Source organism: Mercenaria mercenaria, chromosome 15 (assembly GCF_021730395.1).
Source record: "Mercenaria mercenaria strain notata chromosome 15, MADL_Memer_1, whole genome shotgun sequence".
Classification (NCBI taxonomy): Eukaryota; Metazoa; Mollusca; class Bivalvia; order Venerida; family Veneridae; genus Mercenaria; species Mercenaria mercenaria.
Genome location: NC_069375.1, coordinates 38,730,108 through 38,990,650, shown reverse-complemented (window position 1 = coordinate 38,990,650; position 260,543 = coordinate 38,730,108). Strand labels below are relative to the sequence as shown.

The window sequence follows — 260,543 nt, the reverse complement described above, 5'->3', positions numbered from 1 at the left end:
CTCAAATGTGTTCTGTTATCAAAGTGCTCTTAACAGGACTCGCATTTTTGGGACCTAAAATCAGATAGTAGGGACATCACATTTCTAGTTTGAAGCAAACGTACGAGTATCTTGTGGAAAATAGGTTTATAATTGCGAAAATCTACGAAGTATACCAATATGGATGAAGTGTGAAACAAATATGAGCCGTGCCATGAGAAAACCAACATAGTGGGTTTGCGACCAGCATGGATCCAGACCAGCCTGCGCATCTGCGCAGTCTGGTCATGATCCATGCTGTTCGCTTTAAAGCCTACTGCAATTAGAGAAACCGTTAGGTAACAGCATGGATCCTGACCAGACTGTGCGGATGCGCAGGCTGGTCTGGATCCATGCTGGTCGCAAAGCCACTATGCTGGTTTTCCCATGGCACGGCTCATATCAGCTTTTAGCCTTCTAAAGTTGCATACAGTAGTATTCTCCGTACTGAACTGTTCCGTTTTTTAAATCACCGTAAACACGTGATTCTGTGGTCAATTTCCGTAAAGGTTAACTTTTTTAGTATAAAAAGGCTGAAGTAAAAAATAATAAAATATCATAAATGAATTCCGAAAGGATATACAACTTATGTTGAATCTATGTGTAAAGATGGTACCTAAAAAAATAAAATTCGTCTTTACTGGTTTTTTCTCGGATTATAACTGCTGCCTAAAATAATACCTCCAGGATGAGACCCTAGAAAATCACCTTTGGCCTTTAATTTTGCCAGTATGACATTAGACCCAACAGCAAGAACTAACACGAGACAGCACATTCGACTATTTCGAAGCTGAATAGTGATATTGGGCACATCAGAGTAAGCTAGAGCTCTCACTGGAGTGTGCAATGATTACTATGACGTTGAAGAAAACAGTTTAAGCCTCTGTCAGTTGTATTAAGTAATAACAAAGATAAAGTGTACCAAAACGTTAACTAAGTATAAAAAGTGGCATAATTCATGGAAATTTCTGCAAGAGTAATGCACCATTTGTTATATCACATGGCTAATGTGGAACACCTATTTTGAGTCTGAATCAAATCTATTTAGTAATACCTGAGATAGAGCAAAAGTGCATCTCAATTTGAACCTGAAATTCATATTTTAAGTAACAAGAGGGCCATGATGGCCCTAGGTCGCCCACCAGAGTAACACACCATAACAAACATGTTTGACCTAGTGACCCAGTTTTTGAAACCACATGACCCAGTTTCCAACTCGTCTGAGTTTTCAAGGAGATAAAAATTCTGACGAAGTTTCATGAAGATTCGAGCAAAAATGTGCCCTCTAGTGTTTTTTCTTGGATTTGGCCTAGTGACCTAGTTTTTTACCCAACTGCACCCAATTTTCAACCCGTCCGAAATTTCATGAAGAAAAATATTCTGACCAATTTTCATTAAGACTGGAACAAAAATGTGGCCCGAGTGTAAACAACCATTTTCTTTGATTTGACCTAGTGGCCTAGTTTTTGACCCCACATGACCCAGATTAGAACTCATCTATGATTTCATGAAAACAAACATTCTGACAAAGTTTCGTAAAGATTGGAGCAAAAAAGTGGCCTCTAGAATGTAAACAAACTTTTTTCTTTAATTTTATCAAGTGACCTTGTTTTTGACCCTACATGACCCAGAGTCAAAATCATATAAGACTTCATGATACCAAACATTCTGACCAAGTTTCATGAAGATTGAATCAAAAATGTTGCCCTAGAGTGTAAACAAGCTTTTTCTTTCATTTGACCTGGTGACTAGTTTTTGACCCCATGTGACCCAGATAAAAACTCATTCAAGAATTCATGGAGACAAACATTCTGACCAAGCTTCACGTACATCAGATGAAAAATGCAGCCCCTATTGCATACACAAGGTTTGTCTTTGATTTGACCAGGTGACCTACTTTTTGACCCCAGATGACCCATATTCGAACCTGACCTAGATTTCATCATAAAGATCATTCTGATCAAATTTCATGAGCATCCATTTAAAAATGCAGCCCATTTTACCTACAGAGTCTTTCTTTGATTTGACCGGGTGACTACTTTTTGACCCCAGATGACCAAGATTCCAATTTTATCTAGATGTCATCAAGACAAACATTCTGATCAATTATCACGAGTTTCAAACTTAAAATCTGGTCTCTAGAGTGTAAACAAGCTTTTCCTTTGATTTGACCTGGTGACCTAGTTTTTGATACCAGATGACCCAATATCGAATTCGTCCAAGATTTTATTGAGAGTAACATTCTGACCAAGTTTCATTAAGATTGGGCCAAAATTGTGACCTCTAGAGTGTTAACAAGCTTTTCCTTTGATTTGACCTGGTGACCTAACTTTTGACCCCAGATGACCCAATATCGAACTCGTCCAAGATTTTATTGAGGGTAACATTCTGACGAAGTTTCATTAAGACTAGGCCAAAATTGTGACCTCTAGAGCGTTAACAAGCTTTTCCTTTGATTTGACCTGGTGACCTAGTTTTTGACCCCAGATGACCCAATACCAAACTCGTCCCAAGATTTTATTGAGGGTAACATTCTGACCAAGTTTCATTAAGACTGGGCCAAAATTGTGACATCTAGAGTGTTAACAGTCAAACTGTTGACGACGGACGACGGACATAGGGCTATCACAAAAGCTCACCTTTGAGCACTTCCTGGTGAGCTAAAAAGGGCGCAGAGTGCCACAATTATAAACTTTGCACAATATGATGTGCGTGATGAACTGGAACAAATATTTTCAGTTTAAATCAAATCCATTAAGTAATAACAGGGATAGACTGAAAGTGTACTGAAAGTGTACCAAAACTTAAACTGAAAATTCTAAGTATAAAGGGGGATAATTCAAGAAATATTAGTGCCAGAGTTATGGCCCTTGAGATATATGATGTAAGTGATGATGAGGAATAAAATTTTGAAGTTTGAAGCAAATCTATCAAGTAATTACAGATATAAACAGAAAATATATCAAAACTTTGACCAAGGCGTGGATGTGGAGTGGACACTGATGCAGGAGCTACCTCTAGCTACCGATACTGTGGCCTTGGCTAGATCGACTTTTGTCCTACCAAATCTATCTACTTACCACAAACAATCAACTTTATGAAGTTTGACCACTGCTAGACAAAGATTTCTTTAGTCATTGGTAGGTTTTCAAGTGACTGTTGATGAAAAAGTAGGAGAAAAGTAGGAACCTCTGATATAAAGAAGTAGGAGAAAAGTAGGAAAAAAGTAGGAATCTGATGATAAATAGTAGGAACTTATGAGAACAAACTTGCCAGATTTAGAATAAAAGCATCACTGGTGCGCCTCACCTGCGAAGTGCATTATAGCACCAAGAGGGGGTAGGTATGGGAAGGAGGGCCCCTGACCAAGTTGGGGGAGGGATGAATGGGGTCTCTCCTTAAATGTTTTTGATTTGATATGATGTCTAGTTTCTGAAGTACTGGAGGGGTACTCCCCTCCTTTTAGGGGAAAGGGATCAGAGGGCTGGCCACTGGAAAAAATTGAAATACAGGTATGAAATGGTAGGGCTCTGGTGCATTATTTTGTCTAAATTTTTTAGGTATGGGAGGAGGTGTCCCAGTCGTTTTTGGGGGGGTCAGGGGGCTCTCCCCCAGGAAAATTTTGAAACACAGGTATGAAATGGTGGGCTCTGGGTGCATTTTTTGGTCTGAATTCTGAAATAAGGGAAGAGGTATCCCAGCCATTTTAGGGGATCAGGGGGCTCTACCCCTGGAAAAATGGTGGGCTCTGGTGCATATTTAGGTCTTAATTTCTAGGTATGGGAAGAGGTATTTTTGTCTAAATTTTGAGGTACAGAAGGAGGTTACCAGTCATTTTAATGGGGTTCAGGGTGCTCTTCCCCTGGAAAATTTTGAAATACAAGTACAAAATGGTGGGTTCTGGGGCATTTTTTGGTCTAAATTTTGAGGAACTGCGAGGGTTACTTTCCTATTTTTCGTGGGGTGGGGGCAGTGTGTTCTCCCCATGGAAAATATTGAAATATAGGTATGAGATGGAGGCCTCTGGTGCATTTGTTGGTCTGAATTTTGAGGTAAGGGAAGAGGTTTAATTTTAGGAGATCAGGGGGCTCTCCCCTTGGAAAATTTTGAAATACAGGTATGAAATGGTGGGCTCTAGTGCATCTTTAGGTCTTAATTTCTAGGTATGGGAAGAGGTATCCCAGACATTTTAGGGGGGTCAAAGGGCTGCCCCCATCCCCTGAAATTTTTAAAATACAGGTACAAAATGGTGGGCTCTGGTGCATTCTTCTGGTCAAAATTTTGAGGTATGGAAGGAGGTATGCCAGTCATTTTAAGGGGGTTCAGGGTGCTCTTTCACTGAAAAATTTTGAAATACAAGTATGAAATGGTGGGTTCTGGTGCATTTTTTGGTCTTAATTTTGAGGTACTGGGATGGGTACTTTCCTATTTTTTGGGGGGTGGGAGCAGTGTGTTCTCCCCCTGGAAAATATTGAAATATAGGTATGAAATGGAGGTCTCTGGTGCACTTTTGAGTCTAAATTTTGAGAAAATATTAATCCTTAGCCAAAATAGTTGGGTGCAACTTTGATGACTATAGGTCACTTCTCAGCAAACTGGGGAGGTGGGGGTGCATGGGCACCCTCTTCCCAGCTCTGGATCTGGGCCTGAATCTTGTACATTTACTAACAATTACATAGCAGCACAATATATTAGGTCTTTCTATTTTCTTGATGCTTTGAGGTCCCAATTATACATAGCTACCTGCAACCTCTTACGCTCCAATATCAACGTCAATATTCAACTCATATAATGAAGAGGTCATCAGCAGCATATTAAAAATATCTCTAGAGCCTCACCAGTACACCATCAGTCCTTACATTATGTAACAAAATTCATTATACAAATAGACTAACAACATTTTGTTAACATATTTTTTCTTCTTTAGATAAAAAAGTAGGAATAGTAAGAGTTTTTTCAAAAAAAGTAGGAAAAAAGTAGGAACAGACTTAAAAAGTAGGAAAAGTAGGAAAAAGTACGACTACTTGAAAGCCTGCATTGGCCATAAAAATGTCTATAGTCCAACTGACCTACCTAGCACAACAATATACCTCTCTTCTTTGAGGGGTCAATATCATACACTTATTGAATGCTCACCCATCAACAGTCAAAATTTGTGCCCAATGTCAAAGTTAATCAAGGCCAATAGTTCTGATAGCTGACTGGCAAGCCATCCACTGTTTTATAACATGATATAAGAAATTAATTTTCAGATTCATTTCTATTTTTCCACTTACCAGCCCAGTAAACAATGCTGAATATAGACCAGTCATACAATGTATATATAGTGCAAACTATGGACTGGCGACTTACATAAGGTGTCATGTAATAGTTTTTAATATCAAAAGTAACATTTAAAAACTCTATCATGAAATAGGTGTATCAAACAATTGGCACCTTTATTAAATAACAATATATCCAGTGTGGATTTATAATAAAATCTTTATACACAAATAATGCATACACCTGACAGGTGTCTTTCTATAAAATCCTTTTTTTTTATGAAAACCTTTGAAATAACACTGATCAAAATTTATCTTTTAAACAGTGATAACGTTTTCTTCAATACCAAACACTGGAAACAAATCATGAAAAACAATTCACATAACACATACATTTCAGTTTAAACCTAGAAGGTAACAGAAAGTCACCTAGTGACCAGTCTATTAATGCAGCCTTGCCATTGGTCAATTTCAAGTCTACGCTCAGAAGCAACCAATCAAATCCTGCAACTTTTAAAAACACATCTCCAAAATGAACTGCCTGAGGTCATGCTGCAGAACAAAGACTGAAGCTGTCTGACTTGAGAGTATACAAATATCTCCAGAATATACATCTTTTTGATTTTATAAATCAAGTGACTGACGATGACGCAGTCTGTGTTATCACTTCCGACCCCCTGCAAAGCATAATCTTTTTTAAGTCCTCCTTCAGTATATCTGTAATTTCAAGATCTTTGATACGGTCCTTTGGTACAAGTTTTCGCAACTTCAGTAGACAACATTCCTGAAGACTGTATACTGAAATGAAGAGAAAGCGGGTTGTAGCTACAAAGTATGGTATTAAACAGTACATTGTATTCGAATATCACAAAATTACTGCTTTGAGCAAAATAATTAGTATGCTCAGACCCAAGATTATAAAGTCACAGAATTAATGATAAAACATGGCACTGATTAACCAGTTGTGCGTAAAGAATCTTCTAACCTGGTCAATTAAGTTGATGTTTATTAAATTTCCATGAGGGAATGTTTATTATTTATCATTTATGTTCAGTGTACTGTTGAATGAGACGATACATTACTGAAGCTTTACAATTTAGTTAATGTGTTAATCCGTTACAATACTTTTGTAAATCTTGATCAGTCATAAAAACAAAGCAAGCTGGATTTAATAATTAAACAACTATTACCATTTTGGTTAGTCTAATAAATTTATCACATAACACTGATAACATTATCAATCATTTTCTATTTTTAGTAACAGTGACCTTGATGTAATAGAGACCCTGACCCTAGTGGCCACAAAACAATCACCCAACCAGTCTGTCCTGTTAAGTTACCAGCATACCAAGATCCATCATAATATCTCATTCATAATTGGTTATTATTTTTCTCTTTTCAGTATGTTCAGTGACAAAGTTCAAAGCTATTTCTTGTGGTGACAGTTATGTCAATTCTAACCAAAGTTATAAAGATGCCAGCTAAATAAATATCTTTTTTGTAATTGTGACATATACTTTGACCCTATTTCATCTAAATGACTCTCAAGTTTCAAAGCTTGCTTGAACAGTTTTGATAAAGTCACGCAAAGAAAATATCTGTGAAATTATTTTGAAACAAGCAAATTTGATGAATTGGTATCCCCCGCCGAAAGGGTTTGTGGTGAGGAATGGCAAAAAAATATATCCGGCAAAAAGTTAAGGATGTTAATAAGAAGCAAATAATTTCATTAGTCAAAATCAATTTAACAGAAAACAAATGTTTAATTAAAGAGTACATAATAAATGTATGATACTTTGATCCTGACTAAAGAATTTATTTTGAATGGGATATGCTTACTGTAATAAGCTTAGCTTTTAAAATTAAATGCAGTTAATTGAAATATGAGCTTGAAGTTTAACTGGAACGAAATATTGTCTTTGAGTGGTTTGGCACCAGGTGTTGTTGTTTAACATGTACATTTGAACTTAAAAAAACAGATGTCCTTATGAGAACACTGGTAAGATATCTTGAACATGACTGAGGACAAGGCTTGTGCAGTCACAACTTAACATTTTGAAGATTTGAACATTTAAAAAGAAAAGAAAAAAAAAGAAATGTAAATATATATATGTATATATATTTATTTTTTAAGGGTGTGGGGGTGCGGGGGAACTGGAGAGGAAACAAAATTTCATATGTTGATTATAAATATTGTAGGAAAATTAAAAATGAAAAACAAGAGGGTCATGATGACCCTGGATCGCTCACCAAGTAATATGAGCTACATGTTTCAGCTATGTTTGATTTTTAGAAATTTTTTTGAAGATTTTCCATGTAAATCAAGTGAACCCCTGGGGCGGGGCCAATTTACCCCGGGGTCATGATTTGAACAAATTTTGTAGAGGTCCACTAGGCAATGCTACATGTGAAATATCTAAGCTCTAGGCCTTCTGGTTTATTTTGAGAAAATTTTTGAAGATTTTCCTATGTAAAATCAAGTGACCCCTGAGGCGGGTCAATTTTGACCGGGGTCATGATTTGAACAAATTTTGTAGGGTCACTAGGAATGCTCATGTTGAAATATCTAAGCTCTAGGCCTTCTGTTTATTTTAGAAAATTTTGAAGATTTTTCTATGTAAAATAGTACCAGGTCATTTTGACCCGGTCTGATTTAAATTTTGTGTCTAGGCAATGCTACAGTCAAATATCTAAGTCTAGGCTTCTGGTTTATTAGAAAAATTTTTAAGATTTTCCTATGTAAAATCAAGTGACCCCTGGGGCGGGGTCAATTTTGACCCCGAGGTCATGTTGAATTTAAGGTATATGCCAGAACTAGCTAGGCCTTTGGTGGAATAAATTTCCTATGTATTACCCTAAGGTCAATGTTGACCAGGTATGATTGAACAATAGGTACGAATCTAAGTGAAATATCTGCCAATGGCTTATGTTTATTTGCTTAAGGCAAATCTGATTAAGAATCCTATTTTTAAAATAAGTGCCTATCGGTCATATTACGGTCAAATATTAAAGTTAGATGCAGAAATTGCCAATTTATAGTACCCTATATAGTTAACACTAGAAACTTCTAAGGGCCATAACTCTGGTGTTACTTGGGCAATCTGACTGAAACTTGACGGGCCGCAAGAACTCATAGTGGTGAACAGGTATATGAAGTTTTAAATAAATATTCCCAACCATTTCCTAGATATGGCTCCGGACGGACAGACGGACGGAAGGACGGACGGAAAGACGGACAGAAGGACGGACAACGCCAAAACTATATCCCTCCGACTTTCGTCGGGGGATAATAAGGCATGAAGATTTTTCCTCTTAATAAATATAGATGAGTAATGATATTATATTTGTATGTGACTGTGTGTTCATGTATGATGACACAGGAATCTACATGTAGTCGTATAGCCAAAACATCATAAAATTTTACAAATAAGGGGCCGTAACTACGCTGAAAATCACTGAACCAGACTATGTCCATGATATGCAGAACTAAACTCGACACTGATCTCTTTTATGAAGTAAGGTGTTAATTTCCCAGGTGGTATCGGAGCAGTTGTGCAGACAAGGTAAACTTGAATCAACAGCATTTTGTATTTGGCCAAATATGATATATGGTCAAAACATAATAAAATTTGACAAATCAAGGGACGTAACACCAACGAAAAACCCCACACTGGAACATGCTGACAAAAGGCACTACAAAGCATGCATGTAGGAGTGATCACTTCTGTGAAGTTTGGTGTAAATCTGCCCAGTGACATCACAGGAGTATGTTGCTTGGTAAAATTTTTGTGGCATACCGACGGACAATGCTAAATTAACATTTCTCCCCCAGCATACTTGAGTCATAACTATACAGTACATAATTAATGCATACCTGGAATTGTGATATTAACCACTTTTCTCTGTGGCGGCCAGTTATTTCCTTCTGAGTTCCAGGCAACAGGTTCAAACACTTCCTTCAACTGTACCACCATCTTATCCCCTGTCTCAGAGTCAAAGAATATCCATGGATGACCGGCAAATGTGTTTATATCCAGGAACTGGTCAGGATTCAGTGTTTTATACCTTACACGAGCACCTTCATAGTTTACCCATACCACATCAACCTTTCTTTTTGTCTTGTTCAAAAACCTTAAAAATGAGTAATGAATGGATTTCTTTGACTTCAATAGCGGCTCCCCATTTTCGTTCTGTTCCGCTTCTCCCATGTCAGCATTACCAAAAAAACACCTGGAACACAGAATAAACATGTAAACTACAGATAGTCAGATTTGATATCAATTGTTTGTTTGTATATAAGTTTATCTATAGTTGCAATCGGAAACCTATATGGGCGACTCCTCCAGAAGACTGTTAGTTATCTAAGTGGGAGGATAGTGCAAGATCCAGAAAACACTCCAATTCCAGAAGCTTCCCTGGTTCTTTAGTGTGCTAGGTGTAAAGCACCCATACACTGGACTCTCATCCCGATGTTAGTAATTTTTAGTTGGAGAAGCGGGGCCTCGAACTCACAACCCCTAGTTTCGTAGTCAGACAGTGTTACCACTGGACCACTGCATCCGTTCTATTAAATGTTAAAACTGCACAACATGCTGAGATGAATTTGAATGAACTGTCATCAGATCTACACTTCGACAAATTTCTAATTGGCCACCTAGTTTTTATCATATTACAGGAAAAGTATTCGGAGAAAAATACAAATAACCAAATATAAGTTTAATACAATTTATTCCTAATATATAAAACAAAAATCATTGAAATTCGATCACGGGGAAAAAAACTTAACAGAGGGTTAACATGGACACCCTGAAAACAAAAACTGCAAAACCAAAATCACGTCGTATTTGATTTCGTTTTAATACTTTGTATGTCCATAAGCTGCAGCAGTTACAGCACGGCACCTTGTCCTCATTGATATAATGTATCTGTGAAGAAAACTGGGCGTGCAATTCGCGCTTCAACAGGTCCCACACATGCTCAGATTTAAATACGGGCTTTTTGCAGGCCATTGGAGTGTCCCAAGCATAACTTGTGTGCCTCTAGCCACGTCACATGGTGCGTTATCCAGTGCCAACATTATATCGCGATTGGCACGGATATGAGGTAGAAGAATCGGCCAAATTACGCCATTCCACTTTAACAGATTGATAGGAAAACATGTTTCTGTCAGTATTTTGCACTAAATAACAAATAATAAAACATATTACAACTTTTATAACGACGCGTAACATACTTGTCTGATGGGGTGCCGGCACGAATCTTTTCAGACGGCTTGAGCGTGTGCTACATTGTTCATTCTCGCCATATGTTATGTTTTTAATAAATGGCAATCCACGAAGAATACATTCCTACAAAATACGACAGCCTACCAAGCCGTGCACGAGGACCGCAAGCATATACTAGGCTATTTTCGCACCTACCGTTCGGCATGGATGATTTTGTACATGAATACGTATTTTCTTTCTGTAAATCGATAGATTAATTTAGTGTGTATAATACCAAAATAACCAGACCTTACATTTATTGATTAAATATGTTGCATAATATCATATTTTATAGGGTGGCCAATTAGAAATTCGTCGAAGTGTACAGGGCTGAAAAGGAAGATGTAAAACACGTAGAACTTTAGTCAGATTGAGCGAAAGACTATATAGCACCTTCTGCTGTAATTTTTAAATCTGAGTAATTTGAGGTAATAAAATCTGTAGATTAATGTAGGGATAACGCATGTTTTTTCGTGTTATAACATCTGCAGAATCCCGAGGGATTGGTTAGAGCCTGAGCCCGTTAGGGCGAGGGTACCAACATATCCTGAGGGATTCTGCAGATGTTATAACACGAAATCAACATGCGCTAACGCTATTCTAGCATAAAACGCGTAAAAAACTGATAAATGAACACATTGTCACTCAATGTCATTAAATTCCGACGAAATGCGCGGGAATGTCTGAGTTGTTTTTTACGTTGACGTCATTTCGTTTTGAATTATCCGTTTTGGGGCCGAATGGCGTTTACGCTTTGCCACGGAATGCGCATATATAAAAAGGTGTTATAACAGCACGCGAGCGCGAGAATCTCCTTGTTAACACACGTTTTCTCTCCTGTTAAAACACCCCCGAAAAGTGACAATAACAGCAGTTTTATGCTAGAATTAACAGATAAGCATACATAAGTCAACTAAAACAAACAGTTAAACTTCTTTTGAGGTTTGTTCCACCTCCTTTATCTCTGTTACTCATATTCTCAGGGTTTCTCATATTCTTGTTTTTTGCCTTAATTTGTCAAATGATATAATGTTTGTTATTTTCTTGACAGGAATGGTACAAAACCGATACACTGAGAATTTCAAGTGATCTGAATGCAAATTGATAAACTATTGGCATTTTACTGAATTTTCAAACAAATCCTTATTTTTTTCTGGTGGTGTTAGCAAATTTGCCATAAATTATTCAATATGCAATTAACTGTCATATTTCTTGATGTATTTACTACAGAATATATCATTTTATTACACAATGGTAATTCAAATGTTTTAAATTCTACAAGTACAAGCATGACAAGTTGTTTGTGATGAAGAGTCAAATCTAAATCCACTGAAATACGAGAAACTCTGTCCATTTCTGTGGTTGAAGGTGGTATCAGCACAGGCGCTTGAAGCTCTATCAATAAATATATGCAATACCATATCCCACCCACCTAATATACTATGAGATCTAACCTGCTTATATTTCATTCATATTCAACAGTCAGGGGTGTAACTGTTTCAAGTTATTGCAGTTTATAACCCATTTGAGTTATTGGTTAAACTTTCATAACTTGTTTCAGTTATCATAAAATATTACAAAGCCCTCCTGTGCCAATTCCTCATTTTGAATGTGACTAATGCAATTATTTCCTGAATACTTGACCTTTTATCTTTCCAGCTATGCAGTAAAAATTTTTACGCAAGGCTGATAAAGTTTTACGCAGAAGCTTTAAAGCTATAAAACTCTTAATATCTCATTATTATCCCATTATGCTTATCAGGTCATGCTCAGACTAAAAGAGAATTTGATTAGCCTCAGTTTGCTACTAATTTCACTTTAAAGGTCACTTTGTGAGAACAGCAAAAAGACTTTTTTGAATAACTTACCTGAGTTAACTATATTTTATAACTAATACAGGTTATAAAATGCTTGAAGAAGTAACTGAAATAGGTTACGTAACTTAAAACAGTTACACCCCTGACTGTTCAAACACCTGTGGTATCAGATACTGTAACAAACTGAATTAAATGGGATAATTTCTGTAACATCTCATAGCTCCATCTGAAAGACAAGTGAATTTTCTACAAAATAACACCCAAATACTGTTTATAAAATGGTTAATCTGTTACTGGCAATAAAACAAACCCTTAGGCCTGAGAATAGAAGAAAACAGGATATTTGTGTCACTTGGCCAAGTTAAGTGTGGACGTTTCTCCAACTAAGCCATAGTGCCAATTCACCCGTGTCTTTATTTTCAAATACTTATAATTTGAAACTACATTATATTACTGGATGAATCTGTTATATTTGCTCTTTAATGAAAAAAGATATGCTTACGTGATAAATAACCTATTTCTCTGCAAATGGTGTTAATTAAACTAAGGGGCATAATCAACTATCGACTCCTTCTAAAGCTTTGTAAATAACATAATTTGCTTATTCTTACGCGCGCAAGTTTACTTCCGTATCCAGCGATGCGGAACAAATGTCAAAATTTTTCTTCACGTGTTTCTACTATATTATTGACTGTTAACGTTATCATCTGTGTACAAGATAAAGTAAACTGTTTAACAAGTATTTCTTCTTCAAAATCAAACAATGGTTTCCCAATGACATCGTGTAAATCTGACAAAAACATGTTAGAAAGCGAGTGTGACAGGAATTTAGAAATTGACAGTGTGCATTCCAACCATGTTGAAGAGGTCCATGATGTTCCAATTAATGTTCTGATCAGACCAATCCCATCTATTCTAGATGAGAATAAAGTAAAATCACTGATGGAAACTATAAAGGTCTGTTTTTGATTTATTTTTCAGTGTATATTCTCCTAGAAATGTAGGCTGCACGTTTAGAACAGTTTGGGATGTAACAGAAGTCGGTATATATGCAGAGTATTCCTAGACTCTGTACAAATCTTCATTTTTTACAGTTTTCTTTCGTGTAACTGATAACTTCCTAATATCATTCAGAACTTTCTCTAATATTGATTGTCAGCTGTCAAGCTGCCTCTAAGAAAGACATACAGGCACATGGCAGCTTCATTTGTTGTTGTGTGTATTATCCCCAACTGTGCTATGCATAGAGATCCATCACGTGCTATGATAGAGGGGAAAAAATTATGATATAGGGGATTTTTTTTGTTTAAAATGTTTTTTAGATGTATAAATATATTTATGTTATTTATGGATGATTTTTTTTTTCACATATAAGTTCTTGAATTTTCATCTAAAAAACATTTTAAACAAAAAAAATCCCCTCTATCATAATTTTTTCCCCTCTATCATAGCACGTGACGGATCCCTATGGTGCTATGCAGAGTCTAGTTGACAGTTTCTAACTGACAGATATACATTGATAAATATTTATCCAGAGGATTTTCATGGAAAATCCGACACAACGTCTTAAATTTATTGCTCCAGTTAAACGATATCGGATGGTCAGTGACTTGTACTGAACAAGGTATATCCTAACCTAATTAAGTACCAGCTTTACTCTCTAATTCTTAAAAGAATTTTATTTTAGTATTGTTAAAATAAAACATACCCGAGCTTGTCTTACATACTTTTACCATGTGGGCATTTCACGATAGTTAAGTGTAATTCTAATCCCAAGAATTTTGCTTTCAGGATGAAAGCACAAGAGACAAAGTTCCTCCAATTGATGTGTTATGGATAACAGGTAGACAAGGAGGAGATTACTTCTATTCCTTTGGAGGATGTCACAGATATGAGGCATATAAACGATTAAAAATGAAAACCATACCATGTAAACTTGTTAAGTCTACTGTAGAAAATCTAAAAACTTACCTCGGAGGGTCAACTCCAGACTTACTGTGATACATGGTGATAGCTCGAATATTTAAAGTGCTTTTTACTAGTGTCAGGAATCCTAAAACAGGAGATTTTCAGTGTTCTATCACCAAAAGTTTTATAAGAATGTCAAAGCAAAAACACTCAGTAGAGCTTATGAATTGACTTAAAGAAATTTGTTCAGTGAAACATTAAGGCATGTCAATACCACCACTGCCAGGGTCTTAAAGACCACTCTGAACTGGCTGCAAAAAGAAACACCATGTAAACCTTAAAACAGAGTTATGTCAGTAATAAAACTTAAGATCTGTAGATTCGATCTCTTTCTGTATCAAGGTAGAGGACCTGTAATGACACTGCAAATTCTGTTTCTATTCTCATTCGGCCATTTGGATGTAAATGTAGCTCAATGTGTACACAGCTTGCCATAAAAACGTGAAAATTCAATGCTGAAATTGCATACAAAGAATGCTCAATTGGCTAATTGTCATTATGGATCCACTACGGTAACCTTAATATATTGTTGTTATGTTTGTACTCATAATTTAAAAATTGATAAATGGTAACAACATATTTATGTATCTACTGGTAATTTCATAAAATAATGTATCTCCCACCTATCTAGAATAATAAGCACATCTTATTATTTTTGTTTTTTGTTTTTGTAATTCTAGGTTGCATTCTTACCAGACATGTTATGTTATTACCTTTTGGATTTCACATCTCTATAACATGTATAATATGTCATATGGTTTGAACTTTAAAGAACAAGATAATTAACACCATAAATTCAGAGTTGTTAACCTAGTACAATAATAATTTATTATTACAAATGTATACACATTCAGCTGAAATACTTTTTTGAAAAACTATATGGTAACATGAAGTCATTAAGGTAACGATGTCAGTTCATCAGCTATTTTAGTCTTTGATTATTTATAAATCAAGATAGGATTATTTACATTTTTACGTCATCCGCTTCTAAAATTATTTTACTTTCATTTTAGAAACATATTTTGTATAGCTTTCTAGATGATACCTCAGGGCTCTTTTTTTACCAAGAAGGGAAGGGGCCCGAGCCTGTGATTTGGGGGTGGGGGGAAATAGCTTGGTATCTGGGCAAAGGGGAATTAAAAAAACCTAATGTAAAGTAAATTTTTGGGGAAAACTGCATGATTTAAAAGGAATTTTCTGAGAGGAAAGGCCCCTATTATAGAAGGAAATAAAAACCCTGTACATTGTACAGCATGGAAATAACTTGTTCAGTTTTGCGAAATATGGCGACAGAATGTCCTGCCTTTTACGTGGTCAACATGATAAGTGAATACTGCATCAAATTCAAGTTGTTATTCTTAATTGTTGTGACAATAAATACAATGCCATATTGTTTAACCTGTAACCTGCACTGTTCACTATTCAGTCGGCAAATTTTCAGTAAAAATCCCTTTGAATAATAAATGATATTGCCCAAATTGAATGATGGACCAGTCCATTTTAGAAATTTAGCAGGGTAAAGGTTAAACATTATTTATTTCCCCTTCCCTAATATTGTTACAGTCTTGTAAGCAATGGTGATCTTGGAAAAGCCTTTCAATTCAGTTCTGTGTGTAGACTACAGAACCTAAAGACTATATATGATATATAGTCTTGATATATTATATCAATTTATTTTTGGTGATTGAAAATATTTATCATTACACCTGCTAATACTGTAGACCATTCAATAATTATTATCACATGTTAAAAAATTCATTTATATGTCTGTTTGTGTATGTAACAATAAAAAGAAATATTTAAGGCAATACATTTTGACAGTTTTTAGCTCATCTGATTTTTTGAAAAAAAATGATGAGTTATTGTCATCACTTGAGCGGTTGTCGGCGTCGGCGTCGGCGTTGCCTGGTTAAGTTTTATGTTTAGGTCAGCTTTTCTCCTAAACTATCAAAGCTATTGCTTTGAAACTTGGAAGACTTGTTCACCATCATAAGCTGACCCTGTATAGCAAGAAACATAACTCCATCTTGCTTTTTGCAAGATTTATGGCCCCTTTTGTACTTAGAAAATATCAGATTTCTTGGTTAAGTTTTATGTTTAGGTCAACTTTTCTCCTAAACTATCAAAGCTATTGCTTTGAAACTTGGAATACTTGTTCACCATCATTAGCAGACCCTGTACACCAAGAAACATAACTCCATCTTGCTTTTTGCAAGAATTATTGCCCCTTTTGGACTTAGAAAATCAGTTTTCTTGGTTAAGTTTTATGTTTACGTCAGCTTTTATCCTAAACTATCAAAGCTATTGCTTTAAAACTTGCAACACTTGTTCACCATCATAAGCTGACCCTGTACAGCAAGAAACATAACTCCATCCTGCTTTTTGCAAGATTTATGGCCCCTTTTGGACTTAGAAAATATCAGATTTCTTGGTTAAGTTTTATGTTTAGGTCAACTTTTTCTCTTAAACTATCAAAGCTATTGCTTTGAAACTTGCAACACTTGTTCACGATCATAAGCTGACCCTGTACAGCAAGCAACATAACTCCATCCTGCTTTTTGCAATAATTATTGCCCCTTTTGGACTTAGAAAATCATTTTCTTGGTTGAGTATTATGTTTAAGGCAACTTTTCTCATAAACTATCAAAGCTATTGCTTTAAAACTTGCAACAGTTTTTCACAATCATAAGTGGACACTGTACATCAAGAAACATAACTCTATCCTGCTTTTTGCAAGAATGATGGCCCTTTTTAGACTTAGAAAATCATGGGTAGGACAATATTTCTATTAAACAAAAAAAATCAGATGAGCGTCAGCACCCGCAAGGCGGTGCTCTTGTTATTAACATCCATCAAAAGATTTTAACCTTTAGCCTGCTGGCAGAAAGTGATTCTGCCTTTGCTACCAGTGCAGACAAAGATTAGCCTGCTGATCATGTTCTGCACTGTTCGCTATCCAGTCAGTAAATTTTCAGTGAACACCCCTTCTAATAATAAATGGTATTGCCTAAACTTAATAATGGACCAGTCCATTTTAGAAATTTAGCAGGGTAAAGGTTAATACATTGACAGAATGAATAAGACACTATTTGGGGAATCCTGCTCTCAGGTCCAATATTTTGATGCAAACTGATTCTGAGTTTAAAGTGATCCATTGTATTTTGATATTATTTATTATGTCAAGGCATTAGACCCATAATAGAGTGCCTCCTTTTGAAGAGTATTCAATTCCTACCATAAACCTACTTTAGCTGAAATTTTTCAGGGGGACATAGGTTCAAGCCCCACTGGCACCAAATTATTTTTCCTTATTTTCCTTTTTAGCTCACCTGTCACATAGTGACAAGGTGAGCTTTTGTGATCACGCAGCATCTTGCTTGTGACCACTCTAGAGGTCACATTTTTTGTGGGATCTTTATGAAAGTTGGTCAGAATGTTCATCTTGATGATATCTAAATCAAGTTCGAAACTGGGTCACGTGCCATCAAAAACTAGGTCAGTATGTCTAAAAATAGAAAAACCTTGTGACCTCTCTAGAGGCCATATATTTCACAAGATCTTCATGAAAATTGGTCAGAATGTTCACCTTGATGACATCTAGGTCAGTTTCGAAACTGGGTCACGTGCCGTCAAAAGTTGGGTCAGGCGGTCTAAAAATAGAAAAACCTTGTGACCTCTCTAGAGGCCATATATTTCACAAGATCTTTACGAAAATTGGTTAGAACGTTCACCTTGATGATATCTAGGTCAAGTTTGAAACTGGGTCACGTGCCATCAAAAACTAGGTCAGTAGGTCAAATAATAGAAAAACCTTGTGACCTCTCTAAAGGCCATATTTTTCATAGGATCTGTATGAAAGTTGGTTTGAATATTCATCTTGATGATATCTAGGTCAAGTTCGAAACTGGGTCACGTGCGATCAAAAACTAGGTCAGTAGGTCTAAAAATAGAAAAACCTTGTGACCTCTCTAGAGGCCATACTTGTGAATGGATCTTCATAAAAATTGGTCAGAATGTTCATCTTGATGATATCTAGGTCAGTTTCGATAGTGGGTCACGTGTTGTCAAAAAGTAGGTCAGTAGGTCAAATAATGAAAAACCCTTGTGACCTCTCTAGAGGTCATATTTTTCATGGGATCTGTATGAAAGTTGGTCTGAATGTTTATCTTGATGATATATAGGTCAAGTTTGAAACTGGGTAAACTGCGAACAAAAACTAGGTCAGTAGGTCTTAAAATAGAAAAACCTTGTGACCTCTCTAGAGGCCATACCCTTGAATGGATCTTCATGAAAACTGATCAGAATGTTCACCTTGATGATATCTAGGTCAAGTTTGAAACTGGGTCACATGCCATCAAAAACTAGGTCAGTAGGTCAAATAATAAAGAAAACCTTGTGACCTCTCTAGAGGCCATACTTTTCACGGGATCTGTATGAAAGTTGGTCTGATTGTTCATCTTGATGATATCTAGTTCAAGTTTGAAACTGGGTCAACTGCGGTCAAAAACTAGGTCAGTAGGTCTAAAATTAGAAAAATCTTTTGACCTCTCTAGAGGCCATATTTTTCAATGGATCTTCATGAAAATTGGTCAGAATTTTTATCTTGATGATGTCTAGTTCAATTTCAAAACTGGGTTACACGAGCTCAAAAACTAGGTCACTATGTCAAATAATAGAAAAAACGACGTCATACTCAAAACTGGGTCATGTGGGAACAGGTGAGCGATTCAGGATCATCATGGTCCTCTTGTTTTTTTTATTAGGTTTTTACTTTTTTCAAGACTTATTATTGATTTATTGTACAAAAGTGGAATTATTTTTATTAAATTTTGATAAGCAATTTCTTGCTGTTCAAAGTGCAGTTACCTCTGAAACAGAAGGGCGCAGAGTTAGACATCTTTAAAAATACTGAGTTACATGCGGTAAAAGTTCTCCATTTTGCCTTTATTCTTTAGATTACATATTGTGAAAGAAATGCAGGTAGGTTTTACTTCTGCCCCAAGGTTATTTTGGAATAAAGTCAGCAAAATTTAAAACAGTCCCACAGGACTCGATTTTAATTTTCCAATGTTGGGGTTAGAATTCTGTCTCATTAAATCCGTTTACTCAAGGCACTCTAGAAAAAATGATCCTGACAGTTTTATTTTGTGTTTTATAATTTTTTACCAATAGTTTGATGTTTCTTTTATCAAAACTAATGGTAAAATGAATTCTCTGCCAGCACTTTTGGACAGTGGCCATCACTTTGAAATTTCTCTACTCGAGCTTGAGAAAATACCATAAATTATACAAAATTTATAATAAACAGCACGGTAAATGTTGTTTAAAAATTGCAACATAGTGCGAAACAAGGTCAACTTTAAGAATATACCAAGCAAATGCCATTTTTAGCTCACCTGTCACATAGTGACAAGGTGAGCTTTTGTGATCACCCTTCGTCCGTCGTCCGTCGTCAGTCCGTCCGTCCGTCCGTGCGTCAACAATTTCGTGTCTGCACGATAGTGGTTTCGTTTATGATTTTATTTTAACCAAACTTGCACACGACTTGTATCACCATAAGATCTCGGTTCCTTTCTTGAACTGGCCAGATCCCATTATGGGTTCCAGAGTTATGGCCCCTGAAAGGGCAAAAATTAGCTATTTTGACCTTGTCTGCACAATAGCAGCTTTATTTATGGTTTGATTTTTACCAAACTGGCACACACCTTGTATCACCATAAGATCTTGGTTCCTTTCTTGAACTGGCCAGATTCCATTATGGGTTCCAGAGTTATGGCCCCTGAAAAGGCCAGAATTAGCTATTTTGACATTGTCTGCACAATAGCAACTTTATTTATGATTTGAATTTAATCAAACTTGCACACAACTTGTGTCACCATAAGATCTCGCTTCCTTTCTTGAACCGGCCAGGTCCCTTAATGGGTTCCAAAGTTATGGCCCCTGAAAGGGCCAAAATTAGCCATTTTGGCCTTGTCTGCACAATAGCAGCTTCATTTATGATTTGATTTTAACCAGACTTGCACACAACTTGTATCTCCACAAGATCTTGATTCCTTTTTTAAACTGGCCAGATTCCTTCATGGGTTCCAGAGTTATGGCCCCTTAAAGGTCCAGAATTGGCTATTTTGGCTTTTGCAGCCATATAGAGACTTCATTTATGGTTTTATTTGATACAAACTTCCAAAATATCTTCAACAACAATAAATCTTGGATTCCATGACAAATCAGATCCAGTCGTAGGTTCCAGAGTTATTTTGATTACCTCCCCTGATTGTAATCAAAATGGATTTATATCAGTAAGTACTTATAGGACTTATTTGAAATTTCATTATTGTCATTAGTTGGACTGAGCCAATCAGGGTAGATAACTATGGACTGATTTTATGTCAAATTACCTCCCTTTATTTCAAATTAAAATGGGTATATCTCCATAACTAATGAAGATACTGATCTGAAATTTCATTTATATCAACAGATTTATTTGGCAGATCCTTCTTTTGTTCACTTACAATAATTTTTTTTTAATTACTTCCCTTTTACGTTACTATAAATAGCTTATTTTTAGTAACTTTTTTATTATTGGCTGTAGGGAAAAACCGAGACCACTTTCCTGTGGTACAACATGGATGGTACCTCCAATTTTTAGGCGTATTTTGACATATCTGTACCTTGTAAGAATTTTTTTTTCTTCTTGGTTAAATTTCTTCCCTTTGTTGTTCCTGTCCTTTGGACTTAGATATTTTTTCTGAGGACCTTGTTGTCCTCAAGTGCAATGATAACAGGTGAGCGATATAGGGCCATCATGGCCCTCTTGTTTAAACATTACTATTAGGGGTCCAATTCCTCAAGTTTTTCATATGTTTTCGTTTGTAATAAATAACAATTTTTAGCTCACCTGAGCAATGCTCAGGTGAGTTTTTCTGATCGCTCAATGTCCGTCGTCTGTCGTCTGTCTGTCTGTCAACATTTAGCTTGTGTATGCGATAGAGGCTGTTCAACTGATCTTCATGAAATTTGGTCAGAATGATTACCTTGATGAAATCTAGGCCGAGTTCGAAAATGGGTCATCTGGGTTCAAAAACTAGGTCACTAGGTCAAATCAAATAAAAAACCTTGTGTATGCGATAGAGGCTGTATTTTTAGCTCACATGTCACAAAGTGACAATGTGAGCTTTTGTGAACACGCAGCGTCCGTCGTCCGTCCGTGCTTACGTGCGTCCGTGCGTGCGTAAACTTTTGCTTGTGACCACTCTAGAGGTCACATTTTTCATGGGATCTTTATGAAAGTTGGTCAGAATGTTTATCTTGATGAAAACTAGGTCAGGTTCGAAACTAGGTCAACTCCGATCAAAAACTAGGTCAGTAGGTCTAAAAATAGAAAAACCTTGTGACCTCTCTAGAGGCCATACTTTTCAATGGATCTTCATGAAAGTTATTCAGAATGTTCATCTTGATGATGTCTAGGTCAAGTTCGAAACTGGGTCACGTGCCGTTAAAAACTAGGTCAGTAGGTCAAATAATAAAAAAACCTTGTGACCTCTCTAGAGGCCATATTTTTCATGGGATCTGTCTGAAAGTTAATAAGAATGTTCATCTTGATGATATCTAGGTCAAGTTTGAAACTGGGTCAACTGGGGTCAAAAACTAGGTCAGTAGGTCTAAAAATAGGAAAACCTTGTGACCTCTCTAGAGGCCATACTTGTGAATGGATCTTCATGAAAAGTAGTCAGAATGTTCACCTTGATGATATCTAGGTCAAGTTCGAAACTGGGTCATATGCCATCAATAACTAGGTCAGTAGGTCAAATAACAAAAAAACCTTGTGACCTCTCTAGAGGCCATATTTTTCATGGGATCTGTATGAAAATTGGTCAGAATTTTTATCTTGATGATATCTAGGTCAAGTTCGAAACTGGTTCAACTGCGGTCAAAAACTAGGTCAGGCGGTCTAAAAATAGAAAAACCTTGTGACCTCTCTAGAGGCCAAACTTTTCAATGGATCTTCATGAAAGTTATTCAGAATGTTTACCTTGATGATATCTAGGTCAAGTTCGAAACTGGGTCACGTGCCATCAAAAACTAGGTCAGTAGGTCAAATAATAAAAAAACCTTGTGACCTCTCTAGAGGCCATATTTTTCATGGGATCTGTATGAAAATTGGTCAGAATGTTCATCTTGATGATATCTAGGTCAAGTTCGAAACTGGGTCAACTGCGGTTAAAAACTAGGTCAGTAGGTCTAAAAATAGAAAAACCTTGTGACCTCTCTAGAGGCCATACTTATGAATGGATCCTCATGAAAATTGGTCAGATTGTTCACCTTGATGATATCTAGGTCAAGTTCGAAACTGGGTCATATGCCGTCAATAACTAGGTCAGTAGGTCAAATAACAAAAAAACCTTGTGACCTCTCTAGAGGCCATATTTTTCATGGGATCTATATGAAAATTGGTCTGAATGTTCATCTTGATGATATCTAGGTCAGGTTTGAAACTGGGTCAACTGCGATCAAAAACTAGGTCAGTAGGTCTAAAAATAGAAAAACCTTGTGACCTCTCTAGAGGCCATACTTTTGAATTGATCTTCATGAAAATTGGTCAGAATGTTCACCTTGATGATATCTAGGTCAAGTTCGAAACTGTGTCATATGCCATCAATAACTAGGTCAGTAGGTCAAATAACAAAAAAACCTTGTGACCTCTCTAGAGGCCATATTTTTCATGGGATATATATGAAAATTGGTCTGAATGTTCATCTTGATGATATCTAGGTCAAGTTTGAAACTGGGTCAATGCGGTCAAAAACTAGGTCACGATGTCAAATAATAGAAAAAAACGACATCATACTCGGTTTAAAACCTGGTCATGTGGGGACAGATGAGCGATTCAGGACCATCATGGTCCTCTTGTTCAATTAATCTTCATGAATATTGGTCAGAATAATAACCTTGATGAAGTCTAGGCCGAGTTCGAAAATGGGTCATCTCTGGTCAAAAACTAGGTCACTAGGTCAAATCAAAGAAAAACCTTGTGTATGCGATAGAGCCCGTATTTTTCAATTAATCTTCATGAATATTGGTCAGAATGATAACCTTGATGAAATCTAGGCAGAGTTCGAAAATGGGTCATCTCGGGTCAAAAACTAGGTCACTAGGTCAAATCGAAGAAAAACCTTGTGTATGCGATAGAGGCTGTATTTTTCAATTAATCTTCATGAATATTGGTCAGAATGATAACCTTGATGAAATCTAGGCCGAGTTCGAAAATGGGTCATCTCGGGTCAAAAACTAGGTCAAATCAAAGAAAAACCTTGTGTATGCGATAGAGGCTGTATTTTTAGCTCACCTGAGCAATGCTCAGGTGAGTTTTTCTGATCACTCGATGTCCGGCGTCTGTCTGTCTGTCTGTCGTCTGTCTGTCCGTCAACATTTAGCTTGTGTATGCGATAGAGGCTGTATTTTTCAACTGATTTTCATGAAATTTGGTCAGAATGATTACCTTGATGACATCTAGGCCGAGTTCGAAAATGGGTCATCTGGGGTCAAAAACTAAGTCACTAGGTCAAATCAAAGAAAAACCTTGTGTATGCGATAGAGGCTGTATTTTTCAATTAATCTTCATGAATTTTGGTCAGAATGATTAGCCTGACAAAATCTAGGCCGAGTTCGAAAATGGGTCATCTGGGGTCAAAAAGTAGGTCACTAGGTCAAATTAAAGAAAAACCTTGTGTATGCGATAGAGGCTGTATTTTTCAAGTAATCTTCATGAAGTTTGGTCAGAATGATAACCTTGATGAAATCTAGGCCGAGTTCGAAAATGGGTCATCTGGGTCAAAAACTAGGTCACTAGGTCAAATTAAAGAAAAACATGTATGCGATAGAGGCTGTATTTTTCAATTAATCTTCATGAATTTTGGTCAGAATGATTGCCTTGATGAAATCTAGGTCAGCTTCGAATATGGGTCATCTGGGGTCAAAAAGTAGGTCATTAGGTCAAATCAAAGAAAAACCTTGTGTATGCGATAGAGGCTGTATTTTTCAATTGATCTTCATGAAATTCAGTCAGAATGATTGCCTTGATAAAATCTTGGTCAAGTTTGAATATGGGTCATCTTGGGTCAAAAATTAGGTCACTAGGTCAAATCAAAGAAAAACCTTGTGTATGCAATAGAGGCTGTATTTTTCAATTGATCTTTATGAAATTTGGTCAGAATTATTGCCTTGATAAAATCTAGGTAGAGTTTGGTTACTGGTCATCTGTGGTCAAAAATTAGGTCACTAGGTCAAATCAAAGAAATACCTTGTGTATGCAAAAGAGGCTGTATTTTTCAGTTGATCTTTATGAAATTTGGTCAGAATGATTTCCTTGATGAAATCTAGGTCAAGGTTGAATATGGGTCATCTGGGGTCAAAAAGTAGGTCACTAGGTCAAATAAAAGAAATACTTGTGTTTGCTCCAATTTTAATGATACTTGGTCAGAATATTTTTTTCCATGCAATCACTAGGTCTGTGTTTACACTGTTATGGTGTATTATGGTGTGTTTCTTAGGTGAGCGACCTAGGGCCATCTTGGCCCTCTTGTTCAATTGATCTTCATGAATATTGGTCAGAATGATTGCCTCGATGAAATCTAGGCCGAGTTCGAAAATGGGTCATCTCGGGTCAAAAACTAGGTCACTAGGTCAAATCAAAGAAAAACCTTGTGTATGCGATAGAGGCTGTATTTTTCAATTGATCTTCATGACATTTGGTCAGAACGATTGCATTGATGAAATACAGTAAACCTCACTTATAAGGAACAACTTGGGACCTTTAAAATTGTTCCTTATAACCGAGGTTCCTTATATCCGTATAGCGAACTAGTTCCTTGTAACCGAGGTTTGTATAACGAACACAATTTGTATAGCGAACACTTAATTTGAAAGACGTTTGAAAATGTGTTCACACTCCGGGCCGACCATGAATCTTTAAATTTATGAGAGACAGTTGCGAGTCTAGTATCTGTCCTCTCCTGGAGGGACGGTAAGGTAAAGAAACTACCTGCATGTATTTAGCTGAAATAGTACTGACACGCGACATTTAATCTAAACTTAGCCAAAATGTACGTCGAGAATGACTTTAATTTGTCTTTATTTTTGTCGGTTATTTCTGTCTTCATTTTAGAAAGCTCTACATTATGACTATATGATATGTTGCAGATACTTCCTTTACCTTGCTCTACTGCATGCTATGTGAACAGGCATCAATACCTCTATAAAATGTTCAAATTTTCATTTTGAACACACTGTCATGTCCATGTACAAGGGAAATATAGTATAGAACTCAAATCTACAAAAGGAGAAACCGTCATTAATATAGCAAAATCAAAACAATACATACGAATTAAAGTGTAAATTTTACCTATACTTTTGCTATTGTCCGGTTTAACACCTGTTATAATTTTTACAATTGGAGATATGGTAACCTGAACTGTTTGCCATTGTTTATCAAGCGTAATCAGCCCATTTATTTAGGATTGTAGGAGACAATAATGACCAATATTAAAATCACAAGGTTTGGCGAACGAGACTGATTTTCGTTCATTATTGTTAAGATGAATTACCTAATGTAGCTTAAGTAAATATCCAGTCTAGTATTTCGTAAATGTCAATGATGATATTAAATATTTTCGTTTTATCGTATCCCTGAGTTAACAAACTAAAGGTAATAGAAATGAAATAATTTGTATTTAATTATGTGCATGAAAGCGCGTGAAAGTGCCCAAGTTACTCTGACGTCATCAGCGATTATCCGGTATATTTCCGGTTTTCAATAATTCTTATTCTTTATGTCTGTTCGCTATAACCGTGGGGTTTTCCATTGAATTTTGTAATTTGGGACTGGAAAAGGTGTTCCTTATAACCGAGTGTTCCTTATAACCGAGTTCCCTGTAACCGAGGATTTTTACATAGAATAAAGAAGGCAATAGATCGGGGAATTGAAAACTGTTCCTTATAACCGAGTGTTCCTTATATACGAGTTCCTTATAAGTGAGGTTTACTGTATAGTTCAAGTTTGAATATGGGTCATCTAGGGTCAAAAAGTAGGTCACTAGGTCAAATCTAAGAAAAACCTTATGTATGCGATAGAGGCTATATTTTTCAATTGATCTTCCTGAAATTAAGTCAGAATGATTGCCTTGATGAAATCTAGGTCGAATTTGAATATGGGTCATCTGAGTTCAAAAACTAGGTCACTAGGTCAAATTAAAGAAAAATCTTATGTATGCGATAGAGGCTGTATTTTTCAATTGATATTCATGAAATTTCCTCAGAATGATTGCCTTGATAAAATCTACGTTGAGTTTGATTATGGGTCATTGGACTCAAAAAGTAGGCCACTAGGTCAAATCAAAGAAAACCCTTCTGTATGCGATAGAGGCTGTATTTTTCAGCTGATCTTCATGAAATTTTGTCAGAATGATAGCCTTGATGAAATCTAGCTCAAGTTCGAATATGGGTCATCTGGGTTTACAAACTAGGTCACTAAGTCAAATCAAGGAAAAACCGTGTGTATGCAGTAGGGACTGCATTTTACACTGGATTTCATAAAATTTGGTCAGAATGGTTGGCTTGATGAAATCTAGATCAAGTTCGAATATGGGTAATCTGGGGTCAAAAACTAGGTCACTAGGTCAAATCAAAGAAAATACTTATTTATACTCAAGATTTTTTGCTCCAATTTTAATAATTGGTCAGAATATTTTTTTCCATGAAATCATTAGGTCAAACATGTTTACACTGTTATGGTGTGTTTCTCAGGTGAGCGACCTAGGGCCATCTTGGCCCTCTTGTTTAATTTGGTATTTGACCACATTATTTCCTTTAGATCTTACTGTTGTTAAGTATCAACCAAAGGGATAACAATTTGGTGTAAACATAACTGCAAAAATGAAAGTTTCTTACCAAAATAGTTATTTCTGACCAAAAGCTCAACTGTTTACAGCCTGTAATGTCAGCATTTTATCTGCGTAATTCCAGACAGGATCCTCCTCCATAACGCCAAAGGGAGATACCAAATTTAGGACTTCTAGGTAATTTAATTTAAAGTAACATAAATATAAGTAAGTCACACCCGTTTTTCATGTTTTTATTAAAGGCAAGAAAAATCACAGCTGTTATTTGCACATAAAATCATGTCAGATAACCTTTTTACTAACAATATCAAACAGTTTATTACCAACATTATCAGGCAAAAAAACCCCATAGTTTCTGCAATTCTACAGTGTAAAGACATTTTTATAGAACTAAAATTTGAGAGGTGGAGCTGAAATAAGCCAAAACGCTTTCTAAACATAAACATTTTAACATGTTTAATAAAGTGTTCCTTAAGTAATGTATAGTGTTTTATCATGACGTGACTTGCCGTACATTCTAAAGCAAGTTGTATCAAGGTATAGGAGTTGAATATTAAAACGGGCAGAAAATATGTAGCTCAGTCGGTAGAGCATCAAAACAGTATTCCGAGGCCCTGGGTTTGAGTCCCGGTCTGGCTGCACATTTTTCTCACCCCGTGACATTTGGCGCTCAACATGGGACCACGATGGTGTAACACTGGCTGTATGCTTCTATATAAAGTACCTGCTGAAATTCGAAATTGGTGTGGAAACCTGTCATGGTATAGGACTTGAATATTAAAACGGAGATAATGTGTAGGCGGCAGGGTAGTTCAGTCGGTAGAGCATCAGAACAGTATTTCGAGGCCCTGGGTTCGAGTCCTGGTCTGGCTGCACATTTTTCTCAACCTGTGACAGTTGCAGAAATTTCTAAATTAGCACAGACTGCTTTCTTTTAACAATTTAAAAAAAACTGCACCCTAAATTCAACTTACTTGCTGCAATAAAACCTGTGAGCTGATGAAGACCATGTGCTATGGTCGAAATATCCAAACAAGGCAAATTTTGCACTGTGTCTGACATCTTTCTTAAGATGTAAAAAGAACTGAACAGAATAAAGAGAATAAACAATACTTCAAAAAGACACAATATGTAGTCAACAGTTCCTTAAAATCTTTGTATAACAAGCAAAAATGGATATAACAATGGCCTATATATCACAAAAAGGCACAAAACGTGTAACATTGTTAAAGTACAAAAATATCACAACACTGAATTTAGGAATGTACTTGACAGTGCCCAATATTTCAACCATGTACCATTTATGCTTGCACTTCCATTGACGTAAGAAACAAGGCATAGTTTGTGGTTTACCTATGAAATATTTTTTTCATCGAGACATTTAAAGTAGTTATGCGTGTTGAATGTGGTAGCTTAAAACAATGACAATTGAAGTTTAATCTACAATAACACCTGTATTGCATTAACCGAAATATTTTTTTTCTACAGAAAACAATCAAGCTTGAATAAAAATAAAACCGACACCGTAGCTCTATTTCCCGAGACTAATTACATTAAGTATTACATTGTATGATGTGTTATGGCACATGTTATTATCATGTGAAATGATTTGTTGATATGTCATGAAATTTTTCGATAAAATAGATAGCTGTCATCGTTCTCATAGTACAGTAGTTAGTATAAAAACTTATGTTTTAGACTAGTATGTTGTTTTGTAAACCTGAAAGTATTACTAACATAGGACTAGGCTTCAAGTCTACTTTTTGACCAAAATATAAGTCTACAATAGTTTCATCATATATCCAGGATGTTATATGAAAAAGTATGACTTCAATTGAATCAATTTTGATTTCAATGTCAATTTTTTGAGTCGTTGCAGACAGGATCAGCCAATCAAATGAGCATATTTCAGTAGGGCTTACAACACAAGGATTTTTTTTTCTCAAAACTAAGCTCATAATTGAGCGGCGCCATGAGAAAACCAACATAGTGGCTTTATGACCAGCATGGATCCAGACCAGCCTGCACATCCACGCAGTCTGGTCAGGATCCATGCTGTTCGCTAACGGTTTCTCTAATTGCAAAAGGCTTTGAAAGTGAACAGCATGGATCCTGACCAGACTGCGCACATGCACAGGCTGGTCTGGATCCATGCTGGTCGCAAAGCCGCTATGTTGGTTTTCTCATGGCGCGGCTCATATAAATTACACTTTTTCATCATAAGATAGATTTTCACTTAGTTCTGCAAAAAATAACATGAACCATAAAGTAACGAACTACATAAATCTCAAACAATCAGGTAATATGGAATAACTAACAGTTCTTTATATCACAGCTATAGGTCTATGTCATTAAGTTGTAAGAGTTTTTATAGGTAAAAAAAAAAAGTCTTATAAGCGAGTATGTACAACACATAACTGATATAGTAGCAGAATGATGATGTAATCAGTATCACATTCTATAATAAGTAATAACAGTAGTATCTAAGTGAAACAATCAAAGCCTTGATATGTTGGTTATTTTGGCAGCATAATCAATGACATCATTTTTTGAGATTCAAGCCACAAGACATATAAAATATACAAAACTTAAAGTTACTGTAGTAGTCATGGATGAATAAGTAACACACGAATATAATCCACACAACACAACTGTATAATAGTCCACACAACACACTTGTCAAATACTTTTCTGGTGCACCAGTGTTACGCCGATTGGCATTAATTCAAAACGTTGACTGCTGTAGCAATAAGCCCTCTGGCACTGATAGATGAAGTTCATGTATTCCAGTATTAAAACTTGATACACATATACTGAAAAAGACATGAGAAAATATTCATTATCATATCGTAACTGTTTGCTTTTTGGTGGGTTTAATATCACACCAATTCAATTATGGGTCATAAAGGGTGACTTTCAAGCTTTTGAAGGTGGAGCCAAACCTCCAGGTGTCCTTCCCAGTGAATGGCAAGTGATTCAATGTCAGTGCCCTTAACCACTCGGCCATGGAGGCCCCTCAAATTTGCTGTTTGATTTTTAAGTCAATAACATCAAGTTAACAGACTTTCTCTTTCTTAATCTTAAAAGAGCCATAGCTTAATTACGGATAATGCTAAAAGTCTCCAGAAGTTGAAATAGGCATTGATTAGCTGTATAGGCCTGTGGAACATACTTTTCAGAAATGGTGTTTTCAAAACATATTTCTTGGTCCTAGATATGCCAACAATGTTCCTTCACACTTCACAATCTAGACAAAAAGTTTTCCTGAGTACACTGAGCCTCTATAGCAGGTTGTGCCTGGGACACTCCAGCACAAAACCTGCATTAGTGACAAAAAAAATCAAAATCTTTTCAAATAAAAAAAAAATGAAGAATAATTGACTAAACACATTTAGAAACTTCAGTTGAGAATGTCTGACATAGTTGTGTAAGGCATGATATTCATGTCGTATCACTAACTTTTCATAGTATGAGCCGTGCCATGGGAAAACCAACATAATGGCTTTGCAACCAGCATGGATCCAGAGCAGCCTGCGCATCCGCGCAGTCTGATCAGGATCCATGCTGTTCGCCACCAGTTTCTCTAATTGCAAAAGGCTTTGAAAGCGAACAGCATGGATCCTGACCAGACTGCGCGGATGCGCAGGCTGGTCTGGATCCATGCTGGTCGCATACCCACTATGTTGGTTTTCTCATGACGCGGCTCATATATTTTAATATTTAGAAACTGTTCGGGAAGATTTTACTAGCATGGTGCAAGGATGTTTTGGAATTTTAGTTGTCCTGATAACACAAATAACATTAGTATTTAAAATATGATAGAATTTGCTTGGTTTTGGACAACTAAATTACAATTTAAATGTTCTAGTTTCTGCATGAACACAAAAACAATAATATTCCAATATTTTCAACTTTCTATTTATATATGCAATAATTTAATCATGTCACTGGAATGACCCATTTTTGTTCTGGTGTTGTTAGCCCTGATTTTGAAGCCATGTGAAGCTATCTGGATCCTTTTGTAACCAAAAAAATAGATATGGGAAAATCTAGTTTCGTTCAATGGAAATTTTTATCAAGTATCTTTGCATGAGTTTTCCAAGTATTTTACAGCAGGATCAAGCCTTTGTATGTTTGTTTTGGGTTTGGCACCATTTTTCAACAGTATTTTGGTTATGTTACAGCAAGCAGTTAACCTAGCCAGTGTTCCTGGATTCTGTACCAGTACTAACCTGTTCTCAGCAATTAACTGCCAACTTCTCCACATGAATCAGAGGTGGAGGACAAATTGACTTCTGACACAGTGTATTCTATCAAATCTTCACAGAGAGTACACGCCTCAGCTGGAAATCGAACTTTAACAACCCCATGATCCATAGATCTGTGATCTCCTTATCGAGCTGATCAGACAAGCTTAAATCTTTGTATGAGTTTCTTATTAAGTTCTTTACCTGTTATCTTCATAAGCTATAAGAGATGTGAGTGGCCCTGATCCACTTATTGTGCACTGTGCTACAGTATCTAAAATATAACAGAAAACATAGTTCACAACTACATTTTTAAGGTAGTTTTTCAATAAATAAAAAAACACTATTTCAGCTAACATAACTACAGGATGTAAACACTTAGAGGGTTGAAAAATGCATGGAGGTTTAGACTGAACCACAAGTGGATCTGTTATTAATTACTGTAATGGGGTTAATACAACTTGACTCTAGGAGGCTGTGCTTTTTAACCTTTAGCCTGCTGGCAGCAAGTGATTCTGCCTTTGCGACCAGTGCAGACCAAGATCAGCCTGCACATCCGTGCAGTCTGATCATGGTCTGCAATGTTCACTATTCAGTCAGTAAGTTTTCAGTGAACACCCCTTCGAATATTAAATGGTATTGCCCAAACTGAATGATGGACCAGTCCATTATAGAAATTTAGCAGGGTAAAGGTTAAGAAACAGTGTTTTGAAAGAATCTGGTAGAGGGTATTACTAACCCAAGGAACATTGCTACAAAATTATTTAAAAAAACATCCAATGGTTTCAGAGGAGAGGACTTCCAGAGTTTTTCGTAAAGCCATGTAGGGGGAAGGGTGGTGCACTGTGAAGATACAATATCAAGAAAATGAACTAAAAAAACTAAGGCGGGGGTGGTATCCCTGTGATCTTGACCTGTGAGCCACTGACACCAAAATCAATATTGATCTTCCTCATGTGGTACTAAGTCATTGTTTAAAGTTTGTAAGCTGTACCTATTTACACTTCCTGACTTAGAACTGTGAAACAAACAAAAACAAAACAGAAATAAAGTCTGGTCCCCGTGACCTTGACCTTTGAGTCACTGACCCCAATATCTATTGGGATCTTCCTCTTGTGGCAGTTAGTCCCTGTGTAAAGTTGAAACAATAACTGTTTTATTTCATGTCAGACTTACAGTCCAAAAACAATTTTCAGTTTCTGGTTAACTATGACCGTGACATATGACCCCAAAAAAATAGGGATCTTCCTCAAGTGAAGCTAAGTCATGTAAAGTTTGAAAGCTTTAGTTAATATATTTTAGTTAATATATTTTTTAGGGCTGGGAACTGAAAAAATATCAGAAAGTAAGTTAGGTCCCTGTGACCTTGACCTTTCCCAACTGATCCCAAAATCAATATCGATCTTCTCTAGTGTTCCATAGTCATTGTATTTAGTTAGAAAGCTGTAGCTTTATATTTTATGAGTCCGGAAATCATTTTCAGTTTCAAGGTCACTGTGACTTTGACCTATTGACCCCAAAATCAATTAGAAGATGCTTTTGTAGAAAAGCGCATGTCTTCCCCAATGCATAGTAGTAATAGGCAAGAAGTCAATAGGGGACAGGAGCGAAAGTCAAAGAGACACTGATGGTTGGCTGCAATAGGGATCATCTACACGGCATGTCCAATCATCCCACAAAGTTTCAACATTCTAGGCCTAGTGGTTATGGATTGGAAACAGTTTTCCATGTTCTGGCCCTTGAGACCTCGACTTTTGATCGAGTGACCCCAAAATCAATAGGGGTCATTTACTCTGCATGTCCAATCACCCTATGAAGTTTCAACATTCTTGGTCAAATGGTTCTCAAGTTATTGATGGGAAAGGGTTTTCCATGTTCAGGCCCCTGTGACCTTGACCTTTGCTCAAGTGATCCCAAAAACAATAAGGGTCATCTACTCTGTAAGTCCTATCATCCTACGAAGTTTGAAGGTTCTGGATCAAATGGTTCTCCAGTTATTGATAGGAAACCGTTTTCCATGTTCTGGTCCCTGTGACCTTGACTGTTAATCAAGTAACCCAAAAATCAATAGGGCTTATCTACTCTATTCAATCGTTCAATCATGCTATAAAGTTTCATTGGTTCTTAAGTTATTGAACAGAAACGGTTTTCCATGTTTAGGCCCCTGTGACCTTGACCTAGTGGGGGTTGGTGGGAGACCTAATAATGCTCCTCCTGAAGGGGTGGTTAAATCCTGTGAATTTTGAAAGTTGTAGCTACTGTAAAGTCATTTAATTTCGTGGTCATGAAATTTCATGGTTTTAGTCAAAACGGCAATTTCGTGAGGATATGAATTCGTGGATTTCAACTTTTGAACATAAAATGAATGGGAATTTTACATGTTCGTTGGCATTAAATTTCGTGGATTGACCCAACCACGAAATCCACGAAAATTAGTCTCCCACGAATATTAATGATTTCACAGTATTATACTTCCTGACTCCAGAGACCAGAAATGCAAAATGTTGACAGACATAGCACACCATTCTATAATGAATCTTGGTTTGTTTTTTTCAAACCTGGAATGTAACAACAGCTGTCCGTAAGACAGCCAATGCTCGACTATTCGAATTGTTGTCCCAGAAGCAGGAATATTACCCTAAATGTTAAAATATCTATAGAGTTTCAATCCAGTATCTGCATTAGTTTTGGAGATAGTAACTTGCATGCGAAACTTTAACCAGAAGTTTCAAGTTAAAAAAAGGGACATAATTTGACCAAAATACATGTCAGAGTTATGGAACTTGACCCACTGAGGTTGGTAATTGACCTAGAAAAAGAAAAAAATAGGTTTCAAAGCTAAAATAGGTTTCAAAGCTATATGCCTTAAAGTAATAGCTATATGTACTTGCATGCAAAACTTTAACCAGGATTTTCTTAGTCAAAATGGGGGCATAATTTGGCCAAAATGCATGTCAGAGTTATGGGACTTGATGCTCTCACCTAGTTTTATAACCCCGAAGACACATTTGAAGTTTCAATTCAATATCTGCATTGGTTTTGGAGATAGTAATTTGCATGTAAAACTTTAACCAGGATTTTCTAAGTAAGTCCAAAAAGGGGCATAATTTGGCCAAAATAAATGTCAGAGTTATGGGACGTGACCCAGTGAGTTTGGTAATTGACCTAGAAAAAAATAAGTTTCAAACCTATATGCCTTTAAATGATAGCCATAGGTACTTGCATGCAAAACTTTAACCAAGGTCTGACGCCGATGCCAGGGTGAGTAGAATAGCTAGACAATTCTTCTAATAGTCAAGCTAAAAATGTAGTCAATTGTCTTTCTGCAACAAATTAGAATCTGTCTCATTTGGTAATTAAGGTGGATGACAGAGAACTACACTACCTCTAGTGTTTTGATCCCAAATTCTGACTGTGCAGTCCCTAGAAGAAGTTGCTATGAGTTGTCTATCTTGATCTGGCAGGAATATACAACATTCTACTGCCTCAGTATGGCCCTTGTATTCTTGTACTATCTGTAATGCTCTAAGGTCCCATAACTGAAAGGGAGAGAAAGAATGATGGCTATATACTATATAGTACTTACTCCTCTATGTTTCAGTTGAAGATTTTAATACAACTTCATACTCTTAAGAGCCACTATCGAATGCCACAGCACTGTAAAGGAAGAAAAATGTTATCACTGGAAATAAGCAAAAGTTTACAGCACTGTAAAGAAAGCAGAACGTTATTGCACTGTAAAGGAAGCAAAATATTAACAGCACTGTAAATTGCACATGGCAATCTTTCCGAGGAAAGTAAGTTAGCAGAATACACGCAAATCAGTAATATTTATGAGGGAATGATTTTCTTGGATTTCGTGATCACATCAAAACACAAAATTTTTCAGTCCTAATGAGACAGAAGTTTTGTCCAAAAACCAGGAAAATGTATGCTTGTTACCCTAATGAAATTAAATTATTTTGCAGTGACCACTAAAATGGGCCAGAGATGTGTATGAGTGCATCTCCTGATGCTTTGTCTTTATCAATGCCACTTTTAACTGTTTCGCCAGTAATTGTTCCTGGACTCTACACCAGTACTTATATGGTATTTTTGAAAGCCACTGACAAATACATTCCCAAATTAACCTTGAATGAAAGAATTTTTACAATGCATAACTTAGATATTGTTTGTAAAAATCAGAAAACAGAAATTCTTCAAAAACAGAAGTTCTTTAAATTACCAACAAAATATTCTTACAAGCGTTTATTTTGTATGTGTGTTTTACATGTATTAAATTAATTTTGAGAAATTTGTTAAAACTGTAATCACAGATAACACAACTCTTGCCTCAAGAATGTATTATATGCCACCTGTCAGGTATCATTAATGAATCTGTAGTTGAAACGAAGTCCCATTTTCAGTCCCTAGATACTTAACCCTTGTCCTTTGACCTACTGACCCCCAACACAGTAAGGGTCATCTTCTGAGCACAGCATCCTATGAAATTTGTGGACTGTAGCCCAAAGAATTCTTTAGTTTTTGAGTTAAAACTGTTTCGAGTCTCAAAGTCATTATGACCTTTACCTCTGATCTACTGACCCCCAAAACAATGCAGGCAATTTACTGACCACAGGCAATCATGCTACAAAGTTTGCAGGCAGTAAGCCAAAGGGTTCTTTGGTTACTGAGCGGACCCCATTTTCAGTCTCGAGGTAACTGTGACCTTGACCTCTGTCCTATGAACCCCTTGACCACAGGCAATCATCCTATGATGTTTAACAATTATTGTAGGTCAAAACACTCTTTAGTTATTTAGTGAACACTGATTCCAGTTTAAGTGTCATTTGAGGATTTTGACCTTTGAACATAAAATGAATGGGAATTTTCACTGCTTCATTGGGCTTAAACTTCATTGAGTGACTCAACTGCAAAATTCAGTCCCTCATGAAAATTAAAGAGGTCATAGTTTTGTCAAAGGCAGACCACAAATGAGAAAATAAATCCTATTATTCATCAGATAACTGTCACAGCTAAGACAGACTGGATATATTCTTCTGATTATGGCCTTCCTTTAAATCACTGACATAGCTGTTTCTGTATCAAAGTTGAAAAATAAAACTTTTAAAAATTTCCATGATAACGACATATTACCCGTAATTTTACCTTGCAGATAGGACATTATTGGTTTGATCAAAATGTCATATTTATAAACTGATATTATAGCATGTCACTAAATAAATATGTGAATGTGCAATTATTTTGATCTGTAGTACTATGCCAACACTATTCATACAAAATTGTTTTATTACAGAATAAACTCACCCTGGCTTACCACTGACTGCCTAGATTTAAGATAGCCAAATGGTAGAGCATCCATTTCATGTGCGGGAGGTTATGAATTCGATCCTTGGCTGCATCATACCAAAGATGTGAAAAATAGTACCAGTAGCTTACTTCTTTGGTGCTTAGCATTAAAAGAGAAACTGGCTTCTCTTCTCTCATACCCTTGTGGTTAATGTAAGTAACTGTTGTAGAACTTGCTTTACAAACAACCTAAAATAAATGAGTATAAACTAGCTTACCGTGGTTTCACAGCCATTGCCTCCAAAACCATTACTACATGTGAGACAGTAGTTTCCATCAGCACTGACATCACAACTCATCTGTATATACTGTTTACGTGGGAAAGTGTGTGCTATATACATTGTCCGAGTATCAAACAACCTAAAATTCATTCATGCCATTTACATAGATATTTTCTTACATGTAAAACAAACATATTTTCTTTTAATAGTTTCAACAAATGTGGGTTGTCCAAACAATTGAAAAATACTTTGATATTTTTCATTTTGAAATTACTTTATATAATTGACTGCTAAAGTATGGCCCTTTAACCACTACTCTGCTAAATTTCTATAATGAACTTGTCCATCTTTCAATTTAGACAGTACCATTAACTATTAAAAGGGGTGCATACCAAAAAGATACTGACTGAATGGCGAACAGTGCAGATCATGATCAGACTGCATGGATGTGCAGGCTGATCATGATCTACACTGGTCGCAAAGGCAGAATCAATCATGTCCAGCATGGTAAGCATTAAATCTATGGTGCCAAATGTTGGCATTGTTTTTAAGTGTTTTGAAATGACTGTGTCTTAAAGCTGCACAAACCAAATCCGCCTTTTAAAGTAATGGACCTGTAATGATACCTGGCAACTTCTGTGTCATTACATAATCTCCATAATCTACTTTGGTATTCTTCAACCATTGCTGTAGCTCAAACATACACATGGCTTTGCACAGTTACCAGCTTAGAAATGCCAATCATATCATATGCAGAATACATAATCACACGGAAAATGCCGATTAAAAAATACGGGCCCACTAGTTTCAAAAAATTTACACCCAGAGAACATCAAAATATCATAATCTTCCGACATATATTACATAAACTTAAAGTGAATGAGAGCAAAGTGACAACACCATCTATTACTGTGAATTCATTTCATGGGTAATGAATTTCTTCCTTTTACCCTTTTACCTAACTGGCTATTTTTGTTGGGATATGAATTCTTGGATTTCTGCATCAAGATGAAAGAATGACAACTTTGCTTTTTCATTAGGATTTCATCTAATGGACTTATTCAAGCAAGAAATTCGCAAACAATAACTGTCACTAAGACAGCACGCTTTTCTGTGTGCTTGACTCTGAATTAGAGCTTTGCCAGTAAAAGTTATATAAAACTTTAACTTAAAAATTCTAAGTTAAAAAGGGGCTATCTCTGTCAGAGTTATGGGGATTGTTTCTTCTGGTGTAGCCTTTTATTGTAAATAACTGTTTTAAGTTTTAAGTTAAAAGCTTTGATAGTAACAGAGATATTTGACTCTATCAAAAACTTTAACCAAACAATTCTAAGTTAAAGAGGGGCAAAACTCTGTCAAAATTCAAATCAGAGTCATGGGGATTTTTTCTCCTGGTGCAGACTTTGATTGTAAATAACTATTTTAAGTTTCAAGTCAATACCTTTGATAGTAACAGAGATATTTGACTTTATCAAAGCTTTAACCACCGGGGGACAGCGACGCAGACGCCGGGGCGAGCGCAATAGTTCTACTTTTTCTTTGAAAAGCCGAGCTAAAAATAGTTCACAGCAAATACTAATGATTTCATAGTATACTGCAAAAATATTACCTAACATCTTTATCCTCCCCTGTCTGTACAAGTATATGTGACTCTGGTACAAACTTTACATCAGTGACCTGAAAAAGTTACATAAAACAATAAATTCCTAATATCTGCTTCTCTGCTGCCAAAATTTTATATTTTTCAAACACTTCAGTCACATGTATCAAACTTGGCCAGGAACCTTTGGGTAAAATTTTTAAAATGAACAAAATCTTAACTGCGATTTAAGTAAAAATAGAGAAAATACATTTTTATGACTAGATCTACTGAACAGTCAGGGGTGTAACTGATTCAAGTTATTGCAGTTTATAATCCATTTGAGTTATTGCTTACATTTTCATAACTTGTTTAAGTTATCATAAAATATTACAAAGCCCTCCTGTCCAATTCCTCATTTTGAATGTGACTAATGTGATTATTTCCTGAATCCTTGAACTCTTATCTTTCCAGCTATGCAGTAAATATTTTTACGCAAGGCTGATAAAGTTTTACGCAAAAGGTTTAAAGCTATAAAACTCTTAGCATCCCATTATGCTATCAGGTCATGATCAGACTAAAAGAGAATTTGACTAACCACAGATTGCTACTAATTTCACTGTATAGGTCACTTTGTGAGAACAGCAAAAAGACTTTTTTTGAATAACTTACCTGAGTTAACTTATATTTTATAACTAATAGAGGTTATTAAAATCTTGAAAAAATAACTGAAATAGGTTACATAACTTTAATTAACTTAAAACAGTTACACCCCTGACTGCTGAAGTGCTGGTGAAAATAAACAGGAAAGTTTGGGTGCGGTAAGACTAATCCTATTTCAGACACTTAAAGCACTTTGGTAAGAAATCTGCAAACTTATGCATGATGAAGAAATCACAACCTTAAGTTGAGTTGCTAATTTGTTGCTCTTTTGTTTTTGTTGAGCTTAGAGTCACAAGACACAATTCAGGTCATATTGTGACTTTTTCTGTCTTTTCATGGTGAAGGAAGGTGCCCATCCGAGTACTGTTTCAAGCACTGGAGTGTGTGTACATTGTAGGTAGAACCAGCCAACTGGATGGCTACCTCAGATGTAGAATTCTACACCTCAAGCCGGGTTTCAAACCTACTTAGGTGAAGGACAAGTGATTCCAAGTCAGCTAACTTTACCACATGGCCATGGAGGGTCCGGGCTGTTTTAATCATTTGAAGTCTAGATGTATATTTAGAAGGTAATCACAATATTGCCATCATCATTTCTGCTTTGTATTATATTAAACTGGGCTGTCTTTACCCTACTGGCGACAAGTTATTTTGCCTTTGCAACCAAGATCAGCCTGCACATCCATGCAGGCTGATCATGGTCTGCACTGTTCGCTATTCAGTCAGTAAATTTTCAGTGAACACGCCTTTGAATAATAAGTGGCACTGCCCAAATTGAATGATGGACCAGTCCATTTTAAAAATTCAGCAGGGTAAAGGTTAAATAACATGTTTGAAAATGTCTGCATACAACACTTACTAGATTTCTGGATGTTTTATTTTCTCTAAGACAATCACCAGTTTCAACATCCCATAGCTTTATGGTGTTATCTCTTGAACCAGTACATAATAGACTGTTATCTGAAAAAAATACATTCTGCTGATCTGCAAAATCCATGACCAATTTTCTGGCAAGTTTCTGCCTTATTTTGCAATATCCATCAATAAGTAAGACTGATCTTCAGTGGTGGTATTAAGAATTTTTTTAAGTTTAAAGATACCATATGACAAATAATGTCAATTTAATGGCCAAAAATTAATGTTCTTTTGCCTTTGTAAAGTTACTGCCCGTGAAATATTTAGAGCTTTCTCTCAAAATTTTAAAATTTGTTCTAGGAAATGCTACTTTTATGTTAATTGTAACATCATATGAGTTTTTTTTAACAATTCTTGATCATTTTTATATTTAAAGAAAAGCAGTTTTCAGGCAAATAAATTCTAACAGAACATTTCATTCTGAATTCTGAGAGATAATTGTTTCCATGTTTTAAAAGCCTAGACAGCACAGTGCCAATGATTTACTCGTACCTTTATTGAGATGTATAGCTGACACAACTAAATCATGGCCATCATATTCCCTTATAGGGCTAGCATTGCCTCGCTTCCACAGCTTGACTGTCTTATCTCTTGAAGCACTGAATATAGCCTGGCATTGTATACCATAGTAAACCTGCAGGAAAAAAATGATCACATTAAAACATATATAACAGTATCAAAACTATTCCTATGGAACTTGTACATAACAATTCCATTTACTGAAGACATGAAAATAAAAGACAGAACAATGAGCGTATACTGGCTGTTTCCTCATTAAATCACATAACACAATGATCGCCTTATTTGATGTGAATCAATAATGTGTCAGCCAGTTTTACATTATGAGAACCCATCTGGACCATTAACATAGCCAATTACATGTATGTAGTGGGGCTTCTGTGGCTGAGTGGTTAACTTAAGGTTGCTGACTTCAAATCGCTTGCCCCTCATCGACGTGGGTTCGAGACTCACTCGGGGTGTTGAATTCTTCTTGTGAGGAAGCCATCAGCTGGCTTACGGAAGGTCGGTGTTTCTACCCAGGTGCCCGCTCGTGATGAAATAATGCACGGAGGGGCAACTGGGGTCTTCCTCTACCATCAAAGCTGGAAAGTCGCCATATGACCTATAATTGAGTCGGTGAGACGTTAAACCCAACAAAAGAAAATAAAAAAAATTATGTAGTGATTTACCTTAGTTATCTCCCTTGCATGGCCAGTCCATCTGTCCTCAAGACGATGATTGTGGTAATCATACAGTGATACAGTCTGAAATAGAAAAACTAACACTTGCAAGCATTTCCACAACATATCGTAGTCAAACTATATGAACAAAACTTAAAAAGACATGTTTTGAAGAAAAAAAATTACATAGATCTGAAAAAAAAATCAGACAAGGTGATAAAATATAATGTTGCTGAATTTTACAAAATGACATATTCATTGTTTTAAATTACCAGTAGACAGTGACTTTCTGCAACATAAAATTGATAGTTTTATGATTAAATTTCCACCTAAAATGACTGGCATTACATATGTAGCTTAACAATATAAATTTGTAATATCAAAGGGTGTAACTATGGGGCTGTGTTTAAACCAGTCAGGCTACATATAGGCTAAAACCCTGCTTCCAAGATTTTATCAAGCATGTACTTACATGCATTTCTAAATTGTTAAAACTTCTTTCATCCCTTGCAAGAAATCTATCTTATTTTGTTGACTACATTGAATGGCAAAGGAGGCCCTGGAGTCATATCTATCAATGTTTAAAGTATGAAACTAAGATTCTGAAATGCTAATATTACTTTTACTCCTAAATTGTAAATCATGTACCTACAAATTCCAATGACACTGGGCATATATTTTAGCATAATACTACAAACAAAAAGCTGTTCGAAGTTTCAATGGAACAAATGCTTTATAAAACTTGAATTTTGTAAATTTTAGACTCAAAATATTGGCGAGTATGACCCAGGCTTTTTAAAGAAGAAAAAAAAAATAAAAACGTGTTCATATGACACAGATGGCCCTGCTATATGATTGTTTGAACATGGAAGTATGAGTCATGTCAGCAATGGCACTGCGACAACAGCACATGTATACACATGTATATACTGAATATGGACTGGCAAAGAAAATTTACACTAAACTCTTATAATTTCTTTAAACAAGGTACATTTGTACTTGAATATCCCTCTATGCACATGAAAATTATAGACCAGACAAGAAAAATGACATATTACTAATTCTTTAACACCATGTGAACACTTTATCTTCTTACATTGAATATTTGTGCAAAGTTTATTGAACATCCATCTACAGAATAATGGATACAAAAACATAAAGAGTTATAAACTTGACAAGAAAAATTATCTGAAATCATTGACATTTAGCTACTAGGGGTCTACGTCTTACACAAGACATATCATCTAGTAATGGTGAATGTTTGTGTCTAGTTACATGAATATTCATCATATTCATCATTGTTTTTTAGCTCAGGGGGTCAACTGTATCATTTTCACACATCTGAGCGAAGTTCATGCCAGGATGCTACTGACCAAGTTTGGTATAATTCTGACCAGTAGTTTCAAAGGGGTAGATCATTATGTTTAAGTAATGATGTTGAAGCAGGATGTCTGATCATTCACCTAAACTAATTGCTCATTAGTTCAGGCAGGCTAAAATGACCTTAAATCTTTCACCAGTATGTGTGACAATGACCTCTGAGCTTGGGGTCTAGATTTTGCATGTGGCATATCATCTTGTAATGGTGGTTTTTGTGCAAAGTTATACCAAAGTCCAACAATGTACACATCGACGTCGCCTCAACGCGAAACTAGTCTATGTATATATAGAAATAGAAGCAGATAGACTAGTTTCGCGTTGAGACCACGACATGTTATCAGCTGGACCCAATTTTGTCACATAAAACATACACATGGACACATGCATGTACACACATACAAACAGACAATGTTAACACTGTAATATGTTCCCCATCATTTTTAATGGCAGGGACATAAAAGAGAATTTATACCTAGCAGTCATCTTACCTTATCTTTACTACCAGCTACACAGAGCCCAGGTTGTATTTTGGCAAGGCTGACAACAGCATCAGTATGGAGGGGCTCACCAGTTGGCTGCGAGTGGTAAGTTTTTGACACATGTCTGTTCATTTTACTTCCCGATTTATCCTCCCCCTTATATCTACCAGCACCCGCTGTATCTAGACTGTCAAATCCACCTTCAGTGCTGCAATGTTTATATGAGCCATGCCATGAGAAAACCAACATAGTGGGTATGCGACCAGCATGGATCCAGACCAGCCTGCGCATCCGCGCAGTCTGGTCAGGATCCATGCTGTTCGCTAACAGTTTCTCCAATTCCAATAGGCTTTAAAAGCGAACAGCATGGAGCCTGACCAGACTGCGCGGATGCGCAGGCTGGTCTGGATCCATGCTGGTTGCACACCCACTATGTTGGTTTTCCCATGGCACGGCTCATATGTAAAAGTATTACTATGAGATAGCGTTTTGAGGCAGATTTGTAGCCGAATTTCAGGTCCAATTTTCCCTCTACAAAAAGTATGGTTTCTTCCCCCTTTTGTAAGAAAAATTCCCTTAAAAAGAAAATGTGTTTTACACATTCCAACCAAAAGTTTTAGTAGACCTGTATAATATTTTAAATCCTACCATTTAAAACATAAGACACTGCACCTGTACGTCTGCTTCTTTTCAAACTAAACGTATTTTTGAAAAGAAAAATGTGTTTACTATTATGACACCATTTTACCCTATCTTAGTGGTTACAACACAGTTTTTGCATCTTAAATGGGACCTGTCACCACCTATTTAGTAATATAACAGATATAGAGCGAAAATGCATCAAATCTTTAACCTGACATTCTAAGTTAAAATAGGATATAATTCATGAAATAATTGTGCCGCAGTTATGGACTTTGCATTATATGGTGTGGTACTGAAGAACAACTATTCCAAGCCTGAATCAAATCCATTTAGTAATAACAGAGACAGATTGAAAGAGCATCAAATTTTTAACCTGAAATACTAAGTAAAAAGGAGGTATAATTCATGAAATATCGATGCGAGAGTTATGGATCTTGTGTCATGTGATGTGGGATCCTGGAAATCAATTCAACAAAAGCAGGGTTGGAAAAACAGACATCTTGAACTTCCCATAATACTCATGAGAGGTCACAGTGAGGCAGTAATTGCTGTTGATGAACCATTAATAACAACTCTGTAGGATGATTCTGGGTTAAAACCTTTTTTAAGCCCCTCTTGTTCTGGAATTGCTGCTGCACAGCTAAATTTGGTTTCATCACAGTTTATTTATCAGAAAGGTGACAGATCTGCTCATATTGTCAATGTAGCTGTAAAAGCAGTTTACAGCTCAGTGGTTTAGTGTCTTATTTTGTATGGAGTTTCTCCCTGCCCGTGCTTATCTAACCTTATTTTAAAGTCATTTACAGTTTTGGCATCTACAACATGTTGTGGTAATTCATTCCATGGTTTAATCACTCGACAAGAAAACTGGTTCAAGCAAAACGTTGTTCTAGAACGTGGCATTTCAAGTTTTAGGTTCTGACCTCTTGTTGAAGCAGAATACTTGAAAAATTTCTTAAAAGGACAGTCATCAATTCCTTTAACAATTTTAAAAACCTGTATAATAATATTGGTCACCTCTTAATCTGCGACGAGAAGGACGGGTAATTTCAATTTTTTCAACCGATCTGTATATGTAAGGTCTTTCAAAGACTGCACAAAATTTGTTACTCTCTTTTGAAGTCTTTCTTAACTGCCTATGCCTATTTGAACCGGGCTCCGTGTGATAAATTAGTCTACGATTTTCCCTGCGGTTTTTGGGGCATCATAGGTGGCTACATATACTTTGCATATATTAGGCTCTTGGGTGAAGGCCGGGAGAAATCCGTACAATCTCCGTACGATTTCTTTGGGCACCATGTCCACGGAAAATCATGTGCTGGCTGCACGATCAGCGCACCATAGCCCTGTCGACCAATGCGTCCAACATAACACCAAGATCACATTCCTCCTGTGCCACTTTAAGACATTTGTCACTCTTTTTGAGGATTTATGTGTCCATAATGGATCACTTTGCACTTTTCAACATTAAATTTCAATTCCCACTTTTTACTAAGTACCATTTTCCCTGCATGACCAAAAAAATGTAAATAATTTCTTCGCCCCATCAGTTTTCTGAAAGCTTTGATTTCTAAATTGCTTTGTTCAAAAACTGCTCAGTCAGCTGGTAAATATGACTCACAGCGCGAGACCTCATCTTTATCATTGCCAAATGAAAAAATCACTGAAACTTACTTATGTTTTGGATGTTTCGACTTGCTAAATAATTTTCCCATGGCAAATCAAAGTCTGTTTCTTCCTACATTTGATTGGCACATCGATTTCTTTGTATTTGTATAAAAAACGATCTTGCACTCGCATGTAAACAAACAAACGGCGCTTCGTAATACTTTTTAATCGTGATTAACGAACATGTGGGGCGAGACCACTAGTACGGCGGAAGAATATAGTCCGTTAGTATGCGTTAGCAACAATTGTTTTATTTTCCGTGGTTTCAAATGTAAAAAGTGTGACTATTTAGTCTAGGCTTCTCGCGCATGTGCCTACTTGCCCGTAATTAAACAAACTCATGCCTTTCCACAGTGTCAATTCATACTAAAATGAAAAGTTACCATGTAGCGCAACGAACCGTGCCCGGTACCTTCGGAGCCTCGCAAATTTTTTCACAATAAATACGCGGGATTTTTGCTTCACGGAACTTGCTATATATATTTCTTATGAATACATGTTTAACGAGAAAATTTTATAAAATGATGAAAACAATTGACATACTGTGTAAGCTGGAGTGGTCTACGGTGAACTCGCAGATTTTTCCACATTTTTTTTTCGGTATGAGTTACGTTTTCATCAAAGACGTGGATGCCAACACCGTCTTTCTGCTTTACACTTAACTTGTGTAATATGTACGACCCGTGCTGTCATTAGAACAGCTACAGCAACGCACAACTCGAATTCAAATGAAATGGCAAGGGCACCGGATTCTTTTAGAACTATTGCACGGGAGTCCACTCCTGTAAGCGTAAGTCTGGCCGGATGTATTTCCGAGCTTACGTCTATGCAGCTCTATAAGACTGTACTCATGTTTTTTTCCGTTTCACTTTTCTTTGATTTATGCCGCCATGAATGAAAACTGTTGCAGAAGAAAAGATTTTGTGGGTTAGAAAATCTAGAGAATTGTAAAACAATTTTTCTCTGTATAGGCCTATAGAACGCATTTAAAGTATGTAACTACTAGATATTTCTATCAAACTCAGTATATTGCTTCGGGAACGCGGATGTAAGCACATTTTCCATTACAACTTATCCCGTTTCAAGTCAAGATGATATATAAAAGTATACAAATTAAAAATAGCGGACTCAAGTTCATTGCGGGTGAAGAAGTGGTGGCAAAAAAGCTTTGATCTGATTCTACACATCGTGTGTCACAGACTTTTAGCACCGTCTTAACTCAGACAAGATACGACATTTTACTTATGTAAGTGTTTAACAGCTTAATATGGGGTCCCGTGTCATACAGCATAAAGGTGTACGGTACAATTACTTTGCCGCATTTGCCGAAAGGACACCCGGCCATACCGCAATAAAATACTAAGAGCATATTCTTTTTATATTCGTCTCACGGACAAGTCCTTCTGTTGAAAATAACTTCATTTACTGTCAGTTCTTAACACAATGTCTTGACAATAGCGCGCCTGATAATAACTCAAAGATCTGGGACGCCTGCTTCCTGACCGATCAAAAGAGATAGTCCACATTTTAATTGGTCACTTAGTCTTCCTTTCAGAATGGCACGTGTTTTTAAGAATGGTGGTGCTCAACATGAGAAGTAAGGCCCTGGGTGCTGCCCTTGGTACTGGCAAATACGTGACTGTACAGTTGAAGATATCGGCTTCCTGTAACCAACTGATCCATTTATCCTTATGCACTATTACCTTGTTTAAACAGAGAGACTGTAAGGATACATAGAAATGAAAGCATCCGCGATGTCGATATTTACCCTTACCCTGCTAAATTTCTAAAATGGACTGGTCCATCATTCAATTTGGGCAATACCATTTATTATTTGAAGGAGTGTTTACTGAAAATTTACTGACTGAATAGCGAACAGTGCAGACCATCATCAGCAGGCTGATCTTGGTCTGCACTGGTCGCAAAAACAGAATTACTGGCCGCCGGCAGGCTAAACGTTAATTACAGTTCAATTCTAAGTAAATCTAATTACATGTTTAGTAAACTTAACCGTGTAAAATGATAAGCTGGTAAATTTCTGGACACATTTTAGGGGATGAATTGAATGTTAAACCCACAGCTCGCAGCGAATTTGTTACTCTCTATGTTCTGTGTTTTTTCTTCTTAACCCGGTATTATTTTCCTGACTAGCCAAACTTGAGATTCTCCGACCACCTCTGTGTGTATTTTTTGTCGATGGAGTAATTTTGACTGTGGTGTTGCGTCCCAGTTTAAAAATAATTTGAGCCGTGCCATGAGAAAACCAACATAGTGGGTTTGCGACCAGCATGGATCCAGACCAGCCTGCACATCCGCGCAGTCTGGTCAGGATCCATGCTGTTCGCTAACAGTTTTTAAAAGCGAACAGCATGGAGCCTGACCAGACTGCGCGGATGCGCAGGCTGGTCTGGATCCATGCTGGTCGCAAACCCACTATGTTGGTTTTCTAATGGCACGGCTCATTTCAAGTTGTTTGCACAATGCCCCACTGAAACAAATTCCACCGAACGGAGGGCTATCCCTACAATACGAAAGAATGACCGTCGGAAAAAAATGTGTATACAGGCTGTCCATTATAATAATTATGCAGTCTGTATTACATATTTGGCGAGGCCTCCTTGGCCGAGTGGTTAAGATCGCTGACCTAATCGTCTGGCCTCACGTGGGGTTCGGGCTCATCGGCGTAGAATCTTCATGTGAGGAAGCCATCCAGCTGGCTTACGGAAGGTCGGTCGAAAGTTTTCACAATGTCAGACTGCCTTAGTCCAGTTCACAGATGAACTTTCATTTAATAACAGGATATCTCCGAATCTTAAGAAAGACTTGAAGCAAAATCATGTTATTTTAACACTAAATGATGCAAATCGAGTTTTAAAAGCTTTTCAGACTGCTCGTGATCAATTAGAGTTATCTTATCTGGATATCTTTAATTCACAATTTGAATGTTTTCAATTAAAATTTCAATCACATATCACTGTTGAAAAATGAATTATTATTATTTTGTATAATAAAACCGTATAATTTACATGACTATAATTACATCATAGCTATTCTTTTTCATGAGGTTGGTTATTGATTCTGTTAAAATATTTGAGGTGATCATGAAAATATTTTATGCAATAAAATTATTGCATTAATTTTACTGACTCCCATTTCTTCCTTCCTATTTTTTCTATAGGTGATAATGACAACTGTTTGGTGACAACCTAACGGGTAGATAAGGGGAGAAACTCGCATATCTAATTTGTCTCATCAACGGTAAATACAGGGTACTGCTCCTTGATGAAAGAAGCCCTTAGTGCAACATTGGTTCTACTCGGGTACCCGCCCATGATGAAATAATGCACAGAGGATCACCTGGTGTCTTCCTCCACCATCAAAGCTGAAAAGTCGCCTTATGACCTATAACTGTGTTGGTGCGACGTTAAACCCAACAAAAACAAAAACAAACATACATATTTGGCCATTATTGCACGAATGCGTAATTTAGGCAACAATCATTAAAGGGGGATACATGTATACAGAGAAAAATTAAGTCAGAAAACTGAACTGTATGATCACTAATATGGTGAACTTACAAGATTATAAAAGATGAGCACTTGAAATCTACTGGTCATAAAATTACGTTACGTACAATGCTGCGACCGGTTAGCGTAACGCCAAAACATTTAATGTTACTTTTGAACAAAATGATGAGTGTCGATATACGAAGATACTTGGAAAATCATTAGTTGATTTATTTTTAACACAAATTATTCAGATCTTACGTGACACTATTTAGGCAATTTGAAAAAAAAAATGACGTTAAAATGCCGACCTGGATGAATATTTTAAATAATTCTAGGAAAAAAAAGTCCTGAATGTGGAACTTGATCCCTTGACACTCATAACTGTAGAGCTATTGAGAGACCAGGTCTTTACGTAGCATTCATTCATTTCATCGAAACGCTGTGCTAGAAAATCACATCTATAGTTAATGTAACATCTGAGATAGTGTCATGATTTATGCCTGCGTTTGACGTTGATTTTGTTAGATATGACGTGCGGTGATTTTTGTTTTACCTGCAAAATATCCTGATACTTAACATGCAAAAAAAAAAAACACAAAAAAAAACATGAAAACTGGTTAATACCCCGAAGATGAAAGGAAAAGGCGCAGCAAACAGCGTAACATTAATAAGATAGTAATCCCAACGCATCTTTACTTTAGTGGAACATTTGCGGGTGCTTTTTCCCATTTGATTGCGTGTAATCCCTAAGAAATATATCTTATAATACGCTGAGCGTCTTTCTTGAGAGTACGAGTAGATTTTATTTGTAATCCATACCAAATTGATGATGCTTTTTAACTCCAATCAGAAATGTTGGCAGGCGTTCTTTATTGAAAATGTCACGTTTTCTTGCCCAATCAGCGTTTCTTACTTTCTTCGCTATTTGACAAGAAAATATTTAGGGTGATCCTAAATTATAAAAAGCAATATTTGTAGAGAGATAATGCCCGACTGAAGCTATATGCAAATGGAACTTCAATAAATATTTTAAAAAGTATCTTTTTATTTTATTATCATATCTTTTTTCACCGGGAGCTTTTTAATGTATTAATAACATGAAATGATATGTACAGAATTTGATAACACAGCATTTTCTATGCATGTAGCGGATTAGGAACAAAAATTAAACTAACTAACCTTTCCAGTAAACGATTTTCACGTGCAAGTGATACTCAAGTGCGGGATTATTTCACCTTTTGTTCGCCGTGTATTGACTGACAAAAGGGTATATTAAGCGTCTGGATTGCTGAATTCACTCAAACAATTGCGCACAATTTAGGCAAGGAAATCGTGCTTTTTAGATGTACATGGCCTTCCGTTGGTCATTTTGCAGATTATTGCATGTGTATATGTGACGAAGAATTTGTTCGCGAAACACAAAAAGTACAAAAAAGAAACATTTCATTGCCGTCGTCAAAGTGGAACATCTCAAAGATTCCAGACGTCAGAGGAAACTGCCTGACAAGACTGTTGTCGGCGTCGGCATCGACTGGACGCGGTATGAACATCTCTGGGGTACGTCTCTCAGGTAATATTTTTGGGATTTATGAAATATATATATTGTTTCTTTTCAAATTTTATTAATATGAAACCAAATGTTTACAAGATTTCCTAGCAGCATCACGACCACGGTCACGTGGAATTAGGGAACCACGTGCTCGACACTGACCAGGTAGCTATTATCTGGTGGGAAAAGACGTTAAATATGCCCTTAAGGCAGGAGCGGGCACCTTCATTGTACCGATAACCTTGCTTAGCAATGCCCTAACAAATGTTCTGTAAAATGTTGCAATGCTTACTTTTGTACTTAGTACCTAAATGAATATTTTTGCGATGTTGCGGTTTAAGTCCCACCACCTATATTTTTGCAGTTGCTTTTCCTCTATTTAGCTGGATGGCTTCCTCACATGAAAACGTTTTACTAACAAAATAATAATCGATTAAATCAAAGTCTGTCGGGTAGATGGGCATCATTGTAGATATCTTGCGGCGCCCAACCCCCTTCGACTGTCTCATTAGGTGTAATTAAAGCGTCATCAGCGCACGACCCTAAGTCGTATACATGTGTTCGTATTTTGCTTAAATTGTAGCTCCTGATATGACACTGAAGTGTTTTCTATTTTCCATGAAGACGACTCGGAAGTGATTTAAAATTTCTTATGCTGTTCAAGTTATTTTAATCTGAAGTTTGATTAGCATGTTCCAAGCGGCGAAGAAGGCATGGACACACAAAAATCTTCTTTCAGGGTTAACATGTCTTCCGATAGGGCTGCTTTATCTTGATTTGGGTCGGTCATGATGTTTTCTCTGATAATCTTGGGGCAGAAGTTTAAAAAAAAAATAATACGATGTTATAGTTGTTTTTCGTAATAAGAATATAAGTTCTAAGACCAGCTTTAAAACAAACCGGTATATTGCTGAGACAACAACTGTTAGTTTATCAAAGAATTTCAGTTTTTAAAACATGGTTTTATTGTTAATATTTTATTGAATTTAAGCCATTTTGTAGTGTATTCAAACGAGTTTTGTATTCATGTAGACGGACGGGTGTTATCTATCAAATACTGTCACTAACCCATGCACTCCCATAGCTATTGCGCTTAAATTTGTTAGGGATTGACCTGCAAGTAAGGATGCGACAAACAGAAGGTTTAATATTCGGATCAAAATTTTAAGTTATCCCTTTGTATTTCACACTTTTGTTTGTATTATAATTATTATATATAAGAAGGATCGTACTGACAAGGCGCGTGGCACCTTTAGACGACAGTCTAAAAATTAATTAATCTTTGATCAAATCATCGGAAGGTAACACAAGAATAATCCTATACTGAAACAGACATTTTAATTACGTATTAAGTAGACCAAAATGTTGTTTTTTTTTCCATCCATTTTTATTCTCACACACCAGAGATATTCCGTGGTTTCGTGTAAAACCTCTGGTGAAAAAAAATCCAGTTCATGCTAATATGAAGACTGACCATCAAACACCAGGCCCCAATTTCACGGAAATATAATTACTTAGTTACTAGTAAATCTGTTATTTTAAAATCGTGCAATTGCTTAAGTTATTGTTATTTAATGCTGATTTTCTCAATAACAAATGTATTGATTTAGTATTGATTGATGGTCAATCTATGTTGGAATTTATCTATTTTATTTATTTTGTTGGGTTTAACGTTGTATCGACACAATTATAGGCCATATTGCGACTTTCAAGCTTTTGATGATGGAGGAAGACCCCAGGTGCCCCTCCGTGCATTATTTCCTCACATGAAGAATTCAACGCCCCGAGTGAGGCTCGAACCCATATCTGAGGGGCAAGTGACAAACACTCGGCCATGGAGGCCCCATGTTGGAATTTAATCTTGTAGTTTTAGTAAAATGATTTTAAAATTTTAAAACTCGAACTCAACTGAGACGAAAAAAAATGGCCTGGCCTCATGTTCACAAAACATTTTTGGTCTCAGTTGAGTTTGGGTTTGCCAATTTTAATATCAGTTTTAATATCAATTTTACTAAAACTTCCAGGTTAAATTCCAACTGAGCCTGACCATCAATACTGAATAGTCACTTGAAAATAGTTATTTACTTAAAATTTAGTTTTAAACATGCTTTTTAGATATAAATGACAAATATAGTTTCATTATCAAACTCAGCTGAGACTGAAAATATTCTGTGAACATGAGGCCAGATCGCTGCATAGTATTTGTTGGAATCAAAACAGTGTCATCTGCATGTTATCTTGTCGATTCTACGATATAAATTTAATATATAAATAATCCCAAATTCGGCATTTGCGTTTCCATTTACGCCTCTTTCTCATAACTCCGACCTTTCTCATCGATCCGAGCCTTTGTAAAAAAAAATCACTTGCAGTAAAATCGTGTTCCCAAATTTGATGCACACTGTGGCTAACTGTATGACAGTTGAAAAAGAGTAATAGAAAGCTGCATTATTCACATTAAAATAAAAATATGCACAAGCACAGAATTTGCTTATCTAAAATCACCGGGGTAATATCATACTTTCTTATAAGGAACAGTTACCGCACTTACTAAAACATTTTGATGATAACATAACTTTATTACTTTCGTATAGGCTACAAAAAAACCATGATGACATACAATTTAAATTTGAATTTAAAATTCTGTTTCGCAAGCACAATTATATATCTATTCTTTAGTTTGAATAAACAATTTTTTTCAGAAAAAAAAGTGTTCGTATTTGATAACTATCACACATGGTCACAAATCTTTGTTCAATGAGAAAGCCACTGGCTGTTTCATAGGGTGAGGGTTTTCATTTGAAAGCTTTGATAGTTCAATTGCATAACAACAGCTCTAAGAATTTTTCTTTTTGGGGATTTTTTTTTTCAGTTTAATTTTTGGAGTGATGTGTATAATGTAGCAAAAATGTTTTGCAACTAACACTGATTATTGGCAGGAGCTGAAATGCTAGCAAAGAGAATAAAGAAAAAAAGACATATAATACTATACTACAAATGATAATTTAAAAAACAACAGAAATTCAAAACAACAACAAAAACAAGGATGGTTCAAATAAGCTTAAATCTTTCATCATAATCGAGCTAAAATAAATTAGTACATGTATAAACTAACAACAACAAAAAACTTGCCGTTTAGTTATCAGGTTTCAACTGCCGCTCAATATTAATACAATTTTCAGATCAGGACATGATCAGATTGATTACAAAAGAGCTTATAATGATGACTAAATAGAATAAAATTATAAGAATAGAACCGAATTAAGATATAATTCATTTTGTACATGGTGAACCCTGTTAGAAAATCTAGCAAGGAGTTTATACAGTACAAAGTTGTAATTATTTACTGGAACTCAGAAACAGAGGGAAAATGGATACATTTCTAACAAACAACAATCTTATAATCCTAGATCAAAAACTTAAGGGCACATTCGTTCATCGCGTGTTTTAACACATTAATCGGATGTCCTCGGCAGATCAGTAATCTCTGATTTTTTGCGCAAAATTGCGCGATTTTTTTGAAAGGATTACTCGGTAAATCTTTCTCCAACTCTTAAAAAATAAATCGTACAAAAGAAAATTTTGATGTTTGTCCATGTAATGAAAAAGAATAATCAGGTTTATCCAGCAATAATACGCAATATTTAACCCTCTACTCTTGGCACTTTAGAGGACACAATGCCTCAATAATGGGAAGACAATGGGTGGGGTATTAATACTTCTTAATCTTGCATGGCAACCTTAAACATGTTTTCCCAATAGTTTTTTATGGCAGAACTGTATTATTTTGTGATGCATGAACTGTAAAATATTTTTTTTTTGTTATTCCATATATATTTTCTAATATTGAATAAGCGCAAGTAATATAAATTATTAAACTGAACCAAATAAATTTATATTTGCCGAGATGCTGGATCTATTAGGATTGGATTCCGGACATAATAATTTTGTCTCAGGTTTGTGCGTTTTGGATATTTTGTTTATTTTTCCTCGATTAGTACCTTGGTAATGCAAATGGGATGGTAATGACTGTGATGAATTTAACAATGGGAACGGGATAAGAAAGAAGAAAATTGATATTGTGCGAATGTATATCTTACAAGTAATTTCTTTTCAAATTTTACTGCTTGTTTTTATAATTGAATAAAATAGTATATAATTCGAATTGTAAGAAATTGAAAAACTGTCCCAGTCTAAACATCAAATTAAATACATGATGGAATTAATTCACGGTCTTTTCTCTTAACGAATGACTAGGATAAGATTCATTCAATTTAATTTAATTCAATTAGTTTATTCACTCAATTTCATGACAAAATGAGGAATGATAAAACTTATACTACATTTAACTATGACGAGGCTTATGAATTTACTAAATATCAAGTATTACATCGTCGTTAAGTTCTAAATTTTGTGTCGAATTCATATGATATTTACCATTTTGTTTTTATGTTCAGACACGACCCCACTACAAAAACCGGAAGTGCTATGTAGAGTATGCGGGGACAAGGCTTCTGGCAAGCACTATGGTGTTCAGAGCTGTGACGGCTGTCGAGGTTTCTTTAAAAGGAGTATCCGACGGAATTTAGAATATGTGTGCAAAGAAAATGGGAACTGTGTTGTTGATGTCGCCCGCCGGAACCAGTGTCAGTCGTGCCGCTTCAAGAAGTGCATAGATGTCAACATGAATAAAGATGGTTGGTTCCATTTATTTTATGCGTTTCAGTCGTAAAAAACGAATGCAACGATATCAAATAAAAAATGTATGGGTAGAATCCGTAGAAGTTTGGACGTGTTAGACGCAACCAAAACACACCTAAAGTAGATTACAACATTTTGTTTAGAGGCTAGCCACTACCAAATCATACGTAATGTCACAAGTAGTCCAAATATAATAAAGTGCTAATCTTTCTTCCTTTCCTCGTGCCCTTTCTCAATAATATCGTGTTTTCTTTTACTCTTCCGCGTTTCAGTATGTATGTATAGCATTCTATCGAAATCGGCATTTTCCTATCGCATGCTAGGTAGAAATGGCGGCGTAAGAATTTTATGTCTCGAAAAGAGACATTGAAAGAAGCGAAAAGGAGTTAATTCAGCGGGCTGTGTTAACGCACTACACCACTTTTTCTTTTTGATTTTCTATAGTAGCTATATAGTTCTGTATGGGAATATAAGTCGCTGAAAATCTGATATGATAGAAAATGTCGGAAAACCGTTATAAAGTAAGTAGATTTTATATGAAATAAAGAACAGCTGGGTTCTAGAGGTTAATTGCGGACATTTCGTTACGTCGTCTTGGCGCGCAGAAACCAGCAGAAACCTTCCACTATCGCACCGTGTGGTAACAATTATAAATATTATTATTGCATGACTTCTTATATGAATCGCCGGTCCATAGTTTGTGCTATATGCCGATCTATATTTGGTATTTGGCTAGTATAAGTCATACAATTAAATGTCAAACTGTCACACTTTATTCTTGATGTCATGTAATAAAACACTTACTGAATGTCTTGGCGGTCAATAGTCAAAACTGTTGACTATTGACCGGCAAACAATTCAATAAGTGTATGCCAATGATGTACGAGCGACACGATAAAAAATTCTTCATGCATTTAGCTTTAATTGCAAAGAAAAAAAACCGTAAAAAATAGTGTTTATAACAGATTTTATTGTTGATGTAGGGAGTGGGGTGGCTGGTGCGCCCGCACTGACTCTGCTGTTGTTTCCACTTCAGTCATATATGACACATAGGTTAAAGTTTAGATATATCATATTCACTGCCATAAATTCATGGGTGCTAGTGAAATAAAAATCCACCGTCAGTGAAAAACAATAAGAACAGCCCAACCTGCGAGTGGATAGTTTTATGAACGTTTATTTAATTTAAAAAGACAGGTCTAAGTATTAAGAAGATTTCTTTCGTAAGTGTATGGTTGTGAGACATACTACTGGGTAGATAGCGTCTAAGGGAAAAATGGCATATCATTATGAGAAAAAAAAGCTATAATATTAATAGCATATACGTTTTCAGAATCACTAGAAACGAATTGTTAAAATCTTAAGATTCTATCAACATCTTGTTACTCCTTGTGATCCATTACAAATGTTCGATTCGTCATTCTTGTGCCTCCGCTAATTGGTCAGAATATCAAAGCGTGATGATCACGTGAACACAAATCAAACCTTTTAATACTACTTAACTGGCTGAAGTAGCAGACCGGTCGCCATTAGGGAAGTTGCTGCAGTATCAAGTGTCCCCTTGTCTTTGTAAAATTAACAGCCGTTTTCTCGTGCGAGAGGTACTTTGGTAACCAATGGCGCACGGCGTCAGAGTAATACTCACATAGCTTTTCTAGTCAAGTGCCTGTTAACTAAATCTACTGAATTGATTCAATGATCTTCTCTAATTAAAACATCTTTCACGGATGTAGTAAATCGAACCTATACAAATAATCTGCAATTAGTGTTTAAAGGGACTGGTCGCCAGATTTCGTCTGAAAGAAAAACGATTTTCACACCCGTCCATTTTTCGCAATATTGAAATACTGAAACCGTTGCATTTACTTTGACACAGTTGAATTTGTATTGAAATATGTTTTATGTACTGATAAAAAATTATGTCTTTTACTATTCCTGTATTTAAATACAGAACATTTAATGCGAGAGCGAGAGAATGAAGTAAAATTAATATTATATTTTCGGGAACTTATGATAGAATGAAACTCATTAATGATTGATTTTACAGCTGTTCAACACGAGAGGGCGCCACGTTGTTACCAGTACAAGAGAGAGGAACATGAAGGTCACGAAAGACACTCGCCCTATCCCATAGGAGACTACCTTGATAGGACTAGGTAAGATTTTCTACCACGCTTCAGACAATACCTCAGACAGCTACAATATTCGAATAGATGTTGAGAGACCTCCATTACGGTATGGTCAGGTTCGTTGACTTTGAGTCAATTGCTGCCCCTTTAAAGCCGGGTTCGAAAACTTACTTGCATCAGTGAGGAAGCCATCCAGATGGTTTACGGAAGGTTGGTTGGTTCTAGCAACGAGCCCGCCTGTGTCCGAATGAATGCCGGGATTGCAGCTGGAGTCTTCCTCTACAATCAAAATTAAAAAAAAGTGGCCAAAAACCTTATTTTGTGTCGGTTTCACTAAAGCCCCAGCCCAAAAGATAAATAGATCATAGAAATACAATGTCTATCTTATAGACAAGCTAGGGTACACACGTATTTCATAATTACTAATATAGTAAAGCAACTGGCCATTTTTGATATCTAATGAAAATGAATGGGACACGTACAATTTCAAATTCCTCTACATAATCGTTTTCTTTTTATGCAGGACTGACTTCCGACATATGCAGTATGGAACACATATTGGATTTCCTCCGGAGTTTAATTATAACAGTAACATTCCACCCGGCCGGTATACTTCAGCTGAGAACCGACAGACTTGCTTCCGACCGATTCCTCATTCAGTTTCGCCAGGCTTAGCACAGTTCCGCGACACCCCACCCTCTTCCGGTTATCACCCAATCAGCAGTCTCCGATCTTATGGTGCCGGGCACCTTTCTGGCATAGCATCTACAGCAGAACAAAATTTTGGGTACCAACATGGATTGACTAATCGACGACCATATAATCTAAACCTATTTCCACCAATGCAGGCAAGTCATTCCAATTCGTTCAGCGGAAATGACTTAAAAGAAGAGCCAACCGGTTTCAGTTCTTTCCGTGACAAAAAGGAAACAGACGACAAAAAGATTGACCAGTCACAGTCTTCTGATGAGATGAATGAGCATATTTCTGTGTCCCGGTCTCCATCCCCTGCCTCAAACACAGAGGGAAGTCCGAAATCAAGTGACAGATCTATGCCTGAGCAAAGTCCATCCCCGTCATCTACAACAAAATCCTCTAGCGAAGAAAGTGATGACGTCAAATGTGCTAGTATGTATTCCACTAATAATGTGTTTATTACCCGCCCGCTTAGCCCAATAGGGAGAGCGCAGACATACGGATCGCGGGGTCGTGAGTTCGATCCCCGGTCGGGGCGTATGTTCTCCGTGACGATTTGATAAAAAACATTGTGTCTGAAATCATTCGTCCTCCACCTCTGATTCATGTGGGGAAGTTGGAAGTTACTTGCTTGTACTGAGAACAGGTTTGTACTGGTACAGAACCCAGGAACACTGGTTAGGTTAACTGCCCGCCGTTACATAACTGAAATACTGTTGAGAAACGGCGTTAAACCCAAAACAAACAAATTAATGTGTCTATTAATTGCAAAACAAGTAACTAAATTCCATCAACGACGAAATAATCTGTTAGTTTCAAATTTAGAAATAGCTGGAATTTTATAAATCACGGTAAGCTACTTATACCTGTATTTGCTTTATTTTTCAGTTTCCCCCGACCAAACATCATCACGTGACAGTCCAAGTAGGCATACACCAACCAAACCACGCATAGAAACAGAAGGCTACTTACCGAAGTACATGCCCAGCAATGCTTTGTTCAACATTTCATCCCTTGGGATGTGCCCTCAGTACAATTCCAATCATCGTGTGGATATCTCGTCACGTTCCCAACTCGAGGTCACCTACGAGACTGCGGCTAAAATACTCTTCATGTCAATAAAATGGGCGCGCAACATCCCATCTTTCCTGGCACTTCCGTTCCGGGATCAGGCCATACTGTTGGAAGAGTCTTGGAGTGAACTGTTTATACTTAGTGCTGCACAGTGGTCTTTGTCACTGGATATAAGTAAGTACATTTACTACTAATATAGAGGTTAGCATCGCAGTAGATGTATGTAAACAATAAGCAATAGACGTCGCCTAACAATCAAATGTTTTGTACATATTTTCATATCAAATACATATATCAGAATAGGGGCCTCTGACCGAGCGGTTAAGGTCATTGACTTCGGAATACTCTCACCTCACCGCTGTGGGTTCGAAACCAATCTTTGGACATACTGCTGCTTTCTCTCACATGAGGAAGTCATCTAACTGGCGAACAGGAGGTAGGTCGTTCCAGAAACAATGCCCGAGGGCACCTGCTGGGTCTTCCTCTACCGTCAAAAACTGGAAAGTCGCCGTATGAACAATAATTATGTCGATGCGGCGTTAAGCCTAACAAAAAAAAAACCCTGCTCAGTAGGACACTTTCCCATACTCCAACGTATATTTCTAAAGCAATAATTGTTTTGTATTTTGAAATTTCATTTATTTAAATCGGGAAAATTTAAGCCTCTATCAATCATGGCTTGATTTGTGACAATAAAATGTATTAATAGTTCGGATGGTAATATTGCTGTTTCTAACTAATCTGCCAAGACTAGTATGGGTTCAAAACCCCGCATTGGGTTTGCAGTCAAGCACATGATGTAAAAATCCATCCATCCGACTTGCAAAATTTCGGACGATCTATCCAGTGTTAGCTTTCTGCCTGAAATGGTATCCGTTGGCTCACTTGTGGTCTAGACATATGAATTTACATTCACGGTGACGGTGTGATTTAAAATGCAAAATACAGTTCAAGACACTGAACAGAAATTGGCTCGAAGAAACCTTGTGAAGTCACCAATTATCTAAGAATTTGTCAAATATTAAATTAATAAATATGTAGATTCGAAAAATAGGTAGATCTATTGTACTCCCCAGTTCGTCTGCAACCACGTCCACGTTCCGATCTGGTTAGCTGGCATCTCAGTAACCTTTGGCGGGAATGTATTGAAACTTTGTATACTTGTTCTCTATGATAATCTGACATGCATTGCACAGGTACAGATCTTTGTTTGCCACGGCAATGAAAAGAAAAAAATATTGTCAGAAACCGTTAACAATATTTCATAATAATTTCACAGAAAAAAACCCATGGGTGACTCTATCATCGCTTTTCATGTTATTTTAATTTGTCAAAAATATGACCAGCAGGACGTGGTCATTGTTCCTGTATGCATATAACGTGGAAAATACAAACATCTTCTTACCGGAATCTGCTTGCCCGAGTTTAAAATGATTTCACACAAGTGATCATTGAGTGACCTTCTACCAATGTTGTTCAAATTAATCTTATTCGTTTAAAGATGACCTCAAAAGGGGGTGGTCACATTCCTCTGTATAAAGTCGCTGATATTTCTTGGATGAACTTGAACTAACAATATTTATATTATTCTGATTCGTCAAAGACACGGCCGTCAGAGATAAAAAAAAAAGAATCGAAAGACATGTACATCTAAACCGATTTTGTAATAACTTCACAGAAACTTCTTTTGGGTGACCATCTCCTAAGAATGTTAAAAGTATCCCGATTCGTGAAAAATCAATGGCGCAAGTAAGCCAGCCAGATGACTTTCGTGAAAAATCATTGGCGCAAGTAAGCCAGCCAGATGACGTTCTCACATGTAAGAATTCCACAACCAAAGTGAGGTTTTGTACACAAGCAGTGAGTAAGCTGGTCTTCGTTTAAACTGATACTGAACACGGGCGATTGAAATTGGCTAGTGCCCATCCAATCACCACCCTCCCGCCCCCTCTTTTGACAATTGTACGTATTATATAGGAATGATATTATCTTTCTAGTCTGGTATCATGGGTCAATACTTCGATCACTCGTTTCGATTGTCGTAATAGGCCTTTTGTGTAGATGATGCATCAGAAAGTAACACAAATCTATTTATATTTCAGATTCCTTAATGTCGGCCATTGGTGTCTCAACATCTGACCAATCAGAACGTGCCATAATGTTACATTCTCAAATTCGGACATTGCAAGAGATTATCCTTAGATTTGCCGCAATGCGAGTGGATTCTACAGAATACGCATGCCTGAAAGCCCTCATTCTCTTCAAATCAGGTATGCTACTAAATTTTCTCTCTACACCACATACATTGTAATAGATTTCTCATGTTAGCATTAGTCTAAAAGAGCTGCGACATAGGGAACATGTCTCGTTTGAAAATTTTCTCCGGAGCAAGACATCCGGGGGAGAAACAGTATTTTTGTTGTTAGGGTTGTTTTGCAAATTAAGTCTGGGAATAAATGTATGCAGAAGTTCTGCATTCTTCAAATAATAAACCACGGATAAAATAAGAGCACGTACGTTTGGTTTCTTGCACGTGTCACATTTTCGTTTTGTTCATTGGCGACTCGTAGCCGTAGTCGAAGTTTGATTATATTGTGCAGTATATTTCGTAAAATATGTTGCTATTTTTTTTTCAAAATGACTAAAGGTCTTTATCTTTAGGGCATGCAAATATTTTTGACAGTCTGAAAAAGGATTCATACAGACTACTTCCTTTTGGTCCTTATAACGACCTTCATAATTGGTAAGCAACACGGAAAGACCCAATCTGGAACAGTAACAAACTACTACAAGCTATTGACAAACACATGAAAATAACATTATCAAATAAATCAATCGAGCGCGTACACCCTTTAACTTCGAGTTACCTACTATGTAAGTGTCAGAGTACAAAGAAGTCATTACTTAGGTTGCCTTATTTTGTATTTTATTGTTTTCTTCAGAAATCAAGGGTTTACGTGATTACCTCCAAGTAGAGTTATTGCAGGATCAAGCCCAGGTCATGCTGACCGAATACTGCTACGCCAGCCACCCATCCAGCAAGGTCAGGTTCGGGAAACTACTGCTACAGTTACCGACCCTGAAGACCGTTGGGCCTAGGTCTGTTGAAGAAGTTTTCTTCAGAAGAACCATAGGAAATATTCCGATTGAGAGGCTTCTTTGCGACATGTTTAAATCCAGTTAAAATGATCATAACTGCTTAATGCTTTAAATCCAGTTAAATTATTAATTTCTGATAAACGCTTCAGCTAACACATTTACTATCTCCTAGCGCTGTGTTATATCTTTAAATACCAAAGCCATACATTATTTGTTAAGTGCACATTGTTCGCTCTCTCAGTAGATCTACATGAACATGTTTGTTATTTATGTTGGAACATTAGTCAAACCCAAGTAGGGTTCAATTATCATTAAAATGTTGCTTTACTAAGTTGCATTGGTAGACAGTCATGCCATACACGGGATAAACAAATCTATTCGAACTGTTCAAGAAATACTCCGACCAGTTTTAAAACGTATGATTTACTTATCACACATACTGTTGAATATGGTCGTTTCCAAATGCTAAATGCAAAACAGAAGATGTTAAATGCCAATTTGTAATTGCTCACTCTATATTATTCACAGACACATATATCTACCAGTTATGTCTCCCACCACACAGTGGTGTGGGAGACATATTGATTTACTCCTGCCTGTGTGTGTGTGTGTGTCTGTCTGTCTGTCTGTCTGTCACAAATTTTGTCCGCACTCTTAAGTCGAACATTTTTTATCCGATCTTCACCAAATTTGAACAAAATGTGTTTGCCAATAATACCTTGGCCAGGTTCGATAACTAGCCTAATCGGCCAGGGCACTTCGGAATTATAGTCCTTGAAACTTGTTTTTGATAATCAAAGCACTGAAAGTCTGATGAGGCAGTTGAGGTGACTCGTATACTACTATTCAGATGATTAGGCAGTTCTGGGAGACATGCGCTTTTCTCAAAAGCAGCTCGAGTTAGAGTGCATTTAACCATAACTGAGGCACTTAAATTTGTGAGCAGCACCAAGTAATAATTGCATTTGTCATTTTTTTTTCGAATTTATAAGAATAACATTAATCTTTTAATTTGCAGTTAACGTTATGACAATAAACATTTAGCATTAAGCATATTACTATAGCATTTATAAGCTAGCATGCGCGCTAGTCTTCAATACAGCACGTATGGATCATTGTAAGTTTTCTGTCGCCCTCAATTATTTTCGTACATTCATTTCTCCATAATTGTTTATGTTGTAGCTGTTTTTGTTTACATGAATAGTTTTGCTTTCTCCTTAAATATGCTGGAATGTTTTTGAAGAATATGTTAAATTTATGATTTAAGTTACAGTTTATCAGTTGTCTTGTTGAAATGAAAATAAAGCATATAGAAATATATTCGAGCTGCATTTGTCTTTATCATTGGAAAATTAAAGAATTATAAAGTCCCCATATTTGCGCCTTTACCATTCAACTCAGTTCAGATAATTGATCGTGTTATTTCTTTTCCCGTCACTTTCTTATGTTTCTATATATTGTTTCTTAGTATCCCATGTGCATATCTGCTCTTCTACTCGTCCGTCAATTAACCCCTTGGTGCTATTTTTACACACCTATCCCAAGAATAATGTGGGATATTGTGCACGCATTACCCGTCTCCCCAGGCTAATCTTCAATTCCATCCGAAAGTAAGAAACAAAAGGTCATATTTCCTCTTATCAATCTGTTGTTTAAGAACTAACATTCCCCAAACAGCTATTTGCCGTCGAATAAAATCATTGTTTGTGGTTATATTCGAAGGAATTTTATCACGCGGGTGCAGGTCGGGATGATCTAATGACACGCATCTGAACGAAAATGACTATTCAAGAATACGTCACTGATATATTTTATTTCGATTCGACCTCGATATCAAGGGCTATTGTCTACATACTTAACGATTAGCCTACCATCAAACATTGCCTGTTTTGTGTGGGTTTCTTTCGCACCGTTATGACTTTACGCTATGACGTAATATTTGTGACGTACAAGCAGATATTTTGTTGCATAATAACACACAGGTTCAGTATTTTAACATAACCCGATATATTTTTATATTAAACAAAGAAGACTGTTACTGTGTTATAATGCAAGCAATTCACTTTTAGTAGGCCTATGTTAAATTATTACGTCATAGCGTCAAATGTCATAGTGCGCGCTACAAAAGAAAACCACACAAAACGATGTAGATCTAGATAACAAGCCTCGATATCGTGTTAGAATTGAAGTAGGCCTAATATATCTCGAACAGTGATTTGCTCTTGTGTAAATGAATTGAGGCCTATTATTATATCACTCGGGTTCCGCCCTCGTACTTCAAACTCCATACAATGATTTTATTCAACGACAAATCACTGTTTGGGATATATTATTCCCTAAAGAAAATAAACTGGTCCGTGTTTGAATACTACATCCGCTTGCATTTAGACTCGTTAACAATTTGATATGTTTATGATTTTTTTAGTAATTAGATCTGTGTAGTTCTTTTCTACTAGAAATGACGTAAGCTCTAATTCGTTTCATATTTTTTTAACCCTTGTCCTGCTAAATTTCTGTAATGAACATACTGACTGAACGGCGAACAGTGCAGATCTTGATCAGACTGCATGGATGCAGGCTGATCATTATCTACACTGATCGCAAAAGCAGAATCAATCGTGTCCAGCATGAGAAGGGTAAATAAATTGTTCTTTGGTATACGCTGTTTAGTTGCAAAATGATGAGTATATTTACAAAATATTTCTGGGGATTCGAATCTTGTGATAACATCGGCGCATGTACATTTCGTACAATTTATTCATTTTAAAAATAATAATAATAATAATAATAATAATATGAAATAAGGCATTGCCTCAATTGGGAATCGTTACTTCAGATCACCCCATACGATTTGAAAAGAATTGTCTAATGACAGCACGGAATGACACATTTTTAATTAGGCAGTAAATATCTCATTTGGTATATCGCATGTTACCTGTAGAAGGATCGATCCACTGTCAATTTAAAGGTAGAACAGCACTGCCCATATTTGTACTTATATGCAAGACGTTGCGGTTCGGACAAGCTATGTGGACGCTTATTAGGCTCAAGGAAAAAGCATAATCTTCAACAAAAAAATCCGAAGTCACACGCTCTGTGCACGTGCCAGAAGGACACATTTTTTATTTAATTCGATAGTATATATCTCATTCGGTATATCGCATGTTACCGTAGAGGTATCGATCCCGTTTTTGGTCGCTTCGCGACGAAAATCTGTAGAATCGATTCCCTAAGAATAAATAATACCAACAACAATTATTATAGTAATAACTTTATTTATCGGGAATAATATATTTGGCTACAGTCATTCTAACATACATATGGTCATCTAACAAATGATTGAAAATTTCTATCCTTTAATAGTATGTAAGATAGATCATGAATTGAAATAATGTATTATGAACAAACTATTCCTTATTAACATAAACAGTATGGTGTAGTAAAATAGGAACTCTATGCATAGGCAACACTACACTTCTAAAAGTATGTACATATGGTAATACGCGCAATAAAACCCTAAAATAATCTTACATGAGAACACGAGAAGTTGGATTACATCACAGGTGTTAGACACATAGTCAAATATTTTATGAGATATCTTATATACATATATATGCCTGATTAAGTAAAATATTTGATTATGTGTCTAGCACCTGTGGATTACATTAAAAATGCAACAATATTGTTAATATGACTGCTGTATGAAATTGATTAACTGAATTAAATCATTACTTTACAGAATAAAACTTTCGACAATTATCCCAACAAAATATTTACCCGAAATAGTCTGTTTTATCTTATTCCGAATTTCTGATTAGTTAAATTGGTATTTATTTACATAACCCTTAGTCTCAAGCTTGTGTTTTGTTTTTCTAAGGCTGTTCAGAGAGTGATTATGAACTTATCTATATACGAAGTAAATGGTTAGAGAGAGATTCATGACACAAAATACACCTGGTTATATACGAAGTAACTGATTAGATTTAGATTCATGACACAAAATATACCTTGTTATATACGAAGTAACTGGTTAGATTTAGATTCATGACACAAAATATACCTTGTTATATACAAAGTAACTGGTTAGAGTTCATGACACAAAATATACCTGGTTTTATAATACTGCAAATGAATTTCTCGGATTTTCATTGGTTAACATGCACGTTATATAAAACCGTATACCCCGTGAGCGAATTTCCCCTTCAGCGGGCCCCTCTACACTGACGGTATATACGGAAAGTGAATATCGATTTTGATTGGCCGTTGCGTAAGGCCATTTTTCAGTTTACATTAGAAACAAAATGGCGGACGTCTCTCGATTCGAAAATTAATTCAATGATTACCCTTCTTTGAGATGGTTTCATATCAATCATGGAGTTATTCTATACATTTAATAAAGTTTATTTTCTGGAAAGCTCGTCATTTTGTTGTTATTCATAGGAGACAAAGCAGTACGAGTCATATTTTTCTTGCCAATAATGGCAATATTCACCAGTTGATTTAAACAAGCACTTAATCTTGTGTACAACACTGTCAACAGCAACTGAACGACTGGTCACTGCAGATAAGTCTGCTTAGTCTGTATAAACTAATTAAATAAACAAAATGATTTACTATCATTACAAATTCAAATGACTAAATGATATCACTTCATTAATTTATTTCTAATAATAACAATACAGTAGCCTACCGCAGTGAGCAAATTTCAAGACTGGATTAAAAAACATTGACATTTTTTTTTTTTTTAAATGAATATAAAAGCAAAAAATTTTAACAGGAGTTTTCTTAAAAAACAAATTTAAAATACAAAATTAATTCAACTAAGAGCGGTCAAACCAGCACTTGCCGCGAGGTGTATTCCAGTGCTCGGTGAAACGTTGTAAATTTGAAATAAATCGATATAATAAAAAATAATTAAGAAATAATATATCTCATCTAGTGATTTGTCGTTGAATAAATCATTGTTTGGAGTTAAGATGCGAAGGAATTATATCAGAGGACGCAGCCCGAATGACATAATAATACGCATCTGAACGACAAACAATGATTTATTCAAGAGCAAATCACTAATCGAGATGTATTATTTCGATTCTAACATGTTACCAAGGATTCTTGCCGACATTCATTAAATATTTGCACGTTTTCAATCGGTTTCTTTTCCAGTGTGCCGCTATGCCGTTTGACGCCATGACGTAATAACTGTGACGTCAGAACAGTGATTTGTTGTATAATAATTCAGTTTTCTGTCTTCTTTGTTTAACAGGAAAATGAATCGGATCGTGTTAGAATAATTAATTTTACGGGTAGAATGCACTTTAGTGGTCCCCGGAAGTTTACAATGCGCATGCGCAGCAAGTTGGGGATGTGGGCAAAGCAGGGATGTGGGGGCCGCAGCCCCCAAACATATTCATCTCAAAATAAAGTTACCTCTTTTAATATTTAAGACATTATTAAACTACTATTATTATAGGGACCGCTAAAGTGCAAGTGCTCCAATTTTACAGCAAGTTCAAACAACAATAATCATCATAATTAACAACTGTGTCATAATGTAGTACACACGGAATGACTGCCATTTCCATGTGATTATATATATATAGTCAGTAGTCCAACTGATTTGACACCATCCTAGGAAATATTGAGATAATTTTTCATATGGGCAATATCCCCACTCGCGTCAAACACTCGAAGGTCCAAAATAGTTGCAGCAATTTCCGATGAAATTTTCATCGCTGTCGACGCTTGTTGACTAATATCGTCGGGTAATTCAGCATTGTTCCGACATAAATATCTGTATAGAATCATTCAACATGAAAATAAGCCAGGCACTGGATACACCAGTCTAAAAGTGAATTCCAGAATAAAAGTTCCTACTACCTCAACTCAAGAATTTTAGAATGATGTGTAATATTTGAAAAGTAAAGAAATTACAAACCGACAAATCAAACAGAAGCTTGAAAACATCAATACCTGAATTACATACTCATATTTATACTCTTCCAAATGGCACGAGCGAATGCGAATTACATACATCAACATTTTTCCATACAGTAAAACCTGTCTTAAACAGCCAGCCAAGGGTGTTGGGAAAAGTGGCTGTTTACAGCAGGTGGCTGCTTAATGCAGGTAATTTATAGAATAAATGACCATTTTGGGAAATGATCGAGACACAGGCTGCTTAAGACAGGTTGGCTGCTAATTAGAGGTGACCGCTTAAGCAGGTTTTACAGTACTGGCATGCAATTTTCGTATCGGGTACGTGACGTCATTTGTAACACTGTTTCGATCTTTTAATATCAAAATTTTCAATTTTACTTTGGTTAAAGAACTTATTTATTTCATCTACCAGAATAATTCTAAGATTAGATCTAACTCTGTGTATGTAATGAAAATTAGCTTTGCATCCAGAAATATGAATTTATTCTTTCTCAGAACAATATTGCGCTAGTCTAGGATCTGCTGCAGAAATTATGCATATTTTTCGACAAAAATCAAATCATAAAGTCTAAGCAATAAATATATTTGTTGACAAGACTTAGTGTAAGTAATGTCTAAGCAGGGCTTATGTCATATGACACAGTTAATTTGACAATAGGTACTGTCCTGTAAGTGACTTCATGATATACATTTATTAAATCCAAAATCTGACCGGCTGCAGTAATACCGAAGACAAGAGTTTTTAACATGGTGTAATTTATGTTACCATTATTGTCCTACTAGTCGTAATGTACGTTCGGTGTCAGAGATTATGTTGCGTCTTTGCAAAAATGTTCCATTCCATATGACTGTGTGAAAGGTGCCATATTCTCGGTGTCAGAGTTTATGTAGCCTCTTGGCAAAAATGTTCCATTCCATATGTGTGAAAGGTGCCATATTCTCGGTGTCAGAGTTTATGTAGCATCTTGGCAAAAATGTTCCATTCCATATGTGTGAAAGATGCCATATTTCTGTGAATAGGTTATTCTAATCTTTGGCAGTGATTGGCCAGCAGGTATCATCATCATTGGCTATATATACCTGCAATTAAAAAGAATTTTTTATTCCAAAGACCACACAAAGTATATTTTTCCAAAATTACTTTTAAATGTGACTGAAGTGCATAGATATTCTATAGAATTAATAAAATTTCAGAGGGATTGGCATGAAACTTTACATTATTCTGAACCGTGTATTTGTCAAATTTTCTCGACATAACATTAATTAACCCTTACCCTGCTAAACTTCTATAATGAACTTGTCCATCTTTCAGTTTGGACAGTACCATTAAATGTTAAAAGGAGTGCTTACCAAAAAGATACTGACTGAATGGCCAACAATGCAGATCATGATCAGACTGCATGGATGTGCAGGCTGATCATGATCTACACTAGTTGCAAAGGCAGAATCAGTCGTGTCCAGCATGATAAGGGTTAAAACAACAACAGCACAAATGGAACGCTTTTAATCAATGACAGAAATTTATGAGCAGCACCATTTTTACACAAATATTGGTTAGATGAACGTATCACATTATTACCAAAAATAAAATAAAATAACAAAAGTCATCAATAAATTTATTATCGGTCGGTTAAAAAAAACCTATAGGTCAGGCTATGTGTCCGGTTACTGGACATCTAAGACACAGGTTAAACTTCCAGTTAACGGATGGCTGGACACTGAGTCGAGGACAGACACTGCTCATTATTTATAGTTGGGTGTTCTCATTTAAATATTAGCTACTGTATGAATAGCTAAGTTTATATTCGGGTGTTAGCTATGAATAGCTAAGTTTATATTCGGGTGTAATCATTTAAATATTAGCTGTGAATAGCAATTGAACCACTCTTTGAAAAGGAATATTTTAAAACATCTGCCATATCTGAAATACCTACATTTCTCTTATGATCCCTGGATTCTGTTCCAGAAATGACTTCTAGTTCAATGCGGCCACAGCATGTTGAATAACATCATCGATTGCACTTAGATGACCTGACATCTAACATTTGATTTTTCCTAGATTTCCACTTTATATGAACATCCAAAGAGATACTGTGAGTACTGGTACTTCTTTGGCACATCATGACATATTCACTCTACTTCCGTGTTCAGGCTAAAAGTACACGCGACCCGAGGCTGAACAGCTTAGATAGAAGATTAAACGGATAAGCAAGTTTTACTTCAGTTCTCCTTTACTACAATCCGAGTTCTTACTCGAGAAACTCGAAACTATCTGTTAGGGCTGTCATCGATAGAAACGATATCGATGTATCAACGATATTATTTTGTCGATCGATTATCGATTCCCATTTTCAAAAATCGATATTTTACAGAGAGAAAAAAACTACCCAAATAAACACTCAGACCCTAAAAAACAACTAAAGTTCAAAAAGTTGTAAATTTGGATAAATGCAAAAAAGGAGTGAAGGCAAAATAAAAATGAAAGATGTTATTAATTTTTATGTATTTCTTTTATTTCATAAATACAAATACAACACAATCAAACAGAAATATGGAAAGTAGGCAATAAAACTTAAAATAGCATTTACAGGAAGGTATATTGTATGCATATGAACAAATAGGTCGTTAATCTAACTTAATAATCAATATATCGATGTATCGTCGATATTTGTCTTCTGATATTTCGGTATCGTCGATACGCCTAAGACCCAATCAATGACAGCTCTACTATCTGTAAATTTCCTTAAAACATTTATAATTCCATTTGTAAATCCAATTTCTTCCGCAATCAAAAAAAAACGCAAACCTACCGTTATCTTCGTATGTTTCCGCGTCTTTTACGGAAACGCACGAAAAACAAGGTGCGGATTGAGGCACCAAATGGGGAATTGAAAAAAATAGTAATATTTGTCAAACTAAGGAAAATCGTTGCTATTGAGACCAAATACGCGAATTTGCAGTATTATAAATTCGTTATAAAGGTTTCTGACGGGATATACGGTGGGCATATAGCCTGCTGAGATTCATATAACCCTCGGCTATCGCCTCGGGTTATATGAATCACAGTCAGGCTATATGCCCACCGTATATCCCGTCAAAAACCTTTATAACTAATAATATACAAAGTAACTAGTTAGAATTCATGACACAAAATATACCTTGTTATATACAAAGTAACTGGTTAGAGTTCATGACACAAAATATACCTTGTTATATACAAAGTAACTGGTTAGATTTAGATTCATGACACAAAATATACCTTGTTATATACGAAGTAACTGGTTAGATTTAGATTCATGACACAAAATATACCTTGTTATATACAAAGTAACTGGTTAGAGTTCATGACACAAAATATACCTTGTTATGTACGGCGTAAATGGTTAGATTTAGATTCATGACACAAAATATACCTGGTTATAACGAAGTAACTGGTTAGATTTAGATCAGATTCATGACACAAAATATACCTTGTTATATACGAAGTAACTGGTTAGATTTAGATTCATGACACAAAATATACCTGGTTATATACGAAGTAACTGGTTAGATTTAGATTCATGACACAAAATACACCTGGTTATATACGAAGTAACTTGTTAGATTTAGATTCATGACACAAAATATACCTTGTTATATACGAAGTAACTGGTTAGATTTAGATTCATGACAGAAAATATACCTTGTTATATACAAAGTAACTGGTTAGAGTTCATGACGCAAAATATACCTGGTTATGTACGTAAATGGTTAGAGAGAGGTTCATGACAAAATTATTTGATTATATACTACGGTAATGGTGAGCAAATTGTCTGGTTATACATGAAGAAAATCCTGATACTATGCGAAAGAATCTGTTAGACATGCCTTTTGCACCAAATACATGTACCTGACTATAATACTGCAAAAATGAATAAAAGGAAATTCATCAGACAAAGTTGTTATACAAGACAGCGGTTAGAAAGAGGTCTGTGACATAAGCTGGTTATCTGGTTACACAAAAGAACAGAATTTCTGCAAATTAAATCTCACTTCCTTTTTCCGTAAGCAAATTACGCGATCTTTTAATATAGTATGTTATGGTTGTTAGTTTTGCTATAGTCAAGGCGGTTATTTTGACCACGCTCGAGAAAGAAAACACCAAATTAGATGACAATGAAATTTTCATTCATGATGGTAACAGTACTGTTTTTTGAAATTCAAATATATCCATATAATTGTCAAAATTCGCAGTTGTAACCAATTTGTTTCAGGTGAAATGCCATAGATGTGACTTCCTTGTGTGGGATATGTTACTTCCTTAAGTTGTGTTCTTGCTTAATTTAACATTAAATTATAAATGTCAACATCATTTTTTTTCACCCGTTCATTAGTATCTTCCATGCACCGTGACCTTGAAAGGCTTTGGCGAGTATACGAGCGATCGAATAGGCTCCAAATCAAGATCACAACCAGGCGCCTTTTTGAACGAACAGCGTTGCATCAAAGTTGTTGTCACGATAAAAATATTCATTTTTGCCATCAGTTCTCCAGCGCAAATACGTCTCCCTGCACCGAAGATCATAACATGCGAGCACCTTTCTCTGTCAAGTTTACCGTTTTTGTCAAGGAGCCTCTCTGGTCGAAATACTTCCGGATCTCCCCAAAACGACTTCTCATTTGCAACGGAATGAAGGTTTAACACGACCACGGTTCCTTCGTCGACGTCGTAACCACGTAATATCGTATCATGGAGAGCATAATGCGGTATCGTAGTGGGTACGATGCATGTTATTCTCATTATTTCGTGAATGGTTGCGTATAGGTACGGAAGCTTGTCACGGTCTTTCCATGAAACAGCCTTGTTGTTACCTAAAACATCATCAACCTCTTTCTGGACACGTTCTTGCACATCAGGGTACGCAGCTAAGTATAAAATTATGAATAGAATTATACGAGATACAGGATCAAAGCCGGCTCCTTGCACAACTACAAGCTGTGTTAGTAAAGTTTCCCTTGAAACACTGTTTCCGTTTTCATGTTCAGGTAAGTCCTTTGAGAGAGCAAGTACTGTATCTAGTAAATCTTCCATGCGACCATTCTCAGATGAATTGATGTGTTCCTCTATTTTAGCTTTTCTAATCCAGTCTGTTAACAGTATAGCTTTCTTTAATCGTTCTATCGTCCCTTTCATTATATAACGCAACCAGGGTACGACATCTATTATATTTCCCATACCAAAAAACCTGTTAATGACTTTCGTTGCTTCAACTATTTCTTTTACATGTGCTTCTACTTCGTTTTCCTTTCCTTTTCCGTATATCATTTGATATATCATACTTTCAACAGCCAACTCAACTTCAGAAATTATTGACACGGGTTCATCATTTGGGTATCTAAGCAGTTTTTCTGTCAATTTTTCCGTTTCTTCCCTACACACATCTTCCGGAGAATATGTACACTTATAGATATACTTCCGGAGAGATGTCACAAGCAGTTTTCTGAGCTGGAGGTATTTCGGAGAGAAGTCGGTTTGATTGGTAATTGCAACTCCATCAAACGCTTCCTCTGTAGCCTTTACTGACACAAAAGAAGGTCTTCCGGAGAAAACATCATCTTTCCTTTCCAGAGCATCTTTGATGGCCTCGTACCCGTTGACAATAATGGCATTCCAGCTCCCTAGGCGTACACGCACGACATCGCCATATTGCTGCCACCACTGTAAGTGTGTCTTCTCCGGTTTGTCGCCTAACAACGGTACGTGGCCGAGGATAGGAAATCCCCATGGTCCAGGCGGATACCGCTTTTTACTGAATACATTTATCCACTTAGCCAGCAAAAACAAAGTTAATATGGTAATTAGCACAATCACAAAGATGTCGGCGTTCAGCATTTTGCGTTGTTTTGTACGACTTGCACCTAGATTAAACCAAGGTTGAGATTAACTGTGCTACTTGATGCAGGTCATATATCAAAAGATAACAGAAAAGGTAAAATAAGTGCACTTGCACAAACTAAGGTGCATTGTGGTTAGAAAAAAATAAGGTTAAATAGGTTCAAGTTTTATGTGCAACTAATCATCAAGCTTTATCTCAGGACAAATACGAGTATATTAGGTGCACCATGAAAAATACAACATTTGCGACCAGCATGGATCCAGACCAGTCTGGTCAGGATCCATGCTTTTCGCTAACGGTTTGTCTAATTGCAAAAGGCTTTGACAGCGAACAGCATGGATCCTGACCAGACTGCGCGGATGCGCAGGCTGGTCTGGATCCATGCTGGTCGCAAGTGCACTATGTTGGTTTTCTCATGGTGCGGCTCAATAGTATAATATTGCACTGAAACTTCACACAAAGCTTCCTAGTCATCAAACTTACTAAAATAAACAAACTATACAACTCTTGGTTGTATTAACTTCACATTACGGCCCCTTTTCGACATAAAAATTTGGTTGACTAACTACCAATCTATACCTCAGTAGCAACTACATAGAAAAGGCTTCCTAGTCATCAAGCGGACTGAAAGAGCCAAAGTTAGTTAACTCTTGGTTGAAATTCATTTAAATTATGGCCCTTTTTGAAAAGAGAAAATTCGGTTAAAGCTAATTTACGTGCAACTTACCATCAGGCTGTATCTCAATTCAAAGTATGACCCATTCCCTACATAGAAACTTCTGTTAAAGTTTTGCGTGCAACAATCAAGTTATATATCTCAGCTACAAATAGTGGATTGAAATTTCACACAAGACACCCTTCGACCTAAAACTAATTTTCTTAAACGTTCGTTTTCTTTTATGGCTGTAGAACTTTGGAAAGCCTTCCCTTACTCAACTAGAAATACTAGCACGATAAACTCATTTAAATATTTATTTAAAAACTTTCTTTTATTTAATACCATGTAGAATTTCACTTTTATTACATATGTTTATTTCTATTTACAAGTCTAATCTATTGAAGAACTGTAATATTTCTATTTGTATGTGAAAATGGTTTTATATTTGCTAGAGGCTTTCAATGAAAAAAAGATTTGCATGCTGTGTATAAAACATAAAGAGTTTTTTCCTCTTTAAATAAAGAATTTATCATCGTTATCATCATCGTCGTCGTCGTCGTCGTCTCATTATTATCATTATTATTAGTATTATATTCTCATTAAACGTACATACATGGCAAAGTAATAGAACGCTTCTTTGAAATTTATTGCCAAAAAGATAATTTGGTTGGTGTTTAACATGCAAGTCGTTACTGTTGCCATTAAATAATTAAGATTTGTAATAAATTCGAATTAAATAACTTAGTTACGCAAGTCTTGCCAAGTTATGGCCATTGTTGGACATAGAAGCTGTTATAATGGTGGCTTGTTAGCCATGAATATAGTTAATATACTAATGCAGCCAAACAACATATTTTCTAAAATTCTAACTTTGCAAATAGGCAAACAAGATAGTGAAGCAAGGGCATTTAAAAACGTACACTATATCCTTAGGACGGCCGGCACATTTTTATACAATCTCGCCTTCAGCTTTTTCCGGAAGTAAAGAAAATGAAAGTACACAGGCTAAACTTGAAAGCGAACTTGAGTCGCATTTGCACTGGTCTATAGTCAGAGCTCACGCGCACAGGAGTCACCCCGCGTAGATTTTTTTCTTTCTTTTTTTTTTTTTTTGCTAATGGGGAGTCAATTTTCAGCACTTTCTAACGACTTTTCATCTACGAAAAAATATCTGCACTCGGAATAAATACAAATCCCACAGGGGTCCGTAACGGAGCAAGGGTATATGGAGATTTTTGGAACTTCATCAAATCGTTCAAAAGGTCCTTTTTGATGTTGTCTAAAAGTGTCAGCATATGCCTCGGATGTCAGATATTTCCGTATTTGAGAGCTGCAGACCTAGACATTTCAGAAATATTTTCAAAATAAATGTTGATTCTACGGAAGCGTGAAAGGGCAATTAAACGCTAATACGCTTTATTACGTTACGGCCGCGAAAATGATATACATACATTTGTATTTCCTAAAATGCATTTTTATAGCTATTTTTGTCTCAAACGTCTGTTATCGTACTAACGTGTTAAAAAATCTTGAAAAAAAAACACTCATTTTTAGAAACAGTTGCTTTTCCTAATCATTAGAAAGATATATTATGCCTAGATTTTGCATATCTGAAAGCTGAACATTTATTACATATTACATGGCCGAAAAAAATCATGCGTTAGCAGTACGTGAATTGCCTTCTTTATACATGGTTTTTCCTTCCGTAGTTTCTATGCAAGCACATTTATGTAACCGTAAAATAAACATGTATGTGTGCATAAACAGTATAAAATAGTGCACACTTTATAAAAGATAAAGAATAATTAGACACAGTATGAATTTGTACTAGATACTACCATAAAAAACTGTCACGGTTTTTAAATCAGTTTATTTTGACAAATAACTATTATCACGTGACATTTAATTTTAGATATTCTGTAATATTTCTCGTACGCAGCTGGTTGAGTGTTTCTACATATCATATAAATGATTTAACTTAAACATAATAGGCATATCCGAATCAAGGTAGTTAACATAACAGACGCATGCGCAAATCGAAAACTGTAGTACCAAAGATGGCCGAAAAGAGTCCTGGGAATATTGAAAAGGTAAGAAATTTGTCACATTTGTTTATTAAGATCGTTTAGTTCTTTCGTTTATTGGATCATTTTTGTACCTTAACCTTTTAAATTATTCGAAGAAACATTTCAAACATACCAGAACAAAATTCGTTCAGCAGAAAGCTAATGCTTATTTATATTTAACCAGTACTATTTTTTTTTACATTCTTATCCTACCAGATATCCTACCAGGTACGTAACTTTAAATAGCACAGGTAAAAGATATATATAAACACAAATCATCGAACTTAATGAACCAGTTGTAATGAATACAATACAGTTAACATACGTACTATAGTACGAGCGTAATGGAATATGACCTTTCTTATTTACAAGTAGGAAGTAAACATGTTAAAATCTAGGTTATTAGATTGTGGTTAAACCGCGTGTTTTGAACTGTATTGATCGCATGTCTTTCTGTATGAAATATAAATATAATGAAATTGATGACAAAAACAGCAAAGGTTTTATTTGGACGAAGGTCTTATTGATTTATCTTCATTCATTTCCGACACATAGAGAAAATTGCAAACTTATACAAAATAGATTTTAGAAGTTATTTTGATGTTAACATCATTTAAGAAGAATCTAGTTGCACATAAACTTATTTTCATGTCTATCAAAATCATAGAATGGGTGGACACTAATTAACTGGTTATTAGAACAAATGAGAAAATTACATTCGACCAGCAAAAATTATAAATTATTGGCTATTTAAAAACAGCTAGTAAACTTGTTATCTCTTAAAGAAAGTATTCTTTGTCCCCCACTCCCCCACTTCTCTCACTAACTATACAGAGAAATAGCCCCTTCCAAAATATAATACAAATATGAAAGCAATATTATTTTCTTTCCTATCACAAATTCTGTGAAAAGGCTTATCGTTTACTTATAATTCAAACTGATCATAGAAGTCATGCCTGTTTATGATTGAAAATTGGTGTAAGCAACAACAAAACAACAATTATTTACATAAAGCAATATTTGACTAGCTAATAATAATGAATATAAATTATATGATGGCGTCACAGCTATACCTTCACGTGTTTTATCATAAAAAATACCCCCAAAAACTTGTTAAATTTTAATATGGCAACAAATTTCATCATGTCAAAAATAATGCAGATATAATGGAGGTATAACAAGCTCTCAGAAACAAAACACATATTATTGGAATACAACAATGCGGACTAATGAAGAAGACCTTTTTATTTTGACAAGGATGTCTGCTTTTGTAATTCTTATATCACACCCAGAGTCATAACGAAAATGATTTGTTTTAATTGATAGAATCAGGCATTGAAAAATATAAATTGTTAAGTAAAGTATGTATACAGTTCAACTTCAAATGAACCTGATTTCTTTACATACGACAGATTTCTATGTATTCCCAGACTAAACATGGACCAATGTTGGGCACATATGGAAAACGCCTGCTAAAAATCACACGCGAAATATTGGAACCAAAGACCGAGTCTGAAACGGAAGATCATACTTTAGTGAATTGCACGCAGAATATTCATATCCCGAACTTCAATGTGCAGGTTTTGCCTTGAATAATTCTTAAAGTCCTGGTACTGACCATTGGATATCTGAAGTTTTCAAACATTCTTTTCATAACACATGGCCGTTTCTATAATTTTTTCTTTGACTGAGTGTTTCCAGAAATTGAGAGGGAAATAATAATACCCATTTTAAGGTGGTAATTTGGGCGAAGCCACATATTACAGAGGCATAACATTGAACAATATCATTCATGAAATGATTAAATGTTTTAAATATTTAACAAATATTCAATATTGCTTAGAAACTAAAACTCGAACGCCGTTACAAGAAAAGAAATATTTAAGATCTCATTTAATTAGATAAGAATATAGCTATTGTGCGTATACATATAGATTAATCATGAACTAAATCACAAAGTTGCCTTAAAATAACAACAAATGTACAATGACTTGTTTCTATGTTTAAAAAAATCATATTGTAAGAAATTTGAGACTTTAATCATTCCTTAGTATACCATATAACACGCCGTTGAATTTCATATAAAACATGGACAATTATATCTTTTATTCATGCAAATTTAAAATTAACAAGTTTATGTGTATAACAACTGTCATGATTTTGCCATGTTTACATATGTACGAGTTTTCTAGCTACCATAAACGCGTTACTCTTAACATGCAACTTAGCTGCATGACAAATTCGAGAATTTACAAGTTAAATAATCATGGTTAATGCAATGTCGTGCAAGAAAATGTATAAGTAGCGAAAAGTGCGCGTGACGATTTAACAAATCATGTTACTCGGCGGTTAGATGGTAGCGGCCGTGGCGAACACGAATAGCGCGCTACCCGTTCACCGCCCCGACATCTCCAAATCCGCCCTCACACGATACGGTTCGCTTCGCGCCACTATAGCAGTTTGCCCCGCGACCGCCACGAAAGAATTAACAGAAATGGCGGGTGAGAACATTTAGCGGGGCAGCAACCGATATACGGCGGCGGATTAGAGTCGGCGGTCGAACTCCTTACACGTATTTATCGTGTTTTCTCTCCGCCCGACATATACAAACCCCGACCCCCAACGCGAGTTTCGCTCCGCGCACAAACGATTCGCCCCGCGCCGCTTACTGTAATCGTTTGCCGCGGCGCGGCGAAAACGCGAAATGAAACACCAATAACATCCATGTAGATTTATGCACACCGTTATTAGATAACAGTATAAGTAACACACTAAACGGCTGTTTAACAATAACTTTACTGCATGACATTTAATTACGAATATAAGTCTATATGCAAATTAATAATAAATCATATTTAATGCAATGTCGTCATATATGAAAGATTATACAGTAGGAAGAAGTGCATGGTGACCTGACCTTTTCAACAAAATTGTGTTACACATAACAATTTTATCTTAGATAGTATTCGTTTATCTTTCTATTAACCTTGAACATTTACAGGCCACTTAACCACCACGAGCCCATCGATTTTCAGTATTGCCTTTAGCCTGCTGGTGGCAATTGGTTTTGCCTTTGCGACCAGTGTAGACCAAGATCAGCCTGCTGATCATGGTCTGCATTGTTCGCTATTCAGTCAGTAAGTTCATCGTGAACACCCCTTTGAAAAATAAATGGTATTGCCCAAATTGAATGATGGAACAGTCCATTTTAGATATTTAGCAGGCTAAAGTTAAGCATCTTAACAAGGCCAGAAGATATTTTTTATAGAAAACCATAACTGTACGTACAAGTCTTTAATAAAATGAGTTATGCTGAAATACATCTTTTTAAGCCTAAATAAAACCCTTGTCTCTATGTCTAGTGAAATATATATGAGGTCAAGAGTACTTTGCTGAAATTTGTTTTCCAAACAATTGACGAACCATATTAAATATAATGAAGAACTTAATTTAGAATCAAGTTACAATTTTGTGCTTACACTAATACCAATAAGTTCAGAAATATTTGTTGTTGTGTTGTCTAAAGTTTAACAAATTGCTCCAATTTAACATGACAATCATACAGAAAAAGGAGAGGGAAAAACAACTACAATATATGAACTGGCTAAGTGCTGGACTTGATCTGCTGTACCGAGTGCGAGTGCGTTGTGTTTTTTTATTTGTTGTTTTAGGTTAAGCGCCGTTTTTCAACAGTATTTCAGTTATATAACGGCAGGCAGGTAAACTAACCAGTGTTCTTGGATTCTGTACCAATACTTACCTGTTCTCCGCAAGAAACTGCCAACTTACCCACATGAATCAAAGTGGCGGACGAATGAGTTAAGACGCAATATCTTTTATCAATTATCACGGAGAACATATGCCTTGCCCGGTGGTTCGAACTCACAACCTCAAATTCCGTAGAGCAGCGCTTTCCCTGCTGCTGAGCTGAGTGGGATGACTCTGATATCTTAAGTCATATTAAACAGAAAGAGAACCTGTGTACAGTATCTTGTTGAAGTTTCCAAACTAATTACTCATAGTCAGTATAATGATTATTTATTTCACGTACTTTTCAGCTCAAATAAGGACATTTCATCATCACTGAATAAACGAGACTAAATCTCACAGAGCCACTGTAACAGCGAAGCAAGAAGCAGAACTACAGTGGTTATGAGAACAGAAAAGGGTGCAACAGAAAAAAATGCAGCAATTTGATTATATGCAAAGAAGAAAAGGTAGTTATAATGTGTTGGTGTTTTGTTGTAATATTCGAACTTCATATCTTGTATAAAACATCCATTCCAAATGATATGATCATAATGTTTCAAACATACAGTCATGACATTGTCCTACATATAAGCAGGGTATGATTTTGAATTATATATAAATATGTAGCTCATCATTTTATACTGTGAGGCCTTGGGCTTTTCAGAACTAGTGCCAAACTATTGTAAAGGGATATTTCAGGCTTTAGAAAGTAGAGTTTTAGGCTTTTAGTGTTTGACTGAATCCAAGACCTGAATTATACTGATAACACCATCGTGTAATGAAACACATTCTTTTATTAGCTTTTCAGGAACATTTGGTGAATTACTACAGAAAACATGTGCTTAAAGTAACTGTATTTCCTCTGCAATCAGAACGATACCAGGCTGACATTGGCGATATCTACTTTCCACCATGTATGACTGTAGAACTACAGATCGGTATCCGAAGGTCTAGAAATACAAGGGAAATACGAATACACGAAATATTAAAAAAGGATGGAAAGTCTTTGAAAAACATATATATACTTGGAGAGGTTGGATCCGGTAAAACTGCCCTTTGCAAATGTATTGTTAGTCACTGGTGTCGCGCTCATGAGGACGTCGAATTCAATACTAGTGAATCAGAGGAAGTGAAAGAAATGGCAAATTATGACTTCCTCTTTTACATATCGCTTCGACACTCTTCTGATTGTAACAATATACAAACGATGTTGGAAAAATATTTTCAAGACCCTATTCTAGGTAAGGTTTTAGAAAAAGAGTCTGATAGATGCCTTATTGTGCTGGATGGTTTGGATGAATGGAAACCTGATAAACTGGATTCCTCACAGTTCCAGACCGAGGGACTGCCGAAACGAGAACTTTGTAAAGACTACATTGTCATAACAACGTCAAGACAATGGAAATTTGACGCTTTGCAAGTTAGGGACAGTGAGATTGGCCAAATGATAAAGCTTAAAGGCGTGAAAGAAAATTTAGCAGGATCATTCATTGCAAAAACAATGAAGAGTCTTAACGATCCACTTGAAGTAAGCGTTGCAGACTTTGAAGAAGATTTTCAAAAGTTTCCCTTTCCAGTTCTCACTCAAATGCCAATGTTCATGCAGACCCTGATATGTTTATGGTATGAGGGTAAGCTCAAAGGTACATCGAAGTGCGCCATCTATAGTAATGTGCTTGATATCTTCTTTAAATGGCATGAACTAAAGCTTCCGGAAAGTCAAACTGATCGAAAACCTGAAATTACCGAAGCAGATGCATCCTTTCAACTTCCGGAATACTTGAGTCATTATGAAACTTGTTTCAATAACAAACACGTGATAGAAAAACTGTCGAGTCTAGCTTTCGAAACCTTGTTTGACAGAAGAGCAGAACAATCATTTAAGTTCACTAGTTCAACACTTAAAGATGCGAACATATCAGGTGATATGAAAAAGCTTTGTCTTGAAGTAGGAATTCTTTTACTAGATCGCAGCCTGCCTATGCTAGCAAGCGTACGAACACAGTCATTATATTCATTCGTTCACAAGTCGGTACAAGAATACCTTTCTGCGGTAAATCTCGCTGTTACGTTCAACACAATACTACAGACTTCTGGAGACAACAATATCAGTGACGCCTGCAAACAGTATTTACTTCAAATCTTTGGCACTTCAAAAACCGCTGATGACATTCTAGAGATGTCAAACGTCTTTATTATTCTCTGTGGTTTAAAGCCACTGTTAACAACGTACGTCAGTGAGTATATTTACAATACAGCCACAGTAGACACTAGAATAATAGAGTCAAGAACAGATTTAGATAATGATTTGAGATTAATCTCGGAAATTCAAAGATGTACAGTTGACTGTTTTAAAGAAAGCAGGTCAGTGGGACATCGTTCGCTCATTTATCTCGGAGATATAGTCATAAACTCAGAAATTGGAATTGATGATATAGTATTGTGTCTCCAGGAACAGCTAATTGTACCGGAACATGTAAGGTCTTTGTACATCTCTGAAACTAATGAAAGGTTCACAGAAAATGCTTTGAACTGTTTGGTCAATTTTGAAAGCCTGAACGCATTATGGTACGACAGAAATGAAAATTCCTCTGATAGCGAGAAAATGGACGAAATCATTTTCAAAATTTTGCAAAATAATACGTCTCAGATTTTATCGCTGTCTTTAAAACATATAAACTATCTCCGAACAATGATACCTTTTATGCAATGTCTTCCAGCTATGCATCAGTTGACCGCTTTAGCAATAACAGACACCTACCTGACTCATGATGCTTGTAATTTCTTGAGCACAATGCTATCACGTGCCACACAGTTACAACAGATCTCGTTAGACATTGACTGTTACTCTGGAGACCAACACATTATAGACCTAACAAACAATGACAGACTTACGTCTGTTGATATTATGTATTGTTGTTTCTTTGTAACAAATTTGAGTACAACGAGTCTAGAAACATGTAGGTTAGGTACAGAAACCACTGTCAGTTTAAATCAAGTATGTATTACTCTGAATAGACACTGTACATTACGACACCTTGAACTTGCAGGACATTCGTGCTTTAGTTTAGACTCTGCTGCCAATAAAATTATATCTGAAAATGTGACAAGACTGTTGCCATTTTTGACCAGTCTACGTACCCTCCGCTTGCAAGGACTTACATTTACAACCAACTTTATGACTCGTGCTGTTGATATAAAAACATTGGAACAGATAGATGTTTGTGATGTTTCTATGACTCTTGCAGTATGGTTCAAGTTTATAGACAGTCTGGCTGCACTTCAGCAATCTGTAAAGGTGACAACACGTGGCTTGTATATCACACCAACTGGAGCAGGGCCTGTCAACCAATCCAGAAGCGATCATGGGCAAGTAGAAACTGCACGCCAGTATGTTAGGGGGAAAATGCAGTTTTTCAATGTGACATTAGATAATCCTTATGTGTTTGTATTTGTTACAAACATAATTGAGGTATGAGTAAGCTTCTGTGACAATGCAAAATGAAACTTATATTGGGATTATAACTTTGTTTTGCAAAGCGAAGTTTATTTGGTCACAAGTACATTTGAGTGTAGAAATAAACTAAATTTCCTCAGTAATTTTTGAAAGCTGTATACTTTTGTTCTTTCAAACTTTTGCTAGGATTATGAAATTCTGTATATATTTATTTTCTTTGTATCCAGAGTGGTCAATTTTTTCCGTACCACACTAGTGTATCAATATGACTGCTAATAAAACATTGTTTGTTTCATTTTTGATATGTAATATTTTCAATTAGGGCCATGGGCACTGGCACCAGACCAGAAAGAAAATGCCTCTGTACATGTGTATACTCAACCCCTAGGTATAATACAAGAACTATGGTCATGAAAAGGATAACATACTAACCCATTTCAGTCGCGCATTTCTCACCTAAAACGTCCAATTTGGTAAATGTGTGCCATGGACATTGAACAAGTGGTAATTTTTCTTCCATTGTGTACAGGAAACATTTCTTCAATATTTCTTATCTAAAAGAAATAACGCGTAGTTTATAGTTTCATCAACGTTAAAGACAAAGAAACTTGGATGAACTTCCCTATAACTGAAGTTCCGGTCTAGAGTACAAAACTGTTCTGATTGGTTGATTTGAAAATGTATGCCATTCATCGTTTAACTACACATGTACGCTAAAATGTGTACATGCAGCATAAATGTGCAATGTGAATTAAATAAGCAGTACAGATGTATAACAATGCATTACTTCAAATTCAAAATCATTTCTAAGATAAATTTCATTAATCATTTCGAGTTTTATTGTATAACTGTGAATATTTTGCATTCTGTTTTTGTTTGTTTACATTTCGTCTAATGTGCAACACTGCTGTGACCTCTAGACCGGTTGTTTATTAGGAAAGTTCAAGCAAGTTTTTTTCAGGAACGTTGACGAAAGCATAAAATATGTGGTATATCACAGCAATATGACATATTGAGACAATGTGACTGGTGCACGTTGGAAGATACATTACCGCTTGTTTAATATGTTTTGGTACCCATTCATCGAACTGTGCGTTTTAGGTGAGAAATGTACGATGGAAATGGGTTAGTGCATTTTTCCTTTCATGACCATGTTTCTTATATTACACCTAGGGGTAATGTATAACATTTACAGCGGCATTTTCTTTCTGATCTGGTGCCAGTGGCCATGGAATACTATCAGTCTTATTATAAAAGCGTTCCACTCTACCTGGTGCTAAGGGACGTGAGCGGTGTTGTATATTTCATTACCTTCCAGACTCAATCAAAAGATAATAGGTAAGGGTAGATTTCTCGGAAGCACAGAGCACTAAAAACACAGCCTCAGAGCCACGCATTTGCATAGTAGGCCCACAACAAAAAGAAGCTTTAATGGAAAAATATTTCAGACGGGTTGTTTCAAACATCCAACAAGTACATGTTAATTTATGCTAAATATAGATGGAGGGGAAGAAAATGGTAAGGGGCAAAATGGGGCCGGGGTAGGGGGGGGGGGGGTGGAAGTCTGCTAGATTGTTTTGCTTGGTTGTACAGAATTCATTAGCCTCATGCAATTCCTTTCTTTTGATATGCCACCCATATTTGTAAACTGTCCGTGTAAACTATGCAAGGGTACAAACATGTTTAACATACAGCGAGAGGAAATAATGTGCATTTGTTCCACATCATTGATTTAGTTTAGCTTATTTTGGATATTTAAACGTCATTCCTAGTCGTCCGTTGTTTATTCCTAGCGTCTACATTGGTGCAATCTTGATCTGTATTTATCCAAAATATCACGGTCAAGTTCGATTATGAGCTAAATAATACCATTAGGTCAGGATATATGGCCCTTGATCTAACAATGTGTTTACACATTCATTTCTTCAAAAATCGTATTCATATGCAGACAGAATGTGTATGACCGTAACATCTCGGTCATGTTCGATACGGCCATCCCCAATTTTTAGACTACCATACCCTCCCTCGCCATTTTTTTGCCTCTTTGACTTGTTTTGTTTGAATAAAAACAGTGTTGGAATAGGCTATAGGAAAGATAAAGTTTATATTACAATTAATAGCGTTGCTCTTTTATAACCCTTTAATTACATCCAATTTAACGCTTTTGCATTCATCTCGTCATTATATACCCTTTTCATACAGGATACGATAAATGAGCACTTCCATCCTCACAGTCGGATGAAAATCTGGCAATTAATTGTAGCATTTTAGATAATTTTAGATTAGTAGGTCTAGACTTACGTGGCCTTGATATAAAATATTAAATACCTTAAATATACTTAAAAATAATCCGCAAATTACAATGTCCACGAAATAGACACAATTGTCTAAAATTGGTCTAACTAGACGCCAACGGGCAATATGTCGAGCCAACCAGTTGTCAAAAGAACTAACAGCACTAAGTTTTAACCTATGACCTCTAAGTATGACATTGACCTTTGAGGCAGGGGTCTAGGGGTTACACGCGACAGTCTGTCTCATTGAGGCAAATATTTATGCCAAATAAAACAAGAGGGTCATGAATCGCTCACCTGAGTAACATGAGCCACATCTTTAAAATGGCAAACTGATGCTAAAATATTAGAAGGTAGGTCAGTAGGTCACATTCATGGCCACTGAAAGTCAGTTTTAAGATCGATGTGCAAAACTGTACATGTCATCCAAATTTCAAGGCTGTATCTTAAAAAAAAACAAGAAAGTAGGTCAGTAGATCAATGTCGTAGTCAAGTAACCTCTAATCGCTTGGGGTCATCAGGTAATTATAATCAAACAGTCTAGGAAATATGATCTGATATCTTATGAAGTATTTATTCCTATATAACTCATATAAAAAGTGACTCCCAGGGTGGGGCCTCTTTTCACCCAAGGGGCATAATTTGAACAATCTTGTAAGAAATCCACTCGGCAATGATACATACCAAATATCAAACGCCTAGGACTTGAACTTTCAGACAAGAAGATTTTAATTTTTTTCCCTGTGCTAGTAAGTCTATGTTCAATCTGGGACCCCCAGGGCAGGGCCTTTTTCACACCAGGGGCATAATTTGAACAATTTTGGTAGAGGACCACAAGGCAATGCAACATACCAAATATGAAAAGCCTTGGTCTTGCAGTTTTAGGCAAGAAGGTTTTTAATGATTTTTTCCTATGTAAGTCTATGTAAAACTTGAGACCCCAGTGGTAGGGCCTCTTTTCAGGCCAGGTTCATAATTTGAACAACTTTAATAGAGGACCACAAGACAATGCTACATACCAAATATCAAAGGCCTAGGTCTTGTGGTTTTAGACAAGAAGATTTTTTTTTAAATATTTTCTTATATTAGTCTATGTTAAACATGTGAGCTCCCGGGGTGGGGCCTCTTTTCACCCCAGGGGCACAACTTGAACAATCTTCGTAGAGGACCATTATATGGTGTCACAAGCAAAATATCAAGTCTGCGGTTTTGGACAAGAAGATTTTTAAAGTTTTTCCTTCCGGTTGACCCCAAAGTGTGACCTTGACTTTTCAGATATGGACCCGAGGTTTGCGTACAACACTCCGTCTGATAGAGGTGAACATTTACGCCAAAGAAATAAATTGCTTCATACTTATAAAAGTCATTCCCTTGTCAAACTCTAAAATTACCTTTGACCCCAAACTGTGACATTGATCTTTGAGATAGGAGCCTGGGGTTTGCACATGACACCCCGTCGCAATAAGTTAAACATTTATGCTAGATATAAACAATAGTTCTCAATGCATGTCAAAGTTATGGGCCGGACAAGATCTGACATTACCTTTGACCTCCAACTGTGACCTTGACCTTTGAGATAGGAACCTGCGGTTTGCGCATGACCGTCCGTCTCACTGAGGTTAACATTCAAGCCAAATATAAACAAAATTGCTCTATACATATCAAAGTAATGGTCCGGACAAATAAATCCGGACGGAAGTACGCACGCACGCACATACACCGAACAGCCATTTGGACAACTATGTCAACGCATCCGCAAGCGGGCTCGACCAAAAACCGCATGCAATTTATCAATAACTGAAGAAAATATCTGACTTATCAAATGAATTTGTAACATTACGAATATTGGAAACGTTTAATTTTTTAAAACAAATTTGAAATATTTAATATGCTGGCCATGACCAAAAAATAGTCGTACATTCTGGGACAGTCGTACATGCCCATAATCCCTAAACATTGTAAAATGCATCTTTCTAAAAACATATGTTATTTCAACAAAATTTAGAATCTAGATGATACATATTCTTGTATTTTTTTCACTAATCACCAATTTCTTTTTTGTTACACTGTGTAGGTAATGTAAGGTTTAGAGCACAACGTCCTTTTCTTCTTAGTTTATGCTGAATTACTTTGAAATATGCAACAAATCTTAATGTCAGCGCGGGAAACAATACGCGCGTGAACGCAAATGACGTCAGACGTGTTGTGACATTTAAAAGACACAAACGACATAAAATTCCATTTCATATTATCATTTGCAGAAAAATGTTGTAAAATTATCGTCGACTAACGTCATTTGAATCGAGAAATATACCATAAAGAACAAAGCGCGTCTCATTATACGTGAATAATTAGAAATTAATACACACTATACAAGTAGTTCGGCATGCTATATAATTCACATCGAGTGGTATGGACCAAATTTCACTGATAAAGCTAAATTTTTAAAATGGATTGGTCTATCATTCAATTTGAGCAGTATCATTTATTTTCTAAAGGGGTGTTCACTGAAAAAATTACTAACTGAATAGCAAACAGTGCAGACCATGACCACGGTCGGAAAGGCAGAATCACTTGCCGCCAGTAGACTAAAGGTTAAACTTAAAATCCAACATACACCAACATTCACGCTGCTTCCACATTTTCATATGGAGATATTCTTGTGGTTACTATCTTATTTATGTTCATATGTGTACTGATGAAGTTTGGTTTTTCTTTTACATCTTGTCCAGTGCCGTAGCCAGACACAAATTTTAACCGAGGCAATCTAGGGGGTCCGTGGGCATACCCCCTCCCCCTGGAATATTTGTCCTCAGGAAGGCTCTGGTGCGTTCCGGAGCCCTCTCAGATTGTGTTATATAACAATAAAAATCGTCTTTTTAGCCCTATTTATCAGAGTTCTACTTTCATATTTTAAGAAAGAAATATATTGATAACAATGATATTTGGGGATTTATATGGTCGGATACAATCATTTTTGTAACTAAAAGGCAGTAAAATTAGAAAGCCACCAATAAAGACATACAAGAACATGCTATTCATCAGTTTACTAGTAGTTTATTAGTTTATATAGGCCGAGATAGGGAAGGTACGGGAGGGAGCTCTGTCCCTGTTGTGGGGGGTGGGGGATCAGGGGATCTCCCAGTAGAAATTTTTGAAATACAAGTAGGAAATGGTGGCCTCTGGTGCATTTTTCGGTTTAAATTTTAAGGTATGGCGGGGATTTCCCCCTCATTTTAGTGGGGCTAGTGGGCTTTCTTCCTGGAAAATTTTGAAATACAGATTCGAAATGGTGGCCTATGGTGTATTTTTTTGTCTTGATTATGAGGTACTGTGTGAGGGGGGCGGGGCATTTTAGGGGCCTCTCTCTCGAAATGGTGGCCTATGGTGCATTGTTTGGTGTAAATGTTTAGGTACTGAATGGGAAAGCCTCTCGTGTTAGGGTGTTAATGGGCTCTCTCAATGGAAAAAATGAAATACAGATATAAAGTGGTGGCTTCTTGTGCATTTTATGGTCTTAAGTTTCAAGTATGGGGGTACCCTCATTTCAGTGGGGTCACGGTGATTCTTCCCCTGGAAAAATTTTAAATATCGGTATGAAATAGTGGCCTCTGGTGCGTTTTGGGGTTTAAATGTGATAATGATAATAAACAATTGGGTTTGACTTTGATGAGTATAAGTCACTGGTAAGCAAACTGGGGGTGGGGCAAGGGCCTGGCAAGGCTATTAATATGACTGCTAGGATTTCTACCTCACCTTGCCTCAAAGATGTAATGAGGCAAATGATATTCTAATATATTCTATTCATATTTATATACTTTTCTGAATTTTTGTAACTGAATTTTTCATCAGTGTGATAGGCCTACTTTTCACTCTTTTTTTTTTGGCTCCTCAAATTTTAACCGAGGCAGCTGCCTCGGTTTGCCTCAGTGTGGCTACGGCGCTGTTGTCTTTTAAAATCACTGTCGAACAGCGCGGAAAACAAGACGCACATGAACGAAAGTAACGTCAGACGTCTTAAGACATTAAAAAGACACACACGACATAAAATATGTGTACTGATACAGTTTGCTTTTTCTTCTAAATCTTCTTTTATAATCTTTCTTTGACACAGCAGAAAAATGGCTGAGCCCTCATCATAATTTTGATGTCAAAGTTTTCTGTAATCCTTGGATCACATGGTCTCTCCTTGCCGGGTGGGAACTCAAAATTCCAACGTTGCAATAAGCTTGAAATATAGAGGAAGTATCGAGTTTTTGCAAACATCTCTCCGGGACATTGAAGTAGGCCGTACCCAAATGGTATCAGGCTGAAATATATAATAGTTCATAACGTACAATAATGCAGGTATCTGTAAAATTGCCAAACTGGCGTAGGAATTATATGCGGCAGTTCGCAGAGCATGAAATAGTTCTGTCATGACATATCGTATTAAGGTGTTAGGCTCATAAATGCATCAAACAATTTCCGTGCCATTATTTTTTCTAGACGGCTATTTTGGCATCCTTCGGCAACAACAGAAAATTGCTCCTTTGGTATCAAGCAAAATAGTATCCGGGGAATACGTAATAGAACGTAATAGAATGGAAAATGCCTATTATCATTACGGATCCACTACCTTAAAAAAAGAAACTGACCAATCACATTAAATTAATTTATGTGTAAAACAAAAATAGTCCCTATCTCACTTTCTACGTAGTTTGTGCTCAATTGCAACCAAGTCTCCATGTTCGTCCAAAAATCTCTCTGGTCTGAAAGTCCAAGGATTTCCCCAGATTTCCTTGTTGTGGTGTAAAAACCAGATATTGGCAAAAATCTGCAAATATATATTACTTTGAACGTTGCAATAGCTAACAAAAATGTTGTTTGTATTTGTTAAAAAGACACGGATAATATGAAGTGCTGTATCTGTGACACAGAGAAACAACCTGTAACTTAAAGAAATGATTGAACGTTTATTATACAAAATTGTATACGCTAGAAAAATTTAATATAATTAAAAGTTTGATATTACTACGTACAGTACTGTTGGCTTGAATGTCGTATCCCTCAAATCCAGTGTGTTCTTTACATAGATGTGGCAGCATGAGTGGAAGCACTGTTAAATAACGATGGACCTCCATTTCAAACGCTTGGAAGAATTTACATTTTTCCCTGTCTCCGTAAGTTGGTAACCGGCCGCGACCAACAATGTTGTCCAGCTCCGCTTGAATCTTTGTCTGGTACTGCGGGTAGTTCAATAACACCAGCATTGTATTGGAGAGGGCCGACCATGATGTTGTCATACCTGAAATCATTCAAAAGTGTTACGTATCCAATTACTTTCAAATCGGCCACCGTTTGCGTTTGGCATATAAACGTATAATCATCGTGCCGTGGCGACGTTCGAAATGAGCCGCACTATGATAAAACCAACATAGTGCATTTGCTACCAGCAAGGTTCCAGATCAGCCTGCGCATCCGCATAGTCTGTTCAGGATCCATGCTGTTCGCTAACGGTTTTTCCAATTGCAATAGGCTTTGGAAGCGACCAGCATGGATCCTGACCAGACTGCGCGGATGCGCAGGCTGGTCTTGATCCATGCTGGTCGCAAATGCACCATGTTGGTTTTTTCCTGGTGCGGTTCAAATACGTTTCTACCTTGCCGCCAAACAACAAAATTATTCAACCATGCGTACAGCACTACTCCTATACTGCACGGAATTAAAAGAATAATTCATATGCTTTAAAAATGTATGTATTTTTGTGATCTAACGTGTCTTGCTCAATAAACTATAAGCTCTCCAGTGAATAATGACAGCATTCCACATACCTGATGAAGCAAAGCTTAATGGATGTGAAAAGGTTTTCCTCTACAATCAGACAGATCTTATGAAAAGTCAAATGACATAGAAGTAGAAAACTCATATGCTAACAGGATACTTTAGTTTCACAAGTACCTGCATCTATGGTTTCTACTAGCTGAGCAATAATTCTGTCATCTGTGAAGAATAACCCTGTATCTGAGTGCATTTGTTTCTCCTGTTCTTCCAAAAAGTGATCAACAAGACCTCTCATGTGACCAGGAACATACGTTTCCTAGATAAAAAATATAACGATATGTTACTGCTTGTAATGGAAGATGCAAATGTCTGGTTCTAGGGTAAATGTTTACGCGGTAACAAATCTGTCCAGAGTAACCGCCAGAGAGCCATATAAGCCGCACCATGAGAAAACCAACGTAGTGCATTTGCGACCAGCATGGATCCAGACCAGCCTGCGCATCCGCGCAGCCTGGCCAGGATCCATGCTGTTCGCTTTCAAAGCCTATTGCAATTAGAGAAACCGTTAGCGAACAGCATGGATCCTGACCAGACTCTGTGGATGCGCAGGCTGGTCTGGATCCATGCTGGTCGCAAATGCACCATGTTGGTTTTCTCATGGTGCGGCTTAATTATATTCTGATCTTCACCTTCAGCCAGTGACATTGTTTTCTTGCGTACCGAACTACAAATAATGTATTAAGTATAATGATTTTAGCGAACATTTTTCCGTAGCACTCATTTCTTAAAGTAGCCTACCTTAACGATACTTAGCAACATGAATCTATATACAAATGTAGTTAATGTTCGTGACACCAATTTTTGGATAAACGGAATACTTCGGACACATTCCTTTTTTTCGATAACTTGCTACACGAATCTTATCTATTGAAGATCTGCATTTTTTCACATTATTAAGCGGTTAATGCTAAAAGATTCGTGTTACTTCTCTGAAGATAGTCGTATTTTAGAACGAGCAACACGATCTAGTTGCGAATATGTCAAGAGTTATCCGATGTGTAACTAAGAGATAAGATTCACTCTGATATGATATCTGTAATTAACAGATTTGTCTGACCGTAAAAACAGTTGATCAGACTTGAGCAATCTGCTTAAAACTTGCCTACATACATGAACCGCGCCATGGTAAAACCAACATAGTGGCTTAGCGACCAGCATGCATCCAGACCAGCCTGCGCAGTCTGGTCAGGATCCATGCTGTTCGCTAACAGTTTCTCTAGTTACAATAGGTTTTGAAAGCGAACAGCATGGAATGCAGACTGGTCTGGATCCATGCTGGTCGCAAATGCACAGTGTTGGTTTTCTCATGGCGCGGCTCACATGTATACCTCTAACACTGTTTGAATTGAATGTACTTGTCTGCAGCAGCAACAGAGCAGCATGAAATTAAGAACATTATGTGCATTAAAGTTTCCTTTAAAATATGAATCCAACAAAATGAATAGTTCTATAGCAAACCAACCTATTTTATTAACTTCAAAATGTATAATTGAAAACAAACCTTCATATCATAGAAATATCTCTTTGCTATTTTTGCATTGGCCTTCTTTCCATTTCGGAATTCGTCGCCGTATTTTCCGGGTAGAAAGCGAAGGAAAGGAAACGCTGTCATCACAAAATTTACATATGAATTCAGGAAGAAATCATTTGCGTGAACGTGTTCCCAAAACATGTTGGAATCCGGGTCATTGTCGGGAATTGTCTCTCCGCGTAACTGTAAATTCAATAGAAGGAACAGTTTAATGTTTAATAGTCATTCCTAATTCTCTCTGATAGCCGTAACTCACCATGACCACATTCAGGATGATAGTAGAATATACCATAAAGCCGTTTTTTATGCTAGATTATAAAACCGTTTTATACAAACGTAACCAATAACAGTAAGGATCATTATCTAAAGGACTATATATAAGGTATAAATGAACCATGTTGTGCTAATGACCTGTAAAAGTCAAAGTTAATTGTCAAAATCTCGATTGACTGAAACTTGAAACTGTTTTCTGTTAAAACATTGGACATATACAGACACAATTAACCATTATACGGCATTGTGCCGTTCTTAACAATCAACTAAGCGGTGTTGAGAATGTATTTATATGCTGTAAGAGTCTTTCAGAGACAGGCATATTGCCTACAAGTGCTTCGAAGAGCCGGTAGAAGGGTTCCGAATAATGGTCATTTGAATTTCTATAACGTATAATGAAACTGTTTCCTAGGAGAAATATTATTAAGACACAAAATTAAGTTATATACCTGTATAAATACACTGCTCAGTGAAATTTCAAATAAATTTGACGACAGACGTATTGTGAAATCTACGATTCTTAAGGTGTAAATGAGATTACAATCAAACACCGTTGTTGTTTAAATAGTCTAAGCTTAGATTATAATAAAATGAAGACATAAATATTTTGTTTTGCATTTACAACTTGACGTGGCCAAAGCATTATTTAAGGTAATTAAAACAAACAGTTTGACTAGCCTTAATGCAATATTAAAATTCAATAATTCAGTATATTTATACAAGATGATAAAAAGCTTTATATTGTTTCAGTCTTGTAGAAATAATATTTCTTCACATTTACTATATCTCGTTCAGAAGATATTTATTTTTGAAAATGGTCTTGTTTGCATTATATTTCTACATATAACACTGGTATATCCGGTTTATATCAACAATGACAATTGACAATTACTTGTATATTGTAAGTAAATTTAGTGTTTCAGGCCGTCAAATACAAGAAAATATTACTTAAAAAGTTATATTGTCATTACAAATAATCACATGCCCTCCTTATTTCATATATTTATCAATTTGTTAAAAGTATTGAGAGAGAGTTAAAACTGCTTACAACTAGTGACAACACATTGGACAATGACCTCTGTAGCATCGATACACACTCAAACACTCCTCCAGAGTACTTCTCAATCCTTTCAATCAGGTTTGCCATCTCAATCATAACATTGTTCTCGAGGTCCTGAATTCCGCTACCATATGTATGAAGAGCTTGGGTGTAGCTTTTTCTTGCAGTTCTATGAAACAAGCTGGAACCACTCGCAACAAAGGCAAGAGATTGATTGTGACAGCGGAAGTGCTCGCCCCAAAACATTTCTGCTCGGTCACCGAAATAGTTTTTATATTTCTCTCCACCCAGTGCTTTGTGAATATTTTCCTCAGTATTCAGAACGATTAAATTATCTGACAGCATTTTCAATCGGAAAATTTCTCCAAACTTCTCTGCATATTCCATAAATTTTAAATGAATAGTTTCGTTGTTGAATTCAAGTATGCAGCCGAGAAGTGGTAATCCTTTTGGTCCATCAATAACTTTTCCTTTTAGGTTCCTTTTTGATAGAAGCATGTACAGCCCTGCAAGGGCTAAAAGGATATATATGAGTTCAATGAACATCTTGAATGCAATCAAGCACCGAAGCTTATGACCTTTTTATACAAAGTCATGTAATTTTTTATCAGACGGCGAAACCCTGAGATTAGAGAGCCTATATTTTTCCGCACTCTGCCCTACTTAAACTCATGAGGTTAGATCAAAAGTTAATACTGTGTTACAATTTTGTTTTAAAAATAAACTAGGTCTCTTTGTTTATATCTTAATAAGTTAATCAATTTAAATAGATATCTTATTATTAATTTCATTCTTTTATATTAAATGTATGTTTTGACAACGGAAAAAGTAGTTCCTACATTTCGTCCTGTTTAAAGTTTATTGTTATCAATGTAATCAAATGTATGTTGACTTCTTTATGAAGACAAATATATATTAAAAGCATTATATGAATAAATTTTAATAACGTAATATTAAATTATTTAAAGTAATGCATATTGTAAATATGAGGTAGATTTACCCCACCCACTTAGATGCTCACTAAGCCTTTCTAATTGTAATTGCGATAATAGACATGAACTTTTATTTCATGTTCTTTTGTGTATAATAGTAACTGAATAATCTAAGCAAAATGTAACAAATCATTCGTGAAATATAATCAATTAAGTAAAAGTAATGAATATTAAGTAATTGATAAAGGTAAAACAGTGTCTTTTCCTATTCTTTTTGCCAATAATTTCATTAATATTTTGCAAATCCTATGTTTTTACTTAGAAGTACATTATGTTATATTTTCATCTATTTTACAACCGATAGTAGTACTCAAACCTGTACCATTTCTATAAGTTCAAATATTCTGCGTTGTTTGCAAGTGTGGTGTAGTTTTTACGTTTCGTGAAATGCATGTTTGCTACTTTATTATGGTTGCAGTATCATCAGCATACTGGGAATAATACGTAAGGCGTAAAAAATGTTTGTTTCCGGTTTCCCGACATACCCTAATTTTTTCGCCCGACCCTAAATGTTTTTATGGCCTTGGAGAATATTTTTTCAACTTTGTTAACAAAAAGTTATAAAACTGCACCTTTTATGCTTTAAACATGGTCAGTGATGTTAGATATCAACTTACTGATGCCCTAAAGGCATAACCTCCTTACTTATATTCATTTGTGACACAAAAATATTTTTCGAAAAGTCTCCCTTTATTAAAAAGAAATCAAAAAAAAAATAATAATAATATATATATATATATCCCGACCTACCCTAAATTTTCGAGCATGTTACCGGAAACAAAGATTTTTTTTTTAGGTTTTATATGATAGTTGAATTGTGAGTTATACATCACGCACTATATTATATATATATAACGCATATTGAATCGTTGACATTAATGTATTATTTTTTCCTGTTTGAAAATAAATGGCGTTACCCCTCTGTAGGGCCTTAATTCTTTTTTCTAAATGTACTAAGCGAAACGAAATTACAAAGTGCTATTCCAACTTAAGAACAGAACAAACGCTTCGTCTGTCATTTCACTTAGCGTTGCAGTCAACAGACTGAAAAAGACAGCCTAATCCAATCAGGCAGAGTGTTGCATAAATATTTCATTTTAATAAATGATCTATTACTTGAATGCGTTGCCAAGTAGTCAGATTTGCAAACTTCAGTCACATGGCATGGGTCAGTCATGGCCACGAATTCGTTCTTAGACGGCATTCGCCGAAAAAGATATTTTACTCCTCGATAAGATACATTTCATATTCAATCGAAACAATAATCTTCTGCATAGTCGGTTCCTACCGTGGATAACTTTTATTATGTATGAAAATAATGGAAGTTTGCTATCATGGTTCTTTTCATTGAAAAGATCTAGATCAAAATAAAGTGTTCTTACCTAACGAAATGCATATTATTTCAAATAAACTTCCAGTAACTGTAAATATGATATACCATACTATCTTTAAATTTCATACACATGAAACATTGATTTTGTCAAAAACAACTATTTACGGGAAATCTGATTTAGTGGATATAATTTATGAGGATTAGAGTAGGAAATTTATCTGTTCTTTGGGATACAATTTCTTTGATTGGCGCACCAGAAATATCAATTACATATGCGAAAATTAATGAAATTCGAAGTGATCAGTATGAGAAAAAATAAAAAAAGATACAGGGACTCTCTGTAGAAAATATCCTCTAGAAATTTGGGGTAAAGGGTCACTTCAATCTAAATTGAGAAACAATATAAGTAGGGATACAAAGAACCTGCCTTTTGTTCATGAAATACAATGACTGTCAAAACGTGATAGTTATATTTTTGACAAGAAACACTGATATAGACTTATCAATTTCTGATATTTTATTGGACAATCAGTCAGGTTCAAGAAATAGCAGTTTTACAGATTAATGAAACTATATAATCTTTACTGATATCATCAGTCCGAATACCCTTACATAATACATGAAATTTATCTAAGAGATATAAACGTCTGCAGGAAGGGTAACAAATCTCATAAGACTAAATACCAATCGTGAGTAGGAGTTATCAACCTTATACAGTAAAACGCCGGAAAGCAGTATAACATTAATAGGATAAAGTGGAATTATTTACATAGTAAAGACGTAATTTATATGGTAATACATTTAATTCAAAGTTTATCAAAACCTTTCCCGCTCATGTCCTTTAAGTACAAAGAAATCGACGAAGTAATATTTCTTAAAAGATAGATTATTGAAGAATAATGAGTCATGGTCGGCATCATGGTGCATATTGTATTATGTAAATCATGTGCAAGTTTAACAATGTACCTGTAGTGTACTCGTTAAATAAACTTTCTGTTCTGTTCTGTTCTGTTCGTATTTCATATTCATAAATATACAAGTCATAACTTTATCCAGCAGCATGAAAACTATTTGCTTTGCCTTACTATTCCTTTACGTGAAATGAAAAATGACGATATACATTCGGAAGAATTATAGCGTTTCAGGAAAGCATGGAATCTATTTGTCATGCTATATCTTAGAAATGAATATCCGTGCACGAGCAAACCATAATGTGTATAGATACGTGTCATAATTTGTTACGCGCAGCATGCAACCCGTCTGCCATAATATATAAAGGATGTACAATAATGAATCCGGTCCGATTCTCGCAGCATGGCGTCTATCGGATCGGCCATTCAATTCCTTAAATATACGTGAACAGCTGCATGACAATATACATAGTAATCAATCATAACTGTTTTATGCAGGATGGAAACCTTCTGATACACTACGCATGAAGGAAATTATGTAAAAGGACAAATGACTACATATAAAATAAAAAATCATACGCCTTATGTAGTGATTATAACATGCAGGTACCATTGCCCCAATGCCATTTCACTTCAAATAATTTTTCGCACTCTTAAATTAACATACTAAGATTCACACAATCAGAGATGAAACAATATTGGTTTAAGTTTCCATTGCTTTCCAGAATTTACCGAAACCTTTGAAGTCGGGAGCCCTCATCCCCTACAACCAACTTTCCTTGTATCCAGCTTCTGGTTTTAAGAGAATTACATTTTAAGGGCACGACACGGATGAGATATTTTAGCATTATTGCAATACACAATCGGCATTAAAACTGTATTTCCAATACATGTGCTCATTAGATGAATCCTCAATATCTATGTTAAAATAAGTGTTTTTTTATGACTGCAAAACTGTGTGTTGCTCTAATTAGTGACAAAAGACTGACACAAATTAATACGTGATTTGGACAGACAGAACGACAGTAAGGTAACAATATATTCTTTCAGTGTTTTAATTTATAGGTTTAATCTACAATATAGAATTTCCGTTTTAAGAAAATCAAACTGGAAGGTAGAAATAACAGAAAATGTTTAATTAAGTCATGAGTCATTATACACCTGTCAAAATTTGTCATTAGTTTTCACGAGCTGTCAAAATTATTTTAATCTCTCCATTCCGCATATGCATTGTTTTTGTAAGTATCTTGGTAGGACATTCTACGGTGTAACTTACTTCACATTCCACATTAATATCTGTGCTTGAACTTAGATAAATTCTCATTATTTCTTTTAGAATAGGCTAGGGATGTGTTTTGTATGACTGCAACACTGCGAGTTGCTCTAATTAATGGCAATAGACCATTTCACGATGTATATGCGCATGCACAAACTGATTGCCGTTAATCCGTGAATTAACGTGATTAAACGATAAGACAAAAACTGGGGTCTAAGAGATAGATAGATAGATAGATAGATAGGTTATGTACAGCGTGTTAAGTTTGTGACAGTTTTCTTCGTTTTTGGATCGAACTACGTTGAGAATAAACAATGAAATAGTCTGTATAGCTGAACGCTTTACTTAAGGTGTTTGCGGTGTTCCTACGAAAATTTCGAAGTATGAGATATAAGACTGATATTAGGTCTGTATGTACTAACATATCCTGTCTTTCATTTAGAGAAAAAAGGAAATCGTTCCGAGTCCACATTTTCTTTGAAGAGCGCCACCTAGCGGCATATGTATTTTTCAAGGGAAAACGCCGTTTTTCTGTTATAGTCGTATTAAAATTAATGTTATTACATTTTTTCAAACTCAGGAATATAGCTAATTTCAATGTTATTGTTTACATGTTGCGTTTTGTAAATTATTTCATTTAGAAAATGCTTAAATGAAGAGATATCCGTAGTAAGGGCGGGGAAAGATGGCGAAAATATTCAATGTATTTCATGGCCGTTTAGCCGAAATAAAATAAAACGGAACGGTCAAAATTCTTGATTTTCAAATATATTCTTCTTAAATCATTTCTGAACAAGAAAATAAAATAAAAATAGGGGGTCTTCACGGCAGATTTTTTGTAAATTTACTTTTTATTTGTAAATATTGTGACGTTGATACGTCATTTATGGTTTTAACGTCACACAAACGTTTTGTTTATTATGTCCTTTAAAGATACATTTTTTTGTATATATGATGAAAGTACACAAAAATGAAATATTTTTACTAAATAGACTCACATTATTTACAGTGTTAAGTAATTTACAATCTAAGTATATCATCTAGAAATATACTTCAATGTGAGTTCAACAATTTCCTTAAAGACGCTAATTATTTTGTTTATATTATTATGTAAAATGTCATTTAAAAATGATGACCACGGACACCCTTGCCGTTTCTGTCAGGGTATTAAAATTTCAGCCTGTCTCAAATTCTGTTAGACTAGCTGTCTGCAAGAACAGAGTCTACATTCACATGGATTTATGAATACTGGCGTCGTAATTAGCATTATGTGCAGCCAATACGCATCTTCTAAATTGTTTTATCCATTTTTGAAACAGTTTTAGAGCTAACATAATGCATGAAGACTTCACTGTAATCAATTCATGGTACATTTTTAAGCCGTGGATCTCCAGCGCAATGATCACAGTAATTCATTAAGGGATATATCCAGTCGTGGTTGCTTGTAGACTTCACGGATGCGCCCGCATCTCGAGTGGCGCTACAAAACTTGTCTCTTTAGAAAACTTAAAGAACGAAACAACACGGGAATCCCTGGCAGAAAGAAGGTATAAACATAAACTCATTCTCTTCTATAAAATGGTTAATAATTAGACACCCGACTACCTCTCTTCTCTTGTTCCCCACTCATATGAGCCCCGATATAACCTTAGAAACTCGGAAGATGTCCGCGGAGTTCAAGCTCGTACCACACTTTATTTTAATTCTTTTTTACCTTCGGTAATTCGGGACTGGATATTATTGCCTCTAAATGTCCGACAATCTGCATCACTTTCTTCATTTAAAAGTTACCTGAACAAAGACAAAAGCAAAGTACCATCCTACTACTATGTAGGTACTAGAAGACTACAGGTCCTTCACACACGCCTCCGTACAAAATGTAGTTCTCTCAACTATCATCTGTTTCTGAAAAACGTATCCCCTACACCTTTGTGCAACTGTGGTGAAATTGAGATAAACTTTCACTTTTTCTTCGACTGCAGGTTTTATAATGACATTCGTACTATTCTGCTTGGCAGTCTTCAGAATTTTAATATTAACCTAGATACACTATTATTTGGGGACTCAGCTCTTTCAGATCAAGATAATGCTCTCATTTTTACATTAGTACAATCTTATATAACAAGCAGCAAGAGATTTCTCAACTGATTCAAACACATCCAACTCACCGGAAATGAGGCATTGCTTTTCCCTTCCTCTTTTCTTCCTTTCTTTCCTTTCCACTTTCAGTCACTTTCATACATTTGCAAAGAATTTCTTTCGTTAGAGTTTTGGTCATTTTCATTTTTATTTTTTTTTTCAATCCGATATTCCATATTTCGTTAAATCTTAAAGCTCAGGGCAGTAGAAATAATGAAGTACAAATATTCCTGACATAGGAGAAGAACTCTATAAGACATTGTCTTTCGTTCTAATCCTGTCCATACAGATGTAATATATGCTTATGTAATTGTATGTAGATATATATGGAATAAATATGTTTAAACTAGACTTCACTATAATCATTTTAATTATGATACATTTGTGATCCATGATATGCAAAACTGTGAAAATAAAATCAACAGAAAAATCTGACAAGGCGCTTCAAACGCATAAATGTAAAATCCCCATTTGATGCTTGCATATCGTAACTTCTATTCACTTTGCGGTCAGTGTCACGGACATTCTTAATGCGGTGTAGCTCATTGCAGTCTGTCATAGCTGGAGCGGTCTTCTGCGCATGTCCTAAACTGATTATCAATCGGAGCGCACGGCAAAAATACGCAAATTATTGTACGACAGCATGCATTTAGTGTATAATATGTATAATATACTGACAAAAGGTTAGGGTTAGTATTATAATGGTCACAAAATATATACATTAAAGATAATTTTCATTCAAATTGCTTGAGTCCGGTATATACCGGGCTCTGTAATTTATACAGGCGTTCCAGGTCTGCAGTGAGTTGCAGTCCTGAAATATCCGAATTTATTCGCATCTGCGTCAAAATGCACTTTTGCACTAAATGCCAGTCAAATATTTTGTTTTCAGCATTCTGGCGAAAACATTTCAAAGTACATGTAAATGCTGGTTTTATTTATTTCTTAGTTTTATCCGTCTTTTAAAATTTTTGAAACACCAAAAGAAATGCACGAGATGAAATCATAGTGGTTACTTTTTTGATATTACATTCAGCACTGGAATACCATACTTCGATTTTGGAATAAAACCTTCATCAAATAAGAATGATCCCAATTTGCCGCCAAAATTCTATAATCGAAACTTTTTGTATGTACAACAGTGAACCATGTCGAATGTGCGTTTCCTTGAAAACATCTGACAGAAACAGCGGGTCTGAACAATGAACGCATGCCTCTAAACCTTTCGCAAGAGCAGCCTCAGTTAAACAACCCTTCTTCCATCTTTCCATCCTAAAATATCGTCTGCGTCGACTGTATCTGTTTTATATTATTTTCTGAATGTTTTGAAGCGAAATGAGTTAGAGTTTTATATTTGTTCTGTCATTTTGAAGCAAGTTTTCTATCAATACGGTTTGCATTGTGCATTCACGCTGACGTTATAAATTTAATGCGCTAAGCGGCACCAGAACTGATGAGCTTTATTCAAGTAACGGTTTCAAGTTCACAGACTGAAGTACACTTTTACCGTAAGAGGCATTATCTCATTTATCCATCATCTGCTTAAGATTCCATGATTTTATTTATTGAAAATATTCAATATAGGTTTAAAAAGTAATAAATATAATGCACATTTAGAATTATAATGAAAATCAAAACCTCTAAATAAAGTTACATATCATAACAAAAAAGAAACATATTGATGTTTTAGCCACCCTTCAAAATGTTCCTTTTCGTTAAAAATGTATTTCATTTTTGTCTGGAAAACAGTTTCACCACATTTCGTATCTTGTATCTTCGTTGTTAGCTAGTAACTTGAAATATTGAAAAACAATAAGGAATGTCGTTCAGTTTCGCACTTAAACATTTCATACAAAAGGTAAAATGAGCCGCGCCATGAGAAAACCAACATAATGGTTTTGCATCCGCGCAGTCTGGTCAGGATCCATGCTGTTCGCTAACAGTATCTCTAATTGCAATAGGCTTTGAAAGCAAACAGCATTTTTTTTCTATTTTCTTGTCGGGGAATAATTAAAGAAACCCATATTTGAAAATAAAGAATTTTGACAGCTCCGTTTTAATTCATAGCGGATAAACTGATAAGATTTTTTCTACACCCACGTCCCCCAACACCTTAAATATGGAGCCAGATACGCGAGTTATGCAAGATTAAACATTTTCATAAAAAATTCAACCACTTATACCATATTCAGTGGTTATAGTACATGTTTTAGCGCGACATATTCACATTTTGTGCCAAACTGGGTGAACATGAACATGTTGAAAAATTTCACCGAAACTGTGGGCAAGTAGCTTTAACTGACTCTGATATATATTACTAGATAATAGATAAATATTGACTGCAAAATACGCAACAACGTACATGTGAATATATTCAAATAAAAAAGATTCTAAAGATTTTTGTGAACTCTGAAGGTCCTGTTTATATCAGAGAAAGACATAATGAAATCAGCGTTTGCGCGACGTTAACGTCGTCATTGTGTATCAACGTCACAAAATTTACTTTACCAAAACAAATAAAAAGTAAATTTGCAAAAAAACTGCCGTGAAGACCCCCTATTTTTATTTTATTTTCTTGTTCAGAAATGATTAAAGAAGAATATATTTAAAAATCAAGAACTTTGACCGTTCCGTTTTATTTTATTTCGGCTAAACGGCCATGAAATACATTGAATATTTTCGCTATTTTTCCCCACCCCTACTACGGATATCTCTTTATCTAAGCATTTTCCAAATAAAATAATTTACAAAACGCAACATGTAAACAATAACATTGAATTTAGCTATATTCCTGAGTTTGGAAAAATGTAATAACATTAATTTTAATGAGATTATTACAGTAAAACGGCGATTTCCCTTAAAAAATACATATGCCGCCAGGTGGCGCTCTTGAAAGAAAATGTGGACTCGGAACGATTTTCTTTTTTCTTCAAATGAAAGACAGGATATGTTAGTACATACAGACCTAATATCAGTCTTATATCTCATACTTCGAAATTTTCGTAGGAACCCCGCGAACCACCTTAAATGACTTACGATAGCTGACCAACCGCTGCGTCTGTAGTTTATTGACAGGTGTAATGAGCGGGAATTTCAAACACAAGTTGCGTCCTTAATAACTTGTTTAATTAATAGCAAAAGCTGATCTTCACCCGATGTACAATTATTGAAAAGGTCAAATGCACACTTTTTACGCAAATGGCGTCGAAAAATCACGTTTTAGCCTAAATAGTTTTGACGTTGCTGTTTTTACAGCAATTAATTTAGTTTCGGGCGCCCATTTCAATAAAAAAGAAATTTATTTCATTTATTATAATAGGACCGTTGAAATCTATACGGTAATGTAATTTTCAAATATGTACTCCGACTATTCGCCGAAAGAATTCTTACTTTATGCAAAGACTATGCCAAAATCTTTCTACGAAATTATCATTTTCGAACGGAATGACTAAGTAATGTGTAAAAACCATTCCATAGAATTAAAAAAAAAACTAAACTCATAATACAGATTTATTTTACTGTAAAATGAGAGATAAAATGCGGGGTCTCCGACTTTGTTTTCGCTGTATTGTCTTCAATTTTCCCCTACCATCCTTTTCACGCGAGATTTAGGGAAAAATACAAACAACAATAAAAATTTCATTTTAAGCGTACTTCAATTTTGTTAGCAATTCTCCGATTTCTTTCCGATTTTTATTGTCACACTTGTATGCCTGAATGCATGTTGGACACACAAAAGAGCTTAATGAAAAAATGATACTTTTTATTAAACATTTTACTGCTCGTTCTCTCCTCCATAGATTTTTAGAAATTTTCTGAAAATGATCCCGAGATGTTTTTGAATAGAACAAGATAACAAAACTCCTTGACTACCGGGTTCATTTTCACGCTAAAGTGCTAAGAAAATTAGGAAGCTTAAGGCACTTTAAACATGTCTTTTTCCCGCATTTTCCAGCCAAGTTCATATTGTCTGTTTGTGGAATTTGTTAATTTATTTGCAGCCTTTATTTTACGGCTTGTAGCGTTATTAAATAGTGTTGTTGTTGTTTTTGTTTTTTTTGTTCGTATTAAGTTTAAGCCCGTTTCAGCTGTTTCATAAATAACTAAATGCAGTTTTCTCCGGAATCTGGAGATGTTAGTTCGGGCCCGACTTCCTACAGCACTGCATGAAGTAGGAAAGATGTAAATTTCTTACGGAGAGTACCTACTGGTTAGAAAGTATAAAAACAGGTTGTGTAAGCAAACCGCCGTGACAAGGTTGTTGAGAAACGGCGTAAACCCAACACAAATAATGGACATCAAATGGATCAGTACAGTAATCTATTTATTTCATGTCCGTAAATTTTTACGTCTGACATTAACTTCATGTCGTTTTGATTGTGCATATTTCGAGCAACTTATAAGGGAATAATTATTGTTTGTTTAGGGTATACACCCGTTTTCTTCAACATGTTATTTATTTATTTTTTTGCAAGCACTAAACTATTTCCACAGTAACTTAAACTTGTCCCATTGATAAATAATACTTACGGATAGAGTGGCCGTACCAGACACCAAACATGTGATCGCTCGACTGACGGGGGTAATTTTTGACTGGATGAATGAGACAAAGACTATTTTTAAGAGTCATTTGTATTTGAAGTTTCAAAACTGGAATTATTTTAAAATCTGAATTGCACGTATTAGTTGACAACGGTTTAAATTGTTCATTTAAAAAGATGAATGTTAAATTGTGGGAAGGACTTATATACCGATCATTTGAAATAACTTGTAGCCTGACCCAATTGTTTTTGTTTTTTTGTGTTGTTTTTTGTTGTTGTTGTTGTTGTTTCATTTTGTTCTGTGTAAAAATGATACGCTTGTATTATTTTATGTATGAAACAAAAAGCAATCAAATATAATGATTAAAATAAGAAAATGAAGTAAGCATATAATTGTTTAAACGCGAAAGTCCATTGTTTTTGGGGTTTTTTTGCCTTTTTTTTTTTTCGCCTTTTGTTAGTGCTTCTTTAAAACAGACTCTTAGCGGTGACACGGGTATTAAATTTTTGCATGATATTCACGTTATTCAAATTTGATAAAAAAGAAATACACATACTGATAAAAACGGTGGAAGGTTTTATCTGAGTGTTCGATAAGAATACGGTCAAATGCTGACAAAATCATAACCATATTTTTACTCAGTTTTCCTATGTCAATATCAGCCGAATCAATAAACCACTGAAGTGAAAAACCTTTTTCACCGATTTATGCATCAGGAAACTTTGTTGCAAAAATCGATAGATAACTGAAGAACCCCCAGTTTTGGCCTAACTAATCTAAAGGAACCAGCGTGGGAGCCATCTGGTCTAGTCGCGTAATGGCTGCCAGGTATTTGAACACTAATTTTTCACTTGGCATGGCAACAGAGGTCTAAATTGAGGCTAGTTTTTGTTTAAATTTCATTGTGGATGTATTGTTGACATTTTGGTAGGAAAAATTGGAGAGCAGGTTGTATTTGGTGAAGTCAAGCTCAATTTTAGTAAGAGTAGTACTTCCAGGTCACAGCAGTGTGATTTTGATGTCAGTTTACAGTAAGTAAATGTGACCAGAGAAATCTCTCTTAGAAGATACATGACCCCTACTTTTCTCTTCATTTTATATCAGTTTTATCATAACTCTTTAAAATGAGGTAAGGATTTGTTCTCTGAAATGGGTCTAGCTATGTTTGGTAGCTCTTTGAAAAATGTAGATCTACCCGCTTTACATTTTTGATATGAAGCAGTCCTTTGGCAAAAGGACAGACGTTGCAGTTTTACAGACATGCAGGCAAGGGACTTTGTCGAAATTTCAAAGTACCTAACTCGAAATTAACTCGAAACTTCGAAATTGTAACTCGAAATTTCGAGTTAATAGATAAAACGAACTTGGCACTACTGTTCTTTTTTTTTCGTACAGGCATGTAAAAGACGTGTTATAATAAATAAAACTTTCAAAACAAACTTTTGTTTAAGTTTGTTTCTTTATAGGAAATGATTCAACATGAAAAAATGCCGGACACTGTTTATTTCACTCTTCTTTGGAGAAGGTAGCGAAATATATCTCTTAATATCAAGTAAAAAGCGAAGGGCTCGTCCGGGATTTGAACCCGGGACCTCTCGCACCCAAAGCGAGAATCATACCCCTAGACCAACGAGCCGCTCTTGAAATTATATAGATATATAAGGTGTTACTTAAATATTGACTTTATCTTACATGACGTGGCACCAAAAGTGTAATCATTACATTTTTAGTGCCACGTCATGCAAGATAAAGTCAATATTTTTAATCTTATAGAAATCTTTCGTGACTGTTATCTGTTGCACTGACCCGACCGACACTTTAATAAAGTGTGTTTTATTAAGATGAAAGATTTAAAATTAAATAATATCATTATACAGATTCTGGAAGTACGATCAACATTTAAAATGTATTAATAAACTAGTCTATAATGCGATGTGTCTGAAGGAGTGTTTTGAATAAAATACTTGTAAAATGTACAGTTTACTTAAATCACAGAGAAGTTTGGCCTGATAACATTCTGTGTTGGTATTGAAAGAATCTTCGAAGCTAAACATGAAGTTAAAATGTGATTAATTAGAGTTTGATCAAGAAATATATTTGTTCAAAACTTAAACATCTGATTGTCTACCTTTATTTATGTTCATCCATGCTAGATTTTCACTGGTAAGTAATTCTTCTTCCAAAGGACATTAAATCGAAGAACAAAAATGTGTGCTGTTGAAAATTTTTAAACGTGTTGTTGGTACAGTAAAAGTTGGGCTCATCCGGGATTTGAACCCGGGACCTCTCGCACCCTAAGCGAGAATCATACCCCTAGACCAACGAGCCGTCGTTATCTTTATTTGTAACAGGCATGTAACATAAATATCAAAGACGGGTTTAAGTTGAAAATTTTTAACCATTTTTACATAATGTAATGTCTTAACAATACCAGTGGTGATAAACAGATATAATGCTTTGTTTGACTACGAGAGGTTGCGAGTTCAAATACCGGAAGAACCCGTTTTAATGGTTTAACTCAAGGATTAAAGTCTGGATAACAATGTATATTATCACTCAGTTCTGCATATAAATGATAGATGAGTGTTTGAATTAAAGCGAATATATAATTTCTGAATTTACACTGTGATGATGCAATGTTGCAACAAAAATAGCACATCATAATTATACGGACCGTTATTTTTACTTACTTAGGCATGTATATTGTTGAATAGATCTATTAATTTGTCCAAAGAATAGATATAATAACGTGGTATTGTAGGTATCAAACCACTCAGCTTGATTGGATTTTTCTAAATACGGCTTTCAGTAAAGTTTACATTTTTTATATTTAGACTAAATATATATGACCTTTTAACGTGATAAAAACGCGCGGGTTCAAATATTAGGTTTAAATTTCATCATAGAATAAGTATAGATAATATTATTTTATGTATCAAAATAATATCAACTAACATTTATGGAAAAACGATTTCGTATTTACCTATAAACAGTTTTAACGCGTCGCCGCGCAGGATATGAACTACCTATATTAATAAATAATATATCTCCATTAACATTATCGCGGCTCGTTGGTCTAGGGGTATGATTCTCGCTTTGGGTGCGAGAGGTCCCGGGTTCAAATCCCGGACGAGCCCGTTATTTTTATTTCACAATTTTGATAAAACTTTTTTGACCGTAACGATGAAATAAAATATTAACTGTAAATGATTTTTTTTGGTTAAAGTACAAGCATGATGTAAGTTAAATCTTGATATTTAACAGAGAATTCTCAGTCATGAAACCTTACAGACGAAACGGCCCTTCTTTACTTTAAATTGTTAACTTTCTTAAGATGTCTAAAAACTGACTAATTCTAGTCACAGTACAGTGTCAAATAAGCTTTAAATTTATGAAGGATATCAACATTATGCCAAACATACCGTTCAGTTGCGGCCACTTTGTGTTGTGATTAAAAAGAAATATTATATACCCTTCTCAAATGCGCTCATTTGATTGGTCGAAATGAGTGCACGCGCGGGTCCGCAAAAAGCGATACTGACCTACAAAAGTGATAATGATTCTTTTGATATAACTTTTTTTATATGTATGAAATATGGGCCAGTCAAATAAATGAATTTGAGAAGGGCATATAATAGAACAATTATAGATTTATGCTTTGGTCAATATGTGTTTTTACGATCCTGTAAAAAATGATATTGACCTCGGACTGCGTCCTCGGTCAATGTCATTTTTACAGGTCCGTAAATCTGCATCCTCGGTCAATATCATTTTTACAGGTCCGTAAAAACACATATTGACCTCAACGTAAGTCAATAACTGTATAATTTTGACTTAGACAATCATTTTATATTAAACGATATCTGCATTTATGCCCCGCACCATCCGTCAAATTAGCGTTGTCAAGAAACGAGAAATAAATGGTCATTTATAAATAAAATAGAAGTAAAATGTTTTTCTTAGACTTCACTTCATGTTTCTTTAACAGAAATGTATGCATTTTCTTTGCATCTCAATTAACTCTGTGATGATGGAACCTTTTTTACAAATATAACATATCATATAACGACCGTTAAGCACAAAAAACAATAAAATGAGCCGCGCCATGAGAAAACCAACATAGTGGGTGTGCGACCAGCATGGATCCAGACCAGCCTGCGCATCCGCGCAGTCTGGTCAGGATCCATGCTGTTCGCTAACAGTTTCTCCAATTCCAATAGGCTTTAAAAGCGAACAGCATGGAGCCTGACCAGACTGCGCGGATGCGCAGGCTGGTCTGGATCCATGCTGGTCGCACACCCACTATGTTGGTTTTCTCATGGCGCGGCTCAAATATATATTTCAAAATGGCCATACAGTCTTCGTCTATTGTTTATCTTAAGCATGATACAAAAAGGCTGCAACCGATTGTGTCTTTGTCATGTGTTGAATCCATTTTATTACATAAGATTTAAGAAGTTATATGAGTTATATGACTATACCTTTACTTATGAGAATTTGCAAGTTTTCTGACTGTTTCGGGACAGTTAACCATGTATAGTAAGGAAAAGAAGTCTCGGTTTTATGTCCAAATGAAATGTCCACGCCGTATTTACTTTCACAAAGACAATTCGATGTTAATGCTTTATTCTATCGTTACGTTAAATAGAATATATGTCTAGAGCAAAAAGTAACGGGCTCGTCCGGAATTTGAACCAGGGACCTTTTGCACCTAAAGCAAGAATCATAACCCTAGGCCAACGAGCCGCACATACAAACATTTTTCGTTGCTCTCTTTGTTTCACAATGTCGAACATGACAGACGTCAAAATAATCATATTGGCTCAATGGTAAAAAAGAGTAAATGGTCAATATTTCGTCTTTAGGATATTGAGACGAAGAAATAAAAAAAAAACCGACAAGAAGATGGGCTCTATTGAACACATTTCCCCGTTTTCTTGGTGTTACAGTAAATCTTTGGTGCGTCCGGGATTTGAACCCGGGACCTCTCGCACCCTAAGCGAGAATCATAACCCAAGACCAACGAGCCGATGTGAAGTTATCATGTATTGACAGGCATGTAAGATATATATTAAATACTGGTTTAAAGGAGAGAATTGTTCCCCGTTTTTAAACATATTAATGTCTTAACAATATTAATGTTGGGAAAAAGGAAAATATTGCACAGATATATAAGTGCGAGACGTCCCGAATTCATAGGCCGGAACAGCCCTTTAATTTCTACGCGGTTAAAATTCCAAGTATTGAAGTACATACTCTAAAGAGTATGTGTCTAATAGTTTATCTTAAACAACGCAATTAAATCTATTTTGTCATGTGTTTGTTTCCTTCTATCATCTATGACTTCAAAGCTTTGCCCGTTTTCCGACTTTTCCAGGAATGTTAGGCGTAAAAAATGTTTGTTTCCGGTATCCTGACCTACCCTAAATTTTTGGCCAGACGCTAAATGTTTTTATGGCCTTGGATAATTTTTTTACCAAAAAGTTGAAAAACTGCACTTTTTATGCTTTAAACATGGTCAGAGATATTAGAAATCAACTTACTGATGCTCTAAAGGCATAACCCTCTTATTTATATCCATTTTTGACACAAAAATAATTTCCGAAAAGTCCAACTTACTAAAACAACTAGAATGTGTCTGTAGGACACAGGGTGTGCCCCCCACTGGTACATTTGTCACAAATAAGGGGCAATAATTCAAATGTTTGCAGTCTTAATGGGGTATAGCCTCAACAAACATTTTATGAAAAGGATTCATTATTCTAGGCCCTATACTTTTTGAGCTATGAGCATCACAAACAAAAAATCCACTATTTTGGCCATTTCAAGGGCCATAACTCTGTAATAAGAGCTAAGATTCTCAAGAAGAATGCCAAGTGTGCAAGGTCACAACACCTTAAAGACTCCAACAAGGTTTTCTGAACTTACATCTAACACTTTTTGAGCTAGGCACATAATTACGTGAAAAAGTGCATATTTTACTATTTCAGGGGCCGTAACTTTAAAAATAGGGGGTGGAGCCAGCCAAAAAATTAGAGGTGTGCAAGTTTATATCATGATAAAGACTTATGCAAGTTTTCAACCATTTATATTAAATACTTTTTGAGCTAGGTGCGTCACAAGGTGAAAATGTACATTTTTGACTATTACAGGGGCCATAACTCTAAAAATAGGGGGCGGACCCAAATGAAAAATAAGAGGTGCACAGGTTCATATCATGATTAAGGCTCATGCAAGGTTTCATGAATCTATATCAAATACTTTTAGAGCTAGGCATGTCACAAGGTGAAAAAAAGTTTTGACTATTTCAGGGGCCATAACTCTGAAAATAGGGGGCTGACCCAAATGAAAAGTAAGAAGTGCGCAAGTTCATATCATGATTAAGACTCGTGCAAGGTTTCATGAATCTATATCAAATACTTTTAGAGCTAGGCGTGTCACAAGGTGAAAATGTGCAATTTTGACTATTTCAGGGGCCATAACTCTGAAAATAGGGGGCGGAGTCAGATGAAAAATAGGAGGTGCGCAAGTTCATATCATGATTAAGACTGTTGCAAGGTTTCATGAATCTATATCAAATACTTTTAGAGCTAGGCGTGTCACAAGGTAAAAATGTGCATTTTTGACTATTTCAGGGGCCATAACTCTGAAAATAGGGGACGGAGCCAGACGAAAAATAGAAGGTGCACAAGTTCATATCATGATAAAGACTCATGCAAGGTTTCATCAATTTATATCAAATACTTTTCGAGCTAGGCGCGTCACGAACTTCGAACGGACGGATGGACGGAAGGACGGACGCACGCACGGACGGACGCACGGACAAGACCAAATCTATATGCCCCGCCACTCATGGGGGCGGGGGCGGGGGCACAATAAAAGAAAAAAATAATAAAAAGCATTACCGACCTACCTACCCTATTTTTTTTAGCATGTTACCGGAAACAAGCAATTTTTACGCCTTACATATCTCGAACTTTCAAATTAGTGAAACAAAATTTCGAGTTAATAAGTCGAAATTTGGAGATATTAACTAGAAATTATTTGATACTAGCTCTAACACGAAATTTCAAGTTACTTTGTCGAAAAGTCGTGTTACTAACTTCAATAATATACGTGAATATATAGTTCCTGGCCAAGATACCTTGTGTAGCCTTCGAGTAACTACAGAAGGTTATGTAAGATGACTAGGCAGTGTTGTCTCTTAGAAATATCACTATTTTACAATATTTAAGTCTGAAAAGTTTTCTACCCACTTTGAATCAGTTTGGCAAAGAAGTATATGCAAACTTAACCTGTATGTAGTATAAGTATTCGTCACACCAAGATAGGAACACGCATAACTCTAGAGTATGAACACAGGTCATAAATGGTGATTGGGAAGTGGTGTTCGAACTTAAAATATTTCACTATTTTAGCATATCTTGAATATTTTCGACGCTATTGCATGTTCTTACCACCAAAACATACTATACCTTCAAATTTAGATAAACGAGTATATCATGGATACAGTTTGAAATCTGGAGTAGCCCTAGAGGCTAGGTAGGTCATACCTTGATGTCGGTAGTATATGTAAGTTCCTATATGCTAGGTACGATTTATAGATGCGTATGTAGATGCTTTACATTTTTGATATCAAAGAGTCGATAAAACCAGCCCATTAACATTGTTTGTCTTGACAAACAAACAGGCATTCCAATTTTGCAGATCAGCAGGCAAGTCACAATTAACTCGACATTTCGAAATAGTAACTCAAAATTTCGAGGCACCTGGCACTAATGTTCTTTTTTTTTCATACAGGGATGTGTAAAAGACGTGTTATTTATAAGATTATCAAAGCAAACTTGTTTAAGTTTGTTTCTTTATAGCTGAACACTGTTTCTTTCACTCTAAAAAGTAGTGAAGGTAGCGAAAGATCACCTTATATTATCAAGTAAAAAGCGACGGGCTCGTCCGGGATTTGAACCCGGGACCTCTCGCACCCAAAGCGAGAATCATACCCCTAGACCAACGAGCCACTGTTATCTTAGCACATGAATAAGCTGTTACTTAAACAGTGACTTTATAGTACATGACGTGGCACTAAAAGTGTGGCTTTTAATTTTATTTAAATCCTAAATGACTGTTATCTCTTGTACCCAGATGACCGACGCTTTAATAAAGTTTATTCCATTAAAATGAAAGATATAAGATTCTGGAAGTGAGATCATTTGGTTTGGTATAATCCTGGCTAATGCCATGTAAAATATACTTAATAAACTAGTCTAGTAACTGGTTTGATGGAGTGCTTTGAACTCGTAAAGCTTACAGTTTACCAAAATCATAGAGTTTTGACCTGATGACATTCTGTGTTAGTATTAAAGAAATCCACAATTGATGTAAACGTGAAACTTTAAATGTTGTTAATCTATTTTGATCAACAACAAATAATAATTTTATTGCATATCATCATTCACATGTCTTTGGCAACGAACATTACAAACAAAATAAACATTACAAACATAATGTGCATCATATGTTATATAAAACAAAACATTTGGCATAGACAACGTGGTCAGATACTCCTATCCTACTCCTGTCCATGTATAAGCATTTACATGTATAATAAGACGACATAACAAGAATGACATGCGAAACATGCATATATTAGCAAACTTTCTCACGCTTGTCTATCTTGTGCGTAAGTAAAACACAAGAGAGTAGACATGCAGAGATATAAAACATTATACACGTATTATCAGAACCGAAGAACATAAACTTTATTACTTATTAATCTGTGTTATTTCTAAGCTTATATGCAGCTTTTAATAAATTTCCGAACTTAATAATGGTTCTCCGATAGCGTAATAAACTTTTCAATTCACGTGTTCCCTTTCATTTATGAATATTTTGTACATAATAGTACCTAGACTAAATATGAAGAACTCTTGCGCTATGTCTACCCCTACTGACAAAATGATACGTGTATTTCCTGTCTCTAATCTACCTTTTGTAAAAAAAAAACATGTATCATCTGATTTGTAACTATGGAATTGTGGAGTAGGTTAAATATGTAAAGAATCTACATACACATCTATAAATCGTACACAGCATATAGGGACTTACATATACCCTAGCGTCTAGGGCTACTCCAGTTTTCAAAACGTATCCATGATATACTCGTATATCTAAATTTGAAGGTATAGTATGTTTGTAGGGACATGGAATAATGTCGAAAATATCGAAAATATTCAAGATATGCTAAAACAGTGAAATACTGTAAGTTCGAACACCACTTCCGATTCACCTTTTTATGACATGATGATTGTGTTCAAACCCTAGAGCTATGCGTGTATATGTCCTTGCCAAACTGACTCAAAGTGGGTAGAAAACTTTTCAGACTTTATTTTGTAAAATAGTGATATATTCAAGAACAAACACTGCCTAATCATCTTACATAACCTTCTATAGTTACTCGAAGGCTACACAAGTTTCCTAATATTGGTCAGGAACTATATATTCACTTATGTTACTGAAGTTAGTAACACGAATTTTCGACAGAGTAACTTGAAATTTCGTGTTAGAGCTAGTATCTCATACTTTCTAGTTAATATTTCCAAATTTCAACTTAGTAACACGAAATTTCGTTTCACTAATTTGAAAGTTCGAGATATGTAACGTTCCTGAAAAAGTCGAAAAACTGGAAAGTTAGAGCCGAAAAATAGCGGCCCATAAGCTTTAAAGTCATAGCTGATAGAAGGAATCAAACACATGACAAAATACATTTAGTTCAGGGATGTTATATTTCGATCTTCTCAGATCGCTCGGCACGACGTTTTATGTCGTGTTACTGGTACTATTTAGTTTACCACCTTGAACATTTCGGCTTGGGTGGTTCCAATACTACCGCTGTCACAGCTTTGGGTATTGTTCAATCACCCCTTGGATATGGTACCTGCTTTTAAATTTGGTCTTTTGGCAGTTCCTGTGATATGAGGGTTCCATCAGCTCAGATCCCCTTTCCTAATTTTAGATTGTTAATTTCTGACCATTGTTTTTTTTTGTTTAGGGCAAACCCTTTATTTTAACTGGGGACCATACGCCGCTTTTAATGGAATTACACGCTAGTGTATCATTGAAGGTTCCATGTGCACCGCCATATGAACACATCTGCGGATGTATCTAAATTGTTTTTAGTACTTGTAGCATGTGTAAATGTTGAATTCTGCTCAACCCGGGGGTAGAGGACGTGGACGGTAGCATGTATTTCCTCTACCGTCCATGAACTTTTTCGTTTTTTTGTCGTGTTGGGCGACCGGTAGAGTTTCCACCTTGCCTATTCTGTTTAAGAAAACTTTAGACACAGGCTCTGTCTGCATTTGTTCCCGTTAAATTAGCGTTATCAAGAAAAAAATGATCAGTTACCCACAATATAATTGAAATGTATATTTTGTCGTGACCATGCTAAATATATTCAAGTATGTTTGTGGACATTTAATGGGCTCGTCCGGGCAATGCATCCGGGACCTCTCGCACCCGAAACCAGAATCTTACTCCAAGACCAACGAGCCGTGATTACTATGTTAAAGTTACTTCGAAACCACATTATTTTACAGATATTACGAACGTGTTAAACGGATCAATATTGTAAGAAAACAAACACGTACCTGGCCTTAGTATAACGGAAGTAATATTTATTGAAATATTGCATCATCACAGTGCTCATTCAGAAACAAAGACAAAAGCATAAATTACTACTCTATTTTATAATTTCAACTAAAATCATTTATTACGAAGACTTTAAAGAGAAGCTTTTTTACCTCAGAGTATGGACTTCAATACTTGGGTTTATGACGTGAAAATTAAAGGGCTGTTCAGGCATATAAACTCTGGAAGTCTCGCACTTAGGCAACGCATATATCTATGCAATGCTAGTATTTTCCTATTTACCATCATTAATATTGTTTAGGCTTTAATATGTTTACCTCCTTTAAAACTCGTATTTAATGTTTATCTTACATGCCTGTAAAGACATGATTACAACAACGGCTCGTTGGTCTAGGGGTATGATTCTCGCTTAGGGTGCGAGAGGTCCCGGGTTCAAATCCCGGACGAGCCCAATTTTTCCTATACCAAGAAGACCTGAAAATGTGTTCAAAAGAGCATATTTTTTGTCGGTTTTTTATTTCTTCGTTTCAATGTCCTCAAGCAGATGAAATAATGACCATTTACTATTTTACCAATGCGCCAATATGATTACTTTGTCATCTGTCATGTTCAATATTGCGAAACAAAGAGAGCAACGGAAAAATGTTTTTATCTTCGGCTCGTTGGTCTATGGTTCTGATTCCCGCTTTGGGCGCGGAAAGTCCCTGGTTCAAATTCCGGAGGAGGCCGTTACTTTTTGCTTGACATTTTAGACATACATTTTATTTAACGTAACGATAGAATGGCATAAATGCAGATATCATCTAATATAAAGGCAATGTCTAAGTCACAATTTCTTTTTAATCACAACACAAAATGGCCGCAACTGAAAGGTATGTTTGGCATATGTTGAGTTCCTTCATAACTTTAAAGCTTATTTGACTCTGCGCTGTTACTAGAATTAGCCAGTTTTCAGACATCTTAAGAAAGCTAACCATTTATAGTAAAGAAAGGCAGTTTCGTCTGTAAAATTCCATGACTGAGAATTCTCTGCCAAATATCAAGATTTAACTTACGCTATGCTTGTACCAAAAAAATCGTTTACTATTCATATCTTATTTTATCGTTACGGTTAATAATACAAGTGTTTATAAAAAATGTCATACAAAAAATAGTGGGCTCGTCCGGGATTTGAACCCGGGACCTCTCGCACCCAAAGCGAGAATCATACCCCTAGACCAACGAGCCGCGATACTTAAAAAATATTATACTGCTGATAAATATATGTAGTCCCTATCGTGCGCGGCGACTCGTTAAACTTATTTATAATTAAACACGAAATCATTTTCCCGGCGTATTATTTCAAATATAAATGGTTAGTCAATATTATTTTGATACATCTATAAAATAATATTATCAATACTTATTGATTAATGAAATTTAAACCTATATAATATTTAAAAACGCACGTTTTTTTATCACGTTTAAAGGCCATATAACAGAAGTTTAACTAGCTGATATATGCACTACTTTAATGAAAATGAGCTATTGTGATAAACAGGTTTGTTCTGTGCAAAAGATTATCTAATACTAATGCTAATAGTAAAAGGTCTCGTCGGGAAATGGGTAAAGTAAATTAACCAGAAATGCGGGCATAGAAGTATTAAAATCCATACTAAAATGGTCTTCTATTAGATTTAAATCTCATTACAGAATAAGTATAAATAACATTATTTTAGAAATATCCGTATTCATACGGCGGTGCACATGGAACACCTTCAATGATACAAAGAGAGCTATGACAACGGCTTGTTGGTCTAGGGGTATGATTCTCGCTTAGGGTGCGAGAGGTCCCGGGTTCAAATCCCGGACTTTTAGTGTACCAAGAACCAAGAGCACGTTATAAAGTTTTCAACAGCACGTCTTTCTTCTGCGTTTAGAAGAATTACTTATCGGTGAAAATGTTTCAGTTCTGAACAAATATATTTCTTGATCAAAATCTGATTTATCAACTTTTTAATTTATGTATAACTTCGAAGATTCTTTTAATATTAACATAGAATGTCATCAGGTCAAAATTTTCTATGAATTTAGTAGACAAGTATTTTATTGTAAGCACTCCTTCAAACAAATGTATTATAGACTAGTTTATTCGTACATTTTACATGTTGTTAGACGGATTGTATTAACTTCCAGGATATGTATCATTCATCTTAATGGAACTGACTATATAAATGCGTCGGTCAAGCCAGTGCAACAGATAACAGTCACTGATTAAACTACACTTTTAGAATGCCGGTCATCTAAGATAAAGTCAATGTTTAACTAACAGCTTATTATATCATTAAAATTCGAGAGCGGCTCGTTGGTCTAGGGGTATGATTCTCGCTTTGGGTGGCATGCCCCAAACGCGTTTAAACCCCCAGTTTCCTTTATACAGGTTACTGACCGTTCCAAGGTGGTGCCCCTGTTTTCAACTGGTTGTTTTGTCGTCTGTGTTGTATTGTCTGTTACGTATATTTTCTTGTTTGTTGTGAGTGTTTTTTCCTCCTCCTCACTCCCCCTATTGCCCCTCTTTTCCCTTGCATTTTCGCTATTTTTGCATCCCCTCCCCTTTACTTTGAGTAAGTTTTCGTGGCTCCCCTTTGTTTTGGCAGCCGGAATCCTAAGACAGTACACGATTGCTTTTTCTACTTGTGAAGTTGCGTTTGTATGCTTCTGAGTCTATAACGGTGCTCTATTGTTTTCTTATGTGTTGCTTGTTCGTTTTTCTATGTTTTTCAATTAGTCGTGGTTGTATATTTTGGTACACGAGTATCTGCGCTATTGTGGTGTACGTTGTAGTGTGACAGTTTTTAAGGATCGTGACATTCCCTTTGTATATTCGGCCTTGTTCAACTTTCCCCTTCGGACCCCCCACCCCCCTTGCCCAATTTTGCCCCTTACCATTTCCTTCTCCTCCATCTATATTTAGCATAAATTTATATGTACTTGTTGGATGTTTGAAGCAACTCGTCTGAAATATTTTTCCATTACAGCTTCTTTTTGTTGTGGGCCTACTATGCAAATGCGTGGCTCTGTGGCTGTGTTTTTAATGCTTTTTGCTTCCGAGAAATCTACCCTTACCTATTATCTTTTAAAGCATTCCTAAGAAATATACCATTTATTTCAAGATATCTAAAAAATATTTTTTGTTGTCGAACGATCTGGAGGCATGCCGCTTTAATAGCTGATGTATGTTGCCCTCTTTATTGACAATGCCGCAAATGACAGTGGTCAAAGTTATTATATCAAGTTCAATCTTTCGGTAAACTAGTAAATAGTTAGTAACTATTCTGCCTTAGGACACTAAAACGAAGAAACCAAAACCGACAAGTAAATATTTCTATTGATTACTTTATATGTGTTCTTGGTACAGTAAAAGTTGGGCTCGTCCGGGATTTGAACCCGGGACCTCTCGCACCCAAAGCGAGAATCATACCCCTAGACCAACGAGCCGTTTTCATATTAAGGTTCTAACAGGCATGTTAGATAAATGTTAAATACGGGTTTAAAGGGGAGAATGATGTTGTAAATGTTTGATCATTTTTACATATTGATGCAATGTTTCGACAATACCAGCAATGACAAAAAGCAAATATTGCACAGATATAATACTTTGCCTGAGTGCGAGAGGTCCCGAGTTCAAATACTGGAAGATTGCGTGTTCATGTTTTAACCCAATGATTCAAGTCTGGAAAGCAATGTAAAAGCACTCAGTTCTGCATATAAAAGATTGATGAGTGTTTTAATTTAAAAGAATATAGAATGAAAAAGTATGAAGATTTTTCGTTTCTGAATTTACCTTGAGATGATGCAATGTTGAAACAAAAAATACATATCATAAAACACGCCTGGTAAACAACAGAGCTACCTCTTTAAGAGGTATACGGTAAACTGCTCTGTCGCAACTTCCGAGGTAGTGCACGTCGCGATAAAAGAACAACAACAAAGATGGGTGTCATCAATTTTTTTTTGCATTTTTGCAAGCAGTGTATCGAATATAAAAAATCGGGGAATGGTAGGCGATGTAGATATGATTTAACTTTACAGAGAACTTAAATTTGCTAATTCATTCTTAATTTGTGGTCGTGGTGGTGTTTACCAACAAGCTGATTTAGCAGTAAATTTGGCCATTTCGTCATGAAAGCACTTTCATCGTCAAATAATTACATTTTAATAATATTAAGAAGCAAACCGAGTAGGCATGAGATAGCTGTAAAATATACAATGCATTTGGAAATAAAATATGTACTGAAAATGGTTGGGGAGTAAAATTATTCACTTTTTATTGTGAGCGATAGCTCTGTCGTGAAGGAGATAGTCATGTCGCTAAGGAAATAGCTCTGTGTTGCATTAACAGTTTTGAGCAGTGTTGAATGTATCCGGACAGTAGTTATGTGCACTTTCGAGATACAATTCAATTATCTCATTTTTATATTTATACATCATTTGTATAATACATCGTCGGCCGTCTTCTAAAACCTCGTAAGTGCAATATGACCGCTTTTCAGAAAAGAGAAAAAACATCCTATTTCACTCAAAATTCAATAAATGATTTCAATACCAGCAACACTTTTTCTTAACAATACGAGTTATTAAGAAAATTTACCATTACCAATTAATTTTAATAAATAACCGCTGTATGACACTTACCGGGTTTTATAACTAACCTTTATGTAGTTACGAGATATACAGCTTTTTATTTATTAGGAATTATAAGATACGAGATTTTAGAAGCTGTACCAGCTGAAATTTATAGGTGATATCTGGACAATACTAGTTGAATATTCACTTTTTTCATTGCTGATAACTACAGTGTATCATTTGGACCATCAATATTTTTATTTCTGAATCCCATATCTCGAAAGTTGAAATCACGAAACTACGATGATGAAAGTTGAAAGTCGAAATCACGATGTGAAAACTCGAAACTACAATGGTGAAAGTCGAAATCATGAAACCACGATGATGAAAACGCGATATTATTTTTTTAAATTTTATTTCTTATTTTTAAATCTAGATTTTTGAATAAGCCACTACCAGATATATCATCACTTAGATCAATATGACATGTTCATTATGTCTGCCCCACCACTGGTGTCCGTCCTTCTATCCGTCCGTCACACTTCATTTTCGATCAATAACTGGAGAACCACTTGACATAGAACCTTCAAACTTCATAGAGTGGTAGGGCTTACAGAGTAGATGACCCCTATTGTTTTGGGGTCATTCGATCAAAGGTCAAGGTCACAGGGGCCTGAATATGAAAACCGTTTCCGATCAATAACTTGAGACCCAGAACCTTGAAACTTCATAGCGTGATTGAACATACTGTAACGATTACTGATTAGGGAAGTAATTGCATTAATATGCAAATTTGTAAACCTGTCAATTGTCATTGGAGTAAAATGACAGTATATATGCACATTAAATCACCTTTGGTGGTGAGCTAGCTTTTCGCCGACGGGATTTGTGTGCACATGCAAAAACAGAACCCCGCTATTGATTTTGGTTTGTTTGTTTTGGGTTTAACGCCGTTTTTCAACAGTATTTCAGTCATGTAACGGCGGGCAGTTAACCTAACCAGTGTTCCTGGATTCTGTACCAGTACAAACCTGTTCTCCGCAAGTAACTGCCAACTTCCCCACATGAATCAGAGGTGAAGGACTAATGATTTCAGACACAATGTCGTTTATCAAATAGTCACGGAGAACATGCGCCCCGCCCGAGGATCGAACTCGCGACCCCGCGATCCGTAGACCGACGCTCTTACCTACTGAGCTAAGCAGGCGGGCCTATTGATTTTGGAGTCACTCGATCAAAGGTCAAGGTCGCAGGGGCCAGAACATGGAAAACCGTTTCGTATCAATTACTTCATAGAACCACTCCATACAGAACGTTGAAACTTCATAATATTATGATGATTGGATCTGCCAAGTAGATGACACCTATAGATTTTGGTGTCACTCTTTTAAAGGTCGAGGTCACGGGGGTCAGAACAAGGAAAATCATGATTCATTACTTTAGAACCACTTGACCCAAAACCTTGAATCTTCACGGGATGGTTGGACATGTCGGGCAGATATCCCCTATTGATTTTGGGCTCACTAGGTGAAAGGTCAAGGTCAAAGGGGTCAGAACTTGGAAAGCCGTTTCCGAACCTCTTGACTCAGAACCTTGAAACTTCAAAGGGTTTTTGGACATGTTGAGCAGATGACCCCTAATGATTTTGGGGTCAGCAGTTCAAAAGTCAAGCTCACAGGGCCCTGAAACATGAAAACAGTTTCCTATCCATAACTTGAGAAACACTCGACCCAGAACCTTGAAACTTCATAGGATGTTTGGACATGCAAAGTAGATGACCCCTGTTAATTTTAGAATTTGTAGGTCAAGGGTCAAGCTTACAGGGCCCTGAGGCATGAAAACTGTTTCAGATCTACAATTTGAGAACCACATGACCAAGAACCTGACACTTCCTGGGATGGTTGGACTTCCTGAGTACTATTTCTACCCCCCCACCCCCTTACCCCTCCCTCATGACCATAGGGAAGTGAACATTGAAAAAACTATTTCCATATGGATGACCTAGATGGTCGTTGTTGCATTTCGATCGCTTAGCAAATCATCAGGGTCACACTGACTTTGGCTCCTGCCTCCTATTGACTTCTTGCCTATGACATTGCTTTCGGTGGGAATGGCAATAGAAGAATTTAGTGACGTCATGTAAGGAAAGTCATTTTTTACAAAGTAATCCTTGCAAATTTAACCTAGGCCTAATTATTAATCAAATTGAGCTGCCAAATATCAATTTGAATTAGTAGGTCCTCAAGTACTTACTTGAAATTATAGCAGATAATTACGGGGTTACCGGTATAATAGCAGACATATTTTTGTGTTTATGAATGGATTTTTGAAAATTTTGCATAGTTTAATGAATAACACATTTTGTAGCCGAATCTCATGTAAGTGAAATTTGTTAAGGGGAGGGTATGTAATAATGTTAAGAGAACTTGTTACCAAACCCTTTTGCATATATCGTTGTTAAGTATTGTATTTGAGATGTAAATATTATATAAATTGGTATGCATTAAAATGTTTAAACCAATGGATTTTTAGTCTACAACCCGATTCCTGCCAAGTTCTAAAATCTTGTAACTAACAAAAATGAAATCAGCAAGAACATTCTAAAAAGCCGGATATGCATTTATCTGGCAAAAGTCGACCTTTAAAAGTTGTTATATTTAACATTTTCAATAAAACAAGATATTATTCAATAATATTGATAAGTTTTCAAAAGAAACAGAACCTCGTTCACTTATATAAAACAAAAACAGTCATATTATTTTTACTCTTTTGTTTATTTTTCAAAATCGCTGGGTTTTGTTATGTAATGGCAGTATTCTTAAGTGTATGACAAAGAAATTTTGATAAAAAAGGATTAACCAATAAATACTTACTTTTACTTGGATTGCATTTGTTATTTTCTTTATGTTTTCATCAAGTTTGCGTCACACTGTAGTTACGAGGTTTAAGAAGAACAAAGTTTGGACCAGTTACTTTACGTGATTTTATCACATGTTTATAAATAAAGATTTTGATTGGCTATAACTACGGGCACTTTTGCAAAATGAGCGGGAATATACAGCGGTTATAATAAGCCGGAAACACACTTTTCATCGAAATTGCACTTACAAGGTTTTAGAAGACAGCCGACGACATATTGAATATTTTCTTATATTTATTTTACTTGTTTTTTATTTAGTGCCGTTTTAACAAGTACTTCTGGGTTCAGCAGAAGTACCAACTTGTTCTCAGCAACTAACTATCAAGTCCTCCTACAGACACATTGTAAAATAGTCAGGGGGTTCAAACTCAAAGCCCATGATATGCACTTCCACTATTGATCTAAGCGAGCGGGCTATATTTTCTTACAATCGGCATGTGGTACTTTTTCTATAAAAAAGATAAATTCAGTTAGAGAAAAATTGATGCGTGAAATTATCTTATCATGAATTGAAAAACCCGCGCTCGTGCGAATCGTGTTTCCGCACGACCGCGAGAATTTTTAATTTATGAACACCGATCTAGGAGGTAAGTAACTGACTTGCAAAATGTCATATTTATTTGTTATTTTTTATTAGCTCAGAGCACAAAGCGCTCAAGATGAGCTATTGTGACCGGTCATTGTCCGGCGTCCGTCGGCGTCAGTCGGCGTCCGTCGGCGTCCGTCGTGCGTCGTCCGTGAACATTTGCTTTGTGAACTCTCTAGAGGCCACATTTGTGAACCAATTCTTATGAAACTTTGTCAGAATGTTAGCCTTGATGATCTCTGGGTCAATTTTGAAACTGGATTATGTGGGGTCAAAAACTAGGTCAGTAGGCCAGATCAAAGGATAAGCTTGTGAACAGTCTAGAGGCCATCAATCTATTTTTTATGAATATCCTGTGTAACATGCAGCCCCTACTGCGTACACAAGGGTTTTCTTTCAAATGATCAGGTGACCTAGTTTTTTTTTATCCAAGATGATCCATATTTCAATTTTACCTAGATTTCATCCAGACAAACATTCTGATCAAAATTCACGAAGATCCGGTATAAAATACAGTTCCAATTGCAAACACAATTAGTTTCTCTTATTTTTCCTAGTGGCCTAGTTTTTGATCCAAGATAACCCATAATAAAAGTTGACCTAGATTTTATCAAGGCAATCATTCTGACCAAATTTCATGAAAATCAATTGAAAAACTTCAGCCTCTATCACATATTCAAAGCTTTCCTTTGAATTAAATCAGGTGACCTAGTTTTTTATTCCAGTTAACCTATATTCAAATTTATCCTAGATTTTATCCAGACAAACATTCTCATCAAATTTCCTAAAGATAGAGTGTAAAATGCAGTTCCTATTGCATAGATAAGGTATTTCTTTAATTTTACCTAGTGACCTAGTTTTTGACCCCAGATAATACATTTTCTTACTTGACCCTGATTTAAACAAGACAATCATTTTGACTTAATTGCATGATCAATGGAAAAATACAGCCTCTATTGCATACACAAGCTAAATGTTGACGGAGAGACAGACAGACGACTGACGACGGACATCGAGCGATCACAATAACTCACCTGAGCAAAAAGGTTAACAGAATGTACAACTATTCAAAATTTACAATTATAACCTCATGAAAAACCTTTATCAAAACAATACTTGGAAAACTCATACATATGTATATCAAATTGAACAATTACTTTATATTATTTCAAATGAGGACAACCCAAAGTAAATATTAAAATGTTTGTATCATAGCTCGGTGTTTTTTCTTAACAAATTTGGTGCAGATAATTCATATACTCTGAGTACAGGGTGCGGTAACTAAAAGTGTGCAGGTATTTAATACCCGCACGCTAGTTACCGCACTGGTAGATAGGGAAGTATGTCAGCATGTCTGGAACAGTAGACAGCAAAGAGTATTTTATCGATTTTCTGCTCTCACATTGGTTTATTTTACCTGGGCTTTACACATTTGTAAAGCAAGGATTTTAAGTACTCACTGAACTGCTGTATATGGCAATGTAGACCGCCTACAACTACCATATATGGATGGCTATGATACAAAACAGAAAGAACATTAAAACTCTCGGGTAAACGATTTATACTCGGGGGCTACGCCCCCTCGTACAAATCGTTTACCCTCGAGTTTCAATGCTCTTTCTATTACTTAAACTATAAAGACAGAGCTCTGTTCATGCAACACAGAGATATCTTCTTAGCGACATGACAATCTCCTTCACAACAAAGCTATCTCTCACAATAAAAAGTGAATAATTTTACTCCCCAACCATTTTCAGTACATATTTTATTTCCAAATGCATTGTATATTTTACAGCTATCTCACGCCTACTCGGTTTGCTTCTTAATATTAGTTAAAATGTAAATTTTTGACAATGAAAGTGCTTTCATGACGAAATGGCCAAATTTACTGCTAAATCAGTTTGTTGGTAAACATCACCACGACCACAAATTAAGAATGAATTAGCAAACTTAAAGTTCTCTGTAAAGTTAAATCAAATGTACACCGCCTACCATTTCCCGATTTTTGATATTTGATACACTGTTTGAAAAACTGCAAAAAATATGATGACACTCACCATTGTTGATGTTCTTTTATCGCGACGTGCACTACCTCGGAAGTTGCGACAGAGCAGTTTACCGTATACCTCTTAAAGAGGTAGCTCTGTAGTTTACCAGGCGTGTAAAAGGACCGTTATATTATTTACTTAGGTAGATATTTGTTTTGTTAAGTAGTTCCGTTTAACATGACCAAAGAATAGATATGATAATGTGGTATTTTAGGTAGCAGCTTTAATAACTAATATCGTATTTCATAAGCGAAAGAAACTTACTTATTTGATGAATAGATATGTTCTGTATTTTAAGTAATATTTGTATTTTTCTAAATAGAAAAAATATATGGCACACGATGACCGTTATGTAATATTAGAAATATATTTCATACATTTTCATTCATTAAAACAAGGATGTAAAAAACTCCTTCTTGCCGCTGAAAATCAACCAGCATTTATTCCAGTAATGGTGAAACAATCTATGTAGCAAGATTCTGTGCTTGCTGATTTAAATGTGCCAACACAAGAAATCTAAAATCTTCTCTTTTCCTGCCAGTATTGTATTTCGTAATCACTAAAATTATCAAACTTCCTTTAAAATATTTGAAAAAAAAAATAATTGCCATGGCAAAATCTTGCCATGGCAAACTCACCATGGTAAAACTTGCCATGGTAAAATCTTGCCAGTTTTTGCCATGGCAAAATAAAAAAAAACTGAGTTATCGATATGAAACAACATATTTCTACCAATACATTCGTTTGGAAATAGTTAAAATAACTTTTTAAGAAAAATGAAAAAAAATCACGAATTTTCTTGCCATGGCAAAATTATTTTGCCATGGCAAAAGACCGATTTGCCATGGCAAAACCGCTTTTGCCATGGCAAATGTAATTTTCTCATACTGATTTACAAAAAACTAGTAATGATATCATATCAAAACATACTAACTTTAAAATAGGTGGGTTAATGTAACAATTAAAGGCAATTTTCATTTTTGTAAAGCGCGTATAAATATTGGCTGAATTTGCCAAATACCGGCGTGGCAAAAAGAAACCGGCGGCTATTTAAGGTAATAATGGCTCGTTGGTCTAGGGGTATGATTCTCGCTTCGGGTGCGAGAGGTCCCGGGTTCAATTCCCGGACGAGCCCTTAAGCTTTTTTCCACAATCAATCAACATTGAATCAGGTAAGTTTTTTTTTATTGTTTGGTTTAACGTCACACCGACAGAATGATAGGTCATAAGGCGACTTTCCAGCTTTGATGGTGGAGGAAGACCCCAGTGCATTATTTCATCACGAAAGGGCACCTGGGTAGAAAAACTGACCTTCCGTAAGCCAGCTAGATGGCTTCCTCACATGAAGAATTCAACGCCCCGAGTGAGGCTCGAATCCACATCGACGAGGGACAAGTGATTAGAATCAGTTATGCTTCAAGCTAAAATGAAATACATATTTCACTTTTATTTGGTACTATAACTTATTATTTGTTTTCCTTTCTTGATCAGGCTAATTCAACGGGAGCCTGAGTTTATTGTTTATCTTAGCCATTACACAAAATAGTCGCAAATGAAATGTATTTTTCTCAAGAGTTGAATTCCTTCTATCATCTGACGACTTCAAGGCTTTCGTGATGTTTACATGTAAATTTCCTGATATATGTCTACCTGTATATATGTTATGCTCTTCAAGAATGGAGGAAATAAAAGAATCTATCTATGCTTTGATAAGACAATGCCAAATTTCTGATATTTTTTCAGGAAAACTTACACCTTTTATTAAAGAAATGTCGTATTTGCGGGTAAGGTTACATGAGTGAGAAGTCAAGGCTACTGAATGTTAACATGAAAATTCTACAGTGCATGGACTTAAACAAAAATATGACTGTTAATTTTTAATGTAATAAACTATATATCAGGAGAATTGTTTACTAAACTGTCAAGAAAATATAATGGGCTCGTCCGGGAATTGAACCCGGGACCTCTCGCACCCGAAGCGAGAATCATACCCCTAGACCAACGAGCCACAATGTCAAAATTAAAGTTGATAACTACAAAACTACATTATCTTACCGATTCCTTAGACATGTTAAACGGATTAATATAACAAAACAAATACCTTCCTGGTTAATATTATAACGGTCGATATGATATCTTATATTTGTTGCAACATTGAATCATTTCAATTTTAATTTCGAAATATCTTTCCATTCTAAATAGGGACGTATTATGTTGATTCCGGTGTCCGTCCGTCTGTCTGTCAATCCGTTAGCAAAATCGTGTCTCTGTAACTTTTGAACACCTTGAAGGATTTCGAAATATCTTTCCACTCTAAATAGGGACGTATTATGTTGATTCCGGTGTCCGTCCGTCTGTCTGTCCTTCCGTTAGCAATCTCATGTCCGCTCTGTAACTCTTGAATTCCTTGAAGGATTTCAAAGAAACTTGACACAAATGTTCACCTTATCGAGACGACGTGCAGAGCGCATGTTCTGGATGGCTCGCTTGCTTCACGGTAAAGTCGCACTTACGGGTCAAAGGTCATACGACTTAATGTCGTGTACGCGCTGTAACTCTTGAACTGCTTGAATGGCATTAAAGAAATTAGGCACAAATGTTTAACACATTCAGACGACGTGCAGAGTGCGTGTTTTGGATGGCTCGTTTCAAGGTCAGTGTCACATTTAGGGGTCAAAGGTTATACATTTGGGCCTATATTGCTCCGCATTGCGGTGCTTTTGTTTTGAGTTTTAAAACATCAGACATTTTGTAGACTTAAAAGTGCAAGATTTTATGTAACAGTCCGGACTAATACTTTGTTTTAAAATAGAAAATATGTGGAAACCTTACAGGTCGCTCAACATGAAATAAAAATGAAAATATTGAAGGCTCGGATTGATTGAGCTGGTTTATGGACGGTAATGGAAATGCATGCTACCGTTCACGCCCTTTAGCCACGAGCTGAGCAGAACTCAACATTTACACATGTTACAAGTACCAAAAAATAATTTGAAAGACCCGCAGATGCGTTCATACAGCGGTGCACATGGAAACCTTCAATGATAAACTAGTGTACAATTCCATGAATGCAGCGTACGGTCCCCAGTTAAAATAATGGACTTGCCATAAACAAGAAATTAAACAAACTGACATTTAGAAAGGAAATCTGAGGCTACGGAGCCTGCATATCACATAAACTGCTAAAAGACAAAATTAAAAAACACTCACCCTATCCGAAGACAACATACGTAAATGCCGTGTTGAACACTCTGAAAAGATTTAGAAACATAACAGCCCTGCATGTACGGGGAGACGTTTTACGGCTGCTACACGGCATAAACAAAGCTGCTGTGGTAATTAAATATAAAATGTTGCAACTCCTCCACAGCTCGCTCAACACGACAAAAGTGAAAATGTTGCAGGCTCGGTTTGATTGAGTTTGTTCATGGACGGTACATTTTTGTAGTGGAAATGCAGGCTACCGTCCACGCCATCTAGGTTGAGCAGAACTCAATATTTACATATCTAACAAGTATCAACAAATAATTTAGACGTCCGCAGATGTGTTTATACGGCGGTGCACATAAAACCTTCAATGTGTGCGGCTCGTTGGTCTACGGGTATGATTCTCGCTTCGGGTGAGAGAGGTCCCGGGTTCAAATCTCTGAGGAGCCTATAAATGTTTGCTTGATATTTTTATATACAATTTTATTGACCGCAACGATGAAATAAAAAATTAATATTGAAAAAGGTTTGGTTGAAGTACTTGCATGATGTATATCACATCTCGATGTTTAATTTTCCTGAGGTTTGTGGGGCGGGGCGGGGATGGGGGGAGTAGGTCACTAATTTGTAGTTGGTTTCAAAAGCATCGATATAACAATATAATTTGCTACCTTTTTAATATTTTAACGGTCTATATATTTATAAGTCATATTTTTGCAAAATCTTAATATCTTTCCACTCGAATTTGATTATGAGATTTAATATTATTATACGGACTATTATAATGGCCCATATGATATCTTACATATGTTGCAACATTGCATTATCATAACAACGAAAACCAAACGCATACATTTCCACTGTATGCTTTAAGTTTAAAAAACATAGATTTTGTAGATTTAAAAGTGAATGTTTTTTTTAATAATGTAGTTCGGACTTTATTACTTGGTTTTAAACCGTGTAAAAGTTAAACTGGGCTCAATCGGTATTTGGATTCGGAACCTCTCGCACTCAGGCAATGCATATATCTGTTCAACATTTTCATTTTTGCATCTCTTGTATTGTTAAGACATTACGATATGTACGAATGATCAACAATTCCATTTCAAAACCGTAATTAATATTTATCTAAATGCCTGTTAACACAATGTTATAACAGCGGCTCGTTGGTCTAGGGGTATGATTCTCGCTTAGGGCGCGAGGGGTCCCGGATTCAAATCCCGAACGAGCCCAACTTTTAAAGAACCAGGAAGATGTAAAATGTGCTCAATAGAGCACATTTTCTTGTCGGATTTTATTTATTCGTTTCTAAGGCACCATTTACCTTTTACCAATGCGCCAAAATGACTTTTTCTTTGTTGTTTACTTTGTTATTTTTACTGTACAGAGTATTCAATAGACCAGTTGTCAATGTTTATTTCTTCATTTTATGTCCTAAGACAGAGAAATCGTATATGATAGAAGGAATTCAACACACGAAAAAGAAACATTGGTCGCGGCCATTTAGTTTCAAAACAAAAGATTAAGACTGTATGGTTATTTTTTCGCGTTAAATACGCGTTATCAAGAAACTAGAAATAATTAACAGTCATAAACAAAAAAAAAAAAAAAAAAAAAAAAAGAGGAAATCATGGAGGATATGTATTATTTGTTTCGTGAATATGACATATATCTCACCGAGAAGTGAGAAAATGTTCTCATTTTGAGGTGAAATTTATTCTATATTTACACAAAACAAAAAACAATTCTTTTTATTTTATGGTTAATTTCGTTAAGATATGCATTTTGTAACAAATTTAATCTCAGCGCGGGAAACAGACGCGCGTAAACGAACATAACGTCAGACGTGTTGTGACGTTAAAAGGGCGCACACGACATAAATTTCCATTTCTTGCTGCATAACGTTATGAAATTCTCATTAAGTAAAGTAAGTTGAATCGAGAAATATGCTATTTAGAACAATGTGCGACCATAATTTCCATCCTGTTTTAAGGAAATTATTTAAAATTTATACACAGTGTACAAGTAAATTGTCAATGCTACATCATTTACAGTGAGTGATATGCAATGAGTGTTATGGATTATATCTCACTGATAAAACACAGTATTTCATCAGTTAGCATAAAATAAAAATGTATATTTCATTGCTATTTTATGCATACTTGATTCAAGTTTGACTATGATCAATGGTAAAAAATTATGGGCTTTTCTGGAACTTTAACCCGTGAGCCTTTGACTCTTGGAGCTAGAACGAACTATACCTCTAGACAAACGATCCATGCTTACAAACTAAAGGTTGATAGATACAAAACCACATTCTCTTACCAAAGCTTTGGTCTTTATTGTAAGAAAACAAATACCTATATGGTCACTTATATGATATGTTATATTTGTAAACAAACTTTGCATCATCACAAAATTAATTTAGATACAAAGGAAATGCATAAATTTCTGTTAAAGAAATCATAGAGTGTTAACAGAAACATATAGTCTAAGAAAAACATTTACTATTTTACTGATGCGACAATATGATTTCTTTCTTTATTGTTTACTTTGTTATTTGTACTCTGCAGAGTATTCAGACCAGTTGTCAATGTTTATTTGTTCATTTTATATCCTAAGACAGAGAAATTATTTATATTTTACCAATGCTCTTACCTTGATATAAATATGACTACTTTGACATTTATGATGAGCAGCATTGCTTAAGAAAGAAGGCAAAATATTTTAGTTATCATTTGCGACTCGTTTGTCCAGGGGTATGATTCTCGCATCGGGTGTGAGAGGTCCCGGGTTAAATTCCCGGACGACCCCTTCTCCTTAACTAAATTCAATGATATTCACCTGTCATTCGTTTATACAGCGGAAGATTTTGTTCAAGTTTGTACCCACACATATGGTTTATTTTCTTTTATCCATTTTCTCCGAGAGTTCTACTGGATTATCTTTCACGGAAGAAACCAGTTTACCCGTGTGACACAAATGCATGCACATTAGCTCACATTTTAACCTACCTACCTCATTTGGAATTTTGAATAAATGTAAAAATGACGTTTACAGCCTTTAATATATAGTTAAAATATATATACATGTAGTGAACTTGCGTTTATTGTGGATGAAATATTAAGGTTAATTCCCCCATAGTATTGATATCAATAATATCTTATCTTATCGATGTTTCAAGTAATATAAACTTACATCAAATATAATTATTTATTGTGAAAATAATACGGGAATTATCTCACGTGTTAATATTTAAACTATTCAAAATGATAGCGTAAGATATAGACTACCTATATTAATCAATCATATATCAGAAAGCCTTAACTGAGGCTCGTTGGTCTAGGGGTATGATTCTCGCTTTGGGTGCGAGAGGTCCCGGGTTCAAATCCCGGACGAGCCCGTTAATTTTGCTTGACATTTTTCATAAAAATTTTTAATGACTATTATGATATGTCCAATATTTGTGGTTAAAGTACATGCATTATATGAATTACATCTCCTGAAGTGTTAGTGTCTTTGTTTTTAGGACGTGTGTGTTTGTGTTGTGGTGGTGGGTGGCGGGATGGGGGAAACCAAAAGGTTGTGGTTGTGGATCTTCAAAACTCATCGATATTACAAAATGATTAGTTACCTTGTTATTACTTTAACAGTCTATATATGCTAAGTAATATTTTTGCAAATTGCATCATAAACTCAATTTTCTCCTATAAAATGTTGTATTCAAATATAAACATGGACTTTAAGATTTAAAAGTGAATGTTTATATTATCATACGGAGGACTTGAATGTTTGAGATTAAATCATGTTAAAAGCATCTTCCGGTATTTGAAGTCGGGACCCCTCGCATTAAGTTCTAAAATGGAACCCGTGGAGAAAGGCATATTCCTTCAGCAAGTTGTTTTGTTCATTTCTGTTTGTGTTAAAACAAAATATGAATCTCTGCATTCTTGTTCCTTTCTTGAACCAGTATTTAATATTTGTTTTATGTACCTTTTATTGAACTGAATGCTGGTCTGGGGGCATGATTCTCGCAGCGGGTGTGAGAGGTCCCGGGTTAAATTCCCGGACGACCCCTTCTCCTTAACTAAATTCAATGATATTCACCTGTCATTCGTTTATACAGCGGAAGATTTTGTTCAAGTTTGTATCCACAAATATGGTTTATTTTCTTTTATCCATTTTCTCCGAGAGTTCTACTGGATTATCATTATCACGGAAGAAACCAGTTTACCCGTGTGACACAAATGCATGCACATTAGCTCACATTTTAACCTACCTACCTCATTTGGAATTTTGAATAAATGTAAAAATGACTTTCAAACTATAGTGTTTACAGCCTTTAATAGTTAAACTATATATACATGTAGTGAACTTGCGTTTATTGTGGATGAAATATTAAGGTTAATTCCCCCATAGTATTGATATTAATAATATTATCTTATCGATGTTTCAAGTAATATAAACTTACATCAAATATAATAATTTATTGTGAAAATAATACGGGAATTATCTCACGTGTTAATATTTAAACTATTCAAAATGATAGCGTAAGATATAGACTACCTATATTAATCAATCATATATCAGGAAGATGTAACTGCGGCTCGTTGGTCTAGGGGTATTATTCTCGCTTTGGGTGCGAGAGGTCCCGTGTTCAAATCCCGGACGAGCCCATTAATTTTTGCTTGACATTTTTCATAAACAATTTTAATGACTATTACGATATGTCCAATATGTGTGGTTAAAGTACAAGCATTATACATTTCCTGAAGTGTATGTGTGTTTGTTTTTAAGATGTGTGGGGGATGTGGGGAACCCAATAGGTTGTGGTTGCGGGTCTTTAGAACGCATCGATATTACAAAATGATTAGTTACCTTGTTACTACTTTTACCGTCTTTATATGCTAAGTAATATTTTTGAAAATTTCATCATAAACACAATTTTCTCCTATAAAATGTTGTATTCAAATATAAACACGGATTTTAAGATTTAGAAGTGAAAGTTGATATTATCATACGGAGGACTTAATCTTTTTAGATTAAATCATGTTAAAAGCACCTGTCGGTATTTGAAGTGGGGACCTCTCGCATTAAGTTCTAAAATGGTACCCCTGGAGAAAGGCATATTCCTTCAGTATATTGTTTTTGTCATTATTGGTTGTGTTACCATAATGATAAATCTTTACTTTTTCTTTCCTTTCTTGCTTCGCTCTCGCCTGATATGGATATCCTCGACAGGGTATATCCCGTATACTTTCACCAACAAGCAGTGTAACTAATAATATTCAACATTTTCATTTTGGCATTACGATATGTACGAATGACAACAATTCTCTTTCAAAACCGTAATTAATATTTATCTAAATGCCTGTTAACAAAGGTATAACAGCGGCTCGTTGGTCTAGGGGTATGATTTTCGCTTAGGGTGCGAGAGGTCCCGGGTTCAAATCCCGGACGAGCCCAACTTTTTAAGAACCAGGAAGATGTATAAAGAGGTCAATAGAGCACATTTTTTGTCGGTTTTATTTCTTCGTTTCTAAGGCACCATTTACTATTTTATTGATGCGCCAATATGATTTCTTTGCTTATTGTTTACTTTGTTATTTGTACTCTGCATAGCATTCACACCAGTTGTCAATGTTTATTTCTTCATTTTATGTCCTAAGACAGAGAAGTTATTTATATTTTACCAATGCCAATACCTTAATGTAAACACGACTACTATGACATTTGTGATGAGCAGCATTGCTTAAGAAAGAAGGCAACATATTTTAGTTTTCATTTGCGACTCGTTTGACCAGGGGTAATATTCTCGCATCGGGTGCGAGAGGTTCCGGGTTATATTCCCGGACGAAACCTTCTTCTTAATTAAATTCAATGATATTCACCTGTCATTCGTTTATACAGCGGAAGATTTTGTTCAAGTTTGTACCACACAGAATAAATTATGGTTTATTTTCTTTTATCCATGTTCTCAGAGAGTTCTACTGGATTATCATTATCAATATATAGAAGAAACCAGTTTACCCGTGTGACACAATGCATGCACATTAGCTCACATTTTAACCTACCTTCCTCATTTGGAATTTTGAATAAATGTAAAAATGATTTTCAAACTATAGTGTTTACAGCCTTTAATGGTTAAAAAATATATAGATGTACTGTACTTGCGTTTATTGTGGATGAAATATTAGGGTTAAATCCCCCATAGTAATGATATTAATAATATTATTTTATCGATGTTTCAAGTAATATAAACGTACATCAAATATAATAATTTATTGTGAAAATAATACGGGAATTATCTCACATGTTTATATTTAAACGATTCAAAATGTCATTGCGTAGGATATAGACTACCTATATTAATCAATCATATATCGGGCTTATATAGCTGCGGCTCGTTGGTCTAGGGGTATGATTCTCGCTTTGGGTGCGAGAGGTCCCGGGTTCAAATCCCAGACGAGCCCGTTAACTTTTGCCTGACATGTTGTAAACAATTTTAATGACTATTACGATATGTCCAAAATGTGTGGTTTAAGTACATGCATTATATGAATTACATATCCTGAAGTGTTTGTGTGTTTGTTTTAGGATGTGTGTATGTGTGTTGGTGGGGGGTGGCGTGGGGTTGATGGGGGAGGGGGGGGGCGTCGGGAAACCAATAAGTTGTGGTTGTGGGTCTTCAAAACGTATCGATATTACAAAATGATTAGTTACCTTGTTGCTACTTTAACAGTCTATATATGCTAAGTAATAGTTTTGCAAATTTCATCATAAACACAATTTACTCCTATAAAATGTTGTATTCAAACATAAACACGGATTTTAAGATTTAGAAGTGAAAGTTGATATTATCATACGGAGGACTTAAATTTTTGAGATTAAGACATGTTTAAAGCCTCTTCCGGTATTCGAAGTGGGGACCTCTCGCATTAAGTTCTAAAATGGTACCCGTGGAGAAAGGCATATTCCTTCAGCATATTGTTTTGGTCATTACTGTTTGTGTTAAAACAAAAGATGAACCTCTGCATTCTCGTTCCTTTCTTGAACCCGTTTAATATTTATCTTATGTACCTTTTATTTAACGGAATGCTGGTCTAGGGGTATGATTCTCGCATGGGTTGCGACAGGTCTCGGGTTGAAATTCCACATTAGGCTGAGTTTTATTGTATGAAGAAGATGTGAAAAGCTGTACGATGTGGCACTGCTTCTGGTCGTATTTTATATGTTCGTTTAAATGTGCCAAGCCTCGCAAACTATTTGCCGTTTACACATTTACCATGTCTTCGGACAAATGTCAGAGCATAGATAACACTGGGTTCATTTTATCTATTCAACTATGTGTAAAAACTAATGAGCGTTATGCCTTAACATTGGCTTAAGGAATTCTTTTTAAAAATCCCATGATAGAAAGTTTTTCAAAAGTCCATACTTGGGAGAGAATGTAGGGCGAACATTTCGAATTTCTGTGAAACAGGTTCAAGAATTGATTGGCACTCATGCTTACATTTTTGATGCTCCTTTCCCGATTGATTCATTTACGCCATCGTGCTGGTCTTTATAAATAGATCATTATCTCACAATGTGTATTTTGACAGCTGTCATGTAAGTGCGACAGGGGTATATTGTACTTTTCATGTTAAACAGTACTTCTGCATTTTATATAAGGTAACTGTATTGTTCTATTGAAATATTATTCTTCATTTTGTGTCCCCTAGTTGATGTTTGTATGTGTATATACCTATTAACCTATAATATCATTCATCATCATCATTATTAATATACATCTTTCACTTATATTCATCCCAACTTATGAAGGGCAATCATCGATTTTTCTTTACTAAATATGAATGCTAAGCTTTCCCGAAACAGTCAGAAAACTGGCAAATTGTAGTCACAGCATAGTCACGGAACCTCTTCAATCGTATATGATAGAAGGAATTCAACACATGAAAAAGAAAATCTGGTCGCGGCCATTTAGTTTCAGGGTTAAGATAAACAAAAGATTAAGACTGTATGGTTATTATTTTTTTTTGCGTTAAATACGCGTTATCAAGAAACCAGAAATAATTAACAGTCATATACAATAAAAAGTCAAATGTATATTTCATTGCTATTTCATGCATACTTGATTCAAGTTTGACTATGATCAATGGTAAAAATTTATGGGCTTTACTGGGACTTTAACCCGCGAGCCTTTGACCCTTGGAGCTAGAACGAACTATATCCCTAGACCAACGATCCATGCTTACAAAGTCAAAGTTGATAGATACAAAACCACATTCTCTTACCAAAGCTTTGGTCTTTATTGTATGAAAACAAAAACCTACCTGGTAACTTATATGATATGTTATATTTGTTAAAAACGTTGCATCATGACAAAATTAAATTAGATACAAAGAAAATGCCTAAATTTCTGTAAGAGAAATCACAGAGTGTTAACAGAAACATGAAGTCTAAGAAAAAGATTTTATTTCTATTTCATTTATAAATGACCCTTTTTCTCGTTTCTTGGCAACGCTAATTTGACTGGTGTGGAGGTTGGCGGAAATACAGATTTCATTTAATATAAAGATATTGTCTGAGCCTAATCTTAATCACAACACGAAATGGTCGCAACTGAAAGGTAGGTTTGCCATATATTGATTAACTTTAAAGCTTATTTGATACTGTGCTATGACTAGAATCATCCAGTTTTCTGACCTCTTAAAGATAACTAACCATTTATAGAAAAGAAAGCCCGTTTGGTGTGTAAGGTTCTATGACTGAAAAGTCTCTGCTAAATATCAAGATTTAACTTATATTTTGCCGGAACAGATGTACTTTAACCAAAAAATTAATTTACTAATATTTTGTTTTATCGTTACCATCAATAAAAGTGTTTATCAAAAATATCAAAAAATATTAATGGGCTCGTCCGGGATTTGAACCCGGGACCTCTCGCACCCAAAGCGAGAATCATACCCCTACACCAACGAGCCACAGTTCGGGATATATAGATATATCGCTGACTGATATAGGTAGTCCATATTCTGCGCGATACGTCACAACCTAGTGACCTACTATTTCCTACCACGTGAAGTCCGTGAAAATCATTCCGACAGTACTATTATAATACAGCAATACCACACTGGCGTTTTCCCGTACTGTATTATTTCAAATATGAATGGTTACATTTTGTTGTAAATCGATATCATTTTGATACATCTATACAATGATATTATCAATACATGTTCTTCGATAGATGTACTTATTCTATTATGAGACTTAAACCTAATAATTTGAACACGCACGTTTTCATAATAATACATTTATTCTAACAGCTGTCACGCAAACAAACTAATATATGCACTACATTATTGAAAGTCGTTTTAACATTTAATCGCATCAAAATTCCGACCTAGCTCAGTAGGTTCAGACGTAAGCTAACGTACATGGAATTTTTGTGATAAACTGGTTTGTTCCGTGGTAAAGATTATCTTATAGTTCTCGCCAGGAAATGGGTAGAGTAAATAAACCACAAATAGAACACAATCGTCCTAAGTATCGGTGAACGGCAGGTGTATTTTGATAAATTCAGTTTAAAAGGAAAGACTCGCCGGGAGTTGGATCCGAAACCTATCGTATCTCTGACCAACGACAAGAATGTAAAAACATAAATATTTATGCTGCCTTCTATGTTTGGAAATCTCGTTCATGATAGATGTCTAAGCCTTATACAGCAAGGATAGTGCATTGGTAAAATACAGATGGTAAATAATTTGTCTATCTTTGGACGAAGAAATATAAATTGACAACGATGCCGTGTTATAAATGTGCACATGACAATATGAAGAAAAAACAATGGGCTCGTCCGGGAATTGAACCCGGGACCTCTCGCACCCGAAGCGAGAATCATACCCCTAGACCAACGAGCCATGACAACTATACCGAAGTTTATACTACAATACCACATTACCATATCTATTCTTTGGATAGGTTAAATACATGTAAGTAAACCATTATAATATAACGGTCCGTATAATTATGATATTAATTTTCGTTTCAACATTGCATCATCACAATGTAAAATTAGAAACGAAAAACAAAAACAAACAAAAAACGAATAAGTTTCCATTCTATAACATTTTTTAGTTCAAAAACTCATCAATCATTTATCATTTTATGTGCAGAATTGAGTGTATCTGTATTGCTGGTCAGACTTTAATCCTTGAGTTAAACCATAACAACCGGTTTCTTTCGGTATTTGAACTCAAGACCCCTCGCACTCAAGCAAACGATAATATCTGTGCAATAGTTGCTCTTCCAAAGCCATTGCATAAAAATGATAAAAAATATAATCTCACCGGTCTTTAATATTTATCTTATATGCCTGTTATGACTTAATATAACAGCGGCTCGTTGATCTAGGGGTACGATTCTCGCTTAGGGTGCAAGAGGTCCCGGGTCACGTAAGCTTGGGGTCATAGATGATAGAAGGAATTAAACATATGTAAAAATTAAATTTCATTTTTGATCGCTTTGTATACTAGTAATGGTTAAGACAAATCATTGACGCTTAATCCCGTTGAATTAGCCTGATTAATAAAACAAAGGATCAGTCATATATGTAATAGAAGTGAAATGTGTATTTTACTGTAGCTTCAAGCTTACCTGATTCAAGTATGATTGTAAAAAATTGTGGTGAGATTTTATGGCGAGAATCATACCCCTAAACCAACGAGCCATTATTACCATGCTAAATTTGATACATACAATACGGCATTATCTACAATTTGGTCATGTTAAACGGAATTATTCAACAAAGCTAAAGTAAATAATATATATCATGTGTATGATATGTATTTTTTGTTTAAACATTGCATCATCAATGTAAATTGGAAACGAAACAATAAATATCATGAATTTCCATTCTATATATATGTTTTTAATTTAAAAACTCATCTATCTCTTCATCATCATCATCTTCAGTAATCGCCTCACTCTTACAGATGGAGCATTGAGTGTTTTTTGTCATTGTTGTCATTAAACTTTGGGTTAAAACATGAAAACGGGTTCACCTGGCGGGGATTGCTTTTATTTACACTGTCTTGTGACATTGGAACATGGTGGGGGTAAGAGTAAGGTTAGGTGCACCATAAACCGGATTAGACTCCCCAGTGGTGGTTTTGCCACTGACCGTTCCAAGACGGTGCCCCACTGTGTTCCTGTATTTGTTTGTTTTGTCCTTTTGTGTTCATTTTTGTGTGTGGTGTGCGAGAGTTGTTCGTGTGTGTCTTTAGGGAGGCTGCGTTTTTTGAACGTGGTTTTCCCTGTTGGATATTCTTCCTTGTTTTTTTTCTCACGGTATTTTAACGCGGAACCTCTCGCGCACAAATAAAAGCATTTATATCTGTGCAATATTTGCTCTTTGTCACCACTGGTATTTTCATTAATTGTAATAATACATTATGTATTTTACATTATGTAAAAATGATAAAAAATTACAACTTCATCCTCTGCTTTAAACCTGTATTTAATATTTATCTTACAACCATATTAAAATTTAAATGTAACACCGGCTCGTTGGTCTAGGGGTATGATTCTCGCTTAGGGTGCGAGAGGTCCCGGGTTCAAATCCCGGACGAGCCCAACTTTTACTGTACCAAGAAAACTCTTAAAAGTATTGAATAAAACATTTTTTTTTGTTTCGTTTTCTTCTTTTTAATGTCTAAAGGCAAAAGTATTACTTTCCATTTACTAGTTTACCGAGATACCTTGAGATTGATATACATGTTAATATATATATATATAAATTATTACTTTGACCACTCTCTATTGCGGCATTTTAAAACAAAGAGAGCGCCATACATTATCTATTAAGTACGGCTCACTTGTCTAGGGCCATGGTTCTCGCTTTTGTTGCAATATGTGCAATATTTGCTCTTTGTCATCACTGGTATTGTCAAGACATTGCATTAAAATGATATAGCTCTCCTTTAAACAAGTGTTTAATATTTATCTTAATGTAACAACGGCTCGTTTGTCTAGGGGTATGATTCTCGCTTTGGGTGCGAGAGGTCCCGGGTTCAAATCCCGGACGAGCCCTGCATGTTTTAATGATTTTTCAGTACATACCTGCGGTTCGTTTATACCGTGGAAGATTTTGTTCAATTTCGGGTCCGCAATTATAGAACAAACCCGTTTTTCACAGTTTATGTATGTAAGCTCACATCTTAACGTACTCAAGTGGATCGGAATTTTGAATGTGAATAGATGTAAATACGACGAAACACTGTATGTTAACTACATCGGTAGCCGTATGTTTGGATATGGTCCAAAGCGAATAAACAATGGAACATCATATAAGTTCTTAAAGATATTTAATACGTCTTGCTACGTTTCGTTACCAAATTCTGTTCAGTAACCCTGTTAATGTCCAAATAAGTAATCGCCGGACTCACATGGCAATTGGAATCGTATTTAGTATAAATATATCTTATATACTCATGGCAATTGTTCAATTTCGCATCGGATGTTCCCAAATTTCATTGTTATTATCTATAAAATCATTTTTTTGGTCTAAATGGATGTAAATATACTTTATGATAATATCAAGTGTAAGTATGCATAAACTGTGATATGTGCAAAGCACCTAAAATTCAAAAGGACACAAAACGTATAGTGTCGCGAAAACATGAATGTAACGGTTTGGATAACAAGTGTACACCGGTTTGGATGACTTAATCTCTTTGGATGTTTGCGGTTTGGACTGACAGATTTAACTGCTAATTTTAAAATAATGTTTGTTTCTAAGTAATGTTTTCATATTTTACAATGGTACATGTTCAAATATGTATTCCGGCAAACCAAACATGGCCTTCAAGCATTTAATTTAGATTATTTTAAATGTATATGCTTATAAAATAGCTATGTATAATTTTAAGAAATACACCCATATGTTGATCCATAATAATATCAATTTTACTTGTGTATTTAACCAAACTGATGTTACTGCTAACAATTTTGAAATCAGTCTTTTTTCAAGAATTTTTTAAATGAGTTAATACATACCCTTGCTGATGACCAGAAAAATATGTTAAAACTGAGCAAATGATCAATGCATGCTGAAGATTGCTTCAATTCGCTACACATTGACGCACACATCACAAGTTATAAATTTGCTTTAGCACTTGCCCAAATGAACATCCTCCTGGAAGGCATAGCTCCATGATCTGCCGGAAATACGTTAAATGACAGGTTTAACCCTTAGCTTGCTGCGGGCGAATTTAACAGCCTTTGCAAACAGCTCGGAACCAGATCAGACGCCGATTAAATCGGCGTCTTATCAGGTTCCAAGCTGTTTGCTACTCTGGCAATATTTCTTCCAATTTTGGAGCAAATTGAATGAACTTTACAATTTTAGAAGACGACATTTCCAGCAGACGACAATTTATCTAGCATGCTAAAGGTTAATATATTGTGTTAACTTTGCTATACTGGACTAACACCCTATCACCTTTCAATGTGTATTTACAGGTTTATACCCCAGTGGTGGTTTTGCTAATGACAGTTTCAAAGCGACGCCCAGGTGTTTGTCTTTTTCTTTTTTTCTTCTACATTACATATATGTTATAGTATGTCTATATATTTTGAGTATAGTTTAGTAATGTTCAAGTCTATGTAAACACTGCTGTATGCTTTCGTGTTTTTCCTTTTTATAATTTCTTTTCTCAAGCGTAGCAGTGAAAACACCACTGGGAGAGGAATAGCAACGGAAAGCTACGGACAGTACTTTTCATCTTTGTAGGAAAAGCAAACGCAGTTAGCTTTTAAACTTTTAAAAAGAAATGATCACTTGCTTGTTTACTACTATACCTACTTCGGTTCTAATTTCACGACTGTTTATATACATTTCGATGAAAAAGGGCAAATATCAAGTTTAATAGGGGCAATACAGATCGACTATTCAAATGCCATGCCACCAAAGAAAGCTAACTGAATGAATCAGTGATATAAACAAGTATAAAATGACCAAACCATTTTTGTTAACGTATATTTTAGTCTTAGAAATTTCCCCTTTTCTGTTGCTAAATAAGATACCTGTTTACCTACATGAACTTGACCATAACTTGCTAAGTCAAGTCAAAATAGCGACATAATTTTTTTCAAAGAACAGAAAATTCTTGACGCCTGTGCACTGCATGTCGGATAATCAGAGTGAACATGTGTTTGAAGTTTTATTTCATTCTTAAAAGTGAGACGTTAGTACGTTACGTACCTGCTTACATATCAAAGCTACAGCAGTATTTGTTAGCATAAGGGAGCGGCATAACTCTGCAATTAAGTTAAAGTCAGATTTGCAGATCCTTACTTTGCATGCTTGATCATCACAGATAATTCATTCTAATTATTGATTATTGAGATACCTGCGTACGTACAAAAAAAGTACAAAATTCAATTTAGCGTATCGGAAGAAGGGTCATACCTTGGTAAATAAGAAAACTAGAATTATGGAACAGATGATAATCACATTGACCAACTTAGTTTCAATAAATTCACATTAGTCATTACTGATATAACATCTTACAAATAATTAACAAAAGAGTCCGCGGAAACCAACGAACGGATGCGTGCAATAGCCCTTCGTATTCTTCGAGTAGTTGATGTAAACCATCTTGTGGAATAGTGGAAATAACTAACGTGTACAGGGGTGCTTTAAGTTGGTAGGTGTATGGGCAAACAAACGTTTTTGTTCATTTTGCGCCTATTTTCTACGCATTTATTAATTCCTCTTCTAAACAATCCATTGATAAATGCGATAATTAAATGAACATTTATTTTAAACGAATTAAAATCAAATGTCCCTTGAGACGGTAGATGGAACCCAGGGTTCAAAAACAAACGACTTGGATATCTAACCGGCCTGGTACTCAAATATACTTACGCTGCTTTCTTAAAAGTAATTTTAATCTGCTTAAGGATATCTATTGATTCATTTCAAAAATGTTCCCGGAAATTAAACGTAACACATTTGTATGCACCGGTAACAATAATTATAATAATAATTGCAGTAGGTACAGTGTTAATTTCGAATCGTTTATACACAGTTCTTCCTTTCAGCTTAGATATTTATTTTTCTGTACTTCAGATTATTTTGGTCCCTAGCTTTTATGGAACCCATACAAAAGCTTACTTCTGATATCCCAGAAATAAATGAAGGAGATAGATGTGTTTGTATCTGGTTTTATCAACTTTGATACCGATTTTTCATGCAGGAATGTGAATTAAGTTGCTGTCCAAACCGGTGCATATACTAAATCCAAACCGTTAACCGTTTTTATATTACTTGTATCCAAACCGTTATACACTTGATACATGTAATTGACTTGCGATGGCTTTTTTAAAAAAAAATACCATACTTTCAGTTAAAAGACAGATGACAAGATATGTAAAAATGTTTCTTCTTTCTTCTTAACTAATTTTCTGATGATACAATAAAAAGAGTTTTGATAACATCATTTAAAAGTTTCGTTTTCGCTTCTTGATTCCCATAATCTGCTCGTTTTTATCAATTAGTAATTAAAACTGGAACGGTCTCATCTTAGAATGAAAACTGAAAACATAATAAAATCTGTATGTAAAATACATGTATAAAAGTAGAAAATATCAAAACTTACTTGATGTTTATGACATTTTATTTTGCTCGGGAGAGGCCATATTGGACAAATCCAAACACACACGGTGTAGTTACCATACAGTGATTAAATAATGTAATAAATATATCAGTTTGTTTACAGTTGTTTATTAGAATATATATACATGTACTATATTAGCCTTTTCTTGTTACAAAAATGTTAGTTTTAAATCTCATCATAGAATTAGTAGAAACAATATTATTTTGCAGATGTATCAAAGTTATATCAACTAACAAGAATATATAACCATTTATTATAACACCATCAATACGGGAAAAACTGTCCTGTTTACTTTTAAACATATCAACGTGTCACCGTGCAAGATATGTGCTATGTTGATTTCTCGTTGGTCTAGGACACTGCTAACATACCAGAAAGATAATACCACTGTACATATCATACCGTACCCCTAGGTATACTATTAAGGTAGCAAGGTAGCAGTTCCGGATTATGGCCTATTTTAACCTACTCAACTGGATCGGAGTTTCGAATATTCTTTTGATAATGTGCGTATTTCAAATGATAACGTGATTCCCGCCGAAACGCGAGGACGGGTCCATTTTATGGAAACTGATAAAATAACAGTTCGTAATGCTTGCATATCACTTGACAAGTAAATATTATTAGTTTTTGTTTCATTTTAACTATCCAGTTAGTATACTGTAACATAGCCCAGTCGAGTACAATGCACATGACAATTTGATATAAACAAACCATTTGTGAGCTCGAATCCTGATGAGGATTGTTTTTTGTTTTTCCTATTCTATTTCTTTTTCAGTTTTGTTCGCATATTTTCGTTTGTTTCTTGATAGTTTGTATTTGCATACATGTTTTACATGGCATAATATTATGTACATTATTCGCTTAAGTACACGCGTTTAATCAATATCATTTTAAATATGATGCTAAAACTTTCTCATCTGCCATATCGGCTTTAGATATTTCTTTGTAGTGTTGCCACAGAGCACATGAAGGAATGTAAATTTTATGCAAAAATTAATAAAAAATTAATTGTCGATGCTTAGTTTCGAACTCACACGGGAAAAGATCTGTTCAACATTGACAGTAAGCTTTACATCTGGGCTAATTTGTAATGGTATTAAAGCCAGAAATATTTAGATTTTAACATGTTACACAAAATTCATGTTGAATGGACGGATCCAAAACTGTCAGTCATTAATGTTTACATAAAACAGACTGCCCTGTCGGGACTGTCAAATACGATTGGCCTAGTTTACAATATAGACCACTTGCGCTTTGTTTGTGATACCGCTTATGAGCACTTGACCTTGGTATGAATAGAATAAAAATAGAGGGATGAGTTATATGAAATTTATCGACAAAAGCTGGAACTGTCCATTCCCTTTGTTCCATTTTAATGTATTTATAGTCATGTTTGTAAACACCAAGTTATCGTGAGGGCATAGTATTAAATACTGTCCATAAGTACTACTTCCGCATGATAATTTAAACGACATCATGTTTATATTATTATTTGATTGTTATGGTTGTCATGCATTGTTTAACTCAAATAAGTTGTCAATGATAGGAGTTAAGTGCATACTGTAATGCTATACAAAAATATATATATATTTTTCTGTATTGAAACGTTTTAATTAAGAAAATCATAACCATCAAACATGTTATCGTTTGTCTTATCGTGCGGGATTTATATTGACCTGGCACTCATCTCATGAATATTCCGTGTGTTTCCGTAAATTAAGTTTCGGTTTCTGAACCTAAATAACGATATTGTATAACTTGTGAACCAATAAATTATTATCTTTATGTCACATAGATGCAGATTTAGCTGCGCGGAGAAAGCGTTCAGGTACTAATCTCGGGGCTCTGAATTTCTATATTTTTTTCTCTTCATCTAACAGACGGGAGAATTGTCACATTAGTCATGATTTTTCGTTCATTTATTGAAAGAAATACTTTCCTATTCAATAATCCCCTACGAACATGTCAGTAAATTGTTTTATAACATGCCGAATTAAATCTTCAGGACTGGACAAGTGTTCGGTCAATCAACGGACTTTTCAAGTAATTGGTGTCATTTCCCGAGAAAAATGAGATGTTTCATAAAAATATTTAGAATAAAGGTAATATTGATACATAACATGGAAGTAAATTAAATGCTGATTGACTTATGCACTACAACAATTTACAAACTCATGGAAATATTCAACAACAGCTTGGCACAAGGACTATTTCTACAGATATGGAAAGAGACAGCCATGATCAGCATCCATAAAAAGGCAAGAATCAAAAGAAGGCTGCAAGCTTATCGTCCAATCAGTCTAACCAGCTGTGTTGGAAAGACCATGGAGAGGATTGTAAATGCACGTCTGAAGTGGTACATGAAGACTTATCACCTACTCGCAACACAACAAGCTGGCTTCAGACAATTCCGCTCTACTGAGGACCGGACCACTTACCTACCGCAAGAGATAGAAGACGCAGTGCAAGAGCGGAAAGTCGTGCTTACAGCATTGATTGATCTGCACCTAGCGTTCGACAAAGTCTTGACTGATTGACTCCTTGTCAGTCAAAACTGGTTAGAAGTGAAGTAGGATGTCACATACTGAGGTGGATTAAGTCATACCTCTACAACTTGAGAGCAAGAGTCAGCTTAGAACACACCAGCAGTAAGAAGTTCCTGTTGCGTCATAGTGTCCCTCAAGGCATTGTCTTATCCCCTAAACTCTTTCTACTTTTCATTAACAATCTGGTGTCTAAACTACCGAAAGAGGTAAAGGCTGTACCCTGGTGTTATGATGCAAGGGAACTACAACAGCCACATACAGAATGCAAGAAGCCATCAACAATCTTTCAGCTTAGGCTGAGGACTGATGTGTCACGATCAATACAGAGAAATCGTCAACCACACTATTCTCCCTGTCGTCAAAGCTGAGGGCGGAAAAAATCAAGTTGGAAAATTGTTCGCTGACTGAAGCAGACGAGGCAACATACCTTTGAGTGACCTTTGACAAACTGCTAACCTGGAGACCTCACATTAGTCAAGCAGACGGAGAGACCGTAAAAAGCTTGCCATGATGAGTAAACTTGCTAGAACAACGTGGAGAGCAGATGAGCATATTTTCAAGACAGTATATCTGGAAACAGTGAGACATTTAGGGCACAGTTTAACTGCCTAGTCCACTACTACTAAAACTACCCAACATGTTCTAAACAAGGTTCTAAACCAAGCATTGCGGATCATGACAGGTGTTACAAAGCCTATACTAATCTCCTTCACGGAGATGCTAACAGGTATACAGCCATTACAAGACAGGAGACATGCAAAGGTTCTACTTCAAGCAGAGAAGCTCAGGTCTTTCCGAGACCATCCCATGAAAGCCAAGTTGGACGGCTACACCAAACATCGGCTCAACAAAACAGCTTCGTCCAAGAGGCAAAGAAACAAAATCGAGAGTTCATACCTGAGCTGACCATACCAACGACTCCCCTAGGTAGTAAAGACTTTATAACCGTCTAGGGAATGATCTGTCTTCAGTGATTGTGAGACCAGCTGTTCCTCAACTTGACAATGGGAAACAAGAGAATGAAGGTATTCGGAAGGGCCTCACACTGTAACATAGTCGACTAAATGAGTATTTTTATACCATCAACCTACATTATATAATTTCATATTCTTAGGCAGGTTGTTATACTTTTATATAATGTTTGTTTCATTAGCACGCAGGAATTATACCAGATCAATTATATTTTTAGACAATGTTTATTTCGCAATAGCGTTGGAATTATTCCAGGTCATTGACGTAAACAGTATTTGGATATTATGGTTTATCTGAATTCGCTTTAGTTTTCATGCTCTCACGCTACTGATTAATATTCAGATATAACGTAAGATGTGCGTGAATGTGACGTCCATCGGATTGCGAAATCTATCCACAAATATGGAGATGTGGTGTAATAATATATGCCAACGCCTATCATGTGGTTACCGTGGTACTTATAAATGAATGTATGTCATTGCTTAATTTAGTACTCGGTTGTTTTTGCATTGCCTAATAAGCCTGTTCTCGCTTATGTTGCTAGGTTACTCTCACTGACGTATATAGGTTTGCATTACCTCTCATGAACAGACTCAATCAAACCGAGTCTGCTATTATCCAACATGATTGCATTATTTGCTTCCAAAGGATCTTTTCACAGATTTTGTTAACTATCACAACAGCAATCGTTAAGTGCCGTGTGGCTGCTGGATTCGGATTCTTATATTTTCTGGGATTATGGAGTCCATAAAGCTCGCTCTCGTGTGCCAAATAGGTATGCGGTAGCATATACTTACCTGGGATTATTTTACCTCCTGAAACTACCCCAACCCTAGCCAACCCTAGCCAACCAGTATAGTCGTGAAATAAAAGGTTATTACTATCGATAGTTCTCCTACATAATTAACAGACCATTTGAATGTTTTCACACACTGCCTAGAAATGACTCGATAACTTTGGTTTTACTTTTTATTTACAGTAACTAAAAGATCAATATACTTTTTACACAGATCACTTCAATCAAAGTACTATGATACGGTCTACAAATCATATAAATTTAGGGAACTTTATATAGCATTATTCATTACTCCCTTTTTATATAGCCGATTCATTTAGTGTGTACTATGAACTGGCCTATACTTCAACACCTATTTTTGCTGGACTTAAGTCAAAATTTGGGGAAAACAATTGAGAAAATTTATTTCTGCTGTCATGTAATAAAACATTTATTGAATGCAAGTGTATATCTATAAATATCGTAATAATGGTTCCATGACATATTAGCAACATCTATGATCTATGTATAGACTTGCTAGGAAGGAATTATATAACTTTATAAAACAATTATTGTAAAATTATATGTGAATAATGATTAATTTGTGACATTATCCTTCGGAAACCTGCACATTTAAAATGTATACATAACTGTGTTTGAATACATCCTACTATCGCATCTGCAGCTCAAGCATTACGGTGCTTTGTTGAACACTGTAAATCATTTGTACACATAGTATGCAGAGCATAATACAAACCAATCATCGTTACAAGATAGCAAACCTATCATGACAACGTTTGCATTGTTTACAACACATCCACTAACCCATAAAGTTAGTTTCAATACAGCTTGTATGCAAGCCCAATTTGTACTTCAATAAAATGACATTTTCGGTCTAAATACTCTGTTACTTTGTCTAGAATGTAAGTTTTTTTACCAGAGAAGTTATACATTACAACGCATCATGAAGATACACTGCACTCGTAAAAAATTGGTGGAAATAATAACATTTGGAACAGTTAGCTTAACTATGTATAGGACTCGAGACGACACTATTTTGCAAGAACGTTCGTATAAGTTATTTGCATTTGTAGAATACCGTTTTATAGTTCGTGTATATAGTTAACTTACTGTTCTGAATTAAATATTTTCATTTATTCGACAATTTAAGACACATATTTACGGTGGTGATCACATATCTTCAATGTATTTATAACAGTGTTCAGATATATACTATAAACATCGATCGTTTGAAAACCAAAATCAACATCTTTATTCTATCTCAAAGTGAGAGTTACAAACAAGTTATTGTATATTTATAAATCGTTAATATTATCATCATAACAACCAATACGGATATTTATGTCTCCTTCTACGCCTTCTGTTCTCTATAGCCAGTGGGTCCCTACACTCGCACTGAGCCGTACAGTCCTCCGGCATAGGTAGAACCATACCACCTTGTACCGTTGATGGGCAACAGTCGCCACCATCCCAATCGCATACGTCTCGATTATTACTTGCGTCGCAAAATCCGTCGCTGATTGAAAACTGAAACAGATTGTGTCAAGATAAGTATCCAACAGGAAACCTCTGAAATAATGTATTTTAGCGAAGTACACGGAACTCCCGTACTTTCACGAATTACAAAGCTAGTGAAAAACTGACTTTACCATGTATGCTAAAAAAACTACAGCCAGCGCAAACGGAATCACAAAGTTCCTAACGACTTTTTTTTCTCAAGAACGATTCTCTAAAATATAGCCTCTTTGACTTATACATATTTATTCAACTGCCTGAACATATACGACTGATCGTTTTAGTACGTTAAAATTAAGTTTATATTTTAGGCAATCTGAATATTATTTAACCGCTACTCTACAGGTTACATGAATTCTGCATTGATCCACTTTTTTAGCATTGTACACACTATTTGTCTGTAACATCGAAATGGTTGTTTCTATTTGTGGATGATTGTAAAGTTTTCAAAACTGGCATGTGACCGTCTGGACACACCACTGTACATTCTGCACCTGTTAGTTAAAGTAATGCATTTTTTTTCTCACCTATATGAATTACATTTCCACACTATTCATAGTCGATATTTTGACATAAATTTGTAATTTGCGTACAGAATTTATTAAAGTTAAATTGCAAAAAAACATTTCTGAGAAACTTTGAACACGTCTTTTACCTAAATGGCTTAAAATAGCAGACAGTGCGTGTAATCTTGCAATACACAGGAATCTTTATTTATTCTTTAAACCTGGTGTAAAACGTTTGTTTATTAATATATTCATTTAATTGCATTAATACTATTTAAACACTATACATTTATGTGATATGACATAAACAAATACTGAGAGTATTTTGTTTCATTTCTGTTGGGTATAGGGTCAAACCATCACAATTTAGATCATATGGCGTTTTTTTTTCAAGCTGTTGATGGTAGCAGAAGACCCTAGGTGCCCCTCCAAGCATTATTACAGGGCGAGCACCTTGGTAATACCACCGTCCTTCTGTATGGGCAAGTGATTTGAAGCCAGCGGTCTTAACCACTCGGCCACTGAGGCGCATCTACATTGTGTAGCTCAAAATATATAAAGAAAGCGTAGTCACTGTGGAAAGGATTTTGTATAAGATTTGAATTTGTATCCACACAAATATTACCAGGCTGACTGTTATCACATTCTGCCCTGATGTTAACTTTCATATCTGGTACAGGGCATATTTTAGCTTTGTCTAGTGGGCATATCTGTAATTGCCCATTCCATTCACCGCTTGCCATGCATGTCGTTGTCTGAAACACCTGTGAAAGTAGATACGTCGGTTTGCAATGACAGTGTTCAACATTTAAGAAAATATCTTGGTTTAGAAAATAAACAGGCGCTGATTGTCACACATAATGTATACGATTATTCTAGAATCGCACGTTTAGACCGACAGTATACAAGTGGTGCTGGCTGCTGAAACATCAGTGCTCCACCTCCTATAACCTAAGTTTGCATATACAATGTATGTTAAATATTGTATTAACTGAAATATCAAAGTTCTAAACTTTGATATGTCTTATCAGGATACATGAATATTATATTAAAGGCAAATTTCCAACCAAAGTTGTTCTATGGGTTTCTTTCGCTAAATGTTTTTTAATAATTATTGGGTATCGAGTTGAATCCAGATATTTTTGTTATAACATATAAGCTGTTTATTACATACTCGTTTTTATTCCCCGTTAAGTTACACTGGTACCGGAAACGTCAATATTTTTCCATACACTGACGCCTGAATTTCATATCGGGTGCGTGACGTAATTCAGTGTGTGTTTTCGCACTATTTTTTATTCTTTTTAGTTCAGTATTGTCAATCCTATTCAGGCTGTTGAACAAATGTATGACATTTAAATAATATCTATACGTTTTCATGCGTATGTAATAAAAAGGTTATTATCTTTGCATCGGGAAATATGCACTCGTTCATCAGCGGAAGAATATTGCGCTCCTAAAGTCGCGCAATATTTCCGCTGAAGAACTCGTGCATATTTCCAGATACAAAGCTAATAACCTATAAGTATTAAAAGCTGCGATTACAATTCAATGTTTCACCTTGAAACACTCGTTTGTTAAAAAACACTTCCCGTTTTTAGTAAAATTACATTGTCATACATATACGCACATTACATAAGTATTATAATTGTGTGCAAATAGTATATACCTTCCACACAGTACTGTACATACACATAAAAATAAAGGATATTATTAGGGTGTCTATTCGTATCAAATGTATTAAAGTAATTGAACAAAATCAATGTGGCAAAATACACATGTAATAGTTAAGTTCTTTATTACATGTTAGGTTTTTCTGCATCATTATTTCTTTACTTATCATAAATCAAGTCATTTCGACCAACGTCTACACTTAAAAACAACGTCAATATCGAAATGTTTCCACACTTGTATACTACCAAAATTATGCAATATTATATTATATATATTATATGATTTCAAACATGTGATATATGTTAAATTTATGTTGACATATATACTATACAGAATGTGTTATGAAATTTGTGCAAAATATATCTTTAACTATTACAATGACAATGATTATTTCTCATTAGATCATATTTTAGAAGGCTATATTCTTATAAACAAACCGTCAAATCATCTGGACAGCTCATCGTACAGGTGCTGCCACTCTGAAAGCCGTTGGTGCATGTGTAAGCGCCGGTGAACATTCTTGGCAAAGGTGGACATGTGTTCGGAATACATTTCGGCCCAAACCATTCTCCGTCCTCATCACATATAATGCGAAGGAATCTCCTGAAATATTTTATATGTAAATAAAATGATTCTTTTTAATTTACTTTCAAGTTATAAGTTTCTTTTATGGACAAGAAAATATCAAAATATTGCCAAATTTTACACGAGGATATTCAAAGTGACGATCTTTTAATATGAACACATATATTGCCTAAGGATCATAAAAAGATTTTTGTTTTAAAAAATTGCCCAGGCTAAAGACTTGCTTCACGACGTAAGGGTAATTTATACGCCAATGTCACTCATTTATGCAATAAATTTTCAATTCTTCACCCGAATTTACGCTATGTCATTGATATTCGTTATCTAATATTTAAACAATGTTTTTACGTCGAGATATATGTGGTACAAGTTTGTGGACAGACGTATTTATATTCATAAATTCCTCTATTCCTTTGTAATGTTTCAGGACCTAAATCGCCATTGACTTTTACTGGGTTACTGTTTTTTAATAATTGTGTCTGTTAAGGAGGTAGGTTACCTTGATATTTGTAAGTGCGCATGTCCAACCGGAAGCTATCGTGACGATTTACGACGATGTTTACGACAAACTAAATGTGTTTGTATATCCATTCTTCTGGAAATAAATCTTGAACCTGCCTCCAATCTTATGTTTAATGGTTTAATAATGCAGAAATAATGAATGAATTGCCGCAGAAACGCTTCAAAACATTGTTGCCTTAAAATGACGTCATTGACGTCATGACGTTACGTGTCAGTTACCGCGCAAAATTAATGGCTTTTATTTTGAAAGTACGTTATTCTGTGCTTTTTCTTTATTTGAACTATTTTTAAACAATCATTATTTGCTGAAATACTTTTTATTAGTCTTTTGCTCTGAAAAATGATCAATATTTTGCTTCTTTTATGTAATTATATTGAAATGTTATGCGGAATGTAAGAAAATGTGTGATAGTAACTGATGTGATTGGGAATATAGTTGGCTGAAAGGTAACTTATTACGGTAATTTACAAATAAAAATTGGGCAGTTCGATTTGTTATACATATTTCCCAATTTCCGTTGATAATTTGTTACTTAAATACTAAAACTAAGCTCTAAAATTGTTCAAATTTCAGTATAAAATTGTGGTGTCTTGAATTAAATTGATGTTACCATGGAAACGAAGCCCGTGACCTATATGTCTAATTGTAAAATTCAAAAGCGTTGACACTGGTCTATTTAAGGAACACAGCTTCGGCTTTTTATTTTCATTTCAACAATATCCATGAGAATAATAGCAGCATGCAGAACGATTTTTCAATAAAAATGTCAGACGACGGGCACTGCTGTAAGTATTTTAAGCTGTGAAATTTGTTAAATTAACTGCAATTCATACGAAAATATTACTAACGTTAGAAATAAGATGTTTTAAAGCTACATTAACAAGAAAGATAATTTTATATAATATTTTTTATAAGAAATTACGATAAAAAGCAACATATAAGCTATTTTAAACATCTCTGTTGCCATGGTTACTCTAAACTTTAAGAAAAACACAGTACCATGTAAAGTTCTTGGTATTTTGCTAATCATATTACCCAAATATTCCATGTTGGTCAATAACAGAATGGCACTGAAGCCGTCGAAAACCCCGTTTTCATACATAATTCTTGAAAAAATGAGAGAAAATGCGTTACCATGGAAACACGAGCCCCGCGACATATACATTTTAAGCTTTTATTAGAAAGCTAATGCGCATACTAGTAAAACTATTAATTATGCAGACTTCTACGGATAACAATGAAACCAAAATACACTGAAAAGTGTTAAATATCCGCATTTTCCTTCTTCTTTCTATATAAAATACCCGAAGAGGGTCATGTACTTCAAACCTGGATAAAAATTGTACTTGAAGGGACAGAGATAAACGGAACTGAAATTGTAGCAGCTAAAACATTTAATTACACGAAATACAAAAAATCACTGCGGTTCAACTAATCTGAATTTACCCTGGTAAAAAGGTAACCTACCTCCTTAATCATACCTTTTTGTTCGCTCATCCTGGACATGGTATCCTTCCTGGCATCGAACTTTACACTGTGTGCCTACAGGCTGAGGACCTTTAATACATGAGGTCGTCTTCAGCTTACCTTTGTCGTAGGCGACAGGATTCAAAGCGCTACATTGGACGACACATGCAGCTTTTGCCTTAGACCAACGGCCATTTCTCTGACAAGTGAAACTCGTGTCTTCACCTAACAATTGAATAGAAGTATATCATAAAAATGAACGTGGTTGTTTACTTCAGTTTCACTATGAAGGAAAATCTGTAATTGAACTGAAATATTAAACGTGGGAATAAATTGTATCCAGCATTAGTTGAATTCTATTGACTCATGACTGTAGAACTCTTGTTATTTTGTTTATAGAATACTGACGTCTATGTAATTCGCATGAATGCTTATTCTAAATAGTATAAAAATATTTACTACATTCAGCCAAAGTAGAGCATTTGTACACGTCGAAATATTCCGAAGATGTTCACGAATATTAACTTCGGTTAAATTGAGAATTGCAGCAACTGACTTTAAATAGTATTGAAATTATACTAAATGTTTTACCAATCAGTGAGGCTGGCTTGTCGCATTTGAAATGACACTTTTTAGAGTAAATGGTGCCGTCGGGACATGCGACGGTAGCAAGATTGATGGTCGGCCTTCCACAATCGACAGGTGAGCATATCAACGGTGAAGAAGTGATCCAAACACCGTCCACACATTCAGCTCTGTTCTCATGCCCGTCTACATAATACCTAAAAACAAACACCTATTTTACTCATATTGTTCAAGAATGTTATAAATCCCGATAGAATTCAGAACTCGCTTTTTTGCTAACCTTTTATGTATTGATGATGTATAAAAATAACACTGTGACACTTTTGCCTTATATGACTCGAAAAATAATAAAAAATCATAAAATTATTTTAGAAATGGCATGAAAACGGTATTAGGTTTGTTACATTTCTGTAAAGTTTGGAGAAAAGTCATACCCTTTATCACATTGTATCTTACAGGAATCTCCATTTTCAAGACCGGAGCATACAGCCTCGCCATATTTGACTGGAAATTCGTTGCAAGTTTTCTTCGAGCATTTAGCACTAATGCAGACACCATGCTGGGGATGGTAGAGTTCAGTGCTTGTACATGACGATATTCCAGGTGGGTTTATATATGGAGAGGATCTGATCCGTACAGCATACATTCCTATACTCGAATAGGTGAAGCTTATTCTAACACCTGCAGAAACATTACCACAATAAGTTTCTATAACACTTATTCTTTCTGATTTCATGGTCGTTACTTAAGTATACATAATATACGATGGGCTACATGGTAAAGTTATAAAACGCATTTTTTTCAAGGTGGCACATTGCTTCTCATAGGTACGATTTAACCCGAAAGCTTGAACTAACAGTGTCTCTAAGGACACAGTATAATGACAAATGTTATACCATGTTCCTTTCCCGCCAATGGAACAATATTACAAAAAACCCGACATTGTGTAAGCCTTTTTCGTTTAAGTTAGATTGTTTGCGTCAAAAAGACATTTATTAGAACTTCACCTCGGCTTAAATGTGTGTCTTTCAGTCAGTCAAGTATATTTAAGTTGTTACTTATCAAGGGGTATATAAGTTTTGTAATTTGTCAGAGCTATCAATTTCATTTCATTAACAGTGGCATACCTTTTGTAAGGTGGAAAGGTTGGCTTAAATCTTGAATTACTGGTACAAGAAGAGGATTCTCTTCGCAGGAAATTGGAATACTTGTAGGGGTCAAAGGAGTGATGGCATCATCCGTGTTTATCAGTTGCACATGTACCGACTTTTTATCCTGATCGAATACCGAACGCCCATCAGAAGCAAGATGTATTATCACTGCCACTGCTACAACAGGTTTATATATCTGTACCTGAGAACCAAGAAGATACGTGATAGTTACAAGCAAACGCAAAGTCTCTTAAAAGAAAAATAAAATGAAAAAAACAAAAAAAAAAACAAAAAAAAAACAGTGTCAGTCGACTTATCTAAAATAGCGTCTATTTTTGTTTGGTTAATGATACAAAACAGCACGTGAATTTAGTCAAACAAGTTTAGAATTCAGTCCAGCAATTATAGATATCTGTACGAACAAAAGAGAGATAAATATTAGACGTAAAGACTTTGGTCAAATAGGTAAATGGTCAGAAACGCCTCTCGTGATTTTACATGATTCAAGACAGTTCGATAACTAAGATTATATATCTGAGTCTATAAGATATAGTCATGTATTTTTAATTCTAATATACTTGTCTCTGTTAAAACACTCTTACGCTAGAATGACGTCACGTTAACGTGGGGTGACGTCAAAGTGTTTGTTGCGACCAAGACAGAGCGCTCCTATATTTTATCTATTGTTTTAGATGAAGGACATATTAGAATCAAAATAATTTATAGCAAAAGAGTGTTTTAACACTATTTATACACTCGGGCGGTAATACGTCGTACAAATAATACGACAAATTATTACGCCCGACGTATAACTGTCCATCGTGTTAAAGCACTCTTTTGCTATAAATTATTTCTTAAATAAAGTTACAATATATCTGAGTGTCTTTAATAATTGTATGCTATGTTACCAATTTTGTTTAAATGTATAATATTTGGTCTCCTCTATGGATACTATGAATATACCTTGATCCAGAAGTCTCCCGTCACGTCGAGAAATTCTCCACAAGGTCGCCAGAAATTATCAACTGGACGGGAATCACATTTCTGCAATAGAGGAATACTACCATGTCATTTAAGGTAAGGATCATTTATTTAAAAACAAAGTTCCCTAATACTGAAACAACATATTGTTTTCAAACCTATGAAAATATTATTTATATTTTGGTACAGTGTATAACTTTTTGGGGCCTCCGTGGCCGAGTAGTTAAGGTCGCCGACTTCAAATCACTTGCCCTTCACCGAGGTGGGTTCGAGCCTCACTCGGGGCGTTGAATTCTTTATGTGAGGAAGCCATCCAGCTGGCTTACGGAAGGCCGGTGGTTCTACCCAGGTGCCCGCTCGTGATGAACTAATGCACCGAGGGGCATCTGGGGGGGTCTTCCTCCACCATCAAAGCTGGAAAGACGCCATATGACATATAATTGTGTCGGTGCGACATTAAACCCAACAAAATAAATAAAATAAATAGAATTTCATTACAGTTTACCTCTATTGTATTACTAAAACAGCACCTTATACGTTTATCTCATTAACATTTCGTATAATAAAAACAACCTGCATTCTATCCAGTTTTCCTGTGACAGTAGAGGCGGGACAGTCTGCTCCTTGGTACTCTGGGTTGGCATTGGCCTTTATCGCCCACTGGTCAAAGAACCCTTCAGGAGGGTCTAAACCACACACTTGTTTCGAATCATCGCATGTGTCGATCGGTGACACAGAACATAAACTAGGAGAACCTAAATGTTTAAAACAATAATGTTCATAAAATGTTCAGTTTTAAAGAAAAGAAAACATAAATTATTTGCATCAACAATTAAAGATTCACATCAGCTTTATCTAAAATAGGTTTCTCATATAATATATACCTATGACGTTATGAACTATGTCAGTATCTTTAAATTATGGTATTTTTATAGAGCAAGACAAAATTACTTCGTCATCGAAAACAATAGATGTATATCCGTTCTTGTAATTCATGCGTTTCACAATACATGTATGCGATATTATTTTGGAAAATTAAACCATTTCTGTCCTTAATGTCACTTGCATATGAACTTGAACTACTTTGTTTTATCACACTGCACAGAAAACAAGACAGCTGAAGTGGCGAGATTAAGTGATGGCCGCCATAAAAATCTTTCTTCAACAAACAAACCTGTGCATAGGAAGCTCTCTTCCGTTGTGCAATCCATTGAACAACCATCACCATCCACCGCATTTCTATCGTCACATTCTTCGTCTCTATCAAAATTTAACTTACCATAATTTACCATCTATTAAATACGCATTTTGGAGAATCTATACCGCCTATCAGTTATGCGCTTTTCACTTTTTCAAAATATTGCAATCATTAAACAAAAGAAATGACAAAGTTATAAGAAACTAAGAGTATAAACACACAACTTCTTGATTCTTAGGCTCATTCTTACTTTCTAGTCAGACAATTACAATTACAATTAAATTACAATTACAATCGTTACAATTTACATAAAGCATTAATTTCGTTATTTCTGACCAAATGTAACATTGTTTTATAAAAACAGTTTCAGCAATTACATATTTATCGCTGTTAGCAGATGCTATATTTCCCTCGAACATTTCAATATATTATTCCATACATAAATCAATTATATTAATGTACGCCTTCCTCATATCTTGTTTTTAATTGGATAAATGTCATTTATATATGCTAATCCAAAGTATGGTAAATGTCTGTCATTTTCTGTAATATCGCTTACCCATTTATAAGACCATCACCACAGAACGGTTGGCCATGAGTGTATACGAGTTGTGGTGAGTTTACACTGGCTCTTGATTCCAATAATGTTTGAACCATATATCTGTATGTGACCCCATACTTCACAGCTCTATAACATTGAAAGGCAGACATAATTCACTAAAACATGCCGAATGACAAGTTTAAAGACGAAACTATATAGTGTATATTTGATACCTAAGGCAAAATAAGTCAAGGAACTAAGTCAAAAGACACTGTCATATTAACATAGCCGGGCTACGGTTTTGTAGGTAGAAATCAAACAATAAATGAGTTAAATGTTAGACGATAACTAAATCAAATAATTATGGGAGAATATCTAAAAACATAGGTGGACGAAAAACTCAAACGTTAATTCTTGTAATAAGGATTTTAATTAGTTATACTTTATTTTCTAAGGAACAGTGGATTTATATGGTGTTTCAGAATTAAATTGCCCTACGTATCGATCAGTTGATTGTCATCGGTGATTGCGTATTGAATGTCGAATGGTGGATCTCTTGTTATCTTGTACTTTGGAAACTTTTTGTTGGAACACGTCGGAAAATCTGGTTGTGATACAACCTCCACAGCATCAATCGCTATATAACTATCCATGGTGTGTATTTTCACCTGCAGAACAGGCAAGTGCCATGTGTATTTGCTATCATAAAGTTCAATTTAAGAGTGAATTTAAAAATTGTATTTACACATTTTTGTCGATAGATACAAGATTTATCATATACGTTTTCCGTCCGTTACATCTTTCTAAAATAAAATTATTTTTAATCAGCGTGTTCGTATCTACAGTTTGATGTCCATTTTTACAAGAAAGTTTCGGCCATCTATATTTGGGATGAATACGATTTTTAAATCGAAATTAACTATTTCTTAAAAACCAGTAGTGATTTTATCTTTTAATCGTTTTTCAGTAACTCAATTCTTGCAATAGATTGATAAATAAACACATAATAATACCAATTCTATTTCAAATATCAACATTTTCGCAAACTTTTACAAACTTTTTAAAAAGTACTCTGAAAACGAAACAAAAATAGACAAGAACACACCGAACAATATTCAAATATCTTTAAAAAAAACACAAGCGTGAACATATAATGCCTTGCCCTGTCTATGAGTTTGTTGTCAGTACTGACGAGAACGGTTGTCTCCATGTCGCAGTATGCTGGAACATCACCTAGTGGTATAGTCTCACCTTCTACTGTTATCACCTCAACGTAAATATCGGTGTCTTCGCGAATGTCGACCACCCAAATACTCACTCTTTAAAAAACAAAATGAATACAGCACTCAGAGTAACCGTAACTTATTCAAAGAAAATATCATAAATCGGGGTTTTAGTTTATACCGGATCAGTATTATTTTTTTACTAGACACAAAGATGGAATGAAAGTGGGTGTTACCATACCTTTTTTTAAAAGAAAATATTAGTAAATCGATATAAATGTACCAATGTACATTTAATAGGCATATTGAACAAAATACCAAGAGGCAGCACTACAAATGTCAAAATGCACCTGATATCTCAAATTGAAAACAAAAGTGGTAACACGAATTTGGTAAAGTAAAATGCAATGTAGTAAATGTTTACCTGAAACAATGATAAAATCAAACATACCTTGATGGTATGACTGGCTGTTTAAACCATAGTTCTATCCAGCAAGAATCAAAGTCGCATCCTGGGTGTGTACTGGAATGATAGGGTTTCCATGCATACCTACTGGGTTTACAATGATCAGCATCCGGAAAACCTGCAAAAACATGAAAAGGCAAATATGTTATTTCATTGACGCAAAGCATACTTGGTGTTTAATGTAAAGAATTATCAAACTTCTGAAAAATATTGAAAATCTGAAGAGAATCGAATAAAGCTTGAATGTGAATAATTGCTCAGTTTCTCATTTCCCGCTGTCCCTTGGGTAGGGCAAGCCATGTCCCTTATAAACTATTGCGAACTTTACAGTATGTCTCATTTCGTTAGCATGAACGACTTCTGTAATTATTAAAACGCGTTTGAGAAGTAAATTTCTTAACACCGACCCTTGATCTCACTGTTTTCTTGAAATATAACATATAATTTCTACTAAATTTCCATTTGAAAGGAATTGTGGTATTTCAATAATCTGAACCCAAAGTTTAGAAGTTTTAGAACTGGGTAAAGTTATGGAATTGATTTATTTCCAATCTATCAAAGATAAGCAGAGGGAGGTATTAATATTTTTCTTTTTTGCTTTTCTAATGAATTAGAAAAAGATAGATAGCTGTTAATGCAACTTTTATAAACATAAAAATCTTATATTCATATCATTTCCTAGAGTATGTTTATCCAATTTTTACTTATGCTAAAATAACTCTATCTCTGTTGGGCAACTAGGAGAGAAAATATATAGAAAGAACATTAGACTAGTAAAAATCTAACATTTTGAACATAAATGAACATATATAAGTGCAGATGATCAGATGTTTTAGTTTATAAAAATATATATTTATTGACCAAAATCTGATTAACCACATTTAAGCTTCACGTTTAGCCTTAAGGATTCTGACACAGAATGTCATCAGGTCAAAAGTTTCTATGATTTTGGTAAACTATAAACTTTACAAAGCACGCCATAAAACAAATTGCATTAAACAGGTTTATTAAGTACATTTTACATGTTGTTAGCCGGAATCATTTTAAACCAGATGAACACACTTCAAGAATTTTATATATTTTTATCTTAATGGAAAAGACTGTATCAAAACGTCGGTCAAGCCAGTGCAACAGATAACAGTCACTGAAGATCTTTATAAGACAGTGCCACGTCATGTAAGATAAAGTCGGTATTTAAGTAACAGCAGATACCTCACTATGTTCAATAGCGGCTCGTTGGTCTAGGGGTATGATTCTCGCTTTGGGTGCGAGAGGTCCCGGGTTCAAATCCCGGACGAGCCCATCTCTTTTACTTGATATTAAAAGATGATATCTTTCACTACCTTCTCCAAATAAAGATTTTAAGATTAAAATAGTGGTGGTTATTTTTTAATGTTGAATCATGTTTCTATAACGTAATAATTTATAGCACGTGTGTTACAAATCACTGTGCGAAATGTTCATTAGAGGCAGGTGCATTTTATTCCAACTCGGAATTTCGAGTAACTTTTTCGAAATATTGAGTTAATTTCGAGCTATGAACTTTTAATTACGACAAAATCACTACTTAGTAACTCGAAATTTCGTTTTACTAAATTAAATGTAAATAAAAATTGATAATGTTCTTGTAAAAGTATTAGAACTGGTAAATTCGAGCCAAAAATAGTGACCCATAAGCTTTGAAGTCATAGATGATAGAAGGAATCAAACAAATGACAAAATACATTTAATTGCAGTCATTTTGCGTGTTGTCTAAGATATACTAAAGACACAGGCTGTATCTGCATGTGTTCCCGTTAAATTAGCGTTATCAAGAGAAAAGTAAAAATTATAAGTTACCCACAAAATAGAACTGAAATGTATATTTTGTCGTGACTTCTTGCTAACTTTGATTGTGAACATTAAATGAGTTTGTCCGGAAATTAAATACGGGACCTGTCGCACCCGAAGCTAGAGCAACGAGTCGTAGTTATCACATAAACACATGATCTTACCCATTCTTTGGGCGTGTTAAACGGATTTATATTGTAAGACAAAGACATACCTGGTTAATATTAAAACGTGTGTAAAATTTATTGCAACATTGCATATTCATTATACAACTCTATTTTATAATTTATGCGAAAAAAAAATGACTAGACTTAAAAGAGAAGTGGTTATATTAAATAGAGTCCGGACTCTACTAAACTTGGGTTTAAACCACGTGAAAATCAAAGGGCTCGGGACCTCTCACACTTAAGCAACACATAAATATCTGCAATATTTTCCCTTTTTTCCATTATAATTAATATTGTACGGCATAAAGTTGATAAAGATGGGCAACTTCTCTTTAAAAACCCGTATTATATATTTATTTTACATGCCTGTAAAAATATTATTACAACAGCGGCTCGTTGGTCTAGGGGTATGATTCTCGCTTAGGGTGCGAGAGGTCCCTGGTTCAAATCCCGGACGAGCCCAACTTTTAGTATACCGGGAATGTTCAGCAGAGAACATTTTCTTGTCAGTATTTATTTCTTCGTTTCAATGCCCTAAGACAGACCAAATATTGACCATTTACTATTTTACCAATGCGCCAATATAATTACTTTGACATCTGTCATGTTCGACATTACGAACAGAAAAGAGCTTGTATTGGCGGCTCGTTGGTTTAGGGGTATGATTCTCGCTTTGGGTTCAAATCCCGGACGAGCCCGTTATTTTTTGCTTGACATTTTTAAAAACTATTCTCCTGACATCTTTTATTGATCCTTTCGATAAAGTAAAGCATCATTATGATTATAAGTGAATCATTTTGGAAAACGTAGATACAGCGTGGACATTTCACCTGGACAATTAGCCAAGACTAGACTCCTAATCCATGAAGTGTCGCTTCCTTACTATGAATGGTAAACTTTCTTGAAACAGTCCGAAAATTTGCAAATTCCAGTCACAGCATAGTGACATAAGCTTTTAAGTCTTGTATGGTAGAAGGAATCCAACACATGAAATAGTAAAATCCAGCTGCAGGTTAAGAGAAACAATAGACTAAGGTCGTATGTTCATTTCCCCCCGTTAAATACGCGTGATCAACACTCATTTAAAAAAAACATGAAATATATGTCTTATTGTTATTTCATGTTTACCTGATTCAAGGTTGACTACCTTTATGGGCTCATTCGGGAAATTAACCTGTGAGCCTTTGGCTCCCGAAGCTAGAACTATACCCCTAGACAAACGATCCATGCTTATCAAGTTTTAAGTTGAAAACAAAGAAAAACACACATCCTCTAACCAAAGCTTTGGTCTTTATAAGGGAAAGCCAGGCACGTAAGATCCTTATAAACTATTGCTAACTTTACAGTCTGTCTCATTTCGTTAGCATGAACGACTTCTGTAATTACTTAAACGCGTTTGAGAAGTAAATTTCTTTATACCGACCCTTGATCGAGCTGTTTCCCTGAAATATAATATATAATTTCTACTAGCTTTCCATTTGAAAGGAATTGTGGTATTTCAACAAACTGAACCCACAGTTTAGAAGTTTTAGAACTGGGTAAAGTTTAGGAATTAATTCATTTCCAATTTATCCAGCAAGATAAGCAGAGGGAGGTAATACTAATTTTATTTGCATTTCTAATGAATTTCCGCTAAAAAGATAGCAGTTAATGCAACTCTTTTATAAACATGAAAATCGTATATTCATATCATTTCCTAAAGTATGTTTATCCAATTTATACTTATGCTAAAATAACTCTGTCTCTGTTGGGCAACCAGGAGAAGAAAATCAAACATTTAGAGATACCGTTAGTGAAAATCTAACATTTTGAACATAAATGAACATAAATAAGTGCAGGCGATCAGATGTTTAAGTTTAGAAAAACATATATTTCTTGACCAAAATCTGATTAACCACATTTAAGCTTCACGTTTAGCCTCAAGGATTTCTGTAAAACAAACACAGAATGTCTTCTGTGATTTTAGTAATTTATAACTATAAACTTTACAATGCATTCCATAAAATAAATTGCATTAAACTGGTTTATTAAATACCTTTTACATGTTGTTATCCGAGAATATATTAAAACAGATGAACACACTTCCAGAATTTTAAATATTTCATCTTAATGGAAAAGACTGTATTAAAACGTCGGTCAAGTCACTGCAGCAGATAACAGTCACTGCAGATTTTTATAAGACAGTGCCACGTCATGTAAGATAAAGTCGATGTTTAAGTAAAGCTGATATCTATATGGATTCATCAGTGGCTCGTTGGTCTAGGGGTATGATTCTCGCTTTGGGTGCGAGAGGTCCCGGGTTCAAATCCCGGACGAGCCCGTCGCTTTTTACTTGATATTAAAAGATGATATCTTTCACTAATAATCAAATAAAGTTTTTAAGACTGAAAGACACAGTGTTCGGCATTTTTTCATGTTGAATCATTTTCTATAATGAAACAAACTTATACAGAAGTTTATTTTGATAGTTTTATTTACAGCACGGGTTTTACACATCACTGTAGGAAAATGTACATTAGTGCCAGGTCATTTTATTTATCATTTCGAAATTTCGAGTAATCATTTCGAAATTTTGAGTTAATTTCGAGCTATGCACTTTGAAATTGCGACTAAAACTCTACTTAGTAAACCTTAAATTTCGTATTTCGAAATATGTAAATAAAAATTGATAATGTCCCTGCAAAAGTGGGAGAACTGGCAAATTCGAGCCAAAAAATAGTGACCCATAAGCTTTGAAGTCATAGATGATAGAAGGAATCAAACAAATGACAAAATACATTTAATTGCAGTCATTTTGCGTGTTGTCTAAGATAGACTAAAGACACAGGCTGTATCTGCGTGTGTTCCCGTTAAATTAGCGTTATCAAGAGAAAGTAAATATTATTAGTTTCCCACAAAATAGAACTGAAATGTATATTTTGCCGTGATTTCATGCTAAACATATTCAAGTTTGATTGTGAACATTAAATGAGTTTGTCCGGAAATTGAATACGGGACCTCTCGCACCCGAAGCAAGAATCATACCCCTAGAGCAATGAGTCGTAGCTACTACGTTAAAGTTGATAGCTATAAAACCACATTATCTTACCGATTCTTTGGACGTGTTAAACGGATCTATATTGTAAGAAAACAAATACCTACCTGGTCAGTATTATAACGGGTGTCATATTTAGTGAAATATTGCATCATCGCATGGTCATTCAGAAACATAGGAAAAGCATAAAATAATACTCTATTAATGCAGTTTAAAGAAAAATCATAGATTATGAAGACTTAAAACAGAAGCTTTTTTATACATATGTTTGAGTCCGGATTTAATACTTGGGTTTAAACCACGTGGAAATTAGAGGGCTCTTCCGGCATATAAACTCTCACTTAAGCAACGCATATATCTGTGCAATATTTTCCTTTTATCCATTATAATCAATAATGTAAAGATATTAATGTGTGTAAAAATGGGCAACAATTCTCTTTATCTTTATGTTACATGCCTGTACAACCATTTGCAACAATGGCTCGTTGGTCTAGGGGTATGATTCTCGCTTAGGGTGCGAGAGGTCCCGGGTTCAAATCCCGGACGAGCCCAATTTTTTTTTCTGTACCAGGAATAAGTGAAAAAATGTTCAGTAGAACACATTGTTACTTGTATTGTCAGTATTTATTTCTTCATTTCAATGGCCTAAGGCAGACGAAATATTGATCATTTACAATTTTACCAATGCGCCAGTATAATTACTTTGACATCTGTCATGTCCGACATTGCGAACAGAAAAAAGCTTGTATGTGCGGCTCGTTGGTCTAGGGGTATGATTCTCGCTTTGGGTGCGAGAGGTCCCGGGTTCAAATCCCGGACGAGCCCGTTATTTTTTGCTTGACATTTTTAAAAACAATTTCCTGACATATTTTATTGATCTTAACGATAAAGCCGAGCAGAATTGAATCATTATAGTAAAAGTACATACAGCGTGGACATTTCATCTGCACATTTAGCCGAGACTCCTTATCCATGAAATATCGTTTCCTTACTATGAATGGTTAGATATCTTGAAACAGTCGGCAATTTTGCAAATTCTAGTCACAGCATAATTACATAAGCTTTTAAGTATTATATGATAGAAGGAATCCAACACATGAAATAGTAAAATTCAGTTGCGAGTGTAGAGAAACAATAGACTAAGGCCAAATGTTGATTTCCCTCCAATAAATACGCGTGATCAACGATTATACTTTTTAAAAAAGAAATGAAATATATATCTTATTGTTATTTCATGCTTACCTGATTCAAGTCTGACTATGAACTATGGTAAAACTTTATGGGCTCGTTCGTGAATTTAACCCGTGAGCCTTTGGCTCCTGAAGCTAGAACTATACCTCTAGACCAACGATCCATGCTTACCAAGTTAAAGTTGAAAAAAAAAGAAAACCACATTCTCTAACCAAAGCTTTGGTCTTTATTGTAACTTGGAAACGAAATACACGTACCTACCTGATACTATTATAACGGTCCTAATATGATATGTAGTAATTGTAAAAACGTTGCATCATCACGAATTTAGCTTAGATACAAAGAAAACGCATAAATTTCTATTAAAGAAATCATGGAGTTTTATTAGAGACAATTCATGAAGTATAATAAAAACATTTCATTTATATTTTCTTTGTAAACGATCATTTTTTCTCGACAACCCTAGTCAAACGGGAGGGTGTGGGTTTGAGGTGGGGGTGGGGGCGGAAATACAGATGTCATTTAATATAAAAAAATTGTCTGCGTATATAGTTTATCTTAATCACAACACAAAATGGCCGCAACTGTAAAGGAATATTTGGCATATGTTGATTTCCTTCCGCTAAACATCAAGATGTACCTTATGTTACGCTTGTACTTTAACCAAAAGTTCATTTACTATTAATATTTTGTTTTATCGTTATGGTCATCAAATATGTCAAACAAAAAAAAAAGCATGGGCTCGTCCGGGATTTGAACCCGGGACCTCTCGCACCCAAAGCGAGAATCATACCCCTAGACCAACGAGCCACAGTTGTAAAAGCACATTATATATAGGAAGTCTATATACTGCGCGGCGAAGCGTTATTTGTTTAAGTGTACACACGAAATCATTCAAATATATGGTTACATTTTGTTGTAAATCGGTATTACTTTGATACATTTATAAAACAATATTATCAATTCTTATTCTATGATGAGATTTAAACCTAATATTTGAACACGCACGTTTTTCATATTGTTCAAAGGCCATAGGTATTTGTTCTAAATATAACAGTTGTAAACAAACTGATATATGCACTGCACTACTTTACTGAAACACGGGAGGGGATCCAACTTATGTATTCCCAAATGGGCACCGCTTAAATTCATATGTTGTGCTTCCGGTAGTACATATGTGGTAAAAATTTCGCAAAACAGGTGAGGTTTTTATTTGTGATTGAATTTTGCGGAAATGACATTGTTTTGCCAAAAAATCGCGATGCAGTGCAACCGAGTATACATTAACTAGCACGTAAGTGCATTTACCTTATCTGTATATGTAGAAATGACGGAGAAAAACTTATCCTCCGTGAAGCGGTATGACTGAAAACTAGCAACATTTTTATCAACACGTGGAAATGTGTTGTTTAGTTGCCCTGCGCCTGCTTAATTTTGCCCTCGCAACCTTTCCGTATGCAAAACCCCACCCAGAAAAAGAAAATTATGGTGATCACTTTGCTAGAAAAATGTTTTTGGGCGAAAAACCGAATGGGATACATATGTTGTGCTTGGGCTACATATGTGGTGCATTAGACTTTTTAGAACTCCACAGATCTTGAGCTTAAATGGTACCTGGATAAAGAAACGAACTGGAAATACGTGCCAAGTATATGTCACATTATTCCAAAAATTATATACATGTATATTAAAGGGATAACATATTAGAAACAAGCACAGCTCTAAGGAGTCAACGCGTCTCTCCTAAATCCGAAGGGGATTATGTGTTGCTTATGTGTGTTGACCTGTGAATGTCGGAAATATGCATGTTTAGTTTGGCGTATAGCATATTAGCTGCCGATACGGTCTGCGTAATTATATGTTATTGAACCTAGTGTTCTTTTTCGTGTTTGTTTTACTCGTTCATGTGCGCCTCTATATAAATCTGCATCGTTAACTGTGGAAATTGTCTGTCTTTGAATCATGTACGTGAACTGAGTTATAAAGCCAAATATCTGTGTCCCCGGCAACGAACTCGAAAATAAAATGTAATAAATACTGGGATTTCAATTCAGGAGGTAATTTTGGTTTGCCCGATACAGAACTATTGGCCCTGCCGCTCCAATACATAAGATATTGTGGACCTGGCACTTACTTGTGTTGAACTACGCAGTAACTTCGCAAGCTAGACCTATATAGTTTGTGGCAATATAGGAGGGAGGATATATTGCAAGGTACTCGGTCAAAAAGTGTGTGAATATAACTGAGCATGGACATTAAATTATGAAACATGTCCTGGGCCCTTAATTTGATTAAGTTACCTACCCGACGCAGTTATGTTCTGATTATATGACCGAGTACCTTGCAGTATATCATCCCTCCTATATTTCCACAAACTATGATAGGCCTAGAATGTGGAGTTGCGGTATACATGTAACAACGTAGTTTTACACAAGTAAGTGCCAGGTCCACAATATCATATGTACATGTAGTGGAGAGGCTGGGCCAGTAGTTCTGTATCGGACAAACCAAAATACCTCCTGAAACACCCTGACCGTAAAGTATTTCAAATGATTACATTTTATTTTTGAGTCCGTTGCCCGAGACAGATATTTTGCTCTATAACTCAGTTCACGGACAGACAATTTCCACAGTTAACGATGCAAAATACCGCCGAAGATATATATAGAGGCGCACATGGACGGGTAAAGCAAACATAAAAAGAACACTTGGTTCAAGAACATATAACTACACAGACCGTATCGGCAACAAATATACTATACAGCAAACTATACTTGCATATTTCCGACATTCATAGGTCAACACACATAAGCAACACACTAACGCCTTCGGATTCTGGAGAGATGCGTTGACTCCTAAGTGGAAATGTTCTACAACATCTAATATAAGCTTAAAGCTGTGCTCGTTTATAAGTTATCCCTTTCATACAAATGTATATAATTTTTGGACTGATGTGACATATACTTGGCACGTATTTCCTGTTCGTTTCTTTATCCAGGTACCATTAAAGCTCAAGATCTGTGGAGTTCTAAAAAATCTAATGCACCACATATGTAGCCCATGCACAACATATGTATCCCATTCGGTTTTTCTCCCAAAAATATTTTTCTAGCAAAGTGATCGCCAAATAGTTTTTCTTCTGGATGGGGTTTGGCATACGGAAGGTTGCGAGGGCAAAATTAAGCAGGCGCATGGCAATAAAACAACATATTTCCACCTGTTGATAAAAATGTTGCTATTTTTCAGTTATACCGCTTCACGGAGGATACGTTTTTCTCCGTCATTTCTATAAATACAGATAAGGTAAATGCACTTACATGCTAGGTAATGTATACTCGGTTGCACTGCATCGCGATTTTTTGGCAAAACAATGTCATTTTCACAATATTCAATCACAAATAAAAATCTCACGTATTTTTCTGCTAAATGTTTACCACATATGTACTACCGGAAGCACAACATATGATTTTAAGCGGTGCCCATTTGGGAATACATATGAGCCACACCATGAGAAAACCAACATAGTGGGTTTGCGACCAGCATGGATCCAGACCAGCCTGCGCATCCGCGCAGTCTGGTCAGGATCCATGCTGTTCGCTAACAGTTTCTCCAATTCCAATAGGCTTTAAAAGCGAACAGCATGGATCCTGACCAGACTGCGCAGATGCAAACCCACTATGTTGGTTTTCTCATGGCACGGCTCATATGTTGGATCCTCTCCCGTGTGAAAGTCGTATTCACATTCATTCCGATCCAGCTGACTGCTGAGTAGGTTAAAACGTAAACTAATGTACATGGATTTCCGTGATGAACCGGTTTGTTCCGTGGTAAAGATAATAGATCTCGCCGGGAAATGGGTAGCGTAAATAAACCACAAATGCCGGCACAGAAGTGAACACAATCTTTCACCATATCAGTGAACCGCAGGTGTATTTTTTGATAAATTCAGTTTAAAAGGAAAGGCTCGTGCGGGATTTGAACCCGAAACCTATCGCATCCAAATGGAGAATGATACCTCTGACCAACGAGCAGTTTATAAAACATAAGTATGCTGCCTTCTAAGTTTGGAAATGTCGTTCATCAAAGATGTCGAAACCTTATGATAATCACAACAAGGTCAGAGCATTGATAAAATGGTAAATGATATGTCTAACTTTGGACATTATAACGAAGAAATAAAAATCGAGGGTTTTGTTGAATTCGATATACTTTTTCACGTCGTCTCCATGTACAGTAAACTTTGAGTTGGGCTCGTCCGAGTTCAAATATCTAGGGAGCCATTTAACTTTAACATGGTTTAAACCCAAGTATTTACATCCGTACTAAAATATTATGCCTCATTACAGAATAAGTGTTAATAACATTATCTAATAGATATGAGCCGTGCCATGGGAAAACCAACCTAGTGGCTTTGCGACCAGCATGGATCCAGATTTTTATGTGTACATATATAACTGAAATGTTAGAACATGAACACGGCATCGGTTCCCCGTATCTTTTAATATAATTAATTATACTTTGTTATAACGTTGATATTATTTTGATATAATTTAGCCGTGCCATGAGAAAACCAACATAGTGGGTTTGCGTCCAGCATGGATCCAGACCAGCCTGCGCATCCGCGCAGTCTGGTCAGGATCCATGCTGTTCGCTAACGGTTTCTCTAATCGCAGTAGGCTTTAAAAGCGAACAGCATGGATCCTGACCAGACTGCGCGGACGCGCAGGCTGGTCTGGATCCATGCTGGACGCAAACCCACTATGTTGGTTTTCTCATGGCACGGCTAAATTATATCAAAATAATATCAACGTTATAACAAAGTATAATCAATTATATTAAAAGATACGGGGAAACGATGCCGTGTTCATGTTCAAACATTTCAGTTATATATGTACACATAAAAATAGCAAGAAAAAATAATAGGCTCGTCCGGGAATTAAACCCGGGACCTCTTGCACACGGAGTGAGAATCAAACCCCTAGACCAACGAGCCATGATTACCATATTAACGATGATACCTACAGTATCACATCATGATATCTATTCTTTGGTCATGTTAAAGGGAACTATTCAACAAAACAAATACCTACCTAACTGTAAGTAAATATTATAACGGTCCGTATGATTATGATATGTTATTTTCGTTTCAACATTGCATCATCCCAATCTAAATGCAGAAACGAAAAATAACCGCATAAATTTTCATTCTATACTCTATTGAATTGAAAAACTCGTCAATCTTTTATATGCAGAATTGAGTGTTTTATATTGTTGTCCAGTCTTTAATCCATGGGTTAAAACGTGAAAATAGGTTCTTCCGGTATTTGAACTCGGGACCTCTCACACTACGGCAAAACACACTATCTGTGTAATATTTATCTTACATGACTGTTAAAACCTAAATATAATTGCGGTTCGTTGGTCTTGTTATATGATTCTCGCTTAGGGTGCGAGAGGTCCCGTGTTCAAATCCCAGACACGCTCAACTTTAACTGTACCAATAACACGTGACAAAGTATTTAACAGAACATTAGTCTTGTCGGTTTTGGTTTCTTCTTCTTAATTTCCTAAGAATTTCTTTACTAGTTTACTGATACATTAAGCTTGATATATTATATATCCTTATTTTGATCACTGTCATTTGTGGCATTACCAAACATAACCCATTAAGTGCGGCTCGTTGGTCAAGGGGTATGATTTTCGCTTTGGGTGCGAGCCTGAGGTCACGGGTTCAAATCCCGGACGAGCCCGTCTCTTTTTTTTCTTTTTTTTTCTACATTCACCTGCGGTTCGTTTATACAGTAGAAGATTTTGTTAAATTTTGAGCCCGCACTATGGTTTCTTTACCTTACCCATTTTCCCCATGAGTTACATCTGACAATCCAAAATTTTATCAATAGAGCATCTTCATGAAAAATAAAAAAAATACTGCCGGACTTAGGGTAACCAAGTTCAAAGAGAAAAAAAGTGCCCAAAATTGACAGTCAACATGTACATTTCTTGCAGTTTTTCGATAGTTCTTGGATGAGTAGGTAGCATCAAAAGTTTAAATGTTAGAAAAGGCCCATGACCGGGAACATTATAATGTAGGCCTCTGGAAATTGAATAAGTCCCGCTGACCATATCGAATAGGTTTTCACATCTTCGTCATACAATGAAAGTCGGGATCATGCGGAATTTCAACCCGGGACCTCTCGCAACTCATGCGAGAATTATACCGCTAGACCAAAGATCCGCTTTTATAAGCGCCGAATAAAATGAGGTATATAAAACAGATATTAAATACCGGTTAAAGATAAAAAAGAGACCGTAATTGTTGATCGTTCTTAAAGTTTCTTCATAAAACTAATCAAATAGTGCACATATGAATATACGTTTCCCCATTGGTACCATTCTAGAACTTAATGCAAGAGGTCCAAAGTTCAAATACCGGAAGAGGTTTTTAATATTGTTTAATCAAGAATTAAAGTCCATATGATAATATCAACATTCATTTTTAAATCTTAAAATTCCATGTTATGTTTGAAATATAAAATTTCATAGGGGAAAATAATGTTTCAGATGAAAGTTTGAAAACGTATTACTTACCATAATTATATAGACCGTTTAAATAATTATTTCCTAGGTAACTAATCATTTTGAAATATGGATGCGTTTGAACACCCACCACAACCTATTGACCTATCAACCCACCCACCCACTTCAGGAAAACAAAATGTCAAAACGTAATTTACATAATGCATGTACTTTAACCACACATCTTCAATATCAATAAAACTGTTTATCAAATATGTAAAGCAAAAGTTTAACGGGCTCGTCCGGGATTTGAACCCGGGACCTCTCGCACCCAAAGCGAGAATCATACCCCTAGACCAACGAGCCGCGGTTATATACAAGTTGTATATCACTAATTAATATAGGTAGTCCATATGGTTCGCCGTGATGTTGAAATGTTTAAACGTAATCCCGACATCATTTTTTTTAATATAAATTGTTACAATTGATATTAATTCTATGATAAGATCTAAACCTAACATTTCTACATGTACGTTTTCATCACGAAAACAGACCACTTTTAAGTTTATAATATGTATTTCAAATATTTAAATCTGTAACGCTACATAATAGAATGTCATATTAACATTTTTTTGATATTCAAAATTCTGTGAGTAGGTTAAAATGCGATCTTATGTGTATGAATGGTTTGTACCATGATAGAGCTATATGTATATATCAAGCCCAATGTATCGGTAGACAAGTAAATGGTAAATAACTAAACCAAAACTGACAAGAAAAACGTTCTATTGTTTTTGGTACACTGTAAAAAGTAGGTTTCGTCCGGGATTTGAACCCGGGACCTCTCTAAGCGAGAATCATACCCCTAGACCAACGAGGCGTTGTTTTTTGAGGTTTTAACAGGCACGTAAGATAAAAATTAAATATTAGATATTTGATTATTTTTACATAATGTAATGTCTTGACGGTACAGTGACAAAGAAAATATTGCACAGATACAATGCTTTGCTTGAGCGGCCCCGAGTAAAATTACCGGAAGAACATGTTTTCATGATTCATCCCAAGGATTACAGTCTGGACAACAATGTAAAAACACTCAATTCTGCATGTAAAAGAGATTTTTAATTAAAACGAATATAGAATGGAAAGTTATGCGTTTTTTCACTTCTTATTTTACATTGTGATGATGCAATACTCCCGCACGATAATTTAAACGACAGCATGTATATATTATTGTTTGATTGTTATGGTTCTCATGCATCGTTGAACTCAAAAAGGTTGTCAATGATAGAAGTTAAGTGCATACTGTAATCACAGTAATGTTATACAAAAATATTTTCTGTATTGAAACGTTTTGATGAAGACAAATCATAAGTATCAAACATGTTATCGTTTGAGTTATCGTGCGAGATTTATACAGACTGTTATATTATTTACATACTGGTATATTTGTTAAGTAGCTTCGTTTAACATGACCAAAGAATAGATAATACAATGTGGTATTGTTGGTATCAACTTTAATATGGTACTCACGGCTCGTTGGTCTAGGGGTATGATTCTCGCTTCGGGTGCGAGAGGTCCCGGGTTCAATTCCCGGACGAGCCCATTAGCTTTTATCACGATTTTTTACAATCCACATTGAATTAAGTAAGCTTGAAGCTACGATAAAGTACACATTTCACTTTTATTTTGTATAATTCTAATAAAGACATGTCGTTTTGTGGGTAAGGTTCCATGAGTAAGAAGTATGTACCTTAAAAATATTCACTGTTAATGTTTAATGTTGTCGTTACGTTCAATAAACAATATATCAGGTGAACTGTTTGCTAAAATGTCAGGAAAACAATAATGGACTCGTCCGTGAATTGAACCCGGGACCTCTCGCACCGAAGCCAGAATCATACCCCTAGATTAGCCTGGCTTCCTGGCTGCGCGGTTATTTTTTTGTATAAATACTGCAAACATTTTATAAGGTTTCAAGCCATTCTTTTCTGATGACTGAACAAAACAGGGGCAATAAAATGTCAATGTAGAAAGAACCTGCTGGAGTTACTTCCCTCTTAATAATGTAAATAAGAACAAACACAGAGACGGGAGCCAGTCTACCCCTAGACCAATGAGCTATCATTACCAACTTAATTTTCAGTGATACATGTACTACAAAACTACATTTTTATCTTACCGATTCTTTGGACATCTATCATAACAGTCCGTATGATACCATATATTTGTTGCAACATTGCATCATCACAATGTTAATTTCGAAATCTTTAGTTTAATAACGTCATAGATTTTGTAGATTAAAAAATGCAAGTTTTTATATTACAGTCCGGACTAATACTTAGTAGTTCAACACGACAAAAATGAAAATGTTGCATGCTCGGTTTGATTGATTCTGTTCATGGAATGTAATGGAAATATATGTTACCGTCCACGCCCTCTAGTCCCGAGTTGAGCAGAACTCAACATTTACACATGTTACAAGTACCAAAAATCAAAGAATAAAACAATTTTAGACACCAGCAGATGTGTTCATTCAGCGGTGCATATAACGTTCAATGATACACTGGTGTGCAATTCCATGAAATGCGCCGTATGGTCCCCAGTTAAAATATTGGACCTTCCCTAATCGAGAAAACAATGGGCAGAACTAAACAAACGGGAATTTAGAAAGGAGATCTGAGGCTACGGAGCCAGCATATCACAGGAATTGCTTAAAGTCAAAATTAAAAAGCAGGCACCCTACCCAAGTGGTGATTATACAATACTCAAAGCTATGAAAGCGGGAGTATTGGAACCACCTAAGACGAAAATTTCAAGCTGAAACACTAAACAGTACCACTAACACAACATACGTAAACATGCCTTTCGTTTATACAGTGAAAGATTTTATTCGATTTTGCGCCTACACGTATTATTCATTTATCTGGTAAACAATATAAATCTGTACAATATTATTTTCTTTATCCATATCTTCCATGAGTTCTATCGGACAATTGTTATCGCGGAACAAACCAGTTTACCACAGTGGCTTATATTTTAATCTACTCACCTCAATTTGAGTTTTGAATGTTAAAATGTTAAAATATGATTTTCAATAGTGTTTACAACCTTTAATATTTGAAATATATACAGATGTATACCGCACTTGCCTTTCAATGTGGTTGAAATATAAGGTTTAAATCTCTCATAGAACTGATATAATAATACTAATTTATAAATGTTTGAAACTTTGTAGGAATTACATTGATGTTGGACTTCTATCAGTAATATATCGGATATATAACATCGGCTCGTTGGTCTAGGGTATGATTCTCGATTTGGGTGCGAGAGGTCCCGTGTTCAAATTTGATATTTTACATGGATTTTGAAAGCTACGGACTTAAATTCTTGGTTTAAACCATGGAACTCTCGCATTAAATTCTACATTCAATTTGGTACCCATGGTAAAACGCATATTCCTTTGAGTAATATGTTGTTCTTTGTCATTGCTGGTTTTGTTAATAATGAATAATCATTCTTTGTAGTCTCTTTCTCTTCTTTAACCCGTTTTATAATGTTTATCGTATATACTTTTTATTAGGCTCTTATAAAAGCGGACCGTTGGTTGCAAGATGTCCCGGGTTGAAATCCCGCATGAGCCTGAATTTTATTGTATGATGAAGATGTAAACAAAACTATTCGATATGTCACTGCTTCTGGTCGTATTTTATAATTATGTTCGTTTAAATGTCCTAAGGCAGGCGATGTATTTGCAGTTTACACTTTTACAATTAAGCTGGGGCCCGTTACATTATGCTTCTTCAGATAAGTTAAAGCTTAGATTAAAGGTGTTTTGGGGACATCAGTTGAAGTACTAGATTCATTTTAAGTATTCGGCTATTTCTAGAACCTAAGGAGAATTTTGTCATAACATTGGATTAAGGACATATTTTTGCAATACCCCATGATAGAATGATTAGTTTTAAAAGTCCATACTTCGGAGAGAACTTAGGATGAAATTTTCGAACTTCTGCGAAACAGGTCAAATAATTAATCGACAATCATGCTTACCTTTTTTCATGTTATTTTCAAGATTTTTATTTTCGGCGACGCGCTTATCTGTACACATAGGTCATTATTGACAGCTGTCATGTTCGTCATTATATAAAAAATGAATGTAATATCAATGTCATCAATTGCGGCTCGTTGGTCTAGGGGTATGATTCTCGCTTTGGGTGCGAGAGGTCCCGGGTTCAAATCCCGGACGAGCCCATTCATTTTAATGGACAAGACAAATTTGTTTTTGCTACAAGTGCTTACATACATTAATCTTTGGTCACCACATGAAAATTAAACATGGTCTTAATATGATAATATACAGTGTTTAATTAGCTGTTAGAAGTAGTAAAATAAATGCGACGCTTTATCTACGGGTATCGGTCTCGCTTTAGGTTCAAGTTCGAGAAGATCATAAACACAAATATCCAAGATATCAACTGAACTCTGTATCAGAAAATTGTATAATCGTAATTGTCAGCTTGAATTCAGTCATGGGCTAGAAAACTTTACTCGCATAATTATTCTAGAGACTTACCCTAAGCCTTTTTAAGGGGACGCATACTTTGAAATTAGAAAAAAAGTGGGTGGGGTATGATAAAATTTACCTGCAAAAAAGTACAAGGTTTTGGTACATAAAATGGATACTGTTTCAACTGTTATAAGTACACAAAAGATTGCTCACTAAAATAAAAATGAGAAAACTGAAACAAGAAAGTTATTGTTGAATTACATAAGACTTATTGTGTACATTCAAAGTCAACAATTAAGACTTTTTGGTGCGAAAATAATAGTGCTTCACCTTGTCCAAACATTTATCAATGACCTACAGATTCTAATTTAAAGAAATAATGTGAAATATGGTCACTGTCTTGCTTTTCATTTCGCATATGTAAGCTAAAACACATTATTTAGTTTGTTTACAAAGTAGTGCATAAGAAAAGATACGGTGGTTAAGGAATGCCACATTCCAAATCTAAAAGAGTATATTCCCCTTGATATATTAAACATTTATCGTTACAGAAGTCTAGTGGCTTACAATAAGGGCCTAGAAATGTTGCCATTATTAATTTTTAACTTGGTATTCATGAACTACAATGCACTTAAATATCAAAACACATTCAACAAACTTTTGAAAATGTATTGTCTTAAAAATCCCTAAAATAAGGTATGAAATTTGGTTCAGAGGTCCAATCAATGTGTTTATGTGCGAAAGTAACATTCTAATCTTGTTCACAAAAGTTACTAATACACAGCAGGCATGTCAATGATCAAAACTGGACGAATATACATTTATCCTCACTTTAATGTCATTTATATTTTGTCCTTGAATTCTCCACCATACTTTTCATAACTCTGTTTGCACGAGTTGCACGAGAATGCTGTCATTCACGTAAAAAAAATGGGGTCAAATAAGTTGTAAATGCAATATCATCTAAACGTAATTAATGGATTATGCAGTTCAAGATAAACTTTATCTCATAACGTAACGAACATGTATAATGTTGTAACAACAACTTTACTTACACTGATTTAAGTAGCAGTAGGTTTATAAGTGACTTTATTGATTCGTTTTGTGTTTTGTTATTGTTGTCAAAAAGTATAACGGAAGTGCCTCACAACTGAAGCGGAAACCAGTTTGATGCGCAAAGTAGTCCAATGTAAGTAATATTTTTTGACAAATGTCCACAGAAATTAATAATTTCCTAATATTAAAGACGAATATCTGAACAGGATTCATTATTTGATAAGAAATTATAACCATCGACATGTTGTTTTAAAAATCGTACACGTGCTGACACCTAAGTTGTCTCCCGTTGTTTATTAGAGTTACCTTTCGTCCGGCGCAGTAATACATTTGCAGTGAATCGCCGAGAAGTCGTGGGAAAATTAAAAACCATGTAAATAAACTAAAATTAACCACAGTTTCAAGATGAATTTCAAGTGATCGCCATTATGCATTTAACCCGCCTGACCTGTGTAGCATCTTAGATATCTGTTCTAAGGTATTCATTGTGTAGAATGTCATGTTATGCCCTTGCAATGTTAATCCCACTCTGATTTTTTTTGTTTACATTTTTATCAATGAGAAATATGGCGTCCATCCCGAGCTGAAATGACGTGGCGTTAAATTTTTACATGTTTAAGCAAACCTGGTGTGTTAGAAAGAAAATCTCATCCCTTCAACATTATTTGGAACACTGTTATTGTAAAAAACCTGTGTTTCCTTATACAAAAGCTTAGTATGTTGTGTTGAATGTACTTTCACAAACACCTCTGTTTTCCTATTACATTCATAGTACCACATCCTTATCCACAAAATACTGAATATTACAGGTGTCCATCAGTATTATATCAGTTTAGGAATATGTTTTTTATCTTCCCAACATCGATTTCTTCAATATGCACCCCTTCCGCATTTCTGTATGAACTGTGAATGTAGCAATATGCGTCCCCTTAACACAAGTGAAGCAATCTGTTTATAGAGAGAAATTGTTGAATTAAGTGGCAGGGGCCAGTTTCGCATTTGGCCCGGGTACGTTTTTCAAATAAAATAGACAGATGTACTTTACTGGCGTATATATTCAACTGGTTATTTATGACGTTTATAGAACTAAGGATTATTCCTGCGTACGAGAGATTATTGTGTAAAATAAATATGTGCTTGTATCGACTTTCCTAGCTCCGTGTAGACGGCCGGGTCTAAAACTTTATCTGAGGTAACGGAAGTCAGACGAAAGGGAAACGGTCATCCATCCATCCAGCTTCAGCTCAAATTTGCGGAAAAAGTAAACGGTTATGAGACACTTTTCTCCCTACCATTATTTTCGTCTGGCCACATGCTTTAAAAATATGCATGTTTTTTTAGGTCAGTCGTTTGCAGATAATACAGTACAGATCGCGCATTTTGGGCCATTTTTGTCTCAAAATTTAGTGTCCTGAAACCTGCGTTTTACTCTATTTTATCACAGAAGCAACAGTATCGGCAGCCAAAAATGTCACAAAATAAAGTGGTATGTCTCAAAGGGGTCCGACACGTGTGGATCACCTTAATATGACATAATAAATAGTCCTTAGCCACTGGGGGCAAAAACATTGGTCAGTAGATATATAACTGTGACCAGGTCACAGTTATGTATCTAGTGACCAATGTTTTTTCCCCCAGTGCCTTAGGACTATTTATTATGCCATATTAAGGTCACAGTTATATATCTATTGACCAATGTTTTTGCCCCCAGTGACTTAGGACTATTTATTATGCCATATTAAGGTGACCCATACGTGTCGGACCCCTTTGCTATGTCTATGCAAGACATTCGCTCAACAATTCCCTTGAATTCATCAAAATTGGATTTTTTATGATTTTTTTTCGCACTGGTATCAGCGCAGATTTGTGAAATTTCAATTTTTTTTCCCTTGCCCCCATAAACACTGTTTGTCAAACCTAATAATGTCTATTATATCAATGCAATGAAAAAGTAAGCAGTCTATGTCAAAAATGCTATGCAGGATAACATAGTCATGCATCTTAACAGTTAAATTGTTATCGTTGAATCTCTCATATTTCTAGATATTTTCCCCATATTCTGACGCATATACATGGGTAGTAGAGATTGTTCCAGTAGTATCTTATTCAACATGTTTTACCTTGTGAAATTCGGGTTTTTTTGACATTATAAAAATAGTCTGTGTGTTGACAAATTTCACCACAAATATAATGTCACAGTTTCCTCAGGGCGTACACTGATTTGATCTTTACATATTTTTCTTTTCATACTGCTGACTATTGTAGTAATTATGAATGCTTTTATCATGCCTAGAGGTAAAAAGTGCATAATTTGCATGAGGTACTAGGTCAATAGTCACCTAAGCCTACAAGAAAATCTTAGAGGAGTAGTCTACATTTTTTACCAAATATTTTACCCAGGATCATTTTTTTTTCAGCTCAAATAACTCTTTTTCAGAAAAGGATATTTTTCAGACTTTGTACTTTAATTCAGTTAACTACACACAATCTAAAATAAGCAGTGCCTGCTTGAAGTTTGTATTTCTAGATCCACTGTCTTCATAATCTCACACTGAGTCGGTATGAATGCAGTCACTGATACAACCACGGACTTGACTATTTCATCAGCCACATTCATGAATGGCGCTATATTCTATAGAACATGAATTTGTTTGGATGTTGTTAGGAATGTTATAACTCTGGCTGTGACTAAATACAGAGTTGGTGCGCCCGTGATATATTACAGACTCCGGTATATACCGGATTAACTAAATTTGAACAAAAATACCTTAAATGTATATATTTTGTAACCATGGTGACTCTAACCCTAACCTTTAGTCAATATATTATGCACATTATACACTAAATGCATGCGGACATGCAAAAAAATGAGTATTTTTGCCGTGCGTTCTATTTGATAATAATTCCGCGCATGCGCCGAACGGCTGCACCAACTCTGCAATGAGAAACATTCTATAACTCTACGGTTTTCTGAATACGGTTAACCCGCAAAAGCCATCTAAAACATTAACGAACAGTCCTCCCACACAGTATGTTGGTTGCGAAAATAAGTCCTACCTGTTGCCTCGCTTGGTGACCATCTTACACCACTGTGTGACGCGGTGGCTGTATATGCGTACTGGTGTAAGGCATTTTCTAAATCGCATCCTCTATCAAGACCTAGAGGCCGCAACCAATTGAGATGAACACTGTCAGTATCCGCCTGAATAACCTACGTAGAAGAAAACAACCCTGCTAGTACGAGGGCTGTTAAAAAATAACGTAGACTTTGTGCCTAGCTTTTATATACGTCATTGAAGCAAAACAAAACATACACCATCATGATTCGCAATCTTTCTTTTACCTTCACTGCAAATTTAACGTGATTATGATCACACAATAAGGACTTACGGCTCCTCCAAAACAGTCACTTTCCCGGCGCAATTATTATATTATTATACGATATTAACAACGTCATGTCTTCAATGTGATGCTTTCATTAAGTTTGCATTAATATCAAAGTCATAAGAAATTGTTTGGTCCAAATACTGAAAACGGTACGAACACTTATGCCAAGCATCTAAGACTTTTGTTTTCTCTCTCAATATTCGCTGTTTTTAGCGATTCTTGGCCATTTGCGAATCGTTTGTACAACTTAAACACTGTTTTGGCGTCTGATTTATTAGTTTATAAATTTGAGTTTGTGTTTGCCAAAATCTGTACTTGACTAAGGAAGTGTCTGATTATCTATGCCGATTACGCCTTTACGTGCGTAATCAGAAGTTAAAACGTTGACGCCACATATTCGGTGTATGTCGCTTTGATGTGGTACTGTACGTTAGCATATTTTTAGGTAAACAAGTGGATTATCAGTGTGCATATCAGCGGTCGCATTCAAATTATGATCAATGAAAACGTGACTGCGCCGGTTATGCGAAGCTATGGTAATTAAAACGCTCTACGCGCTTGGAATGTCAATTAAAATGTTGTAAAATATATATGACCGAATTACACAAAGATTGCGAATTACAATTATACATCTCACATCGCACTATACACAAAAGGCGGCTTTTTTGACAGCAATAGTCTACGCTATTTTTGAAAGCCCTCGCACAGTTAATAAAATAAAAAAAATGTCAAGAGTTATAAATGTGTAATCATATAATTTGTCAGGCTTGAAACAAGAAATTAAACAAGAGTGCCAGAATGTCACAATATACGCCCGTCACACCAAATTTCTTTACTCTAGCACCTGTATTTGCAAATGGAATTTTAATTTTGTGGTTGTTTAGTAATCATTGTAAGTCCACAAAAAAACTCCTTACTAGGTAGAGATACCTTAAAATATACCTAAAATTTGAAAGTAACATCTATGTTGTACCACAGAAAAGTGGTCTTGTTTTTTCCCTACGGTCAATTATAAAAAAGTTACAATATAAGTTATTTATAGTAACAACTAAGGGAAGGTAATCTTAAAAAAAAAAAAAAAAAAAAATCCAAAAAAAAAAATTGTAAGTCCACACAAAAATCTTTACCAGGTAGAGATTGGTCAAAATACACCTCATAATTGGATGTAGCATGCATGTTGTACTACAGAAAAGTGGTCTCGATTTTTCCCTACGACTAGTAATGAAAAAGTTACAATATAAGCTATTTATAGTAACAACAAAGGGAAGTAATTCTAAAAAGGGAACTGCGCATGACACTTCATCTCATGATGGTGTATAATTGTGCCAAGTTACATCAAAATCCCTCCATGCATGAAGAAGAAATGCTTCGGACAAAGTCATTCTTGTATCTGACCTTTGGCCTCTAAGTGTGACCTTGACCTTAGACCTAGGGACCTGGTTCTTGCGCATGACACTCCATCTCGTGGTGGTGAACATTTGTGCCAAGTTATATCAAAATCCCTCTATGCATGAAGAAGAAATGCTCCGGACAAGGTTTTCATTCTTGTATCCTTTGACCTCTAAGTGTGACCTTGACCTTAGACCTAGGGACCTGGTTCTTGCGCATGACACTCCGCCTCGTGGTGGTGAACATTTGTGCCAAGTTATATCAAAATCCCTCTATGCATGAAGAAGATATGCTCCGGACAAAGTTTTTTTTCTTGTGTCCTTTGACCTCTAAGTGTGACCTTGACCTTAGACCTAGGGACCTGGTTCTTGCGCATGACACTCCGTCTCATGATGATGAACAACTGTGCCAACTTTCATCAAAATCCCTCCATGCATGAAGAAGATATGCTCCGGACAAAGTCATTCTTGAATTTGACCTTTGACCTCTAAGTGTGACCTTGACCTTAGACCTAGGGACCTGGTTCTTGCGCATGACACTCCGTCTCATGATGGTGAACAACTGTGCCAAGTTTCATCAAAATCCCTCCATGCATGTAGAAGATATGCTCCGGACAAAGTCTGTGGACGCCGCCCGCCCGCCCGCCCGCCAGGGGCGTTCCCATAATACGTCCCGTTTTTCAAACGGGCGTATAAAAAAAAGACTGTTATCTGAACTGGATCAAAACTATGATTTAACAATAAGAAAAATGCATAAAAAAGAACATAAAAAATCAGCCCCCACCCCCAGTTTACAAATTCCGTTTGATTTTTCAGACATGAATAAAATAAAAGATAACATTTATTATTTTTCACTGTGCCCTTTTGAATGACCCTAGTCTCAAAATGATGATACAATGTATTATTTCCTGAAAGGGAAACAAGTTGTTAAATTAAGTATATTGAGTTTCCCTTTTAAGAAGTAGGGAAAAAACCGGGAATATTTTTCTTACTGTTACACATAGTTTAGATCGACTTTTTTCAAGGAAGGCTAGCTACGTTTAAACTGTACTTCCTAGATGGTGTTCCTATTTTTAACTTGCTTTTTGTCCGTACCGTGTAATCTGTTATATTTCTTGTTTTGTATGTTCAAGCTTTTACCCACCCAAAACTTTGATTTGTCTCGTTAATGGACCAGGGCTGGTATTCATAAAACTCCTAAGGGAACATTTTCCCTAAGGGACTAACTTAGGGAAAAGTTCCAAAGCATTCTGTGGACAATCGTCGAGGTAGTTGAAATGTCTAACAATATTGTCACATACAGTCTGGCATAATAATGAAGATTATCAATAAATCTTATAAAGTTTACCCTTTTATCTTGTGCTATGTTTTTTCAGGAAATTTTACAAAGTTAAGGATTTTCCTAAGTTTTCTCCTTAGGAGCTTTATTAATACGGACCCAGGGTGTTATGTAGTATTAGGTATGCAACTATTATTTTTCTATTGCAACTGACGCGCTTCTTTCCGGAAATGGTTCGACTTTCGGAAAGAGACTCGAATTGAAATCGGCATGTTCGGTACTCCAGAAATTTCTACTTTTTTTGTTTATTGATCAAGGGATTTTGTAGTGACACAAGCTACATTGATTTATAATGTTCCTGAATTCAGCCAATGAAAAGTAAAGATGACTTACCTTTGGGGTAACTGGCACAGGGGCTGGTTGCTTCATATCTCTCATGGGCTGGTAGATCAAGTCAATATAACAATGCATACGGGCCTCTTGTTGCGGAGTAAAATGGTCTGTGCAAGTGTCATCTAGATAATTTATATAAATTTCATCACTATATTTCATAACGGATAGTCACGGTAACCAAATGAAATCAAAAGCAGTAATTTATTAAGTATTATCTATTATCTAAATATAAAAATTCGTAGTCTTGGAAGGACAGGTTGCTTTGTACTGGTGTGAATAAATGTATTGATCATTTGAACATAATACTCACTAAAGCATCTGTAGATATAAATTGTTTTTATTCAGTATTCAGATATTTGAAAATTTTTTGATAAGAATAAATTCAAATTCTACACACTTTGTTACCTTAATTACTCTCTAGTACAGACAATTCCATGTGTTTTGTTATTTGATATAGTATACAATGTTTAAATACATGTAGAAAAATAAAAATAAATTTGAGAAAAAAAAAAACTGGACACATGTAAGAATTCCGATGTCAACATACGTATGTAGTCCTTAATCGAGATCAGTGTTTATGAACACAAAGATGTATTGTCTTAAAACTTGAATTATGCAAAGTAGATCTAGGTTTTTTTATTTTATATATACCTGCGTAACTCATGTAATTTTTATATGGAGTGTTCTCGAATATTTTAAAACCACATTTATTCTGCGCATCCTGATGTGACGGTTCTCGACAGTAACTGTTTCTGGGAGTTGGGTTTGTATCAGAACACATGTCACCTGAAATCAAGAAATCATGTCAAATTTTACTTCCAGAAAGCCGCTGGATGGTAAGGTGGTAAAAAATTATGAGCAGCACCATGAGAAAACCAACATAGTGCATTTTCGACCAGCATGGATCCAGACCAGCCTGTGCATCCGCGCAGTCTGGTAAGGATCCATGCTGTTCGCTAACGGTTTCTCTAATTGCAAAAGGCTTTGAAAGCGAACAGCATGGATCCTTACCAGACTGTGCGGATGCACAGGCTGGTCTGGATCCATGCTGGTCGCAAATGCACTATGTTGGTTTTCTCATGGTGCTGCTCATATTAGCTAAAAATACATCTTTGCACTCTTGTTTGACACTGTCCGACATCTATTTTGTCAGTGATGTAGAGATAAATTAGGAACGCTAATGCCGTTTTTCTTTTAGTCATTCCTATTATACAGACGGTATGACACACACTACTTTTAATTGGGTATTTTAGATAGTTTTTAAAACATTTGCAACATGTATAAAAATGATTTGGCTATAAAAGGAATATATGGACATGTAGATTTACGTTAAATGCGCTACATCCTTTAAGCCTCGTCAAGCTGGACACGATTGAGGCCACCTTTTGTGACCAGAGTAGATCATGATCAGCCTGCACATCCGTGCACTCTGATCAAGATCTTCACTGTTCGCTATTCAGTCAGTATATTTTGTTTTGGAAAGCACCCATTTTAACATTAAATGGAGCTGTCTAAATTGAAAGATGGACACGTTTATTATAGAAATTTAGCAGGGTAAGGGTTAAATTGAACAGATGTAACTCTTTACGATATTGTTGTGTTTGTAATAAATCAATCATGAATCTTAAGCTTTTTACCAAGAACCATCGAAGCACGAGTCTCGACACACGGGTCCTCACAAGACATTTCTGAAATTCCCCTGTGTACATGCCACAGCCCCAAGACGTGCCCGAATTCGTGTATCAGCGCTTTTGTCTTGCCGAGCTTTCCGAAAATATTCGCGTGCATCACAATTCCTCCTGAAAACAGATATAAAATTTCATTTTAAATTAAAAAAAAGATAAACATACAAACAAACAAGAGCTGTCACTATTAATGACAAATGCCCCCGAAGTGTGCCCAAGAATGCAACAGTTGTCTGTGTAAAAAAAATCATGTATCATTTCGTGACCTTGACCTCGAACCGGGAGACTTGGGTCATAGGCGTGACAAACTTTCTCAATATGTTTAACATTTCTCTCAAGTTATTTTCAAATCCCTTGATAAATGGCAGAGTTATGGACAAGAAAAGAAACACCTTTGACTTCGACCGAACATGAAACAGACCCTGTTTACCATCGACTTCTAAGTGTGAACTTGACCTTAGAGCTAGGAGTCTGGATCTTGCGCATGACACGTCGTCATATTATGGTAAACATTTATGCCAAGAACCTGTTTACCTTTGACCTCTAAGTGTGACTCGACCACTGGGCGACAGGGGATGGGAATATCGTTTCAAATCCGTCTGTAATAGTCAGCCGGCAATTTACAACGCAATTCTGGAATACGTAAAATTATGGTATTGTAGGCTCATTTAACAAAATCAATAAAACAAATCAATTTCAACACAATTAATAAGCTTGCACAAACAATGATATTACTAGTTTGTATATAGACGACAGTTCATTCTAACATAATTTTATTTTTTCACAGTAGTTTTAAAATAAAGACAGTGTGCAAGAAGTAAAAAAATTAAAGTTAGAGGATAGAATTAACAGATTAATGGAAAGTATAATTTCAAGCTTTACCCATTGTAGAGTAAACGTTTTTCTCCCACGGATATGTTGCCAGTCCTCGAAATGTATCTTTATTCCAACTGGACGTTATAAAGTACACGTTTATTACGTCATCGCTGTCCATTTGTAACTCCATCTTTAACTCTTCAATATTCATATAGCCCCTTTAATGAAAAGGCAATACAACATACATTGAAAATGTAAAGGTAAGGAAATAAAACATGTAAATATAAAAAAAGGAAATCTTTCATGTAAGTATCCCTTCATTTAAATTGTTACAATTGGAGTAATTCTGATGGCTGATTAACGAATAAATGGGCTTCTGTTACAGTAAATGATACACTACCGCCTTATTTGTAAACCAAATATCACATACCTTTGAGGTTTTCCGGGATCTACGCATGTCCGGTATGCCCGATCATCGCCTGGCTTGCAACAATCACCGTTGTCATAGTTATGATAAACTTTGTTACATTCGGAATTACATTGACCGTTTCCTAGCAACACCTTCCTACATTCGGACTTCACGTGATCACAATCTCCTCCATCATTTCCGGTCGTTGAATGCGCACACTCTTGGTCGCAATGTCCATCGCCTATTTGGTAAGGATGACAGTCGAACATAAACACTTTTTGCGACAATGTCGTATTCCTCACACGACGAACCTGGAGATCTAAAGTGATATTATATGGTTGAAATGCTTTATTCAGAGTCCTATGCTGCTCCACGATCTGTTTGTCATAGACTTGTGGTTTCTTTCCGGTGTCATCTAGGATATTTATAACTCTATATCGGATCTTCTTTTCATTACGTAAGTCTATATTGTTTAAGTAACTCAGAACCGTTTCCGGATCGTCACACACAGTTCTTCCGCAAGGAGGCGCTTCAAGACGCACGGTGTGATAAGGCAGAACAATATCAGACGTCACAAGTTTTGGATCTTCATCTGAGAGAATTTCCCACTGGTCAAAATTTTCAAAGGCGTCTGACACTAAAGCATTATCAGTTAAAAGAAAGTCACTAGATTTTTTGTTTATATTTCTTACTATTTCAGCATGACTTAAAGCCCGACTCCATATACCAAATTCGTCTATTTTCCCGCGAAAATATATTTCTTCGTCAAGACGGCCTCCAACAAATAAATTCACGCACTCTCTTGGCGAATCTCTGAAAACTGCGCCACTTTGTTCCACACTGAGCGACACTTCTGCGCCGTTCATGTATAGCCTCATAGTCGTCCCATCGTAAGTAGCAGCAACATTTGTCCAGATGTTCGGTTCGTAACCTTTGTGTGCAAGGAGACTGGAAGAAGATGCAGCGCCATCTGTACGCAAGGAGAAGACAACTCTGGCGTTGTGTCGAGAATAAGATGGCAGTTTTATACCAACTGTCCACCCGACCACACGACTGCTACTGCATGCGTCATAGACATCTGGACAAGAGAACAGAAGTGTTGATACATTCTAATTTAGTTTGAAGATATACTATGCGCATCTTCCATTAGAAATAAAGTTAAAAGTTGATTAATCAATTGTATTTCACTTGACAGAGTATAGAAAGTAACTGTGTATGTACAGCTGCATTTACATAAATGTTATGTAGTAAGACACAGATATGAGCCGTGCCATGGGAAAACCAACATAGTGGTTTTGCGACCAGCATGGATCCCGACCAGCCTGCGCATCCGCGCAGTCTGGTCAGGATCCATGCTGTTCGCTTTTAAAGCCTACTGCAATTAGAGAAACCGTTAGCGAACAGCATGGATTCTGACCAGACTGCGCGGATGCGCAGGCTGGTCTGGATCCATGCTGGTCGCAAAGCCACAATGTTGGTTTTCTCATGGCACGGCTCATATGTTTATTTCCGTTATAGATACAAGTGCTGCGCAGTAAATGTTCATATTTTTTCAGACATTTAGGCTTATTCAAACTTTAAATGTTGAAGGCCGATGCGCATGGCTAACTACCAAATGCTAATTGCGATTAACGTAATCAAATGCTAACTACCGAATACTTAATGACAAACTTTGACGGTCAATTGACAAATCGTCTGCCGGTATAAAGCTGCAAAAACTGTCATTCATTAACATAATATTTAGTGCCTTTAAAACATCGTATATATTTTTTTTGTGTGGTTTCTGACAGGCATCGGATGTTAAACAAGAGAAAAAGTTTTGTTGAAATTGCTACATGAAAGTTCTGCAAAACTCCTCGTAAAAGGACATTTATTCAATTTTCAATTCAAAACAGACGTATATTTCAGGTATATATAACTTGTTTACGATTATGCCATTCTAAAATTTCATATAATTATGTGCAATAACTGAAGAAACTAGAAACCTGAAAGTGTTGATCGATACTGCTGTTTCAACTAAACATGTGTGCAAGAAATAGTTTTGATATTCTAATTTCTCTGTCCTAGAAAAGGACTTTTAAAGCTCCTGAAAAGTTATAAAAAATGAACATACGAGGTTTTTCGCGCCGGCCGATGAACAATTAACTGCAACTTGTGAAAAAGTGGAACAATATGTGCAAAAAGCAAAATATTTCATGCTAAATGTCAAATATTTCGTGCAAATTAAAGACATTGCTATTTTCCAAAAGCTTTATCCTTAATGCCAAGTGCCAATATAGCACGAAATATTTGGCATTTAGCATGAAATATTTTGCATTTAGCATTTTGCAATTAGCATTGCATACCTTTAAATGCTACCTTCGAAATATTTGATGCCAAATGCTAATTGCCAATTGCTTAAATCCAAATATCAACTGTCAAATTGTCAAACGATAATATTTTCATGAAAGGCTGGTGCTCCCTGCTAACTGCCAAACCCTATTTAACAAATATTTACTGCTAAATGATAATAACTAAATGGTAAATATCAAATACTGTACGTAAATGCTACATACTGAATGTTATATGTCATATACTTAATGCTTAATGGCGCGACGACCTTCTAGATATAAGGAAGGTCGGTACTCCGTGCTATTGCCAAATGCTAATACAAAATACTAAATGCCAAATATTCAATGATGAATGGTTAATGTAAAATGCTTTATACTCAAGTTGGTATTTCGAGCTCCTTATTAAGCACAATCCAATAAGCATTTTGCATTAATTATCACGCATTTCGCATTTAGCAGGTACAATTTGTGAATTGACATGAAGCTTTGGTATTTGACATAAAGCATTTGGCAATTAGCATTTACATGAAGCTTTGGTATTTGACATAAAGCATTTGGCAATTAGCATTTTCTAGTATTTCGAATATACCATGTAGCAATTAACATTGCGCACCGGCCTTCCATAGTTTAATTATTTATATTCAGATAAACTTGCAAAAAGTTTAGAATACCGGCTGACTTTGGCATCTGCATGCAATAGTTACTTCAAAAATATACATTTAAAGCTAGTCGTCAACAGTTGGCGTGAATTTTTCCAATATGTTTATTTCCGTAAAATTTGACGTATACAGTATATATGAAAGTGATAAATGATACAGTAGGTGAAAATAAGTGTTAGATATTGGTAAAAGGTCAAGACGAATGTTGATTTTTTTAATTATTTCTAAAAGTGTTGCAACGGTTTACTCCATTCTTATGGTGATTGTCCGTACTTATGGTGATTTTTAGGGTATCTTGCAAAAAAAAAAAAAAAAAAAAAAAAAAAAAAATCCGTCATTAATTTTGTACAACTGGTAATTTCCACTGAATCCAAAGTAATGTTACAGTATTTTTTCAGAAAAAAGGTTCGCCTTAAAAGTGTGAACAAGTCGTTTTAATGGGCACTTCACCATGTATTCATCAGTAGTCTTAGTACTTCAATAATCTGTTTTAATTGCGAAACCACAATATTCTCAGTCTCAAAGTCCAACGTTATGAAACATTAGCACAGCTACAGACTACATTTAAAAGCAATTTACGTTATAAGAGTTTGTGTATAACTTATGATCAAGTGAAACTTCAGTTTACAAAGCCGTCATGAGATACTATATTAAAAATGGCAAACATAAATACGAGGGGCAATAGTTAAGTGCAATAAATTTATTATACATTAAAATACAATCATTGATACTATAATATGTCTAAATTTGGGCTATCTCTGTTACGTGTGCGAAGTTTTGGTGACTATAATGACAAGTAAAGGTTAATAAAGACCATATACATAATATATATCGACGCACGCACTGAACGCTTTAAACGTCAAAATAATGACGTAACGTTTTTCAAAGTATCCGCCTTCTGTCTGAATGCACATTATATGTGCTTGACAGCAGTTATTTAAACTGTATCCCGAACCATGTCGAGTCCCATCTGGACGTTACTATTTGGACAGGCTTGAACTTGGGTAACGATTCAAACTTGATTCCGCGCAGATCAACATTCTGTCGTAGGGATATAGCGAAGTCCGTAGGCTCGAGGCCCGGCCTCCATGAATAATTAATCGCTCAAATATCGGGTATCAGTAAGATGGCTTAGGGCATTATCTGACGGAAAATAAAAAAACTTATGCGTGCCTGTCGGTGTCATCCCTACCTGAACACAGAGGTTGCTCCGTGCTTTTCAACATCGTATTGTCTTTGAATGAGTTCTGTTTAGGGTACCCGTTTACATTGCTTACTACTCAATTTGTTTTTATTTCGTTTAATGACGTAAAAATTTCAGATGGACGTCGAACATACACACATATATATATATATATATATAAACCTACAGAAATATTTTGACGTTTTATGCCAAAAGAGGATAGCATTAAAAAAATCTTATTAACGGTATTTTTATAAAGTGCTCCGAGACCCTCTATCAGCGTTGCCTATGTCCCTAATTATACTGTACTGTTTTAATATGAAAAACAAAATACTACCATAACAGTTATCAAAATGGTGTTAAAGACGCGTCACAAAATAACAGTATTCTCTTGTATTTCCATGATAGTGATTATACATGATTTGCATGAAAAAAAAGAGATATACAAGTATTTAGTTACAAATTGACAGTGATATATATTAGGCCAAGACAATGTTTTAAATGTCTTAACATTTTATTGAATTATTGTAGCAATATTTGAAATCAGTGTATTTAGTTAAATTTCAATCACATTTTGTTTCTATACAGTGTATGATAGTTATTCATCTATATTCTTAAAACTATATTGAAAAGAGATTGACTGAAAAAATTTGCAGATGAAGTTGTGAAAACACATTTATTCAGGAAGGGCCTAAATTGTCCTCCTGAAAATTTGTAGTATAGCCGTTCGGGAATTTTACACTATATGACTTTCTAATAGTTCTTAGCCTTTTCTACATTGAAGAGAATTGTTTAATAGTTTTGGGAACTTTGGGCATAATATGCTGCAGCTTTAAAGACCTGCTCCAGTCCTACCTTTTAACCTTAAATTGTCACTGAAAAAGCATGAAAATCCTGACTATGAACAGTGTCGCCTGTCAAAATAGAGTCTATTTTATATAAAATTTTATATAAAATAGCTGTGGTTTTGCATGCTAGTGTGGCGCGTGGCCGTTAACTGTTACCTATTGTAATCATGGGTTGCATACACACAATAGAATTTGAATAGCCGCGGAGCAGGGCTTTAACCTTGGACTTTTTTATGTCACTTTTAAATGCTGAAAACAGAAGAGATTATAACCGCACTATAAATCGACGGAATCGGGGTTTCTGATATTAAATATTGAACTTTTTTTTCTATAAAGGCTTCTTAAACAATGCTCGTAAGAAGTAGAAAATGAAAACTGCAGGCAGGGTCTGGGGAGGTTGTTGATTTTCAGTAGAGGGGAAAAAGAAAATAGAAATGTTACAAAAGAACGTAACTATAACAACAGTTGTTTGTATGTTTCCCCCATGATGGGTTGTCCTGTTTTCAAGGTTCAGGTCCTTGTGACATTGACCTTTGACTTGCAGACCCCCAAAACACTAGGGATCTTTTTCTTCATTTAAGCCCAATCATGCTATCAAACTTGAAGGTTCTTGCTCAAGTGGTTCTCTAGTTATCGTGCAGAAATATTCAGGTCACTGTGCCCTTGACCTTTGGGTCGAGTCGTTCTCGATTTATTGGGTAGAGAACATATCCAAGGTTCGGGCCCTGTAACCTTGACCTTTGACCTACTATCCCAAAATATATAGAGGTCATCTTAGTAATTTAATGCACAATCATTCTACCAAGTTTGAAGTTTCTTCTCAAGTTATTGAGTGGAAACCGTTTTCAAGGTTCATGCCCATGTGACCTTGATCTTTGACAAAATCTTTAGGGGTCATCTAATTTATTAACTCAATCATCCTACCAAATTTGAAGGTTCTGGATCAAATGGTTCTTAAGATATTGGGCAGAAGCCGTTTTCAAGGTTTAAGTCCCTGTGACATTGACCTTTGACCTGGTGACCCCAAAAACTATAGATGCGGCCAATGATACAACTAAGTTTGAAAGTTCAAGTGGTTCTCAAGTTATTGGGCAGAAACCGTTCGTTCTACCTACAGACGGACCGACAGACATATCGACCGACGCGAGCGACAGGTGCCTGCTTCTTTAAAGGGGGCATAGTAGATGAGCTGGAAAACATTCAGCAAAACTATACGCATAAAGATTTCTTGGCAGCGGAATATTACCTTTAGACACTAAAAAGTGACCGTCTGCGGTAATGTAAAATTTTTCTGTGATAATCCCTGGTTTAGGATAATGTGATTATGCTAATCCAGGTCAATAAATTATAACACCATTTTGGGTTAAGTTGCCATAATTTGTTAATCTTATCAAGAGAAATTAATACGCCTTACTTGTCGATTTGACCTGTGTAAATTCAACTGCTGATACCATTCTTGTGCATCAAAATATTATAATAATTAACAAACAGTGTATGAAATATAAAGTAATCCTAAATCAGCGTTTATGAGTTTGATTTAATTACGGCTAAATTTCCTCTGTTACTCCGCGACTAGCACACTAGTAAGCTTTTCTACATGTCTTACTGACTGGCTTTTAGAGAACCGGTTTGCCTCTACCTTAAATTTCAAATGACTAACAAAATAAATATGCTTCTTTAATCTGAAAAAGAAATTAGCGTAAATCTGGAAGATAGATATCTTTATTTCGTTTGTTAATACTCAGTAAGCCAATTGTACGAAAATAATTTCGAGATCGACGTTTCTTAATTTAGCTTAGTTACGTTATAGAAAACATTCTAACAGTATAATAGTCTTGTTCAACAAATGACCGACATCCCGATTTCTATAAATGCCTTTGACAGGTTAGCCTGTTTTGATGTTATCTACATGTTTGAAACTACGGTCTCACTAGAATGTTTTGACCTTTAGCCTGTTGGCGGCAAATGATTCTGCCTTTGCGGCCAGTGCATACCAAGATCAGCCTGCAGATCATGGTCTGCACTGTTCGCTATTCAGTCAGTAAAGTTTCAGTGAACACTCCTTCGAATAATAAATGGTACTGCCCATATTGAATGATGGACAAGAACATTTTAGAAATTTATCAGGCTAAAGGCTAAGATGTAGTGATGACAGCTAATTATCAAATACTGAAAGACTGTGGTAGTTAAACACAAATATAAGAATGATCAAACAAAATCATATGTACCTATAATTGGAGTGTATCTGTACTGCCCGCCTTCCGGTTTAATCCACAACTGTACGCTAAATTCCGTACTTGGCAAAACCGCATCGTCAAATAATCTAAGTTTCATGTACTCCCTGCCAGTGCCTAATGATGCTGCGGTTCCTAAAGAATACGGCACCGAGGTTTTAGTGTCTACTGCGCGCGGATGTCGTAAAAGCAGACGATTTTTGCGTTCTGTCTGCATTTCACTGAAGTCGTCGCAGAGTACTGCACCGACAAAAATGGAAATGAAATAGATATTAAAGGCACGAATACGAGCTTTACTGGTGAATCCGTCACTTGCCATCATTTTGAACTGCCGAATTCTTAGAATATTAAAATGAAAACTGCTAATCCTGTTCAAACCTTTTTTCATAGAAATGTTTAATAATTGTTAAGTCGACACCGCATCGTTACGCAAAATATGCGGCGTAAATCACAAAACAATCAAAACAGTTATAGAATATGAACTCTGTCGTCTGCTGGTAAAAAAAGAAGAAAAGAAAATATGGTACAAACGTTTACACTTTATATTAATTTTAATAAGAGTTATTTATTCGGGTAGGTATAATCATAATGCCATAAATCCGTCAAATGTTTCAATAGACGTTTGATCCTAGCTATTTTATTGTTTTGTTGAAGTCTTGGTTCGAAAGGTTTAATGTCTGTCAAAAACTGCAATTGCATTTTACGATATGTTATGTTTGCAGATAATTGGTGCGTTTTTTTTTTTAACTTGATCCCCCAAGATTGTTTAAAATAGTTTTATATAATTACTGAAAATGCACCAAAAGACGCTTGATGATGCAATATGCAATAAAATACATTTCTCATTTACATAAGCTTGACATTAGAAAGGGGTTTTTTCCTTAAGAAAACGTGACTTAAAAAAGTCAAGTACTGTTGTTCACTTCAAAAATGCACGTTTTACTAAAGTACGCGTATATTTTGAGCGCTGCATCAGGAATTCCGCTGAAGTACTTATAGTAGGATACTGGGAAATGCCTAGTTTTGACAATAATATTTCATATTATAACATTGTACCATCTTTAGAATTTGTAAATTTTCCAGAAAAGCAATATAGTTGTTGATTTTAACCGTCGGCAAAGGTTTAAATTGTATGATCGCCGGATTTTAGGTTATTTAATATTATATTAAAAGTTATCTCCAAGCTGCATATTACCATTATGAATAAATACCACCAAAAATATTGATGTACTCTGAAAATACATGTATGTACATCAGTATTAAGATAAGATAAGGGAAAACGCTAATTTCCTTGTTCCGTGTTTCATACCGATTTTTTTTCTTTTAATAAAGTATACACGACCTCTAGGTATAGCATATCATTCACACTAACAAAATTTAGGTCCTATCACATTTCTGTTCCTCCGGGTCTTATTTTATACATTGGCGGATAGCTTATGGCTTTCGAACACGTCGACCTGAGCTGGCCTTGAACCCACATAGTTGAGCGGTAAGTGGCCTGTCTCGCTGTCTGTTTTGTCTAGCTGTAATTTTCTTACGGTTTATGCGTTCATTCACATCAAAAGGGCAATATCCGAATTTCGAAATCAATTTTATCTTTTCACAATTATTGTAATTTGATGTAGAAACTGTCAATCACGTTGTTAAACAGCTATTTGATTAGCTCAAGTTATGACCGAAATTACTTATTTTATTGTGGCTGTAATTACTTATTTTATTGTGGAAAGGTCAAATGTGAAAAAAACATGCCACTGTCATTCAACTTTAAAAGTAAATATCATTTAATTTGTCATGTTACATGCATATTTCATTTAAAGATTATAAAGATAATATATAAAGATTCAGTCAAATTGAGACTGCTATTATGTGCTCTGCAGTGTTCTTTGCAAGGAATCTTCATGCAGATTTTGTTGATTTCATCGTCTTTTTTTATCATTTTTATCTGTTCATGTACATGTACCAGACTCGCAATATTTTGATTACCATTATTGTAGTTTGATGTACAAACTGTCAATCACACTGTTTAACAGCTATTTGATTACATCGAGTTATGACTGTAATTACTTATTTTATTGTGGAAAAGTCAAATGTTAAAAACATGTCACTGTCATTCAACTTTAAAAGTAAATATCATTTCATTTGTAATGTTATACGGATATTTCATTATCCCTCTTGAAAACATTCAGTCAAATTTTGCGTTCTTTGCAAGGAATCTTCGTGTAGATCTTGTTGAGTTCATTGTCTTTTTTAATAATTTTTTCCTCCTCTTGTGTGAGACTCGCATATTGCGAACACTGAAATACGCTATAATCGTTATAGTCTAAATATGAATATATCTAGACATAGTACTAGAGCCGATTTACGCAATCGAATACCGCCGGAAGTAGAACATTTATGTCAACACCGGTTTCGTGTTTTCACGTGAAAACGGCCGAAAACTGAGAGGTTATCAACAAATTATAAGTTTACGGGTACCATGAGGATTTTTCATGCATTTAAACGGTAAGTATAATCTTTATGGATTATTCAATACAGTATGAGAGTAAATAGTTACGCTTTAAATGGAAATTATGAAAGAAAAGTCGATAAGCAAATATTGACTTTCTACTTTCACTTTCATTGTCGCTTTTTAAATTGCCCAAAAATGTTCTTTCTATTAATTTGTTTTTTCTTGTTTTTTGTTTGTAGATACATCATCCTATAGCAAATTATTGTGTGAAATGACAGCTTATTTAAAGCATCTGTGATTAACTAGGCCTAAGTTTACCGATTTTTCCTTTTAGAGTGACCTTTGACCTTATAATAGCTTATAGTCTGTTCTATGTATTTTAGCTGTAGTCAGAACAGAATTAAATTTAGATAAAATGAATTTTCAAAATAAACTGTTGCAAATTGTAGGAAAAGAATAACATACTATATTTATTTTAAGTTATTGAATGATTATAATTGCCTTATTTCAGACAGAAGTACAAGCAAACAGATGACACATAGTGGCTGCAGAAGCTTTAAAAGTTAGATAGAGCTGGGGCAGTCAAAACACTTGGATAATACTTCTATGTAATTTCTTTTTAAAGGCAATTTATTCAGGATGGTATGGTATCTCATACAATGTTTTACAATTTACATGTAGTTTTATCTCTGTTTATGATGTTGAGAGTATACAAGTCAGTGACATCTAATTATTGTAATTAACACTTATAAAACTATTGACAGTTGATATATATACATATTAGACAGCATTTAATAAAATGCAATTATTGAATGGTTTGTCTATCAATATTAAAAAGAGCAATCAGTTGACAATTAACAGGCAGGTCATTCTTTTAAATGACACCATAAATAAACTTTCATAATTTGTTTTTCTTCAACTAATGGATTTAGACTGGAAGCTATTCTAAGCTATGAACTGGTAAATTATATAAGGAGTCATATAATGATTATGGTTGGGATACATTATAGGTTAATGGACAATGATAATTTGAAATAATAATATTTTTTAAGATCAAGGTGTTAAGGTGACTTTATAAAAAATGGTGTTATGTTTTTTGCATGTTGAGTCTTTTCACAGATTTTATCATTTATATATTTCAGGGTGTCCAACATGTCCAGTGAGGTTGACAGAAGTGGAAGATGGTCTGATGGTACAGTGATGTGCAGATGATACTCTGTAACAAGTTTAACATGTCAAAGGTAATATAATCATAAATGCCAGTTATTAAAATTACATTCCCCTAAACATTTAACAGATACACATTGTAAATGTAATTAAAATGATTTTATGAAGTTTCATGAAGGTAGGTACAGCCAACCATTTTGAATCAAGAAATTTTGACTTAGGTTAAGATATCTATTCAGACTTCTTAACTCCTAGCCTTTCAGATAATACAGGGATAAAAGAACTACAATTGTCAGCCACTAACCATGTTTCAAAGTTTTTAAACACACTATAGCAATAACCATTTTGTTTGAATATCTTTTTAATTCAATGTTTTCTTGATATCTGTCACTTGGTGTTTTCAATGGATTAGAGTCCTAATTTAATGTAAAGTCTGTATTTTTCAGTATTACAAAATGGAAGCACAAAATGTGTAGAAAGTTGTTTCTTTATTTCAGTGTAAAATGTTCTATGGATTCATATGATGATAATGCCAGTGTTGATGTGTATGACTTATTTAAACACAGATATTGATACCTTCAGGTAATTGTTTACAATATTCAAAGAGTTACCATGTAATTCAGTTATTGATTTGGTATATATCACATCAAGAGGCTTGTGTAAAGTTTGTTTCACATGAGACCAAGGATAAAGTATGATAATATATAATATAAACTATACACTTACAATAAGAAATGATACAGTACCAAATAATTACAGACTTATGAATTTATCTTTCCAAATATCTTACATTTTTCTCCAGAAATTAATTCAAAAGCTAAACACAATTCTATTGTTATAAGCTTTAAAAGAATTTAAGATAGAGAATAAAATATAGCCTGTAATCGTAATATTCCAAAATACAAAGTGTATCATACATACATTTTAGGTCAAATAGTAAGGTCAAGTTAGTGACTTAGGGTCACTATTGGCATCTTGATATCTACTAAAATGGGTCTTATGCATAAGATAATTTGAAGTTTTATTAATCCAGTAACACTTTTATTCTACCTTATATTCAGAAATATACACATTTTGAATATCAAAGAGCTGCAGACACCTCGAATACAGAGTTACTACATTATGCATTTCTTTCTTCAGATATGTACCTGTGAAATCTTCAGTGTAACCGTTCAGCTGTCGTTCAAGATCAGTGTCTGCAGCTTGCACAGTTTAGTATAGAGGAGCCTACTGAATCAATTTTGTTACATATTTGCTCTTATTATAGGACACACATGTAGAGAGCAGCAAGTCCTGTAAATGTGATTCAGAAACTCTGAGAATGTGTAGACATTACACTGATATAATTTTCAAAATACTGTGTCGTGCAGTGTATCAGTACTTTTTTGTCTCAGTTTAGCTCAGTATGTTCACAAATCAAACTTAAGATCATAATGATCAGTATTATTAAAATCATTAATTATTTGTATGGTGACAAAATTTAATTTCATGAAATACCACAGTAAAACGTTTGATAATTTCCGCTTTTAAAGTTGTGAGTTTAAAGTTGGCATAAATTGTTTTTCTCCTTCATCAATCTAAAAAGTGATTGGTCATTGTAATTGCAATATCATTTTAGTATGACAAAGTTTATATTGAACTAAAACACTAATGTAAATTTTTGAACTGGTCAATGCATTTTCTTCAGTCTTAAAACATTTGTTTATCGTACGTGTCATGGCCCATAACTCCTCCATATTACTTGTGTTTTGTCCTTTTTAGTTTCACTGAAGAATAGGTAGAGGTATTGCACATCCATTTTTTAGCATCCTGATTTTGTAAAGTGCTGTATGTAAGGTTTTATCTCAGAATTATGTCTCATCTAAAGGTGGGCAGAGGTATTGTTTATGTGTTTATGCCTTCTCATCTGTTCGCATTAAGCCTGTCCGGCTTTAAGAGGACGAGCTGCTGGCCAGATTTTGATGAAACTTCACAGGACTGATCAGTACCAAGCATAGTGATGTGCATAGCGCTTGCATGTTTCGTTTCGCTGCACTAAATTGCAGCTAGAGCTAAAAATAGAAAAATCTTGTCGGCTTTCATAGGTCAGACCTACATAACAGATTTTGATGAAACTTCACAGGAGTGATCAGTATCAAGTATATTTTTGCATTTCACCGGCACTTTCCATTTTGCTGCACACAATAGCCGCCAAAACTAAAGGTATGCATAGGTGGTAGACATGTTTTGTCATAAAAATACTTAAAACACCCTCCACTTTGTTAATGAAAAATATATCAAACTTCTTACAATTGCAAACTGTAATAATTTGACATTAAATACACTAGTTCCATAACTGCATTTGTTTTTTTACATAATTATTGCCCTTTTCTTACCATAGCAATATTTTGTGTAACATGTTACCTCATTAAGCATCATAAGACCAGAAAATTCTATGACTCAGAAATGTTGGCCGTTTAGTACTTGTCATGTGTACGCTTTCAGTATTTTATATTGTCATTACTTTTTGTTGTGCCACTTTGCGGAAATGAAGACTTAGCTGTCCAAATGGTGTGCCTGTGCCTGTCCTGATTAGTTTGTCTGGACAATATATTATTGATTAGTCTTCACGAAAGTTTGCAGGTTAATTTCCCTAAGTTCCCTGTCAACTTTGATAGTGGCATGGTTACTTTAGAAACTCTAAAGTGATGTCACCACTGCACTAGTCAAACGTTTTGTATTTCATATTTTATATCACATTACGGGCTACTGGTCTTTAGCACCCTTCCTTAAACTTTCATAAAATTTTCCAAAAATGTATTTTAATTTGAACTGGCATTATTCAGACATTAAGAAGTAGTACTATAAGACAACATTTGACCTCTTTTCCGGTACTTTTTTTATTTTCTCTGTTACTATGAAATAGCCTTTTCCTAGAAAATGGTTGGCTTATTTTTGATGATCTTATGTTTTTAATGAATTGTAGCTATGTTCTTTATCTCATGAAAATGTCTAAAGTGCAATACCACATACTTATCACTTTCATTAAGATACTTGTATTATTTTCATAAAACATTAATAAATCATTATATTTCATATAAACAGAATTAAATAAATATTTCAGAACATCAGTGTTTTCTTCGATTGCTAGATGAAACAGACCATAGGTCAATTTAGGGTCAGTTCTGACACTTTATATGCAAATTGATAAGGGAGATAACTAGTACTGTCTTAAGTAACCAATATTTAGTTGCACAGTTACCTTCCCTTTACACAGGTAGGACTATTTGTTGTTGATCATCTTTTCAACATTATTTCATTACTGATGACAGAACATTGAAAACAACAGTTGTTGTATCATGCAATTAGATGATATATAACAATATACACATTTTTATTCCATTTGTATATCTTCTTTAAATTAGGTACTATGCCTAATATATCTGCGCTAAATGTTATTTAGAACGCTGTAGTAACGTACAGTGATGTTACAGTAGCAAAATGATGCGTCCTGTAGCAAAGTTTATCCCGCAGTATTGTTTTCTTTTTATATAACGGTGATACAATACGTAGGAAATAAAACTATTTTTAAACTTAATTTAATTGATTTTAAATGTCTAAATTGCAAATAATTTACTTGATTATTTTTTTCCTGGCGAAAGAACTTATGTACTGTATATTTTAAGGATTACTACTGACTGACTATACGTACGCGTATATATATATATATATATATATATATATATATATATATATATATATATATATATATATATATATATATATATGTATCCCTTTTTCTAAGTGAATAAATTTTCGCATCGACGAAAGCTAAAATGCAACGTAAGTGTTACTATTAAAGACCCACCACAACCTAGTGACCTACGTTTTCCTTCCACATGAACTTCATGCAAATCATGCTGAAAATACTGGTATAATACAGCCATTCTACAAGATAACAGATGGACAATTTAGGGCCTCCCTGAATTAATGAATTTTGCACAATTTCATCTGCAAACTTATTCAGTGAGTCTCTTTCCAGTGTATTTTTTAAATCACAGAATAATAATTATCTTCCGCCGTAGAAACAAAGTGTGGTCCAAACTCACCTTTATACATCAAGTTCTGTGCACACTAATACAGTTATTTGATAATATATACTGAACAGCAAAAGAAACTATCCAGATGTATAACTGGAGTATTTTGTAATTATAAACTTAAATTTATGAATTTGACTTGTTTTCTTCATACCACTTTACTCTTGAAGAACTTAGTGTGTTTAATTAAAAAATTCAATCAACCGTGAAGTCAGTAGTCCCAAATAGCCGTTTAGCACGAAATTCACGTGCACGTGTAATTAACTATTTTCTATGTAAAATTTTATTGTCATTGGAAACATTGATGATTGACTCACTTGAAAAAACAGCATAAAGTTACAAAGATATTGTTGATTGTATGGCACGATTGAATCAAACACAGCGCGAGCGCACAACTGGGATGTTTCAATGCAACTGACGCGCAGTAGATATAGCCATAATTTCGTGCAAAACAGGTAGCGATGGACTACTGACTCCACGGTTGATCGATTTTTTTTTAATTTAACACTAGTGTAATGTGGTATAAAGAAAACAAGGCAATTTTTTAAATTTAAGTTTTTTATTAAACATACCTGTCAGAATAATTTGTATGTTTGATATATTGATAACGTAACACATTAAGCACAGATAGTGCTTGACTCCCTTTTCATGCTATCATTGCTATAATTATTGTTGAATTGCTGTTAATAATAGGATTTGGGTCATTTGTGGCTAATTTTGGTTCATTATGTGGATAGCTGGATCCCAGCACCACACATTATGTCATATACAAAAGTTAAAGGGAACCAGATACAAAAGTTAAAGGGAACCAGATATTTGATAGAGCAAGTACTCGTTGTAAAACGTTATGTTTAAATTTGGACCAATCAGAAACAAGTTCTAAAAATAGCACGTCTGCTGGGGTATAAATAGGTAGATGGATGACAGAGAGCTCATTCGGTATCCAGCGGTCGAAGAAGCACATCGAGGATTCAACTAATAATTTATCCCAGTACCTTGATAAGGAGACTATTGCAGTTACCCTGTCAGGGCGGATAAATTATTAAAAAGAAGAATTTGGAAGTTCATAGACTAAAGAAGAGTTGCAGAATTTCAACAAGGTTTCGAGCTATGGGGCCAGCGCACAGGAGTTTTACCTTAAGGGTAGTTTAATGCTATAGACGATAGCAGATACAGGCTGAGCATCGGAAAGCTGAGACAGAGACCCAGAGTTTGGTAATCTACTGAGATAGTAGGAGAGTTCCAGCTTATCGACGGTTCTGCGTTATTGGCGAAGTACAGCCAAGGCATCGGGGATATACCTATATGGTAGTTGAATGCTACATATGATAGCATATATGCGCAGGAGTCAGTGCAATCATATAGAGTTGAGAGAACAGAGGCCGAGCATCTATGCAATAGGACTCGTATGTTGTTGATTCAAAGACATTGTCTGACGGGAACTTCAACAAAAAGACCAGTCAAGTATAGAGTCTCCAGCCTATAGGAGTTTGAGCTTATTATTTTTAATTGAAGATTGTTAGTTTGAAACATTTAGTGATTTGCCTGATCCCTGAAATTGTCTAGCTCATAATAGAAATCATTTACGAATCATTGGTACACGAATCATTTAGGCAAGGTAGCCAGAGGAAAATTCTAAATACGAGATATTTGGTCTTGCATACTGGCGCCAGACCAGAAAGAAAATGCCTCTGTACATGTTATACCCTGCCCCTAGGTATTCTATAAGAACCATGGTCATGAAGGGAAAAATACACTAACCCGTTTCAATCGCGCATTTCATACATAAAACACTCAGTTCCGTAAATGTGTACTATGGATATCAAACAAATGTTAATTTATCTTCCATTGTATACCGGTCACATTTCTTCAATGCATCTTATCTTAGAAAAACAACGCGTAGTTTATAGTAATTTCAACGTTACACAAAAAACTTGCTTGAACTTTCTTGGTGAAGTTCCGTTCTAGATTACAAAACCATTCTGATTGGCTAACGTGAAAATATATGTCAATCGTCATTTTACTACACGTGTTCGCTAAAAGGTGAAAATGCAGCATAAGTGTGCAAAATGAATAAAATAAACAGAACAGATGCAGACCAATGTACGAGTTCAGACAAAATGAATTTCATTCATCATTTCGAGTTTTATTGTAAAAATGTGATTTTTTAAAAAATTTTGTTTTTGTTTATTTACATTTCGTCAAACATGTGCACACTGCCGTGATCTCTAGACCGGATGTTCATTAGGGAAGGTCAAGCAAGTTTTTTCTGTAACGTTGACGAAAGCATAAAATATGTTGATAATCTTAGCAATATGGAATATTGAGACAATGTGACTGGTGCACGATGGAAGGTAAATTATTGCTTGTTCAATATACTAGGTACCCATTCACCGAACTGTGCGTTTAAGTTGAGAAATTTACGATTGAAACGGGTTAGTATATTTTCCCGTTCATGACCATGGTTCTTATAGAATACCTAGGGGTAAGGTATAACATGTACAGAGGCATTTTCTTTCTATTCTGGTGCAAGTGGTCTCACCAGCTCTACGTTTTAACAAAGGACATTCTACATCGTTTGTCAGCTAGTCTAAGACATAGTCACCTTAGCGATTGGACCCAAACCATTGTTCAAGATACTAAAGGCGTAGGCACTTCCCTGGTCATATAAACCGTATCCTGACAATACTCCAGTTATACATCTGGGTAGTTTCTTTTGCTGTTCAGTATATTTAGACATTAAACACATCGTGTTGGCCTTATATATATCACTGTCAATTTGTAACTAAATACTTGTATTTCTCAATTTTTTTCATGCAAATCGTCTATAATTACCATCATGGAATACAAAAGAATGCAGTTATTTTGTGGCTCGTCTTTAAACACGCGCAGCAAAATAACTGTATTTTTTGTATACCCATGATGGTAATCATACATGACTTGCATGAAAAAAAAGTTTTAAAAAATCCGATATCTACATATAGTTACCATATTTTTTTCTACAGGATAAGACATGTAATGATGTATCTATTTATGTTTTTAAAAACTGTACTAACAAGAGACTAATTGCATAAGTTTTCAGATGAAGTTGTGAAAGCAGATTAATTCAGAGTGGATTCTTCATCCTTCATTTTAGTATAGCTGTATTATTGTAATACTAGAATCAATTCGACTGGAAAAATAGATCACTCGGCCGTAATGGGTCTTCATGTCCATCAATTTGCAGACTTATTTGTGCAAACGATACTTTGTAATTAACAATATATACTTAACAGTTCAACAACTTATTGGATAGTTTTGAAAAGAGTGTATCAAATCCGTAGTAAACACACTGGCGCCAGACCAGAAAGAAAGTGCCTCTGTACATGTTATACCCTACCCCTAGGTATTCTATAAGAACCATGGTCATGAAGGGGAAAATATACTAACACGTTTCAATCGTACATTTCTCAACTTAAACGCGCAGTTCGGTGAATTGGTACCTAGCTTATTGGACAAGCGATAATTTATCTTCCATCATGCACCAGTCGCATTGTCTCAATGTTCCATATTGCTGAGATAATCAGCATATTTTATGCTTTCGTCAACGTTACAGAAAAAACTTGCGTGACCTTCCTTAATAAACATCCGGTCTAGAGGTCACGGCAGTGTGCACATGTTTGTCGAAATGTAAACAAACAAAAACAGAATTTAAAAAAATCACAATTTTACACTAAAACTCGAAATGATGAATGAAATTCATCTTGTATATGATCTTTAATTTGAAATCGTACATTGGTCTGCATCTGTTCTGTTTCTTTTATTCATTTTGCACATTTATGCTGCATTTTCACATTTTTGAGCGAACACGTGTAGTAAAATGACGATTGACACACATTTTCACAACAGCCAGTCAGAAAGGTTTTGTAATCTAGAACGGAATTTCACCAGGGAAGGTCAAGCAAGTTTTTTGTGTAACGTTGAAATAACTATAAAGTACGTGTTGTTGTTCTAAGACAAAATGTATTGAAGAAATGTGACTGGTACACAATGGAAGATAAATTACCACTTGTTTGATATCCGTAGTACACATTTACCGGACTGCATGTTTTAGGTATAAAATGCGCGATTGAAACGGGTTAGTATATTTTCCCCTTCATGACCATGGCTCTTATGGAATACCTAGGGGTAAGGTATAACATGTACAGAGGCATTTTCTTTCTGTTCTGGTGCCAGTGAGTAAACCCAGTTATGACTTCATTTTTTTACCGCTGTTATTCATATTTCATAACAGAGTTAATTCGCGCATGAGGTTTTTCGCTCGGGTCAATGCGTGCTTTTTTGGCTCGGCCTGTTAGTCAATTCCATGTTTTGTCATCAATTATATGAATGTATATCAATGGAAAGACTGACTTCCCCTCCCCCACCACCGCCAAAAAGGTCGTCACAGCAGTCAATAAACGAAACAAGTTCGGCCTGAAGTAGTTCGTAGAAATCCCAATGACTTCCTTGTTAGTAGTTACAATTTTCGGCCGGAAGTAGTTCGTAGAAATCCCAATGACTTCCTTGTTAGTAGTTACAATTTTCGGCCGAAAGTAGTTCGCAGAAATCCTACGGCCTGAAGTAGTTCGTAGAAATCCCAATGACTTCCTTGTTAGTAGTTTTTAGGATCAAGTTAGAGCGTCTTATATAAATGACTTAGTGCATAAAAAGCCAACTAATGTGAAGTACAAATTAGGCATAATTTATCTATATTGATTTTTTGTCAGTATAAGCACGTCAAGGACGTCTAACAGGTAAAGGTAGGAGGGGGTGGGTGGGGGTTGAGAACAGGCTGAACTTTCAGATTAAAGCCAGAAGAGATTACTTTAGTGAAGTGTTAAGAAAACTTGTTATTATGGAAGCTATGCTTAAGGCTGCGTTTGACATAAAAGATTCCTGTGTGTGACAGCCCTAATATTACCACTTTGAACGATCGAAAGGATAAGCACTGTATTTCTCGATGCAATTGAAGAAGAACAATAAATACTAAGATTTGAAGGGAAAATTTAGAAATATCGATAAATAATACGGCTGTTCAGATGGGTGAAACAAAACAAATTAATGAAACGTTTCCAACAATTTTAAATGACATGTCATAGGAAATGTGCTCTGTGGCCGAAGCGGTAAATAACATTTAGTATGAAATAATATACAAAATACAGCATATTCAGAATAATCAGGAAAATATTCATAAAGCGATAAAACACTTGAAAGCCTCGAACTGAGTGACTACAAGTGACTGGTAGTGCATAGAAAATAAGAAAAAAGCTAATTTAAAAGAACAAACATAGATTTGAAAATGGGTTTATTTCTGATGGTACATAATAAATTATGAGGTAGATCTTTTATCGACGAAAAAGAGGTCTCCTGTTTTTATGATACCAACGGCGGAGAATAGATCCTATTTTAAATTAAGACAGCAAGATGGGCCAAATGACTTTTATCGTGGCTATGAGGTCTATAAGAATGGGTTTTAAAAACCAGAATGGCAAGTTGGTGTTGGGAAATGATTATTTAAATATGTTAACATATACTGTAGAGAATTGAAATTCAAGACAAATGGAGGCAATCTTCGCTATGTAAAATACATTCGGTTTATGACTGGTCTGGTGAGTAACGATTTTACATTAGAGGTCAGCAGTTACACTGGAGACGCCGGGGATACTTGGATAGAATATCATAGAGGAAAGAAATTTACAACAAAGGATAAGTACAATGATATTAAAGATACATGGCTGTTCAGGGCTTGTCATACACCAGATCTGAATAACATATATGAATATCAGTCGAATTGCAAACGGGGATAAAATTTATACATGTGTCTTTTGGTATTCACAGAAAGTCTGGAACCACTTCTTAAAATTTACTGAAATGAGGTTTAGATAATTGACTGTATTAAAACAAATAACGACCGTCGGTGCATTGTGTTATGTTAGGAGTACTGAAAATAAAAAAACAACAACGCAAACCCTATCAACCTAGACTCCGGTTTGAAGCAAGCAACCGCGAGATTGGACCAATTGGGTTATAAGGCATGGCTTTATTCTGTTGATAGGTGAAATACATTTTAGTGATCAGAGAATCACAGGTAAAAGCAGCTAACTGTTACATGACATGGTAATGAAACAGTGTCACATTCTGTGAACAACATGCAATATATCTTACCAAACCTTCTGTCAAACCTACAGCATTCAGACGGTTCGAGCCTTCTTTCAAATTCAAAGCTTTCAGACGGTTCGAGCCTTCAAACATACAGCTTTCAGACGGTTCGAGCCTTCTATCAAACTTACAGCTTTCAGGCGGTTCGAGCCTTCTATCAAATTTACAGCTATCAGACAGTTCGAAACTTCTATCAAATATACAGCTTTAAGACGGTTAGAGTCTTCTATCAAACTTACAGGTTTCAGACGGTTCGAGCCTTCTTTCAAATTCACAGCTTTCAGACGGTTCGAGCCTTCAAACTTACAGCTTTCAGACGGTTCGAGACTTATATCAAACTTAGAGCTATCAGACGGTTCGAGCGCCTTCTATCAAACTTACAGGTATCAGACTGTTCGAGCATTCTATCAAACTTACAGCTTTCAGACGGTTCGAGCCTTCTATCAAACTTAGAGCTTTCAGACGGTTCGAGCCTGCCATCAAACTTAGAGCTTTCAGACGGTTCGAACCTTCTATCAAACTTACAATTTTCAGACGGTTCGAACCTTCTATCAAACTTACAGCTTTCAGGGAGTTCGAGCCTTCTATCAAACTTACAGTTATCAGACGGATCGAGCCTTCTATCAGACTTACAGCTATCATACGGTTCCAGCCTTCTATCAAACTTACAGCTATCAGACGGTTCGAGCCTTCTATCAAACTTACAGCTTTCAGGTGGTTCGAACCTTCTATCAAACTTACAGCTTTCAGACGGTTCGAGCCTTCTGTCAAACTTACAGCTATCAGACGGTTCGAGCCTTCTATCAAACTTACAGCTATCAGACGGTTCGAGCCTTCTATCAAACTTACAGCTTTCAGGCGGTTCGAGCCTTCTATCAAACTTACAGCTATCAGACGGTTCGAACCTTCTATCAAACTTACAGCTATCAGACGGCTCGAGCTTTCTATCAAATTTACAGCTTTCAGACAGTTCGAGCCTTCTATCAAACTTACAGCTTTCAGACGGTTCGAGCCTTCCATCAAACTTACAGCTTTCAGACGGTTCCAGACTACTTTCAAACTTACAGCTTACAGAGGGTCCGAGACTTCTATCAAATTTACAGCTTTCAGACGGTTCGAGCCTTCTATCAAACTTACAGCTATCAGACGGTTCGAACCTTCTATCAAACTTACAGGTTTCAGACGGTTCGAGTCTTCTATCAAACTTACACCTTTCAGGCGGTTCGAGCCTTCTATCAAACTTACAGCTATCAGACGGTTCGAACCTTCTATCAAACTTACAGCTATCAGACGGCTCGAGCTTTCTATCAAATTTACAGCTTTCAGACAGTTCGAGCCTTCTATAAAACTTACAGCTTTCAGACGGTTCGAGCCTTCTATCAAACTTACAGGTTTCAGACGGTTCCAGTCTTCTATCAAACTTACAGCTATCAGACGGTTCGAACCTTCTATCAAACTTACAGCTTTCAGGCGGTTCGAGCCTTCTATCAAACTTACAGCTATCAGACGGTTCGAACCTTCTATCAAACTTACAGCTATCAGACGGCTCGAACCTTCTATCAAAATTACAGCTTTCAGACAGTTCGAGCCTTCTATAAAACTTACAGCTTTCAGACGGTTCGAGCCTTCTATCAAACTTACAGCTTTCAGACGGTTCGAGCCTTCTATCAAACTTACAGCTTTAAGACGGTTCGAACGTTCTATCGAACTTACAGGTATCAGACTGTTCGAGCATTCTATCAAACTTAAAGCTTTCAGACGGTTCGAGCCTTCTATCAAACTTACAGCTTTCAGACGGTTCGAGCCTGCTATCAAACTTAGAGCTTTCAGACTGTTCGAACCTTCTATCAAACTTACAGCTTTCAGACGGTTCGAACCTTCTATCAAACTTACAGCTATCAGACGGTTCGAACCTTCTGTCAAACTTACAGCTATCAGACGGTTCAAGCCTTCTATCAAACTTTCAGCTTTCAGGCGGTTCGAGCCTTCTATCAAACTTACAGCTATCAGACGGTTCGAACCTTCTATCAAACATACAGCTTTCAGACGGTTTGAGCCATCTATCAAATTTACAGCTATCAGACAGTTCGAGCCTTAAAACTTACAGCTTTCAGACGGTTCGAGCCTTCTATCAAACTTACAGCTTCAGACGGTTCGAGGTTTCTATCAAACTTACAGCTTTCAGATGGTTCGAGTCTTCTATCAAACTTACAGCATTCAGATTGCTCGAGTCTTCTATCAGACTTACAGTTTTCAGACGGTTCGAGCCTTCTTTCAAATTCACAACTTTCAGACGGTTCGAGCCTTCAAACTTACAGCTTTCAGACGGTTCGAGCCTTCTATCAAATTCAAAGCTTTCAGACGGTTCGAGCCTTCAAACTTACAGCTTTCAGACGGTTCGAGCCTTCTATCAAATTCAAAGCTTTCAGACGGTTCGAGCCTTCAAACTTACAGCTTTCAGACGGTTCGAGCCTTCTATCAAACATACAGCTTTCAGACGGTTCGAGCCTTCTATCAAACTTACAGCTTTCAGGCGGTTCGAGCCTTCTATCAAATTTACAGCTATCAGACAGTTCGAAACTTCTATCAAATATACAGCTTTAAGACGGTTAGAGTCTTCTATCAAACTTACAGGTTTCAGACGGTTCGAGCCTTCTTTCAAATTCACAGCTTTCAGACGGTTCGAGCCTTCAAACTTACAGCTTTCAGACGGTTCGAGACTTATATCAAACTTAGAGCTATCAGACGGTTCGAGCGCCTTCTATCAAACTTACAGGTATCAGACTGTTCGAGCATTCTATCAAACTTACAGCTTTCAGACGGTTCGAGCCTTCTATCAAACTTAGAGCTTTCAGACGGTTCTAGCCTGCCATCAAACTTAGAGCTTTCAGACGGTTCGAACCTTCTATCAAACTTACAATTTTCAGACGGTTCGAACCTTCTATCAAACTTACAGCTTTCAGGGAGTTCGAGCCTTCTATCAAACTTACAGCTATCAGACGGATCGAGCCTTCTATCAGACTTACAGCTATCATACGGTTCCAGCCTTCTATCAAACTTACAGATATCAGACGGTTCGAGCCTTCTATCAAACTTACAGCTTTCAGGTGGTTCGAACCTTCTATCAAACTTACAGCTTTCAGACGGTTCGAGCCTTCTGTCAAACTTACAGCTATCAGACGGTTCGAGCCTTCTATCAAACTTACAGCTATCAGACGGTTCGAGCCTTCTATCAAACTTACAGCTTTCAGGCGGTTCGAGCCTTCTATCAAACTTACAGCTATCAGACGGTTCGAACCTTCTATCAAACTTACAGCTATCAGACGGCTCGAGCTTTCTATCAAATTTACAGCTTTCAGACAGTTCGAGCCTTCTATCAAACTTACAGCTTTCAGACGGTTCGAGCCTTCTTTCAAATTCACAACTTTCAGACGGTTCGAGCCTTCAAACTTACAGCTTTCAGACGGTTCGAGCCTTCTATCAAACATACAGCTTTCAGACGGTTCGAGCCTTCTATCAAACTTACAGCTTTCAGATGGATCGAACCTTCTATCAAACTTACAGCTATCAGACGGTTCGAGCCTTCAGACTACAGCTTTCAGACGGTTCAAGCCTTCTATCAAACTTACAGCTGTCAGACAGTTCCAGCCTTCTATTAAACTTACAGCTTTCAGACGGTTCGAGTCTTCTATCAAACTTACAGCTTTCAGACGGTTCGAACCTTCTATCAAACTTACAGCTTTCAGACGGTTTGAACCTTCTATCAAACTTACAACTTTCAGACAGTTCGAGCCTTCTATCAAACTTACAGCTTTCAGACGGTTCGAGCCTTCTATCAAACTTACAGCTTTCAGACGTTTCGAGCCTTCTATCAAATTTACAGCTATCAGACAGTTCGAACCTTCTATCAAACTTACAGCTTTAAGACGGTTCGAGTCTTCTATCAAACTTACAGCTTTCAGATTGCTCGAGTCTTCTATCAGACTTACAGCTTTCAGACGGTTCGAGCCTTCTTTCAAATTCACAACTTTCAGACGGTTCGAGCCTTCAAACTTACAGCTTTCAGACGGTTCGAGCCTTCTATCAAACATACAGCTTTCAGACGGTTCGAGCCTTCTCTCAAACCTACAGCTTTCAGACAGTTCGAAACTTCTATCAAACTTACAGCTTTAAGACGGTTCGAGTCTTCTATCAAACTTACAGCTTTCAGACGGTTCGAGCCTTCTTTCAAACTTACAGCTTACAGAGGGTCCGAGACTTCTATCAAACTTACAGCTTTCAGACGGTTCGAGCCTTCTATCAAACTTACAGCTATCAGACGGTTCGAACCTTCTATGAAACTTACAGCTTTCAGGCGGTTCGAGGCTTCTATCAAACTTACAGCTTTCAGACGGTTCGAGTCTTCTATCAAACTTACAGCTTTCAGACGGTTCGAACCTTCTATCAAACTTACATCTTTCAGACGGTTTGAACCTTCTATCAAACTTACAACTTTCAGACGGTTTGAGCCTTCTATAAAACTTACAGCTTTCAGACGGTTCGAGCCTTCTATCAAACTTACAGCTTTCAGACGTTTCGAGCCTTCTATCAAATTTACAGCTATCAGACAGTTCGAACCTTCTATCAAACTTACAGCTTTAAGACGGTTCGAGTCTTCTATCAAACTTACAGCTTTCAGACGGTTCGAGCCTTCTTTGAAATTCACAGCTTTCAGACGGTTCGAGCCTTCAAACTTACAGCTGTCATACGGTTCGAGCCTTCTATCAAAGTTACAGCTTTCAGACAGTTCGAGCCTTCTATCAAACGCACAGCTTTCAGACGGTTCGAGCCTTCTATCAAACTTACAGCTTTCAGGTGGATCGAACCTTCTATCAAACTTACAGCTATCAGACGGTTCGAGCCTTCAGACTTACAGCTTTCAGACGGTTCGAGCCTTCTATCAAACTTACAGCTTTCAGATGGATCGAACCTTCTATCAAACTTACAGCTATCAGACGGTTCGAGCCTTCAGACTACAGCTTTCAGACGGTTCGAGCCTTCTATCAAACTTACAGCTGTCAGACAGTTCCAGCCTTCTATTAAACTTACAGCTTTCAGACGTTTCGAAACTTCTATCAAACTTACAGCTTTAAGACGGTTCGAGTCTTCTATCAAACTTACAGCTTTCAAACGGTTCGAGCCTTCTTTCAAACTTACAGCTTACAGAGGGTCCGAGACTTCTATCAAACTTACAGCTTTCAGACGGTTCGAGCCTTCTATCAAACTTACAGCTATCAGACGGTTCGAACCTTCTATGAAACTTACAGCTTTCAGGCGGTTCGAGGCTTCTATCAAACTTACAGCTTTCAGAAGGTTCGAGTCTTCTATCAAACTTACAGCTTTCAGACGGTTCGAACCTTCTATCAAAGTTACAGCTTTCAGACGGTTTGAACCTTCTATCAAACTTACAACTTTCAGACGGTTCGAGCCTTCTATAAAACTTACAGCTTTCAGACGGTTCGAGCCTTCTATCAAATTTACAGCTATCAGACAGTTCGAACCTTCTATCAAACTTACAGCTTTAAGACGGTTCGAGTCTTCTATCAAACTTACAGCTTTCAGACAGACGGTTCGAGCCTTCTTTGAAATTCACAGCTTTCAGACGGTTCGAGCCTTCAAACTTACAGCTTTCATACGGTTCGAGCCTTCTATCAAAGTTACAGCTTTCAGACAGTTCGAGCCTTCTATCAAACGCACAGTTTCAGACGGTTCGAGCCTTCTATCAAACTTACAGCTTTCAGGTGGATCGAACCTTCTATCAAACTTACAGCTATCAGACGGTTCGAGCCTTCAGACTTACAGCTTTCAGACGGTTCGAGCCTTCTATCAAACTTACAGCTTTCAGATGGATCGAACCTTCTATCAAACTTACAGCTATCAGACGGTTCGAGCCTTCAGACTTACAGCTTTCAGACGGTTCGAGCCTTCTATCAAACTTACAGCTGTCAGACAGTTCCAGCCTTCTATTAAACTTACAGCTTTCAGACGTTTCGAGTCTTCTATCAAACTTGCAGCTTTCAGACTGTTCGAGCCTTCTGTAAAATTTACAGATATCAGACAGTTCGAGCCTGCAAACGTACAGCTTTCAGACAGTTCGAGCCTTCTATCAAACTTACAGCTTTCGGACGGTTCGAGCTTTCTATCAAACTTACAGCTTTCAGATGGTTCGAGTCTTCTATCAAACTTACAGCTTTCAGACGGTTAGAGTCTTCTATCAAACTTACAGCTTTCAGACAGTTCGAACCTTCTTTCAAACTTACAGCTCTCAGACGGTTCGAGCGTTCTATCAAACTTACAGCTTTCAGGCGGTTCGAACCTTCTATCAAACTTTCAGCTTTCAGACGGTTCGAGCCTTCTATCAAACTCACAGCTTTCAGACGGTTCGAACCTTCTATCAAACTTACAGCTTTCAGACGGTTCGAGCCTTCAGACTTACAGCTTTCAGATGGTTCGAGCCTTCTATCAAACTTACAGCTGTCAGACAGTTCGAGCCTTCTATCAAACTTACAGCTATCAGCCTGTTCGAGCCTTCTTTCAAACTTACAGCTATCAGACGGTTCGAGCCTTCCAGACGAATACATTTTTCGTTAAGTAAACTAATTTCAACCGTCTTACATCATGTACATGTATCACTTAATTAACCGGGTTTAACGCCGTTTTTTCAACAGTATTTCAGTTATGTAACGACGGGCAGTTAATCTAACCAGTGTTCCTGGATTCTGTACCAGTACAAACCTGTTCTCCGCAAGTAACTAACAACTTCCCCATGCGAATCAGAGGTGGAGGACAAATGATTTCAGGCACAATGTCTTCTATGAAATCGTCATGGAAAGCATACGCCCAACCCGGGGATCGAATTCACGAACCCCGCGATCCGTAGATCTGCGCTTTCACTATTGAACTAAGCGGCATGAAATTCATTCTGAAAATACAGGTATAATACGTGTGTACTAGACGACGACAGGTGAACAATCTGGGCCCTTTTAGAATTAAATGTTTTCAAAACTTCATCTGCTAACTTATCCAGTCATTCTCATTTCAGTATACCCCGTAGCTTTAAGAAACTAAACTGTTACTGCCATTACCGAGCTAATTTAATGTTTCATCTACTGCTGCTAGTGCTACTATTGCGCATATATATACTTAACACTTCCGCAATTAAAAATGCAACCACTTGATTTAATGGTATACATAATTTCAAAAATATGCTTCCAGTACTTTTAAAGATATTTGTTGTAACTGATAAAGAATGTCGCTCATTATCAGTTTTGTACGTCGTCTTTCATTGCAATGTTGTATGCTAAACAAGAGACGGATGTCCGTTGATTGCCGCAAGTATGCTCTTGAAACTGCAAAAACGGTAACCAGACCCATAGGAAGGCGGAAGTAAGAAAGCCCGGGCGTAGACACGATTATTACTACCTGATTTAAAACTTCTTCAAATGTCATAAAAATGAAAGAAATAAAACATTTTCAGTGATACACGCCTAATTACGTATATTTGTCATATTTCCATGTCCTTCGTTCGCCGCAAACCTTAAGCAGTCAAATTTATTTTATGCCCAGGCGGTAATTATATAACCACAATTTATTCATGAAATAGCCAGATATCGAGGAGGAAAGCTTATATGTAGATAAAATGTTCTTGCATCAAAATATTACCAGGTTTCCTAACTGTACTAATTTCACCAACAAAGGTCGGTGGAAACCGAATCTTTCCATTATTAATTATCAGACAACTATATCAAATATGTTTTCGTATTCCTATTTGTTAAACAAAATAATAGATATATCATTTTGTGATTTGTCGTTGAATAAAATCATTGTTTGAGTTCAGATGCGAAGGAATTATATCATGGGGACGCAGCTCGAGTGATAGATAATAATACGCATCTGAACGACAAACGATAATTTAATTCAAAAGCAAATCATTTTATGAGATATAGTATTTCCATTCTAACACGTTACCAAGGATTTTTAAGCACATCTTTGACGACATCCATCAAATACTTGCCAGTTTTCTGTTGGTTTCTTTCTTTTCAAGCAAGCCGCTATGCCGTCTGATGCTCTGACATAATAATTGTTGTATAATACATGTACACACAATGTTCAGCCGTCTTTATTTAATAGGAAAATTTATCATGCAACTACTATGCAAAGTGCCTGACATCACTTGCCTGATATTTTATTTTGATATCAGGTCATTGACCTGAAATCAAAATTAAGCTCCTCCCATTTTGACGAACTAGTTTTTACATCAGTTTCCTTCCACATCGAATTACTACAGAATCGAGTTTTAATGTTGCACGACCCTTTTCTAAACAGATTCTATAATCTTAACTAGAAATCTAAGTTCCTTAATAAATATGCTTGTCTCTACATTTATCACACAGACAATAGCACTTAATGACGTCATTGTGTAACGTTCATCATGACATCACAATGTTTACATGGATCGATTCTTGGAAAGGTTTTCAATGAACGTAATCTATATATTACAAGTAAACTTCTTCAGCAAGGCTACCGTTATTACAAATTGCGTAAATATTTTGCTAAATTTTACTATCGTAATTCTGATTTAGTTTTAAAATTCAATAGTAATTTAAAGACACTTCTGCGAGAAGGCATTTCTAAACCCGTTTTTTATAGGGATGTGGTTTACAAACTTCGTAAGATCTTGGGTCATGGTAATTTTCCAAATGTATTTGGTAAAATTATAAAACGTTTTATTAAAAGAGGTTACGACCCAACTGTTTTGAGACATACCGCATGTTTAGTGTTCAACCCGTTTACAGTTGGACACTACGCTTCCCTCTTTGATTGTGTCTGACGGAAGAGGGGGAGGACTCTATGATAAGCAGTTTTTAAATCCTACCAGGACTGAACTGTTTTGATATCTGTCTTCTGGCCTGTTTCGTCGGGCCCTTAAGGGTGTTTCACTTGTTGCTCTGTCTTCTGAAAAGGCATTGAGTACATACGTTTTTGGTTCTAAAGGTTTGCTTTTTATATTTTTATACACGAGTATTTTTGTGTTTTACATTTCATGCCTTTTTGTTTCCATTACATGTGTTAGAGATTCACCTGGAGGGGATTACTTTTATTTATACTGTCCCGTGTCTTTGGAACATGGTGGGGGGTAAGAGTGAGGTTGGGTGCGCACCATAAACCGGTTTAAGCTCCCCAGTGGTGTTTTTGCCACTGACCGTTCCAAGGCGGTGCCCCACTGTGTTCCTTTGTTTGTTCGTTTTGTCCTCTTGTGTAGGCTTTGTGTGTGTGCGCATGTATGTGTGTGTGTTCCTTTGTTTGTTCGTTTTGTCCTCGTGTGTTGGCTTTGTGTGTGTGCACGTGTATGTGTGTGTGTTTGTGGTGTGCACGTCTGCGTGCTGTAGGTTTCGTTTTGGGGAGGCTGCGATTTTGGTACGTGGCATTCCCTGTTTGATATTTGTCTTTGTTTTTTTTTTTACAATACACTTGACAATGTACTTATTCTTGATTTATGCCTAATTTAAGGCATCTATTTTTTATTAAGTAGTACCAAAAGTGTTTTGTTAATTATAATTCTTGGATCAGTTAATTATAATTCTTGGATCAGTGTAAATTTAGTGGTTAAACTTTAAAGTATCTCTGACTGAGTCTGAAAGTGGAAGTGAAATTGACATGTAGTGTCACCGTAGCCTATGCTCGCCCAGGCACATGCTCGCCCACTTTCTAATAAGATGCCAGATTGTGTAATAAAGATGAAAACTTTTATCACATGTGTTGTTTGTTTTTTGTACTCTTTGTGTCCCACTTTCTGTCCTCATTTTTGAAGAGTTTCCGGTTCCGGTCAAGGTCGACAGCTGACGAAAATGAAAGCGAAACCAAAAGTGAAAGTGACAAAGAAGAAACATGCTTTAAAATGAATATTTTCAAAAACACTGGTTAAAAGCTGTTACAAAGCTAACGGTTATACATAGTATTAACTTTTTATGCAGTTTATTTTAAACATGTAGACTAAATACAGGTTTTATATCAGCAAATATTCGCCGTCTCCCGGCTGTCAAGATTGATTTAGAAATGCTACTTCCACGGCCAAAACAATAATAGACTTTTTTACCATCAGCTTTCACTTCTATTTCATTTTAATGTATTTTAAGTATCAAAAATAGATAAATAAATCCAAATCGTACTATTGCTTGAATATGACAGTTTTATACAGAAATTTGCAAAAATGTCAGAATGCTAAATATAGCCCAGGTTAGATAAGACTAAATTTTTACTCCCCACCCCCCAACCCCACATTTCAGATTCACGATGCCAAGACATCAAAAAACTCATTCTGAAGAGATTTTTGAGAAAGCTAGAAAACTCGTCGAAAATGAAGGATATTCACTCCATAAAGCTGCAAATGAGCTCAATACCCCATACAGTACTTTAAAAGACCATGTTAATGGTCGTTATAAAGACTGTGTTACACAGTTTGGCCAGAGTCCTTTATTAGATGTCCAGGATGAATTAAATGTCGTGAATTATGCTACCTTTATGGCATCAAGGGGTATTCCGCAAACAAAACCTGTTCCTAAACGGATTGCACTTGAAATAATTATGCAAAGGGGTGGAGATGAACGAATTAACAAGGCCACAGGACCATCTGATAAGTGGGTGCGGAGATTTTTACAGAGACACCATTCTTTATCTGTACGTATTGCACACCCACTTGAACGACAGAGAGCTGTTTTAACACAGGACACAGTAAATGATTATTTTGACTTGTTAGAAAAGACTGTTACTTCTCTCAATTTGCAACAGGAACATGCCAGAATATATAATTGTGTCGAATCTGGGTTTTCTGGAAAGCTGAACCCAAGTAAGAAAGTTATTGTTCCTAGAGGCACGAGACATGCGTACCAGTGTATGGTTAGCTTTTCTGGTCATGTTACTCTTTTAAACGCCATTTCAGCAGCTGGGCAGACCACACCACCTATGCTTATTTTTCCTTAATGTCTGCCACGAATGGTTGATGATGGAATGCCTGACAGTTGGACTTTTGTCAACAATTACAAGGGGTACATCACAACAGACTTATTTGTACAGTGGTTAGAGGACAATTTTATCCCTTTCATTGGTGAGAGGCGCCCTGTTCTGCTTATCTTAGACAATCACTGCACACATGTATCTAAAGCATTTGTTGATGCTGCATCCAACCACAGGGTGGATTTACTATACCTACCTGCACACTCGTCACATCTTCTACAACCACAGGATGCAGGTTATTTTCATATTCTAAAGCAAAAAGTAGCAGATATTGCTGTAGAACTTGGTTATTTAGGCATTCAAACTCTACCAAGGCATATGTTTCAAAAAATTCTAATGCAGGCTTTCAACAGGATTTCAGGGAATACTGTGGCCCCTGCTTTCAAATGTGCTGGCATATATCGTCTTAACAAATTTGCTGTAAATGCCTTGATTCCGGAAGCCAAACAAATACAGTCAGAACCTGAAATTCGTCAGTCTTCCAATTCCAGTTTAAGCAGTCAACAGTCTGTGTGTGAACACTGTGGCCATTCAAAAGAAAATGCTCTTGTAAAGCTGGGTATCATATCTGAGGACCTAAGTGCTATTCCAGTTGAACCCCCGCTACCAAAACAAAAACAGACTTCAAAGAGGAAAACTTTCACTAGTGCCCGTTCAGTTCCCAGTGCAAAACCTACCAAGAAAAAAGCTAAAAGTAACATTAGCAAGAATGATGACGTAGCTACAACTGCAATCGAACTGACAACTGATCAGCAAGTGGAAAGGGATATATGTGTTGTGTGCATGATGGGAGATATTGAGGAGTACAATTGGGTAGGGTGCGACAAATGTGATAAGTGGTTTCACTACCAGTGTTTGCCATCTTATGTACAAAACTGATGTAGACTTGAGTCTAGTTACCAGCACGGAGTGGATGTGCCGGTATTGTTTGGAGGAGTAACTTTGTAATACTGAAAATGTACTACCAGTAGTTCGTGTTGTGTAACTGTTCACTGTTCGAAGATTTTATTTCTTTTTCAATTTGTTCCTAACTGTTTATATGTTACTCAAAATTATGTTGTATATAAAGCATTTTTTGTGTGTGATTTATCTGCACCCTACCCCTAACTTCTGCACAAGAGTGCTACGTCATTAGTGTTTTCAGTAAGTACGTTTTAATCACTTCCATTGTATAACTATAATGCTTTTTGTGGAAATTAATATGATTTTAGAATATTAATAGATTATATTAAATGTTTATCATGTCATTTGATACAAAAATGGTTTTCTTCTAAAAATATACCACTGGGCGAGCATGAGTCCTGTCCACATGGAAAAACAATGAAAACAGTATAGTGGTGTTATGCCTAATTTCAAAGTCCCGGATGTTAGTGTTTACCTTTAAATTGGGTCATCTGAATGAAGCGATGCCTGGGTAGAACATACGAGGCAAAGAAGTTGATTTACAGTATTACAACAAAAATATTGCAATTTTAATGTCTTTTCTGGGCGAAGGTTAATATTGGTACAGTGAGTCTAGTTGTCTGAGTCAAATGTTTAATAATGTAGAAATAAAGCATGTTCTGGTTTATTCAGGAGGAGGATTTTTTTTATTTTTACGCAGGTAAGAGTTTATTTCATTGTTATTTTTTTATAAGAATATCAGAAAGTCAATAAACATTGTCGAAGTTGAATTCAATATGGCTGCCGTATTGTTTCGTTCAGATGTTTCAGGGGCGGATGAATTTTCAAATCCGTAAAATATGAATTTATTAATTTTTGCTTCAGAAGTCAGTTTTTACTAAATAAGAGATGAGGACATATGTTGTTCTAGGCAGGTTGTATGAGTTTCATGATAAATAGAATAACAGACAACTGTCTTTTTATATCAATGTTATCAGGCTCGGCAGATATGAGCGGAAGGGGTGTGGTTCCCTCACCCCTTCCAGCCCATCAACCTCGACCTAATAACATTGATATCAAAAGACAGTAGCCTGTTATTCTCTAAGAATCGGGTTGCATCATCATTATTTCGTCCTTACCAATCTAGAAAGCGTCATGCGAAACAACGAAACGAAAGGAGAGTTGACAAATTGCTTTTCGCGTGAAAAGGGTCCTATACAAAACGTTTGCACTGCAGATTTTTTGTTGCTCCTCAAAACGGGCGAAAACACACAATAATGAAAAATAAGTAGCCCTCGTACTTATCTTAATAAATTTGTAGTTAGCGAAAGTAATATAACTGAAGCATCAGCTTCTAATTACTCTTTACTATTGCTAAGATGCACAATAGATTAAAATAGAATTGCATTTGATAGTTATTATTATGACTGGCTCAACTGAATATTGAGAGGCGTCAAGGTATTCAGTTAATACGAATTTCTCCAAAGAATATCACACTCACATGAAGGATATGGACTGTTAGAACGATGCAACTTTGAAATCACATTCGATACACACTTTTAAAGATATATCAAACCCAAGTTCATATTTGAAAATGCGAACATTTACTTCCATATTAATATGTAATTAATATGTTTATGTGTATAGACAGTACTGTGTACGAGGTTTAGAATAATAGACACTTATTTAATATTTAGTTACGCACAGAATAAATGTGTACTAACGCTTAAAAAGCTGCAACAAATGGCTGTTATACATGTGCATGTGGCATTTAATTGTGAATGTAGATCTACAAACATAGTTACTTTATGTATTTCGTGAAGTTAATTTACGATGATTTTCTACATTTAAAGTTACTATCTAAAAATCAACTATTTAAGTGAAAGATGCGCCTAAGATATCTTTAACAAAAGCCACATAAAGCATCAAGTTTCCATGTTGTAAGTTGCTAGAAACAACAGTCACCATTCTTTGCATTTTATTATACCCCGCCTGAAGGCGTATATAAATTGGAATGCAACGAGTAAAGTGTCTGTGGAGTGACAAAGTTACCATCTGTTTGACGTCATCAGTCACGTGTTTATAATAGCCTCTACTTCTCCCAAATAATCACTTTTGTGTTCTATCTTTATTAATGCAATTTAAGTATATAAATAACAAAATCTTTTAGTTTATTAAGTAAAATATAATCTTATTTATAAAACGATTAAACTTCAGCAATTTTCATAAACGAGTTTTTATAAGGCAAACGAGACCGGCAATGTATATTTGCAATTACCACTGGAAGTTTTTATAACGGAATCGCTCAAGGAAACGGAAGCTGAGGATCGAGGCAGTAAACAGTTTTCAGAGCTTCTTGGACTATAGTCGCCTACTTGACTTTCAAAACCTCGCACAAAAGTCTGTAACCACACACCTGAGATAAAAATGTTAACATGAGTGTATGTGTATCATTACAAACCATCTGCAATATATGTCTAATATCTAGTTTTCTGTTTACAAGAAGACCCCAATTTTGTGCTGGTCCGGTCGCGAAATCTAATGACGAAAAATTTACAAATTTTCAAATCGCTGCAGAAAATTCCTTGCAGATGATAGCACCAACTGCTTCTTACTCCGGTAACACTGTTAAATCTGAAAATAAGCTCAAATATATGTGCCATGTTGCACCTCAAAATGGTAGCAACGCATTTTGGTAGTCACTACCAAAATTCGGCCGAGTTTTGGTAGTCTCTACCAAAATGCGTTACACTCAACGCAATTTGGTAGTTTAATTTATGTTTATGCGGGATGTTTTAAAAAATATCTAGGTGGAGGACCCACGTGCCATCCTCACATTTATACTTCGTTTAACAGAATTCACCATTTTCGTGCTTTAAAAAATCTCGGTGGACTATCCCTCCGACAACACTAGCACATTAAAACAACAAAACAATAGAATGTTATTGCATAGGAAGGCCCCTTTCACACGATCAGGAATCTACATTTTGGTTGTTTTTATACGAAAAACTATATTTCGGGAGGGGAACTCCGAAACCCTTCCCCAGCCATCTTTATAGGAGACATTCCTTTTAGGAGACATTATCTCTCTCTTCTGTGCATAATGTAAAAATGAGCACAGCCCCAAATATAGAAAAAACTACCAAAATATACACATTCCATTCCATGATCCTTATCACATCATATGTACCATTGCAACGCATTTTATCGCTACCAAGACTCGGCCAAATTTTGGTAGTGACTACCAAAATGCGTTGTGTAACAGTGCCATCCGTACCGTTTTTTTTTTGTTTTTTTTTTTTCATTATTCCATTTTTTCTGAGGCCTCTCTTAAAATGACATCTCCTCTTTAAGCTAGCTTAACGAAGGTATGTATTCGCATCTGCAAGTCACTACGTCATAATTTTAAGATCAAGGCTACTCAACTAATTTTCACTCAATAACTGAAACTCAATTCTTGCTACTGAAACTCTTATTTGTAAATTTGACACTAACAGCTGAACACTGTTTACTGCCTCCTGGGTCATCCAAAGCGTTTGCGAGGAATATTGCATTTGAAAAGGAATGTTATTGAATCAGATCGTACCTATTTTTACTTTCAAGTGGCGTTATGCCCTGTCGATAAATTTAACCCAGGTCTAACGGTTGCTTGTTGAGAACGGGTATCAGACTAGCAACTGAATTTCGTGTAAAACTTCACTTGGCAGCAAATTCAAGTTATTTCATCATGTACACAGAAGTCGGGTACAAAGCGTAATGTTAACCTTATTTCATCCTCTTTTATTTTGTAATTCCAAAGTAGATAGTTACTTTTCTGAGGCTTAAATTTATCTTTTTGTCGAGACTTTCGACTCCATCTCGGAGTCGTCTTCAGGACTGTGATGTCACGTGACGATGAAAAAAAGACAAAAAGATAAATTTAAGCCTCAGCAAAGTAACTATCTATTTTGGAATCAGCATGGCTGAGGCAGGAATCAACCTCTATTCTACGTTATTTTTGTAATGTTAGGGATTTTTTAAGAGCTGTTTCAAATCAAAGGTATTGAGAGTATGTGGGACAGTTCTTGATTGACATCAGACTAGTTTTCTGATTCCTGCGACCAGTTTGCAAGTATTCTATTTAAAGCAGGAAAATGACTCCAGATGTAACCTATTCACAATACAGTAGAGCGGGTGGCGATGCTATCGTAGTCATCTTCGCGCACACTTTTTTTTTCAAATTCTCGTATCCAATAGATGTACAGTCACAACTGTATAAATAATTTTTAAGTGATACAACATTTATGTACAGACAGTTCTTCATCTGAAATAGGTTTCTGTTGTCGATAAAGAAGATAAAACTTTCCAATATAGATCCAGAAATTATCTTTAGTTGAATACATTTATATAAGGCCATTCATTGAAATCAACGGGTTATCCTGTACCATACATAATGAAATAAATTTGTGTTTATCATTGTTTCTTATTGCATTAACTGTAAGTGCGAATAGAATAAATAATTCCACAATTGTCTTCACATTTTCACTGCAGTAACGCGCATATGCAGGGATAGTGCATTACAGATTGTGTTCGTCGCTGTTGTACGAGGTGAATAATATAACTTGACCTACTGTTGAGAACAGTGATCGAATCCCAGATCAAACCCAGTCCTGTTATTTCGTATGCTGACACTCTAACTACGCTAAAGGGTTAAACGCAATAGAATGGTTGTTGGAAGGAGTTTATTAACACCTCCCAGATAACTTTTCTCTCCAGAATGACCCTCTGTAATAGCCACTCTTTGATGTGTTAAGTAATCTTGAATCAGTAATTCTAAATACATGTATCATATTTATTTGAGATATATATACTACTACTACTAATAATAAAAATCATTATTATTATTACTATTCTTATTATCATTATTATTGTTGTTATAATAGATATACTAGTATTGTATGGTTTCTTTTCTGACGTGTAAGAAAGATAATTCTGCATGACTTGACATTCGATATGGAATTACGTCTCGCTGGGAATTCCCTCTACTTTCGTTTTATCGCGTGGCAAAATGTGCGATGATAACTGTGGAAAATGGAGCAAATACTTTATTTTCCTGATGAAAATGTTTTTTTGGAATACTGTTTAAGGGACGTTGTTGTTCAATGGGTAAGTGACTTTTTTTTTCAGTTTTGTAACTGACTATTCAGGTATTCTGAACCAATTTTCAGAAAATACAAAAATGACTAATGCTTCAGCATGTACTACAATTTCATTTTAAGACAAATAAATAGCCAGTAAAAAGGCAGTATCTGTTTTATGGAATATCGCATTTTTATTCTTCCTGACCTCCATGAACGCGGCTATTTCGAGTCAGTTCCGGGTAGAATCTACTCGGGTATTCCGAATCGGTCCAAATTGAAGATTACCCTAAACGCGTGGTCAGGGTTTTCAAGAGTGGGTGTAAATACGAGCCTTGAAAGGACAAGCGGTGTGCGTAGGTGCGGGAAGGGATTCCCCCGTCTGCTGGTTGGGGTATGGGGAGCCCCTCCCAGATTTGTTTTAATCTAGAACGTATTTGGTGCAATTTGACGTATATCGGAGAATTTATCGGATTTAAAAATAGCAGTTAAACTCGGACTGTCAAAGAAGCTTGTGTTTAAATTTACAAAAATACAAAAGTTTAAATGTTTCTCAGATGCAGGTGACCACCAATGAAGTGACCTGTCCTTATTTAAAGAATATGTTTGTATAATAAATATTGTTTGCGAACGTTTTCAATTGTGATAACCAATCACTATTAAATACTAAAACAGCTGTTATTTAGTTATTTTGTGAAATCGATAAACCTAAAGCTTTACACCTGCGCATGGAAGTTCAGTAAATAGGTACATTATTAAAACATAAATTATAACATAAGTTAGAGTTTTAGCTTTAGTCTAGTTTGGTGTTCAATGTAGGGTAGCAAATGGTTTGAGAAAGTATCAATCTTGTGTGGTGGCAAGTTTGAATTGTTTGCTTTTGTTTGTTTGTTTGAGGTTTTCATAGGGGATTTGATCCCACATCGGTGCAGGGCAAGTGAGTCAAAATCCGCGACATTAACCACTCTGCCACAGAGGACCAGATACACAAATTACATAAGGCTACAGCAAGGTCAACCCGCCCCTCTTTAACTTAGAATTTTAGTTTTAAATTTTTGCATGAAGACTGGTTTCTGCAACACTTTTAAACCCAATGCTTTTAAACTTCATACATATCATTAGCATTATGAGATGACCTCACAAGGCAAGGTACATAACTCAAGTTGTTGTTGTTTCAAAATTATCCCACTTTCTAACTTAGAAATGAGGAAGAATTGACCTCCGGACCGATATTACAAAAAATCGATATCAGGCGAGACAACAGCTATATGCTATTGGTAAGGTTATAATGCAGTAATTCGGTCCAAAATGTGCTTCCGTTGTGTATCGAAAGAAGTCCCTAATAAATAGATCCTAATTTTTCCATTTTTCGCGCATTTGCGCGTAAATCGGGGGCCAAATGGGCATTATTTCACTCGTGGAATGAATTTTACATAAAATAGGACACGTTTCATGCTAATACTCGCATGTTTTCGAGTTGTTTACTTGAAAACGAAAGTAGGATGTTTATTCTGCGGACCGCTTTCTGAAATGCGGCAATATGAGGGTACCTGACTTCGGTTGACTTGCATTTCACTGCATACTATTCAACACCCCTTTTTCTTTTCGTTTTCTTGAAGCAAATGTATGGATATCTTGTGGAAAATAGGTCTACGGCGTAGTGAAAATCTAGAAACTGTAACAAAATTGGTCTGAAGTAGCTGAATTTTATATGAAACAAAGAACAATTTCTTTTATTGGTATATAGCCGTAAGGTGACCGATCATTATTGATGATATTGCGTTGCGGATCTTTATTGCCTCCGGGTATTGTCACCTGGAAGAGTGGCGTGTTATTTCAATTTCAAATATAAAAGAGAGGAGGCTTTTCATAAGAATTTAAACAAGCTTAATTGACTGACATGTCACTTCAGTTACAAACTATGTAAAAGAAGGGACTTTTCATAAGAAATAAAAACAAGTTATTGTTTACCAAAACAACATTTCATACGTAATTACTTGAATCATAGTATTATAAACATGTTACTTTTTAAAAATAAGATATACTTTTTCTAGTCAAAATTGTATACCAAAAAATCAACGTATTTCTTATTTAAGAAGAATATACTTTTTAACAAGCAAATTGTAGGAATTTTGAAATATTATAAGGTTTTCGGTATATATAGCTCATTTTTACATAAAAAAAACTTGTATACTTAGTAATAAAATTTACTGTATTTTTTCATATTTCTAACATATTTACAGTGTGTAAAACAAATATCATACTATGTTTAAATATAACATTATTCACTTATCAAATACTCGAAGTATTGATTAATCTTGAAGAATATTGAGCTTGACATTACAATATCAGTGTTTGCAGTTACATACATATTTTATGAATTTCTTAACGTTAACATGTTGGACATAGAATGCTTCAGTAAATCATACAGTTTTTCCTTTTTTTCTAAGTTTTGTTGTAATTCCTAATTCGTACAATTTGTGTTTGATATCATTTACTAATTTCATTTCCATCTTAAAATTGAATTAATCGAAAATTATACAAGCACACATTACAGATATATAAAAATATGAACACATATTTCACCAATGTATGCAAACTGTTGCCAAATATTAGTAACAAATGTTGCGAAAAATCAAAATGGCATTATAATTAAATCCTGCAATTACAAATAACTACCCGTAATTGATAAGCATTGATAGCCTTATCAGTGTTGTATATGTCTGTGTTGTTTTAACGCTCGTTATTTAGTGGTAATTGGCAAGTTTTATTACAGGTCCAATAAAAAGGATATACGCGTGATGCATAAAATATTTTATTATTTCATCAGCTTTAATTTAATCAGCTTACAGACTAGAAATGGGTTTCATACGGTGGCACAGAGGTGACATCCGCAACACTTTATTTATACTGTGGCCACATCTTAGTAAATTGTGGCCACAACTGATTAAATTGTGGCCACAACTTAGTAAATCGTGGCCTCAATTTAGTAACTTGTGGCCACAACTTAGTAAATCGTGGCCACAATTTAGTAACTTGTGGCCACAACTTAGTAAATTGTGGCCACAACTTAGTAAATCGTGGCCTCAATTTAGTAACTTGTGGCCACAACTTAGTAAATCGTGGCCACAATTTAGTAACTTGTGGCCACAACTTATTAAATTGTGGCCACAATTTAGTAAATCGTGGCCTCAATTTAGTAACTTGTGGCCACAATATAATAACTCGTGACCACGACTTACATCAGCCAATCAAAACTATAAATAGATGGATAGACAAACGGACAGATGAATAGATTGGATGATACCTACGTACCTAGCTACTAATTTATTTGTCAGCACTTCCGGTCGTCTATCTATCTTCCATTCCTGTCTTACCCTTTGCAGTGACGTAGACATTTTATGCGTCCATTTCTAATGGTTGCTGATTTCTGCCATTTTGCGTTATCTCCCTGCGACCCTTTTTGAGCGAAAACACGAGATTTAACGATTTAAATGCGGGAACGCAGGCTGATAAATCTCTTTTGAGTGGGGAAGCGGAGCGAAAGCTCGATAATTACCGGGGCCACGGGTTGAGAATCAGTAGCTGGTATGTCTGGGGTGGGGAGCGAAAACACAATTAGCGCTGCTTAAACATAGTATTTCCGAACCGCGCCCCGACATCCAGTTACCAAATTTCACCCCGCGATCTTGTTAAACATTATATTTCTGCTCCTTGCCCCCACTAAATAGCGACTTATCACGCCGGACACCCACCATTTTTAACTTATAAATTTCACGTGTTTTCGCTGTGCGCGGTCATCAGGCGAAAACTCGTTATTAAACGTTTAAGCAGTGCTAATTATCGTATTTTTGCACCGCGCCCCAGACATACCAGTTACTAAATCGCCCTTGTGGGGTTTCGGCCTGCGTTCTCGACATTTTAACTTGATAATTCTCGTGTTTTCGCTCGACGGGCCCGCGGGCTGAAAATATAATTTAACTGGGGTAAAACGCGAATTGGCAGAATTTAGCATCCTTACAAAATGGACGTGAAAAAAAGTGTCTACGTCCCTGCAACGGGTTAGACAGGAATGGAAGATAGACAGACGGACAGAAAGACAAATAGATAGGTAGATAGGTAGGTACCATCCAATCCATCCGTCCGTCAATCCATCCGTCCATCGGTCTGTCCCTCCGTCGATCCATCCATATATCTACCTTTTATTCCTGTTCAACATTTGCTGGTGCGTAGACACTTTTGTGCGCTCCTATTTTGCACTCTTATACAGCAGCGAAGAAAAAACATTCGTTTCGATTGGCTAATTCTGTTATTCCGCGTTTTAGCCCTATTAAATTATATTTTCGTCTCGCGGCCACGTCGACAGAAAAACGAGAATAAACAAGTTCAGATGTTGAGAAAGCAGGTCGAAACCCCGCCAAGGAGATTTAGTAACTGGTATGTCTGGGGCGTTTGGCGAAAACACGATAATTAGCGCTGCTTAAACTTTTAATAGCGATTTATCGCCTGGTGACCCCGCCGGGCGAAAACACTTGAAATTTACAGCTAATAATGGCAGGGGCTCGGGGTGACAACTCGCTTTATAGCGGGGGCGAGGAGTGGAAACATGATAATTATCAAGATCGCGGGGTGAGATTTAGTAACTGGAATGTCGGGGCGCGGTTCGAGAACACTATGTTTAAGCAGCGCTAATCATCGTGTTTTCGCTCCCCATCCCCGGCATACCAGTTACTTATTCTCACCCAGCGACCCCTGTAATTATCGTGTGATCGCTCCGCGTCCCTGCTAAAATAGAGTTTTCAACCTGCGTCCCCGCATTTTAACTTGTTAAATCTCGTGTTTTCGCTCGTCAGGTTTGCGGGGAGATAACGCAAAATGGCAGAAATCAGAAACCATACGAAATGAACGCACAAAAATGTCTACGTCACTGCAAAGTGTGGTACAGGAAGGGAAGATAGACGGACGGAAGTACAAACAAATAAATTAGTAGGTAGATACGTAGGTACCATCCGATCTGTTCATCCGTCCGTCCGTCTATCCATCTTTTTATCGTTTCGATTGGCTAATAAGTCGTGGTCACTAAGTTGTGGCCACAATTTAATAAGTTGAGGCCACGATTTACTAAGTTGTGGCCACAATTTACTTAGTTGAGGCTACGATTTACTAAGTTGTGGCCACAATTTAGTAACTTGTGGCCACAATTTACTAAGTTGTGGCCACAAGTTACTAAACTGTGGCCACGATTTACTAAGTTGTAGCCACAATTTACTAAGTTGTGGCCACAATTTAAATACAGTGTTGCGGATGCCACCTCTGTGCCACCGTAGTTTCATGTAAAATAAGTTCGAATTGAATATACAATAATTGATTTGTACAATCATTTATGAAAATGTCATAAAAATTATCTCTGTATCAAATCAACACAGTTTATAAACAATTTTCGTGACAGATCGTTTCTTGTTGTTTTTCTCCTTTTCCCCATTTTATCTTTATTGTTCGCGAAGTAAAATTACATAAAAACATTATGTCGAATAAAACATTCAAACACAAATTAACTAAACTGATTAAATCATTTACTTTAACCTTTCGATCACGTAACCTCATATTCACGCGGCATTATTGTATTTCGCGCTGAAGTTAATTCTTCTTTAAAATCAGTAGAAATAAACTGTCTGTGGGTTCATCAAATTTTAATTTTACAAAAATGAAATATATATCATTCAAAAGATATATTCATTGAGAGTAAGAAATCGCTTGCATCTTAGCTTTCATATCAATGGTTTTATACAAAAAATTGCTTTAAACAAACGCATATAGGCCCTATATGATTTTTACACATTTTATATAGAAAATAGAATGAAACAAATGACGAAATGATGGCATTATAAATGATGAGATCGCGTGGGTCAGTCAAAATTAAAGATAAAATTTATTTTAAAAATAGCGTGTGATGAATCAAATGTTGAAAATTGTTTTGTTTGCACCTAAGGATTCTTATTTTTAGGGTTTTTTTTGTTATTAAGTAAAATCTGTACATGCCTTTCTTATTTCCATATAGAAAATCTGACCACTATCGATTATTGGCTGGAGGAATATTCTTCGGTATACGTATGCGGTTAAAGTTTTGACTGTTAGCTAGTTTCTTAAAAACTGGTCGGCCAAATGTTTTCAAGCTTCACACATGACTTCAGCATGATGAGATAGCCTTACATGGCAAGTTACTTAACTCTAATTTTTTTCCTCAAAATTATGCCACTATTAAACATAGAAATTTTGGACAGTTTGCATGTTAGCATGTTTCTCAGAAGTTACTTGATCAGATATATTCTGATTATCCACACGTCTCTGGCATCTTGAGATGACCTCACAAGTTTCATAAATCTGGTTTACATTTTGGGAACATTATACCCCTTTTTCAAGTTGGAAAAATTTGCAACACTTTTATATGTAAGCTAGAAATAGGTGGATGGGCTTCAAATAGTCGAGCGCGCTGTCATAATATAGCACTTGTTTTGTAAGCAAACTGTCCTCTACTTTCAGATAAAGAAAGTTCTTGTCATTACACTACATATGCCCATGAAAAACATGTGGGATTAAAACATACAAGAAATATCTTTAGAAAAGGATGGTCGGCGCAGTGTAACTGGAACATATGTTGCTTTGAAGATCAATATATCCACAATGAAAATATGACGACAAAAATGGCATGTTATTCGTAATGCAAGAAAGCCTTGGTCACGTGAATGAATTCGATCGAATCAGCTAATGCAAAAAATCCATTCTTCCTCAAATCAACCAAACACGGAATACCTACTTCAATTTCAGCAATAATTTTCATATCTACTCAAAGAATATAATCGATTGCGCTTGAAAAACACATATGTTAATGTGTCAGCTATACGACTGTACACACAGCTCTTCCTATAGATTTATCGGAAAATTAGTACTTTAATGGTATTTTGTATTGAATTTATTAGACATACGTATTATATCTATTTAGACATACCAATATACTTGCTAAATGAACTCACCGACACATACTGGACGAACGCTTTGTCATTTCACTGAGCGTTGCACAGGACATAGAGTGAAAAAATTGAACACTTTCATCCAGTTAGCAAGACTGTTGCATAAATCTTTCGTATAACTAAAATATTTATGATATGTTATCAAGCTATCTGATTTGCCATCTTAGTCACGTGGCAACATCATAATATTAGTAAGGGCAGTTAAAAATGTTTCAGTAAAAACATAAATTAACTTACTTTATTGGTTGGCGCTGGTATATTTACAGTTGCGTTTCATTAATTATGCACCTACGTATTTATGTCAAAGGTCCTTGCTACCCCTCGATCTATTTAGAAGAGGATATCTATTACATGTTTGCTCTGAAATAAACAATGTATTAGTGTCTAAAAAGATAAAGATAAAAACAAATTCTGTATTTATCGAGCATGACATTAGAAATGGACCATTTCCTCCGATAATCGTTAACTTCAATTATTTTTAATTGAACATTACAGACATTCCTCAGGAAATATCTGTACAGCTCAAACATACTTCTCTTTGAAAAGCTTGTATTTCATAATTATGACATAACTAAACCCTTACAGAAACATGCTTCCTTGCCTAGTTCATTGCAAGTGAAATAGGGACTGTAGTGCAATGAATAGAGCATTTTGTGGTATTTTCATAACTGCTGCATCTTTTAAGTAGTGAAATATGCCAGTTCTATATTTTTTTTTCCAAAAGTGTTAGATACTTTACATAAAATACATTAATCAAGCATCTTTATAAATAAATGTGTGTTTGTTGAAACCTATCTTCAAACAGAATAAATTGTATTTAAACAATGAAAACATGATGAAAAAGTGTTGTCTGGATTTTCTTTTCATGAAATGTGCAACATTCTTCAGTTTTAAATAGTATTATTAAAGGAGGTATGTCGATTACTCCAAATAAGGCATATTTTATATTTATTTTATACAGTTTAATATTAAATAAATCGTCTCGTTATTTTCAGTTATCAAATTGAATTTAATGCAATTCATATCAAAAATATTCTCTCTGTATCTACTTTTGACGTTCCGTTTCATTTCAGATTTTGGATTCAATCCTCATACGTATGTAATGTCAATCAGTCTGGTTTGCGAAGCTGTGGCAGTGATTCTTGTATTGTCTGAAACGGAATGTCTTCAGACTTTCCACATTATAAATAAGAAAAAGCACTGGGTGATCTTTTCCGCTCTAAGTGGTAAGACTGTCTATTGTCTACAAATTTGATCAAGTCAGTCGGCAGTAGTGTATGTTATAGGCATTGCATGACACTTGCATGACACTTTGATTTGCATTTTGTAATAACCTAACAGTGCACAATTTTTTTTTGCATTGAGAGATCTAAGCTTTTTCGAAATAAGAATTAAGTTTAAACCTGGATTATAACAACGAGATATGACGTATGTACAAGTATCTAATAAATTTACAATGATCGCTGTAATTAGATTTTAAATCAAAGCTTATACAACAGTGTGTATGTGCGCTTGTGACATTTTTTAGCATTAAGGCCGCTCCATAACGGGAATCGTCAATTTCCGTGCAATTACGTATTCTGGCAGGGGCTATTTCGGCATACTTTTGTCATAAATGGCTTTTCCTAATAATCAGAGAATGTGGAAATCGCACACGAAGAATACGGAATGAAACAAACAATGCCATTGTCATTACTGGTCTTTGCGAAGATGTCTTCCATCTTCCGCACTTTGAGTGCTTAATACATGCCTATCAACCTGTACTCTCCGCTCACTGATGCCACACATCACAGTTAAATTGATATAATACAAGTTGTTTTAACGTTTTAAGTATATGTTCATTTCTCTTTCTGAATTAAATGTATACATGTTCATGATTTTAAAGTGTACTATTTTATGTATTTATTTTATAGTTCTTATACATATGTGCAAGATCTTGTGTGAGCCAAATGTAAGCAACCGGTATAGAAAAGAATTTGATGAAGTAACTGCATATTCTGGTGGCCTTGATTTTGTATGGGTAGGAAGAATATTCAATTTGTGAACTGATACGAGTCATTTGGCATTGCTAAAACTATGTATTTATATAAAACTTGTTTATGAAGGTAAAAATCAGAAGTTCAAATTTCAGAAATTTCATATCATTTTCTCTGATAAAATTAAATGTCTTAAATGAAATATAGGTCTTTTATAGTAGTTGGTAAATTCTATTCAACTTTTTCAAGCCTGGTTTGTAAAATCAAGTTGAACCCAGCTGGCATTCCATGCACTTAAATTCATCTATATCCCAAATATGTGATTGAAATATCATTGTTATTTCTTTTCCAGGTATTTGTGTTGATTTACGCCCAATGTTGCAGTGATTCCAAGAATTTATTACCATTTTGAACAAGCTTGTACATCCGCATACTAAGTTGTAATGCTATTCATACATTACTGTTGCTTTAGCTACTGTAGGATGTTATAATCTTGGAACGCAGCAGGTGCCTTATGTTAGGGACATTGTCTTGTCAGAACGTGATGTTAACTTGTCAAAATTGTGTCTCATTATGTTAAAAAGTTATCTTATTATGTCAAAGTGTGGTGTTAGCTTGTGGAGACAGCGTCTTATTATATTAAAAAGTTATGTTATCATGTCAAAGTGTGATCTTTTGTCCGCAGTGTGTGTCATTATGTTAAAAAGTTATGCTGTCTTGTTAAAGTACCGTGTGAGCTTGTCCACAGAGCCTGTTATTATGTTGAATACTTATGTTTTGTTGAGGTACCGTGTGATTTGTCCACCGAGCGTAGTATTATGTTAACAATGTAATCGGAGCGTTCCATGAGAAAACCAGTACTAGTGACAAAAAATTCAAAATTGAGATAACAAAAATAATATTCATGCAGAACATTCCTTTACCTTTCAATCTGTAAATTTGAAGTGATTATCTCCACTATTGCAAGAGCTACAGTGCTTTTAAGTACGTCACCGAAGGCATTTTGAGACGTGACTTTAAGAACGTCATGAGAGCAGTATGACGTCGTTGTGCTTAGCCTGTATTTTTAAATCATTAATGGAACAAATTATGCGTGTCACTTACTATCCATCGTACTTCCGAATATTTAGTAATATTTAGAATATTTAGTGATTTTTCTGAAAAATAACTTAATCGTATACTTTTTTTTTCATCACGGGCCTTTTATCTATACACCTCTATATTTTCATGATCATTTGGTGCTTTGGGATTTTCGTTGCCATGACAACACAGATAACATTTATAGCTGAATTACAATATATAAGTTTCTTCTTTCTGCAACAACAAAAACATAACAATAATTTTCCAGTATTTAAAACAACTAATTATGCAATAATTATACAATGTCACTAATACAGGTCTTCTCATGGAACTGCCCATATGTTACCCTGTAAAGGTGTTGTGTTAACTTGTCAAAACAATGTCTTATTTTGTTAAAATGCTATGTTATTATGTCAAAAAAAGATGTTAACATGACAAATAGTGTTTTATTATGTTATATAGATAGGTTACCGGTATCATGACAAAATGTGATGTTAACTTGTCACGAGCGTGCTTTTATGTTAAAAAACCATGCTATGTTGTAAAAGTGTTTTATTAATTTGTCAAAAGCGTGTCTTATAATGTTAAATATGCTATGATACCATGTCAAAAAGTGATGTTAATTTGTTCAAGTAGTATTTCATTATCTTAACTAGACACTATGAACAGACTCAATCAAACCGAGTCTGCAATTTTCACTATTTGCATTGTTCCCGGTGCCTCCGAGGGATCTACTTCTACTTCACAACAGAGGGTGTTAAGTGCTGTGTGGCGGCCGTAAAAGGTCGCCCCGACTTCATCTCAGTGTTGTTATATTTTCTGGTCCTTCGGATCATTGATTTCAACTCATTTAGATTTAAAGATTGAATACTGCTTAAGCTGGTGCTAGGGAGCGTGGGCAGTGTTGCATTTTCCATTACTGCTCATGAACAGACTCAATCAAACCGAGTCTGCAATTTTCACTGTTTGCATTGTTCTTGGTGCTTCCGAGGGATCTGCTTTCCAAAATTATATGTTACCATTTCAACCGTTGGTGTTAACTTTACAAAACAGTGTCTTATTATGTCAGACAGCTATGTTATCTTTTCAAAGTATCAACTGATCTTGTCTAGCATTATCACATCATAACGCGCTCTGCCGACAAGATCATCGGTGCTTTGACATGATAACATAGTTACTGTTTTGGCAGGTTAACTCCAAACTTTGAGAAGATAACGTAACTAGTTAACAAGTACTAATAAGACACTGTTTTGACAAGTTTCCACCCCAATCTGACATGATCACATGAAATGTCCCGACGTTAGACAGCTCTGGCGTTCCAAACATTGATATCTTTTGTAACATTTTGTGACATTTATTTGTTTTATGTATATATTTGCATTCTGTTGCTACTCATGTACCGAGTCACATAGAATTTGTGAAGAATGGTGGCTATATTACTTGTACTTTTAAAAGTAAAGGCAAAAAAACATAAATCTAGATTGTAATGCTATTGCTGTTCGATGCAGTTTTAGCAATTATCAGAAGGTGAATAAGGGTTTTGTATCATTTTTAAAAATATCTTATTGAAGAGTATACAGTATTGTTATCCTTAAATTGTCAGTTAAATTCTTTTCCTGGACATATACAAACGAAGTTTAGGAAATTTGTGTAAAGTTTGTATATAAGTTATAATACATTTTGTTGCTTTTTTATTATATTTACATGCTATTACATTTTGACACATGCTTAGAAGTTGATTTTTTTTGGTACAGGCTAAATGATGATTGCTTTTATATTTTACAAGATATAAACATTTAATGAAATCGAATAGAGACATTATTTTACGTATTTTACGACCCGAACCTAATTGTAAAGGTCATAAAAACAAAAATGTCTAAAATATACAAAATAATATATCAAAACAACATTCTTTAAGTGCCGTGTGGCGGCTGTAACAAGTCTCCCCGTTCTTGGACCCACTGTTACCTACATGCTCAATTTTCTGATCCTTTTATATAATGGAGAACATTCAATTTTACATTAATAGAGTTCTGCTTAAGCCGGAGATAGGGGTGTGAGGGATGTTGCAAATCTTATTACCTCTCATGAACAGACTCGGTCAAACCAAGTCTGAAAATATTTTGCTTGGTTTCGTTCTTAGCTTATAAAGGATTTTATTTTCCAAAAAAACGTGATTAATATTAGTAATACTCAACCGTCATCAAATATTCTGGAAACTTTAAATATATTACTTTTTGTTATCTGTAATATCTAGGACAAGTTAGTCCTCAGGACAAGATGATTACTATAAAATGTATAAACGCCGTAATTACAAACTTCTTTAAATTTGGTTAAATTCACAGTGTCTAGCGAATATAAGGTATACAGTTGAAATTAAGGTGTTTTAAGGGAAAGCACACTAAAATTGAGTCAACAAACTGTATGATTTTACATCGACTGTCTCCGTGACCTGAACATTTATCAGTTTAATTAGACAGTTGATTTTGAAAAAAGTAAAAAAGAAATCACCGTGTTAGTGCAAAACTTCAAGGGCCTAACAGTTGCATATGCATTTTGATTGTTGTGGCACTACAGTGACATTTCTTTGTCATACAACTGAAGTACAGTTTATTGTGAACTTACACAGACTGCACTATCAGAGCTTTAGGGTCGCTGAAACAACCATTTAACGTTAAAAGATGGGGACCTCCGTGGCCAAGGAGTTCGAATCACTTGCCTCTTACTGATGTAGGCTGGGTTAGAAACCTAGCTTGGGGTATAGAATTCTTCATATGAGGAACAAATTCTAGCTGACTTACGGAAGGCCGATGGTCCTACCCGGGTGCTCGTCCGTGGTGAAATAATGCACGGAGCGGCCTTGAGGTTTTCCTCCACCACGAGAGCTGGAAAAGCCGCCATATGATGTAGATTTTGTAGGCGTGACTCCTAACTGATCAGAAACATAAACAATTGAAAGGCGACAAGTATTTGTTTATCTAAGGAACATTAATGGTCATTTTGATAATCGTACTATAAATTTAAAGCGAAATGACTTAAAATTATCATTTTGTTTGAACATCATTTGGCAGCTTATGCTAACTTAATGTAAGGTGCTGTACCACGCGATGGATTGACCTGTATATCTTCATAACATGTCAGAATCCTAAACTATTATCCTGTTGTTAAGTTCTGTGGTGTCAGACAACTCTCTTTTATGTCATATTAAGATGGCCTTTTTTGTGCAACTTTTATATGAATTTAAACGCAAAACGTTGTTTTCAAAAAGATTTCATGGTTTAGGTACGAAAACTTCGTTTGTGGTAGAGATAATTGGGAATTGTAATGTTTAGGTACGTAATAATACACAGGAAAACCACTTGCTCTTGTATAATTACGAATTAGAAGCTTAAAGGACATACTTTCATTCAAGAGGCGTTCAGCAGGGTTGCTCACTTCTTGGTAAGCGTTCCTCCTATTTTCACCTAATTTATTGAAAAAAAAAATATCGAAAGATATGTGAGTTTGAGAATCAGTCATATTGTAATTATTAATTATGATAAGTTGAATTGTGGCTCTCTATTCATTTAGTTGATCATTAACCATCATTTGAGCCATGCCATGAGAAAACCAACATAGTGGGTTTGCGACCAGCATGGATCCTGACCAGACTGCGCATCCGCGCAGTCTGGTCAGGATCCATGCTGGTCGCAAACCCACTATGTTGGTTTTCTCATGGCATGGCTCAATTTTCTTTTCTGGCTTTCTACTACATATTTTTCTTAACGCCTTCAAGGAGTGAAACAAAACAGAATACATTTCACAACCATGAATACCCATGCTTAGGTAGGTGTCATACCTCGAAGTGGTATCGTAGTCAAAGTTCAAAACTTTTCATCATCTGCCTAAATGCACTAAAATTTGAAAAGTATCAACTACCAAATGATTGAGGTATCGAACACACAACAATTCACTTTGTTTATATATCACAATACTAAACTAACTAAAGATAACTAAGGGCATTTAATTGTATTATACTGTTTGCATCCTTTAAATTCATGTATTTGTGTCTGGACTTAATCGCTCTGCAGTGTTTGAAAAAAAATCCGTGCTCAATTGTTATACTAGTTGTATCTGCACACATATGTCTGACAAAAATTGTTTGGATTTAAAACTCATTCTTTGATACAGTCCTGTATAACATGTATATTTACTCAATCGGTTGTGAGAGAAACTATGGAAAGAAAGACGTAATTTTGCTAGAGCGTTTCTGAATTTTCTAATCGTTAAAACATTTAAATATTTTTCATGTTCAAAAGTATTCTCAATCTGACTAAAGTACACCTCCTATTACACTACGCTTAGGATCTGAAGACGAGCTATTGATAGCCTCGTTCTGACGACACTTCTGCTAGCCAATGAAAGGCTTACTTACAACATTTTGCAAGCTTAAAAACCTATATTTAGCCTTGGTTTTTGATAATAACAATTCCTTTGTCGCAAAATGTCAGAAAGCCGGTTAGTTCAGTCGGTAGAGCACCTGCTTAGTAAGCGAGGGGTTCTGGGTTTTAGCCCTGGACTGACTCATATTTTTCTTACTCTTTAACATTCGAACAAGTCGTCTGATTGCGAAAATAAAAATAGCAATATTGGAAATCCAAAATATACAGAAGACGAATGTGAATGGGTCATCCTCAGATCTTCGTTTAGAAGATCAAGTACTTTAGTCAGATTGAAAGTATTCTTGAACTGCCAGTAAGCAGATAATTTGGGGCTATTGTGAATTAACGAACGAGTTCTATTCCTACAAATATTGGTCCTTCAATTTTTGAACAAAAGCTTTAATAAACACATCTTCATTGTTCACCCATTGGTCGTACTAAATATATCCAAACCCATTACTACACAGCACATTTCTCAAACCCTTGCACCAGTTTGTTTGACCGCTATTGTCTAAGCATTTTGGCATGTGATAACATTTTTTACAAGCCTATGTTCTCCCATGAATTACAGGGTTTGTTAGTAACCCTCCATGGAAATATGTTGATAAATAGGGGGCTCGCTCGGCTAAAGCCTCGCCCCAATTAATCAGACTGGCCCCAAATATTTCCACGGAGGGCCGCTAACAAACCCAACAATTAATATTATAAAATAATTATTCGAGAATGCCAGGGGCGATAACACTGATGCATATAAAATTATGTTCTTAGTTTGTGTATATTAGTATTTCTTGCTTACGTGTAGCTTTGGAACTTTGAACATCTGTTTATCATCATTAGGCTGGTAAATTGGATCAGGACTATAATCCTCTCAAGCATTTGGTAAAATTTATGGCCCGTTTCTGATTTAGAAAATTGGTAAAATGGTGTGCAGTTTGAAAAACATAGTGTTCGTGGATTTTCCACTAGTTTTCTATTCTATTATGTTCTAGTCTAGCCACATGTATTACTTACTCACACTTTTCACATACTATAAATTCTGATATTATTGCATTTGTAATTTTTATAGGAAGAGTTATATAATGTACAGTTGCCAATTCTTAAAACAAAAATTAAAACCAACATTTTTGTTGTTTACTACAGTTTCCTTTACTTGTATTACTTTTGATGAGGGATGTTAATTTGTAAGTACTGCCCCTTGAAATGCTTCAGTACTCCGGGAACACCGATAATCCCGTACCATGAACAATTAAGCAAGGAAATGGTTATTATAATCTGCTTCTCAATTACTGGCACCAATTGCCAAATGCCTATATTTTACGACTTTTACGACATAGTTGTAAGATTAATTTGTGGCATGTAGACACTAAATAGGAAAATGGCGCGAAAAAGTTGTCGTCGCATAATGACGGATTCAAATAGTCCTCAACTTTGTTTTGCTCTGTAGAGCTATTTTCCTTACTTTCTTTGCATGTTTTTGCTGAAATCTCATGGCAAATCTATGCTTGACATCTAGGTAGCATTTTCATAATGAAATGATAACATGACAACTTAGATCATACACCACCACTAAAATTTGGAGTCTCAATTTTAACTGATTTTAAAGTTTGTGTGTTTGACTGAAAATATCTTTCTTGCATCAACCATGACCCCACTTTTCTTTTGTTTGATATGTATTCAGCACTGACAATATTCTTCAAGAAAATGTAAATTACAGACATTTAAAATCTGTCCTGATGTGTAGACATTGGAGATATGTCAATTTTAGATAGAATAAAGAAGAACATTTTTTTGGTGTGTTGTAACCTTGTAGCAAATCTCAAGGAGACTACATTACGATATAAGGAAGTGTTTTGGCATTTGCATGAAATTGCTATCAAAGAAAACTGCACATAAAGGATCACTTAGCTGAAAATCTTCAAAAGCAAGTGACTTCATTGGCACAGATAGTTGTTAACGTGTGAAAAACGATGCGCGTTAGATGAACATAAAGCATGCTAATCGGGGCTAATGACTCATGCTAATTGATAAAACGACTGATGTTTTATTCATCAAAATTTTATATTAAACTTTAATTAGTTGATTTATTGTTTGAGTAAATTTAATTAAAATCATTACCTCGAAGTCAACTTAAGGTAAATATTATTATCATTACTGACTGAGATATCAAAACTATCAGACACAATTATTATGAAAATCATGTGAATAATCATGGAAAAAAAGTGAAGAAAAGACTTTAAGGCATCTCCTTGTTGGATGAATATATTTCGCCAGAGACATAACATTAACTTTGCTTCGGTGTGTGAGGGAAAGTGCGTCTGTGTCCACGTGTCGAAAGAATCTGTTTGAACTGTTTAGTTTTGATGAATAGACGTAGCTGATTAAGAGTAATTTGCATGTATACAATGTCTTTCTTTTCATGTTTACTGATCAATTACATGTACATTATATTTGATGCATTTTGTGTTAAAAATCCGCCCCATGTGTATAGTGTTTGGACTGTCCGTCCGTCCGTATGAAGCAGAATGCCTATAGACCACATTAATGACCAGATTTAGTTCAAACTTACACTAAACAATCCTTGTGGCAAGATCTGACATAGATGACATTGACCCTCCTATGACCTTTACATTCAAGCCTTAATAAGCAGCATTTTTGGTCCTACTGCCCATATACTATATATAAGTGTAACCAAACAACTATGGCTTTTTTGACGTATTTAAGGCCCAAAAAAGTAGATTAAACTTGTAAAGAGTACATACAGAGACAGAATATCAATTTCTATCGTTTTCTATGGGTGTTATGAGACAATTTTTATGATGGGTTGGCTGATATTTAGCGAGGTAGAAATGATTAGCGAATTTTGTCAATTCGCGAAATTCGCCAATATTTCCACCTCACTAGCTTAACCATTTATACAGTATATTAATCAATTTAGTACTTGCTCACACTTAACAGTCCTTATGGCAAGACCTACATACTGATCTATATATAGATGACCTTGACCCTCATTTGACCTTCAACTTAAAATCTTGATAAACAACACCTTTAGACCTACAAACCGACGATTATATAGATAACCTTGATTTTTATATGACCTTCAACTTCAAACTCGAAACGTTGATAAACAAATGTTTCGACCCTACAGCCGTCATAAATGACTTATTTAGTTCATGCTCACACTCAACAATCCTTTTGGCAAGACCTACAAACTGACATATATATAAATGACCTTGGCCCTCATATGACATTCACTTGTAAACGCAAAACCTTAATAAACAACATTTCTGGCCCTACATCCTCCATAAATGACCTAATTTAGTTCATGCTCACATTCGTCAAACCTTCAAGCATGACCTACAAACTGACCTATATTATACGACATTGACCCTCATGTAACCTCCGCCTTCAAACGTAAAACCTTGATAAACAACATTTTTGTCCTGCAGCCCTCATTAATAACCAAATTTAGATCATGATCACACTGAACAAATCTTTGTAAAAAAACCTGCAAACTAACCTATATATAGATGACCTTGATCCTCATTAGACCTTCGTTTTCAAACTCAAAACCTTGATAACATTTTTGGTCCTATTCCCATCATAAATGACCTAAATTAGTTCATACTCACACTCAACAGTCCTTGTGGAAAGACCTACAACTGACAATTAAACAGATAACCTTGACTCTCATATGACCTTCACCTTTAACTTTAAACCTTAATAAACAACAATTATGACCCTACAGTCCTCATAAATGACCCAATTTAGTTCATACTCACATTCAACAATCCTTGTGGCAAGACCTACTAACTGACATATATAAATGACCTTGACCCTCATATGACCTTCACCTTTAAACTCAAATCCTCAATAAACAACATTTTTGGCCCCCAATAAATGACCCAGTATAGTTCATGCTCACATTCAACAATCCTTGTGGCAAAACCTACAAACTGACCTATATATAAATGACTTTGACCCTCATATGACATTCACTTTTAAACTCAAAACCTTAATTAACAACATTTTTGGCCCTACAGTCCCCATAAATGACCTAATTTAGTTCCTGCTCACATTCAACCAACCTTCAAATAGGACCGACAAACTGATCTGTGGATCTATAGAGGACCTTGACCCTCATGTGTCCTTCACCTTCAAACTTAAAACCTTGATAAACAACATTTTTGTCCTGCATACCTCATAAATGACCCAAATTAGTTCATGCTTACTCCGAACAAATTTTTGTAACAAGACCCACAAATTGCTCTATATATAGATGACATTGACCCTCGTATGACCTTTAACTTCAAATTCAAAACCTTAATTAACAACATGTTTGGTCCTACTCTCCTCATAAATGACACAGTTGAATTATACGCAAACACAACAAACCTTTGTAGCAAGACATACAAACTGACCTATATATAGAAGACCTTGACCCTCATATAATCTTCACCATCAACTTTAAACCTTAATAAACAACAGTTTTGGCCCTACAGTCCACTTAGATATCACAATTTAGTTCATACTCACACTCAGCAAAAAAAAAAAAATCAAAGAAAAATATCAAACAGGAAATGCCACGCACCAAAAGCGCAGCCTCCTCAAAACGAACCCCCCAGCAACCTTGCGCCAAGACAAATTGACCTCCATGTTTATGTAGATGACATTTACCTTCATCCGTCCCTACAAAGCAGACAACCGTCACCTTCAAGCTCAAAACCTAAATAAACAACATTTTTGGTCCTACTCACCTCATAAATGACACAATTCAGTTATACGCGAACTCAACAATCCTTGTAGCAAGACCTACATAAAGACCTATATATACATGACCTTGAGCGTCATATTACCTTTAACTTCAAACTTCAATTCTAAATCAACTTCCTTGGTCCTACAGCCTACGTAAATGACACAATTTAGTTCTTACTCACACTCAACAGAACTTGTAGCAAAACAAACTGACCTACATTTATATAAAGATGATCTTGTCCTTCATATGACCATCACCGTCAAAAAGCAACATATTTGGTCATACACCCGTGGGCGTGAGTTTGGGTTTTAAAACGCAGTTCCTTGTTTAAAACTGTGCATATGTAGAACCATACAGTAAAGGCACCCAATGGAATACGCAGTTATCCTCACTCTTTCGTTAGTCTAAATGTCAAACTCCACGATTAAAGCCACCCCACTATTATGGCGATTTTTTGGGAACCATAGCTGTCCTTAATAGAGATGGTTCACTGATTTATTTTAACTATTTATAATTGTCACTAATACAGGTTTTCTCATCGAACGGTCCATGTTTTTATCCTATATAAGGATAATTAATTATGAGATTATTTCAAACAGAAACGTATGTGTTCACATAGAAAAAAACAAGCCAATGAATAATTCTAACGTTTAATTGATTTAATTACAGTTCAGTGTCTAGCTGAAGTGTTAGTTTTAATGATAACATTTACATCAAACGTAATTTTCAAGTCAAACCATTTTTATAGAATAGAATTTATCACATGTACTTGATACAGCTATTTATACCGCATATCCTGAAACAAAGCAAAGAAGAAGAAAGAGCGTTGTACGTTTAAAATGAACGTTAATCAGATAATCATTTACATTTAATTACTGAATATTCGTTAGAATGTGTTTTTCCGGCCAACTGTTTACGCCCTATGTATCTGAGCGCCTAACAACCTTCATAAAGAATAAATGCATCTGAAGAAGAGCCGCCCATAAATATGCGAAGTGCACAGTTGGACTGATAAAGCGTGCAAATGTCGGGCGTACCACCAACTACTGTGGCGTATAAGCAACCTTCTTCACGACAAGCATCTTTACATGCGTATAAAACACTACTTAAAGCTCTACTTGAACAGGCACTTGGATTCAGAATCTCTGCAGCTGTGGCCGATACAAATGAGAGTGATTCAGTCGTACAGTTTTCTGAAATGAAAAAAAAATGAAGTCGTACATTCGTGACATCGAATTTCATGAAAATTATAGAATTTTGAAATGAGCTTAAATGAATGAGTCCATATTTTTCTAAAGGCCTTATTGTCGGAAAGTGGTATCTTAGGAAGGTCTTATAAAAGAAGCCTTCTGATTTATATTCATTAACATTGTCAAACGTTTTATTGCAAGATGTTATGAGCGTATTGTTCTGAATCACACAGCATGTTTAGTGTTCTGGTCACTATGCTTTCCTCTTTGATCTCGCGATGACTGGACATGTATGAGATTCCATTGCAAACAGCTTTTAAATGCCCCACTAAGGACACCAAGGATGGGCGGGTTTGAAAATTGTCACCAGCCCTGCTTCGTTGAGCCCTTAAGGTTTTTCTTTGGTGCTCTGGCTTCTGCAAAGTTATTGAGTAAAGCGTTTACGGTTCCATGGGTTTGATTGATATGAACCGCGCCATGGGAAAACCAACATAGTGGCTTTGCGACTAGCATGGATCCAGATCAGCCTGCGCATCCGCGCAGTCTGGTTAGGATCCATGCTGTTCGCTAATGAATTCTCCAACTACAATAGGCTTTGAAAGCGAACAGCATGGATCCTGACCAGACTGCGCGGATGCGCAGGCTGGTCTGGATCCATGCTAGTCGCAAAGCCACTATGTTGGTTTTCTCATGGCACGGCTCATATCTTTACATGTGCATATTCATATTTATCACAATAAATATCACAAAAAAAGTTGTATTGGAGGACTGTCCGTTAAATAAAACAGTTTGACCTTTATATAATTCTAAACCCACCCACTCAATTTTTATCTGATAATGCTACATTGTCACAATTATTGACTAAAACCACGTGTTGAAAATTCCGTGTACTAATATCATCTATAATTCATCTACGTACCTTTCCTAGAACACACAATGCAATCATCTCTTTTACCTCCATTGATGTCCCTAGCGCAAGCATATGTATCTTGAGAACAGGCTGGAATGAACATTATTCCTACTATTAGATTACTTAACATTATTCGTACGTCAAATTATATGAACAACTAACCATCCGGAACGCCGACAGGCGAATCCACAGGCAAATTAAGTATGTTTTTCGGATAGATACGAGTCAAAATATTACCTGTATTGTACAGGAAGGTGTATAATAATATTTTCATTCTATGCTTATTTTTCTCTGTAAAAGAAGACAAACAATGCCGCCGAACACGATTCCATATTAAGAAACAGTGCATCAAGCGTTTATTGACATTGAATTTTATGCGAATACTTTTATCGGTCAACGGTTTCATCGCCTAGTTAACAAGGTAGTTAATATAAAGCGGTATACATTACATTCAATATGGAAATTTATTACAAACGTATTTTTAATTTACATGTATTTGCGAAAGAAAGAGAGGTGTCAAAATATTTTTCATACTGTTAAGCAGGTTAAATGGGTTAATTGTGTTTAAAAAATATTATAAAAACATATAATGTGTATTTGTTCAATGTACTTATAAAACATAGGGGATATTTGTTTATTTCAGTGTAAGATTGAAATATATTTCACGAATGGGACACCAAAACCAAAATTTCCATGTAAGATATGGTGTACATGAGTGCAAGACCTTTTTCTTACATGTAAAACAATGTTTCTTTTTATTTCATGTTTTGGCCAGATTTACTTATTTTGTAGTTTCTTACCAGTGAAAAATATATTTGATATTATCACTATGTTATTTCAAAAATTCACCGAAAAAATAAAAGGTAAGAGTAGATTTCCCGGAAGCACAGAGCATCCCCAAACACAGCCATAGCGCCATACATCGCAAAGTAGGCCCGAAACAAAAAGAAACTGTTACGGAAAAATATAGTAGACTGGTTGCTTCAAAAATCCAATAACAAGTACATTATAATAATATGCAAAATAAATACAAGGGGGGGGGGGGGGGGGGGGGGGGGGGGGGGGGGGGGGGAAAGGGGGAAAAGTAAGAATGAATATTCAATAGGGAAAGCAACGTTCCTAAACCGCAGTCTCTCCACACCATAAACCACAGCAGCGCAAACACGCACACACAAGATAAACACGTACATACGGGCGTGCGCACACACGCACGCACGCACACACACAAACTAACATACACAGACAAACAAACAGACAAGCAAGAAGAAACACAGTGTGGCACCGCCTAAGATGCACGCACGCACGCAAGCACGCACGCACGAACGCACGCACGCACATAGAAAACCGCGCAAACAGTAAATTAGCAGGACAAAACAACTATGTGGGGCACTGTCCCGGGACGCCCGGGCACGATAACGTACTCATAGTAAAAGGAGAGGGGCGCAATGCAAGGCGGAGAAAACACGTAATAAAACGTATCTTTCACTCGTGAACACCAAACCATAGTTGTCAGTCATAAAAATATTGCATTGAAATTATCCGCATATAGACAAGACATTTGCTTTTCATTACATACGAGAGGGGATCAAAAACTACGTTTATAAAGAAATATTCTGAACAAATCCAGTAAAATACATAGTTACAACATTTATCTTTTCTATTTTTAAACATGCGAATTCATCAAATATTAAGTTAAATTTTTTTTCCGTCGATAGGGCACAGGTTTGTAATAAAAGAATAATAGTACTAAATAGGTCAAGCAACACTTCCGTGCTAGATAATGGCGGAAAGAAAGAATCTCCCATTTTTCCCAGTTAAAGCGGCATTTTCATGTTTTATGTAAGCCAGGTCCTGTTTTTATTTCATTGTGGATCTATACCTGACATTTTGGTAGCATTTTCAAGGAGACTTTTTGCATTTAAAGAAATGTAAACAAACCTAACTATACATGTGTTCATACCCACATTTTAGCTGTCAGTTTGAAGGATATTCCAAAGTGTTGACCTGTCAGACAAAACATCTCTCTTAGAAGGTTCATGACTTCTACTTTTCTTGGTGTTCTTTTGTGGTTTATATGTCATTTAAGAATATAGGGCTAGTAATCCTTTTTAAAAATGGTCCTGGCTATGTGTTACAGCTCTTAGAAGATTGCAAATTTTATATAGAACATATAGTTGTTTTTTTCTACTACTGTATACCCTAAAAAGACGTCACTGACGTCGGTCAGTCACTATTTCTCCAAATACTCCCCTGCGTTATCGATACACTTTCAATTCCTTTGTACCCAAGTATTAATTTTAAAGGTAGTTCTGCACGTTCGGATCAAAATTATTTCTACAATGTAGAATTTAATCAAACTTTGCTTTTTTCAAAACTTCAGTATATCCTTAGAAGATTCGGCAAGTACAAAGATAAGATCGCGTGCTTGATTTTTTGCTGGACTGCTTTGAAAAATTTGGACATCACACAAGTTTTCATAATAGGAGTCCTTAAGAAAATCACAATTTTGATTACATTTTAGCTAATAGAATTTTTTCTACACTGTAAATTTAATTTAACTTCTCACAGTCTTAAATAAACATATGGCCTATAATATGGTGAAATTAAAAGTAAAGGACGGTGTGCTTGTTTTTGAAATATTTGGCCATGATTAAAGAGATCCGCACATGTCTAGCTAACATTATTTGGAATAATTTAATGTGTCAGATGTTTTTATATCATATCTACACTTTAGAAATATAGTAACGTTGCCGTTGTAATAAATTTACCCACGGGTTGCCATTATTTCATAAAATGATTTTCATTTCCGTACGCCGAATCCAATATTTATTCTACTTTATCCGGATAAATGAAGTTACGCCATTATTAAATAGGCACAAGATCACAGTTATTTATAATAAGGAAGTGGTTACGCGGAAAATAGTTCCTCTGTTTGATGGTGAATATTGGTGAATTTTTGAGTAAAAGACCTGCAATAAATGGCATAATTGAATAGAGGAGATATGAAATAGTAGGTACATGTACAATTTGACAGAATGAGAATGTCAGAATATGCATAACATTACTTTTTGATAGGGCCAGTTTGCAGCCATCTAGAGAATATTCTTCATACACATGTGATTTGGTTCAAAATGGTGGAAAAAAAGAGCCGGTCAACCCCTTGTTTATTGTGGCTGGATTTTTTTCTCTTGAATAGTTCTGTTGAGTTCAGGTATTTTTAGGGTGGTTGGAATGCATGCAGAATTGCAATAGTGTCCAGTTTCTATATAGAACATATAGTAAAAATAACTTCTTCTGGTCTTCTGCCAGCTGGTTTATCAAACGTGCAGAACTTCCTTTGTACCCAAGAATTAAGTATTCCTCATTTCTAGCCTGTCTTCTTCTACACAAAATTCATCGACTTCAGCTGATTATCTATGGTCATATTCTGCTAGAATTATTCTACACAAATATCCAACCTTTATTACACCCTTATTGCATCATGTATTACTTTAGAACTGCCTGCCATAGCGTTGAACTAGCATCTTTTAACAACATCATGGTTCCAAAAGAGTTTTCTTACCGAAACACAACTTTCAAACCCTGTAGGATGCCCCATGAAACCACATTCCACATTTTAATATGCAGGTACAAAATTGCGTGGGTGCTATGGAAGTTTGAATGTTCCAATAACTTTTTTATCAAATGACGTCAATATGTAGCAAGAACATTGATTCCATGCAACTTTATGTAACGATCCAATGTAATTTAGAAAACTGTTGGTAGGTTATAATAACTTAAACTCTATATTGTGACTACCATCTGGTTACTGTTTTGAGTTGAGCCATTGTAGCATACAAGGTATATAATTAATTATTGAACGTTCTGATTCAAATAATAGTTGATCACAGAAATAAAGAACACGCATAAGAGGCAAAATAAACAGACTTAGTACAAATAACTTCCATTTTCCATAAAAAGTCTTCCCCGTATTTGTGCTCAGTGTGTGAAGTTTTTATCCTCTGAATAATAGAGCTGTTAGGGTGTGAGTAGACTGGTCTCCTGCGAACTTATAATAGGAAGCCATTTTGATGGGAACCATTATAGGATAGGGAACCAGATTAGGGTGTGAGGTGTATGAAGATTGTTGCACATTTTATTACCTCCATCAAACCTTGGTTGCTTTCTATATACATACTATGTATATGTATATACTTCTGCATGCATAATGTGTTATTAGCAGCTTTCATGTTTGCAGTAATCAGGTGAAATGCCAAACATTTTATTGAATTTGAAGTACGTAATTAGGACTTTCAAACCCACACTATTTAAGATACTTAACTAAATATATAAGGCAAATTATTGTGCGAGAGGCAACGTTTCTTCAATTGACGTCATGACAAAACGCGGGTAAAAATAGAAAATCTGTTGCCTTCGTTCAATATACAATTAACATCTCCTGAAGATGTGCGCGCTATATTCATACTTCTATGCAGTTTGATGGAGATTACCCTGTCAAACCATTTTTTATCGATCTTTTGAGTATCACAAAGGTATTCTTAACATTGCGTTGGGCTCGTGGACCGAAAGAATGAATATAAAATAATTCTTGAAATATTGCCTGGTTTGTGCAATCATTAAAGAGCCTCAGTCGCAAATACCTAGGATAAATATGTTAATTGAACTACCTGCACAATTTCCGGATATGTTAGCAAATCCTAGTGAACAGACACAAGTTCCTTCTTCGCAGGTAGCATTAGTTACACATTGCTCATCCTTCACACAAGCATCACCTAATTCTGCTAATTCTGCAATAAATAATCAATGTCAGTACAAGTCTACAGATTATATATACAACTTGCATGACGCCACTTCTCCGCTATAGTAAAAACTAAATCTACAAATTGTGTAACGCTCGCTCTTTGCTGTAGTACAACATATATGACACCACCACTGAAATAATCCTAGCTTTATAGTTACCATTAAATCTGCAACTTGCATTACGCCAGCACTTGTATGATGTCAGCTTTATAGTAACCATTAAATCTAAAGGTCGTGTGACGACGCCAGCTCTGTGCTATAGTAACCATTTCTCTGCGACTTGTATGAAGACAGCTCGTGCTATAGTAACCGTTATATCTGCGACTTGTATGAAGACAGCTCGTGCTATAGTAACCGTTAAACTAATAACATGTGTGACGTCATCTCTGTGTTATTGTAGCCATTTAATGCGCCAGCTCTCACATAATGCAACATTTATAGTGGCCATTAAATCTACAACTTGTGTGACGCTACCATTGTGCAGAAGTAACCGTTAAATATACAACATGTATGAGGCCAGCTCTGAATTAAAGTAACCATTTCATCTACAACTTGTATGACGCCAGCTGTTCGCTAGAGTAACCATTAAACTTTTAACATGTATGACGCCAGCTATTTGCTATACTAGGGGGCCTACGTGGCCGAGTGGTTAAGGTCACTGACCTTATATCACTTGCCCCTTACCGATGTGGGTTTGAGCCTCACCCGGGGCGTTCAAGTTTACACGAGAAAGTCATCCAGCTGGCTAATGGAAGGTTGGTGGTTTTACCTAGGTGCCCGCCCGTGATGAAATAATGCACGGAAAGGCACCTGAGGTCTTCCTCCACCATCAAAAGCTGGAAAGTTGCCATACGACCTAAAACTGTGTCCGTGTGACGTTAAACCTAAAATAAAAAAGCAAAAAAGCCACTAAAATATGCTGACGCCAGTTGTGACGCCAGTTATTTTCTATAGTTACCATCAAATCTACAACTTGTGTGACGCCAGCTCTTTGCTATAATTACCATTAGATCTACAGCTTGTGTGACGCTAGCTCTTTGCTATAGTTACCATTTAATCTACAACTTGTGTGATACAAGCTATTTGCTACAGTAAGCGGTAAATTAACTCTTTATGTGACGCCAGCTCTGTGCTATGGTGACCTTTAAATCTACAACTTGTGTGACGCCTGATCTATGCTAAAGTAGCCGTTAAATCTATAACTTGTGTAACGCAAGCTTTTTGCTATAAGAACCGTTTATATACAACTTGTATGACTCTAGCTGTTTGCTTCAGTAACCGGTAAATTTACATTTTTAATCTAATTATTTTTCTAAGTCATTATTATAAAACTTCGTACACTGTATACATTTTTACGTCACTAAAAGATGTAACTTCGTAAATACCGATCTTGTAACAAGTCGATGGCGACCACATTCCGTTTTTCTGACATACAATTGAAGCACTGTCAGTCTGATATCCGTAATCGCACATGAGAGTAGCGGTTGATCCAACATCTGATGAGGATGAGTCATCAAGACTGACAGATCCAAACGGGATTCTGGGAGCGACCCCGCAGTCTGAATGAACAGAATCAGTTAAATACCATAGCATTATACTGCATTCAGCAACTGTACTTTTACAAACGGTTAGAATAAATTTTAATTACAACTAGGGACCACGTTCAGTGCACCTAAGAAACTAGCCAACTTGAGTTTGATATTAATCTACCCCATCTTATATTGAATGTGTAGTATTTACTCTGTTTAAAATTGTATGTCTAGCCAGTTTTCATATCAGAAAATCAGACCATTAATTTTGAAGATGTAACCATTAACTTGTGTCATTGTTAGTACAATTATATGTTTTAACAAGGGCAAAAAGTGTGCGAAAAAAGATTTAGTAAGTAAACATGTTGTATTTTGTTGAATGGCCAAACAACATCATATGTCAAAATCAACTGAAGCGGAAAGCCCATTTAAATGGTTTCTCAGAGAATTACACCGAGTACCAACGAGTCGGCCATTTTCTGTCACGGAATTTCGAGTTCCGACTCCTATGATTTATATGATGTCACTTACAGAAACCCATTGAAGTGGCTTGAGATGAAAACAAACGGATTACAAATCGCAATTGATGTCTGTCATTTTCTAGGCAAATGGCGCCATTTGTTGGCGAACTGAATTACCTATGTCGCCTTAATTCAGGTAACTTTGAGGCCAGATTTCACATGACTTGGCGTTAGTGTATTAAAATGTGAATGATAAACAACACAATAATTATGTTAAACATATTACATTTATCATTATTTATTTATTCATTTTCACATTTGATTAAGAGCTCATCATTTCCCTACATTTATCAATTTATTTGGAGGTAGATTGTTACCTGCATTTTATTTTTGTTTCATACCATATAAAGAAATAATAATATTCTTCAGTATTTTAAACATCAAAAACTGTATCTAATATTTTTGACTTTCATAATTATTTTACATCGCATATTCGTAGCAAAATTTACAAAACAGGTGACATACACATACATACGACGGCTGCATTACGCAGGATATACAAGGGTGAAAATTTAAAATATGATAGAATCAAGTTCGACCTGTGCAGAAATACGGAAACAAATAGATACAGAAGTTCTGACAATAATTTATTCCAAAGAGCACTTATCTTCTGATTATAAAATTATTGTTAAAAGTGAATTTAGTAAAATAGGACACGGTTCTTGCAGATAAATAAAAACCACATCGACCAACCGCATAACATTTCTAACATATTTTATTAATTTCTACTATGAAATTTATATTCAAAAAAGTATTATTTGTCAACAACGATTGTCTAGTAAGGTTGTCTTTTTATTTTAATTTCTTTCTTTAATTAAGTTCAAACTGTGCACAATATACCTTATTAGACTATCCACAATCATAGCCAATTCAAAACGTAAAGAGAATTAAAAAAAAAGGAATAATGAAAGATATAAATGTCCTTTAGGCAAGGAAATACTGCTTCGAAATTTTGTGAAATTACCTCATGGTTATCAAAATGACCAATTTATTGTTTATAATTCGAAAAGAATTGTACAGTACTGATGCATATTATACAAGTACCAGTATTATTTGACTCCGAGTTTCGTAAAATTATTTCTCAAAATGTCTCGTAGGAAATTCCTTGAAGTCATAATGCTAAAATGGTCGGTACTCCGAGTCAAGTGATACTCGAAAGATTTCCTCGTTTTTTGTTTCTTTTTTAACGGTCAGTGATTTTCGTAAGCTAATATGTATATAAGTTGTTTTGTGTTTTTTCATTGTTCATGATACCCTCTAATAAAATAATAAAGTAAATATAAATGTTTTTTTTTCACAGTGGCACGCACGAACGCTCTCTCTCTCTCTCTCTCCCTCTCTCTCTCTCTCTCCCTCTCCCTCTCTCTCTGTGCGTGTGTGCGAGCGGGCGTAGGTGTGATTCACTTGCAGCAGCTTTGCAACTTAAATTTATTCTAATCCGCTAATATCATGTGCGCTGAATGGACTTTTACTGACGGCGGTAATTGGGGCGTTATTTGTGCTAAGTGTTGCACATTTCATTAACTTTCATGAAAAGATTCTGTCCAGCCTGCAGTGTGTTGCTTTGTTGCGTTCTAAGCTTTGAAAGGACCTCCTTATATTATGTTATTTGTAATCAACCTAGAGTATCGAAAGCTTGCGCTTTGAGCTATATATCTCTATTAATGCTTCATTTTACCTTTTGTACTCGCAGGAGGACGTTTTCCGTTAATAATCTGAAATGATTGAAAGAAATAACATAAAGCGGAGTACACAACCTAAATAAAAGTTTTGATACTTTGTGTAGAAAATAAAAATGATAAGAAATGGATACTTATATACTTATATACAGACATGAAGATTAATAACATATATTGGAAGTCAATTTAAAACAATGAAAAACGTTAAAAATTACATTACTTACATTTTTACAGAAAATAAATGTAAATGTATAAGAGTAAAATAAAAATAAGCAATCTTAATTTATTTACAGAGACTATGTATTCTTTGTAGTAAGATAGTCGCACGACTCTGATGCCATTTGCTTTACAACCTTTCCCCACTGATGAGAGGCCTGCCAGGTACCATTTTTTATTCGATGCAGTGTCTAGTTTGCAGACGATGGGAGATCCATCGTCTTCCTGAAATGTTGTTGAAAATGTCCTAGTAAATGTCATGGAAAAAACTTATCACATTTGCCTTTTTATATTGCACATCAAGTACTTTATTGTCAGCGGCAAACACTCACAGATTACGGTCATTTGGAAATGATATGAATAGGCAATCAAAACAGCCTTGAAATTTACAAAAAACAGATGAAAAATGTATCGGTGAATTTTTTTTTGCAATATAAATACTAGACATACCTCACACACTTTACCTCCAACGGTATCAAAACATACTGTTTTGGCTTTGCTAGAATCACGGCATTTGCTAGTTGACTGTATTCTAATGTCAACTGTCTTGAACACTTTGCCATTGGCTGCGGGGTATAAAATTTTGTATGACAAAGAAAGGTTTCCAAAGGGTGGTTTATGTGAACTTTGCGCCAGATTCTTGTATTGGTTGGCATAGTCTATTGTATGCACAATTTGATGCCTTTTCCACTCCTTTTAGAGATACATTATTATAGATTTATGAAGCTTTTATATCTTATAGATGTATCAAGCTTTAAGATTAAACAAGCAATTATATAGTTTCAAAGGAATAATTAACATAATTTAAGACAGTCTCCAATGACAAACTAAATGCGAAAAAAGACTAAATGTATTAAGCTCAATGTTTTCAACTTACAGGAGAATCCTACAGTTTTACATCTTGTTAATTTTCCTTCTTTCTTTCCGGTAATGTATCGGTCAAATGGTCGAACTTCGTCTATTCGTCTTCGAAGCTTCTTGTTAAGCCTCGCAAGGATTATATGGTCATGAGCATCGTCTGTCTGTTTACAATATAAAATATTTCTTTACGCTAATGTTCTAGATAAGTTATGAATTTAACAATAAACACTAGCTATGAGATATTTTCTGACAGAAACAAGAGCTGTCACTATTAGTGACAAATGCCCTAAACATTTATGCTAAGTAATTTTAAAATCCCTTCATCGGTGGCAGAGTTATGAACTGGACAAGAAACAGACCATGTTAACCTTTAACCTCTAAGTGTGACCTTGACCGTAGAGCTAGGGGTCTGGATCTTGCGCATGACACGTTGTCTCATTATGGGGAACATTTATGCTAAGTAATTTCAAAATCCCTTGATGAATAGCGGAGTTATGACCCGGCAAGAAACAGACCCTGTTGTAACGTTTAACCTCTAAGTGTGACCTTGACCTTGGAGCTAGGGGTCTGGGTCTTGCGCATGACACGTCGTCTCATTATGGTGAACATTTATGCATAGTTATTTTAAAATCCCCTTACGGATGGAAGAGTTACAGCCTGGACAAGAATTTAAATTGACTCACGCACGGACGGACGGACGCACGCACGCACGGACAGTGAGATTTTAATATGCCCATCTTTGGGGGCAGAAAAAAACAAAGCCATAACAAGATAAAATCAAACACCTGTATGGATAAAGATAAATATTAGAAAGGATAAAAGTTATGATAAAATATAAATCCAGTTAGTGTAGTAATAGGTTAATATCTAACAATTTTTTAATTTACGTTTTGCAAGGTTTGTAGACTTTACTGTTTTATTTTTTATCTCTTATAAACTTCTACCGTGGGAAAGAAGAGCTTATCCAATCGCACTTGGTTTGGTTACTCTTTTGCAAGTGCATTTTATGAAATTTCCGTGCAAAAATGTATTCTCCTTATGCGATTTCGGCATTCTATAGTACGACAATGGGTAATTTACGCGAGATTAGAAA

The 260,543-nt window shown here is 35.6% G+C and overlaps 9 protein-coding genes, 2 long non-coding RNA genes and 25 other non-coding genes across 37 annotated transcripts; 20 read left to right on the top strand and 16 right to left on the bottom strand.

Moving 5' to 3' along the window:
- Window positions 1-5,423: 5,423 nt before the first annotated feature.
- Window positions 5,424-12,975, bottom strand: LOC123551740 (von Hippel-Lindau disease tumor suppressor-like). Its single transcript, XM_045340888.2, has 3 exons — window positions 12,863-12,975; window positions 9,154-9,509; window positions 5,424-6,077 (listed from the first exon to the last, which is right to left on the bottom strand). The coding sequence occupies exons 2-3, from the start codon at window positions 9,485-9,487 to the stop codon at window positions 5,911-5,913; spliced, it is 501 nt and encodes a 166-aa protein (XP_045196823.2). The 5' UTR covers window positions 9,488-9,509; window positions 12,863-12,975; the 3' UTR covers window positions 5,424-5,910.
- Window positions 12,976-12,977: 2 nt separating this feature from the next.
- Window positions 12,978-16,136, top strand: LOC123551732 (sulfiredoxin-1-like). The gene is made up of 2 exons (XM_045340875.2): window positions 12,978-13,317; window positions 14,152-16,136. The coding sequence occupies exons 1-2, from the start codon at window positions 13,000-13,002 to the stop codon at window positions 14,359-14,361; spliced, it is 528 nt and encodes a 175-aa protein (XP_045196810.2). The 5' UTR covers window positions 12,978-12,999; the 3' UTR covers window positions 14,362-16,136.
- Window positions 16,137-27,440: 11,304 nt separating this feature from the next.
- On the bottom strand, window positions 27,441-45,717 carry LOC123551723 (WD repeat-containing protein 31-like). The gene is made up of 10 exons (XM_045340851.2): window positions 45,552-45,717; window positions 43,245-43,443; window positions 41,386-41,460; window positions 40,688-40,829; window positions 40,140-40,240; window positions 38,648-38,715; window positions 37,036-37,177; window positions 34,854-35,007; window positions 31,673-31,742; window positions 27,441-30,034 (listed from the first exon to the last, which is right to left on the bottom strand). The coding sequence occupies exons 1-10, from the start codon at window positions 45,590-45,592 to the stop codon at window positions 29,947-29,949; spliced, it is 1,080 nt and encodes a 359-aa protein (XP_045196786.2). The 5' UTR covers window positions 45,593-45,717; the 3' UTR covers window positions 27,441-29,946.
- Window positions 45,718-50,290: 4,573 nt separating this feature from the next.
- On the top strand, window positions 50,291-63,622 carry LOC123551716 (protein dissatisfaction-like). Its single transcript, XM_045340839.2, has 7 exons — window positions 50,291-50,624; window positions 55,061-55,300; window positions 57,352-57,460; window positions 57,957-58,561; window positions 59,018-59,377; window positions 61,306-61,473; window positions 62,146-63,622. The coding sequence occupies exons 1-7, from the start codon at window positions 50,438-50,440 to the stop codon at window positions 62,385-62,387; spliced, it is 1,911 nt and encodes a 636-aa protein (XP_045196774.2). The 5' UTR covers window positions 50,291-50,437; the 3' UTR covers window positions 62,388-63,622.
- Window positions 63,623-68,683: 5,061 nt separating this feature from the next.
- On the bottom strand, window positions 68,684-70,695 carry LOC128549039 (uncharacterized). Its single transcript, XR_008367442.1, has 2 exons — window positions 70,174-70,695; window positions 68,684-69,319 (listed from the first exon to the last, which is right to left on the bottom strand). It is a non-coding gene; the product is annotated as an uncharacterized LOC128549039 (long non-coding RNA).
- Window positions 70,696-71,835: 1,140 nt separating this feature from the next.
- On the bottom strand, window positions 71,836-74,178 carry LOC123551707 (cytochrome P450 1A1-like). Its single transcript, XM_045340826.2, has one exon. It carries the CDS (start codon window positions 74,109-74,111, stop codon window positions 72,609-72,611), a length of 1,503 nt encoding a protein of 500 aa, XP_045196761.2. The 5' UTR covers window positions 74,112-74,178; the 3' UTR covers window positions 71,836-72,608.
- A 2,528-nt stretch (window positions 74,179-76,706) lies between these two features.
- On the top strand, window positions 76,707-84,341 carry LOC123551701 (uncharacterized). Its single transcript, XM_045340813.2, has 3 exons — window positions 76,707-76,863; window positions 80,898-81,056; window positions 81,390-84,341. Exons 2-3 carry the CDS (start codon window positions 81,023-81,025, stop codon window positions 84,065-84,067), a joined length of 2,712 nt encoding a protein of 903 aa, XP_045196748.2. The 5' UTR covers window positions 76,707-76,863; window positions 80,898-81,022; the 3' UTR covers window positions 84,068-84,341.
- A 5,967-nt stretch (window positions 84,342-90,308) lies between these two features.
- On the bottom strand, window positions 90,309-148,590 carry LOC123561183 (cytochrome P450 1A1-like). Its single transcript, XM_053524193.1, has 7 exons — window positions 148,563-148,590; window positions 95,016-95,542; window positions 93,665-93,877; window positions 92,281-92,419; window positions 91,362-91,627; window positions 91,029-91,156; window positions 90,309-90,649 (listed from the first exon to the last, which is right to left on the bottom strand). Exons 1-7 carry the CDS (start codon window positions 148,588-148,590, stop codon window positions 90,433-90,435), a joined length of 1,518 nt encoding a protein of 505 aa, XP_053380168.1. The 3' UTR covers window positions 90,309-90,432.
- Window positions 107,785-107,856, bottom strand: Trnap-ugg (transfer RNA proline (anticodon UGG)). Its single transcript has one exon. It is a non-coding gene; the product is annotated as a tRNA-Pro (tRNA).
- Trnap-agg (transfer RNA proline (anticodon AGG)) lies at window positions 108,477-108,548 on the bottom strand. Its single transcript has one exon. It is a non-coding gene; the product is annotated as a tRNA-Pro (tRNA).
- Window positions 109,286-109,357, top strand: Trnap-ugg (transfer RNA proline (anticodon UGG)). Its single transcript has one exon. It is a non-coding gene; the product is annotated as a tRNA-Pro (tRNA).
- Trnap-ugg (transfer RNA proline (anticodon UGG)) lies at window positions 114,166-114,237 on the bottom strand. Its single transcript has one exon. It is a non-coding gene; the product is annotated as a tRNA-Pro (tRNA).
- Trnap-agg (transfer RNA proline (anticodon AGG)) lies at window positions 117,247-117,318 on the top strand. Its single transcript has one exon. It is a non-coding gene; the product is annotated as a tRNA-Pro (tRNA).
- On the bottom strand, window positions 118,023-118,094 carry Trnap-ugg (transfer RNA proline (anticodon UGG)). Its single transcript has one exon. It is a non-coding gene; the product is annotated as a tRNA-Pro (tRNA).
- Trnap-ugg (transfer RNA proline (anticodon UGG)) lies at window positions 120,273-120,344 on the bottom strand. The gene has a single exon. It is a non-coding gene; the product is annotated as a tRNA-Pro (tRNA).
- Trnap-cgg (transfer RNA proline (anticodon CGG)) lies at window positions 128,090-128,161 on the top strand. The gene has a single exon. It is a non-coding gene; the product is annotated as a tRNA-Pro (tRNA).
- Trnap-cgg (transfer RNA proline (anticodon CGG)) lies at window positions 128,963-129,034 on the bottom strand. The gene has a single exon. It is a non-coding gene; the product is annotated as a tRNA-Pro (tRNA).
- Window positions 133,565-133,636, top strand: Trnap-ugg (transfer RNA proline (anticodon UGG)). The gene has a single exon. It is a non-coding gene; the product is annotated as a tRNA-Pro (tRNA).
- Trnap-agg (transfer RNA proline (anticodon AGG)) lies at window positions 135,627-135,698 on the top strand. Its single transcript has one exon. It is a non-coding gene; the product is annotated as a tRNA-Pro (tRNA).
- Window positions 136,635-136,706, top strand: Trnap-ugg (transfer RNA proline (anticodon UGG)). Its single transcript has one exon. It is a non-coding gene; the product is annotated as a tRNA-Pro (tRNA).
- On the bottom strand, window positions 139,149-139,220 carry Trnap-ugg (transfer RNA proline (anticodon UGG)). Its single transcript has one exon. It is a non-coding gene; the product is annotated as a tRNA-Pro (tRNA).
- Window positions 140,085-140,156, bottom strand: Trnap-cgg (transfer RNA proline (anticodon CGG)). The gene has a single exon. It is a non-coding gene; the product is annotated as a tRNA-Pro (tRNA).
- Trnap-agg (transfer RNA proline (anticodon AGG)) lies at window positions 141,799-141,870 on the top strand. The gene has a single exon. It is a non-coding gene; the product is annotated as a tRNA-Pro (tRNA).
- On the top strand, window positions 142,255-142,326 carry Trnap-ugg (transfer RNA proline (anticodon UGG)). The gene has a single exon. It is a non-coding gene; the product is annotated as a tRNA-Pro (tRNA).
- A 2,960-nt stretch (window positions 148,591-151,550) lies between the features above and the next one.
- LOC123551662 (pappalysin-1-like) lies at window positions 151,551-198,054 on the bottom strand. Its single transcript, XM_053524192.1, has 22 exons — window positions 197,558-198,054; window positions 190,331-191,387; window positions 189,967-190,118; window positions 189,037-189,198; window positions 188,051-188,185; window positions 187,400-187,521; window positions 184,010-184,163; window positions 162,634-162,766; window positions 162,122-162,278; window positions 161,458-161,627; window positions 160,978-161,106; window positions 160,395-160,480; window positions 159,794-159,975; window positions 159,203-159,283; window positions 158,216-158,441; window positions 157,523-157,769; window positions 157,095-157,285; window positions 156,518-156,728; window positions 154,366-154,531; window positions 152,880-153,018; window positions 152,154-152,242; window positions 151,551-151,760 (listed from the first exon to the last, which is right to left on the bottom strand). Exons 1-22 carry the CDS (start codon window positions 197,949-197,951, stop codon window positions 151,551-151,553), a joined length of 4,593 nt encoding a protein of 1,530 aa, XP_053380167.1. The 5' UTR covers window positions 197,952-198,054.
- Trnap-ugg (transfer RNA proline (anticodon UGG)) lies at window positions 163,879-163,950 on the top strand. The gene has a single exon. It is a non-coding gene; the product is annotated as a tRNA-Pro (tRNA).
- On the top strand, window positions 165,036-165,107 carry Trnap-agg (transfer RNA proline (anticodon AGG)). Its single transcript has one exon. It is a non-coding gene; the product is annotated as a tRNA-Pro (tRNA).
- Window positions 166,894-166,965, top strand: Trnap-ugg (transfer RNA proline (anticodon UGG)). The gene has a single exon. It is a non-coding gene; the product is annotated as a tRNA-Pro (tRNA).
- On the top strand, window positions 168,159-168,230 carry Trnap-agg (transfer RNA proline (anticodon AGG)). The gene has a single exon. It is a non-coding gene; the product is annotated as a tRNA-Pro (tRNA).
- Trnap-ugg (transfer RNA proline (anticodon UGG)) lies at window positions 168,433-168,504 on the top strand. Its single transcript has one exon. It is a non-coding gene; the product is annotated as a tRNA-Pro (tRNA).
- Trnap-ugg (transfer RNA proline (anticodon UGG)) lies at window positions 169,609-169,680 on the bottom strand. The gene has a single exon. It is a non-coding gene; the product is annotated as a tRNA-Pro (tRNA).
- Window positions 175,681-175,752, bottom strand: Trnap-ugg (transfer RNA proline (anticodon UGG)). Its single transcript has one exon. It is a non-coding gene; the product is annotated as a tRNA-Pro (tRNA).
- Window positions 176,920-176,991, top strand: Trnap-cgg (transfer RNA proline (anticodon CGG)). The gene has a single exon. It is a non-coding gene; the product is annotated as a tRNA-Pro (tRNA).
- Window positions 179,569-179,640, top strand: Trnap-ugg (transfer RNA proline (anticodon UGG)). Its single transcript has one exon. It is a non-coding gene; the product is annotated as a tRNA-Pro (tRNA).
- A 1,872-nt stretch (window positions 198,055-199,926) lies between the features above and the next one.
- Window positions 199,927-204,289, top strand: LOC123551668 (uncharacterized). Of its 2 annotated transcripts, none has more exons than XR_006686453.2 (5): window positions 199,927-200,065; window positions 200,524-200,620; window positions 201,155-201,253; window positions 201,677-201,761; window positions 202,320-204,289. It is a non-coding gene; the product is annotated as an uncharacterized LOC123551668 (long non-coding RNA). The 2 variants fall into 2 exon arrangements; XR_008367441.1 differs by having other exon boundaries at window positions 199,973-200,065; window positions 200,528-200,620.
- Window positions 204,290-228,375: 24,086 nt separating this feature from the next.
- On the top strand, window positions 228,376-240,380 carry LOC123551686 (uncharacterized). Its single transcript, XM_045340793.2, has 4 exons — window positions 228,376-228,514; window positions 236,588-236,740; window positions 237,428-237,534; window positions 237,843-240,380. The coding sequence occupies exons 1-4, from the start codon at window positions 228,511-228,513 to the stop codon at window positions 237,900-237,902; spliced, it is 324 nt and encodes a 107-aa protein (XP_045196728.1). The 5' UTR covers window positions 228,376-228,510; the 3' UTR covers window positions 237,903-240,380.
- Window positions 240,381-260,543: the final 20,163 nt, after the last annotated feature.

Coding starts and splice junctions, on each gene's coding strand:
- LOC123551740 (XM_045340888.2), bottom strand. CDS start 9,487: ATGGGAGAAGCGGAACAGAACGAAAATGGGGAGCCGCTATTGAAGTCA. Junction 6,078..9,153: donor GGTTAATATCACAATTCCAG/GTATGCATTAAT, acceptor TCTTCATTTCAG/TATACAGTCTTCAGGAATGT.
- LOC123551732 (XM_045340875.2), top strand. CDS start 13,000: ATGCGGAACAAATGTCAAAATTTTTCTTCACGTGTTTCTACTATATTA. Junction 13,318..14,151: donor CACTGATGGAAACTATAAAG/GTCTGTTTTTGA, acceptor TTTTGCTTTCAG/GATGAAAGCACAAGAGACAA.
- LOC123551723 (XM_045340851.2), bottom strand. CDS start 45,592: ATGGGAAAATTATTTAGCAAGTCGAAACATCCAAAACATAA. Junction 38,716..40,139: donor ATAAAACATCCAGAAATCTA/GTAAGTGTTGTA, acceptor TAACTTTTTCAG/GTCACTGATGTAAAGTTTGT. Junction 30,035..31,672: donor ATAGCTTATGAAGATAACAG/GTAAAGAACTTA, acceptor TGTCTTTTTCAG/TATATGTGTATCAAGTTTTA.
- LOC123551716 (XM_045340839.2), top strand. CDS start 50,438: ATGTGTATATGTGACGAAGAATTTGTTCGCGAAACACAAAAAGTACAA. Junction 57,461..57,956: donor GACTACCTTGATAGGACTAG/GTAAGATTTTCT, acceptor CTTTTTATGCAG/GACTGACTTCCGACATATGC. Junction 61,474..62,145: donor CCTCATTCTCTTCAAATCAG/GTATGCTACTAA, acceptor TGTTTTCTTCAG/AAATCAAGGGTTTACGTGAT.
- LOC123551707 (XM_045340826.2), bottom strand. CDS start 74,111: ATGCTGAACGCCGACATCTTTGTGATTGTGCTAATTACCATATTAACT.
- LOC123551701 (XM_045340813.2), top strand. CDS start 81,023: ATGCAGCAATTTGATTATATGCAAAGAAGAAAAG. Junction 81,057..81,389: donor TTATATGCAAAGAAGAAAAG/GTAGTTATAATG, acceptor TTCTTTTATTAG/CTTTTCAGGAACATTTGGTG.
- LOC123561183 (XM_053524193.1), bottom strand. CDS start 148,590: ATGACGCAACAGGAACTTCTTACTGCTG. Junction 95,543..148,562: donor ACAGGAACTTCTTACTGCTG/GTGTGTTCTAAG, acceptor ATATCCTTTTAG/CCCTTGCAGGGCTGTACATG. Junction 91,157..91,361: donor ACATTCAAGCCAACAGTACT/GTACGTAGTAAT, acceptor ATATATTTGCAG/ATTTTTGCCAATATCTGGTT.
- LOC123551662 (XM_053524192.1), bottom strand. CDS start 197,951: ATGAAAAAAGGTTTGAACAGGATTAGCAGTTTTCATTTTAATATTCTA. Junction 187,522..188,050: donor AAATTACATGAGTTACGCAG/GTATATATAAAA, acceptor TAAATTATCTAG/ATGACACTTGCACAGACCAT. Junction 161,628..162,121: donor ACAACAAACTCATAGACAGG/GCAAGGCATTAT, acceptor CCTGTTCTGCAG/GTGAAAATACACACCATGGA.
- LOC123551686 (XM_045340793.2), top strand. Junction 236,741..237,427: donor GATCTTTTCCGCTCTAAGTG/GTAAGACTGTCT, acceptor TTTATTTTATAG/TTCTTATACATATGTGCAAG. Junction 237,535..237,842: donor GTGGCCTTGATTTTGTATGG/GTAGGAAGAATA, acceptor TTTCTTTTCCAG/GTATTTGTGTTGATTTACGC.